Below are 288,358 nucleotides of genomic sequence, written 5' to 3' on the forward strand. Positions count from 1 at the left end.
TGTCTGCATTTCACCCAGAGAGCAGCTTGCGTTCCACTGCCAGGAACACAACTACCCGGTGCGAAAGAGATGGGCATTATGCCATCAGCTGGAATGTCGCAACTAGTAAGAATTTGGTAGGTGCTTAACCGCTATGTCCTCTTTCTAGAGATACTACTGGCTTTCGGTTTTGATTTTTTTTTTTTTTTTATATAGTGTTTTGGGTTACTTCCTGTGTTTCTGAGGGGTTATGGTTGGGCTGCTGGCTACATAAGGTGTCCCTTGGACAAGGAGAACAGTGCGTGGTGAGGAGCTTACTTATGTGCAATAGATATTATGGTCCTGAAGAATGTCCCTGTGTGGACTTAAACGTCGACTTTGAAATTTTTTGTGAGTTCTTAATAAAGAACCTGGTGAGTGCCCTTCTTTTGATATTTTTTTTATATTTTGATGTCTTTATTGGTTCTCTAAGAAGCACCGCCATATTGTTCTATTTTGGCTTGGAGTGCAGATATTTGTACAAATAGATATATATCTATCTCTCACATCTCTTTATATATGGGCAACATGTGTGTTAGGCTTATTTTGACCTTTTAAAAACTGCTTTTTGTTCTAAAAAATGTGGTTTGTTCTTTAGCTTATAGCTGTTGATAGTTTGGCATGAGTTTTTAGCATAAGTGTATTCCATGCTTTGAATAAAATATATATAATTTAAATAATATTCAGTATGACTCATGTATTCTCTCTGCTTCATATTGCAATTAATTTTGTGTTTATGCATAGGGCTTCAACTTAAAGTGTATGAAATTTTCAAATACTGTAGACTGTTTGTTTTTTAGAAGGGCTTACTGACCTGTTTGGCTAGTTTTTGGTGGAAAAAGACTGGGTTGGGCTTGCTTTTACCCTATTCCCACGTTGATCTGTGTTCCACAGCAGTTTTCTGTATGAGCTCTGTGGTCAGCAGCATGGCTTGGCATGAATCTACGGACTGGACTGAGGAGGACAAATTGCTGAGGGTGTGAAGAAGAATGAGGCTAATAAATGAGAGGAGAGGACTGGAAAGACTTAAAAATAATTTCTCCTTCATCCACCAGGGGACACTGGAGATCAAGACAGTGGGTATAGACTGGTGGATGAGAAGAGCTGGCACTTTCAATTTAGAAGTGCGAGTGACTCCTCCCCCTCTTTCCCCCAGAAGCCCCAGGTTTAGAATTGTGCCCGAGGGAGCCGGTCACTTGGGGCTGAGCTTAGCCCATATTTATTTTATTTTCATTTTCTATTTTTAATTTATAGCTTCCCACAGCATTGAGGACAGGCTGACAGAGAGCTGCATCTGTCAGCCTGCTACATGGAGGCATCAGAAGGGACCCGCCGCCGCTAGTTAAGAGTGAATGTTCGGGCCCCAGGCACTAGCTCAGGAAGTGACATGCCGCAGCACATTATAGAGGCTGTGTCCGTGCCACCTCAGTACCATATGCTAGCAGCGATAAGTATGCACTCCTCCAGACTAGCTAGGGATTGAGATACTAGTCTGCGGTCCCCCATCCCTGCGGTGCCTCTGTGACCCCCTTTTCCAGCACTGCTGATACGTCACATCGCTTGTCAGCAGTGCTTTATTTTAGAAGTGCCGGGACCTGGCGTTAGCGGGAGGGGAGATATCAGAGGCTCGCCACAGCACACGCGCTGGTCATTAGTCACAGTCTCCAGGACTCCCGACACAGCTGTTTTAGCTAGTCTCCAGGTTATTGGCAATCTCTCTGGCCACATTCACAGCTCACGTGGCTAGTGTCTGGGTCCCTATTCCTTCCACGCAGGCGGTAGGTTCCTAATTCTCCCTGGTTAGCAGGGGAGCTGGGTGATTAAGTCCTTAGCATGGGTTCCCCCAGCCAGACAAGAGGCAATGCACGGTGTCTCTTCCTAATGTGCCTTTTCCCTCGACAGAGTGGATACTTAATTTCTGCTGCTACAGGTAGTGTCATTGTTGTTACTCTGCTACTACATAGCCTGATCAGTGTGCGCAGTGGCTAGCATTGCGGCTCATGAGTCATAATACCTGAAAACAAAGCGGCATTAACCTAGTAGACTGCAGCATGGATATGAGCCCCTAAGAGTTCTAATATATGGATATATCTATACATGTATGCATTTCTACAAGGAACGGTCTGTGTACAGCTCCTGTAGTAATAAGTATATTTTTTCTACAGGGAAAGTGTCTGTAATACAGCTCCTGTAGTAATATAGTGCACTGATGCATAATTATCTACAGAAATGTCATAACTGACACTTTGCTATCTCAAGATTGCTGCACAACTGTATTAGTTAATCTAATTTCCAGAAATTTTGGAATCTAAGCAACAGCTCTACACTTCTTTGATATGCAGATTGTCAAACATGTCTGTATAAGCTACAGGATCGTAAGCAGAAGTAGTTCAGGTGGCTCGATAAACAGGTGCACATGTTCTACTGTTTGAGCCTGTGGCTGTCACAGGTTCGGTTTCTGTGACTTGTTTTTCAGTTAAGCCAATGCAGCGTGTTTAATTGCATATGATGAGGGGGTCCTAGTACCACCTCTATATAATATTGCTTTCTCCTTCATCCACTAGGACACTGGAGTCTCAGTACAGAGGTGTATAGATGTGGGATAACTGGCAGCTGGCACTTTAATAATTTGAATAGTAGCTAGCTCCTCTCCCTCTATACCCCCCTACAGGTCACTCTAAATTTTGTGCCAAGGGAGCTGGTCACATACAAGAGCTCTCTGCTAAAAATCAATGTATCCTCGATCAGCACGAGGATCAGACAGGCAGCTCACTGCCCATGCCTGTCTGCTTCGTTGGAGCTGCTGAGAGACCTCACCGCCGCTGCTTGCAGCGCGCGCTGAGGTCTTCAGCTACAGAGACCACTGTCTCTGGGGGGTGGCCAGACGCGCTGCGTGCGGCGTTTGTCGCGCTCCGCCATTGCCAAGCCCGCCGCCGGCAGCATTTGGCAGCAGAAGGTTAGTGACTCCTGGCACTCTGAGTAGCAGAGTGACGTCCATGCTGTCTTCCCTACACCCCCGCCGGTACCAGAACGCCGGTACCGATCCGGAGATGCTGGTGAGCATCTGGGGTCACAGCTAGCGATGTCCCCAGATGTTCCGGACCATGGCCGGATTCAAGGGGGACAGCAAGGTAAGCAGCAGGGTCCCGTGGTGGGTCCCCGCTGTTACATGGTCCAGAGTCCCCAGGCAGGGGGCTCCCTGGGGACTGGCTGCAGCGTGGAGCCAGGTATGTAACCTGCGCTTCCACTACCCCCCTGGGACAGCGGACCGCAGCAGAGCGGTAGCGCTGCGGCGTCCCGGGGGTTAAATGCATGCCAGGGGAGCGCGCCTTCCCTGTCTCACAGCTGGCGCCTCCCCTGCTGCACACAGCCCTCTCTGCACACTGCCGACTGGCCCTGTGGCAGCGCTCCTCCCCCAGGCCAGCCTCCTCTCTGCTCCTCGGTGGCCATCTTCCTGAAACGCATGGTGAACGCTGCTGGAAGCCTGGATGGAGGCATCGTGGTCTGGGTCCCCCCGCATACCTCTCCTCCGCTGTGGTCAGGTCTGTGTATGCAGCGCTGTGTCCTACCAGACTCTGTCTGCGTAGTTGATTGATCAGCGCTGGTTAGTGCAGCAATTGATTTTCTTTGCATTGTATGTGACTGTGCTAGCGCTGCTGCCTGTATCTTCTATTCTGACTGTCAGCTTTATTACTGTCCCTGTTCTTTCTGCTAAGCCCTTGCGGTGCGGTGCTGCATGGTGGTCTCTCGCCTCTTTAAAAAACAATTGGTGAGAGGGATCACATACTTTATACCATCATGTCTGAAAGTGATTTTCCTCTCCGGCTACAGTGTACTACGTGTAAAGTACCTTTAGCTGAGGGGGAGGGTAGCGTGGAGGGCCTCTGCCGGCAGTGTTTGTCAATGGCGCGGCCTATTATGGTTACAGCACCGGTACAGGAGCCGCCCTGGGCTTGTTTCGCTCAGGCGCTTACAACCTTAGTGGGCCAGTTAGCTCCGCAGCCCGCGTTTACGCAGATGGGTTTGTCCCAGCAGTCAGTGGTGTCGTTCACCCATGCAGGGTTTCCCAAGACAATTGGTGGTACCCCGCAGTCTCCCTATTTCCCCTCTCCCGGTTTCTCAGGAGCCGGCGTGGGTTAACTCCCTGACGAGTTCAGTACAGCACTTGTTGGATGTGTTGCAGGGGGAGGCTGTGATGCGGCGACATAAACGGCCGGTGGCGTCTCTGTCGGCTCCTTATGAGGATGACGAAGGGACGTCTGATGGGGAGATTCTGGATCCTTACGATCAGGAACCTCTCCATACTAAGGACGCTGACGCTAGGTCCAAGGTGTATATTCCTGGACTTATTCGGGCAGTCCGCACAGCCTTGGTGATTGAGGACGAAGTTCCCCCAGCGGCTAAATCCAAGTATGCCTTTTTTAAGGATGTGAAGGGTGACGCCACAGTATTTCCTCTTTTGGGTCAGTTAGTGGACCATTTAGAGGAGGCGTGGAAACAGCCTGGCAAGCGATACCAGCCGCAGAGGCGCCTGGCAGTGGCTTATCTGTTCACGGATAATTATTTTGCTAAGTGGGAGTCCCCTCCACAGGTGGATTCTCATGTGACACGTCTTATCCGTAGTGCCACATTGCCGATGCCATCCATGTCCTCCCTTAAGGATGCTACGGACCGCAAGGTGGAGATCTGCCTGAAGTCCGCTTATTCCCTTGCGGGGGGGGCAGCGCGGCCGGCTATGGCCATTTGCTGGGTTGCCAGAGCGATGGAGCGCTGGGCGGATTCATTGGAGGCGTCCTTTGATTCTGACTTTCCGGTCGAACAGACGGAGTTGATTGGTAATCTCCGTGATTCGGCCACTTATATCAACGAGGCGGCCTTAGACATTAGTACCCTGGTGTCTCGAATTTCTTCGGCAGCGGTGGCTGCTCGTCGCACCTTTTGGTTGCGATCCTGGAAGGCGGACGCTGATTACCAAAAAGGGTTTGGAGGCGTTGCCCTTTAACGGAGAAGTTCTCTTCGGTCCAGATCTGGACAAGATTGTGGCCACACTGGCGGCAGCCAAATCGGCATGTCTCCCGTCGGCCGCTGTTCCTTCTGGTTCAGGACCATCGTCCTTTCGGTCTTATAGGGCCCAGGGCAGGCCCAAACCACAGTCCTTTCCCCGACAGGATGGTCCCAAGAAATCTGCCAAGCCCCGGAAGCAGGCATGGCGTACCAGACATCCGGCCCCTAAGCCTGATGACAAGCCTGCGGCCTGACGGTCCGGGCCTCCCTTTAGGGGATCCCAAAGTGGGAGGCCGCCTGCTGCAGTTCGCCCGGTGTTGGTTGGTTACCACGACAGACACTTGGGTTCTCGAGGTGGTCTCCCACGGGTACGCCCTCTCTTTCCGGCACAGACACCCGGCTCGATTTTTCACCACGGGTCTACCATCGGACCGGAACAAGGCCACGGAGCTGCGGAAGGTCTTGCACACTATGCTCCAGGCTGGAGTTATAGTGCCTGTTCCATTCTCCCAGAGGGGCCAGGGTTTCTATTCAAATCTTTTTTTGGTGCAGAAACCCAATGGGTCGTATCGTCCGATTCTCAACCTCAAAGCTCTCAACAAGTCTTTGCGGGTGCCGAAGTTTCGGATGGAGACCCTACGGTCCATCATTCTGGCGCTGGAACCTGGGGACTACATGGTGTCATTGGACATACAGGACGCTTACCTGCATGTCCCTATTCTTTTGCGCCATCAACAGGTCCTCAGGTTTGCAATCCGCATCGACCACTTTCAGTTTCGGGCGTTACCTTTTGGCCTGGCGACAGCACCGCGTGTGTTCACCAAGGTGATGGCTGTCATGGCGGCTTCTCTGCGGCTGCAGGGAGTCCGCATGTTTCCGTACTTGGACGATCTTTTATTAGTGGCAGGATCTCCGGAGCTCCTACTGCGCCACTTGGACCTGACCATTGCGCTACTGCAACGGCACGGCTGGTTACTAAACTGGCAGAAGTCCACTCTACTCCCGTCACGGTGGATTCTGCACCTCGGAGCCTTATTGGACTCGGGACAGCAGAGGATCTTTGTGACGGAGGAAAAGATCTCTGCTTTACAGTCGAGGGTGCGCAGTTGTCTACACAGCCCCCGGGTGTCTCTACACTCGGCGATGAGGTTACTGGGCTCCATGGTGTCGGTGTTCGACATGGTGGAATATGCCCAGTTTCACTCCAGACCTCTGCAGCACCTAATCCTGTCCAAGTGGAACGGGCTGACTCAGTCTCTGAAGTCCCAGACGATTGTGTTCACCCCGGAGGTTCGCCTGTCCCTTGCATGGTGGTTACAGACGACCCATCTCAGCAAGGGACGTCCGTTCTGGGTACCAAATTGGGTCCTGTTGACAACGGACGCCAGTCTTCGGGGCTGGGGAGCAGTGTCTGGTCCACACTTGTTCCAGGGCAGGTGGACTCCGACAGAAGCGGAGCTTCCAATAAATATCTTGGAACTCCGTGCGGTCTTCAATGCCCTCCAGCAGGCACATCGGGATCTCCAGGGTCGCCGTTGCAGGTCCAGTCGGACAACGCTACCACCGTGGCCTACATAAACAGGCAAGGAGGAACCCGAAGTCGGGCGGCTCTCGTAGAGGTGTCTCGGATCCTGGTATGGGCGGAGCGCAATCTTCCGGCCATATCAGCTGTCTTCATCCCGGGAGTGCTAAATTGGGAGGCGGACTTTCTAAGTTGCCAGGACGTTCATCCGGGGGAATGGCCCTGCACCCGGACGTTTTTCAACTGCTGGTGGACAGGTGGGGTCTTCCAGAGATCGACCTCATGGCGTCCCGGCACAACAACAAGTTGCCGGTGTACGGGTCTCGCACAAGAGACGAAGAGGCGTCTCTGGTGGATGCTCTGTCCGTCCGGTGGACGTTCCGGTTCGCATACCTATTTCCTCCGGTCTCCCTTCTTCCACGTGTAATCCGGAAATTCAAACAGAAAGGAGGGACGCTCCTGTTGATAGCTCCCGCGTGGCCCAGACGGCACTGGTTCTCAGACCTTCAGGGTCTGTCCGTGGACAGTCCTCTGCGGTTGCCGCTACGACCGGACCTTCTGTCGCAGGGTCCTTGTCTTCACCCGGACCTGACTCTGCTGTCTTTGACGGCGTGGCTGTTGAGACAGCCATGTTGAGGTCCAGGGGGTTTTCCTGCTCTGTAGTGCGTACCATGTTACGAGCTCAGAAACCGTCTTCCGTAGGATATACCATCGCGTGTGGCATACGTTCTTCCAGTGGTGTCGACCGAGAGGTTATGCACCGCGGGAGTTTCGTCTGTCTAGGATACTCGCCTTCCTACAAGCGGGACTAGATCATGGGCTTCGCCTTGCTTCTTTGAAGGTACAGGTTTCGGCCCTGTCTGTCTGGTTTCACCGTAGGATTGCTACAATCCCGGATGTGCGCACCTTTGAATGCGGAGAACACCTTGCATAGCCGCCCTTTGTTCCACCTGTGGCGCCTTGGGATTTGGCTGTGGTCCTGAGGGCTCTCCAGGGACCGCCGTTTGAACCACTGGGCTCAGTGGATCTTAAATGGCTAACAGCTAAGACTGTTTTCCTTCTGGCCATAGCTTCGGCCAGACGTGTTTCTGATTTAGGGGCTCTTTCTTGTAGACCCCCTTTCTTGATTTTTCATGGGAACAGGGCAGTGCTACGCACTCTGCCTGAATTTCTTCCCAAAGTTGTTTCCCAGTTTCATGTTAACGAGGAAATAGTTGTTCCGGCCTTTAACTCACCTGGTCTTTCAGTGGGTGAGGCACTTTGGATGTTGTGCGGGCCTTAAGGACTTATGTTGACCGCACTTCTTCGTTTAGGAAGTCGGACGCCTTGTTTGTCCTCTATGTCTTCCGTAAAAAGGGTTGGCCTGCTTCAAAGCAAACTTTGGCAGCCTGGATCCGTATGGCTATTTCTGAAGCTTATCTTCATGAATGTCTGCCGGTTCCTCCTTCTTTGAAGGCTCATTCCACTAGGTCTGTGGGTCCTTCGTGGGCAGCTCGACGTGGTGCCTCTGCAGTCCAGATCTGCAAGGCTGCTACGTGGTCCTCTGTCCATACCTTCGTGAGGTATTACAGGTTTGACACCTTCGCCTCTCAGGATGCTTCCTTCGGGTGGCGGATTCTCCTTTCAGCACAGGAGCGTCCCCACCCTTAATGGATACTGCTTTGGGACATCCCCAAGGTATCCTGTGTATACCCTATGGACCCTGAAGTAGAAAATATGAGATATGGTAAGAACTTACCTTTGTTATCTCTATTTCTACGAAGTCCATAGGATTCCACAGGACTCCTGCCCTGTCGCACCTGTGCTGCAGATGGGCTTTGCTCTGGTCACCAGTTTTCCCGTCTCCCTCTGGTGAGAGTGTGATTCTTGTGTTTATCCAGATCTTCTTTCTCTCTCTTCCTTCTCCTCCTATGGCTTGGTAACTAACTGAGGTGCCTTGGCTCGGGGGCGGGGTATAGGAGGGGGACCCTAGTGCATCCTGGGAGGCTGAAAGCTTAACTCTATGGTGCCCGATGACTGACGTCACACCTATACCCCAAGGTATCCTGTGGAACCCTATGGACTTCGTAGAAATAGAGATAACAAAGGTAAGTTCTTACCATATCTCATATTTTTTCTCTGTGTACAGTGAAGTGGTAGAATGTCATGTAAGGGGTCTAAGGCTGCACAAAAAACTTTCTCCTGTAAGAATTGTGCAGAGAAGTTCACGCAGGGACTATCGTCCAGTTCCCTGTTTTGTGAGAAGTGTGTTTCAGAGACGCAGACTGCAGCATCCTAACAAAATTCATGGACTGATCAAATTACATCAGTCATGTCTCAAATGTCTGCAGCTCTAGAAGCTTCTCGCAGGGAGAGAGAGGTTGAAAGATCTCAAAGGTCTGCCTTTTCTGAACGAGACTGGATGCGGTCTTGAGCCAGGTCTGTAGAAGGGCACACAAGGGTTATGTCAGCCCTGGTTCCTCCCGTGGCATCGTCCTCTAGTGTCCCTACCAGGAGACTTATACCGAATCCTCTTATGTGGAATGATCCGGAAGAGGACGACATGCCTGATACGGAGGAAGGGGAGGTACAGGACCCTATAGAAGAACAGGCACGAAAGGACAAACGGGTTGTTATACAGGAGGCAATACAAAAGCTCCTGTCTTCTCAAGTAATAGTGCGTGTCCCTATCCACCAGCAGGGTCAAGGTTTTCATTCCAGCTTGTTTGTGGTTCCCAAGCCAGACTCCTTGGTGAGACCCATTCTGAACTTGAACCATCTGAATCCTTATTTGCGGACTTTCAAGTTCAAGATGGAAGCGGCTTGTTTCTAGTATCCTTAGACATAAAGGATGCTTATCTCCACATTCCCTTGTGGCCGCCTCAACAGGCATTCCTTCGGTTCGCAGTGCGGGCATCTCATTTTCAATTCCAGGCCTTACCTTTCGGTCTTTCATCAGCACCAAGAGTGTTCACGAAGGTCATGGCAGTAATGATGGCCCTTCTTCGGATGCAAGGGGTTACAATAGTCCCTTACTTGGACGACATACTCCTCAAGGCTCCGTCAGTCTATAAATTACTGCAGGACATCCGGGTAACACAGTCTGCTGTTGCAACATGTATAGATCCTGAATTACCAAAAATCTCATCTGCAGCCTACACAGCATCTGCCTTTCCTAGAGATGATTTTGGACACAGTGGAGCAGAAGGTATTTCTTCCGCAGGAAAAAGTCACCTCCATCCGACACATGGTGTGATTGATACTGCGTCATAGCAGGGTGTCAGTGCACTTGTATATTCGCCTTCTGGGAAAGATGGTTGCGTCTTTTGAGTCCATCCAATACGGGAGGTTCCATGCCTGTCCATTCCAAGTGGACCTCCCCTATCCATGGTCAGGGTCCCACCTCTTCCTTCACCAGCGAGTTCAACTGTCACCCAGGACTCTGACACCTCTCCTTTGGTGGCTGAATTCCTCTCACCTATTGGTTGGCAAGAGGTTTGCATTGTGGGAATGTATTCTCCTCATCACAGAAGCCAGTCTGCGAAGATGGGGGACAGTGACTCAGGGAAGACACTTTCAGGGCTGCTGGAGGCAGTACTGCCTATAAACATTCTGGAGCTAAGGGCCGTGTTCTATGCTCTTCAGGTGGCGCATCCTCTGTTGAAGGGCCAGGCAATCAGAGTGCAATCAGATAACGCTACGGCTGTGGCGTACCTCAACAAACAGGGCGGTACCAAGAGTTGGTCCGCCATGAGGGAGGCAAGCCGCATTCTTCTCTGGGCAGAGGAGCATGTGGTAGTGATATCAGCAATTTTCATACCAGGGGTAGAAAATTGGGAGGCAGACTACCTCAGTCTACAGGACATTCATATGGGAGAGTGGATGCTCAATCTGCATGTCATCCAACAACTGATTCAGCGTTGGGGTCTCCCTTAGGTAGATCGTATGGCGTTGAGCCTGAACCATCAACTGCCACGTTACTGGTCCAGGACAAGAGATCCGTAGGCAGTGGCAGTGGATGCTCTAACAGCTCCTTGGCAGTTTCAGTTTGTGTACCTGCTTCCACCACTCCCACTCCTTCCTCGTCTGCTGCAAAGAATCAAACGAGAGGGGGTAAAGGTTCTGTTGGATAGGGCTGAGCTACGTACGCAGTTATCCTTTTTGCCTAAGGTAGTAGTGCGTTTCACATCAACCGATCGTAATTCCGGTGTTTAAAGAGGATTCTTCGGCTTCCAGATCCCTAGATGTTGTCCGGATAGGACAGCATCTGTCCGGGAATGTTGGATACGCTGTTTCTTCGATATGCTATGGCCGCTGTGGAATCGGAGAAAGGGATTTAACAATAAGTACCAAAATCCTGTTTTTAGGCCTTTTGGCTAGGATCAAGTGTAATAATTGTTCTTATCAGTTTTATATCTGATATGCTTCCTATACAAGCATTGTGGCTGATGAATCAACTCATTGACGCCCGCCTGACTCACGTAATAGTTTGAGTATATATGTGTACCTCGGTGCGTAATTTTCAAGGGTTACACTACGTATGGGAGTGGATGGGCATAGTCTAAAGGCTTATGCAAGGTTTTCAGATACAGGAAGTCCAGACACATTAGCATTGCTGTTTGTAGCAGTATAGAATTTTTATCGCCTTTATGGTAGCAGGCCATCTCCCATACATAGCATAGGTATGGTTGCCTATGGGACAGAGTAACAGGATCTCTATTCCTTTTTATAAGTATATTGACCATTAGAGTATATCTTCCTCTCTGTCCCTCCTTTGGGGAGGGTCTCCATTATAGTGTGTGTGTGTGTGTGTGTGTGTGTGTGTGTGTGTGTGTGTGTGTGTGTGTATGTATGTATGTAAGTATGTATATATAATATATCCGTTCAAAAGTTTGGGGTCACTTAGAAATGTACTTATTATTGAAAGAAAAGCACTTTTTTTTCAATGAAGATAACATTAAATTAATCAGAACTACACTCTATACATTGTTAATGTGGTAAATGACTATACGAGCTGCAAACATCTGCTTTTTAAAGGAATATCTACATACGTATAGAGGCCCATTTCAAACAACCATCACTCCAGTGTTCTAATGGTACATTGTGTTTGCTAAGCCCGTTAGAAGACTAATGGATGATTAGAAAACCCTTGTGCAATTATTTTAGCACAGCTGAAAACAGGTTTGCTCATTAGAGAAGCTATAAAACTGCCCTTCCTTTGAGCTAGTTGAGTAGCTGCAGCATCACATTTGTGGGTTCGATTATACTCTACAAATGGCCAGAAAAAGAGAACTTTCATGTGAAACTCGACAGTCTATTCTTGTTCTTAGAAATGAAGGCTATTCCATGCGAGAAGTTGCCAAGAAACAACATTTCCTACAACGGTGTGTACTACTCCCTTCAGAGAACAGCACAAACAGGCTCTAACCAGAGTAGAAAGAGAAGTAGGAGGCCCCGATGCACAACTGTGCAAGAAGACAAGTACATTAGTCTCTCTAGTTTGAGAAATAGACGCCTCACAAGTCCCTCAACTGGGAGCTTCATTAAATGGTACCCGCAAAGCGCCAGTTTCAACATCTACAGTGAAGAGGTGACTCCGGGATGCTGGCCTTCTAGAGCCAATTTCCTCCTCCAACAGGACAATGACCCAAAGTACACCTCCAAATTATGCAAGAACTATTTAGGGAAGAAGCAGGCGGCTGGTATTCTATCTGTAATGGAGCGGCCAGTGCAGTCACCAGATCTCAACCCCATTGAGCTGTTGTGGGAGTAGCTTGACCATATGATACGTAAGGAGTGCCCATCAAGCCAATTCAACTTGTGGGAGGTGCTTCAGGAAGTGTGGGGTGAAATTTCTTCAGATTACCTCAACAAATTAACAGCTAGAATGCCAAAGGTCTGCAATGCTGTAATTGCTTCCCACAGCTTTTGAACGGTAGTGTGTGCATATGTATATGTGTGTATATATATATATATATATATATATGTGTGTGTGTGTGTATATATATATATATATATATATATATATTACAGCTGGTAAAATAAGTGTTGAACACATCAACATTTTTCTCCCCATTTGTAATGGGGCTATTCTAATGACATTTTCACCAAATGTCAGCAACAACCCATGCAATCCACACATGCAAAGAAATCAAACCATAGAGGTCCATAAATTTAAGCTACGTGTAATAATGTGAAATGACACGGAAAAAGTATTGAACACATGAAGAAAGGAAGGCGTAAAAAGGCATTGAAAGCTTCTATGGGATCGGGAGGTCGAACCGACTAGTATTAAACTGTACATAAGAAGCAACCTCCTGATCCCGACCGTTGCAGGGGCGTTAAAAGCCGTTTATTGGCTAACGCTCCTGCATCAGGACAGGGTAGACACTTATACAATCCAATGGCAGTCCTCTCGATTTTGGATGAACGGCCCGAAGATTGTATAGGTGTGTACCCAGTTTAAGCTGAACCAATGCTGTAAATCACACACACTACAAAGATATAGGGAGGATGAACCAGATAAGAGAGGTGCTAAATCTGCTTTGCATCAAGCTAATACTTCTAACCTATCAATCCCTTAGGGCAGGAAAAAAAAAACCACAGCTAACATTCTTAAATCTTCAGGTGCCCACACAGACAGCGATATTTTACCTGATCTGGCCAATTCTGACGCATTGGAACGACTTTGTGTAAAATATGCTAAAATTGTGAGTCCCCACTCACGATCACGAGGTGATGCGTGTCCCCGCTGGTCGCACATCGCATCTTCAGATCTGCCGTGCTGTAGGGCAGATCTGAATCTAGAAGGCGATGCACTGTGAAAGTCTGACTGCAGGAGAGATCGTTTGAAGATTGGACACCAAATTGTGCGCAGAGCTGACGGGGAGAGTTTCAAGGGAAATCGTACACATCGGCTAATCGTGTGCACATCGGTATGTGTGTGGGCACCTTTAGAGTATACACCAACACAAAACAGGCAATACACAAGAAACATCTCATGGTTTAATCTCTGTTCACCTTTCTATTTGCCTTTTGTATTTCAATTCAAAACCTTCAGTCCTATTGAGATGAGTTCTAGAAATAAAGACTGGCATATTCAATTAGCTGGGATAAGCCGTTTTTGGCGAAAAAGTTTTGCCGGTGACATTTCGCCAGGCGAAAGCTTATCCCCGTATTCAGTTCCAAAGACTTTTCGCCTACACGGAAAGTCAATGCATTGGTATAGGCGAAATAGATTATTCTATGAAACCAGGCTGAAAAAAGTGCAGAATTGCGGTTTTGGGGGTGCAAAGGTGGGAAAATCACCCTGCACCCTTGGGATAGGTCCCCAAAGGTTAACTGTCAAAAAATCCTAAAAAAGAACACCCCAAAAAACTTACATTGAAAAAGTACAAAGTTGGGGTACAAACAAGCTAGCGAAATAAGCTTTTGGATGGGTCTGCAAGTATGGGGGAGGTGGTTCCTGAAGGTGCGTTTTTCACGTTTTTTAAAACTTGCAATTTTAAACCATGCTTGCACCCATTTTCATGGACCCCAAATTTGCTGGGACTAGTTATTTTCACCAAAAAAACCTGCTAAATGCTGTTCTTCACCACTTTTGCAAAGACGCTAATTAGCAGCTATTGAGAGCATCCTATATAGCTTCAGTAGGGCTATTTGGGGGCATCTACATTGATCCCCAATGTTATTGCATCTTTTGGGGGTTGTCAGGCTGATTTCCTCAAATCTGACACCACTTTTCGCCTGTTTGAGTTTTGCTGGGTCCCGTTTTCGAGTCCTTTGGAATTGAAAAGGACGAATAGCGGGGCCGCGCACAAAAAGTTTTTGCCTCCAAAACACACGAAGTCGGCAAAAAGTACGGCAGACTAAACCTTTCCGTCTTTGCATCTAATTGAATGTGCCCCTTAGTCTCTGTGGTGTCACAAGTATCATGCAAATGCGTAAATGAAAGAGAGTTAACCCCAATGTATTTCCCATTATTTAACAACTTATGACTGCTCAAACATCTTCAGCTAGTGTAGAAAGAATTTCCGTTTAGTTAATTCAAAGCTTCGAAACAGACTGGGAACTGAAAAGGTCTCTAAACTAGTGTTTTTATTGAAAATGTTTAATGTCAGTGCCAGTTCCAGTTCTAATGCTTAACTTAACTCCTTTTTTGTGTTTGTGTGGTTCTCTGAAAAGGGCTTTTGCATGTTTTAATTATGTTTAGTCTAAAATTGGTTTTATTGAAAGATGCCAAATAAATCATATCAAACCCTAATAACTTTTGGTTTGTTAATGTTAGCATTAAAACGTGATTGATCAAGGTTTCTAATACATAGCAAGATTCATTTTTTCATGTAAACATTAATGCAAAAAACGGGTTTAAACAAAACAAAAAAAAACAATTTAAACCAAAAAACCAGGGTTTGTTTGTTTTTTAAAGTTTTATATATATATATATATATGTTAGAATTTTCTACTTCAGCTGTTCTTTAGTGTGGTTGTTGGACAGTATTATGTCACACTGTATTGCTGGTCCTATATTTCTCTTAGAAGATACTTGGTCAGTGTAGACTGACCTGTGTATACATATGTAATCTAAAGATCAAGATGTAAAGCATACGGTCTCAGATGACCTATGGAAACTACTGGTACTCTATCTGCATAAGGATATTGGTGTCAGCAACTTTGAACACGGGTCGGTAAAAGTCTACCAAGGTACCAGCTGTCCCTGGTCGCTCGCAGGTAAGGACTTTTCCACATTTCTGGGCAGGCGCTCTTGTCTCAAATCCAGTTAGAAGAGTGATAAGTTCACTGTGCAACTGCACACACCTGACATAGCTTCTTAACAGCTTTACTGACAGATATCAGTCCCTATAGGACTCCTGTTCCGAAGGCAGAGGTGGTACTCTTGTACTTCTTCCCTTTTTTTTCCCCTTCCGCGAGTCTTCTAGCGTTTCAAGCGCAAAGTGCCCATGGTCATCTTACTGGTCCCGAACTGGGAGGTTGTGGATCTAAGACTTCTCTCTTGAAAACGGTCCTCCTATTGACTTTTGCCTCATCCAGGGTTTTTTTGGAGTTGGGAGTACTCTCTGGCGGCCTCCTTATCTAATTTTCATGATGTTGTGTGTGTTTTCTATTCAGCCTTGGCCGTCTTGTTGTGTTGATTACTTCTCAGTTTGTCTTCTTATTCTGTTCCTTCTGCTCGGGCTCCAATTCTCTAACTAGGGCATCTGGGGGATAGAGGGGTAGGAGTCACACTTCTAAATTTAAAGTGCCAGCTCCTCTCATCCACCCGCGTATACCCATTGTCTTGATCTGCAGTGTCCCCTGTGGAATCTGAGAAAGGAAGTTTACCAAAATCCTATTTGGTATCCCCTATGAAGATTGTGTGAGCTGGTTGAGACATTAATGTGATGGTTGGAAACTAATGTGGCTACACCAGAGGACACATCCCGATTACAGCACTAACAATACTTGTGTGCTATTACTGCAGAGGTTCTGGGTGGGAAGGTACTTATTCATACATGGCCAAAGTATTTAAAAAAAAAATAAAATTACAAATCTAATATTGTTAGAAAATATTTCTGGCATATGCCAAAAAGTGCAGTCCGTAACAGTGGGGGTAAAGACTATAAATTCCACGTTTTAAGAGAACTTGGAAGCATTTCTATATATCCTTCTATTCACTGATGGCATGTTATGACCTGTGCTACAGTATTTCATCTTATGAGTTGGGAACCTTGCGTATGGTTTACTATGAATTAAGGAACCTTTTTGTGGCATTATATGAATTGGGGAACCACTGTGTGCAAAAGATGTGCATGTGATGGTCTGATTGTATGCGTAGGAATTTCAGGGGTATTGAAGGGATATGTGGTAATCTAGACAAGTTTTCATATATATTGGTTGGGGATGATGGTCTCACGCCTAGACTTTAGAAAAATGTGTTGAGACCTGCTTTAGATACAGTGAATGCACTGTTCATGTGCTCTTCTAGTTGACTGTACAGACCTGTGTGCAGCCGTCCAGCAGAGGAGATATTAACACTGACCACCAGAGAGAGAATGGAAGCAGCAATGGTATCAGAAGGGTTATGTTGAGGTGCAGGGTCTCTGCTGCAGTCACCCAATTCTACCCCTGCTGTGCATGTACTACATGCTCCATCCCCACATAAAACAACTGGGATAGATCAGGTACCCATCATACACCCTTACTGTGCTGTTTCTTTGCACACACTAAGGCAGGTGCTTCTGCCGAAGAACAACCAGGTGCTACCCCATCTCTCCTGGGGTCATGCTGCCTCCCACCATTAACACATACAGATGGGCCCAGCTAGTTTGTTGTTCATGGTGCGCCATTCAAGGCTCTTTGTTGCGCCTTCGAACGTTACGTGATGGCTGGACTCGTGGCGTACCATGGTATTCTTTAACGAAGTATATGCTACGGCATGTAATACAGTGCTTAGCCGCTGGGTGGCTAGTGCTCCACTGTTGTAATTTGTACTGAATACCATACTGTTAAATTGGATGGATATCACATTCATGCACTGTATAGTATTTTCATGTTCGCACAACCAATATTTTTAATATCACATACATACTGTACAGTAAGCTCTTAGAATGGGACGCAAATCAGTACACATACTGTACAGTAGTGAAGTTGCCCTATTTATCACGGTATAACCAATACTGTAGATTAATGAGATGCACGCACAGCTTTCGATGAGATGGGATGAATTATTCTCTAATGGTGGGGTACTGTGTATATATGTACTAGTACTGTATAGTATTTGGAAAGGAAGACAATTTTTTTATTAAAAACAGCAGCAGGTGGGTGGAGTGCACAAGGATGAGCCCGCTATGTGCGGTTCTTAATACAGCTGTCTTGTGGGCTAGTGGTTAGGTGATCGCTTTGCAACAATGCTGGTCCCGGGTTCGAGCCCTGGAAAAGAATATTTTTTTTTGGCACTGTAGGCTCTGGACACTATAATGAAACTAGTAGTGGGTTGTTTAAAAGTAAGGCATTACAAACGCAAAATTGCAGCACTGTCTCAGACTTTTGCACTATGGAGATTTCTCATGACTTCAGTAACTGGCAGTGGGCTCTGTTTGAGAGAAAGGTCTCTATATTACAAACTGCATTTAAATGTTGCAATGGGGTTTCTTTAGCGCATGCCCAGTGGAGGGGTTGCAATGGGATTTCTGGTGCAAGTCCAGTGGAGCCAAGCCATATACAGTACCATGTAGTGCTATGCCATAACGTATAGAAGATCACAGCACTGCGCATGCCCAGTGGGTGGGGAGTCAAACAGCGAAAGTGGGATGTCTGTATTACAGTACATACTGACTGTGCGTTTAAAGCGCAAAGTTGCGTCAATATCGGTGCTATCCCAGACTTGGACACTATAGTGATTTCTCATGAAATCCAGCCACCACAGTGCCGACGTGCTGACATTGACACAAGTTTGCGCTTTAAACGCACAATCAATTTGTAATACAGAGACCTCTCTCTCAAAAAGAGCCCACTACCAGTTACTGAAGTCATGAGAAATCACTATAGTGTCCAAGTCTGGGACAGTGCCAACACTGACGCAAGTTTGCGCTTTAAACGCACAATCAGTTTGTAATATAGAGACCCCACTTTAAACAGCCTACTACAGTACTAATTTCTAAAGTCATGAAATCACTATACAGTAGTCTGGGATACAGTGTGTGACTCCCCACACTGGGCATGCGCTGTAGAAATAGACTCGAAACGCCATACTGTAGTGCGACTAGCAAGGTGCTACGGTGGTACTGTATTGGAGCACTATACACCTCTTTCTTGAGCACACAGTGGCATAAAGTAGCATAGAAATGCCTGGTGGTGGGAAGTTGTGGATAATGTATTGAATACTGAATTAGTGAAGATTTAAAAAAAAAATATATATTTTCAAGGTCTCGAACCCGCGGGACAAGAAGAGAAACAGTGAGACTAGGCATTAGCCCCCTAGGCCACATGCCTCATCCCATTACTACAGTAGTTCCTAAAGTAATGAATTCACTACAATGTCTAAGTCTGGGACAGTGCCGACAGTACTTACATTGGCGCAAGTGTGCAACTTCAACCGCACAGTCAGTGTGTAATACAGAGCTTAATGATTTCACACTTTATTAGACATTCTTCTACAACTTTATTATACATTCCTGATTCCATGTGGAAAACGCTGTACTACTGTATAGCGTACCAAATCACCACTTCTGTCAGCCAATCATCGGGCGGTGATACAGAACATGCATTGGAAATCAGACGCATGCGCTGTGTAGTTTAGGAATAGTGACACCTGATGGACAAAAAGTTGAATTACATGTTATGACTTTACATTACGAAACTTTCTGTGTGGCGCGACTCATGGTGTGGTGTGTGGCGAGCTACATAGCGTATGGAGCAACAAACTAGCTGGGCACATCTGTAGCTACCGCACAGCATGGATGCCCATTGAGCACAACTGATTTGTTCCATTCCAAACTCTTCCATTGCTAGTCCTGCCACTGTCTGTGGCCTAGGGTCCTCTTAGCACTTGATGTTACAAAGTCCTGCCTTGCAAAGAACTTCACTACCCTGCTTTCTCACACAGATGGATCGAGTAGGTGGTCAGCGATTAGTGCCCTACTAACTCACAGATGTTAGGGCTCTCTGCCAAATTCCTTGTGCGGTGTGATGTTACTGCTTTGTGGTCCAGACATGGAGGGGTGGGTGACAGCCACACTCAGCATCGGGGGAGAGTCCACATCAGCAAAGATTATACAGTCAGTGTGGCACTCTCTAATATACGTGGCATTACATACCGTAATGATGACTGAATCCTTGCTGCTGGAAGCAGACAGCACAATGGTGTAAGGTAGCGCTGATGAAAACAGGTGAGCAGTTGGTAACCCTTATGGTGGGTACAAACTAGACGATATCTTGAGCAATTTGGCCAATTCCGAAGCATCAGAACGACAAATAGTGTAGTGTGGGAATCTGTATGGAATCCCGGCTGCCGCATGGCCGGCAGTTTGATTCCCGTCAGCGGCAGCCCGACATATCAGCAGAGCCTGGCAGCGGAAGCCCGACAGCGCTGGAAATCCTGATTGTCCCTAAGGTAGGTATAAACTAACCTAACCCCCTAACCTTCCTTAAGGGTGCCTAACCTCCCCCCCAAGTGCCTGACCCTAACCCCCCATTCCCCGCTGCCTAAACCTAAGTCTCCTGGGTAGGTGCCTAACCCTAAGCTCCCCCTGGGGGTGCCTAACCCCGCCTTCCCCTCGCCTAACCCTCCCGAGGGGGTGCCTAACCCTAAGTCCCCCCCGGGTGCCCTAAACCTAACCCTCCGCCCCGCGGCTGTCCGCTCGCGGCGCCCGGCATCCCTTCGATTGGGATGCTGGGCGCCGGTCTCCCGGTCATTTATCCCACGACGGGATAAAGCAGCCGGGAAGCCGGCTGTCGGTATTAATGCAGCCGGTTTCCCGACTGCATACCGTAGTGTGTACCCACTAACACGATGCTGATGTGCACCCCTGCGGATTGTCCGCCGCATCCTCAGATATTTTGAATAATAACATGCAGAAAGATCTGCGGATGTCACTAGCAATGCCATGCTGCCGAATGCAGCATGGCCCCCGATACACACTTGCCGATACCGGCATCCCTGCCAGGTAGCTCTCGAACAATGTCATGCTGGGTACACATCGTCTAATGCAGTGCTGTCAAACTCTGGCCATCCACCTGCAGTGGAAATACACATCCCATCATGCACTGCCACAGTTTTGCTATTATGGCATGCTGGGTTGTGTAGTTCCACTGCAGCTGGATGGCCAGAGTTTGACACCCCTGGTCTAATGTGTACCCAGCTTAAGTTGCAGAATGGTGAGCGTAGCCTACAGGCTGAATCCACTGGAAAGAAAGCACTCCGGTGAAATAGCGGAGAATATAGTACAGATGATGGGACTCAGGAGCTGTGAACCGCTTTTGTCACAGGAGTCATAGGAGACTGTACTGGCAATGAACAGGTGGCAGAGAGCAGTTTAAATAAGGCGCTTTAGCACAAGATTGGATATGGGAGTCGTGCAGCTCAGGGACACTGGATAGCTTTAACAACTCACTGACTTCAGTCAAGATGGAGGCGGAATGACACTATTATACATCAATTTATTTACATGGTCTGTGTCATCCTATGGATACTGCAATAGGGAAGACTGCATGAGAAGCATATACAAGGCAAAGCTTAATTGTGTTTCCTACTATGCACACACTCGTAAGAACTAAAACTACCTGATGGTTTCTTTGGAACTGTTCTAATAAATTGGAGAAAGGGATCTCATACATCACCTATATTTCATATGTTCATGCACGATTGGGAATCTAAAGCTGGGTACACACCTAAAGATTTTCTGCCCAACCATCCAACTAGTTGATTGGTTGGAATGAAAACCTGGTAACGTATGGGAGTAACTGATGATCAGCAATTTGCTCCTAAATGCCAGAAAACAGATGAAAATGGAAGTCAGATAAGTTTGTTACATGTTAAATAATTTGTTCAAACAACAGTTTTTGTCAATTTTCCGGCGTTTGGGAGCAAATTGCTGATTGTCATTTGCTTTCATACCTTACCAGATCTTCATTCCAACCAATCAACTAGTTGGATGGTTGGACAGAAAATCTGTAGGTGTGTACCCAGCCTAAGTGTATCAAATTTTATAACTATTATTATTGTTTCCTTTTGTATGGTAAACGTGATACATTGTGTGAAGGGAAAATCTTTTTAAACATTTCAGCTCCAGACCAACTCATAGATATCACATCTCAAGTTCATCAAAGTTTCTGGCAGGAGCTGGATCTTTTTTGGAAGTTTACACCCCTGTATAAGACTATAGAGGTCTCAACAAAATTACATTCAAAAATAACAAGGAAGGAGCTGAGTTCTATCCATCTTGGCTTTTAGGCTCACATTTTATCACTGTGCTCGCTGTCCTCTCTGGCCATACAGTACCAACAGAGGCCCCACAAGTTGCGGACAGAGTGCTCTGTTCTCTCCCAAGTGCTCCATGTGCCATGCTGACCGGAGCTACCTTTTGATGCTACTCTTGGGCCTACCCGCTGCTGCATCCTCTGGCTAACTGCAAGGTCCCGCATCCAACTCCCAATGCGTATTTAGCCACGGTGCCTTGATCGGACGGCACATTCCTTTCTAGGGGGCAGAAATACTGATGCACTAGACTGGCCTGTGTGTTATTACAGGCATCAACTATCAATGGATCCTCATCATAATCCACATGGATCGTTACCAGGACTATACCTCTCTGTGGACTCCACATTTTAACCCTGACCATCTGCATGTTCTAGGCGTGTAGACTCACTGATGGACTGTAATTCCACATCTTGCCTGATTATACGATTTTTGGGGCTTTTCTCCTGGTTAAGCAGCCTCTTCCATCTGTTTTCACCACAATCTCATACTGTAACTATGCATACATTGATGGTTAACCCTTCTTCTTCTAATAGCCAATGCTATAAAGTTAACCGCAGGAAAGCTCTTTTCACTTGATATGCTCTCCCCTGCTGACCAGACAGCTCCTGTGTCCTATGTGGAAGTTGTCCATGCATTAAGGAAACCATGGAGACTTTAGTTCAGGCACAGGTGGAAAAATCCTTTGCTTCTTTTGTGGAACTATGTGACTCAAACCCTCCCATCTTGTATTCGTAACTGAACAATGGCATGGTGAGAACATTTCCACCCTTCAGCAAAAATGATCTTCTCTCCACAAGTCTTATTTCCAAATTCTTAATAAATTGGCTGATATAGAGAACTGTTCTTTGAGGAATAATCCCCCTCCGAAATTACCTGTGGATAAAGAAATGCGTTAGAAAGCCTGGTTACTTCCCTTCCAGACACGGACTGTTTGTGCCTATTAGGGCAAAGTAATTTAATTACTGCTGAGCCAGTGACAGTATTGATTAAGTATTCTATGGCTCTGCACGGCTAATTGGTAGACAGCTAGAACTTAGCGGCTATCCGATTTTACACACAGCTGCCTGATTGCCGCAGATGATTTACATACTGCAGAGCCAGTGCTCATCCAACATTCCATGGCGTAGACCGTTTGCCTGGCTTATTGGTAGCCAGCTGGAGTTTAGCTGTTATTCCCTATTACTTATAGCTGCCTGATTACTGTTGATGATTTACAAGCAGCAGACCATAGATGGCAGGAATGTAGCGGTCACACCACCAATCATCAGCAGTGCATAGACCGCAGGAACACAATGGGCAGTCCATTTACCAGCTACAACACTGGATACATTACAGCTACTCTACTGTTTTGCCTATCGATCAGCTATTCTACAACCTTTCCTGCTCATTAATCTACAGCAATGGTCTCCAACCCGTAGCTCGCAATCTTAATTTTATTAGCTCACCTAGCTACAGTACTGCAGAGGAAGTGACCTCTAATGTTCGCTCCCCTATGGTGTGGATGCCATGGGTGGAATCACAGGTATGCACTTCAGGCAATTGCCGCAGCCTGTGCTTCCCCGTGGTTCCACCCACGGTATCTACGCCACGGCGGAACAAGTTACTCTCGTCCAGCCTGCTGGAAAATCACACATTAGCCCTGCCTATATCTTTTGCTCCTCTTACTGTACTTACCTGCTTGGATATGGTAACAGTAAAATGTGCCTGTTCTTAAACTTTATTTACAAATTATTACGATATCACTATAATAATTAAATGCATTGTTGTTTTCTATTAAATATTTTTTTCATTTTCATTAAATGACCTTCAATTGTTCGGTTATTAGCCAGATTTTTTTTTTCTACAATTTTAGTAGCTCTTCAGAAGGTTTCATTTTACTAAAGTAGCTCACACCCCAATTAACGTTGGAGACCACTGATCTACAGCTACTAACCAGAGGGCTCTGATATTCTAGAGACTTCTAAATAGGGACAGCTAATTATCTGGAAAGAGTAAGCATTTGCTGCTATTTGAGGGGGTCATAGTTTGCTGCTCTCTGAACATTGTTACCTTTACATTACCATTTTGTTCATTTGTACCTACAAACAGTTTTTATTCAGTCTGTATCCACTTCTATTTCCACTATTGCATTTCCACTAATATTTCTGGCTTGCCTCTGGATCTTTGATGGTGCTGTCTTTAAAGATTTCACATTGGCTCCTGATGCTTTTATGTTTATGACTGAGGAGAAGGAAGAGCGGTCTGCCTCACCTACGCCTACCATGTACTCTTGACTTTGCTGAGTATTCTGCTAATTTTACCTTTGTTCTATTTTTACGTGTCTCAGATGGTTAACATTACATTTAACTCTGTTTTACTTAATTAGCTAGCTAGGCTTATTGTAATGTATGTCTTGCTATGCCTCATGCTAATATTTTTATCACTTCTCAATTTTATCGGCTAGACCTCAGCTTACCAACCGCAAAAATATTTTGTATGTTTTCATTGCAATGCTGTGTTATTGTTTGTTCCACACAATGTTTTTTTGCTCCTTTCCTATTGTGTTTTACTGCTTGTATACCATTGCTCTGACTTTTTTTATTGAATTTATGATTGTGTTTACATGGATGTGTAGAATGCTATATTGCTATATTTTCTTTGGCATTCTCTTGTATCTGGAATTAGATGCATAGCTTAAAATTTTGCTCTTGGAATGTCCAAGGCATCAATTCTCCTGCCAGGAAACATAAGATTCTCAATTATTTTAATGCCTTGAAGGCGGATGTATAATTTCTTTAAGAAACCCTTTTAACCACCTCTGAACAATTAAAATTGTCTATGATCAAACAAAAAGTAGTCACATTTGCATTGTTTAATTCCAATTCTAAAGGAGTTACTACTCTAATCATGAAAGGTCTGGTCTTTGAAATTTGGCACCAAAAAACCGACCCTTCAGGCAGATACACCTTTGTTGGAGCCAGGATTAATCATTCCCATTACGCCTTATCCAATATATATGCTCCTGCTATATATGACTTCAATACTGTGAGATACAACAGACTATCTGGTAATGCCAAATTGCCTGTCCATACCGGAAACAGCACTGGGTCCATTATTAGGTTCATCACATTTGGGTCTACCGACCACGGTCACTGGGGACAACAGCGTTGAATCTAAGTTGGCTCGTGGTAAGCCGCATTACAGGCCAGGGCCATATTGTTCTAATTCCCAGTGTTCTGTGCCTTCTCTGGGACAAGCCGCCAGTGCATGTGACAGCAGTATGACATGATCACACTCCCTTGAATTACGTAATGTTGCTTTAAAGCCATGCATATTGTGTGCTCCTGGAAGGATCCTTTAATTCTTCTAGAGAAACAGGAGCAGGGAAACTTAAGGCGCACATCCACTTGCCGATTTCAATGAGCGATTGAATTATATTGTTCAATCGTTCATTAATCGTGCACAAATCGTGCACTTTTATGTCGGAAACAACCAGTGATGTGCGCTCCCGCTGGTCGTTTTCGACATCAACCATCGGATGAACATGCCAGTCAATCTGTCGATAACGAGAGATTGGGCATGTTCACAGATGATGGAGGGTGTCTACACTGAACCATCAATCGTTCAATTTAGGCACAGCACAGACTGTGAAACGACTGCACGATTACAATGTCGTAATTGTGCAGTCGTTTTTTTGGTCTGCTAGAGGATGTCTGCCTTTAGGCAAGAAATCCCATTGTGCACGTAAATATGTGTATGAGGGGGGTTCAGTGTTTTGAAAGTGGACATTTCCTGTAAGTATTGTTTTATTTTACTTTCTCTGTAAATTATGGAAAAATAAAACCTCACTCCTAACAAAGCTGTTTAGTATGTACTGAGTGCCATTTTTCTAGCTCTCAATAAAAAAGGTCTTTACCTTGAACTAAGCCAGTGGTTCCCAAACTTTCTCGGTTCATGCATCCTTATTGTCTCTGAAATTTTTCGGGCCACCCCTAGGCAAAGGGGAAGAATCAGTTAGCTTTGAGGTTCAATTAATAAAAAAAAAAAAGCAAGGTTCAATAATAACCTCTTATGTGTGCAGCACTTATTTGAATCTCCACTAAAAGTTGCCTAATGAGATACTTATTAATACATTAATTATTTACAGAAAAACTGTAATTTTATGCCCACATTACAGCCCCTGCCTACAGACCCCCACAAAATACCTCACATTGTCCCTATATGTCATTACCCCAGTGCCTCTTTATTCCATTGCCCCCACAGAAATACTCAACACATTGGCATACTATCATGTCACATAGATATTCAAACACAGTAATGCCCCACAAAAATAACCCACATTGGTCCATTAGTCCTGGTTTCTCCCTCATTGCCCCATTATGCCATTACCTCCAGTGCTCATTTATGACATTTCCCCCACATTGCCCTCACAGTGTAACTGTGAAAAAATAGAGACTCAAAATGACAGATAACCTGAAAGGCAGACAGGGGGAGATGTATTAACGGCAAAAATGCGGTAAAACCCCCGAAAATGGAGTATTCGGGGGTTTTACCGCATTCCCCGTGTGTATTAAGCAGCAGAATGCGCTGCATTCTGCTGCTTCTCGACGCTAGGTAACGCCACCTTCAGGTGGCGTTACCCAATAGATGCCTATGGGCTTCTTAACGCGACGCTTGGGGCTGGGAGGGATCCGATCGGATCCCTCCCATGAGCCCCCGCGTCCTTCTGCGCATGCGCAGAAGGACTTCTGAGTGTTCAGACCGGAAGTCCCTCTGCCCGGCAGCATCGCAAAGGACAGCTCTCATCGAGAGAGCTGTCCTTTGCGAAATCCTTGGTACATACCGCAGTAATGAACCGCGGTATGTACGCAAAGTCAAGGTGGATGTGCCGCATCGGCGATGTCGCCGTTAATACATCTCCCCCACAGTCTTAGCTGAGGTGAGTAAATGCTGCAGCCTGTGCTGTTGTGTCAAATACAGACACCAGGCAGCCTTGCTTCCTGCTGACTGTAATGACTGACGGCATACCTCCCAACTGTCCTGCATTCAGCGTGACAGTCCCGTTTTTCTGGGCCGCAGTGTCCTGCAGTGGGGGGGGAAGTTGGGGGAAGCATACACCGCTGCCCTGCATAGCAGAGCAGTGGGTATGAAGAGCTAGAATAGATGGTGTGCGCATACATCTATTCACAGTATGGGCGGAAGCCTGGGGGCAGCCCATCATCTCGCAGATGCTGGACACGCCCCTTAGTGATGTAAACAGGGGTGCCATCGGGCCACGCCCCTTTACCATCAGGCCACGACACACGGAAGTCCTGAATCCTCTTCGACAAATGTTGGGAGGCATGCTGACGGGAGTGGTCTTATTATGCAGGTGCACTGTTGGCCTGATTGAGCAAGGGTCGCAATTGCAAAGCTACACGCAGGCAGCTTTGCAATTGTGATCCTTGCAGATATGGCAAAGCAGCAGGAGGCATAACACCTGTGCATTACTTATCTGAGCCGTGTTTTCCAATGCAGCATCGGATAATCTGCGTAACATCGGCCGGCTAAGGTGACCCATGGGGTCACGCAGCTGGCTGCCGCTGTTTAGAGGAATAGGCCAGGAAATCTCCGTCAGCAGATGGAGATCCTGGCCTCTCCCACCCACCGGCGGCGACACGCCTCCGTTTCAGGTAACAAAGGCTGTCATCGCCCCCTCCCTGCCTCAAAACGGCATTCATTGACAGTCTGCTGACAGTTTACGTGTGGCCTCGCAGACCCGTTCTGCAAATGCACAGAACGGGTCATGCACCTGCGCAGATTCCCAAACATTAGGAATCTGCATTCAACAGTGCACTAGCGTGCACTGCTGAATCGGCCCAGTGTACCTAGCCCAGACATGGCAGAGGAGGACGGTTATTACAGTTTGGAATCAGGTCAGCTGCTCAGGGAGGAGAATGAAGGCAGAGCCGTGGCTCACAGCCCTCTCTGTGTAAATGACTGCAGGCTGTAGCTACAATATATGGCTAATGGTGCATACACACGGTCAGATTTTCCTTCAGATTTGTACAATATTGATTTTAAAAATCGTTCATATCTGAAAGAAAATCTGACATGTGTGCAACGATGAACGATGCGCGTTTCCGTTTGTCAGATAACGATATCTGACATCTGATGTGTTAGCAGTCAGATTTAGTCGATTTTCATTCATTTTAATACTGTCAAAAATCATTCGTAGTTCATAAAATCGTTGGTAAAATCGTTCAAATCGTTCGTCGTTTATTTGTTCGTCTGACAGATCTGACCGTGTGTATGCACCATAAAGCAGCATGCGGCCAGTCTAATAATTTGCAGCCCAAATTGGGACCAGACTAGACCACTTGGCAGTTTGGGAAATGTTTAACTAAGCCACACTCAGTTGTTTGTGATAGGGAACACAATGTGACTGCTCCAAAGTCAATCATCACTTTCCTTCTAATTCTCTCAAATATATTCAGAACGTAGATATGTGAAAAACTGTGTAATATCTTGGATTGTCCAGTTTTCATGTTAGCTTAATTCTAAGTTCATTGTAAGTTGTACTAATGTGTAATAAATCAACTATAAACAATTCAAGTAAATTTATCAGAAGTATTGTCTATTGTTTAAAATAGGCACATCTGGGTCATTTACAGAGGTCATAGGTTACTGTGACATCAATGCAATTATTTATGTAAGTTTGCAATCGTTTAGGCGCCACAAAATAACACCTATGCAGCCTCTTTTTATGAGACTTCTCATACTTCCAAGTTCCACGTCTCCAACACAATCTAGTGCAAATTGTCAGCTGTGGGAGGGAATGGTGCCGTTGTAGACTAGATCAGGCAAAAATATTGGTACGTATGTCTCTGACCCAAACAATTGTGGTAATATGATGACAATTAAAAACTATAATACACTTTGAGAATAAGGAAGTAACTGGTTGCAAAATTAAATTTTTACTTTAGTCCCAGAATGTTGTGATTCCACTTTTCTCTAGGAATATCAAGGGCTGGTGCTACCAATAGGTGATTTTGTGTTTTTAAATAAAGATCTATTTATCAAAAGTTATGAAAAGTTATGTTCATCCTTTGTTTATCCATAGGAACTACGTGGTCCAGTTATACACATCCATCTTGTCCAAATGCAAGATTGACTCTAAGAAGTACTACAAACAGTGCTTTTCAGATGAGTCTTCATTAATTTATTTCAACAAAAAGAAAAAGTGTTCCAAAAAGGGGCACTCATGGACTATTTAATATAGACGCATCCTGCTATGGAAGTGTCATTACTGGTAGCCCAAGAAAAAGGGAAACTATAAATTTTAAAAATTTACTTTTAATTAATCTATTAAAATATTAGCGAAATATTTTTGGTGCAAAATTGTGTTAAAGTGCTATTGGTGTAAAGACAAATCTAACATGAAAATAAAATGTTGTGTCCACTCTCAATCTAAATAAATGCTATCCAATCATTCCTTATATATGTGTTCAAACACTTCTAGAACACATTGGTTCCATATATCATGGTTACTTCATCCAAGTGTTCCATAATGTGTCACATTGCTGTGAGGCTGGATATGTATCATGCAGAGATGGTTAATGTATCGTCAACTGGTTAATAAATAAATCTAATAAGTGTGTCTCAAAAGTGCGTTTATTGGTTCATTCTCAGAGCATATGGATTGGACTCATTATCAAGCATACATATTATATTCAACACTCCTAAAATAATAATTAATCTGGTAATCCGATAAGGAATCTGATGTGCCTGATCATAAATATATGCACAGCTTAGCAGCTGTGTAGCTGTGTACACAGTTAATCCGTGATCAACTTATTGTCATCAATAAAGACGACTTATGTTGAGAATATCCTCATCAATTGTGTAACATGATATTGCCACACTGTTCACTAAACATATTATGTCGTTGTTATTACCTGTGACACAATAGAAGTATTGTTTCAATACTCAGGTAAAAAAAAATTGTGTATATTACAGTAGTTGGTAAAGGGGTCTAGTTGTAAATTCGCCCCACTATTTGTTAATCACTACAGTCCGTGATCAACCTTATCCATACAGTTATAATTAGCTAGCAGCGTGATTGTTATATAAAGCCCTAGATCGATAAAGGTAGCTGAAGGCAGCATATGCCTGATGCTACATAAGACTCTGTATATGTGGGTTAGAGAAGCTCATTGGGTGTTTTTCGTGTCAATCTGCCTTATGATTGACAAGTCTAGGCTGGTTAAAACAGCCTATCAAAAGTTTGGTCAGGAGGGCCTTAGCTCACATACTTAAAAGGGGGGAAGCAGGGTTTACTTCCTCTTTGTGACTTGCAAATTCCCACCCGTCCCTACCCAATTGTTGATGCATTGTTTTTGTTATTTATCTTCTTTCAGCTATATTGTGAGGCGGAAAAGCATTGCTTCTCAGCGGCCCAACAGGGCGCAAGTGGTAGTTGCGGGGCGTCTGCCTTTCCCAGGGCAAGTTGTCTCTGCCCTTAAGGGGGGAGCTGGGCTTCTTCCTAGAGGTGGGGCTCAGTAGTACTAAGCCAAATGAAAGGGGGTGTAGCCTATCGTAACTCAGGTTGCGTCAGAGGCCTTCAGGTAGCCTCATTTATAGTTTATTCGTGGGCTAGAGCTCGGAAAGCAATGCTTTTTATTCGCCACCAAAGAGATGTGTATTTAATAAATATTTGTTCAATTTTTGATTTCACTTCAGTTGTCCGTGTCTTCATTAAGATCAATTAAGACAATAACATCTGTGTAAGGATCTAACGCCTCAAGGCATAGAGGGCTTATATCCAATTGCCTGTTAGAGACATACATAGAAAATAATAATGTGGCAAATCTAGAAAGTGTAACATACTCACACTAAATATTTAAGTTATGAACATTGTGCTTACAATATTAAATATTTCAAGTAGCACAATATTGCCACATATATTTAACCATCTAAATGCATAATTTATGCCATAAAATAAATAGAAACAGAATGATAGTATAAATAGATATTAGAGCTCTGTCACTCTGTGTCTCCTATTAATACGAGCCCTGCATTCACAGTAGCCTATTTTTACTATTTGCTTATCTCTGTATCACCCAACAATAGACTGTATGGGGAAAACCAAATAGATAGACATATAATTATTCAAAACCCCCCCGGCCACGCTGTCCCTCATGTCAAATACTGCTGGCCGTTATGAGAGCTATGTCCATGTCCCCTAGGGGAGAGCAAATAGATAGACATATAATTATTCAAAACCCCCGGCCATGCTATCCCACGTGTCAGATACTACTGGCCGTCATAAGAACTATGTCTTTTATTTTAATATAAGCCCTGTATCACAGCATCTAATATTAATAGCTGGTGTCAAACTCACCCAGCACCGCATTGTATGAAGAGAGCATTGGAGTGAACACACAATAATTAGTGGATAGACATACAACAAATCAAGCCTCCGGGCACGCTATCTCGTGTGTAAAGTACTGTTGGCTGGTATAGGGGCTATGGCCCTGATTCAGAGCCGGACGCTCTGACCAGAGCACTCGCTCTGAATCAGGGCCCACCTTCATAAATATGGAGCGTCCTCCTGGACGCTCGTATAGCTGTGGGTCACCACCCACAGCATATACGAGCGTGCAGGATGATGGTCGCGATGGTCTTGACCATCGCGACCTTCGCCACTGCGAGCAGAAGCCTGCGGTTGAGTTTTTCAACCGCAGGGCCCGGAGTGATTTTGGCTCTATCAGAGCCAAAATCACTCCCACTGACATTCCCTTGGGAATCAACATCGACAGCACGCCCCCTTTGATCAGACACTACGAGCGAAGGAAAGTCCTTCGCTCGTCGCGTCTCGCACATGCGCACAACGGAGCTCCCTCCGTCGTGCGCATGCGCAGTGCAGACCATCGCGAGTGGGTCTGAATCAGGCCCTATATCTTTAGTTTAATATAAGCCCTATATCACAGCATTTAATATGTATTATTGTATTATTGGCTGGTATCAATCTCGCCCAGCATCACGCTGTATAAGGAGGACATTGAAGTGGACATACAACAATTAAAATCTCCGGACACGCTAACCCGCGTGTGCGGTACTCCTAACGTACGTTTCGCTAACGCTTCATCATAGGATCAACCCGACAAGTGGGTTGCATGGAGCTATAATCTCACTAGTCACCAATCAGTGTGTTAGTTTATGACTGACAGATCTGTCAGCCTATCCGTATTACCTGTCAGCTTACTTACTGGTTAAATCACGATCCTTGTATTTTGTTACAAAGAGGCTATTGTGATGTCTATGAATGACAGATGTTCTAGCCAATAAGCTTTCACTATTATTCCTCTCAATGAATATCAGGCTGAGGGATAGAATATAAGTATATTCAATATATGGAAAAAACAACAACAATATATAAGAGACCCAAGAAAAAGAAGAACATTATTCTATATTAAATAGTCCATGAGTGCCCCTTTTTGGAACACTTTTTCTTTTTGAAGTATATGTATGATTGTTCCTGGGTGCACCCCCCTTTAAGTAATAACAATAATTCTGTACTAACACTAATACAAGGAAAGGACATTGCAATAATATATAGGTCTGTGCGGACAACCTTTAGTTTGTTGGTTCATTTACTTCAAGTAAGGCAGATATATTCTGCAATATATTGCTTGGTGAAAAAATATTGTGAATCTGGCACTAAAGGCTTAATTTAATTTCAATCCTTATTACAGCGGCATAAATAATTTAGTATTGCAGTGATACTAACAAATATGCCATTGGTATTGAACATTACTTACCCCTCCGGCGAGGTCCAGCGATGTTCCCCTCCTCGGCTTTATCCTTCATGCTGATGCTGGCAACAGGGCCATAGAGGGCAATGCTGGGCCCAGGTACTGTAGTGAGCATGGCCTAGTCACGGAGGAGTGGCCATACCCCTTACAAAAAAAAGTATGAAAAAGATATTATTTGTGGTGCTGCGCCACGCGCAACACAGGGGGGGCGCTGTGCACCCCTCCAATAAGCCTGGGAAATTAATACCTGCTTCTTCACCCCTTTGACACTCCTGGCTGGCAGCCTACAGCTGCCAGCAATGGACTATGTCAGGTGCAACAGTCTGCACACGTTCAGCCTGGAAAGCTTAACTGATGGTGCAAGCAGTACAGTGACAAACAGCTGTAATGGTGCATACACATGGTCAGATTTGTTGTCAGATATGAACAATAACAATTGCAAAAATCATTCATATCTTTGACATGTTGGGCATGCATTGATGAATGATGTGCGTACCCTCATGTCCGATGGTGATTTCTGAAATCGACTGTGTTTGCAGTCAGATTTTGACGATTTAATTCATTTTAACACTGTCAGAAATTGTTCATCGTTGGTCAAGTCGTTCAACGTTATCGTTCATCATTATCGTTGATCTAGCAAATCTAACCGTGTGTATGCCCCATAAGATAAGCTTTCTTCTGTTATCAAATACTGAACGGAGAATATAGCCCCTTTAGCAAGGGGTAAAGGGGTTATGCTCATTGTTAAATGTGCCCTAAGTGTTACCAGATTTTCATTCCAACCAATCAGCTAGTTGGATGGTTGTACAGGAAATCTTTACGTGTGTACCCAGCCTAAGTCTGACTCCAGGAACAGGAAACTGCTGTTCAACTTTGCTGTTGCAGTGATTGTTATGCTCTCCAGTGTTTTCCACGAAGTGTCCCGTGTGTTGTTTCAGCCCTCATGCCGACCTCCAGTGTTATTTGTATTAGCTCCCATGCTAATTCTCTGCGTGTTACTTTAGCTCTCTCACAGAACTCCAGTGTTTCATGCAACAGTTCCTGTGTTGCCTTTCAGTGTGCTGCTCAGCTCTCAAGCTGCCTCGCTTCAAGCAGATTGCTACGAGTAATTTAGCTGTCCAGCTGCATCCCTGTTTACTTCGCTCCTATAGTGGCCTCTACTGTGACTGCATCTCAGGCTCTGCAGTGTTCGTTCCCAATGAACCCTCCTCGTGACTACCACCACTGTTCAGCTATTCATATCTAGTGCTGACTACTTTCGGTTCTCAGTATTTCATATCAAATACTGACTACCATCGATTCTCAGTGTCTCATTCCAAGTGCTGATTACCATCAATTCTCAGTGTCTCATTCCAAATGCTGGTTACCATCACCATTCAGCATCTCATACCAAGTATCGATTACCATCGATTCTCAGTGTCTCATTCCAAGTGCTGACTACCATCGATTCTCAGTACTGGCTACCATCACCACTCAGCACCTCATACCAACTATCGATTACCAGCACCATACCAACTACCGATTACCATCGATTCCCAGTGTTTCATTCCAAGTGCTGACTATCATCGATTCTCAGTGTCTAATACCAGCTATCGACTACAATAGCCATTCAGCATCGTGTCTCATTCCAAGTTCTGACTACCATCGATTCTCAGTGTCTTATACCAATTCTTACTGTATTCTTGTGTCTACATTTCCCAGTACAAGTCTGCAATTGGATCTCTAGAAACCCTCAGTACATCCCTGTCACATCTACAATCCCTGTGTTTATCAGTGCAAGTCTGCCTCCGGATTATCTCCAGTGACTATCCTGATTCTAGTGTCTTCTAGTGTTTACTCATCTCTAGGGTTCCTAGTGTTAATCCGTGCTAATATAGGGCCTGATTCAGACCCACTCGCGAGTGGCTGTCCACTCGCAAGTGGGTCGATGTTAGGCACTGAGCATGCGCACGACGGAGGGAGCTCCGTCGTGCGCATGCGCCAGACGCGACGAGCGAAGGAAAGTCCTTCGCTCGTTGTGTCCGATCAAAGGGGGCGTGCTGTCAATGTTGATTGACAGCACGCCCCCTTTGGTGGGCGTGCCTCCCTGACGGGGGCGTTCCCACGGGAACGCCTCCCGTCAGAAGCCGGCCCACTGACATCACTAGTGATGTCAGTGGGAGTGATTTTGGCTCTGTTAGAGCCAAAATCACTCCGGAGTTTGCGGTTGAAAACCTCAACCGCAGGCTCCGGCTCGCAATTTCGATGGTCGCGATGGTCACGACCATCGCGGCCATCAAAATGCACGCTCGTATAGCCTGTGGGTGGTGACCCACAGCTATACGAGCGTCCAGGAGGACGCTCCATGAAAATGGAGCCCGGCCCTCATTCAGAGCGTGCGCTCTGCTCAGAGCGTACGGCTCTGAATGAGGGCCATAGTTTCTGGTCTTCCTGCCACTCCCAGGTACCTGTCCAGAGGGCCGCGACCTGCTCACTTGGTGCAGCAAAACACATATCCCATCTGGAGGGGTCACTGGTGAAGACCACCAACTGATTTAGACTGCACGCCTCTGGGCAGGTCTAGCCAAATCTGGGTTTGGCTGCAATAGGGAAACCTAGCAATGTCACTCACCTGCTTGTTCTCTAGCCACCCTAACCCCCTGGCTTTTGTCCTCTCCTGAAGAACTTCCCATATGGTTCCTGATATTTCCTTGCTGCTACCTATAATGAAGTACCAAAAATTAGCAAAAAAAAATTGATGAACATAGAGGAATAGGTATTGAAAGTAAAAATGAATGGCTTGAATTCTGTGAAATCCAAAAACACCCCAACTTGGGGTTCCGACAAGAACCGAGGCCCGGCTGTGGTCTTCCCGTTAAGTTTGGTCTCAAAGAGATGGAAAACATTTTTTTTTCTGGAAATATTGGAGTTTACATGTTTTGGATTGCATATAATTGTCCTACCCTTGTGATCAGGCACCAATTCACACAGGAGAGTGTGGGCTGTAGTTGTGCTGCAATACAATTAAACTAATTGCCATTAGAGGAGAGAGTTGTAGGTCGATGTGGGTGGAAGGGTGGAAAAACCAATATGCATCTTTAATCCGTGTGTCAGGGTCAGACACATACTAGTTAGCAGCTGCAATCTGCAAATAGGCTACTATCACAGTGTGTTTGTCAGACACAAGCAGCATTCTGCAAACAGGCTCTACTGTATGTTAGAGAACTTGAAGTGAGCTGCACTTATAATTGTTTTTCACAAGCATATGTAGCTACAGTACATGGTAGTATATATTGTGTATGATGGCAGAGACAGTATGATTACAAGTTGCTAACAAAAAAATACTGTGCTGTCTCTGAGTGAGCTGCACCACAAAGACATAAAATTAAATTTAGATCACGTTTCAAGAGAAGATTGTGTGCTTTTGAGAAGTAGTGTATATTACTGTACTCACTAGTTGTAGTGTCCCCAAAAACTATTTTTTTTGGTGGTTTAAAAAATATTTTATAATTCAATTTAGATATTTAAAATTAAGACTGTTTTTGAGAGGCAGCATATATTACTGTACTTACTGAGTGTTGTGGCCCTGTCAGCTGCACCCCAAAACAAGTTGAAAATTTTTTTTTTTTCTAAGTTTAAAAATAATTTTCGTGTTTTAATAAAACTGCATGTTACAGTTAACAGTCCCTCATTTCCCTATCTCATTGTACGTTCACAGGGTGTGGTGGCAGTTACAAGTTGAAGTGCAGTAGCTTTACTCCTGTCCTGGTGTAAATCAATCATGAATCAGTCTATAGAATAACAGGAGCAACCCACTACTAGTGCTGGCAGTTATAGTACATCTTCAACATCTAGATTTAAAGTTCAAGGGGTATGAAGGTGTAAGAGACAGCAATCAAAATCTAAACAATGTTTTACAACCTTTAAGAAAACATCACATCTAACTATGAATGTAAATATTATTGCTGAAAAATGTAAAATTGCCAACATGCAATACATCACAAGCAGTGGCCAATAAAGGCTCAGTCCATGGATTTTCTTTGCAAGTGGTGTTACTGCTCTTTCATGCACTAGAATGCCTATTGCTAAAGCTAATGCCAAACACAGTCAAGCATCTTCTGTTACCTCACAATTACAGGTCCATGCAGGAGATGCTGTCTGTGGCCAGTAACATTTCTGGGTATTTTTGGCATTTAGCAACAGCATGTAGAACATTGCAGCAGCTGCAAGAACAGTTTCACTTGCCATGCCACCAACTGAAGCAAGATACAGTAACCAGGTGGAATTCCATAATTTATATGCTTCTGAGACTGGAGCAACAGCAATAAGCCATAATGGCATATAGATCAAGCCATGAGATAGGGAGAGGAGGAACATGTTACAACCATACTGTAGCATGCTAGATAATACTCTTGGTTTTATGCAAGTTACTGAAACCATTTAAAATTGTAACCTGTGAAGCAGATAGAGAAGCTGAAGGGGGAGATGAAACAAAGTATGTTGGACTTGTAGATTAAGTTCTTCATTTGCTTTGCCAGGTCCAAACGGTTTGCAACATCTTGCAATTGAACTAGTACATTTTGGCAACCATGCTTGTTCCTAGGTTTAAGTCCTTTGTAATGTCTTTTTTTCCAACTGACACAAATCTTAAGAGATGCAAAAAGCTCTTTGCGAGCAAGTTGTCAGGTCAAGTGGCACATGACACGATGTTTCCTGCTTCAGTTTTTCCTGCAAATGTTACTGCAAGGACAAAACAGACCTTTTCCAAGAGACCCATTGATGATGATCAGTCAACACAGTACACCTAAGAGAAACATTATGACATCTGGTCAGACTTAAAAGAATTGCCCACATATATATACTTCTACAGTGACTCAATCTGATACAGTAAGCATCAACAGAATGGCGGAGGATTGCTTTTTACAAATTAGTATCTTACACATACCCTTTGACTACTGGGAGGAAAAAAGTCAATTTGGAGCCCCTTGTACATACTAGCGATGGTGTACTTAAGCTGCCCACCTTCCAGTGTGTACTTGGAAAGAGTGTTTAGCAAAGGCGAGGGTACTCGGCGTTGGTGGCTACTTCCAAAAAAAATTAATAAACTGATGTTCATCAAAATGAACTACAAATTCCTTTACTGCCAATAACAAATAGACTGTAATGGTGGATTCCAGTGGGGATGAACTAATATTGTGTGATGATGATGATAATAACAACAGAGATGAAGGTGACGATGAGTATGATGACATCTTGAACTTTGAGGATGATAAACACTGTTAGACTTAAGCTGATTGGTAACTTGGTTTAACCAAACCACCAAAATGTTTCTTTTGTGGGGGTCCATATAAACCAAGCACTTCAGCCACAAAAGTGTTTGTCCTTGTTGCTGAAGTGCTTCTTTTTCAACTGTGCAAGTAATTTTTAATATACAACTTAAGGGTGAGTGGGAGGTACCAAGGACAATTCCATTGTGCTCCACTTTTCATTAAGGGCTTTGCCAATATTGTATGTGTCTGAGAGGCAGCATATATTACTGTACTTTTACTGGATGTTAATACAAAGAAAAATTCTGACCAAATAAATACTAGGTTACAAGTCTCCACGCGATTTCCACCACTATGGTCCCGTACAATGAATGTGAATAGTGATGGTGACTGTATGACTACGTGTAAACTATTATGGAAAATAAAGAAGATGATTATATTAGCCAAACCGAATTTATGAAAATACTAAAAGGTGCCCTCTTTTAATGAGACTCTATTTTATATTCCCCTTAATAAACTATGATGAGTACAGATCATCTGAGTTGCTCTTTTCAGCTTTTCCTCTTTTGGTAGATGTTGAAGTATCAGCTCCAGCTTCTCAACTCTCTTCTGGAGGCCATGACAGCAGCATACATCTCATTCTGTGTTGATGTTCTTTATCTTGCAAGACCATTCATCACTAGCTTCTCATTTAGGAGCATAGTCCCTGTTTCCTGCAGTTTCCGTATCGATTACAGCCTGAGCTGTGATAGACACATCAGCCCCCACATGTTTCCTATTTACTTTTATTTCTAGTAGTAGTAAAAATGTAATGCTAACTAAATAGTACTCCACCTCCAATCACATGTACTGGCCTGAAGCACGTTATTTGCTCGATGAAGAAGTTTGTTATTAACTTATTATCAATTTCCACTAGGCAGTTACTCTGGGGCCCATTTATTATTGAATATTTGAGGTATAACCCCAAAAATACCCGTGATGTATTACAGAGGGAAGGCTGCAGGTATCTCTGCTGTGATCCCTCCATTCCCGTAGGCAGCTGCATCCCTTATAGGTTTCTATGGGGGATGCGATGCTGCCAGATTTACCAACATCCGGAAATGCGTTGAATTCCAGATATTGGCTCCCACAGCTAACACCATAGCCTATGGGCTACACTGCGCATAATTAGCCAGCTGAGAGATCCTCAGGAACCCTCTCCCGGCAATGGCGGGTGCGCATGTGCAGTTAGCGGGACTGCGCATGTGCAGCAGCTCCGGCACTGGCCGGCAGCTCTACGGGGACATCGCAGGTAAAGGCTCCTATCGGCGCCTCTCTCCCTGGATGTCCCAGATGATATATCCGGCCGCTCTTATCGCATCTTGCAAAAACATACTGTACATACCGGCTGCCCAATTCTGGTATGAACGGCGGGCTAACCCAGCCACTGTCCCAGCTGACTTGGCATGGAAGTGATGGGCCTGACAGCCTCCAACAAGCGACAGGTGGGGGTGCTGAACAGCGGGGCCAGGGCATTCGGTCACTGGCAGGGGAGGAAAGGGGCTGGCAGATAACGGGGAATAGGTGATGGCAGAAACGGGAGGGAGGAGAAAAAGGGAAACAGGTGCTGAAAGGAAGGGGAGAGGGGGAAATGGAAAACCAGGAAGGTAGGAAAGGAGGATTTAAAAGGAGACAGAGAGGGTGGTAGGAAAGAGAAGAAGATGGAATGAAATGGGAATGAAACAAGAGAAATTGCAATGTCTATGACACTTAGCCAGCCTGGTTGAATAAACTGGAAAGAGGAAGATGGCACCTCTAACCAGGCTATTTATATGGGACCTATAAGCCCTCCCCTAAATCCTACAATAGGCTTATACTCCTCAAGTGACCAATAACTAACTGCACCCCCCTCCAGCTTTTAACTCTTAACTTATCTAACAAAATGACATAACAAACAGAGAGGTTATCTATCCTCAAACTTATTCAAGTATTCGGATGCATAAAAGTGTGTTTGTTAAATCAATTGTGTTTTATGTGTTAAATTAGTTTTTAATGTATAACCAAATTCAAAAACACATTTACAAGTTTTTAGGATAGAAACAGACACATTTTCTAATAATAAGGCAACCATGTGCTATAACACAGTGGTTCCCAAACTGGGTGCCGTGGCGCCCTGGGGTGTCTCTGGGCACTTGCAGGGTTGCAGGTCAAGTAACAAATACATTTATTTTTAGTCAGTGTAATAGGCAAAACCAGTGGGTAATGGCTGCCAATCAAAAAATATGTGGACAAAATGAAGCACAGTCCTGTCAACCACCACATAACCTAAGGGCGACATATAAGCACAAATTACTGCATTTACTTTTTGTTGAATTTCTCAATAAGATACTTTTAGCCCAGGGATGGCTTGGAAAAAAAGCTGATGCTCTAGGGAATTGTCATTCAAAAAAGTTTGGGAATCTCTGCTATAACAACATTATTTGCCTACACACTTGTGTTCACAATTCGACATCATGTACGATTTCCCTTGAACTCTCCCCCGGCAGCTACCTGGCAGTCCTGCACACGATTTGGTGTAAAATATGTCCAATGTGACAAACGATCTATCGTGCATCCTTAACTTTTTCCAGTGCATCGTGTCCCAGATTGGCAAATCTGCCCTACAGCAGAGCAGATCTGAAGATGCGATGTACGACCTGCAGGGATACTCATGATTTGGGCATATTTTACACGATTTGTCATCGCGATGCGTCGGAATCAGGCAAATTGTGTAAAATATCGCTATGTGTGTAGGCACCTTTACCATGTTGTCCCTGGCCACTGCGGAATGAGACGCTGCTGCTTCATCATCCTCTTCATCTAGGACAGGGGTCTTCAACCTTTAAGGCAGTGTGGACCACATAAAAAAATTAAACGAAGCCGAGGGCCACTAAGCTATACTGCGATATTTAAACTCTGCCCCCTCCTCACACAATTATGACCCATTACTGCCCCCTCCTACAATTTTAATTATGTCCCATAACTGCAGCCCTCTGCAGTGCCCCCCCCTATGCAGTGGCCCTAGTAGTGGTCCCCATTGTGCAGTGCCCCCAGTAGTAGTCTCCCCTGCTGTGACCCCAGTAGTAGTCCCCCCTATGCAGTGCCCCCAGTAGTGCCTCTTATATAATGCCCCCAGTAGTAGTCCCCCCTATTCAGTGCCCCCAGTAGTAGTCCCCCCTATGCAGTGCCCCAGTAGTGCCTCTTATATAATGCCCCCAGTAGTAGTCCCCCCTATTCAGTGCCCCCAGTAGTAGTCCCCCCTATGCAGTGCCCCAGTAGTGGTCCCCCTTATGCAGGTCCCCAGTAGTGCCCCTTATACAGTGCCCCCAGTAGTGATGCCCCCTATGCAGTGCCCCTTATACAGTGTGTTTGTTTCTGTCTGTAGTGCAGACTGCACTTACTGCGGTCTGCACTACAGTAACCAACCATGGGCCACGGGAAATGGCTCCATGGCCCGCGGGCCACGGGTTGAACACCCCTCATCTAGGGTATGAAGAGTCTCCCTTGACAGCTCTTGATCAAAAGTGAAAGTGAAAAGGTTATAATACCACAGATGTGGTATCTATATCTGATCTGCAGCTGCACCAGATCTACATGAATCTAAACTTTTGTTGCGCTCCTTCTTGAACACGGTGCGTAAATTAGCAATTTTGTTTGACCCATGACAGATTAGCAATAGGAATTTTGGACTTGGCAACCTCAATGAGGGCATTATATGCCAGTGTCCTTTTTTTGCCGTTCATATATGAGTCATCCTTGCACTTCCATAGGCATGGATGTGCACGATATACAGCTATAAATTCTGTTAGGAAATTTGTTTTATTTTCTGTAGCTGTTGTAAATAAAGACTGAACTTATGTGTTTGCAAACGGCATTCATGGCCGATCAGAGCAACAACTAAATAATCCATTGATTCCATTGATCCAACAAAAAAAATAATTGATTCGCCCCCTATGTGTCTGTGGCACTTCTTACAATTATAATATTCAAATGTTATCAGACATTTAACTTGATGGGGTACAGTAGCTCCGAGTTTTAAATGTGAGACAAACTTGGACCTTTTCACACATTTAGAGGTCCAAATTTGTCCTACAATGTGGTAAATGTAAACTTGTGATTTTGAGGCCATTACATTATGCTAGTATGTGCACATTTTTCCCTATGTAATCTCAGACCTTGCAATGCGACTTGCATTATAAGGTCCGAGCTATACAGAAGCCTACAAAGATCTGCGAGATCTGTGAAGGCTTCTGTTTTGTAAAAAAGAGTAAACTGTAAAAAATAAAAAAAGTGAGTCCCCCCAAAATATAACCAGTTCTGCCCTCTGTTAAGTCTGCCCTGGTTCTTAAATTACAGGGACAAATACTGAATGTGTAGGGTTCCCCTGTATTTTATGAACCAGCACCAGGCGCTGTTAAGCCGATCCTGATTGTGGAAATACAGGGGACAAAAAAGGTTAGTGGTCCCCTGTATTTTCCATAACCAGCAGATATGCAGATAGAAAGTCATCGCAGAGTGAGTGACAGGACGTCAGCATTTGGGGGTGGTGATGGGGGAGTGATTGGAGAAACACAGGCATGTCTGTCCGTTAGAATGCCGTTTCCCCACCTCCCCCAGGGATCCTCGGCCTGGGCTGCAGTAGTGTATAATGCTTGGCTGGGAGACCCGGTGAAAAGGTCCCCTGGCTGTGGCATTACACCCCCGCTAGAAAGACTCCAGTTAAGATTATGGAAAGTACAGTGGCCCACTAACCTTATTTTCCCCTGTATTTTAAGAACCAGGACAGGCTCAACAGTGCCCGTGGCTGGTTATTCTTTTGGGTGGATGCACTTTTTTTTAATGTTTTTTTTTTTAACACAGAAACATGCACGGATCTCACAGATCTGTGCATGTTTCTGTGTTAATCAGACCTGCTCAGGCTAGACTCACTAGCCTGAAGCAGGTCTGTTTTCTCACAAGTTTCCAGACTGCAATAGTGTGCGAGTTAAACACTTGTACTCTAAATACATTACCTGACATATCCTCACAATGGCAAAACATCTGGATGCGTGTATTGCCATTGCGAGTTTCAGGAGTGTGAGAAGCATGTTCTCAAAATGTGTGAGTATAGCTCTATACTCGCACATTTTACTAACTCAGGGCCTGATTCAGAGCCACTCGCAAAAAGCGAGCGCTCGCTCTGAATCAGGATGGCCGCATGTTTTTTTTGTTCGGCCTCCTGGCCACTCGCTAAGCTGTGGGTGGTCACCCACAGCTTTAGCGAGCGGCCAGATGATGGTCACGAGCATCGGGCTTGCGACGAGACCCTTGTGGTAGGGTCTCGTCCGTCGCAAGCCCCAGTGAGCTTCCGGCTCTAATAGAGCCGGAAGCTCACTACTGACATCACTTGTGATGTCAGTAGTGCCGCCCCCAAACGTCAGGTATTCCTTCAGGAACGCCTCAGTTTGGCCAGCCAGCCCCCCACCCCGCCTACAAAATGGGGCGAGCCGTCAATCGACATCGACAGCCACCCCGTTTGTAGCGAGCCCCGGAGCGAGAGAATTTCTCTCCTGCTCCGGGGCTTGCGCACGCCGTGCGTGCGCACTGCCCGGCCATCAACCCACTTGCGAGCGGGTCTGAATCAGGCCCTCAGGTCCTATTACATTTTGTCCCCATGTTTTTTTAATATGGTTAAATAAATTGTTACATACTAAAGTTTTTACATCCTATTTTTTTTCCTATTTGTTGTGGTTTGGCACTAGGGGCCTGATTCAGACCCACTCGCGAGGGAGGACTGGACTAGCATATTATGCATTCTTTGCACCCTAAGCCGCAGTCTGATTGACAGGCTGCAGATGTTTAGAGGTGGGGAGAGTGCGATGCTGGGCTGCATACCCAAAAACTTAGGCATGTTGTTCCTGTTTTTTTGAGAATACCGAGGCCAGGGTCCACGTTTTCCAATGCTGATTTACTGGCCCTGGGACCCTGCACAGCGTGAGAAACCTGAGGGTTACTCAGATGAGAAAATAGAGAAACCAGATGCACCATACAACCATTATATATGCATAATATGCAAGGTTTTTGGCATAAACTTGGCCAAAGTTACCGACCATCGTCAAGGCAACCTCATCTGGGAAGTGCTTAACACTATGGGGGTCAGGGGCATATCTATAATGGGTGCAGGGTGTGCGGGGAACACGGGCCCCTGGGTCCATGGGGGGCCTGCACCGCACACCCTGCACCCATAATTTTACTTACCTCTCCGGAGTCCCACGTCGGTGCAGGCGTCCAGCACTGTAAAACGACTGGCGGCCATTTTCCCATTGTGTGCACATGCGCAGTAGAGGGAAAATAGCCGCCGCCATTTTCCCGATTACCTGTGCATACACTATAGACTCTGGGCACACTCTAGTGCCCAGAGTCTATAACTCCGGCGCTGGCCGCGCACAGCTCAATGCGCTGCCGCCCGCTGGGGGGAGAGGAGGGGGCCCGTGTCGGAGACTGCACACGGGCCCCCTCCTCTCTAGAAATGCACCTAATGGGGTTTCATGTCTGGGGCATGGGGCACCCGTCAAACCACCCCAGCCAAGTGAAGTGTGATGTGTTAGGTAATTTAAAGTGGCTGCTTAGTGTTGGTGTTGGAATAGTACTAAATGCATGTGGGTCTGACCTGTGGCTGTGGCTTTGTTATACAGACTGTGCAGTCAGTAGATGATGGGTCCCTAATTAAAAACATCAGAGGCAGACGGGCGGGGTGCTAGTCCAGATTGGAGGAGTCTCGGCCTTCATGTATGTATATATATATATATACACATAATAGAAATAGAAACGAAACAGGCGGCACTAGGATGCCATCTGCCCCTTCATCAGGATGTCATCTATGACATCCTGATGAAGGTGCAGATGGCTCTGAAACGTTGATGAGATGATGGTTTAAAATAAAGCACAGCACTGCTTTACCTGCTTCACAAGTCTTCCGAGTGCCGCCTGTTTCGTTTCTATATAGTGGGGACGCCGTTCCCTGTAAAAGGAGGGCACCGAAGCAAGTATCTGTTCATTTCACCTAGTGAGTGCCGGATCATTGTTGGTTCTGTACACATAATATATTAAATATTTTGGGGAAAGGGGGCCTGGACTGCACACCCTAACACATCTGCGTATTCCAATGCAAATTTACTGGCCCTGGGACCCTGCACAGCGTGAGAAACCTGAGGGTTACTCGGATGACCAATGTTCACACAAGTGATCCGATGCTGTGTCTTTGCACGTGTTTGCCCACCCGCAGCTTACGCCATCTGGGCTACACTTTATAGATATCACCAGAAGAAGGTTGCACCAGAGCCCTACCCTTCATTGGCCATTCCTACGTGTGGTCAGTAGACCGCGCATGCACAGGAGTCACTCCAAGCTCATCACGGGGACAGGCTCCTTTTGGGGACCTTGTCCCTGCGGGTGCTATTTGAGACATTTGGGTGACATTCTCACATATAGCAATACGAGTTTGGGTTCACTTATTAAATCCAGATCGCATTATGATTATTGTTAAATGGATCTGCGTGCCTGCGTGCAGCTTTTCAATTCCGTCTTTAGCTGAATCAGGCCATTAGTTAAAAGGTAATGACGCATATTATTTGTAAAAGCACTAAATTTTGCACATTAATATTTAATGCTGTTTACACACTGGCAGAGATATTAGCCGATCAATTCATTTTAACATAGCTTGTCTGCATCGGCCAGTGTGTACTAATGATATGTCTGTGAACTACGTTGTTCACAGACATACTGTATCACGTCGGCTGTGCTGCACAGCCAATGCCCAATATATCTGCAGATATATTGGGGCATCATGCTGTGTGTATGGGCGGTCAGCTTACTGCCCGTCCACTTGTAGCAGAGGCCACGGGAAAGGGATATGCCCCCCTGCCAGCAGGACCAGATGACAGATGATGGTTGTTCATTGTGTTTGAACAACCATCTTCTGCAGATATATCTGTAACGCCAGGTACACACTAGATGATATGTCGTCTGATCCGGCTGGATTGAACGTCATATCGGGCACATCGTCTAGTTTGTACCCTCTATGTCGCTGACAATGCATGCTCTTGCGCATCATCAGCGACATTGCCCGTTGGACCTGCATGCTGATCCAACGGTTGACATCATAAGCGAGGGCCATGATGCCGAATGCAGCATGGCCCCCACTGCCGCGCCGTCGCTCCTTACATCGGCAAGTGTGTATGCATTTGCTGTTGCTGGGACCCCCGCAGGGTCCCGTTGTACGATGGGTCAGCTGGGTCCACATCGTTACATGTGTATCCAGCTTTAGAAATAATGTAATATAACACATTATTTGTTACAACACTAAACTATGCACATTATTACTTAATAAAGTAATAAGGCACATTATTTGTTACAGCACTAATCTATGCACATCGGTCGCCCACATACACAGTACAATTATTAGGGCGATCTGCTGATATCGGGCGGATCGCCCCGATAATTGTACAGTGTATGCCCAGCATTAGTAATAGAAAGTGCAATATCTCGGCCGGCAGGATGCCAGGACTTACAATTCAGATGTTTTTAGTTGCTGTGCTGTGTTGCGCTGTGTCAATGATTTCCCTTGAACTCCCGGACAAACGATCTAGGAGCACCAAATTATAACTTGCCTCCGGGCATCTCGGGTGAACTTACGCCACTGTCTCAGTGGCAGTTCCTTCTAGCATGGAGGACAGAGCTGAAGATGCACGGATACACCATAAATGCGTAGTATTGCACAAGGTTGGAGGTCACGCATACGGCAATCTGGGGGTCCTAGTGCCAGACAGAGAGACAGCGCAGGGTCCTCCCTCATAACACTGAGCACAGCTGATCCTTTTTTTACTGTTTTGCTTCTCTAGAGTTAGCAACAGCCCCTTCTAGCTTTAGTAAATGGTATGTACTGTATGTATTCCATGTATCTATTTCGGTGCATATTCTCAGAAAAATGATAATGGATAGCCACTTGCCCCCACTTAAATTTGTGCTTCGGTGCAATGGTGCAGTTCACATTACAGATGGTGTAATAAATAGGTGTCAGACCATCTTTTAGAAAAGTTCACTCTTATTGGACTCCACCAGCACACAGTTATTGCACTACAGTAAATATCAGTGTCCAGACGTCCTACACAAAATCTGACGATCGAACACCTTGGGCGCTGTCACTCTGTCTCCTGACTTCAACAATGGCCTACTAAGCTGCTACCCTAAACTGTCAATAACAGGTCGCTCTGAGGGAGATGTCTCAAAACTTCCTCTAAAGAGTGGAGATGAGGACAAGTGGAGAAGTAGCCCATAGTACCCAATCAGCTTCTAGCTAGCATTTATCAAGTACAGTCTATAAAATGATATGTTGCAGCTGATTTGTTGCTATGGGCAACTAATCCTTTTTACAAGGAAAGATGCATACCCCCTAGTCTCTGCAGCGCTATATGACTATCACTAGTTTTGCACTCTGAACTCGCTCCTGAGTAACTTATGACTGCAACTAGTGTATGGGTCAATCTACTCTGGCCAACTACTTGGCAAATTCAAGGTCAATATTGATGAGCTTGAACTCAATTGGACACATATTCAACCTCCCCAGAATCAGCTCTAGGGCTTGGGGTACAGGTTCTTTCTCCTCAGCAGGCACTTGAAAGGTATTTAAATGTTCTGATATTGTCCCTCAACCTCATTCTAAGTCCATGGTGGCACTCACAATCCTACTAACAATGGGCGCAGTTAGGAAAAGGGGTGCTTCTCTTATGCACTATCACATGCAGCTGTTGTTAGTGGCCATCCTGTAAACTTCCAATTGATGGAAATTAAAAGGTCACTGGGATAGAGCACTACTACTATGGGGTAGAAACAACTCTGCCATAGCAGCATAGAGAACAACTTAGTTGTAATAAATATGTCACTGCTGTTATTCTCAGAGTACATGAATCATGCCCCTTTCTCAAATTCTGGCAGCCACTATCGTCCCGCCCTTCAGCCACCTGTCCTATAAGGGTGGAGCCAGGTGACTCAAATGTGCTCCGTCCCCGTCTGTCCCTTTCCCTCCCCAACCTGCAGGATGTGCACCGTGACGGTAGCAGCATAGCCTGGCAGACCGTCGTCCGCAGTGTCAGTCAGCAGCCCAGCACAGCATGTCTCCCAGCACACAGGCTCCCCCGCCGTCCAGCACAGTGCGGCTCCTGGCAGCGCTCTTCTTTGCAGTCACATCGTTCCTGACTGTCATGGTTAACAAGACCGTGCTCACCGCCTACAGGTAGGAAGGAAATATCGCGTGTGTGACTGTGCCGTGCCTGGTGGGGACTGTCAGCGCATGACTGGCACCTTAGCAACGAGTAGTGATAATGTGATATCAGGGTACCTACCAAGACAGTACATAGACCCCAAAGTGCTGGAGGTAAGGGTGGTCAAAGTAAGTGCCCTGTAATTTGACGGCATAATTTCAAACATTGCACAAATAGACGAGGCTGAAGTTAGCTTCTTATTCACTTTGTATTCATGTTCTAGCTTCTTATTCAGAACATGTTATATTAAAACAATTAAATCAAATTGGATTTCCAAGTTCACATTGTACAAACAAAAAAGAGTGTCTATTACACAAATTTCAATTGTATTGTGCTTGGCCCACAAAGGTTTTATGTATGAAATAGGCTGGTAAAGTGGGCACAACCACCAGATTTTATACATTTGAACAAGTAGCTGTAGTTGTGCAAGGGTTAAATAGCAGCCGGCAAAACATTAGACACTTGGAAGGCACAGAGGGGGGTCACAGACATATGACCCACTTGCAATCTGCCTTGCCCAACAAGGTTTTGGGCATGAATTAGTGTGGTAGAGTGGGCGCAGGGTCCAGATTTTTTATATTTGAATAAGTAGCTTTAGTTGTGCAAGGGTGCGTTGGGTTACAAATTTGACACTTAGGGGTATATTTACCAAGTTTTGTTTTGGTCCCGATTTGTCCCGTTTTTAAACACGGATAGGACCGATCAAAAACGGCCCCTCATTGGCAGGTTACACGTGGATCCCAGTCAATGAGCAGCCGCTATACGTAAAGTGGCCTCTGATTGGCTGGGGGGCAGTGGGATTTCCTGAAGAGGCCCGTCGGCTGGCATTCACAAAGTATTGGTATGTGTCACAACACAAAAGATTAAAAAAATCACCTGAATTTAATAATAGTAAATTCCCGAAAAAGTTATATTTTACCCCAGATTGCAATCTCGGACCAACACGAATCTTAGTAAATTTACCCCTTAGAGCCCACAGAGGGGGTTCACTTACATATGTTTTATTTGCAATTTGCCTTGCCCAACAAGGTTTTGAACATTAAATAGGGCAGTAAAGTGGACACAGGCACCAGATTTTATACAGTAGACTGATCTGCCGTCCGATAGACCGTTTCCAAAGCTATACGCACTTGCCAATCGGCTGCTCAATATGTCTGGCCTGACATCACCACTGGACGGGCATTTCAATTTGAACACATAGTTGTGATGTCAAAGGTCGCAGTGGTCATGATGGCGGTTTTTACGGCCAGTATACGTTCACACAGCCAAACGTAACATTATATCTGCAAGATACAGTCAGGTGCATAAATATTGGGACTTTGACAGAATTTTCATATTTTGGCCTCTATTCACCACCACAATGGCTTTGAAATTAAACAAACAAGATGTGCTTTAACTGCAGACTATCAGATTTAATTTGAGAGTAATTACATCCAAATCAGGTGAACGGTGTAGGAATTACAACGGTTTCTATATGTGCCTCCCACTTTTTAAGGAACCAAAAGTAATGGGACTATCAACTCAAAAGCTATTTCATGGACAGGTGTGGGCTATTCCCTCATTATTTCATTATAAATTAAGCAGGTAAAAGGTCTGGAGTTGATTCTAGGTGTGACATTTGCATTTGGAATCAGTTGCTGTCGACTCTCAATATGAGAGCCAAAGAGCTGTCACTATCAGCAAGCCATCATTAGGCTGAAAAATCAAAACAAACCCATCAGAGAGATAGCAAAAACATTAGGTGTGGCCAAATCAACTGTTTGGAACATTCTTAAAAAGAAAGAATGCACCGGAGAGCTCAGCAACACCAAAAGACCCGGAAGACCACGGAAAACAACTGTGGTGGATGACAGAAGAATTATTTCCCTGGTGAATAAAAACCCCTTCACAACAGTTGGCCAAATCAAGAACACTCTCCAGGAGGTAGGTGTATATGTGTGAAAGTCAACAATCAAGAGAATACTTCACAAGAGTGAATATAGAGGGTTCACCACAAGATGTAAACCATTGGTGAGCCACAAAGACAGGAAGACCAGATTAGAGTTTGCCAAACAACATCTAGAAAAGCCTTTACAGTTCTGGAACAACATCCTATGGACAGATGAGACAAAGATCAACTTGTACCAGAGTGATGGGAAGAGAAGAGTATGGAGAAGGAAAGGAACTGCTCATGATCCAAAACATACCACCTCATCAGTGAAGCTTGGTGGTGGTAGTGTCATGGCGTGGGCATGTATGGCTGCCAATGGAACTTATTCCCTTGTATTTATTGATGATGTGACTGCTGGCAAAAGCAGCAGAATGAATTCTGAAGTGTTTCGGGCAATATTATATGCTCATATTCAGTCAAATGCTACAGAACTCATTGGACGGCGCTTCACAGTGCAGATGGACAATGACCCGAAGCATACTGCAAAAGCAACCAAAGAGTTTTTTAAGGCTAAAAAGTGGAAAAGTGGAAGCGGCCAAGTCAATCTCCTGACCTGAATCCGATTTGAGCATGCATTTCACTTGATGAAGACAAAACTGAAGGGAAAATGCCCCAAGACATTTGCAGTAGAGGCCTGGCAGAGCATCACCAGGGATGAAACCCAGCGTCTGGTGATGTCTATGCGTTCCAGACTTCAGGCTGTAATTGCCTGCAAAGGATTTGCAACAAAGTATTAAAAAGTGAATGTTAGATTTAGGATTGTTTAGTTTGTCCCATTACTTTTGGCCCCTTAAAAAGTGAGAGGCACATATAGAAATGATTGTAATTCCTACACCGTTCACCTGATTTGGATGTAATTACCCTCAAATTAAATCTGAAAGTCTGCAGTTAAAACACATCTTGTTTGTTGCATTTCAAAGCCATTGTGGTGGTGAATAGAGGCCAAAATATGAAAATTCTGTCAATGTCCCAATATTTATGCACCTGACTGTATATCTGCATCCTGTGCTTAAGGACCGACCTGACATGTCTGTGAACTATGGGCCTGATTCAGAGCCACTCGCTAGATGCGATCGCTCGTACGATGTGCATGCAAATTGCGTAGGCCGGGCTATCGCACAGCATTGCATTAGCACGCCCAATATTTCCTAGAAAGCGATCACATAGTGTATGCAACACCCACCAGCCTGTTTGAAGACACCCACTTGTGCATGTCATGTCCAGGAAGTGTATGCAGCCTTCGGTACATCAGATGCTATCGCAGCGCTTGAGGTTGACCATACCCTGCCACAAGCACTGCGGGCACATCAGTGTTAAAACAAGCCAGGTGACGTGTACTATGATGCTGTCTTATAATTATGCACACCTCTAAAACGCTGTTGAGTTGGTCAGGCACGCCTGCGTTTGCACCTCCACTCCCCCGTTCTTAATGGCCAGCCCCTGTTACCACCTACAAATGGCTTCCCCTGTCACTCACTCTGCTGGGCTGTCTATGCGTAGCGAGCGAATACATTGTGAACTTTCGCTAAGGTATACACATGCGCAAATGCATACACACTGCATACCATCGACAGCAGCGAGAGTATGCATCTTAGCGAGCGGGTCTGAATGAGCTCCTATGTTCACAGACATATCGGGTGCACAGCCTACGATGCACTCGTGATATATATCGACAAGTGTGTACCCAACTTAATTTGCCCTTGGAATCATGACTAAAATCAGATCCATATTTTATACCATAGAATCATGCATAATAGGTATAAACTTTCTATACTACGGCCCTAACTGTGTGGAGTTTGTATATTCTCCCCTTGCGATTTGAAGGCAAAGGGTGGTCACGCCAAATATTGATTTAATTTAGATTTCTCTTCTATTAGTTCATTTTGCATTTTGTTAATTGATAAAAATAAACTATTAACACTTCTATTTTTGAAAGCATTCTTACTTTGCAGCATCTATTCCACACCTGCCTAAAACTTTTGCACAGTACTGTAAATGACCCCCCTCTGTGGGTTCCAAGTTTCTAATGTGTTGCTCAAGGCTATTTAACCCTTGCACAACTACAACTACTTATTCAAATGTATAAAATCTGACCCCTGTGCCCACTTTGCCACCCTATTTCATGCCAAAACCTTTTTGGGCAATGCAAATTGCAAGTGGGTCATATGTCGGTGACCCCCTTCTGTGGGTTCCAAGTGTCAAATATGTTGCCCAAGGCTATTTAACCCTTGCAAAACTACAACTACTTATTCAAATGTATAAAATGGTGCCTGTGCCCATTTTACCAGCCTATTTCATGCATAAAACCTTTGTGGGCCAAGCACAATACATTTGAAATTTGTGTAATAGACACTCTGTTTTGTTTGTACAATGTGAACTTGGAAATCCAATTTGATTTAATTGTTTTAATATAACATGTTCTGAATAAGAAGCTGGAACATGAATATGAAGTGAATAAGAAGTTGCCGAATAAGATGCCAACTTCAGCCTCGTCACAAATAGCACAATAAAATGGATAATTACTAAGCTTGTTATAATATGAAAACAAGTAAAGTAAAATCTGACCAAACTGGTTATTAAGCTGTAAGATATATGTCTAACAGCTCTCACTAGCAGCAGCCTGCTAGACACTGGGTTAGGTCTAAATTCAAGTAGGCTAAGGGACCTCTGATGTCACAACCATGTGACCCGCTATGGCAGGAGGAGGAGCAAGGTCTGCCAAAGTTCAGAACATGGAACCCAATGTGTACCATCACATGCTCGTTTCGCTTGCCACAACTGCTAGCCCACCAACCTTGCCCCTCCCCCCTGCCATTGCGGGTCACATAGTTGTGACATCAGGGGTCTTATAGCCCACTTGGTTCTAGCATCAACCAATAACAGAGAGATGGGGGAGGAGGTCAGAGATGAAAACCCTGACAGAAAGGGGGAGTGGGAAAAGGAGGGATGGAGATGAGAGAGATACAGATGGGGGGATGTTTGGTGGGGGACAGAGATGAGAAGTTGGGGAAGAACCTGTTAACGATTAGCGCTGCCGCACTGCTGAACAACCCCCACAAGACTTGCCATAGCTCCCCTTTCTCTCCCCATAAACCCAGTTCCCATTGCCCAAAGGGAGTTAGGGGGACAGAGAGGAGATGGGAAGGGCGAGAGCGGGGGGGGCGGGTACTAATTACCTGGGCCCGTATCTGATGCTGCAACCCTCCTTCCTACCTGTCACACGCTGCTGGGTGTTGGGCGGCAGTGGGAGATTGCTCTCTGCTGCGGCAGTCTCCTCTGCCTGTGGGGGGTTTGCTCTGGGCTGAGGCATTCTTTCAAATATATAAAATCTGGTCCCTGTAAAAAGGTTCTTCGCGGTGCTGCAAAAAAGTTTTTCCCCCCCCTAAGCGTGCGTGACCACGCCTACCGCGATTAGGCCATGCCCCCCTCCCTCCGGTGTAGGAGAGAAACGGGGTGAGCTTAGATGAAAGAGACATGGAGTAGCCACACTATCTAATGACCCAACAAATGATGGGTCAAAAATACTACTCTATCTATCTATCTATCTATCTATCTATCTATCTATCTATCTATCTATCTATCTATCTTTTAAAAGGGCAATTCTTTAATAGCAAAACACCCAATACCTTGTAACACCTACTATCACACACGGAGGGGGGAGTGTGGTGGTCTGGGGCTCTGTTGCCAGATCCCGGTGACATAACCCAGACAGATCACATCATAGTGATGCGATATATCTTGAAAATACAGAGTGATTCAGAGATACTTACCCAACTTGCGGTGTCCCACGAAGTCAGCCTCCTCAGCAAATCAGCTCATCTGTGTTATACCGCGACTGTGACCGGTCCCAGGATACGGCGCATTCACCGGCAAAGTATAGGCTGAGCCGGCCATGGGAGAGAAGGGGCAGCAGGCAGTCAGATATAGGGAGTATGAACTAGATAAGAGAGGTGCTAAATCTGCCTTGCATGAAGATAAGACTACTCCCCCATCAATCCCTTAGGGCAGGAAAAAAAACCACTGCTAACATTCTCAATCTTAAAGAGTAAACACCAACACATAAAACAGGCAATACACAGAGAAACACGTCATGGTTTAATCACCAGTTTACCTTTGTATTTCAATACAAAACCTTCAGTCCTATTGAGATGAGTGCTAAAAAGAAAGACTTAGGAGCTGATTCAGACCCGCTCGCTAGGATGCGTTCGATCATAGCTGGCTGATATTTACAATCTGCGCATGCGTATGCATCACAATGCACGTGCGCTAACTAAACTAAAGATCAGGAAGCGTCTGCTCGCCCAGCATAGACAGCCCAGCTGAATGAGTGACATGAGAGGCCATTTGTGGGTGGTAGCAGAGGCAGTCCACTAGAAACGGGGGAGTGGAGGTGCGAACGCAGGCGTGCCTGAGTGTCTCAACGCCGTTTCAGAGGCGTGCATAATTAACTGGCAGCGTCATTGAACACGTCACCTGGTTGAATTATACACTGAAGTGCTTGTGGCAGGGTATTGTCAACCTCAATCGCTGCAATTGCATTCGATGCTGCTAAATGTACCAATGTTTTCATGCACTTCCAGGAGATAACGTGCGCAAGTTGGCGTCTAATGAATGGCTGGTGGGCGTCTGCATACACCAAGTGATCGCACGCCAAGACATAGTGGGCGTGCTAATGTCTTGCTGTGCGATCGCCTTCCTTGCTGGGTGTGCGCAGAATTTGCATACGCTGGGTGCGAGCAAACGCATCTAGTGAGCGGGTCTGAATGAGCTCCTTATGCTGGGTACACACTGGCCGATATATTGGCCGATCAATTGATCGGCCAATATATCGTGCCCCCGTTGGCCAGTGTGTACAGACGATATGTCTGTGAACAACGTCGTTCACAGACATATCGCATTGGCTGTGCTGCACGGCCAATGAACAGATATGTCTGCAGACATATCTGTCCATCGGCAAGTGTGTATGGGCGATCATCCGATCGCCCATACACAGGGGTGCAGAGAGAGGGGGGGGAGCTGCGAGCGGGTACTACTTACTCGGGTCCGGCACAGCTCCCCATCCACAGCAGCTGCACTGAGAGACTGTCCGAGGCTGTTAAAGCAGCAGCCCGAGCAGTCTCCTATGCCAAAGGAGGGGAGCGGTCATGCTGATCACGCCCCCCTTTGGCTGTGCGCCGGGCTGAGGGCCACACAGCGCCCCCCTCCCCAGCACGGAGCCCCGCTTCAGAATTTTTTTTTTGTTTTCACGCCTCCCGTGATTAGTCCACGCCCCCTACCCACCCCCAGTCCGGCTCGACCCGCAGCAGCAGCAGATGATGGTCGTTCAGTGTGTATGAACGACCATCGTCTGCAGATATATCTGCAGAACACTTGATCTGCAGATATATCTGTCAAGTGTGTACCCACCTTAAGTCTCTATGGTGTCAAAAGTATCATATTATGAATGGTGGACGAGCAAAAAAAGTTAACCCCAATGTATTTCCCATTATTTAACAACTTCTGACTGCTCAAACATCTTCAGCTAGTGTAGAAAGATTATTTTCTTCTTTCGGTTTAGTTCATTTGAAGCTTCGAAACAGACTGGGAACTGAAAAGGTCTCTAAACTAGTGTTTTTATTCAAAATGTTTAATGCTAGTGACATTTTCAGTTCTAATGCTTAACTCCTTTTTTGTGTTTGTGCGTTTCTTTGAAAAGTGCTTTTGCGTGTTTTAATTATATTTAGTCGAAAATTGGTTTTATTGAAATATGTCAAATAAATCATATCAAACCCTAATAACTTTGGTTTGTTAATGTTAGAAAGCATTAAAATGTGATTGCTCAAGGTTTCTAATACATAGCAATATTCATTTTTCATTTAAACATTAATGCAAAAAAACTATTTTAAACCAAAAAAAAAACGGTTTAAACCAAAAAAACAGGATTTTTTTTTAAAAACTGTTTTTTTTTTTTCCCAACCCTGTTTTCTTGTGATCAGTATGGGATGCATTTTGCGTGAACATGCCCATACTGTACTTTGACTTCTCTTAACCCTCTCAAAACAATGTTCCACCTCCCTTATATGACTATGTCTACCCTAACATGTATGTTCCTTAATTCTCTTGTTTTATTTCTGTACCCCCACCTCAATTAAAAATTTTGAGACCAAATCAGTACAACATACAAATATTACAACATACTACATTAAATTTATATATATAAAAAAGTAAACATTCCAGTTCGGTGCAAGAATATAATCATGGGCACTTCACATACAGTACTACATTGAAGTACTAGTAGCAATTAGAGAAAAACTAAAGGAAAAAGAAAAAAAAAATTGATGAGAATAAGGAAAGAAAGAAGTGGGAGAAGGGAGTCATCTATTTAAATCATGTTGTCTTAGGAGAGGGAGAGGTAATGTGCATTTTGTATTAAAGGGTTTCTTTTATAGGTTAAACAACTATGCCAGATAGATGTAAAATCAGAAGAAGGGGACTTCAAAAGAAAAGATAGGTCTTCCATAATCATGTAACGACCTATCCGATGGAACCACTGAGAGATGGGGGAGCAAATCAATGTCCCCCAGTAGCATAGCATAGTTACTCTTGCGGCATTCATCAAATGCCGAAGTAAGGATTTTTGTATGTCGAAATAGGTATGTTCGTTAGGTTAAGTAGCCAAAACACAGGAGAATGAGGTAGAGAGAGACCAGTGATCTTACTCGTCACTTTTTGAACTGTCTGATAGATGTGAACTAGAGTTCCTATCGCTTGATCGCATCGCCAACGTGTGGCGGGTGTATTTGGAAATACACCCCCGTATTTGTACCGGACACCTATACCAGCGAGCTAAGATTTTATATTGAGTTGCTAATACCTGAAGTGAAGAGGAACTAGCAAAAGTGCAACAATATGCAGGTCCGTTGAACTTCCAACAGATCTCGTCCCAGCTCCCCCTGCCAAGCTGACATATGAAGGTAGATTAGTAGTTGAACTTTCAAGACATAATTGGTATAAGTGAGAAACTAAATTTCTTTGGTGGGGGGTTCTCAGCCATACAAAAATATTCAAACTTAGTAGGGTTCCAACTAGGGCTGCCTGTTTTGAAGGGAACACACAAAGTGTCTAACCTGGATATAGAACCAGAACAAGTAAGTAGGAAGATGATGTGTCTGCTGGAGATCAGTGAATGACCGTATACCACCCTTGGTGACTAAGTGGTGTATACGTGATACACCTACAGAGTACCAACAGGATAAGCCTGGGGTAGACAAGCCTGGAGGGAACACAGGGTTATCCATTAGAGGCGTGGGTAGCAAGACCTCTGGGCTAAAAGAAGAGAAATTCCTAAGATTTTTTCCAGCACTGAAGCATTGGTCACAGTGTGGGGTGTGTTAAACAAGGACGTTTAATAACCAATGGGAGAATATGTGATGGAGCACTGCTTGCGTGTCCCACAATTAGAGGCCATTTTTTCGAGACTGGCAGTCTGGACATCTCGACAATTCTAGCCAGATGGACAGAATGGTAATATTTAAAAAGTGGGGAAGCTGAAGGCCACCTCTACAACCAGTTTGGGTCAGAGTAGTCTGCGATATCCAAGGATGGCTTGATCCCCACACAAAACTTCCAACCAAGCCTTGTAGGTCTCTGAAAAATGAGACTGGGATAGCAATGGGCAGGGCTTGTAACAAATATAGGACCTTAGAAAGGATATTCATTTTAATAATATTGAGCCTGCCTAACCATGACAATTTTAGTGAAGACCATTTCTGAAAGTCTGGTTTAAACTGTTTAAGTAAAGAAAGAACATTTTGTAAAAAAATTAATTTCTATTAATAGGAGATAAAAGAACCCCTAGATAGTTGAGCTGAGATGAGTGCCAAAGGAACGGGAATGCACTTTTAAGGTCGGCCACTACAGAGTCAGGAGTCGAGCTGTTCATTGCTACTGATTTAGAATAATTTATTTTAAAATCACAAACTTGGCTGAATCTATTAAACTCATGCATGAGAGCAGGCAGAGAGGTCACCGGTGCAGAAATAGTAGCCAGAAGATCATCAACAAACAATACCAACTGATATTCATGTTCACCAATCTGCAATCCTTTAATATTGTTATTTGATCAGATTGCTCTCGCCATTGGTTCCATGCATGATGCAAAGATATGGGGGGATAGAGGACACCCTTGACGAGTACCATTTTTAATCATAAAGGAATCAGACAAGGCTCCATTAACCCGTGCAGAGGGGAGACGATATAGAGCGAGAATTCTACCTGGGCAATGAGGACCCAACCCCAGACGACGAAGAAGACCCTCCATAAACTGCCAATCATTTCTATCAAAGACTTCCGCGTCTGTGGATAGGAGAATCACATGGTGCCCATTATTAGTAGCATGGTGGACAAGTTCATTCATTTTTGAGGAAGCCTACCTGAATCAAGCCTGGAAGGAGTTGACTCAACCTATTAGCAAGCATTTTGGCATATAATTTTATATCATTATTCAGCAAGGAAATAGGCCGATAACTTGAACACTGAGTGGGATCTTTACCTTCTTTGGGAATTATAGCGATATGACCGTCTAGGGACTGTGTGGAAAATTGTGGAAAGAAATTGCGTTGCAAGCCTTTAGAAATAGGGGCATAAGCGGAGATTTAAATGACTTATAATAGCTTAACGAAAAACCGTCCGGGCCTGGACTTTTCCCAATTGGTGTCGCTGCCAGGGCTAAATCTAATTCCTCATTGGTGAAAGGCCGTTCAAGAGTTGCCAGATCCTTCTCCGCAAGCTGCGGGAAAGGTAATCCCTGACTGCCTCTGACGATGCAAGAAGTTTACTCGGAGACTGATCCTTTCTCAAATTATAGAGGTTCATGTAGTAATTTTGAAATGCTTTGGCAATTTGGGGAAATGTATGCACAACGTTTCCCCTAGAGTCCCAAATTGAATGAACATAGGATTGAGTCCGCTGAGTTCTCAGAGCCCTAGCTAACTTAGAACAAGGTTTATCATCCCATTGGTAGTATTTGTGCCAATGTGTTTTATTTATTGTTTTGTGTCGGTCATTGTGATTGTGTTTCTTCGGTGGGGGCCACTGTGGTGTTTTGGTTTTTATCTGTGGGGGCCATTGTGAATGTGTTTCTTCCGTGGGGGGCATTGTGATTGTGTTTTTTTTCTGTGGGGGACACTTTTTCTGTGGGGGCCACATGATAATAGAAATCCAGAGATGTTTGTTGCATGTATTTGCAAAAATTTGTTTAAGCATGGGGCCGCGTCAAGGCATCACTGAAACGGTTTCCCTAATGCTACATTATAACAGCACCCACTGTGGGTCATATAATTGCATACTGTTGTTATGCCATATGATAATATCATATTCATTAATATATCTAAGTTGAGAACCAACTTACCTGGAGGTACCCCAGAATTCTCCAAATAGCACTACAGGAACCAGCACACCCTCCCAATGCTACTCTCATCCATGCCTCACAAAACAGTAATATAACATGACGGTTGCTCAGATCAACTTAATAGTCTTTCACAAATGCATGTAAGGGAGGGGTTTAATCCAGACTAGAAAAAATAAGAATAAATGTCCCCCAGCACATTGCAATAGACAAGCAATAAGATTTGAATACTACATGATAATTGAAATCCAGAGTTTTCTGGATTTCTATTATCATGTAGTATTCAAAACTTAGTACTGGTTTGTTGCAGTGTGCTGGGGGACATTTTTGCACATTTCACACATATCAGTAATAATGGGGAAAAATTAAGTTTTACCTAATAAACTCAAAATTAGTACAAGATTAAAACTTCAATTAAGACTAGAACAAGGAAACAGCTCGTACAAGCCAGTTGAAAGCCACCTGCTGCTGTTTATTCTGAGGCAGTGTTTTTTCACTATTTCACTTCTAAAAGGAGAACAAAGTATTTAGAATATACAGATACATGTCTATATATATATATATAGAATACAAGCAACAGATGGAAGGCACTGTTGCTTGTATTCTCAGATGGAAGGCACTGTTGCTTGTATTCTCAGATGGAAGGCACTGTTGCTTGTATTCTCAGATGGAAGGCACTCTGAGTGCCTTCCATCTGTTGCTTGTATTCTACGTTTATCTGGTTATGGCACCGGAGCTCTGTATATTCTAATGTGCGTGTGAGTGCCGGATCTTCAGCATATCTATATATATATATATATATAAAGATATATATATATATATATATATATATATATATATATATAGTGCCACCACGGTTCTGTAGCTCCATATTTAGGGGATAGAATATTAAAGAAAATTACACAATGTGTAACAGTTTCACAAAATTACATACATATATAATTATAGCCCTCTGGCTACATAAATATATAGATAAAACAAAGGACAGAGGGCCCTGCTCACAAGAGCTAACATTCTAGTGGGGATTTGGGTGAACATGAGAGAAGGGAGAGGGCAGTGGAGATGGGCAATACAAAGAACGGGGTGAAAAGAGGACTGAAGAGGAGCGAGGCAGAAGTTTGCTATGTCGTAGAATAGTAGGTTGCAATAATCAAGGCAAGAGATGCTTCTGCCATAAATGAGAAAGGGATGGAGGTATACAAACCTAATATAATAATATGCAATAATCAAAAATATTGAAAATATGCATAGTGTACCTAAGATATCATAATATAAATAAATTAATTACAGTGACATGAAACAGAATCTAAAGATGCCACTGACAAATAAGGTTACAATCTAAGAGTTGTGGTTGGCATGTGATGAATAAGGCAGAGGGATAACAATTGTTGATGGGATGGGGAGACATAGAATATGAACTAGTGACTTTAGAAATATTGGGAAATCTTGGTGAGAAGTAAAGTGGAGAGAGATAAAGTACTAACCAATCAGCTTCTGTCATTTTGCATACGGGTCTATTTACTAAGCCTTGGATGGAGATAAGGTGGACAGAGATAAAGTACCAGCCAACCAGCTCCTGCCATTTTCAAACACAGCCAAAGTACCAGCCAATCAGTTATGATTGGCTGGTACTTTATCTCGGTTCACTTTATCTCCATCCAAGGCTTAGTAAATAGACCATGTGTTTGAAAAATGACATGCAGGGCCGACGGGGGGATGTCATTAGCAAGGGCCTTGCTGCCAAATGCAGCATAGCCCCTGCCATCCCTCCCTTCGCTGCCCACATCGGCAAGTGTGTATGCACTTGCCGATGCTGGCTCCCCCACTGGTTCCCATTGCTGCCGATGTCAGGCTGGGCACACAGCGTCTAGTGTGTGCCCAGCATTAGCACTCATTACCGTGTCCGGCAGTGTAATGTCATGGCCACTCATGCCCCTCCTGAGTGCGTCTGGTGTTCCTGAAACCTAGGCTTGCACATCTCCATGTGGACCTGGTAATGGGATGTAGTCGGCATCCCGGCATGCGGGATGCCGACGGTCAGAATACTGGCGCCGAAATCTCGACAGGTCGGGATCCCGGCACCAGTATCCTGACCGCCGGCATCCTGAAGGTAAGTATCAGGGTGTTAGGGGGAGGTTAGGGTTAGGTAGCGGGGTTCAGGTTAGGCATTAGGGGGAGGGTTAGGGTTAGTCACCGGGAAGGGAGGGTTGGGATTAGGGTGTGGGGAGGGGGAGGTTAGGTTTAGGCACTAGGGGGAGGTTAGGTTTAGGCACCAGGGAAGGAGAGTTAGTGTAGGGCAGGGGTGGCCAACCAGTCGGAGGCAAAGAGCAGAAAATTATATGTAGTCAAGCGAAAGAGTCGATAGCATCTGTGTCACAAGGCCAAGCCCCATTTTTGCGCGCATGCCTTTGGAATGATATTTGCAGGAGCATGACCTTGTGTCACACCCCCATTTTTAATCACGCTAGGGGCGAGCCCAGGACATTGAAAATACACATTTTACGTAATCTTCCCAATATACATTTTTCACTGTTGAAGTGAAAAGAAAATGCCAGAGCAATATAGAAAACATATAAATTCACGTTCACATAAAATACACAGAAACAAGCCAGCTCCACATAAAATACTTATTGAAATCCAGAACCACATAAAATACATTGAGAATACCAGTGCCCATTATGCAGTGTGCCCCATATGCAGTGTCCTCCTGTAGTTGTGCCCATTAAGCAATGCCCCCAGTAGTTGTGGCCATTATGCAATGCCCCCATTAGTTGTGGCCCTTATGGACCCATGACCCTATCTTATACACTCCATTTAGTGTGCTTCTTTGCACACCTGAAGGCTGAGACAACTTCTACCTGGACTAGCACCCCTTCCTTATTGGTTTAAAGCATGGAGTCTGGTATTGTGAATGCACACTAGTAATAGGCACAATTTTAGGTAAGTCCTACAAATTATATACTGTAGTGCAACTTTGGGTTGATTTTTGGGGCATGGGTCTCCTGGATTGCTTTGGTTGGTCTGCTTCAGAGCATCGAATTATAACACTTTTCCTTTTTTGCACATTTTTAAACACTTTTACTGTTTGCTTTTATTATATTCGTATTTTCACTTTTCTATCCTATAAATGCAGCAGCAGCAGCTCTTACCTTTCTTACTTTACACTTCACTTTTCTCATTCAAGCGATGCCCTGGGGTGGCTCGGCTGAGCTGGTTTGGGGATATACTGCGCTCTGGATTTGAACTCTAGTATGTTAGGGACTTACCCTACAGAGGTTACCTGGATATGGTGGGTAGGCCCATATCCTTGGCCATGATTATGCTAAAAACCTCTATTTATTGCAAAATGTTATTGCATATTGTATTTATATATATAATCAGTAATTTGGAGTTGTGCATATGTGATCTGTCTGTTTCTATGCTCACATGATCTGTCTAATTAATAGGCACTGTGAATGCCCTGTTTAAACCTCCTCAACATTCAGTACACTCCGTTATTAACTCTGTATCAGTACCATGTATTCAGTGTGTACTGCATAGTACCAGTCTCCAGCTGCCTGCAATGTCCGTATTCTCTTCATCTGCTTCTGTTCACATTCCACCAACAGGTCTGCTCAGCTGGCTTCCTACAGGCACCTGTGTCTACTATCTGTTCGTGACGGTACGCGGAATTCTATGTGCATACACCATCTACAGGCTGCCATAAGTACTACATGTACTTCATTACTTATCATCTTCAGCCTACCCCTGCTATATTATCACTATAAGACATGCACTAATCAAAGACTGAATTCATTGTGATTCTAGCACTTCATTCAGTACTTCTACAGACTATACCTGTGCTCGGTGTTTACCCTGGATATCACTATATCCATATCGTTTCATTTGCAATATTCCATACATACCATTGTAGCTTTGGTTCCTATGTACATAGAATTAATCAAGGCCTCAAGCTTTGCATACTCTCCTGCCAACAAAGTTAACTTCAAGGGTCCCGATCCAAGTCTACCAAACACTAGTGCCATGACATGTTGATATAGACTAAAGTTACTGTGAAAATATCTCATTGTCCCTTTTGACATGTAATTCTTCAGTTGTGGGCAGAGCAGGCACTGGTATGAAAGAGTGTGGGGTGGTCATAGCCATGCTACCTAGGAGGGGCGTGATCTCAACATGTTGGGGATGTTGCTGTATACCTATGGCATGGACGGTCCTTCCCCCAGTCTTGGTGACCGTGGTCGGGGGAGGCTGCTGTCTTCATTGTTGTGTCTTCACCCTCATATATGTGTCATGTTTTTTGGCCTTTGTATTTATATATAATGTCAGTGTATCTTTACCCTTATATGTTTTCTGTGTTGTACTGTATCCACAGCACTTCTATTATAGTATCATACAGTCTTGACTAGCGTTCCCGCTAGGCTGTTTTAGCAGGGCGCGGCGCACCCTGCCCTCACAGCCTGCGGGTGCCGTCCTCACCCGCGGGACGCAGTGTCCCGTGGGTGGAGAAACGTGCGGTGACCCGGTCACCGCCGGAGAATAGACGCTGCGCGCATGTACCTGGCATCTATTCTCCCTTTCTGCAGGGCTTTGGGGCTGCCCGGCGTGTCCGTAAGTGCCGGGCACGCCCCCAAGTATGACGAAAAGGGGATGCATCTTATAGACACGCCTTCGGCGCGCGCACAAGGTTGCCCTCTATAGCTCCGGCACCCTGCCTGCCGCCGAAGCTAGAGTGAACACTACTTGACTGTGATTTTGTGGGACAAGCTTAAGTGTTGCACTCTGCTGGTTAAGTCTACTCTGTTCTGTGCAGATCTGCATTTGTTTGCCTATGCTCTGCCTTTTACCATGTGACAGGTCAAAGGGTTGAATCCTTCATTAATTTTACTGCAGTTATTCTGTGTATGAGTTGCTGATAGGAGCTGTGTAGTCTCTACGACCCTACAGGTTTATATCTCCTTACCACATATTGTTTATTCTCTTATTTTATTGCTACCACATGTACAGTGACTTACTCTGCAGAACCACAGTTGTATTATATAGACAATCATTCCAGTCTGTATTAATAAGAGGTTGAAAGTTCCAGAAATCTCATTGTCTGTGGATTAAGAGATGAACTTGGTTTAGCTATCTAACTAGTTACACACTGCTTACATGTAATGAGGGTCCGAATAGTAAGAAGATAACCTTTCTGTGTCTTAAGCTTTACAGGCTTACAGCCAGTCTGGTGTAATCTCACCCATTACAGATTCACGATCCGGTGACTATGTCCATACAGCCAGAACTTCCTACAAGTTTGCTCCGGACTCATCGTCACGTGCAGTTGATCTCGGATCTAAGGCATGTTGTCACAGTCTGTTTCACCACACAGAACTCAAGTAAGTGTGCGCAGCACAGATCATATCCTGATCATCAGTCATACACCTGCAAACGCCACATCATGGCAGACTATAACTGTAATGTAGAGACTGCTGAAAATGCAGATGACGAAATCCCATCACAGCCCCAGCAGGCCCAACATGGCACTAAACTATTGATACCGTTTAAACAGTATCGATATTAGAGAGATTTGATTGCACAGACCAGATTGCCCATACCTCCCATCCCAATATAAAATAACTTTGTCACACAGAAACAGTTTGCGGTTCCAACACACACAAAGGTATTATATTGTAAAAAGGGTATAATCAGCCTTAATCTATACAATGCAGCTATATACAGGATAAAGACAAAGATACAATTACCAATACTTCGCCATGCGGTCTAGATCCAGACTAACAGCTGTCTCTCAGATAGCTGGGTGTTTCTCTAGGGTCAAGCAGAGAAGGACAAAGAGAGAGGAAGAAGGGGGTTGGGATCCAGACTGCATAGGAATTTATAGGTGTACAATTTCCTTTGAACATAAGCTAAATACTCAAAGGGGCTCCCTATTGGCCCTTTATTACTGAGTCACAATGGTTGTTGCTATTCATTGGTTAGTAGATGGTTGACGTCACTGGAGGTTGAACTGTGTTAGAAAATCCCTTTGTCCTACCCTTGGCATGCAAATCTACAGGGGATGTGTACAGTGATTTTTACAGTATAGAGTATAATTCTTGGCAGGTCTTCATAACTCGATAGTGATCCCTTCCATATTCATTCTGTTGGTTTCATATTCCTGTTGAGACAGAGGGAAATCGGTAGATACTACTCATGACCCATTTATCTTATTCCTAAGCCCAGATATCATATAACTGCTATTTAACATGTAACATTCACTGTATACCTTTAAAACACATAAACTTTATGTTTGGAACATTTATTGTGTAAGTGGGTGAATATTTGTATGAGAGGAAAGAGGTGTTTATGTACTGTAAAATGGCGCCTAACCGTTGTGAGCACAGAAACATGGCTCGCCATTCACAATATGGCGAGTTGCGGGGGCATGGGATGCGTGTGCATGTATAGTGAGCATGTGCAATTGCGCGTGCGCAAGTGCGTGCGTGAATGCGGCATGAGCGTGTGTTCGCATAAAATGGCCGTGGACGATCAAATCGTCCAATGGATGTCGTGTTGCGATTCGTGCGCAATTAAGCAATCGCAACCAATTTATACGGTTTTCGACACTCCACCCTTTGATAGCAATTATACGCTATCACCATACGCAAGCAACAATTAATAATTGGTTATCTGATTAGCCATACTATAAGACATTAGTTAATGTTATTGTTATGGGATGGCATGAGTTGTTAATTTACCCATCAATGAAGCGCTCTTGGGGGAAGGGACATAAAACTAGCCTTATTTGCACACCACAGGCCAGACTGAAGAGGTCGTGACCATATGTTAGATATGGGAATGCACCTAACCCATAAGGATAATTTTGAATTGTGTAGAGACTTAATTTTAAGATGTTTTGAAATAGCATTAATAACACTTTTATGCACTGCTAAACAAATCCAAATCACATCATTACAAGGTACGCGTTCTTATGGGACTTCTACTATCATTCGGACCTTATTTCATGTGGACACTGTATTATAAAGTATTGTTCAATGTTCTTAACGATATGACTCCGTGTGGTCATTAGAATCGTTGAATAATGCACCCCTGGAGGACATAAAGTAGCCCCTCGTACGCATACCACGTGGACTCTGTCGAGGACCAATGGGGAGCTAGTGTGGGAAAGCACCACTCCATGGAGAGGACAACCTTGGAAGAAAGGGGAGATGAAGACTACATTTAAACTAGGGTGTTCTAAAGAAACATTGACAATACTTTATTATACATGGCAATATGCAAGCAAACATTAGATCGTACTCTCTAATTCAGGGTTATAATGTAGGGTATTGGTTACATTAGTATTCACAGCATCATGGGTAACTACCATCATTATTTCATTTTCCTGGTTTCCATTGGAACAACCTTTTGCACACTTCATAGCCGCTGGAACACATCTGATACATATGCCAATTATTAGGATGATCACCAACACTAGGATCAGGAGTTTCCCTATACTCGCAATCAGTCCTTGGACCCACTCTCCTAGACCTGAGAACCATTTCATAGGGTTCAACCAGGAGAACCACTCTTCAACCTGTTCCTCCACTTCAGCGATTGAAGCATTATGGTTCTTCCGAAATTCCCATTTCAACTGCAGAATTTCATCCATTTTCCGGTCTATCACCTCCTTGGGGTCACTAGTGCTATTGGTGATATAAGTACAACATTTAACACCAAACTGGGTGGCTAGGGTTACGCAATACCCTCCAGTGACAGCAGTTAAATAATTCAGCACTAAATGATGTTGGACCAGCTCTTTCTTGTATGCTTGCAACTCCTTACCAGTGTACCTAAAGGTGTCATCATATAGCTCGGTGATATTATCTATTAATTTTGCGAGATCTTGAATATACCTAAAATTTAGAGATCCCCAAGCAATCCTGGTGGGATCAAGTGCAACTAAAATCTGGAAGCCAGTCGTCTCACTTATCATTTGAGTGGCTTTATGCACATCACCAGGAATCATGTTTCTCTTATTTCTGTGTTCATAATGCGTATGAAGGTATGGAGAAGGTATGTTCCTATGGACATCAATCATTTCATTATGTGCAAGAGTCATGACTTCAGGGAGTACCTTTCCCAAATAGCATAGTCCACTGGAACTTGGAGAGAGCCATTTATACGCTTTTCTACCACAAATATAATATACATCATCTGGGAGGATGAATGGGATGGAATGTTTCATGATACCGGTACACATCTTTTCTATGTATGATCCCATCCCTATCTCCTCCATTTGGCTAATACAAGTATCAGGTTGTATGATCTTCGCACAGTACCCGGGTGGTACTCTTCCAACCATCACTTTAACATTACTCCGCTTATACATGTACCTATAGAATTTCCCACTTGTAACAATGTTGTATAAAAGTGCTGAGTCTATAGATACATTATCGGCTCTCAGTGAGAAGGTCATTGTCTGATTAATTCCTGTGACTTCCCAATTCCCAGGTTTGTTGGGATTGGTGAAGTTGAAACATAACAGGGATTTATCTACCTGGGAGCATACCCACATTCGGTTTGGTTCAAAACCTTACCTACTAGGGAATGGTAGTCCTCTAACGGATGCTCGCCCAAGTATAAATTACTCTGGGTCTGACATCGTAGGATGCATTTATCATTGACTACAGGCCCACAATTTGCGCATATACAATACTCTTCAGGCAATAAACCTTCACACTGCCTCCGAGATTCCAAGAGAGCAGATCTTTTAACCATTACAGTGCTAATATTGGTCAGGTACTGGCCTTGTTTTTGCAGCTCTCTCCCAGCTCCTCTCCACCGACACCACTACCGATCTCTCACTCCATCCTCCGACCACCAGCACAGAACCAGGACATCCCGAAACACAACAGTATAATATGAACTCTGGGAGGATACACAAAAGCAGTTACAACCTGAAACCCCATCACCATACCAGGTCTTACCAGCCTTGTTCAAGTGCTACTGATACAATTAGTAGCTTTCACGGAACAGGCTTGCAATCGACAGGTCCAGGTTCTCTGTCTCTCCCCTGGTCTGGTTCTCCTCAGGATTTTTGACCTTCCGACAATGGCTGGAATGGACCCAGGTGTCTCTCTCAGCTACTTTCACGGATGTTGTACTTGTCAGTAGCACTTGGTATGGTCCTTCCCAACGGTCAGTCAAACAACCTGAACGTAAAAAGTTTCGGATCATAACATACTCTCCAGGTTCAACATCATGACAGTTCTTTTCAGGCATATCAGGTGATAACAGTTTTAGTTTCTGCTGCTGCTGTTGGAGCTGCTTACTCATCCCTATAAGGTACTTCACAGTAACCTCGTTGTTACTTTTCAAATCTTCCTGAGGACTTATAATTAAATGAGGTTGCCTCCCGAACAGTATTTCGAATGGGGAAAGATTAAGAGGGGATCTAGGGGTGGTCCTGATACTATGGAGCACAAGAGGCAGAGCTTGTGGCCATCCCAAACCAGTTCCAGCCATGATTTTACTCAGCTTGTTTTTAATAGTACCATTTACCCTCTCCACCTTGGCACTGGCCTGCGGTCGATATGGGGTGTGAAGCTTACTATTAATACCCATCAACTTGCACATACATTGAAAAACATCTTCGGTAAAATGGGTACCCCTATCACTTTCAATTACTCTAGGGATACCATACCTACATACAAACTCCTGAACTATTTTCTTTGCTGTGAATGCAGCAGTGTTGGTAGCAGCTGGGTATGCCTCTACCCAATTAGAGAATACGTCTATGCAAACCAAAACATACTTCAAGTTCCTGCAGGGTGGTAACTGGATGAAGTCAATTTGTATGACCTGGAAAGGGCCGTCTGCTGGAGGGATGTGAGATGGTTCGGTGGGTACAGTTTTTCCTATATTCTTCCTTAAGCAGGTCAAACAGGACATTGCCCTCTTCTCTGCTTGGGAAGAAAAGCCAGGTGCATACCAGTATGCCTTCACTAACTTACACATACCCTGCTTACCCAGATGGGTCAGACCATGTGCTGCTTCTGCTAAGCTTGGGTAGTATGCCTTAGGAGCTACTGGCTTCCCTTGTCCATTTCTCCAGAGCCCAGAGGACTCTTGCTCACATCCGGCTTGCCTTTTCCTGATGGGTACACACACCTTGCATTTCAACCAGTTTATGCATGTCAACTGTTTCAAATACCAACACTTTATCCATTTGATTAAGTTTTAAACCTGCTGACCATTTGGCAGCTTCATCAGACCTGTTGTTACCCAATGATACTGGATCATCTTCGCAGGTGTGGGCTTTACACTTAATGACAGCTACTGTCTTGGGTAGCTGTATTGCCGTCAACAGTCATTTTATGTGATGTGCATGTGCGACTGGTGTGCCTGCTGCCGTTAGAAAATTTCTTAGACGCCATAGGGCCCCAAAATCGTGCACCACCCCAAAAGCGTACCTGGAGTCTGTGTAAATATTGGCCGTTTTTCCTTCGGCCAACTCACACGCTCTTCTTAGTGCCACGAGTTCCGCCACCTGCGCTGAATGGGGTGGACCGAGTGGTTCGGCCGCTATAACGTCCTTGTCATCAACCACAGCATAACCTGTACATAACTCACCTGTATCAGTCTGTCTATGGCAACTCCCATCCGTGTAAAACGTTAAGTCTGCATTTTCTAACGGTGTGTCATGATTGTCAGGCCTATCTGTAAAATTTTGATTTAAATACTCCATACAGTCATGCCTATTAATTCCTGTACCAAACTCACCTTCTACCACTGGTAACGATTCACCTTTACCTTCCACCCTTTGTGCATCATGAGGCACACTTGGTAAATATGTAGCAGGGTTTAAAGTATTACACCTCTTTATAGTAATGTTGGTCGGTGCAATTAACGCTAGTTCCCATTTAGTGAACCTAGCGGAGGAAACGTGTCTGGTCTGGGCCGAATTTAACAGGGCAGAAACAGCATGTGGTGTATGTACAGTCATGTCATGGCCTAACACTACATCCTCACTCTTTTCCACTAAGAGTGCGGATGCAGCTACGCTCCTTAAACACGTTGGGAGTGCTCTTGGTACAGCGTCCAACTGGGCACTGTAGTATGCTACTGGTCTATTGGCATCACCATGTTTTTGTGTGAGAACTCCATCCGCACAACCAGCAGCCTCCATACAAAATAAATCAAAGGGTTTCCCATAGTCTGGAATCCCCAATGCAGGTGCTCTTATCAGACTGTCCTTAAGATTAAGGAAGGCTTGCTCTGACTCTTCAGAGTGCAAGACACGGTCTGGTTTTGTGGAAGAGACTAACTCCTGCAGTGGTAAAGCCAGAATGGAAAAACCGGGTATCCATGACCTGCAATACCCACACATGCCCAAGAAGGTACAGATCTTTTGCTGGTTCTCTGGTAGTGTCATGGTCTGTATGGCGTGGATTCTGGCCCTCATTCAGAGCCACTCGCTAGCGGCAGTACGCTCGTTCCGAGCGATGTTCGCACATGTGCGCATGCGTACGGTTTTTAGTACGCATGCGCGAACCAGTCAGTGCGGCCGAAAATCGTTGGTACGCAATATAGCGAGGGCCTGCTATTTTGAGTGACAGAATGAGGCATATGTGGGTGGTAACAGGGGAAGGTGCTTGAAAACGGGGAGTGCAGATCCGAACGCAGGCGTGCTTAAAGGTCAAAACGGGCGTTTTAAGGGAGTGCATAATTAATACAGCAGCGTCATTGACCACGTCACTTGGTTTTTTTTAACTCAGAACTGCTCGCAAAATAGCGGTTGAAAACACCAACCACAAGAATAGCGAGCAGTTCATACGCTGTACGATGTACTCGATTAATCTAATAAATAGCGGACATGACGTATGGTGCGTGCGGCCAGGGGGCGTTTTTATAAAAAAAACGAGCGTATGTTTTGCTCGCTCGTTCAGACTTAGAGGTGGGAACAGACTGCAATTTGCGAACGGATCATTTGAATAGCCACCCCTTGTTTTTGAACGAACGACCACAAATAGCGAACGGCTCTGAATCAGGCCCTCTGTCCGCTGTCAGATGTCGGAGGCCTTGGGTAAGACAGTGTCCCAAGTATTTAACCCTGGTCTGGCACGGCTGTAACTTGTCCTTAGCAACCTTATGCCCTGTGTGCGAGAGGTGAAGCAACAAAAGTTTAGTATCATTTAAACATGACATAAACGAATCAGAGCATAACAAAAAATCGTCTACATATTGGATTAGTACCGATCCATTGGCAGGTTGAAAAGACTGTAAACAATCATGTAAGGCCTGGGAGAAGATACTGGGCCTGTCAATGAAGCCCTGGGGTAGTTGTGTCCATGTGTACTGTACGCCTTTGTATGTGAAGGCAAATAGGTATTGGCAATCAGGATGAAGGGGGACTGAGAAGAAAGTGGAGCATAAATCTATTACCGTGAAATGGGTTGCGGTTGATGGGATTTGCATAAGGATGACAGCTGGGTTAGGCACTACGGGAAATTGGCTTTCTACCACCTTATTAACCCCTCTAAGGTCCTGTACCAGCCTGTACCCCCTCCCACCACTCTTTTTCACAGGGAAGATGGGACTGTTGGCTACACTGGCTGTACGGACTAAAATTCCCTGCTGTAGTAAACGCTCAATTATGGGGTGAACCCCTAACTCCACTTCTGGCTTTAATGGGTATTGGGGAATTTTAGGAGCGTGTCTACCGTTTTTCAGGTTTACCATGACGGGAGCTACATTTGCCATTAACCCAGTGTCCTGTCCATCCTTAGTCCAAAGGAAACTAGGTATTTGTTCTAACATTTCATCTACCTGAGCTGAACCCTTGTCTGATGTTATGGTGTGCAGCATTAACCTTTGGGGAGTGTCTAGCACATCCCTTACCTCGTGTGCAAACCTTCCTGGGACATCCATAAATATCCCGTCAGGGGTACAATAGATAATACATCCCATTTTGCACAATAAAACTCTTCCCAGGAGATTAGTAGGGGCTGTTGCTGCCAGGAGGAAAGAATGCCTGGCATGCAAAAGCCCAATGGTAACCTCCGTGGGTTTGGTTAAAGGGTAATGCTGTATGCTACCTGTTACACCCATAGCTTGTACTGTCTGGTTTGTTATCTGTAGATTTTCAAGAGATTTTAAAACAGACCTGGTCGCCCCTGTGTCTACTAGGAAGGAACGTTCAGTACCAGCTACATTAACCTTTATTACCGGCTCTTCCCTAGTACCTCCCGTTATCCTGACTGCCTGGTATGACGTAACCCCTATAGTTGGCTATCTTCCCCCAGCAAGGCATTTGCAGCAACTATGTGGGCAGGATTTATCTGGTAGTTCTTATGGTTACGAGATGCATCAATACGTTGCTGCATGTGGGGTTCCTGAATTATGACTCTACAGTCCTTCCTAAAGTGTCCTACTTGGTTACAGTTAAAACATTTCTTAGCTGATCTGTTGGGGAAATTTTGTTGGTAATTAGGTTGAAGTCCGGGAGGAGGGAATATTGAGTGTGGGTATGATGGTTTTGGGTGTGTGTGAAGAGTGTGTTGTGGTCTGGTGTGGTATGTGTGAGGGAATTGTATGGGTTGGGCCTTTGCAGGATGGTAGGTGTTTAAGACTTGTAACTGCGCAGGTGGATATGTGTCTGTTGGCTGTAAGTGCATATCTTCTAGAGATCGAATGCTAACAGCCATCAATTTCTCGCTCTGAGCTTCACGTTTCCTGGTGATATTCTTGTCATGGTCTATTGCAGTTTCCCTGAGCGCGTCAACTGTTATCCCTCTCCAACCAGGGTGTGAGGTCTGAACTCTGTCTTTCAAACTGTCTTTTAGACCGTCCATTAGAACAGTGATGACCATTCCCCGGTAGTGCGTGCTATCCTTAATGTTTTCGATCCCAGTGTACTGAGTAATCGTCTGCAGCCCACGATTAAAGTAATCTTCTGCAGGTTCACTTTCCTTTTGTTTAATGGAGAAGATTTTACTCCAATTAACAACTAACGGGAAAAATATGGCTAATTGGGCAACTATACGGGCAATGCAATCCTGATTACCTTGATCAGTTAAGGGGATGTCTGCATCCAAAGTACATGCTGTGATAAACTTTTTCACATCTGTACCTTCTGGGAGACATGCTCTTAACACCACTCGCCAATCCTTGTTGGTTGGCTCATGGGCATTGCCTAGATCCTTTATGAAACGCTGACATTTTGCCAGATGTTTCTTGGGGTCAGGAAATTCAGACATAATGGAATGTAGTTCCGCCTGTGTCCAAGGACAGTGCGTCGCTACTTCCCTTGTGGGTACGACACCATTTGCATCTGCGTTCCCATTAGGGACAATATTTGTCCTTACAGGGTGGATGCCTCCCACCTCTATACCTTTAAGCCTATTACTGCAGCGAACGGTATTAGTAACCTCCGCTATTGAAGCAGTTGGTTCTAATACTTCCTGCACCCTTATTAAAGGAGCCTCCCCCACCATGGGTTCTACTAGGGCCTCCCCCCCATGAGTTAAGGATCCCTCCCCCCCTCTTGATGCCATAGGGGCAGCTACTTGTACTTGCTGGGAAGGGACATTTAATAACTGCACAGCATGGGATACAGCAGACATTGCTACAGGATCACTTTCCGCATCATAGACATTTTCCAAATATTCACTCAGGACCGGGTACAACTTACTTGGTTCAGTTACAACATTTTTATAGTTTTTGTTATGTGGTAATGTATCATCACCGCCCACCACATAAGGTGGCGGGGGTGCGCAAGCGCGATTCGCAATACCTTTGGCAACGCTACCGTGCCGCAAGTTTGCATTTTCCTGTGATGCGTACGCTACGCTGTGTAGCGATGCGTGCGCATCACCCCTAGGCATGCACGTGGCTCCACACGGTGCCCCATGCACGCCGTTAACCCATGTGCGACTCTCATTCAGCCAGAGTTTCAAAGAATCATCATACGCCACTCTTTTCTTTAGGGATTTCACTCTACATATGTGATCCCTAAGGTTATTTAAAATCTCCATATTAAAGCTTCCAATCTTTGGGAAAGGTTTCTCACTCTTACTCATCATCTTAACCCACACAGTACATTGCGTCGTTGCGTACGCACCATATTTAGTGTACATTATATGAAGAGCCGACCCGGTCGGACCTTGCATACACAGCGCATCGTCTACCATCCCTGTTGACTGTTTTGCGCCCATTTTGCGAAAAAAAACAACAATGATGAGACCGGTGGAAGAATTAACCGATAGGCTGCTTCCATGCACCTATTCTCCAGTTAGCTAATATCTAAAAATAGGGAACACAGCAATACCTACTAAGGCAAGCACAGTAACCACCTATAATAGGGAACACAGGAGTTATCTAGCTATAGATAAAACCACAGTAACCACCTATTGTCCTTTTGTCCCCGCAACCAGCCTCAGTCAAAAATGCCACACTCGTATGGTCCGGTCGCAACACTCAAAGGCCCTAACTGACCGATGAATATTACAACTACACTGGAAGCTATATTTTATCGTTAACTCTCTTTAACGATAGGAAACCAGGAGGATCCCCTCTGTCAGTATACCCTATATTTATTACCTAAAATAGGGACCACGAAGGCACAACCTATTTCACAATCTCAATCATACACTTAACACACTTCTATATTGTGGCAAAATAACAAAAAAAAAACAAAAAACCTTTCTTTTGATTAACAGCCTTTTGGAGATTACAGCCCTATCAATATGACGTATTTCAGTCTTGATGATTTATTTGAATTCTAACAGAAATGCTAGTCACATGCTTCACTTGCTATTGTGCGCTCGGTTACAAACAATTAGATGTAATCGCTACACGTGGCAGGAAGTGGCCGTACATCCGGTCGCACGCACTATGCTGCGACTGTTTGCACGTGGTGTACACTAAAACCTTTGTGGCGTTATTGTGCGATCGGTTGCGTATCCAAAGCGCGGCCGTTCTACAACAACGTGGGTAAGCATAAATCTCTCTCCACTATCCCAGATTCTAATCAGTCCTCTCTGAATTCGCAAACTGCGAGTCTCCGTCTCTGAACAAAAATAGGAACGCAGGAAAAAAAGTCTGCGGGCGCCTTTCCACTCTTTTGTTCCAAGACGAGGGGAGCAGTTCAAAAATACAGTGATGGGTGATATCCAACTCGGTGAGCCCCCAAATTATTGATACCGTTTAAACAGTATCGATGTTAGAGAGATTTGATTGCACAGACCAGATTGCCCATACCTCCCATCCCAATATAAAATAACTTTGTCACACAGAAACAGTTTGCGGTTCCAACACACACAAAGGTATTATATTGTAAAAAGGGTATAATCAGCCTTAATCTATACAATGCAGCTATATACAGGATAAAGACAAAGATACAATTACCAATACTTCGCCATGCAGTCTAGATCCAGACTAACAGCTGTCTCTCAGATAGCTGGGTGTTTCTCTAGGGTCAAGCAGAGAAGGACAAAGAGAGAGGAAGAAGGGGGTTGGGATCCAGACTGCATAGGAATTTATAGGTGTACAATTTCCTTTGAACATAAGCTAAATACTCAGAGGGGCTCCCTATTGGCCCTTTATTACTGAGTCACAATGGTTGTTGCTATTCATTGGTTAGTAGATGGTTGACGTCACTGGAGGTTGAACTGTGTTAGAAAATCCCTTTGTCCTACCCTTGGCATGCAAATCTACAGGGGATGTGTACAGTGATTTTTACAGTATAGAGTATAATTCTTGGCAGGTCTTCATAACTCTATAGTGATCCCTTCCATATTCATTCTGTTGGTTTCATATTCCTGTTGAGACAGAGGGAAATCGGTAGATACTACTCATGACCCATTTATCTTATTCCTAAGCCCAGATATCATATAACTGCTATTTAACATGTAACATTCACTGTATACCTTTAAAACACATAAACTTCTATGTTTGGAACATTTATTGTGTAAGTGGGTGAATATTTGTATGAGAGGAAAGAGGTGTTTATGTACTGTAAAATGGCGCCTAACCGTTGTGAGCACAGAAGCATGGCTCGCCATTCACAATATGGCGAGTTGCGGGGGCATGGGATGCGTGTGCATGTATAGCGAGCATGTGCAATTGCGCGTGCGCAAGTGCGTGCGCGAATGCGGCGGGAGTGTGTGTTCGCATAAAATGGCCGTGGACGATCAAATCGTCCAATGGATGTCGTGTTGCGATTCGTGCGCAATTAAGCGATCGCAACCAATTTATACGGTTTCGACAAAACCTATACTTACAGTAAAGCTGTCTCAAAAGGCCTGGGATAATTACATCAGTGAGAGAGCTGAATACCAAGAAAGACTAGAAAAAGCATGGGATAGAACTGAAACCGATGTACTTAAAAAGTGTCAAATGCAAGGAGTGTTTAGGAACAGATTCAAAATAATTTTGCTCAACTCAGGTCCAGTTATGTGACCTATAGATTGCAGTCAGAGAAATATTCCACCTTTTTAACCAAAAAAAATGTGGAAGAAAGTTTGAAGGAACGTGACATACAGAGAGACCTTAATCAGGAATGTGACAGTAGTAATGCAGTCACAGAGGCTGAAACTAGATTAGACCGCTTGAGGGAAGTTCAGTGTCAACGCTCTAGTTTATCCTGTTATTAAAAAAAAAAAAATCAAGATCAACATGTCCAGAATGAGCGCTGCCGCCATTGAATCACGTTCAGCCGCTGATGTTGCAGAAGCACAAACCTCTTATGCAAAAATGGAGATTGCATTAAAATTAGATAAAGCATTTCTGGAAGCCAGTTTAGATGCATTGCATAAAGAGCAAGCACTCGGTGCTGCTGTGGCACAGACTGTGGCCCTTGAAGCAGCCATAAACAGAGAGAGTAGAGAGGATCTAAGTATCCAAATTATCTCAGAAGACCCTGATAAACGCACCAGAAAATATGTACTAAGTCATACCAGTAAGCACAACAGCTTACCCTGCTCTGACAATGAAGTTGTAAATGCTCAACCTTTAAATATACAATCCGACAGGCACATTGGCAGTCTCTACAGTGATTTACAAACCTTCTCACATGTAAATTCACTTCATCAGACTCACATACCAAGTGTAGATTAGCCAAAGGACTTACTATTTTGCTTTCAAGAAGAAAAACCCTTTTACAGACTACAAATGCCTGGTCAGCAGAAACTTACCCCACTCAACAGACAAAATAAGCACAGTGATACATTGAATCACAACATCCTAAATACACTTAATCTAACACAGGTTGTTAAATCAGAGATGACAGACTTTGTTAAATTCATGGTTCGCTGTGAGCTAATTAACACAGGACTTACAAAGTTTGATGAACTACAAATCATGGAGGTCCAGCTTTAAGAACTCAATCAATCAACCTTGGGTTGATCTGGAGAGAGCTTTATTTCCTCATTTCCCCATAACAGAACTAATTTGGACCCTTAAACAATTTCGCCCATCTTCTCCAGACTCACCTAGAACAATATTGGACTCCCTTGCCGCATGGGATGCTATTATAGGAGTCTCTCGATGTATGATTTTACCCACCCGTAATATCTCTCTTTTGGCCATTTCTCGTTTAATTCTGGATCTGCGTATTTCATTATGGCGCTCTAGAGGTATAAACACAATGGCCGAGCTATTAAGTAATAACTCTATATCTACCTTTTCGTATTTACAGACTCAGTATAATCTTCCTTCAAGTGAATTATTTACTTATTTACGTATTAGCCATTAGATCTCTGACGTGCTTCGAATCACGGGTGCTTTGGCTTTACCCCCCTCTACTATTTTAGCCAAAATGTCAGGCAATGCTAGGGATGCTATTAGATTTTGGTACTCCCTATATATAGAGTACAAGACCTCCACTAATTCTCCTGCACAACTACGGTGGGAAACAGATTTACAAATTGTATTCACCATCCAACAATGGGAAGAAATATATTTAACAGCCCACAGGTTCTCTAGATGTTCTAACCATTTAGAGATGCAATTTAACCTATTACATAGATTGTATTTTACACCTGAAAAGCTTCACAATATATGACCCTCCCAATCAAAATTCTGTTGGAGGAATTGTTCGGAACAGGGAGATATTTTCCATATATTTTGGAATTGTCCAATCATCCGTAATCTTTGGCATGAAATATTTGTATTGGCATATAAAGTTCTAAATGCCCAGTTTAAGGAGTCACCTTCCATAGCCCTTTTTCATATACAGTCAGGTGCATAAATATTGGGACATTGACAGAATACTAATTACAACGGTTTCTATATGTGCCTCCCACTTTTTAAGGGGCTAAAAGTAATGGGACAAACTAAACAATCCTAAATCTAACTTTCACTTTTTAATACTTTGTTGCAAATCCTTTGCAGGCAATTTCAGCCTGAAGTCTGGAACGCATAGACATCACCAGACGCTGGGTTTCATCCCTGGTGATGCTCTGCCAGGCCTCTACTGCAAATGTCTTCAGTTCCTGCTTGTTCTTGGGGCATTTTCCCTTCAGTTTTGTCTTCATCAAGTGAAATGCATGCTCAATTGGATTCAGGTCAGGGGATTGACTTGGCCATTGCATAACATTCCACTTTTTAGCCTTAAAAAACTCTTTGGTTGCTTTTGCAGTATGCTTCGGGTCATTGTCCATCTGCAATGTGAAGCGCCGTCCAATGAGTTCTGAAGCATTTGACTGAACTGGGAGCATATAATATTGCCCGAAACACTTCAGAATTCATTCTGCTGCTTTTGTCAGCAGTCACATCAACAATAAATACAAGGGAACCAGTTCCATTGGCAGCCATACATGCCCATACCATGACACTACCACCACCATGCTTCACTGATGAGGTGGTATGTTTTGGATCATGAGCAGTTCCTTTCCTTCTCCATACTTTTCTCTTCCCATCACTCTGGTACAAGTTGATCTTTGTCTCATTTGTCCATAGGATGTTGTTCCAGAACTGTAATGGCTTTTTTAGATGTTGTTTGGCAAACTCTAATCTGGTCTTCCTGTTTTTGTGGCTCACCAATGGTTTACATCTTGTGGTGAACCCACTATATTCACTCTTGTGAAGTCTTCTCTTGATTGTTGACTTTGACACATATACACCTACCTCCTGGAGAGTGTTCTTGATTTGGCCAACTGTTGTGAAGGGGTTTTTCTTCACCAGGGAAATATTCTTCTGTCATCCACCACAGTTGTTTTCCGTGGTCTTCTGGGTCTTTTGGTGTTGCTGAGCTCTCCGGTGCGTTCTTTCTTTTTAAGAATGTTCCAATCAGTTGATTTGGCCACACCTAATGTTTTTGCTATCTCTCTGATGGGTTTGTTTTGATTTTTCAGCCTAATGATGGCTTGCTTCACTGATAGTGACAGCTCTTTGGATCTCATATTGAGAGTCGACAGGAACTGATTCCAAATGCAAATGTCACAACTAGAATCAACTCCAGACCTTTTACCTGCTTAATTGATAATGAAATAACAAGGGAATAGCCCACACCTGTCCATGAAATAGCTTTTGAGTTGATAGTCCCATTACTTTTGGCCCCTTAAAAAGTGGGAGGCACATATAGAAACCGTTGTAATTCCTACACTGTTCACCTGATTTGGATGTAATTACCCTCAAATTAAATCTGAAAGTCTGCAATTAAAGCACATCTCAAAGCCATTCTGGTGGTGAATAGAGGCCAAAATATGAAAAATCTTTCAGCAAACTGGTTGGGGAGCAAGTCTTCAGAATACGTGAGAACACTCAGGCCAGTCAATGTGAATAATCCTTCAATAGGGTTCAAACTAGTATGGATACGACTTGAAGAGTGTTACGGTAACCCAGCAGTTATTGTAGAAGCCCTTCTCAACAAAGCTAAAAACTTTCCCAAAATTTCAAACACAGATAATCAGAAATTATGAGAACTTGGAGATCTGTTGCTAGAATTAGAGTCAGCTAAAACTAATAAATTTTTACCAGGACTCAGCTATTTAGATACTGCTCAAGGGGTGAAACATTGTTGAGAAACTACCAAACAGCATACAAAAAAATGGAATTTCCAATCAAATAGCATTTCTTCCCTTCTCTTTCTTTTCATTCATTCTGAACTTAGCAAAAACAAGAAATGATCCAAGTTTTGCCTTTAACTCCCAAACTATAGCCAGACCAGGTTATCCAAAATGTGAAAGAACTACAAAAAGCTATGATAATTCCAAAATACCTATTTCAGTACACAAGACAGAGGTGAAAACACTTGCGACTTCTCCTTTCACAATGGGTAAACAAGTAGAGGATCCAGATAGACAATGCCCTCTGCACAAAAAACCACACCCTCTTAAGAAATGTCGTACTTTCAAAGAGAAACCTTTAGAAGAGAGAAAGAATTTACCTAAAATCTTTGGAATCTGTTTCTGAGGCTGTTCTTTTACAGATCACCTCTCTAGAGACTGCATATCTAAAAATAAATGTTTACAGTGTGACTATGAGAAACCTGTAACTGCTTTACACCCAGACACCTTGAATCCAAATTCTGCCAACACCCTTGTCCCTGTTTCAAAGGACGGCGGGGAGAAGGAGGGTGAAAAGATGGAAACTTTAGTCACATCTACATGTACTGAAGTCTGCAAAGAAGCTGATAGCAGTCGATCCTGTTCAAAAATATGCCTGGTCAAGGTGTATCTCAAAGGACATTCCGGAACATACGTCGGAACATACACCATTTTGGATGATCAAAGTAATAGATCTTTAGCTGAGTCAGAGTTCCTTGACCTATTCAACATAGGGAGAACCCCACTCTGTACACACTTAACATATGTATATGTACTGGGACGAAAGATACATTAGGAAGAAGAGCAAGTGGATACATAATAGAGACTGTGGATGGAAGCCTAAAACTTCCTCTTTCTACCCTTATAGAGTGTGATCAATTGCCAAACAGTGAATGAGATCCCGACGCCTGACATTGCATGTCATCACCCCCACTTGAGAGCTATAGCTCCTCACATCCCACCATTGGATAATGCTGCAAAAATTCTTCTGCTTAGCAGAGACATACTGAGGGTACACAAAGTTCGTTAACAGCGCAACTGCCAAAGACTCTACTTAGGGTGGGTAATAGTGGGTGATGTTTACATTAACAAGGTGCATAGACAAGACAACGTCAATGACTTCAAAACGTTCTGGAAAACGGCTGTATTTCCCTATTTGAACCATGCCGTAATCACTTCTTTATAAAAGAGAGTCTCACCAGAAAGTTCAAGGCCAAGTGAATCATACTGACAGATAGCTTACTACATTTGAGAAAGGTGGCGAATGACTTGGTGATGCTGTATATTAGACACCGAAGTATGACAATAAAACTGCATCCTCAATGGAAGACAAGGAGTTTTCTAAAAATGATGGATAAAGAATTCTTCAAAGATTAATCAAATAGTTGGGTTGCCCCTCTCCCTTTTCGTTCAACTACTGTAGATGTCATCTTCCCAACAATAAGGAACAAGTTCTTGCAACGTTCAACTAGCTGAGGTGTAACCTGGAAAAAAATTCAGAAATTAAAGCATATTTTGTAGTCTTTATGAAATACATTTTTGACAACAACCATGCAGAACAAGCTCCTCCACTTGATAGCATGAAGAATGTTGATATCACCCAATCTTCGGAGTGTACCATCCACAAAACCCAGGTCAGATAATGGTGGTATTTGATTCAAGTGCTACATTTCAAGGTACTTCATTGAACAACGTCCTCCTCACTGGACCAGATCTTACAAACAACCTCCTGGGAGTGTTAATTTGCTTCAGGAAAGAACATGTCGCTATAACAGCAGATATCCAACAGATGTTTTACTGCTTTGTTGTTCGAGAAGATAATAGAAACTATTTAAGGTTTCTGTGGTACCGCAACAATAATGTTCATGATGAAATCATTGAATACCGAATGAAAATGCATGTTTTTGGTAATAGTCCTTCACCTGCAGTAGTTACCTATGGACTTAGAAGAACATCTTGAGGGAGAAATCGAATATGGCACTGATAAAAGTCCCTTTCAATGAATTGCCTTGTATGTGGATGATGGACTTAAATCCCTGCCTACTGAAGATGAACATCTACTCCAAAGAGCTCAAGCTATTTTAAATGTTGCTGATTTGAGACTTCACAAGATAGTTTTGAACAGTACCCAAGTTACGAAGGCGTTCAACTCGGAAGTTTATGCAAAGGATTTAAAGAACTTAGATCTAGGGGTTGATACTCCTCCAACTCAGCGCAGTCTAGGAATAAGTTGGGATATAAAGACCGACACCTTCACATTCCAAGTATGAACGGAAGAAAGACCATACACCCGAAGAGGTTTCCTGTCAACAGTCTCTATGACCCACTTGGCTTTGTAGCTCCAGTAACAATACAGGAGAAGTCTTTGCTAAGGGAGTATTCCGCAGATTCACAAGACTGGAATGCACCACTGCTAGGAAAGAAACAAGAAAGGGAGATGTGGAAAGATCCCTTACGTTCCCTAGAGCAAATACAAGTTCCACGTTGCTACACTTCTGTGTCACTTATTGCAGCAAAGAGATTTGTATTTTCTTAGATGCTTCAATGATGGCTATAGCTGCAGTTGCTTACCTAAAGGTGACAGATCCTAAGAGAGTTTGCCAGGTTGGATTCCTTCTAGGCAAGGCTAAGTTGGCACCACAACCTCAACACACTGTTCCGAGACTCGAACTGTGTGGAGCTGTACTAACAGCAGAAATAGCAGAGCTTATATTAGCAGAATTAGACATCAAACCGGATGCAGTTAAATTCTACACTGATAGTAAGGTAGTTCTAGGTTACATATATACTGTAACCAAACAAGCAGATTCCATATGTATGTTGGTAACAGGGTGAAAAAGATCAGAATATCTTTCTTTCTGGAACAATGGAACTATGTGCCTACAGATAAAAACCCTGCAGATAATGCCACTAGGTCAGTTCCTGCAACACTTCTGACGAGCACCATCTGGTTAACAGGTCCAACATTCTTGTTACATCCAGATGATGAATCACTCATTGCCAGAGACTCTTTTGAATTGATAAACCCTGAATCTGATGCAGGGCTTCGCCCACAAGTAACTACGTTGTTTGTTACTACTGTCACAAGGGAACCGTTTGATCTACATCGATTTGAACGTTTTTCAAAGTGGATGACACTCGTAAGAGCTATAGCACTACTAATTCATATTGCACATTGTTTTGCCGATACCTTTTTGAATCGTTGGAAGCGGGAGTACCTGACTACTCTAAAAAATCATTGCAAATGGCTATCTGATTGTACCAACTCACAAGAAAAAGACCTTGTGCTACTTAAAGAGAAGCAGGTCAATTGAAATAAGTGGCCAATAGGACTAATTATTACAATCTTTCCCAGCGGAGGTGGAAAGATTTGGAAAGTAGCAGTCAAAGTAATTAAAGATGGATCTGCTAATACATTCGTCAGACCAATTACGGAGACTGTGCTTCTTATGTCTCATAGGGATCTTGTGTAATTGTTAAGCATGCATTGCAATGATTTTGTCTTTCTATTTCTTATGTGTTTGTATAGTGTCCACAGCATTTCTATTATAGTATCATATAGTCTTGACAGTGATTTTATGAGACAAACTTATGTTTTGCACTTAAGTCTACTCTGTTCTGTGTAGATCTGCATTTGTTTGCCTATGCCTAGCTGCCTTTTACCATGTGACAGGTCAAAGGGTCGAATCCTCCATTTTATTTTACTGCAGTTATTCAGAGGGTAGAGCTTATTTCCCCTTCGTGCTAGGGACCTGGAAGTGACGTGAGTGCTGAAGTGCAGTTCCATGCCCATTAAGGTCACCTAAAGAAGAAAGTTGTCCCCTCACGGGCTCGCCAGACTTTGGGCTCGGTGGCTCGCTACGCTCGCCACAAATTTGTTTTCAGCCTCTGTACCCACGTGGATGGTAGGGAAACATGTTGGACAGTAGCTGATGACGTCAGGGTCCTCTCCGCAAAGGGAATTTAGACATTACCTTATTCTGACTTGTTGATAGAAGATGTGTAATTCTACACGACCCTACAGGATTATATCTCCTTACCGCACATTGTTTATGCTCTTATTTTATTGCTACCACATGTACAGTGACCTACTCTGCAGAACCACAGTTGTATTACATAGACAATCATTCCAGTCTATTATATTAAATAGTGGAAAAAGATCAAAGAGCGCACTTGATAAGAACAACTATATATATATATATATATATATATATATATACAGTCAGGTCCATAAATATTGGGACATTGACAGAATTTTCATATTTTGGCCTCTATTCACCACCACAATGGCTTTGAAATTAAACAAACAAGATGTGCTTTAACTGCAGACTATCAGATTTAATTTGAGAGTAATTACATCCAAATCAGGTGAACAGTGTAGGAATTACAGCGGTTTCTATATGTGCCTCCCACTTTTTAAGGCGCCAAAAGTAATGGGACTATCAACTCAAAAGCTATTTCATGGACAGGTGTGGGCTATTCCCTTGTTATTTCATTATCAATTAAGCAGGTAAAAGGTCTGGAGTTGATTCTAGGTGTGACATTTGCATTTGGAATCAGTTGCTGTCAACTCTCAATATGAGATCCAAAGAGCTGTCACTATCAGTGAAGCAAGCCATCATTAGGCTGAAAAATCAAAACAAACCCATTGTCACAATTGGTGCTCGAGGGTTACCTGTATCAGGTGATGAACTGGAAACACTGGAGGCCGGCTGGACTGGAACCATGGGGGACATGAATAGCTCTTTTAATAAAAGAAGTGGGTAGCAGTGAGAACTGCCCTGGGCGATGAGTGACTGGAACTGGAAACTTGAGAGGTTGGAATGAGACCAGAAGGAACTTGGAGGGACCGGACTGGGACCGGCAGGTAGGCAGACTGAGCTGGTCGGGGTACCAGTAGATGAGCTTGCAGACGGATGGTAGCGTGGAAGCTACTTGTTGTGGCTTGGGAAGCCGTGGGTAGACGTGGTAGCGTGGAAGCTACTTGGAGCGGCCTGGGAGACGTGGGCGAGAGGTGGTAGCGTGGAAGCTACTTGGTGTGGCCTGGGAGCCGTGTGGAGAAGCTGGTAGCTGGGTAGCCACTTGGAGAACCTGGTAGCGTGGAAGCTACTTAGAGCAGCCTGGGAGCCGTAGGCAAGAAGTGGTAGCGTGGAAGCTACTTGGTGCGGCCTGGGAGCCGTGTGGAGAAGCGGGTAGCGTGGATAGTCACTTGGAGAAGCTGGTAGCATGGAAGCTACTTGGAGCGGCCTGGGAGCCGTAGGCGAGAAGTGGTAGCGTGGAAGCTACTTTGTGCGGCCTGGGAGCCGTGTGGAGAAGCGGGTAGCGTGAATAGTCACTTGGAGCGGCCTGGGAGCCGTAGGCGAGAAGTGGTAGCGTGGAAGCTACTTTGTGCGGCCTGGGAGCCGTGTGGAGAAGCGGGTAGCATGGATAGTCACTTGGAGCGGCCTGGGAGCCGTGTGGATAACTGAACGTAGTGGGCTTTACAGATAGCACTGGTCTAGGAACCAGCAGGAGCCTGGGACACACTGGAACTCAGGTACAGCTACTGCACAAGTTGTACACCACGGAACGTAACGAGATGTTCAAGCCCTGAGTGCTATTAGAGGAGGATCTATATACCAAGAGTCTGGCAGCGATTGGTGGATGCAGACAGGTGGTCTGGCAGTGGCATTCAGAGTGGAGCAAGACACAGCATGCAAAAGGAGTATTCATCTCTGCAGCTCTGAGAATCAGGACCACACCTGTGATTCCAATTAAGACTAGCAATGCTCACAGACAGAGCAGGGTCCAGGTGATTAATCAGTTTGGCTAGGAGAGCAGTCTGCACACACAGAGATATCACAGCCAGCATGATTCAGCCAGAGCAGATGTCCCAGGAGAATTGCAAACACAGATCCATAGAGCAGCTTACAGAGGTAAGTCTCAAGGCAAAAAGGTGACAACTAGACAGGATCGTGACAGTACCCCCCTCTTATGGGTGGACTCTGGACACCAAAACAAAAACTTCTAAAAACTTGGCTGAGCCTGTCCGATATCTTCAAGAACTTGAAGCTTTGAGAACTCTAGAAGGTGTTTGGAATATTGTTTCCTGAGGTAATTTGCTCAAAAAACTTTCCTTGGAGAACAAAATGTCAATCAATTCAAACAAGCCATCCTCATTAATAACCTTGACCCCGAGACTCTTTGCTTTCACTCGTTTGGAGAAACTGTCACGGTAACGGCCCATAATAAGATTATCAATTTTACTGCTTATCTTCTCGGAAACTTTGCCTCCATAACTCTCAATTAACAACTTGGCTTCCTCCTTTTCTATGGACTCTAAGTATCCCACGATCACAAAAGTTAATCCCTTCAAGCATCTCTCTGTCCCTAGAGGAATTTGCATAGTGTTAAGAAGAGTAGCAGAAGAATTTTCCTTTTTCAGCAAAGTAGTTTTTACTGGTAATTCTTGGGAGAACGCATGACTAGGAAGAACATGGTCTGATACCAAATGGTTGTCGAGGAAAGGAGTATTGTCATGCACAGGATCGAATTCAGAATCGGAATCTATGTCCAAAGGAAGATCAGAGGAGTTAACATGACTTGAAAACCTAGAGGACTCTGGAGATGGGGAGGGGGAAACACAACCAACTCTCATGGTATTGTGTTGTTGGTCTCTAAAAGTTCTTTGCGTCTTCTTCTCTCGGACTGATTGATCCTGTACCATATGATTTTGAGAAGGGAGTACAGCGGTGTATGCGAGTTTAATATCTGAAGGTGCTGAAATAACTCTAGAATATTTATCAGAACAGGTATCTGGAGACGGACACATAGGAGCAAATTCTTTAAGCAGAGCTGTACTAAAGGCTATTATGTCTTGTAGAATTGGATCCTTGGAATCAATGAGTGGGTTGGCCCACTCCAAGGCTTTACCTCTAAAGTGCATAAAAAGAAACATGACGATGTTGGTGGGAGTAATACCACAAGCTGGATTGGTTCTCATTAGGGCATCATAATGCTTAAGCAATATGGTGTACTGGGACACATCATCATCGAAGGTCATGGACACTATATCATCCTGATTTACAGCATTTTTTTCAGGAACTGAGAAGGAACCACTTAAAGATTCTTTAACGCAATGATTGGATGATTCAGCCAAAGTTGATTGATGTTCTTTCTTAGACAGGACAGTAGAAACTCTCCACCAAGAGTGTGGTACTTGAAATCTGCTCCTGGGGAACGGGACTTGAAACCGCCTCCTGGGGTATGAGACTTGGAACCCCCTCTTGGGGCATGAGACCTGGGACCCCCTCCTGGGGTGCGAGACCTGGGACCCCCTCCTGGGGTGCGAGACTTGGTACCCCCTCCTGGGGTGCGAGACTTGGGACCCCCTACTGGGGTGCGAGACTTGAGACCCCCTCCTGGGGCATAATTCTTGTAACCCTCTCCCGGGGTGAGAGACTTAAGGTCCCCTCCTGGAGTACAGAGCTTGACACTCCCTGTTGGAGTATGGGACCCAAAATCCCCTTCTGGGGAAGCTGACTCGACTTTTCCTCTTGGGGTATGGAACATGAACCCCCCTTTTGGGATGCGCGGACAGAGACTTCCTCCTGGGGTGAGTGACTCAAAACCCCTTCTTGGGTTACGAGACTTAAGGACCCTCCTGGGGTTGAGACTCTGGAGACCCCTCCTGGGGTTGCCAACTGGAGTTCCGGGACCGGAACAAGCAGAATCCGGGATGGGACCGGAACAGGCAGAATCCGGGACGGGACCGGAACAGGCAGAATCCGGGGCGGGACCGGAACAGGCAGAATCCGGGGCGGGACCGGAACAGGCAGAATCCGGGGCGGGACCGGAACAGGCAGAATCCGGGACGGGACCGGAACAGGCAGAATCCGGGACGGGACCGGAACAGGCAGAATCCGGGACGGGACCGGAACAGGCAGAATCCGGGACGGGACCGGAACAGGCAGAATCCGGGACGGGACCGGAACAGGCAGAATCCGGGACGGGACCAGAACAGGCAGAATCCGGGACGGGACCGGAACAGGCAGAATCTGGGACGGGAGCGGAATAGGCAGAATCCGGGCTGGGACCGGAACAGGCAGCATCTGGGACGGGACCGGAACAGGCACTGAGACATTGACACCTGGAACCACTGCTGGAATTGCAAAGGGAACAGTCCTTGATAAAGTGGTCAGAAGCTCCACAATAACGACAGAGATGTAAATCTTTACGCCGCTGGCGTTCAGCCACAGAGAGCTTGGAGCGCGGGTAACTTCGATGTCTCACTTCACTTGGCATGGAAGAATCTTTGGTTCTTAGAGATTCCTAGACAGAGTTTTTAGTTGAGACAGAGGTAGCTCTAAGAAATTCAGGAATGAGCTGAAAGCTTTTGCTGAGTAGAGCCTGTAGCTGTTCCAGCAGTTGATGGAAAGTAGATAGGGGTTCAGGTAAGATTTGGGTATCATCTAGCCGGTTAGTCAGAATTTGCAGAAGTTGTAGTACTTGATGCTGTACCGCCTCCTGTGAATCCAAACGAGTGATTAGGTTACGGAAAGCACTTGATCCAGGATTAGGTGCTTGATCCGCCACCATCGTTAGGCTTGAACATACTGTCACAATTGGTGCTCGAGGGTTACCTGTATCAGGTGATGAACTGGAAACACTGGAGGCCGGCTGGACTGGAACCATGGGGGACATGAATAGCTCTTTTAATAAAAGAAGTGGGTAGCAGTGTGAACTGCCCTGGGTGATGAGTGACTGGAACTGGAAACTTGAGAGGTTGGAATGAGACCAGAAGGAACTTGGAGGGACCGGACTGGGACCGGCAGGTAGGCAGACTGAGCTGGTCGTGGTACCAGTAGATGAGCTTGCAGATGGATGGTAGCGTGGAAGCTACTTGTTGTGGCTTGGGAAGCCATGGGTAGACGTGGTAGCGTGGAAGCTACTTGGACGGGCCTGGGAGACGTGGGCGAGAGGTGGTAGCGTGGAAGCTACTTGGTGCGGCCTGGGAGCCGTGTGGAGAAGCTGGTAGCTGGGTAGCCACTTGGAGAAGCTGGTAGCGTGGAAGCTACTTGGAGCGGCCTGGGAGCCGTAGGCGAGAAGTGGTAGCATGGAAGCTACTTGGTGCGGCCTGGGAGCCGTGTGGAGAAGCGGGTAGCGTGGATAGTCACTTGGAGAAGCTGGTAGCATGGAAGCTACTTGGAGCGGCCTGGGAGCCGTAGGCGAGAAGTGGTAGCGTGGAAGCTACTTTGTGCGGCCTGGGAGCCGTATGGAGAAGCGGGTAGCGTGAATAGTCACTTGGAGCGGCTTGGGAGCCGTAGGCGAGAAGTGGTAGCGTGGAAGCTACTTTGTGCGGCCTGGGAGCCGTGTGGAGAAGCGGGTAGCGTGGATAGTCACTTGGAGCGGCCTGGGAGCCATGTGGATAACTGAACGTAGCGGGCTTTACAGATAGCACTGGTCTAGGAACCAGCAGGAGCCTGGGACACACTGGAACTCAGGTACAGCTACTGCACAAGTTGTACACCACGGAACGTAATGAGATGTTCAAGCCCTGAGTGCTATTAGAGGAGGATCTATATACCAAGAGTCTGGCAGCGATTGATGGATGCAGACAGGTGGTCTGGCAGTGGCATTCAGAGTGGAGCAAGACACAGCATGCAAAAGGAGTATTCATCTCTGCAGCTCTGAGAATCAGGACCACACCTGTGATTCCAATTAAGACTAGCAATGCTCACAGACAGAGCAGGGTCCAGGTGATTAATCAGTTTGGCTAGGAGAGCAGTCTGCACACACAGAGATATCACAGCCAGCATGATTCAGCCAGAGCAGATGTCCCAGGAGAATTGCAAACACAGATCCATGGAGCAGCTGACAGAGGTAAGTCTCAAGGCAAAAAGGTGACAACTAGACAGGATCGTGACACCCATCAAAGAGATAGCAAAAACATTAGGTGTGGCCAAATCAACTGTTTGGAACATTCTTAAAAAGAAAGAACGCACCGAGGAGCTCAGCAACACCAAAAGACCCGGAAGACCACGGAAAACAACTGTGGTGGATGACAAAATAATTATTTCCCTGGTGAAGAAAAACCCCTTCACAACAGTTGGCCAAATTAAGAACACTCTCCAGGAGGTATATGTATATGTGTCAAAGTCAACAATCAAGAGAAGACTTCACAAGAGTGAATATAGAGGGTTCACCACAAGATGCAAACCATTGGTGAGCCACAAAAACTGGAAGATCAGATTAGAGTTTGCCAAACAACATCTAAAAAAGCCATTACAGTTCTGGAACAACATCCTATGGACAGATGAGACAAAGATCAACTTGTGCCAGAGTGATGGGAAGAGAAGAGTATGGCGAAGGAAAGGAACTGCTCATGATCCAAAAAATATCACCTCATCATTGAAGCATGGTGGTGGTAGTGTCATGGCGTGGGCATGTATGGCTGCCAATGGAACTTGTTCCCTTGTATTTATTGATGATGTGACTGCTGACAAAAGCAGCAGAATGATTTCTGAAGTGTTTTGGGCAATATTATATGCTCATATTCAGTCAAATGCTTCAGAACTCATTGGACGGCGCTTCACAGTGCAGATGGACAATGACCCGAAGCATACTGCAAAAGCAACCAAAGAGTTTTTTAAGGCTAAAAAGTGGAATGTTATGCAATGGCCAAGTCAATCCCCTGACCTGAATCCGATTGAGCATGCATTTCACTGGATGAAGACAAAACCGAAGAGAAAATGCCCCAAGAACAAGCAGGAACTGAAGACATTTGCAGTAGAGGCCTAGCAGAGCATCACCAGGGATAAAACCCAGCGTCTGGTGATGTCTATGCGTTCCAGACTTCAGGCTGAAATTGCCTGCAAAGGATTTGCAACAAAGTATTAAAAAGTGAAAGTTTAGAGTTAGGATTGTTTAGTTTGTCCCATTACTTTTGGCCCCTTAAAAAGTGGGAGGCACATATAGAAACCGTTGTAATTCCTACACCGTTCACCTGATTTGGATGTAATTACCCTCAAATTAAATCTGAAAGTCTGCAGTTAAATCACATCTTGTTTGTTTCATTTCAAAGCCATTGTGGTGGTGAATAGAGGCCAAAATATAAAAATTCTGTCAATGTCCCAATATTTATGGACCTGACTGTATATATATATACACATCTATCTGTTCCTAAACACACTTAAAAGTCCAAATGAAATGTCTTCTTAATGATCCATGCAACCAGGGCCTTCAGTTTAGTTCCAAAAAAAGGCTTCTCCTCAAATGATGTGGTGTATATAAAACAAAAAGAAAAGGCACAATGTGTAGATTGTTTCCAAATAATACACAAATTAGCGGTTAAAGGACCCGTTACGAAGGGGCTATTCAATGAGAAATTTCACCAAGACGTACCATAACTTACATAAAAGTAATGGGGTATAAACCTGGTATGTCACCTCCCCAATTGACATACCCAATTTTCTGCCTTGATAAAGATTTATTCTCTGAAGCATTAGAAGTATACACTGCTTTTTTGTTTTTTTTGTATCATTATCATTGGATCATTAAGAAGACATTTCATTTGGACTTTTAAATGTGTTTAGGAACAGATAGATGTGTATTTCTTGTCATCCCTGCAGGTATGTTACCCATTCTACAAGCTGCATAGTCTAACTAGTGCTTTGCAATCACTCAGATCAGCTGTTTGGATTTTAAAAAGTATGTTACCCATTCCCATCTAGCAAGCAACATATTGCTCTTACATTTCTGCATAATGGAATTTATTTCTGTTAGCAAAGATTTAGATGTAATGACTTGATTGTATTTTGTATTACCTGGGTGGGGGATGTTGTTCAGTGATGCCTAGTTTATGGTAGGATACTGCTTGTGTTTACACAAACCCAGTGCCAAATTTCTTCATTGATTAGTTAGCATTTGTGGTCAGCTGTAGCATGTCTCATTCAGACTTTCTTTAAGTTTAGAATCAGTATAGAGGCAGCCGTGGATGTCGATGGCAGCCGTGTATTATAAGCACTAAGTGTGTTATAACACAAAGTGTAATTATATAACAGTTTAAAAAAACAGTTGAACAAACAATGAACAACATCTACAACAAGGTAATTACAATATCATTCCTTACCAGTAGTTTGTGTGTTGTGCATTATTGAATGTATTGCAAAAATGTATCAAAAACTTCTATTAATGATCTCACTCCATGGAATCATCTCTAAGACTACTACATCCTTTACTCTCCCTGCAGCTCATCCTTTTGTACATATTGCTGCCTCAGTACTTTCCTCTTCTCTTACAAACACATATGAGCTTTTAACTTATCTAAACACATTGACAATAACATCCACAACCTCTCGCCATAACAAACATTCTGTCAAATCCCACAAATATATTTATATCTCGCTCCTGTTGCTTCTATTAGCTGGTGACATATCTCCAAATCCAGGCCCAACCCACATGCCACACCCACAACGAACTATAAATCCAGCTAACCTCATAAATATTGCATGCCTCCCTTCACCATCCAAGTCACTAAAATGTGCATTATGGAATGCACGCTCTGTCTGCAACAAACTAACATCCATCCATGACCTCTTTATTTCAACCAACCTCAACCTTCTGGCAATAACAGAAACATGGCTAACACAATCAGACACTGTCTCCCCTGCTGCACTTTCACATGGTAACCTACACTTCTCACACACCTCCAGGCCTGGCAATTGTAAAGGAGGTGGGGTAGGAATATTACTCTCCCAATCTTTCACATTCACAGTTCTCCCACAGGTACCTTCACTCACATTTACATCATTTGAAGTACATTCTATCAGGACTTTCACCCCTTTCTCTCTGCGAGTTGCTGTTATCTATCGCCTGCCTGGGCCACCGCACCAATTTCTGGAACATTTTTCAGCCTGGCTCCCTCACTTCCTATCCTCAGACATCTCCACCATCATTATGGGTGATTTCAATATCCCCATTGACAGTCCACAATCTCCTCATGCCACCAAACTATTCTCTCTAACCTCCTCTCTTGGCCTCTCCCAATGGACTGACTCCTCTACTCATAAGGAGGGCCACTGCCTTGATCTTGTATTTACCAGACTATGCTCAGTTTCTGATTTCACTAATGCTCCTTTCCCTCTCTCAGATCACAATCTTATCACCTGCACACTTTCCTCCATTACATCAACCTCAATGTCAGTGAAATCAACCAAACCTCCTAAAACCCGCAGAAATATTAATGTGATTAACTTTCAACAACTATCTACCTCTCTACAACAACAACTCTCACCAATTTCTGCACTCACTTCTCCTGAGACTGCTGCATCACAGCTAAACCAGATTTTAGTAAAAGCCCTCGATGAAGTAGCTCCAGCTACCCATCACACTCCGCGTAGACTCAGACGTCAACCGTGGCATTCTAACTTAACAAGGCATCTACAAAAACTCTCACATAAAGTAGAACATCAGTGGCGAAAGTCTCGCACTCCAAGTGACTTCCTCACATATAAGTCTATCTACAACTCTTATCGTACTGCTCTGGACGCTGCCAAGCAAATATATTTCCAATCTCTAATCTCTGCTCAAGCCTCTAACCCCAAGCGACTTTTTAATATATTTAAACTGCTTCTTACCCCTCCCTCACCCAAGCCACCTGCTACTATCTGTGCACAAGATCTTGCTTCCTATTTCAAGGACAAGATTGATAATATCCGAAATGAAATGTTATTCTCTTCCTCAGCTAGTGACCTACTCAATTCCCTACCTGAACCCTCTGGCACATTCTCTTCATTTGACCCCACAAATGAAGATGAAGTATCTACACTCTTCTCATCCTCCTACTCTATTACCTCTCCTCTAGATCCTATACCCTCACAAATTAGTAAAGCTCTGTCTCCTGTGCTCATCCCAACCCTAACTAAAATCTGTAATCTCTCTCTTTCTACTGGCATCTTTCCATCACTGTTCAAGCATGCAGTGATTACTCCCATTCTGAAAAAACAAAATTCTGACCCTAACACTCTCTCTAATTACCGTCCTATCTCCCAGCTCCCATGCCCCTCCAAGCTACTGGAGAGACTTGTCTACACCCGCCTCACACACTTTCTTAACACCCACAACTTATTGGACCCACTTCAGTCTGGCTTCCGTTCCCAGCACTCCACAGAGACAGCACTGACTAAGGTAGTAAATGATTTGGTCACTGCCAAGGCTAAAGGCCATTACTCACTTCTAATTCTTCTAGATCTCTCTGCTGCTTTTGACACTGTTGACCACTCTCTTCTCGTACAAACATTACAATCCCTAGGTCTTAAGGACACAGCCCTTTCTTGGTTCTCTTCCTACCTATCTGATCGCTCTTTTTCTGTTCGTTTTTCTGATTCTGCCTCCTCTTCGCTACCTCTATCAGTTGGAGTACCGCAAGGCTCTGTCTTAGGTCCTTTGCTATTCTCAATCTATACCACCTCTCTTGGCAAACTAATCCGCTCTTTTGGATTTCAGTACCATCTGTATGCGGATGATACTCAAATCTACCTATCCTCTCCAGATTTATCACCATCTGTATTGGTCCGTGTCACTGAATGTATTTCTGCCATTTCATCTTGGATGTCATCTTGCTACCTGAAACTTAATATTTCTAAAACAGAATTAATTATATTTCCACCGGCCAATAACAGTTACCAATCTGATCTCTTTATCACTGTTGATAACTCAACAATCCACCCCACCCCACAAGCTCGCTGCCTTGGTGTCATCCTTGATTCTGAATTGTCCTTTGTTCCCCACATTCAATCTGTCTCAAAATCATGTTACATACATCTAAAAAACATATACAAAATTCGACCATATCTCACACAAGACACTGCAAAAACTCTAATCCATGCACTCATTATTTCCCGCATTGACTATTGCAATAGTCTCCTTACTGGTCTTCCCAAAAACAGGCTATCGTCATTACAATCCATTATGAATGCAGCTGCGAGGCTTATCTTCCTTGCCAAACGTTCATCGTCTGCTGCCCCGCTCTGTCAGTCCCTCCATTGGTTGCCAGTTTTCTACCGTATTCAATACAAAATACTGTTACTTACACATAAGGCCATTAACCGAATTACACCAACATACATCTCTTCACTCATCTCAAAATATCTCCCAACCCGACCTCTCCGCTCAGCACAAGAACTGCGTCTCTCATCCCCACGCATTACTTGCTCCCATTTACGGTTACAGGACTTTCTTCGGGCTGCACCCACTCTATGGAATGCCTTACCACACACAATAAGACTTACCTCTACTCTTCAATCCTTCAAGCGTTCCCTGAAAACTCACCTCTTCAGACAAGCTTATCAGATTCCAGAACCGACCACATAACCTTCATAGCTTCCATGTCTTATCACATCCCCTCTCACAGTCCACACATAACCTCACATATTGTCTTTCTTTCACATACTCCTGACATTTTGCCGACATTCCTGTGTGACTGGATCATGCAGCCCACCAAGAAACTCTGCATTCTGGCCAGACCAAATTGCAATATATATAGCACCTATCCTTGTGTATCAATGCCTGTTTCCCTATAGATTGTAAGCTTGCAAGCAGGGCCCTCTTACCTCTATGTCTGTCTGTTATTACCCTGTTTTGTTCTATCAATGTTTCCAATTGTAAAGCGCAACGGAATATACTGCGCTATATAAGAAACTGTTAATAAATAAAATAAATAAATATATATATATATAGTTGTTCTTATCAAGTGCGCTCTTTGATCTTTTTCCACTATTTAATATAATAATTTCTCATATATGTTCCTGATATTGGGCAGGATTGGTTTATAGATTGGAGCTGACATTTGTGTTCTTTGCGCCTTTTACATTATCATTAACCCTTACAATCATTCCAGTCTGTATTAATAAATGGTGGAAAGTTCCAGAAATCTCATTGTATGTGGATTAAGAGATGGACTTGGTTTAGCTATCGGAATAGTTACACACTGCTTACGTGTAATGAGGGTTAGAATATATGTTAGAATATTTTTTTTTTATTTAGGATAAATCTATAATAATTAATGCACATTCTTGTATAGGGACTTTTTCAGGTACTGGGTTTCTTTACAAATTATAAAACATACTTATATACTCTGCCGAAACGTCTTGGAGACTCCCCCCTACCCTAATTTTGTGAAACTTTCCCACACTCCTGGAAGAGTAGACTAGCCTTCCAGATTACTAGGATCCACATGCAAATTAGTCTAGGGGCTTGATGACATGATTTATGGTAGTGTACAGTGTAGGAGTCAGGTCACAATTATATAATTATGAGGAAATATCAAGAAAAGGTTTGAGTGGAGACAATTATTCTAATATGGGCACATTGTAACTGTTGTGAAAATTGCAAATATAACCGTTGTCGGTAATGACTAAAAGTGTAAAATATATTAAGCATAGGTGATGAAAAATAATCACGGAAAATAATATGGAAAATGTGTAACTGTTAAAAGACAAGTTTTATTAGTAGATAAGAGTAAATTATAATCTCCAAATCCACCTAAAGGGGGAAAAAATATTACCCAAATGAGTATTAGGAAAACAAGAAGCAGTCTATATTGTTGACCAGTATCTAGAAAATAATCAGTACAGAGACAATTGTCATATTTAGACTTTCACTGGTATTATGCATTGAGGAATAACATAGAAGGTTAGTCACAGCTGAACCGATGTATTGGAGTAAGCAGGTAATAACAATTAGTAATTAATAATATGCCCGTTATTGCTTAGATGGCAAAAATCATTTGAATTATTACCCAACAATTTATTACTGTATAATCAATTCAGGGTTTATTACAACTAGTATCACAAACTAAAAAAACAGTATAATAGGCAAATGCTATAAAATATATCATTCATAATATTCACTCAGAAATGCAATTTAGAACATTGAAATTGGCTGACACACCTATAAGTAATTATGTTGCTATATGTTAGCTGTGTCTTGCAACATAGTAATAAAAAGTACTCTCCAATAGCTTTAAAAATCAGATGTAAACACAGTCAGAACCTAAGCTTAGGTGTCAATAGATGTTATTACCGTCATCAGGGGATTTCAATATTACAAAGGAGCTGTTTATAGCGTTGGTGGTTGTTCTTAATAACCAGGAAAGTAGAGCTGGATAGTTACACTCGCAGAACAGGATATTTGCAGGTCCACAGGTCAGTCTGAACAAGCAGCCCTGCTGGTGTATCTGCTGCTGTTGATAAATGTTTACCGCTGCTCCGGAGCTCCGTTCCAAATGTATATGTACTGTAACTACACGTCTCTATCAAGAAAACACAGTCCGTGTGAGACGATCTGTACAGATGCAAATTAAATTCTCCCGAGCTCCGTTCTGTAGGCTGTGTGCTGAGACTGCCCGTCTTTTGCCGGGTGTGACCGCAGTACGTGTAAAGCAGTCTGGATGAGTGCATTGCTGCTGCTTCTCTCGGTTCTCAGCTGCTAGCCGCTAACCAGCGACCTGCCACAGTCTATATGCAGTGAGTAAATTGATGCAAAGCAATTGTATACTCACTTACAATAGGACTCGCATAAAAGCAAATAGCAGTTTATCATCTGGAGGCTTTATACACAGAATTTAGGACCTCATTCAGATCCACTCGCTAGATGCGTTCGTTTGCACGATGCGTATGCAAATTTGGGAAGGCAGGCGATGTCTTTGCGTGCGATTACTCTGTGTATGCAGACGCTCACCAGCATGTCTTAAGATGCCCACTTGCGCATGTCATCTCCAGAGTATAGGCTCCCAAACCTTACTCCAACACGTTCTCACCGGTGATTACTACCTCTCGTTCCTGACCTTCGCTTTGTTTGTGACCTGGTTCCATCTCCTCCCTGGTACTGTACTTTGTATTCCGATTTGAACCTTGGCTATCCTCCATGCCCTGCATATGTCTGCTCCCTGGTACCGTCTAAGCCATTTGATTCTGACCTGGCTTGTTGACTACGTTGTATGTCTTCATCGTACTTTACTCCTATCCAGAGTACACCAGCACCTGTATTAGGGAACCAAGTCTGAGGGGTGTGACCTGCTAGTTGGACGCAGCTAATTCCAAACCTCCTTGCGGGAGTCCCTGGTGAATACCGCTGGCACATTAGACTCCGCGCCTCAGTAATAGGCTCGCCATTACTGAAATTTGGGTTAGCATCCACTATCTATCTGTGAGTTGTGACCCTTGGAAAATAACTTGCAGTGACAGAGATTAGTGCTACCACTGTCCCTGCAAGTTACAGTTAGTACATAGCAGGAATATTTTCATTCAAAATTAAAATATCCATTGCGTCACGGACTGATAATAATCACGGCAGTTCCACAATTGCTAATACATAGGCCCCTATATTTTAAATGTTCATGACATTGTGTCCTATAATTACAATATTTGTCTTCTCTCAGACCTCTTTATGCTAATTACCTCTTATTCTAGGGAGCACCATCCTTACTAATAATTAAGTGAATAAATCACAATACACTTCTGTTAAGTATAGGGGTGTCATGAATACTAGATAAAAGTCAGCAAGTATGGGATGAAATTATGGATAACTATGGGAGTACTGAATGATTAACTTTGTTAATAATAGAATTCATTATTTTTTATTTTCTTTGGCAGGTTTCCATCTTCCACGTTTCTTGGCGTTGGTCAGGTATGTCTTCAAATCATAGTGCTGTAGATCTTTTTGAATTCAATGAGAGTTGTGAGAGTTAACAAAAATCCTTACCATTTTTAAAGGTAATGGAATGAACAAAATGCTTTAATTATATTTAATTTAATATTGTAATTTGTATAAACATAGATACATAGAAGTTTGCGGCATATAAGAACCATTTGGCCCATCTAGTCTGCCCCCTTTTAACTTTATGATTACCTCAAACCCTATTTGATCCTTAACCTGGGTACACTCTGACAGATATATTGGCCGATCAATTGATCAGCCTATATGTAGGGGCCCCATTGGCCAGTGTGTACCAAGCGATATGTCTGTGAACGACATCGTTATCTATCATGTCCCCTCTTTCCTTTCTCTGCTCCCACCTATACATATTAAGATCTTTTAGCCTTTCCAGGTGAGTTTTGCGATGTAGGTCTTGCACCGTTTTAGTTGCCTCTAAAGTCCTCTGACGCGTTTCGCTTTCTTCAATGGAGGCTTTATCAATACCCTTTGATAAAGCCTTCATTAAAGGAAGCGAAGCGCTTCAGAGGACTTTTTTTTGCTTATTGATCTGACACCCTGTGAGGTGTGATTATCAATGGCCGGTCCGTGTATCTCCAGCACTCACCATGGAAAGGAGAGAAGACGGTTGCCAACCATACAGGCTTGGGGAGTGTGCTGTTTACAGCATGGTGTGGGGCTGTCACAGGATGACGGAATTACTGCCCAGGAGAACCGCTAACACAGCTGAGCGATTACCTCCCAGCCTCTCAATGGAGTCTGAAAGCAGAGGAGTAGACATTCAAATATCCTTATCTTCATAGCCTGTTTGGTGAGATTCAAATGTGACAGACTTTGTTTTACTAATATAACACTGAAAGTCTATATAAGAACTGAAAGAACCGGCCATTGGACATACCCTTCTATATAAGATTGTGCAGATTTTTATAATATTATGCTATTTACACGGTGTATAGTACACGTGAATATACATGCTTTTCCTGCTTTTTATGGATTAGTTTATCAAATATAAATATATATGAAAATATTTTTGCGTCTTGATCTTATTTGGTTCTGTGATATCTGGTTTTAGTACAGAAATATATTATTACTAAATGTATAACTAGCGCAAAACCTGTCTATTAAACTTAAGTTGCCTTTTTCTTGACCATTCAACTAGTCTACGTAGATCATGAATCATTTGTTTTACCCCTCCAGGTGTGTCTACCCTGTGGCATACCTTGGTATCTTCTGCAAAAACACATACTTTTCCTTCAATATCTTTTGCAATGTCACCAAAAAAAATATTAGAAAGCACTGGTCCAAGTACAGTTTCCTGTGGCACTCCAGTGGTAACCTTTCTGTTTTCTATACTGCAGAAAAGATCTTCATTCGACCTTCTTAAGGCACATATCCACTACACGATTAAAATGAACGATAACGACATCATTATCGTTCAATCGTTCATTAATTGTGCAGTAATTATGCCGGCAACGACCAGCGAAGCGCGCTCCTGCTGGTCTTTGTCAGCATTTATCATCGCCTGAACATGCAGACCAACCTGCCGATATCAACATGTTGTGCATGTTCGGGGATGAGGGAGGGTGTCTGCACACTATGATGAACGATTTAACGATTACGATATTGTAATCGTACAGTCATTCTACACTCGTCTAGTGGATATGCACCTTTAGAAGCCAGTCCCAAGCTTTCAAGTTTATTTAACAGTTTGCGATGTGGGACAAAAGCCTTACTAAAGTCTACAGTAGATAAGCTACATCTATGGCTCCCCCTTGATCTATTACTTTAGTTACCCAGTCAAAAAAGTCAAGATTTGTTTGTCTTGAAATCCCCCCAGTAAATCCATGCTGTTTGGGATCCTGTAAATTGCTGGATTTGAGATATTCTATAACGGTTTTTTTAAAGAGCGTTTCCATCAATTGCCCTGTTACTGATGTAAGGCTCACCACCGGTCAGTAGTTGCTTGCCTCTTCCTTCCTTCCATTTTTGTGCAGTGGGACTACATGTAACATGTAATATTGTCTACTACCAACTAGATTATAGAATAATGCAAAATGTGAGTAAGCAGCTGTAAAAATGAATGTGAATAGTTTATTTTTTGTCTGTTTTTGCTAATCTTTTACCATTAGTATTGCATGCAAATGAGAGCTAGAGACAGACTACAGACATTGAAATAGTTTAAAAGAAATATGACTCTAGTTACTATAGCTATAGAGAAAAACTTTGTTGTATTTTGTTCTTTTTTAAAATGTACTCTGGAATTGTTGAGATATGTGAGAGTTGCCCAATCTCTCTAATTCGTTAGTAGTATGCATGGCCAAAACTAGGGGTGTGCGACTGGTACTGCCGCACAAAGCGCAGGGCTCTATAGGCAGGACTGTCGCTGCTTCATGGCTCTTGTTTCTGGCTAGCAGGGTGCCTGGAATGGCACCCTGCACCCAGGATCGCTGCTGCAGTGCTGCCTGGAGTGTCCTTTGGACGCTCCAGACAGGCACCCTGCAGTCTGAGCAGCTGATTGGAGCATCCTTACCAGTGATGGTGGCCCTGCCCCCTCTGCATGACATAATGATGTCATGTGTGCAATGTCATCATGTTATGCGCACAGGGGGCGGGTCCGTCACAGGGCATGATTGAGCTATGTTACTGCACTGGTAGTATGGGTAGTAACCCAGTGGTGCGCCCTTGGCTGCAGGTTCAATTTAACGAGTTTGTATTTGACTAAAAGGTATGTGATTAAGGTGGGGCATTTATCAAATTATCTGAAAAAAGTAAGTGGAGGCATTTCCAATGGCAAGCAATCAGATAGTAGCTATGACTTATTTTGTACATTCTAAAAATGATAGCAAGAATCTGATTGGTTGCGATGGACAATACCTCCACTCTTCCGTTTTAGAGTTGGATAAATCACCTCAGTGTGAAGTATATAAAGTACTGATGAATATTATCCATACTTGCCTACTCGCCCGCATCCCCTGCCGGCATCCACAAATGGGTGATCCAGGGGAGCCGATTACTTGATTTGCGCTGAATCCTGTCATTGTGACCCCACCCACTGCTGCACAATGCAGGTAATCTCAGCATTGTGTAGTGGGGCTGAGGAGCGATGAGGCAATCGTGCAGTCACATCCCCTGCTCCACCCTCAAACTCGCATCACGCCCCTCGCCATTCCCCCCTCCCCCCCCTCCGCTGTGCTGACTTGGCTGCCTTCTCCTGGAGGTGGCAGCCAGCTTATCAGCAAGTATGATACAATGTGACACAAATTGGACATGATACAGTACTAGTATTCCCAGGTGGTCATGATGATGATAATTTGCCCAGCGAGTCCAATGAATGTGCATCAATGTTTCGCTGGGTATGTAGATGACAATATGCTGGAATTTAACAACACTTCATCAACTGACCTGCAGATGATGGTTGTTCATACACACTGAACAACTATCATCTGTCATCTGGTCGCAGGTCTCCTGGCTGGGGGTCACGTTGCTCCCCCCTCCCCGCGGCCTCTGCTGCCGTACACACAGCACAATAGACAAATATATATTCAGATATTTCTGCCATCGGCTGTGCAGCACAGCCGACTTGATATGTCTGAACGACGTCATTCACAGACTTATCGCTGGTATAGACTGGCCGACGCACACATGATATATTGGCCGATCAATTGATAGGCCAATATATCTACCAGTGTGTACCCAGCATTAGCTGTGCAATGAGTGACATCTCTTAAAAGGATAATGGTAAAGTTCTAACTGGTACCTTCGACCAGTGATCCATTACCTTACACAATTTACTTGTTGTCCTTATCTGTGAAAATCTGCCCAGGTTTTTCTGTGTGGTGATGCTCTGCTATGTAGCCTGCACTAATAACCAATAACGAGGTTTGTGTGGTGTGGTGTCGTGAACGGTGTTGCTCGAGGCAGGGACTCCCTCAGTGAAATAGATACAAAGCATCTTTTTCAAAAATACTTACAGTGGTCATAACAGGAACTAGAGCCAAGGATACACAGACGAAATAGGACTATGGAGCATTTATGTGGGTTCTTTGTAGCATAAATTCAGCATGACGTTTACCTATCATTGCATAATTGTCACACAGGATGTGTTGATGGGCTTACAATCAGTTGGAAATTATTTTTTTCTAATTTTTTATTTCTTTTACATTTTCTCCATTTTATTTATACTTTTGCTCCTTGTTGTCGTCATTGACTGCCCACTGCTTTACTCACATCTAGGGGTAAATTTACTAAGTTTGGTCAAGTTTTTTTTTTTTTTTAAACTCTCTTTGCTTCACCGAAACTCAGGTGAGTTTACACTTTAACAACTCGCAAATTTACTAAGAAATGAGTTTACCTGAAAGTGAGTTTTCCGATAGGTAAAGCAGATCAAGATTTCTCCCCCTATTTGCGAGTTTAGATGAGATTACTCACCCGAGTTTGCTGTGTTTTCTCTCTGCCAAACTCACCCGAACAAGCAGCCTGCACATCAGTGACATATGTGTAAGCTGCTTGTGTGTTGTACCTGTAAAAAAAAAGTATTAAAATATATATAAAAAAAATACGTAGGGTCTTCCCCCAAAAACCTAACCAGCCCCGGACTTGTCAGCCAGTCCTGGTACCTAAAATTACGGGGAACAAAACAAGTAGGGTTCCAGCTTAATTTAAATTTTAATCCCCGTAATTTTAGGAACCCGGACTGCGGGGCTGGTTAGGCTTTTTTTTTTTTGAGGGGGACCCTATGTCATTTTTTTTTTTTTTAATAAAAACACTATATATTGGTATACAGGCAGAAACATACACAAACCACACTGATCTGTGTATGTTTCTGCCAAGCTTGCAGCTCAGGAGGTGGTCTATTTGAAACTTCAATTTCACAGTGAGTTTGCTACAATCTCGCACGAGATTGGAAACTCGATTCTTAGTAAATTTGCGAGTTGCATCTTTTTCATGTAAAGTACTTCCTAATTTGGCCGATGCTGAGTTTTTTCGAGTTTGTAATCTCACATGAGTTTTAACAGTGAAATGAGAGAACTCACTTCCAAACTCATTCGAGTTTGATTTTGGTAAATATGCGAGATGAAAAACATGCCTAAACTCACGTGAGATTGCAAACTCACACACTCACCCAAACTCGATTCTTAGTAAATATACTCCCTAGTGTCTGTTGTAGCCCTGTTGCTTCCAATATATTACATATTGGGATTCATGTGACACTGTGGGACCAGTTAACGGGGACATCATGGCCATCTGTGCCCCTCCTGGCCGCAGAAGATGTCTCCGAGGATTATGCTTACCAAACAGCATGCCAGGTTGGCGTTCTCTCCTGTTTATTCCATGCACTTTTGGAACATGGGTGCCACTATCTTTAATGCGATCACATAACTGGCTGCCCCAACCGGGTGCCGGCAACTATAGTCACATGCTCCATTCAGCATATCAGCTCAGAGAGCACCCTACTTAAACCCTGACCTGGGGACAGACCTTTGCCTTCGTACAACATCTTTCCAGAGATTAGTACCGTGGCTCCTGGCATTTTTGCATCTCTGCATTGGTCTAGTTTCTTCCACTGCTTCTTGCAGTCTGTGTTTGCATTGGGATGTAGTCAGCATCCTGGCACACGGTCTAAATACAGGCACCGGATCCCAAAGGTAAGTATCGGGGGTTAGGAGAGCGTTAGGTTTAGGGTTAAGGATTAGGCAGTAGGGGGAGGGTTAGGGTTAGGCTCTAAGGGAGGAGAGTTAGCTTTAGGCACTAGGGGGGAGGTTAGGTTCAGGTGCCGCGGAGGGAGGGGTAGGGGTAAGGGTTCGTGTAGGAAACGTACCTGTTATGGTCGGGATTGTGACTGTCTGGATGCCGCTGTTGATATTCTGACAGCCAGCATCCCGACAGCTGGGATCCCATACCCAACCCGTTTGTATTAGCTTGAGCCTTCAGCATTGCTTCAAGATTCTGCCCTTTCTGTTTCTGTTACAAATTGCTATGCAGCACTCTGTGTTTGTTCTGGCTACAGATCTCCAAGCAGTGCCAGGGCTATAATTATATGCACCTGTTTAAGGCACCTGCATTGCTAGTTCATTCAGTACATTTACAGACCATGGGGCTTATGTAATAGGTTGCAATCTGCAGCCGCTGCGGGAACTCCTGCGAGTCTTCCCATATTTTTAAAGCAGCAATCATTTTAAAGGCAAAACCAGCTTGGTTTGATTGCCGCTTTAAAAATACAGGAAGTTCGGGCAGCGGCTGCAGATCACAACTTGTTACATACCCCTATATCCATGCTCAGCCTCTTCTCAGGGTATCTATATATCCATACATAGTAGTTTGAATAAATGAGTATAAACATTATCAAGGCTTCAACGTTCATTCATTTTCCTCCTAATAAAGTTAATACCAAGGATCCTAAGTGAAATCTGCAATACCCCAGTGTTGTAACACAGTAGATTTGATTGGCTTTAAATATTTGCTATAATATGTCCTTTTCCTACCCTAAGTTTACCAAAAACTCTTATGCATTATCATCATCATCACTTGCCTTGACTAATGCAACCTCCTATCTTTATTCCTCTCACCCATCTGTCATCACTTCACTACATCATAAAAGCCGCTGCAAGATAAATCTAATCTCTTAGAGCTGCATCATCTTCATACCACTGAAAGTCCCCATACTGGGATCTCCATAGCCTCTAAAATGCAGTCCTATAAAGCCCTTAACAATACCACAAATGGTGGTTGCAGGGTGGGGTGCTGCAGCCATTACCATAATTGCAAGGAGGGTGCCGTTTAAACAGTAAAATTAAGTCTGCTAAAATGACTGGGGAAGGATCAGCTGGGTCTCTGTGTGATTGACAGGCGTGCTAGATTAGCCCGCCCCCAGACCCCTGTGTCAGCTAGCTCCAATTAGCTAGTTTTGGCCAATGGGAGCTATCTGACAAAGGAATCTGGGGTCGGGCTAATCTGGCGTGCCTGTCAGCTGATCTCCAGTGAGTTTAACGATCCCCGGCAGCAGCATTTGGAGCCAGGTAGATTTCATTTTATTGTATAAATGGCACCCCTCCTGGCAGCTTTGAACTTGCTGCAGCCCCCACCTTGCAACTGCCGCTGAATACCACTACTTCATTCATCTAAAACCTCATCTCAAAATACTGTCTACCAGACTGTCATGCCAAGACAAACCTGGGCCTGCATGAGTGTGGGTGTGAAAGGGTTAATCGTCAATGAACTGCCTAGTCTGTCTAAAACTGACTAAACCCCCCCTCCACCAAAAACATGCACAAAATAATAATAGATGTGCTAATAAAACCCAAATTAATCAGAGTTAATGTAATAAAAGTTACAATTCCTTTTGAATAAAATTATTTATAACAAATGACCTTACAGAAACTCTGCCATCTGGCAGAAGGCTGTAACATTAACAATCTCTGTAGCAAACTGACCTTTAAAATCGAACAAGTCTGTTTACTGTTTCCCAAACCCTCTCTTTGGTGACTTACATGATAGAGTTTGCTGGTATGTTAATCTGTTTTACAACAGATTTATTGTACTAATTTACACAAACCATTCTAAAAATATTTTCTAATTATATATCATAACTATTTTCTAATACATAGAGGGGCTTGGCTTGGACGCTGAGGAAGAAGGCAGCATGGTGCTGGAGCTCTGTTCCATCTAGCTCCAAAACACCATCTCCCGCCGTGTTGCCCAATCCCCTAGGACAGTCCCGCAGCCTACCTTACATCTGAGCCCCCGGGGCGGGTGTTCCGAACGTCAGGCGGACCCTTTGACCTCCGGATACGGAGACCTGGGAGCTCGCGGCCTATAGAGAGAGCGGCATTGCAGGAGCGGATTCTGCCCTCCGGCTTGTTATTACAAGACGCCGTCACCTCCTCCTTGCTCCGGCTTGCTGATACCTGTCGGGACACGCGGGGACACCGCTGGTTGGATTCCCGCCTCCACATCACACTTCCAAGTGAAAGGCTCACACTGGGGAGACGAGGGAGTTCTCTGGAGAGAAGCTCCTATATGCTCCGGCCACCATCTTGAAGCTACTCATCACAGGCCTCTCAACACAGTCCTAAGTGCTTCTTTCTATTGCATCTCAAAGTGACATTTCACTAATACCACTATCTAAAAATAGAACCCTGTATGTTGACTGGTTTTGAGGTCTATCCACTGTTCTCAATTGATCAACACAATATATTATTTCCTATTGAGACGCTTCATATACAGGATCATAGAAGAGAAGAATTGCTGCAAGCTATTATATGCAATATTAAATCCTGTCACAGAGTGGTGCTGTTGCTCTTTTTCTTGAACATCTTCTTAATGGTCATGTAAAAAACATAGCTTTTCTACATATGGCCGCAGCCATCTCAAATTATTATTGCCAAGATTGCAAGTAATTTTTTCTAGTACAGTATATATTTTTGAGTCACATATGGATAGATTCATGGCTCCGCCGCCTAATCCCAAAACTCAGAGAGCCAGGGGAAACAATAAAGAACCAGATCAACCAACTGATGTTCCTGATGACATGCAACATACACCTGCATCCATTTCTACTGACACCAACCTTAATGTGAGCTTAACGCCTGCCCCACTCTCATATACAGAGATGGTTCGAGCCAATAGGGAAACTGTGAAGCCCCTTTTACAGAAACAAGCAGATAAGTTTATGGGAGCGATGGCCGAATTCAAAATACAGATAGCATCTCTTTCCCGTCAGGTGTCCGAAAATGAAAACAGGATAGGTACTAACTTCCAAGATATCATGGACCTAAAACAACAAGTCTCCTCTCTACAATCTACCCAACAACAACTTATATCAAAAGTAGATGATCTGGAAAACAGGTCCAGACGCAATAATCTTCGGCTTCTGGGCCTTAAAGAATCAGTTACGGGCACGGATCTCACTGAATTTCTTAAGTCGGATCTTCCAGAGCTCCTGGGCATCTTGGATGAATTGAATAATATGGAGATTGAGCGTGCCCATCATTTGGGCCCTTTCAGAGATTCAAATAACACTCGTCCCAGGGCCGTCATATTCAAATGCTTGAACTTCCGTCATAAAGACCTTATATGGTCGACAGCACGCCAGAGGGGCCCACTTCAATGGGATGGTCAACGTATCCTTTTGTTTCAGTTTTACTCGGCTGAGGTAGCCAGGGCACACAGGAATATGTCCCCCGTTTGTTTTTTATCACAGCTGGAACCAGATTTTCTCTACTATACCCAGCTAGACTCCACATCTACACTTCTAGCGGGGCTAAAGACTTTACAGAAGTAGCTGATGCTCAGGCGTTCCTCAAGGAGGAGGAGAAAGCTACGGGCTCAACTGAAATGGACCATAATGATCGATACCATGTTGACCATTCTTGTTTTGTATAAGGTATAGGTTATATCCATATATTATAAACATTTTACCTACTGCATTTCCGGTAAAACCGGGTTAAGTATTTGTCTCGATTTTTTCTCTAAATTTGCGATCTTTTTACAAAATTATACTATTTGATAGTTAATGGGATGGCTATGGTCAGCACCCTCTCTCTTTACACCGTTACACTTTTTTCTAATATGCACCCTTATGGGATGCTATTTCCAATATTGTCTGCATTTCAGCCAATATCTAAGCAGTGTATGATGTTAGCACCGTATAGTCCACTTTGTCCTACTGTGGTTTTCAGACCTTTAACTGTCTGTGTCGCTTTTATTGTTATTATAATTTTTTGGTCCTTCGCAGAGTCACCGGCTCAAAGTTTCCTGGTCTACTGCCACGTGCATATTATTTAGCATTATTTTTGTACCATGACCTCTATGGATTCCTACCTAGCTATACACTCTAAAATTGTCGCTGTTTAGCGTAATGAGTCGCACAAGAAATAATTGTTTTCAGACTTTGATTGTGGTTCCAAAGCACAAAAAGTTATTATTCAATATAAAAGCAGATGGTTACACGCTATGATCTAAATACAATTAGCGCAAACAAATTATACAGACACAAGGTACAGTCTTTACATACGCACGCGCTCTGGACCCAGATCCCAGCATCAAAGATGAAACCTCCGTCAACAGCAAAGCAAGAAGACTAGCATCTAGTTTCAGAGAGCCTGCATATATACTCTTACAGAGATAGGCAATACAATAGAACAGTTTGGCATGATTCCATTGGTTCTTCTTCCTGGTTCTTCTGTTACAGTACAGTTCATAGGTCAATTCGTATGGTCACATTCCAGCCTCCAACAGCTCTTTGTGTCCATTTTCCCGCTGCATAACAAATTACACTGGCTACATTACAGGATACATTTCAATGCCTAACTCTCTATGATCCATAACTTGCAGACACATGTTGCGATTTCTTCCCTGATGGAACTGGAAATCTGCAAACACACAGTGGTTTAGAATGATACCAAACATGGTCTGCTTATCATGTACTAAACCTTAGATATCAAATAACATGTATTTCAGAACATTATTGATAATGAATAAAACCTTAAATATTAACCTTAATGCCAGGGAACCTTTTTATGTAAATGTGCAGTGTGTAAGTATTGTGGTATTAAGAAAAGACGCTAGTTAGTGTTGTGCAACTACGTGTTTTGTGGAGTACACCGTGGTACGTGTTTTGCAGGGTTGATCATATTATATGTTTTAGTAACTGTCTGTATTTATATAATGAGGACTTTTAACATCTTTCTATTGCGTGGGAATCGCACGATGCTAAATAATAGCATCGCCGTATCTACTTATAATGCGTGAGATTCGCTAAAATGGCTCTGGGCGGCCGGTCGCATAATGGAGTTTTGTTGACATTCGCAAAAAGGCGTCGTGCAGATTTAATTTTAAATCTGTCTCGGCCAATTATCCAGCTTCGACACCTCCCACCTTAGATTTTGCATGTGGAATGTAAGGGGGATTCACACACCGACCAAAAGGAGACAAATTTTCACATATCTGAATAAAATTAAATCCGACATTACCTATTTGCAAGAAACCCATTTAACCCCTGCGGAACATGTTAAGTTGAATATGTTACACCATCGGGTCCTGGTCTTTTCCTCTAAGGCTCAAGGGGTGGCGATTCTAGTCCATAGAGGAATCCAGACTGAGATACACTCTGTAGAGGAAAAGGGGAAGAAGATTGATTGCACAGGAAAACAGTTAATTCTAACGATCTAATTATAGATTTATTGGATACACGTATCTAGGTATATTTCAAAAACTGGAGGTGCATCCCAGGAGTAAATATTATCAAGGTTTAGAAGAGGAGAGAAAAAAAAAAAAAGAAAAGACTCCTTTCAGGGCTCACTCCTGTGCTGTATTGATGGCTACAAAATTAGTATTGGAGAAATAGGACAAACTGATTACATCTTATGGAGCGTACACACGGTCAGATTTGTCAGACTTGTCAGATTTGTCAGATGAACGACTGAACGATTGAACGATTTGAACGATTTGACCAAAGTTCTGAACGATTTGAACGATTGAACGATTTTTGACTGCATTAAAATGAATGGAATCGTCCAAGTCTGACTGCAAACCCATCAGATGTCAGATATCGTTATCTGACAAACGGGAACGCGCATCGTTGATCGTCCATCGTTCAGGCATGTCAGATATGAACGATTTTCCTTCAGATATGAACGACTGAACGATTTTTAAATCGTTATCGTTCATATCTGAAGGGAAAATCTGATCGTGTGTATGCACCATTAGTGAGATCATGATCATATGTGAAATTTACATTAATGTCTCAATTAGCAGACAGACCACCATATATTTACCCATTTAATATATCTGAAAATAGATGTATTGATGTTGATATTAAAACTAAAGTTTATTAAATTCTTAAAATGAAACATAGACACTCGAAATCAACTTATTATACAAAGACAGAATAGACAAATAAGAACATTAATAGTGTATGATACACTATATCTATTAACAGTGATCCACTATATCCAGGTCTATTTGACAGTACTGGAAGTATAGTTATAAATATTTGCTAATGATATACACAATTGAAATCGACAATTCATCGAAATGCCACCCTAAATAGTACACATACGATACTTCACTAATCACAGAAACCATGCATATGGTGCTGGGGGTATAGTTATAAATATATGCACAATTGAAATAGATAATTCATCAAAGTACCACCCTACCTAGTACACATATTAAGATGCAATATTTCAATGATCACAGGAAACATACATATGGTATGTCTAGTGAAAATAGTCCCTCAGTAATCCACCAGAACCAGTGAAAAAATAATACATAAGATGAGCCCACCACAGCCTTCTAATGTGATATTAGTTAATAAAGGTGTAATGTACTGTTATCTAGGGTAAGATATTCTAAGGTTGAGTGGATCCACCTGTATATTTAGATATACAAATAACATATAAATCTAAAAAACATGTATCACAATTGACATACAAATACAAAACTAAAGGCGAAATAATAAACAAATACATACAACATGCAAAAGGTATAATGATACACAATATTAAAATGCTGAACACCATGGATACCACCTATATATATAATATGGAGGTTATTAGAGGCGTCCCTCTATTCCGATCTGGGAGAGTACATATGGTACTAAATATTTTCCTGATATAGATACAGGTATAGAGTGGTGTGCTTATATGCCCAGGATCTGCTGTTGCCTGTCTTAGATATTAGAGGACAGGGAATGAGAGTCCCAGGAACTGGCACCAGAAATTAGAAAGCTGCTTCTGCTGTTACAGCCCAGTCTCACCAGTATCCCTGTTGCCGTACAGCAGCGCAGGGAATCCAGGCAGCTGGCTATAATGAGAGAGCAGGAAAAAGTAGAAGGAAGAAAGTACCTGCCAATATTGTCTCCCTTCTGTATGATCGTCCGTGGTGCAGGGGTCCAGAGTGCGCACTGTGGAGCCCACCAGCAGGCTGTCTGACGCGTGTTTCGCCGGGGCTTTTTGATAAAGCCCCGGCGAAACACGTGTCAGACAGCCTGCTGGTGGTATCATTATACCTTTTGCATGTTGTATGTATTTGTTTATTATTTCGCCTTTAGTTTTGTATTTGTATGTCAATTGTGATACATGTTTTTTATATTTATATGTTATTTGTATATCTAAATATACAGGTGGATCCACTCAACCTTAGAATATCTTACCCTAGATAACAGTACATTACACCTTTATTAACTAATATCACATTAGAAGGCTGTGGTGGGCTCATCTTATGTATTATTTTTTCACTGGTTCTGGTGGATTACTGAGGGACTACTTTCACTAGACATACCATATGTATGTTTCCTGTGATCATTGAAATATTGCATCTTAATATGTGTACTAGGTAGGGTGGTACTTTGATGAATTATCTATTTCAATTGTGCATATATTTATAACTATACCCCCAGCACCATATGCATATGGTTTCTGTGATTAGTGAAGTATCGCATGTGTACTATTTAGGGTGGCATTTCGATGAATTGTCGATTTCAATTGTGTATATCATTAGCAAATATTTATAACTATACTTCCAGTACTGTCAAATAGACCTGGATATAGTGGATCACTGTTAATAGATATAGTGTATCATACACTATTAATGTTCTTATTTGTCTATGCTGTCTTTGTATAATAAGTTGATTTCGAGTGTCTATGTTTCATTTTAAGAATTTAATAAACTTTAGTTTTAATATCAACATCAATACATCTATTTTCAGATATATTAAATGGGTAAATATATGGTGGTCTGTCTGCTAATTGAGACATTAATGTAAATTTCACATATGATCATGATCTCACTTAGATGTAATCAGTTTGTCCTATTTCTCCAATACTAATTTTGTAGCCATCAATACAGCACAGGAGTGTGCCCTGATAGGAGTCTTTTCTTTTTTTTTTTCTCTCCTCTTCTAAACCTTGATACACTCTGTAGATACAGATCCAAATGGACGCTATATTATATTAGATGTCACATTAGATGGTACCAGATATTGTCTGTGTAATGTGTATGGCCCAAATACTTATGATAGATCCTTTGTTCTGAGACTGGTCAATAAGCTATATCCATTTGCGGATTCCAAATTATATTAGGAGGTGATTTTAACTTAGTTGCTTCCCCGATTTTGGATAGGAAAGCTTCTTCTCGCACTCCCCCCAAACAGCCTAGAGTAGGATTGAACTATATTGCTACAGAATTTGATTCACTTGATATGTGGCGGGTGAGACACCCTGTGGACTTAGAATATACATATTACTCTGCAACACATAATGCATTTCTAGACTTGATTATTTTTACTTATACAAGTCAATGTCTTCAACGGTTCTAGACACAAATATTGAAATTATATCCATATCAGACCATGCACCAGTGTGGATAGATATACAAGGGAAATTTCTCTTGGGATCTTCCTCCCAATGGCGATTCCCAGCAAAGCTTGCTTCTTCTCTCAAATTTCGGTCAATGTTAGAGGCTGCCTGGGCTACATATGAAATGGACAATTGGCAGCATAAAGATAATCCCTGTTTGTTCTGGCAAACTGATAAGGCAGTAATTAGAGGTGATATAATTTCCTTCATGAAAAAATACAGAACCAAACAAGATGCAGCTTACAGATATCCCTTACAAATGCATTTCAAGCATTAAAAGTTTCACCCTCGCCACAAAACAAAGCTACATATAACGAATGTAAACTGCATTTCGATCAAATCCTTACACATATAGACGATAAATATATTCAAATGGGTATACTAAACTTCTTAAATTACGGTAATAAGCCTAGTCGTCTTCTCTCAAATATGTTACGGGGAGATAGATCACATAATAACATTGCGGCACTTAAGGATGAGCATTCAATCACACATTTTACAGGGGAGGAGATAGCCAACATATTTTTTCACTACTATCGAAACCTTTATTCTCAGGAACCAATTGCAACTCGGCAAAAACAAACTTTTTGGAATACCATCACTACACCACAAATCTCAATTGATCAGGCAGAAAGTCTTACCTGTAAATTTACCACTTTGGAAGTTGACCAAGCTATTAAAGCACTGAAAGTGTTGAAAGCACCTGGCCCTGATGGACTTAGCAGAGAATTTTTTAAAATATTGCGTCCCCATATAGTGGAATCCTTAACTAATGTATTTAACTCAATACTAGATAATAAAACTCTCCCCTTACACTATAACTCGGCTACAGTGAAAGTCCTTCCTAAACAAGGTAGGGATCCCCCTTTACCCTCCTCATATAGACCCATCTCTCTACTTAATGTAGATTACAAATTACTGACAAAATTACTAGTGGAGCGTCTTAAAATGATCCTTCCATCAATAATACATCATGACCAAACTGGTGTGGGGCCGCAGTTCAGTTTCTAATATTAGGAAGGTCCTCACTGTAATACAATCACTACAAGGGTTGAATTTGAATGATCCCAGGTCCCTATTATCCTTAGATGCCGAAAAAGCGTTTGATCTGGTAACCTGGGATCATCTATTCGAATCTTTACACCGCTTTGGAATGTCCCCTATCTCTGTAGATCTCTTAATTACATTATACTCCTCTCCCACTACTCAAGTCCTTACCAATAGATACCTGTCAGCACCTTTCTCTATTCAAAGAGGGACAAGACAAGGATGTCCACTTCACCACTACTGTTTGCAATTGCCCTTGAGCCTCTGGCAATTGCATTAAAACAGAACTCTAGTTTTAAATGTGTCGCAGTAGGGAATCAAGACTGCAAGTTATCTTTATTAGCGGACGACATGATGCTCTTCATTTCAGACCCGTTACATTCCATACCTGCAATTTTGGACACAAATGCTGTGTTTAGCTCCTTTTCAGGGTATCGTATAAATATAGAAAAACCTGAATTGCTTCCCATCTGCACATCCACTTTCCTATCTTCACATCCTCAAATTGCTTCTCTGTTTACTATTAAAACTCGGAGTATCAAATATTTAGGTATTCATATCCCTGCCCATTTATCTTCTATTTATACTGATAATTTTTCTCAATTGTTGAATAAATTGCAATCCCAACTTCGGAATTGGAGGGATCTTAGCCTTTCTCTTCTTGGTCGTGTAACTGTAGTTAAAAGTGTAGTCTTCCCGAAATTAGCATACCTCCTGCATTACATTACCCATCACATTGAAAAAGGCTGATATATTCTTAAAATTTATCTGGAAATACCAAAAACCTAGAATGCCCCATTCTAGGACTTATCTACCAAAAGCCAAAGGAGGACTCAGTGCCCCCCATGTGGCGGCTTTTGCAAAATCTGCTCTATTTCGGTACGTTGCAGACTGGTTACTCCACACTGATCACTATACTAATCCTGCCATGGAGGAAGCCTTATTTTACCCTTATGCCCCAACAGCTTTATTTCATACCCCAAAATCCCAAATCCCCCTGAATCTCCGTTCTAACATTTTATTTTGGGACACCTACATTGCATGGATGAAAATTAATTTACATTTCCATAAAAATCCTATATCCTCTCCTCATATACCTATTTGGGATAATCCGGCTTTTCTCCCTTCCCTTAGCAATCCTATCTACAGAAACTGGAGCCAAAAGGGCATCATGTCTATCAAAGACATATTCGACCCAGGTGGCACTATTTACACATTTATACAACTGCAGGAAAAATATGACTTCCCTCATTCTCAATTTTTTATGTGTCTACAGGCACATCATTATGCCCAGTCACTTGATAATCCTTTGTGGATCTCAGGCACCCCAGATACCTTGTCACGGGTACTATCATCTTGTCGATTGGCTAAATTTAGGATACGTGACCTCTACAGTTCTTTAATTGATCTGCCATCACAAGTGTGGTCTACTGTTTCACAGGCTTGGTACAAATAAATCCCTGAGATACTTGATTTCAAATCAATTATTACATGTCTGAAATTTGTTTTGCCCTCCCTCAAGTCAGCAAGGTTACAGGAAATACACCTCCGGATATTGAATCGTGCTTATGTATCCCCAGCTCAAAGGAAGCACTTCATATCACAATCCACGGGAAGTTGTATTAAATGTAATTTTACCAATGCTTCCATTTCACACTGTTTGTGGAGTTGTGGAAAGATAAGTAAGTTTTGGAATAAGATTTTATATTATCTTAATTCCACATTTCAACTTAACCTAACTAAGCTGCCACCTTGATTTTTGCTGATTTCTCCGAATGGGAGACAGACTCTCTAGATATATGGAAGCCTTCCCTAAGAGTCATGGTGACGGTGGCCAAGCAATTAATTCTTAAGCACTGGATCTTACGAACGTCGCCCTCTCTAAACGGGTGGAAGGTGGCGATACTTGAGGTGATTTACTGTGAAAGACGTATGGCCATCTTTAACATTGATAAGGGAGTTTTAGTTTTTGCGAGGAAGTGGGAACCCTATATAGAACATTTACCCACCCAGACCCAAACTAATATCTGGAAGGTCTTTGAGAATACAGAGTGGTTCATGTTACGACAACTCAATTAGATTGAATAACTTGGGTTTAGTTATTTGAACAACCCCCTCCCCTTTCCTTTCTAGGGTCACTTTTTCTAATAACCCCCCCCTCTTTTCCTCTGGAACAGATTTTTATTGTTGCACAGACCGGGAAAGATAGATGGTGATTAGGTTGTACACGGCGAGTCCTATGATATGTTGGAGTATATTATGTTTCGTTGTTTCTCATATGCTGTATATGATTATTGTCCAAATATTTTCAAATTCTATTTGGTATTGTGAAATCTATGATCTATTTTATACAGTATTACGACTGTCACTGAGGACCATTTGTCCTTCATTTCCCACATTCTTTAGATCAGAAGGAACAAGAAAAAAATAAAAAAATAAAATATTTAAGCAATGGCATTTCTAGAATGATGTTATTCTGGGTACTGTCATGGTTTACTCTTTTTACTGCGTTCCAATGTTGTACTGCATTTCTTTTCTGAAATGTCTGTTATATATTTTTCTGATGTTCAATAAACAGATTTAAAAAAAAAAAAAAAAAAAAGATAATCCACTAGTCATAGTGTGATTTTCTTCACATGCACATATGTAACGTATATGTATGAATTCCTGTGGGATATAAATTTATCATTTCCATAGGTACTGTAGGGGCCACTTAATTGACACATGATTTGATGTGTATTTCTTTAATCAGTTACAAATCTATAAAGATTATTGAAGTCATTGTCTTGGTTCATCATTTCCTCCGTAAGGATTATATAATGAACTTGCGTAACCCATGACGCATGTCTTCTTAGGGCTGGCTATGGCTTGCACCTTGACTCCTCTTATTTAAGATTTAAGACTTTTTCCATGCTGCTACTAAGTTATAGCATTTCCTACTTGTTAAACACTTTTTGAATAACCATCTCTTTATTTTAGCCTACCCTTCACCCACACATGTATACTACATTAAGCCACACTTGCTCCTCTTCTGCAATTTTTCCTCAAGATTGTTATCATGAGCAGGGCACTCCTTACCCTTTGTTTTCATGTCTGGATTTAATTTGGCTATCTTATTTGTCCTTATATAGTCTGTTATTGTACAATGCTATGGATCCATATGACAAATTGAAAATAATAATAAGAATCATAATCACTTTTTTTGGGCAAACGAGGTGCAGGAGGGAATTGACTTAGGTCTCCCTGTTTCCTTAGCAAGACTACTTTTAATAGCGATGTAATCGTTAGATTACTATTAAAAGTGGTCTGTTGCTATTGAGTAGCAGAGCATACACCTACAATGTATCTTCTGCTCTAATACAGCCAGCCCCTCAAGAAAGAAGGCCCTGTGATGTATTTGGTAAGCACAACACTTGCATCAAGCTCTTTGCTCAAGTAATCATTTCTGGGATCTAGAACACACGGTTCTCAGCACCATGCTGGAATAAGAAGTCACCAGCACTAGAATTATGGAACAAAATGCATGATCACTATTTCAGGAGGGCACCTATCTAGGACACGACAGAATAACATGGATTATACCATGATGAAGACAGACAGCTAATGAATAGAATCTAGTCATTTATGATTGCCTTGTAGATGACCATTACTAACTTAATTGCTTATTTCTTTCTTCTTTGGCATTTATTTATGTTTTATCTGTTTCTTTGCAATATGTCACACATGTTGCCCTCTGTGTTATATCTGGAGCAAGGAAACTAAATAACTCTGCATAATGAGAGATTGATAGACAGACATATAGATAAGATATCTAGATAAAAAGCAAATACAAAACCTAGAAACAAAAAGTAATATATTTAAAAAAGTTGCAGGAGATCTTTCATGCTAGTAACTCCTTATTTAAATACATATGATAGACAGGTACATTTCTTTAACAGTAGACATAGATTTACTATGTACTCGTGCTATGCAGCTTCATTATATAAATACATTTACAAACCTGACACTGTTTGGAAACCTCAATTGACTGTCGTTACATAATATCTTGAGAAAGCATTCTGATTTATTACATCTTATTATATACCTCCCTGTTTTTTGGTGATTGGTGATGCAATAACTAGTACAGTCAACTTTTTCTCCTGTTTTCTCAGATGGGATTCACAATACTTATACTGTACTCATTAAAGATGACGGGCACCTTCACATTTCCAGATTTTGACAGACAGATGCCCAGAAAGGTAAGTCTTTAATATGTACCTACTGTACAACAACAAAAACTGTCATTGAGGCAACCCATGCTATTCTGCTAGGCTACTAGTCTCTCTTTGTCACCCCCCAAAGGACTTGCCTGTGCATTCGTGGCAAAAAGCAGTTTTCATGTCTTCCTTTTGCTGCTTCCACTAGTGACACTGTTTTCATGGTAACATTTATGTTACAATTCCACAAGTACTGCACTGCTCACAAATTTCATTGCTCCTTTTTGAACATTTTATTAGATTGCTCTTTTTCATAGATTGAGTGGCAGTAAGAGTTCATGGTAAAAAATCTATTGTGGGGTTTAGAATATTATTTTACTATTCCTCTACAACTCTGTGATATAATTTGCATGAAGTGTTGCATAAAGCAAGCTATTATTTAATTTACATTGACTTGAACATATTACTGTGCTATAAAAATACATAATCTGGGTTTGGTAATCAAATTAACAGGTTGGGTACGGGATGCCGGTGGTCAAAATCCTAATGACCAGCATCCCGACAGGGTTAGGATACCGACCACTAACTCTTCTCCTCTCCCTACCCTAACCCTCCCTCCTACACCCAGCCTAACCTCCCCGCACCCTAAACCTAACCCTCCCCTCCTAGTGCATAACCCTAAACCTCTCTCTAATGCCTAACCCTCCCCCTAACCCCACTACTTACCTTCGGGACGCCGAGATTTTGACAGGTGTCGGAATTCCGGCTACGCTATTCTACGCGCCGGCATCGTTTTTGCCGGGATTATGACCACATCCCAAATTAACTTCAGGAAATCTGCAGTATTAGACAGATAGCAATATCTTCACAAAATAAGCATTTACCCGATACACATTAATATTAATGGCTTTGTATGATCTTTTAAGTTAAGGGTATAGACCAGTGGTTACCAAAGTGTGGCGCGGCGCTTATGCAGGGGTGCTGCGATGCGTGCGGATGGATGGTTTGACTGCAAGTAATCTGGTCGGGCCACGCGCTGCCACTCTAAAGCAGCCCACGGCCTTTTACACAGCCGGCCCCATGCTGTGCTGCTAGCTCTCGCTGATTGTCACAGTCAGTGCCATGCGGTCCTGCCCCCTCCTACTCTTCCTGGACTCTTCTTCTCCTCCTGCAGACTGCACCTCACAGCGTGACTCCTGGACTCTTCTCTTAAGTTTTGAGGTAGTGTAGTTGTTATTATTAATTAAAATTGAATATATGTAATTTAATATTTATTTTACCCCTATTTTTTTAATTATGTTTTTGATTGTTAACTAAGCTGTATATTTAGCATTGGTGTGGGGTGGAAGGGTGTATTGCAGGCCATGGTAAAGTTATTGTTACATGGTTTTAGATATTTTAAGTAGAGATAAAGTGCATAAGACTTACATACTTTTTTCTTATGCACTTTATCTTAAGTTAAAACACTGTAATAATATCATTACCATAGTCCTCAATATTACCATCCATTCCACACCAGTGCTAAATATAGTCAGTAACAGTGGGGGAGATGTAAGAAGCGGTGGTAATTGCCAAATGTGCTATAACCAGCACTATTTGACATCTACAATCAATATCAGAATGTACGAAAGCAGATAAAGTAGAGAAAAATCACTTTTCTCAAGGTTATCTGCACACATCTAATGATTTTGAAAGGAAAATCATTCAGACATTATTAAAAAAAACTATAAACTTTTGTGGCGTATCGTTTTTTCAAATAGCGTCAGGATTACCTCTTGCTTTTTGGTTTTCAATATATTTATGTAATTCTTTAGAACGGCTACTTAGTTGTTAGGATATAAAGTTAATTCTGATATCGCAGAATTAGACGGACAGCGTCTGCCTACTTTTGCGTGTTTTTTTTTTTTTTTTTTAAATCTTCTGCAGGTTTATTTATTTTATTTAATTTAATAAACGTTTTTTTCCCTTCCACCAGCATACATTTATTAAATACATTTCAATTTGTTTTATAGTGACCTATAGGTCCCAGCATGGCCAGGCTGCCAAGGCAAACTGCAACTTGGAGAACCACAAGTACCAGTTTGCCGTGGTACCTGTACTTTAATATCTCTTGTAATTTATATTATTGGGTTTATTTTTTCAATTTGTTAAAGTTTACACTTTGGACTACTTGTGGAACGGCAGGACCAGGTAAGTCTGAAATAAATGAAGGATTAAAGTAAAAATGTATTATGTGTTAATTTTTTTTTTTTTTTTTTAAAAGTATCTGTATTTTTTTTTTCTTTTTCAGTTTATGATTGTCAAACTATAATTGTTAGCATAACCTGGTGTAAGGGCAATCTGCCACTTACGGTTTTGAGGGGTTTCCGGCAAATATTAAGATTCCATCTGATGTGCAAATCCATAAACATTTTTGCTGAAGTCGTGCTAAAAAGCCCCTCCTGGCCCAGTGGGCATCTTTTTTGAGTCTTTTTTTTGGCAAAAATGTGATGTGACTAGGAAGCACCAGCAGACTGTGCTGATTCATTTGATATGCAACACTTGTATATCTGTGTGCGACTGAGTCGATGAGTGAGACGTCATAGGGTGTGAATTTTGAAAAAGCGCAAGTATAGGGCTATACTCGCACCCTGTTACTGTGTGGCAACTCTTAAAAAAACAGACCTGTTTCAGGATAGTGAGTTTAGCCTGAGCAGGTCCGAGCAACACAGAAAGATGTACAGCTCTGTGAGATCCGTTCATCTTTCTGTGTGTAGAAAAAAAACTAAACCATTGAAAAAAAAGAAAAAATTATGTGCATTCCATCCCCACAAGCATAACCAGCCCCGTGCTCTGTAGAGCCTTTCCTGGTTCTTAAAATACAGGCAAAAAATGCGTAGGGTCCCCTTTATTTTAAGAAGCAGCACAGGACTCAGCTTAGACAGTTCTGGTTGTGGAAATACAGGGGACAAAATGAGTAGGGGTCTCCTGTATTTTTCATAACCAGCATCGGACTCTTTCTAGTGGGGAGGGTAATTCCACAGCCAGGGGAACCCTTTCACCGGGTCCCCCGTTCAAAGCATTACCCCTGACTGCTAGTCAGTCCTGGTCGGGGATCCCTGGAGAGGTGTGGACCCCCCAATAAAGGGGTCCCCCTCTCCAGGGCTCCAGAGGCCTGGGCTGATAGCTGGCTTATATAAACATGGCGACCTGTGATTGGCTCGCCGCGGCCATCTAAAATGTAAAAAATGGCGCCGCGATTCCATTTTCGAAATAGGACGCCTCCGAAGCCGCATCGCCGCCAGTTGCCACCTCCGGTAATGTACCACTGCCGCCTCCTGCCGCTACCTCCCCCTGCATCGTCCCGCTGCCATGCCCGCATGTTTTGCCGCCGCCTCCCACCGACATGCCTGCTGCGTCCTGCAGCAGTGGCGGACAGTGCAGGATCCCCCACCGCTGCCACGCTGATGGTGTTTTGGGCTGCTGGAACCAGAGATTGGTCGCCAGCTCCGTTCTCCGCAGCCTACACACTACAGTATTGGTCGGTGGTCGGTTCTTCTAGTTTTTAAGTATGTTTAAAAACCAGAAGACCCGACAGACGACCAGGATCGTGTCTGTGGGTCGGTCGGCGGCGGGTACACACTTGTCAAATGTCAGGCAGACCCGTCGGTCGGGAGTCGGATCTGCCATGGATTGGACAAGTGTGTACCCTACTTAAGACAGTTGTTTAGACAAGTTGGTTAAATCTGTTTCATTTAACTGACTTGTCTGTTTTCCAGAGTTTGAAAGCAAATGGCTGTTTTATAATTTGCTCCCATACATTACCAAATTTTCATTCCAGCCAGCCAGATTGGACAGATAATTTTATATTGTGTACCTAGTCTTAAGGCCCCCAATACATCTATGATGTATTGGGCCAACTCCCTGATCCCCAGGCGCTGGGGTCGAGTCATCGGCATCAGCAAATCGGAGATTTTCAACGTGAATAAGTTCACCAATTCCCAGATGGATCAGCGATCATTGATGGCCGCTCTTGGGCATTTCCGACCAATGGTTCCGGTCTGATTAGGGAATTGGGGAAATGGCTGGCAAATGTATGGGGCCCTTACTCAAGCGACAGATGGAGCACAAAAGTACAAAGAGCCAAATTAGCCTAATAGATTAGCTATGTGCAGTTTACATTAATTAGCAACAGTTTTATACTATTAATATTATCACTTTTTTTTTATCTTTCAGATATTTCCTTTGCCTTTATTATACATTGGGAATACTTTAACTGGACTGTCAAGTACAAAAAACTTAAGGTAGTAAAAAAAACAACATGTTTTTTATTGCCATTGTATTGAGAGATTAGAAATGTAAAATCAAATATACATGGTAAAGATTAGTAGATGTATTGGACCTAGGACCTGATTCAGACCCGATTGCAAGGCTGCGTTTGCACGCAGCTGTCCGCATCCAAAGTATGCAAATCCTGCAATCGCTAGCAAGACATTAGCATGCCCACTATGTTTTGCTGTGTGATTGTGGTATGTATTTAGGCGCCCACCAGCCTGACACAAGACGCCCACTTTCCCTTAGTAACATACGTCATCTCCAGGAAGTGTATTAAACAATCGGCAACACCGGCCAACATTGGACCCATGCAGAGATGTACGCTAACCCGATGGTTAGCAAACCTCTCCGATAGGGGGAGGACTGCGCATGCACAGGATGTGTGCTGTGCATGTGCAGCCCTCCATCTGCGAGTTCGCTTGCAGAAGCTCCCAGCCGCAGCCTGATTGACATGCTGCAACATTTGGGAGATGGAGCGGGGGTGTTCCCTGGGTAGGATCCCTGGAAAATGGGGTGTGTTGCCCACGTTTTCCAGGAGGGACGAGGCCAGGGTCTGCATCGATGGACACAGACTTCCTGGCCTCGCAAGCCACCAGGACTCGGTCAGGCTGCGGTAAACTTCAGCTACCGCAGCCTTGCCAAAGTTACAACAATTGTTCCGATGGTGATACCAGGCTGCGATCTCAGTCGCATCGCTGGGATTACGCAGATACAGCAAGGAGGTGTCTGACACCTCTTTCACATTTGCATTTTAATGGACGGAATTGCACAGCTGCTTGTGTGCAGGCTCTGTAATTCCAGCAACAGAACAACTAAATATTATACTTTATATTTCCTGAAATAGCAGAAAAGAATGATGTACTGATTCATCTTTGTAATAATAAAAATGTATCAGTACATAGGATAACAGTCACACTTATAAAAAACACATTTATCAAGTATAAATCACATGTGCAGCTATCTGAAAAAAAGGCTATATTAAACATAATGCCTCCAATAATCATGACTGAATTATTTAATGCCTGGAATAGTCCTTTATCAATAGCAAATTTTTATAAATTAAGGTCCGGTATTAAATACAAGCAATGCCGTTTTTTTGTGTAATAAACATATGCACACTATGACAACAGTCTCTCACCACATCAATACACTAGTTGCAGAGTCCCATGTAAAGTCGCAGTGTTGGAAGGACACGCCTCCTATGATGTATGCTAGCGGTGGGCACTCCTGGTCAGTTGTGGGGGTCCGATCAGTGTTTCTCGTGTGCAGCTGGTAAATGGAAGAAATCCAATGAATGAAAGTGGAGCTGTTCTGAATTACAGCTACTCCGTGCATGTGCGCTTACACGGCTTCCAAGTCCCAGCTCAAGACTGTCTATTTGCTTACACGGCACAAAATCTGGGCACCAGTTGTATAACAAAAATACTGATGCAATAGGTCAACAGATGTAATTCAGTCCATCTCTGAATCAGGCCCACAATATTGAAATATGCAGACTGGACACTGGCAAGTGGAGATACAGTATACTGCAGAGTGGATGAGCCAACTCACAGGCAGCAGGATGGTTATAGCCAACACAGGGCCTGATTCAGCAAGGAACGCAAGTGCGAATAAAACTGCTTATACGCACGCAGTTCCACTGCGATAGTATGCTAATCCATTGCGATTGCTATGCCGCAGTAGCACTACATAAGGACGCCCACTTTACCTTACACACATCTGTAATGTTTATTAAGACTGCACAACCATCGGTACAATCGAGTACCATCTCAGCCTCACACACAATAACACAAGGTCTGACATTACTCAGAAATTGCTTACTTCAGCGCATGCTATGAGTCCTCAGGCTGCGTATGGCATCGCATTGGATAATTTATGCACGCCCCTGCAATGGCGTTCAACTGCACTGGAACGCCTGCGTTTTTTTCGACTCACCACCCACAAACGGTACTTTCTGTGAATCACTCTGCGATGGGTCTGCGTAGTCACTGCGATCGCAGTGACTGGTTTGCGCACTGCAATGCATACGCATGCGCAGTACGCAACAATTGGCCGATTGCGTACGTATAAGCAGTTGCTTTCCTTGCTGAATCAGGCCCACAAATCACAGAAACAGGAGTGCAGATTCAGGCAGCAGATTGGAGTCAGGAAACACACGCACATGCACGCTGGAGAGAGCACACAGAGGTTACTACCTAGCAGTTCCCACCATTGAAGTTAATGATGGGAACCGCTTATTGGCTGAGAGGCGGAGGCTTGCCTGTCTCAGCCAATGCATTTCTATGTGAAACAAGAGATAGGTGAGTATGGATTTTTTTTTTTACAGGTTACGTGGATGCTACATGGAGAAGAGGACGTGAATGGTTACAAGGATTTTAGGTGAGTATGTGTAAGTGAGTGAATGAGTGTATTATTGAATGTAATAAAATATTAATACCTTCTGTGTCTGTGTCATGTGTTTTTTTTATATATTTATTTTACAGGTAAACTAAAGGTACTTGCAGGCTCCTAATGCTCCGCATGTTGGTACTTGTGGTTCTCCAAGTACCAGCTTGCAGGGGAGGCTTGTTGGGACCTCTAGTTCTCCTGTAAAAGACAGTATAATTTTACCTGTCGCCTATCACCCAGGAGTTACGGGAATTGCCCTGGGCTATCAGACCAATCCTGGGGTGCCATGGTGAGGCAGAAACCCTTTCCTGGGGAGGTGGGGGTCCCCACCTCCCCAGGGACCCCCGGCCTAGGCTGACTAGCGAGGGATGATGAATGCTTTGGCCAAGGGACCTGGTGAAAGGGTCCCACGGCTGCGATATTACACCCTTGCTAAAAAGAGACCAGTGCGGGTTGTGGAAAATACAGGGGACCCCTACTCATTTTGTCCCCTGTATTTCCACAACCATGGCTGGCTCACTGAGTCTGGTGCTGGTTGATGAAAATAAAGGGGACCCCTACGTCTTTTTTCCCCTGTACGAGGACCGGCTCAGAAATGCCTGATGCTGGTTGTACATTTAGGGGGGGACCCAAAGTTATTTTAATTTTTTTTTACACTTTTCAGAGTTTTTACACTCAGAAGCATGCATGGCTCTCACTGATCTGTGCATGTTTCTGTGTATCTTGCATGTGCACAAGCTATACCCGCTAGCCTGAAGCAGGTCTATTATTTAGCAAGTTTTAGGTAAGTAATAGTGTGCGAGTTACCGTATATCTTCACAATGGCAAAAAATCTGGATTTGCCGTTGCGGGGTTGTGAGAAACATGCAGTTTTGCATGTTCTTGCATCCTATTTATTACATAGAGTGAGTTCTAAAAATGTGCCAGTATCGTGCTATACGCGCACATTTGCCAAACTCAGACCCTATTACACCCTATTACATATGGCCCCATGTCTGAAACGGTGGCACTATGAACCACCTGCGGTTGTGGCACTAGAGGCCCCTCCTGGCATCCTGACACTAGAAACCCCTTCTGGGGTTGGAAAATCAGACATTTCTTCTAGAGCTGAAAAGTCAGATGCCCCTCTTTGGGTTGAAAAATCAAACGCCCCTCCTGGGGTTGAAGAATTGGAAAATTTGGATGTCTGATCAGATGATCTTGGACTTCCGGCACTGGAAGAACGGTACTTGGATCACTGGAATGGTAACATTTCAGGAACTGACTGGTCATAGTCTCTTACGGAGGCTGTGGCACTATAGTCAGATGACTCAGGCTGGATGGCAGTCCCTACCTAGGGTGGTAGGCTCAGAACCTCCTCCTGGGTCATCAATCTGAAGTCCCTTCTTGGGACTGGCAGATTTAGAATCCTTCTGTGTTACTGGAAGGCTTGAGACCACTCCAAAGGCAGAAGACATCAAAAGGGGCAATGGTGTCCCCATAATTGGGACCTGGAACTGCTTACAGGAGCTAAGAACTTGGGTTGCCCCAAGTGGATCAACTGGGAAAGTAGAGGATTCAGGCTGCGATTAGCTATAATTTTTTCACATCTGTGTTGAGGAGTGCAATAGGCCTATCATTTCTGCAGTTGTTGGGGTCTTTGCTCAGCTTCGGTATTGTCACAATCTGAGCGTCAATCATCTCAGTAGCAAATGCTCCAGTATGAGAAGCTTTGGTGTAGAGTTGTAGCCGGGATCCTTCCCTTCAGGAATTACGTAAGACAGGGGGCATTCAGGTCCATTGCGCTCTCTCTATCCAAGGATGGCAGGGAAAGACTTTCAAGGAAGGAGGATACTGAGCACACAGATAGTTAGGGGATAGTCTGATCATCTTTTAGGTTGTACAGTTGGGCTTATTAGTCCGAAAACAGATTGCCAATATCTAAATGGTTAAGGCACTTAGCACCCGAAGGAGCAATAAGGCATTTGATTCTATTAGCCTGCAGCTTATGGGCTAAAAGATGGGAGGCTTTATTCCCGGCCGCATAAAATCTATGGCTGAGGCTGGTAAGAGCAGACTGCATGCAAAGCAGAAACAGCTTCTGAAGCTGTTGCTGCACCTCTTGTAGTTTCCAGCTAAGGGTTTTGGAGGGGCATGTTTGTTTTTGGAATTCTAGGGACCCGAGTGTAGACTTCTGATCAGCCTGTGCTTTGGTCAAATGTGCTTTCAGTTGGTCCCCCTTTTGGATGGAGGTGCCCCTAAGCACAGCCTTCAAAGTACAACAGTAGGTGAAAATGGAAGTGACAGCAGAGAAGAGAGTCTGAGTGTATAGGGAGAGGGAGGAGTCAGTAAGGGCTTGTAGAGTTTATGGGATGGTCAATTGGAATTTGGGGAGGAGTCACAGGTGAGCTAGAGGGAAATGTTGACCCGTATCCTATACCCTCAAAACTGGAGCATGATCCGACCATGTAGTAGGAAGAATTTTAACCTACCTGGTACACTGGAGCACCCACTTATCCAGTAAATCAAGGTAAATTCTGGATTAGGAGTTATGTACAGCAGAAAAGAAGGTATAATCCCTCTCATCAGGTAAGTAGGCGCTAGGTGTCATACAGGTCAAATTCTGCTAATAATTTCTTGAAAGCAAGAGAAAGACTAAGTTCCTGAGGAGAAGGGGTATGGCCCTGGGGGAAGATCTATCAAATGTAATGTCGGGGACCAGGTTGAAATCATTTAGCAGATTAAGCCTACGCTGATGGACCTTCTGTATTTTTTCAAATACATCACATAAAAAGGGACCTGACGGGAATTCGGGGAATAGAGCAATACCAAAGTGACCACAGTGCCCTCCAGCAAACCAGTTAGAATAAGAAACTTAACCATTCTTATCCTCCACTTTACAGCTAAGGTTGAACAAAGTATTAACATGGACGAAATAAGCCACACCATTATGTTTGAAGTTGCCATTGACCATGTAACGTGGGATAGCAGTGATCTCTAAGCATAGGGGGTGGTAAAGAAGAGAAGTGTGTATGTTTGCTTTGTTAGTGGAAAGTGGAGAGGACCAGCTGTCATTTGTCAAGGGAGAAAAGGAGCCCAGGCACTGAAGAGTTAAAATAACCCTTTCAGATTCAATGTAGCTGTGCAGGGATTGTGTGTCTGCTGTTCCTCCTGCTGTAATTACCGGAGGTGAGAATGGCTAGTAAAAGGTGTATTTTGCAGCCTACCTGGTATGCGTGAGACAGCTTCCAAAGGATATCCCAGGGACAGAATCAAAGTAGCTTGCACCTATGCATTTTAACGTCCTCCTGGTGTCTTTTTGAAGGTGCCAGTGAGGCTTGAAAATAGACACACAACCCCTGCACGAGCACGCTATTTTGGACTGATCAGCATCTCTCAAAACTCTGTAGTGACTACCTTACACATCTGTTACAGCTCCCCGCTAGTCGGGTCGAGCGTAAGCAGCCAGCCATCCGTGAATGCGGCCAATTACATTGCCACAGCCGGACCCCTATTCAGTGCTACACGGGTTAGTTCCCTCGATTAGCAGGTAAAAACATCTATGCTGCTATACAGTGACTCCTTTACTAGGTCTTTTTACCAAGCCTATAAAGACTTTCATCTCTGCTAACTAATTGATTTTTTTCTATATTCAGACACTTCCATAAGGACTTATTATTTGCTGCTATTATTTCAGTGATCTGGACTTTGAAAGAAATATATATGTTTTTATTTGTTCATTACAATCTATTGGGACTTTCTGCTTAATGCTATTTAACACTATTTAACTTATTCTGTATTGTCTTGTACTTTAAGTCTCTGTTTTACGAGTTTGCTCATTTGTTAATGTACTTTGTGAGGTGCTGCGGAACCCTTGTGGCGCCATATAAATAAAGGATAATAATAACTATCATACAGCTAAAATGGAAATTTGATAAATATAAATGTTTTATCATGTTCTTTATTATCATTGCCTTTTATTAAATAATTTATTTTAATTGTAACTGTTCTGAGTGAATTTTACTTTAGCCTTCAGATTCCACGGTTGCTATTGCTCTGTCATTTGTCAAGGGAGCAAATCCCTTTTACATTTAGGGTGAGAACTTTAACCATGGTGATTGAAGGGAGATAGTACTAAAGGGTTGAGTCTGACAGTTGAAAGCAACCAAGGAGGATTACAGAGGCGTCTGAGGGGAGCCTGTTTCATAAAAAGGGAAGATGGAAGATGGCTCTGAATCAGGGCCTTAGAGCTCAATTCAGACCCGCTTGCTAGATGAGTACGCTCTCTGGATGCGTATATGCAAATTGGGCTAAGTGACGGCAAGGCATAAGCATGCTCTGTGTATGCAGACACCAGCCTGTCTTAAGACGCCCACTTGCGCACGTCATCTCTAGGATGTGTATGTAACCAACGGAAGGGAATGTAGCGCTTGTGATTGACTATACCCTACCGCAAGCACTGTGAGCACTGCAGTGTAAAATTCAGCCAGGTGACGTGCACTATGACGCTGCGTCTTAATTATGCACGCCTCTGAAAAGGCGTGGAGACGCTCAGGCATGCCTGCGTTCGCACCTCCACTCCCCCGTTTTCATAGACCAATATCCGTCACCACCCACAAACAGCTTGACCTGTCACTCATTCAGCCGGGCTGTCTATGCGCAGCGCGCGAACGCTTCCCGATCACTCAGACTGGTTTGCGCACTGCGAAGCATACGCATGCACAAAATGCAAAAATCATCTGGCTGTGTGCAAACTCTTCCTAGAGAGCGGGTCTGAATTGGGCCCTTAGTGCACAATGCCATGTTTGGCAAAAATACCACATACAGTATAACCACAAGGGCATATTTGTAGCAGGTCATTCATGCTAAGGTATCCTGGACCTGTATGACCTTAAATATGCAGCCTGGGGCACTGGAACTGGAGATGGTATTAATGCCTTGGACAAACTTACATCATTGTGCGATGGTGATTGCTGTAAGCATTGATGTTCAGGAGGTACTTCAAACGTGGATCCTCAGAATGTATTCTTTATGACTTCTTCTCAGCTTATAAAGTACTCTTAGGGGTAAATTTACAAAGATGGGAGTTCTATTAACAAGTGATGTTGCCCATAGTAGCAACCAATCAGATTCTACTTCTCATTTATCTAGCACCTTCTAGAAGATAATACCTGGAATCTGATTGGTTGCTATGGGCAACATCACTTCTTAATAGAACTCCCATCTTAGTAAATTTACCCCTTGTATTCAACTCACTTTTCTGGAAAAGGATTCAAGCTTTGGACATATTTAAATACCCAATGTCCGTTGCTAGTTAGATGTTACATGACAGTGGCTCCAGTATAAAAGTCTGATATGTCTTATGAAACGTGCTCTCAATGAGAGAGCTGATTTTGGTATTAAATACATCTATAAGATGTGAGAATGTTTTTAGTAAATTCATTCAGTAATTACAGGAGCATTAAATAGGACTCACTGTATTGGGTATATTATATATTTGTGAGTTTCTGACATGTTTTCTGTCAACTGTATTTTGTTTTGATTGAAAGGATTTCAAGATTTATATGTACAGGTTGAGTCTCCCATATCCAAATATTCCAAAATACGGAATATTCCGAAATACAGATTTTTTTTGGCGTGACTGAGATAATGAAACCTTTGATTTTTGATGGTTCAATGTACACAAACTTTGTCTAAGGCACAAATTATTAAAAATATTGTATAAAATTACCTTCAGGCTGTGTGTATAAGGTGTATATGAAACATAAATGAATTTCATTTCTGTACACAAACTTTGCTTGAGCCACAAAATTAATGAAAATATTGTATAAAATGACCTGCAAGCTGTGTGTATAAGGTGTATATAATACATAAATGCATTCTGTGTATATATTTGGGTCCCATTCCCAAGATATTTCATTATGATATGCAAATATTCCAAAATACAGAATATTCTGTTATCCAAAATACCCCTGGTCCCAAGCATTTTGGATATGGGAGACTCAACCTGTACAAAATTTGTACTGTGTTTTAAATAACACTAGAAAAGATTTTAAATTTGAATTATAGATTAATATAGACCCTGGAGTACTGCTCAAGTATATGAACTTACTTCGTTCCTTTCTGTTTTTACTAACAGTAGTTATAAGGATTATTTATTAAAGGGCATGCGCTTAATTTAGAGAAACATTTATTTGGCATATGCAGATGGCAGCATCTGCAGGAGAATCCTAATATTCAGTCCACATACAAAACCAAAAACCTTTTTTTTGCAGTAAGAGTTATTATAGTTATAGTTAATCGGTGGAGAAGGTGCATTTATTTACTGTTACTGTTGGTGGACACTGAGTATTTTTTCTGGTTCCTATATGGAGATGCCCCCTCTGTAGCTTGATCATTCTTCAACTGGTATTGGGTCGCTTATTTGCACCCTCTCTCCAGGCTACATGCTACCAGCCAGCTGTGCTTCCTTTTATTCCTTCAATTATTTAAAATTTGTTGGATAAACTGACAATACATTGTTTATGTTACATGTCTGAGATTCTTTGTACAGGTAATATTGTTTAAAGTTCTAATGCTGACACGGTTAAAATGCCTGAAATAACATTACTACCTTGTCGGTATTGTCGAGCCGACATTACATTACACTATCCACATTGTCATTGTCAGCATTCTGAATCTTCGACTTAAATACTGTATCCCCCATGTTTTCTAATAGAAATGTCCCATCAGATGCGACCATGTCAGTGAAAACCCAGCCTGGCGTGGTCGCAACTGATGCGACCACGCCAGGCAAGTGGTTAATACACACATAGGAACCACCATAAGGAGATGTTTCACCACCTTAGATTCAATGGTTATCACAGTACTTTAGTAAACAGGATCACAAGGATCAGCCGCTCAATGAGATAATTAGTGTTACCTGTGGCTTCCAGACTTAGTAGTCCATTTATGCAGTCCTGGTGTAGTAATGATACACTGTGCCCGAACGGTCATGGACTCATAGGGCCTGATTCAGAGCCGCTCGATGCTGGTGAGCGCTCGCTCTGAATCAGGTCATTTTTTTTTCCTCCTCCAGCCCACTCGCAAAGCTGTGGGTGAGCACCCACAGCTTGTGCAAGCGGCCTGGAGATGGTCGCGATTATCGCGACCATCGGGCTTGCGACGAGACCCTGTGTTAGGGTCTCGGCTCCCGCAAGCCCGAGTGGACTTCCTGCTCTGATAGAGCAGGAAGTCCACTACTGACATCACGAGTGATGTCAGTAGGGCCGCCCACAAACGCCAGGCGTTCCATTGGGAACGCCTGCGTTTGCTCAACCACCCCCCTACCCGCCTACAAAACGGGGCGAGCTGCCAGTCAACATCGACATACGCCCCGTCTTGTAGCGAGCCCTGGAGCGACTGAACTTCAGTCGCTCGCTGGGGCTCGCGCATGCACGCGCTGGACGCAGCACATGTGCAGGGGGCAAACATTGACCTGTGCGCTTGCGAGCGGGTCTGAATCAGGCCCTTGGAGCGATGTTACTGTATGAAATTATCAGTAACAGATAACTGACTTCCACCCAAGCGGAGCAGGGTACTGCAGCTAGTGTATGAGTGTGTGTATGTTTCTTTCAAACTGCGTAAGCAATAGCTATTTCAACTTGATTCAGTATAAGTTTATCAATAAATTTGCATATTTGTTAAAAAATTATCAAATCATATTTTAAAAAACATTGACAATTTGGGGACTTTTTTTTATAAAAAAAAAATATTCGTTTGTTAAGTGCTTAAAGAATATATAGATTATATTTTACTTTATCTCTGTGGGGAAAGGGTTCTAACAACTTCTTTGATATGTCTAACTATAGTTATGCAATGAAATTAGGCCTAATATATATATATATATATATATATATATATATATATTATTATTATTATTATTATTATTATTATCTTTTATTTATATGGCGCCACAAGGGTTCCGCAGCGCCTTACATAGTACATAAGCATAGTGCACAAACATAGTACATAGACATAGTACATAGACAGTTGAGCAGAACAAGAAAACAGTGTCATACAGTTTAAGACAATGCAATACAAGTACATGGTATATAAACACTGCTGCAACAGAAGCAGGATGGCAAAAGTCACGGGTTAGGTGCTTTTGAGTATAGAGCAGATAATATAAGTAAAGAAAGGAAAAGCACAAGAGGAAAGAGGGCCCTGCTCGTGAGAGCTTACATTCTAGAGGGGATGGGCAAACAGACAGGGGTGACACGGATGGGGTAGAAAGTGAGCATGGGACAGAGGGTTAGGATGACAGATGGGTGGATTCCTATTTTACAGTATGTGTGGAAGTCATTTGAATTAAGATTTATGCCACTGACATTCTACTTTAAGAGGCAGTTTTTGTAGGTGTCTGTGGAAAGCCATGGCTGTTATATCAGTTTACGTGAAGTCTGACGAGTAGCTGAAGCCACTTCGTGAAGGGCTATTTAGAGAGTTTGGTTAACGTATAAACGAGCAGTCTCAAGTAAATGTAGAAATTGGTAAAAGTAGTTATTGTAAAGAGATGTTCAGATGTAAAATAATAAGTTGTGATCAAGTGTGAATTCTATAAGGCACATTTATTGATTTGGAGGGTGATGGGAGACATGTGAGGTTTGCAGGATATTTATTCCATAGTATATCCGCTGTCCGTGTGTGGGGCCTGGATTTGGTGATATGTCACCAGATAATAAAAGCAGAAGAATGGAGAAGTACATATAGTTGTAGGTGTGTAAACATTTTTTATAGTGACACAATGAGGCTGTAATAGTCAATTTTTGATGAAAAGAAATCTCATTAGTTTTTAGAGGAGGTGAGTGACTCAATAGGGCGGCAGTGTGCCCAGAGAGGGGAGATGCAGGGAGAGTTAGGGATGTTATATCCTTAGAGAAAATACAAAGGAGGGATTTGAAAAAAAGAAATGTGTAGTACATGGTGAGTTTTAGGTTTGTTTTTTTTAGACAAATTTTAAGTAATGGTATCTTAATCTGAAATTACCTAAGATGTTGGTCAATGTGTGTTCAACTGTTTGATTAACTGTTATGTAATCACACTTTGTGCATTTAACACTTGGTGTTTTTAACCCTAGCTGCAAACAGCCCCAGCTGCCCCTAGACTGAATATAAGGAGTGGTAACCCTTGATTAAGACAGGCTACAACTGACTCAATTGGCTTGCTGATCAAAGGAGATAACTTGCTCTGAGTTGGAGCAAAAACCAGGCCAGATATATACCATAAACTATGCTTCACTGACCAATATAGACTATACAGGAAGAGAAAAAAAAAACTATGCAAGAGATACAGTTACATACATTTGAATCCACACACGATTGCAAGCATGAGGTTCTATGCAGAATATCGGTGCAATAAGCAAGATGAGACAGTCACATACATTTGAATCCACACACGATTGCAAGCATGAGGTTCTATGCAGAATATCGGTGCAATAAGCAAGATGAGACAGTCACATACATTTGAATCCACACACGATTGCAAGCATGAGGTTCTATGCAGAATATCGGTGCAATAAGCAAGATGAGACAGTCACATACATTTGAATCCACACACGATTGCAAGCATGAGGTTCTATGCAGAATATCGGTGCAATAAGCAAGATGAGACAGTCACATACCTGAGGGATGAAATTAAATAAACAGATGATTAGTCCATATTCATGCAGGATAAATGTTTGATTAACTGTTATGTAATCACACTTTGTGCATTTAACACTTGGTGTTTTTAACCCCAACTGCAAACAGCCCCAGCTGCCCCCTATTTATATATATATATATATACATATATATATATATATATATATATATATATACAGTGTATATACACACACACACATAGAGAAGATGCAGCACTCCTGGAGACTTGTAAAAAGTCAGGCTGACGAAAGTGTTGAATAATAGAGCACTGAAACGATGCTGATTTGAACATGCCGTGATATAAGTGTACTTTTTTACAAGTCGCCAGGAGTACTGCATCTTCTCTATGTATGTATCTGACTCTCTTTTCTGTGGGTACCCGATGCTATATTTTGATCATAATATATAAAATGTATTACAGTGCATCCAGAAAGTATTCACAGCGTGTCACTTTTTCCACATTTTGTTATGTTACAACCTTATTCCAAAATGGAATAAATTAATTTTTCTCCTCAAAATTCTATACACATTACCCCATAATGACAACGTGTAATACGTTTTTTTTTAGATTTTTCCAAATTTAATTTAAAAAACTAAGAAATCACATGTACATAAGTATTCACAGCCTTTGCCATGAAGCTCAAAATTGAGCCCAGGTGCATCCTGTTTCCACTGATCATCCTTGAGATGTTCCTACAGCTTCTTTGGAGTCCATCTGTGGTAAATTCAGTTGATTGGACATGATTTTGAAAGGCATACACCTGTCTATATAAGATCCCACACTTGACAGTGTATGTCAGAGCACAAACCAAGCATGAAGTCCAAGGAATTGTCTGTAGATCTCCGAGACAGGATTGTCTCGAGGCACAAATCTGGGGAAGGGTACAGAAAAATATCTGCTGCTTTGAAGGTCCCAATGAGCACAGTGGCCGGCTGTCTAAACTGAGCGATCGGGGGAGAAGGGCCCTAGTCAGGGAGGTGACCAAGAACCCGGTGGTCACTCGGTCAGACTTACAGCATTCCTCTGTGGAGAGAGGAGAACCTTCCAGAAGGACAACCATCTCTGCAGCAATCCACCAATCAGGCCTGTATGGTAGAGTGGCCAGACGGAAGCCACTCCTTAGTAAAAAGCACATGGCAGCCCATCTGGAGTTTGCCAAAATGCACCTGAAGGACTCTCAGACCATGAGAAACAAAATTCTCTGGTCTGATGAGACAAAGATTGAACTCTTTGGTGTGAATGCCAGGCGTTATGTTTGGGCTGCCGCATGGCCTGCAGATAGACAGATCCCGGCAGCAGCAGCCCGACAGCGTTGGAAATCCCGATCGTCCTCAGGTAAGTATATACTAACCTACCCTAACCCCCCTAACCTTAACCCTCCTTCCTAACCCTAACCTTCCCCCCAAGTGCCTAACTCTAATCCCCCTTGTAAGTACCTAACCCCCCCCTTCCCCGCTGCCTAAACCTAAGTCCGCCGGGGGGGTGCCTAACCCTAAGTCCCCCCCCGGGGGTCCCTAACCCTCCCTCACCCTAGCCTAACCCTTCCGGGGGGTCCCTTCCCCTAAGTCCCCCCCGGGTGCGCTAAACTTAACCCTCCCCCCCGTGGCTGTCCGCTCACAGCGCCCGGCATTCCTTCGATCGGGATGCCGGGCGCCTGTCTCCTGGCGTCAGGAAAATGACAGGCGTCTAGATATAGACGTCTGTCATTTAACCCACGCCGGGATAAAGCGGGATCACGTCAGCCGGTTTCCCGATAGCATCCCGTTTGGAGGAAACCAGGCACCGCTCATCACCAGGCCAATACCATCCCTATAGTGAAGCATGGTAGTGGCAGCATCATGCTGTGGGGATGATTTTCAGCAGCAGGAACTGGGAGACTAGTCAGGATAGAGGGAAAGATGAATGCAGCAATGTACAGAGACATCCTGGATGAAAACCTGCTCCAGAGCGCTCTTGACCTCATCTTTTAGCAGGACAACGACCCTAAGCACACAGCCAAGATATCAAAGGAGTGGCTTCAGGACAACTCTGTGAATGTCCTTGAGTGGCCCAGCCAGAGTTCAATCAGACTTGAATCCGATTGAACATCTCTGGAGAGATCTGAAAATGGCTGTGCACCGATGCTTCCCATCCAACCTGATGGAGCTTGAGAGATACTGCAAAGAGGAATGGGTGAAACTGCCCAAACACAAGTGTGCCAAGCTTGTGGCATCATATTCAGAAAGATTTGAGGCTGTACTTGCTGCCAGAGGTGCATCAACAAAGTATTGAGCAAAGGTTGTGAATACTTATGTACATGTGATTTCTTAGTTGTTTTTTTTTCATTACATTTTGTAAAAATCTCAAAAAAACTTTTTACACGTTGTCATTATGGGGTATTGTGTGTAGAATTTTGAGGAGAAAAATGAATTTATTCCATTTTGGAATAAGGTTATAACATCACAAAATGTGGAAAAAGTGACATACTGTGAATACTTTCCGAATGCACTGTACTTCCTCAAAAGACATTTGGTTCTGTCTTATAACATTAATTAAAGGGACAAATCGATGTACATGGTGAAACTACAGTTTGATGCTCATTTTATTTCTCATTATAGGTCAGGTGGTGGGTTTGTCTTGATTTAACTGTCCTTCATGTATGTCTGTTCATGTACAATGAACATCATCCACATATATAATATTGATTATGTCATTTCAGCTTGCCTATGTTTACAGTTCTCCGTAAATTGTCAATTATATTTACGCTGATTCTTGAAATGATCATTCTAAGGTAATTATAATATTTATTTATTTAAAATGACAGTGACCTGTGCCCCTCTGTGCTCGAGTATGTGAGGGCATGGTTGCTTGGGAAGGGGTAGTGTCATGACAGAAGTGATATACAGGTAAGCAGGAAGCAACAGACTTTTATATTGGGGGAAGCAGGGTCCTTCAAGAGCACAGATCAAAAATTCATAACGCCTTTCAAAATTATGCAGAAAGATAGTTCTGTCAAATACTTTTATGCATAAAGTGATGCTCATACATCCAAGTTGTAGTATCATGTGACCCATGTGTATGTTACTATAATCTAAGGATTACTCTTGATGAAAATGCATAGACAGCCCTGGACGAAGGAGTATTAATTTAAAGAAAATGTGATTGATGAAATGTGAAAACCTTCTCAGAAGTGTAACTTTGAGGAATTTGTCTTATCCACTGAGCAGGCCCGGCAATAAAAATCTTGGGACCAGTAATGGTCATGGTTTTGCACTCCCTCCCCACCAACATCCCTCCTCAGTACACAGAGATCAAATCATGCCCCACAGTAGTGCCACCAGTTCCTAAAATGTACCATAGTAGTACGCTGTTACCTAAATGCCCCATAGTTGTGCCCCCAGTTTTTAAATTGCATCACAGTTGTGCTCTCAGGGCCTGATTCAGCAAGGAATTCAGCTACTTATATGCACGCAATTGGGCGATTGTTGTATACTGCGCATGCATATGCATCGCAGTGCGGCCACTGCAATCGCAGTTACTATGCAGACCCATCGCAGAGTGATTGACAGGAAGTGTCGTTTGTGAGTAGTGACAGGGGGGAGCTCAGTGAAACACAGGCGTGCCAGTGCGTTTGAACGCTGTTTCATGGGCGTGTATAAGTTATCCACTGCAATGTCATACGCAGCCTAAGGCCTCATAGCGTGCGCTCTAGTTAACAATTCCTGAGTAAGGTCAGACCTTCTGCAAGTGTGATGCTGCATTGGTACTCAATTGTACTATTTGTTTCACAGTCTTCCTAAACATTACGGATGTGTGTTAAGGCCCCCATACATCAGAGATTGATTGCAGCAATCGTGCAATTTGCAATCGATTGTGTAGAAAAATCTTTCCCTTTTTCAGTCGATTGCAGAATTGCCACAATCGATTGAAAAAGGGAAAGATTTTTATACACAATCGATTGCAAATTGCACGATTGCTGCAATCAATCTCTGATGTATGGGGGCCTTAAGGTAAAGTGAGAATCCTTGTGTAGTGCTGCGGCGGCATAGCGATTGCAATTAATTAGCATACTATCATAGTTGAACTGCGTGCATATAAGCAGCACTTGCAATCCGTAATGAATCAGGCTATCCAGTTCCTAAAATATCCCATAATAGTCCCCCTTTACCTATAATGCACATATACTTGTATGTTAATCAATTACTAACAAGAATGGAACCTAGTCAGTGATCGCAAAATACCTGCTATAGCGAGGTTTTTACGCAATACAGGAAGTGTGGGACTCTGTTTTTAAAAATGACCGGGTTGCCGGCGGTGATTGGTTAGGGAGATGCTGCCAGCGGTAACTGGGTGGTGCGGGGCACACACGGTGACAGCAGCAGCCGATCACTGCCTGCGGCGTCTCATCCAATCACAGCCGGCAGCATCAGCCTCATTCCACTCCCAGGAGAAAATTACATCAGGGTCCTACAGATATCAATATACATTAACATCCTGGAGGAATTTTAATAACCAGAGTACAGACACCTTACCCCCTGACAATGTCACCGGTATCTCTATACTGTACATAGGCTTGTCGTATCATCCCTTTTATTCAGGACACATGTGAATTACACAGGTTGTGTTGCTGACTAAAACCAGGTGAATTGGAGACCTGTGAAATGTATGTGTCCTGAATTAAAGGGATAATATGGCAAGTCTATACATATTAATGTACCTTCATTCTGTTCCTAACAATCACTGCTCAGGAGCTGTCACACAGCATTTCCTGACAGCGCTCCTCGCAAGCGAATGATGGATGGCATATGAGATGATGTCACATAGATCCAGGTTTCTGGGAGGAGAGGAGATTCAGGCGGGTATTACCTAGCAGTCAATCAGTGACTGTTAGGGTCAGTGCGGCTACGTCCCCTATCTACAGACTAGACTGCGCCAACAGGGTGACTGCGGCTGCACTCTCAAGCTGCAGCTCCTCGGGCAATAGCCCTGCCATCCAGCCGCTTGTATACCCCCCTGATTACATACCTTATAGACACTAATCACTATTGATTGAAACACTGACAGCACCAGCATTATACACTCTGACACAGTTCTTTCTGATTTCACACACCTGATACACACTGATCACTATATACAGACCTTAGTGATATCACTCACCAAATACACACACTGATCACTATACATAGGTCTTACTGATATCACACACCTGCTACACACTGATCCCTATATACAGGTCACACTGATATCACACACCTGATATATACTTATCACTGTACACATTCAATACTGATATCATACACCTGATACGCAATAATTACTATAAACAGGTCTTATGACATACAGTACCTGATGCTCCTTATACACAGGTACACTAATATCACACACCAGATTCACACTGATCACTATACACATATCTTATAATATGACACACCTGATGTACACTACTCTCTTTGTACACTACTCTCTTTATACACTGTTATCACATATCTGGTACACACTGATCACTATATTTAGGTTATTATGATGTAAGACACCTACTACCAATAATCGCTGTACACAGGCTACACTGATACATTCCAATAATACAATGGTCACACCTATATCATGTTGGAATATGTTTATTTATTTTATTTATTAGCATTTATATAGCACACACATATTCCCCATATAGGGAATATTTGGCCAATATGTGTGTACTATTGGCGGTGGTATGGCCTGAGTCAGTGATCGGCCCACTGGGGTGGTTTATTCAGCAGTAATGTGATTAGTACAGCCATACTCACAGTTATGTATATACAAGATCTCAGAATGGAGCAGAGCTTGAACAGAGTATATAGGTCATCAGCCGGTGACTTTATGTGGATAGTGATGCAGGATAACTTAGAGAGGGGTTTGTTGAATCCGCACAGGAAAAAGAAAAATAATATTGAAAATAGTACTATTATAATTGTGAACCAGTTAGTTTTCTTAATTTAGGGTGTTGGTGGGATTTTGTACCCATTCACAAGCAATATTATTTCACTGATGGTGCACCCTAGGTAAATGCAATATACTTATATATTGGGTGTTGAATCATAAGAGAAAGATTCAGCAAAGAACAGAATATTCCTTTTTGGATGCACTCTTATGTAGAACAAAAATTATATAAAACTTAACTTTTTTACATATATTGATTCTATTAAAAGCTATTTATAGACAATTTTTATACACACATAACCCCCCTGCAGTCAATTCAAGCAAATATATTGCTGCAGAGTAATGCTCTTTTTATGGAGGGAAGATATTAATTTTTTGTTTGGCTCAATATATATAACACTAAAGCCTGTAAGAAAATCATATGCAATCCTCTAAATACTCTAAACAACCTTCATTCATTTCTTATTGCATTTCAATACAGGACATGGAATACAGAACAATAAGTGAAATATTAGTATAAACCAATTTTATTTCTTCCTGTATGCATACTCTCGTTTTCATACCAATAACCTAGTCACTCATTCTGACATATTTGTACATTTAAATCTTGAGGTCACAGAGAGTAAACAGGAGTGGTTTAGACTACTGCTACTAATCTTATCTCAAATATTCCTTGTTTAATAAAGGATTCTCCAATAATGACACATATATATCTGCTCATGAAATGGTATAATCTTCACAACAAATAGACATATTCCTAGTTCATAACAACAATTAATATGGGTCAATATAATCATATATAGTTATGAATTACCATATAAATACCATTTTGCAGTTTAGAATTGTATTGAAGTGCAATAGTGCATTTTAGACATAATGACTTCATCATTGGAATAATCGATGTATTTAATATTGTGCTTCAATACCAGGATCATCAGCAAAAGAGAGAAAAGGCAAAGTACTCAGCCCTGTTGGGGGAAGACCTCTCACCCCTGTCTCTGTTTACCTCCCGGTATTGGACAGAACAGAGGGAGACAGAGACCCCCTGGGTGTAGAGTAGAAATAGGAGAGAAGAAGAAAAGAGCCGGATTCTGCTGTCCCTGCAAACTCCGATTCCCCCTGTTGTGGAAACACAGAGCAGGGTGGACCACCGGAGGTAGCGGAATGAGAATGCCGGCTGATATACCTGATGTCCTGGTGAGGCAGGTTGCGGTATGGGAGAGATACTGGGGAATCTGTCCCGAGTACCAGTCTGAGAGAGCCGTTGGTTGCCGTGTCACATGGGCGCCATGCTGAGACCCAGAGCGCTGGCCCTTGTTGATGACGCGCGTTTCACTGGAGAGTTTGTTCACATCGGAGCCTACATTCTCCCTGTGACAGCTCCTCCTTAAATAGCCAGAGTGGGTGGGCTAGATTGTATGATTGACATCTAGCTAGGAAACTTGTCCTTGTATGTTAATCAGATTAATTAATATATATCTGATTTGTACCATCTGAACACTCAATACATACAATTTATTATAATAAAATGGATACATTTATATAAGAACATAACATATAAATAAATAATCCGACAATTCAAATAAAATTAAATATAAAAATAAAGATTAAAATCTTATCACATCATAATTATGTGTTACAGTTTTTAGAGTGTTAATTAATCCTTAATATTACCAGTGACGGCAGAACTTCGAAGGAAGATATTTGAAAAGTGTTTTAAATATTCTCAGAGTGCAACAGTTCACCTCACCGTACCTAAGATAGTACAGATAATTGTGCCTAAGTGTGAAACTTAAAAATTAATTAATAATTGTGACAGCAAAAACATATTTTATATATAAGAAAAAATTCCTATATATAATCTATAAGTGCAACTTCTAACTTATCTGTACCTAGAACAATGCTGATATATGTGCCTAAGTGTAAAACTATGATGTGAACAAATTATGTATTTAATAAAATAAAAAGTGAAATTTGATTAAAACCCAGTATATACTGGGTTTAATGTGAGTAAAAATAGTTTGAGTGAGTAAGATGAAAATTACAATAAACCTTAATATATTTAAAATTAAAATATCAGATGAAAAATTCATAATTATATGTTTATTGACATGTAATGGAACTATATCGTTTCAATATGTCCAATATATGTATGGGGATAATATCGATGTGAAAACCGATATGATATTATGGTATAATCAGGGAATAGTAATGATTATTAATTCCCCAAATATTTAGTTGATTAAAGAGGAACCTACATAATTCTAAGAATTTTGTATAAAGAAAGAAGAATTAATAAAACCTTAACTATTGTTAAGGGAAAGGAAATGACCAAAGTCTTATATACAACCTAATTCTTTGTCTCTACTGTGGCTAAGTCCCTTATGGAGTATATATAGATGATGTATATTGTATATGATTACAAGGTTATGGTAAAGTAGAATGTCTATGAAGAAGCCCAAGGTAAGTTAATAATTTTTATTGGAAACAGATATTTCTTCGGACTGAAGTTAAGTGAAAAGAGATAGTAGTACACCTATATTGGGAGAAATAATCCAAATTTGTTGGATTCGTTGAGTCCCTTTGGGCTCATCGTGCCCATTTTGAAGATCCATTTACATTCCAATTTTAGCACTTCTTTAGTGGCATCTTTTCCTCTTATTCCCATGTGCAAATTCTCCAGTCCAAAGACCCTAAGATCTTTCACATTATTTTAGTGGGCTTGGTAGAAGTGTCTAGCTACCGAGGTGAGTTGTTTATTTCTCTCCATATCTGTTGTCACATTTCTTATATTTCCTAGATGTTCAAGGACCCTTTGTTTCAACATTCTCATCGTCATGCCTATATATTTGCGATCACATGGACATCTAATGCAATATATCACATTTGTTGATCTACAGTTTATGAAGTCATTGATTTCAATGTTCTCACCAAATTTATCTGTTACCATTGATTGATTGACCATATATTCACATGTCTTGCATGTTCCACATGAATATGTACCTCTAATTTTGTTCTTTTTAGGAGGTATTTTGATGTAATAACTCTGAACTAACTTGTCCCTGAAGTTAGGAGTTCTCCTCCAGCTCATTTATACCTTTGGTCCCAATTTCCTCTTTAAGTCTGGATCTATTTGAAGAATAGGTCAGAATTTATATATATATCCTCTTTCCTTTAACCTTAGCATCAGTTCTTCACTCTTGGCTTTATATACATCATCATCTGAGCAGTTGCATCTGAGATGCAAAAATTCTCCTCTTGGGATATTTGAAAGTGTTGATGGAAAATGCGACTTTGTACAGTGAAGTACACTGTTGGTTGCCATCTCTTTCCTGTATAACTCAGTTGATAGCATCTCATTTTTATCTTTATACAGCTTCAAATCCAGGAATGTAATTTCAGAGTCACTGATGTTATATGTCAGTCTTAAATTCAGATCGTTATTGTTGAGTAGCATTATAAACTCAAAGGTTCTTTTTCTCCTTCCCATATTATGAAAACATCATCGATGTATCTCATCCATGTTATGATGTTTTTTGTGTATCTTTCATATCTTTTGTGGAAAACTACTTATTTTTCCCACCAGCCTAGATATAAGTTAGCGTAGGTAGGGGCACATGCTGCCCCCATTGCTGTGCCCCTTACCTGCGTATAAAACATGTAATTGAACGTAAAGATGTTTTTATTCAAGATGAAGTTTAGAAGTTCAAGCAAGAATTTCTTGAAGTCGTCCAATTCTTGGAGAATTGTAAAAACATCTTTAATGGGATTATCAATAGAGCAAGAACAAATAGGATAATTACCAAACAGGAGTTTGAATATTTGAAAAATGATAATCCCAAGACCCCCACCTTCTACTTACTCCCAAAGGTGCATAAGGATATAAAAAAATCCCCCTGGCAGACTAATTGTGTCAGGGATAGTGGGGGCTATCCGAAAGAGCCAGCAACTTTGTTGATATACACCTGAGAAAACATGTGGAGAGTCTATCCTCATATACGAGAGACACAATGGATGTACTCACCAAGATTCACAATATTAAACTGGAGAAGAACTACTTACTGGCAAGTCTAGACGTAGAATCCCTATATACCAGCATTAACCATCAGAGGGGCATTAAAGCAGTAGAATATTTTCTTAGAACAGAAGGTTTGGACGACTTCAAGAAAGTCTTACTTGAACTTCTAAACTTCATCTTGAATAAAAACATCTTTACGTTCAATTACATGTTTTATACACAGGTAAGGGGCACAGCATGTGGAGGCAGCATGTGCCCCCACGTACGCTAACTTATATCTAGGCTTGTGAGAAAAAGAAGTAGTTTCCATGAAAGATATGAAAGATACACAAAAAACATCATAACATGGATGAGATACATCGATGATGTTTTCATAATATGGGAAGGAGAAAAAGAACCTTTGATTGAGTTTATAATGCTACTCAACAATAACGATCTGAATTTAAGACTGACATATAACATCAGTGACTCTGAAATTACATTCCTGGATTTGAAGCTGTATAAAGATAAAAATGAGATGCTATCAACTGAGTTATACAGGAAAGAGACGGCAACCTGTAACAGTATACTTCACTGTACAAGTTCTCATTTTCCATCAACACTTTCAAATATCCCAAGAGGAGAATTTTTGCGTCTCAGACGCAACTGCTCATATGATGTATATAAAGCCAAGAGTGAAGAACTGATGCTAACGTTAAAGGAAAGAGGATATAGCATGAGGAGCATCAAAAAGGCTAGATCTATGTTACTAAAAACGAATAGAGATTCATTGATATTTCAAGAAAGCAAAAGAGATAAGCGGAAACAACAGGATGAACCTACAGAAATGAGCTTTGTAGGAGATTACTGCCAGGAATGGCGGGAAATCCAAAATATTCTGAATAAATTCTAGCCTATTCTTCAAATAGATCCAGACTTAAAGAGGAATTTGGGACCAACGGTATTAATGAGCTGGAGGAGATCTCTTAACCTCAGGGACAAGTTAGTTCAGAGTCATTACATCAAAATACCTCCTAAAAAGAACAAAATTAGAGGTACATATTCATGTGGAACATGCAAGACATGTGAATATATGGTCAATCAATCAATGGTAACAGATAAATTTGGTGAGAACATTGAAATCAATGACTTCATAAACTGTAGATCAACAAATGTGATATATTGCATTAGATGTCCATGTGATCGCAAATATATAGGCATGACGATGAGAATGTTGAAGCAAAGGGTCCTTGAACATCTAGGAAATATAAGAAATGTGACAACAGATATGGAGAGAAATAAACAACTCACCTCGGTAGCTAGACACTTCTACCAAGCCCACCCAAATAATGTGAAAGATCTTAGGGTCTTTGGACTGGAGAAATTGCACATGGGAATAAGAGGAGGAGACGCCACTAAAGAACTGCTAAAATTGGAATGTAAATGGATCTTCAAAATGGGCACGATGAGCCCAAAGGGACTCAACGAATCCAACAAATTTGGAGTATTTCTCCCAATATAGGTGTACTACTATCTCTTTTCACTTAACTTCAGTCCAAAGAAATATCTGTTTCCAATAAAAATTATTAACTTACCTTGGGCTTCTTCATAGACATTCTACTTTACCATAACCTTGTAATCATATACAATATACATCATCTATATATACTCCGTAAGGAACTTAGCCACAGTAGAGACAAAGAATTAGGTTGTATATAAGACTTTGGTCATTTCCTTTCCCTTAACAATAGTTAAGGTTTTATTAATTCTTCTTTCTTTATATAAAATTCTTAGAATTATGTAGGTTCCTCTTTAATCATCTAAATATTTGGGGATTTAATAATCATTACTATTCCCTGATTATATCATAATATCATATCGGTTTTCACATCAATATTATCCCCATACATATATAGGACATATGGAAACGATATAGTTCCATTAAGTGCCAATAAACATATACCGTATATACTTGAGTATAAGCCGAGTTTTTCAGCACATTTTTTGTGCCGTAAAAGCCCCCCCTCGGCTTATACTCGAGTGATGCTCCAGGACCAGGGCCGGTTCTCCCGTTACGCAGCTAAGTAGGGTGCCACATATTGGAGGGCGCCTCACTCAGCTGCGTACCATGCGGGCTGCGGTGCGGACTGTGTCTCTGTGACACAGCTGCACCGCGTGTGTAGCGCTGACCGGACGGAGTTCGGTCAGCACTACACAGTCCAAACACACAGTCGCCGGCGCCGGCAGCTGTGTGTTTGTTGTAATTAGCAGCCGATGAGAGTCTGCCAGACTCTCAGCGGCTGCTGCTGCTCCCACTACGGGAGCCATCTTCCGGCTCCCGCAGTGGGTAATGGGAGAGACGTCATGATGTCATGACGTCTCTCCCATAATGCAAAGCGGCTGAAGTAGCCGGTAGCAGCGTCGGGACCAGGAGCAGGCTTTCGGGTAAGTGTTTTGTTTTTTTTTATTACCGGTACGTCTCTCTCTACTGGGGAGGGCTACTACTGGGGGCAGTACCAGGGGGGGATTACTTCTGGGGGCACTACCAAGGGGGTATTACTACTGGGGGCACTACCAGGGGGGATTACTACTGGGGGCACTACCAGGGGGAGAAATTACTACTGGGGGCACTACCAGGGGGGGTTACTACTGGGGGCACTACCAGGGGGGGATATTACTACTGGGGGCACTACCACGGGGATTACTACTGGGGGCAGTACCGGGGGGGATTACTACCAGTAGCTGCTGCATTTCCCACCCTAGGCTTATACTCGAGTCAATAAGTTTTCCCAGTTTTTTGTGGTAAAATTAGGTACGTTGGCTTATATTCGGGTCGACTTATACTCGAGTATATACGGTAATTATGAATTTTTCATCTTTGATATCTTAATTTTAAATATATTAAGGTTTATTGTAATTTTCATCTTACTCACTCATAAACTATTTTTACTCACACTAAACCCAGTATATACTGGGTTTTAATCAAATTTCACTTTTTTTTAATTTTTTTTAATTTTATTAAATACATAATTTGTTCACATCATAGTTTTACACTTAGGCACATGTATCAGCATTGTTCTAGGTACAGATAGGTTAGAAGTTGCACTTATAGATTATATATAGGATTTTTTTCTTATATATAAAATATATTTTTGCTGTCACAATTATTAATAATTTTTTAAGTTTCACACTTAGGCACAATTATCTGTACTATATTAGGTACGGTGAGGTGAACTGTTGCACTCTGAGAATATTTAAAACACTTTTCAAATATCTTCCTTTGAAGTTCTGCCGTCACTGGTAATATTAAGGGTTAATTAACACTCTAAAAACTGTAACACATAATTATGATGTGATAAGATTTTAATCTTTATTTCCATTTTTATATTTAATTTTATTTGAATTGTTAGATTATTTATTTATATGCTATGTTTTTATATAAAGGTATCCATTTTATTATAATAAATTATATGTATTGAGTGTTCAGATGGTACAAATCAGATATATATGAATTAATCTGATTAACATGCAAGGACAAATTTCCTAGCTAGATGTCAATCATACAATCTAGCCCACCCACTCTGGCTATTTAAGGAGGAGCTGTCACAGGGAGAATGTAGGCTCCGATGTGAACAAAGTCTCCAGTGAAACGCGCGTCATCAACAAGGGCCAGCGCTCCGGGTCTCAATATGGCGCCCATATGACACGGCAACCAACGGCTCTCTCAGACTGGTACTCGGGATGGATTCCCCAGTATCTCTCCCATACCGCGACCTGCCGCACCAGGACATCAGGTATACCAGCCGGCATTCTCATTCCGCTACCTCCGGTGGTCCACCCTGCTCTGTGTTTCCACAACAGGGGGAATCGGAGTTTGCAGGGACAGCAGAAACCGGCTCTTTTCTTCTTCTCTCCTATTTCTACTCTACACCCAGGGGGTCTCTGTCTCCCTCTGTTCTGTCCAATACCGGGAGGTAAACAGAGACAGGGGTGAGAGGTCTTCCCCCAACAGGGCTGAGTACTTTGCCTTTTCTCTCTTTTGCTGATGATCCTGGTATTGAAGCACAATATTAAATACATCGATTTAATGAAGTCATTGGGCCTGATTCAGACCCACTCGCGAGCGGCTGTCCGCTCACAAGTGGGTCGATGTTCTGGACTGAGCATGCGCACGACGGAGGGAGCTCCGTCGTGCGCATGCGCCAGACGCGACGAGCGAAGGAAAGTCCTTCGCTCGTTGTGTCTGATCAAAGGGGGCGTGCTGCCGATGTTGATTGACAGCACGCCCCCTTTGGTAGGCGTGCCGGGGGCGTGCCTCCCTGACGGGGGCGTTCCCATGGGAACGCCTCCCGTCAGAAGCCGGCCCACTGACATCACTAGTGATGTCAGTGGGAGTGATTTTGGCTCTGATAGAGCCAAAATCACTCCGGAGCTTGCGGTTGAAAACCTCAACCGCAGGCTCCGGCTCGCAGTTTCGATGGTCGCGATGGTCAAGACCATCGCGGCCATCAAACTGCACGCTCGTATAGCCTGTGGGTGGTCACCCACAGCTATACGAGCGTCCAGGAGGACGCTCCATTTTCATGGAGGCCGGCCCTCATTCAGAGCGTGCGCTCTGCTCAGAGCGTACGGCTCTGAATGAGGGCCATTATGTCTAAAATGCACTATTGCACTTTAATACAATTCTAGACTGCAAAATGGTATTTATATGGCAATTCATAACTATATATGATTATATTGACCAATATTAATTGTTGTTATGAACTAGGAATATGTCTATTTGTTGTGAAGATTATACCATTTCATGAGCAGATATATATGTGTCGTTATTGGAGAATCCTTTATTAAACAAGGAATATTTAGGATGAGATTAATAGCAGTAGTCTAAACCACTCCTGTTTACTCTCTGTGACCTCAAGATTTAAATGTACAAATATGTCAGAATGAGTGACTAGGTCCATGGTATGAAAACGAGAGTATGCATACAGGAAGAAATAAGATTGGTTTATACTAATATTTCACTTATTGTTCTGTGGGCCTGATACAGACCCGCTCGCGAGCGCAGGACGCTCGCAAGCGGGTCGATGGTGCCCTACTGCGCATGCACACGATGGAGGGAGCTACATCGTGCAGATGCGCAAGACCCGGCTAATGACGGGGTAGCCGTCGCTCCGGGTCTCACAGCAAAGGGGGCGTGCTATCGATGTTGATTGACAGCACCCCACTTTGGTGGGCGTGCCGGGGGCGTGGCTGCCAGACGGCCCCACTGACATCAGTAGTGATGTCAGTGGGAGTGATTTTGGCTCTGATAGAGCCAAAATCACTCCAGGGTTTGCGGCAGCGAGACCCTACCGCAGGGTCTCCGTCGCAAGCCCGATGGTCACGATGGTCTTGACCATCATCATGGACGCTCGCTATAGCTGTGGGTGATCACCCACAGCTATGCGAGCATCCAAGAGGCCGCTCCATTTTCATGTAGGAGGGCCCTGATTCAGAGCGAGCGCTCTGGTCAGAGTGTCCGGCTCTGAATCAGGACCTGGATGTCCTGTATTGAAATGCAATAAGAAATGAATGAAGGTTGTTTAGAATATTTAGAGGATTGCATATGATTTTATTACTGGCTTTAGTATTATATTGAGCCAAACAAAAAATTAATATCTTCCCTCCATAAAAGGAGCATTACTCTGCAGCAATATATTTGCTTGAATTGACTGCAGGGGGGTTATGTGTGTATAAAAAATTGTCTATAAATAACTTTTTTACATATATTGATTCTATTAAAAGCTAAGTTTTATATAATTTTTGTTCTACATAAGAGTGCATCCAAAAAGGGAAATTCTGTTTTTTGCTGAATCTTTCTCTTATGATTCAACACCCAATATAGTGGTGCTGGATGCAAGCAGTATCAGCGGGTTTAGCAGGAAGGAACATGCAGTAAAAGCAGGTTCAGTGTCCCACTGTGGCATTCTAGCACAGTGACAAGATGGCGCTGTGCATGCACAGAAGTACAGATAGCGGTTACCTTGGTTAGGGATTGAAGCCTCCCTAAAGGAGCCATTATGTAGTATGCGCAGGTAGCGCTCTCCAGCTTCAACACATCACACATCTGATACACACTGAGCACTATATACAAGCCACACCGATATCACACAAATGATACACACTGATCCCTATATACAGGCAGTGTCGGACTGGGTCATTAAAGGCCCACCAGGGAAATGCAGAGGCAGGGGCCCGCCGATGGGGTGTGACCAACCATAGGGTAGTTGAGGTCATTAATGGGAGGGGCACGACCGTCCCACAAAGAAAACAGCATAATATTATGCATTTAGTCTAACATTTGTTATCTGTGCCCCCTTTAGTCTAATAATAATAATAATAATAATCAGTTGCATTATTAGAATAATAATAATAACAATAATAATAAAAATAATAATCTGTGCCACCTTTAGTTTAATGATAATAATGTGTAAAGTGGCATAGGGACCAGAGCCGGATTTAGATATCACGGGGCCCTAGGCAAGATATTGGTTAGGGGCCCCCTCCCTCAAACAATCCTGTGCATATATTACAGTAGGTGTCACTGGAGCAAGAGTCACACATCATATTATATACATGCATCATAAAATATATATATATATATATATATATATATATATATATATATATATATATAGAAGAACAAAAAACTGCGGCACTCCCAGCGATGGATGATAAACAAGTCATTTGTATTAGGCCATCAAATGTCGACGTTTCAGGGCATAGCCCTTTTATCAAGGCGGCCCGGATGCATACAAGAGACAAAATAATGACATTATATAAATAGTTTTATTTCTCCAAAAGAAACCTGTCCGATCTGTGGAAAGGAATAGACGGCACTCTTGAATCCTGACGAACAGGTTTTAGGACCTTGGAACGTTGACTATATATTTAATCCATCGGTGATCAATACACGTTTTTTTGGAGACAAAAGAATGCCGCCTATTCTTTTCCACACGTGGAGGGCCAGGTTTGCCTTATCTTGCTCCAGTGACACCTACTGTACTATATGCACAGTTACTACAGTCTTCCTAGATCACATTATATATAGATAGATAGATAGATAGATAGATAGATATCATCCTGTAACAAATAAATACATGAAGTAAGTGTGCATGTATGTGTATACATATATACATACACACACACAGTGTAATAGGCGAGACGGGATGAAAGGGGGTCTAGTGAACAGAGGAAGACAGGAGGAAAAATAGTGAGAGACTGTAGGAAAGGGGGGAAAACAGAGGGAGACGGGAGGAAAGGGTGAAGAACAGAGGGAGACTGTAGGAAAGGGGGGAGAACAGAGGGAGACGGGAGAAAGGGTGAAGAACAGAGGGAGACGGGAGGAAAGGGGGAAGAACAGAGGGAGACGGGAGGAAAGGGGGAAGAACAGAGGGAGACGGGAGGAAAGGGGGAAGAACAGAGGGAGACGGGAGGAAAAGGGGAAGTACAGAGGTAGACGGGAGGAAAGGGGGAAGAACAGTGGTAGACGGGAGGAAAGGGGGAGAAACAGAGGGAGACGGGAGGAGAGGGGGATGAACAGAGGGAGACGGGAGGAAAGGGGGAAGAACAGAGGGAGACGGGAGGAAAGGGGGGAAGAACAGAGGGAGACGGGAGGAAAGGGGGGAAGAACAGAGGGAGACGGGAGGAAAGGGGGAAGAACAGAGGGATACGGGAGGAAAGGGGGATGAACAGAGGGAGACGGGAGGAAAGGGGGAAGAACAGAGGGAGACGAGAGGAAAGGGGGAAGAACAGAGGGAGACGAGAGGAAAGGGGGAAGAACAGAGGGAGACGGGAGGAAAGGGGGGAAGAACAGAGGGAGACGGGAGGAAAGGGGGAAGAACAGGGAGACGGGAGGAAAGGGGGAAGAACAGAAGGATACGGGAGGAAAGGGGGATGAACAGAGGGAGACGGGAGGAAAGGGGGAAGAACAGAGGGAGACGAGAGGAAAGGGGGAAGAACAGAGGGAGACGAGAGGAAAGGGGGAAGAACAGAGGGAGACAGGAGGAGAGGGGGAGGAACAGAGGGAGACGGGAAAAGGTGAGGGAACAGAAAATAAGATAAAAACACCTACACAATAGGTAGTAACTCACATTATATATATAATACAAACTCGGCACTCAGTGTAGGGACTGGCCAGATGGGAATGACCGTGAAGCGGTGGTCAGCTTAACAAATTATTGCAATATTTTGGAACCAACATTCCCTATGTTCAAAGGAGTTGCAGTTTGAAAAGCATGTGAGTGCCGAGTTTGTATGATATGTTTTATGTAGATGGTGTGGTCACATGCCAAGGGCACCCCAGATGGTTGAGTGCCGTGGATTAAGCCTGTCATTTATTTAAATCTTGTGGTCACACTTGCTAGGGCACCCTGTTTTTCAAATGTAAGACAAACTTTTTTCTTTTTCCAGGTGCTTAGTAACTGATAGCCCTGGGTGTGGTCTTGTCTCTTTAAGGCAGGACACAGTTTCATGTTTAAAATGTATGCAGCTTGAGCCAAAGGTGGCAGATCAAGTTCATTTAGATGAGAATGACCGTGAAGCGGTGGTCAGCTTAACAAATTATTGCAATATTTTGGAACCAACATTCCCTATGTTCAAAGGAGTTGCAGTTTGGAAAGCATGTGAGTGCCGAGTTTGTATGATATGTTATATATATATATATATGGGGCGGGGCGCGGACCCGGTCAGTCACTTTGTCTATGGGGCTGGCCTCTTCCTTCATGTGCAGGCTGGCGGCCACGCCACATTCAGTCTCTCTCTCAGACAGCCGCATGCGAGAGGAGGCGGGACCGCATGACGTCACGTGGTACTCGCGCAGTGCTCCTCTGGGAGTGCTGTGATCCTGTCATTTCTAAGGGCAAAGGGGCTCGTCCACGGGCTCCTTGGGTCCTGTCGGGCACAAGGCGAGTGCCTGGGATGCATAGCGGGAAATCCGGCCCTGATAAGGACAGGTGGGGAAGGTGTCAGAGAGGCAGGTGGGAAAAGTGGCAGAGGGCCAGCCGTAGAAGCCGCGCAGAGGGACATCCGAGGAAGGAGGGCAGAGGGACATCTGAGGAAGGCGGGCAGAGGAACAGCTGAGGAAGTTGGCAGAGGGACAGCCGGGGTAGGTGGGCAGAGGGACAGTCGGAGTAGGCGGGCAGAGGGACAGCTGGGGTAGGCGGGCAGAGGGACAGCTGGGGTAGGCGGGCAGAGGGACAGCTGGGGAAGGCGGACAGAGGGACAGCTGGGGAAGGCGGGCAGAGGGTCAGCTGGGGAAGGCGGGCAGAGGGACAGCTGGGGAAGGTGGGCAGAAGAACAGCTGGGTAAGGTGGGCAGAGGGACAGCCGGGGAAGGGGACAAAAGAACAGCCAGGGAGAGGGGCAAAGCGACATCTAGGGAAGATGAGCAGTGGGGCAGCTGGTGAAGGGACAGAAGGGCCAAGAGACACACTGTGACTGTCCTTAGGGGTTTACAGTGCATGCACATTAAAGGTCTGACCAATGAAAGTGGTAGGAGAAGCTAGAGATGGGGTCATATGGAGAGGAACGAAGTACAGCTGGTCTGGGGGCCCCTCAGAGAGATGAGATCCAATCCCTCCAACTACCACCCCTCATTCTGACGCTGTTGACTAGACCCACTGCTGGTGGTTCTGATGATAGGAGTGTAGGGGTCAGAGTAGTGCAGGGAGTGTAGGGGTCAGAAGAGTGTGGGTAATAGACATGTGCAGGGAATAATGGGGTGTAGTGATCAGAGCCTCAATTGATACCTGGATACTGGGTCCACAGTCTGACTGCAACACCAGGCTGTGTGTTGATAGGTACACATTAGATGATGGCCACATTGAATTGAAAGCCCAAGTTTAATATGGGCACAGCATAATCTCTATGTTGGGTGGTGGCATAAGCACATGTCCATAATAAAAGCTACATTAGTCAGTCAGTCTGCATGTACAGTATAATAATAATATTCACTTACCAGTCCCAGTTGCTGTCCCACCAATCAGTAATCAGGAACCAGTATATTGGAGGCATCCTGCAGCATAGAGAAGCGCAAGAGCAGCTCCCCTGGCCAAAATAGCACTATGGAGCTGCCACCTGTCGGGTGCTGGCTGCTGCTGGCGTTTAGGAGGGGAAGAGGCCCGCTGCTGCCGGTGCTCAGGAGGGGAGGGCGGGCCTACTGCTGCCGGCGCTTAGGACAGGTGGGGGACCCGCTGCTGCCAGTGCTCAGGATGGGTGGGGGGGGCCCGCTGCTTCCGGTGCTCAGGACGGGTGGGGGACCCGCTGCCAGTCCTCAGGATGGAGAGGGCTGCTCTCGATGTTTAGGGGAATGTGCGCGGTCCACTGCTTAGAAAGGGAGGCGCTATTGCTGGTGCTTAGATGGGGGCCAAATATATTGGAGGCATCCCGCAACAGATAATGAGTGCTGGCTGCTGCCGGCGCTCAGGAGCCAGCACTCAGGAGGGGAGAGGGGCCCACTGCTGTCAGCGCTCATGAGGGAAGGTGGTGCCAGCTGCTTCCGGTGCACAGGAGGGGGCCCGCTGCTGTTCAGGAGGGGTTGGGGAGCCCGCTGTTGCTGGTGCTTAGATGGGGGAGAGGGCCTGCTGGAACTGAAGATGGGGGCTTCATGTAATTTTGTGCAATGTACATTACATCATGCTGCCTGTAACCCCCTCATGCATGGCCCCACCCCCAGGTTAAAGTGGGCGGAGCTTCAAAGCAGGAGGGCCCATCGGGGATTTACCCGAATCCCCGGCGGCCCAGTCCGAGCCTGTATGCAGGTCACCCTGATATCACACATCTGATACACACTGATCTCTATACACAGGTTACACCGACATCATGCACCTAATACACACTGATCACTATACACAATTCACACTGATGTCACAACCTAATACACACTGATGACAATATATAGGTTACATGGATATCTGGCAACCAATCCGAGTTCGTTGTTAAGCAGGCACCCAATCATCTATTATACAGTAATAGAATTGGCTGACAGTTGTACGAGTGTCCCATGGATAGAGTAGCGCAGGCCTGGGAAATGTTTGGCATACCTCTCAACTTTCAGCAGGACAGTCCCGCTTGTCGGGGACTGTCCAGTCGACCTACCCGCAGGCCGCACGCATGCGCACACAACATCTGTTCACAGTATGTGGAGAACCTGGAGGAAACCCAGCATCTCTGAAAGTGCTGTACACGTCCCCCAGAGTGATGAAAACTTATGTGAGACCATGCCCAAAGGCGCATGCGGTATCCCAGATTTCTTCTACAAAATGTTGGACGGTATGGTGTTTGGTTTGTTGCTGCCATGCTTACAATAACTATTTCAGTAAGATAAACAAATAAGCTTGGTGCCCCCTTGTGGCTTATGACTTTAATGCCTTTAACTCATTTGTCTTTCCCTTAACACCAACTTTGGGCCTGATTCAGAGCCACTCGTAAGCGGCCGTTCGTTCGTTCCAAGCGATGTTTGCCCAACTGCGCATGCGTACGGATCGTAATACGCATGCGCGAACCAGTCAGTGCGGTCAAAATTCATGCGCTCGCAAAATAGCGAATGCCTGACAATTTGAGTGACAGGAGTAGGCGTATGTGGGTGGTAACGGGGGAAGGTGCTTGAAAACGGGGAGTGGAGATCCGTACGCAGGCGTGCTTAAAGGTCAAAACGGGCGTTTTATGGGTGTGCATAATTAATACAGCAGCGTCATTGACCACGTCACTGGGTTATTTTATAGTCAGAACTGCTCGCAAGATTGTGGTAGGAAAAACCAACCACAAGAATAGCGAGCAGTTCATACGCTGGTCGATGTACTCGATTAATCTAATAAATAGCGGACATGACGTAGGATGCGAACGGCCAGGGGGCGTAGTTATCCAAAAAACGGCCGCAAGATTTGTTCGCTCGTTCAGACATGGAGGTGTGAACAGACCGCAAAGAGCAAACGGTTCATTTGAATAGCCACCCCTTTTCCTGAACGACCGTCCGCAAATAGCGTCCGGCTCTGAATCAGGCCCTTTGTTCCTAAAGACAGTGTGCTCAGATTTGGGAACAGAGGGCCTGATTCAGAGCCGGACGCTATTTGCGAATAGTCGTTCAGGAAAAGGGGCCGGCTATTTAAATTGAGCGCTCGCTCTTTGCGGTCTGTTGACGCCTCTATGTCTGAACGAGTGAACGAAACATGCGCTCGCTATTTTGTAAAGACGCCCCCTGGCCGTTCGCATCATACGTCATCTCCGCTATTTATTAGATTAATCGAGTACATCGAAAGGCATCTGAACTGCTCGCAGTGCTTGTGGTAGGTTTTACTTCCCGCAATCACTGCGAGCAGTTCAGGCTAAAAGACAACCAAGTGACGTGGTCGATGACGCTGCTTTGTTAATTATGCACACCCATTAATCGCCCGTTTTGACCGTTTAGCACGCCTGCGTTCGGATCTCCACTCCCCGTTTTCAAGCACCTTCCCCTGTTACCACCCACAAACTCCTCATTCTGTCACTCAAATTAGCAGGCCCTCGCTGTTTTGCGAGCGCATGATTTCCAACTGCAATGACTGGTTGGAGCATGCGCATTACGACCCATACGCATGCGCAGATGTGCGAACATCGCTCGGAGCGAGCGGCCGCTTACGAGCGGCTCTGAATCAGGCCCAGAGTAAGGCTCATACACACTTGCCGATAAATTGAACGATATTGACGATAACGATATTGTTAATCGCGTTCAATATTGTCCCGTGTGTATGCAAGATATCGTTAATGAAGCGCGTCCCCACGGATCGTTAACAATGTCTGTCATTGCCCGTACTTGCAGGGCAACATGACAATATCGTCAGGTTGTGCATGTTCAGGGAGGAGGGAAGAGTCACTGAACGATAAAGTTAACGATATCATTCAGTGTGTATGCTCACTGTCGTTCCTGACATTGATCCCGGCAGTTCAGGGGAAACACTTAACAATATCGCTCATGGAGCATATCGTTAAGTGTGTATGCGGCTGTATATAGAAAATGAAAAGTCATTTTAATCACAGCTTACAGATGTTACATAAGTCAGATCTTTACCCATTGCCTTTCTTTTCCAGACTCATGTATTGACTAAAAAATCCATATTTGCCAGAGCAATGACTGAATTCTTACAGTTTTTGTATATTCTTTTCTGTAATTGTTTTACAGTAAATTGCCATACTGTTGCGGATATGTACTAAGCCTTGGAGAGTGATACAATGGAGAGAGATAAAGTACCAGCCAATCAGCTCTTACCTGTCATGTTACAGGGTGTGTTTGAAAAATTACAATAGGGTCATTCCTTGTCAAATCACCCAGAAAAAATGTGTCATGACACCCACCGACTCAGATTTTCATGAAACTTTGTACACTTGATACTACAACATAGTAACAAACCTATGTATTTTTTTCTTCTCTAGCCCTCATAGTTTTTGAGATATAGGGGGACAAAGTTATGAAAAATTGCTCGAAAATGCCACTTCTGATGCTCCGTTTTTATGTGAGGTGTATGTGGAAAAACATTCCTATCTCAGTGCCTAATCCTCATATCACTTTGAACTTTTGGACCTTTGTGAATCAGAATATGGAGATTCCAGAAAAAAAATGTTTCATCAACCTTGCCTGACTGAGAGTCATTATACATTCCTTTACTTCATACTTATCTATTGTTTTGGTGCCAAAAAAAGGTGGGTTCAATAGTCATTATCAACCTAAGGCAGATGAGTTATCATGTCCATTTTTTTTAAATTGAATCTTAAAGTATACTTTAAAAGCCTATGACAGAAAAATAATGGGATTTTGTTTGCCTGCATGAGTATTTTAATGTTTAATTAAAAATCTCTCTTTAAAAATGAAAATGACCTTTAAGTATATTTTTGCCCGCCAGGGGAGTATTTTCATTTGTATACTTCTATATATATACAGGTCGAGTCTCCCATATCCAAATATTCCGAAATACGGAATATTCCGAAATACAGAATTTTTTTGGCTTGACTGAGAAAATGAAACCTTTGATTTTTGATGTTTCAATGTACACAAACTTTGTCTAAGGCAGAAATTATTACAAATATTGTATAAAATTACCTTCAGGCTGTGTGTATAAGGTGTATATGAAACATAACTGAATTTTATGTATGTACACAAACTTTGTTTGAGCCACAAAATTATTGAAAATATTGTATAGAATTAACTGCAGGCTGTGTCTATAAGGTGTGTAAAACACATAAATGCATTCTGTGTGTATATTTGGGTCCCATTCCCAAGATATTTCATTATGATATGAAAATATTCCAAAATACGGAATATTCCGTTATCCAAAATACACTTGGTCCCAAGCATTTTGGATATCGGAGACTCAACCTGTATGTGCAGATTCTTATTACACATAGGGGGGTATTCAATTAGCCAGCGATTACACATTTTCGTGCAATATGTGGATTAGGCACTGAGGGCCTAATTCAGACCCGCTCGCGAGCGCTGAGCGCTCGCAAGCGGGTCGATGTTGGCCCAGTGCGCATGCGCACGATGGACCCGGCTCCGCCGTGCGCATGCGCGAGACCCAGATAGCGACGGACAAGCCGTCGCTATGAGTCTCGCTACAAAGGGGGCGTGCTGTCGATGGTGAGTGACAGCACACCCCCTTTGGTGGGCGTGCCAGGGGCATGGCTGCCCAGACGGAGGCGTTCCCATGGGAATGCCAACCGTCTGGGGCCGGCCCCACTGACATCACTTATGATGTCAGTGGGAGTGCTCTCGGCTCTGATTGAGCCGAAAGCACTCCAGGGCTTGCGGCAACGAGACCCTACCACAAGGGTCTCGTCGCAAGCCTGATGGTCGCGATGGTCTTGACCATTGCGACCATCTTCCTGGCCGCTCGCTATAGCTGTGGGTGGTCACCCACAGCTATACGAGCAGCCAGGAGGCCGCTCTAAAAATGAAGGACGGCCCTGATTCAGAGCGAGCGCTCTGTCAGAGTGTCCGGCTCTGAATCAGGGCCTGAGTTAGGAATGTTTTTCCACATACACCTCACATAAAAACGGAACATCAGGAGTGGCATTTCCAAACAACTGTTTGAAATTTTTACCCCCCCCTATATCTCAAAAACTATGAGGGCTAGAGAAGAAACAGTTTACATGGGTTTGTAGATATGTTGTAATATAAAGTGTACAAAGTTTCATGAAAATCTGAGCCGGTGGGTGTCATGGCCTGGGTGAACTGACATGTAATGAGCAAGGAGCTGATTGGTTGGTACTCTATCTCTCTCCATTTTATCACTCTCCAAGGCTTAGTACATGTGCCCTTTTGTCAGTCCTACCATTTGGTAAGCTTTTTTTTTTTTTAACTATAGTTTTTATTCAAAGAAAAGGAGAATACAATGACGGCAACGACAATTTACCAAAGATATAAGGACATTAATACAATTGAAGTCATATCCATATCATATTAAAAAAACATAAAAATATTCACCTTCCATTTTCATATCAATTTTTTAATTTTTAAATGAATAAAAATAAAGAAGAGAGAAAAAGGAGAAAAAAAATAGGGGGGAGAGAGAGGGGGGGGCAGCATATAATAATATCGTATTCAAACTCATCCTATACATATAGTACCACCATAGCATTTCTAAAATATAGTATTTGGACAGATAAGGCATCAAATCCTAGAGACAGTAGTAGTTGAATAATTAAACCATGGGTCCCATATCTTATTATATTTACCTGATTGATCCCTAAGAGCAAAGGTGATTTTCTCCATATTAACAATAAACCAAATCTTGGAGTGCACAAAATGTAATGCAGGAGCAGATTGTTGTTTCCAAGACTTGGCCAAAGTACACCTTGCAGCATGTAATATTTGGAGAACCAGTTTATTTGAGAGGGAATTCAGCCCAGACACAGGTAGCCCCAATAGGGTAGTCCATGGTCTTAAAGAGACCGAGATATGAAGTACATTGTTTAATGAGGAGTTTATCTTATTCCAGTAATTAGTAATTTTGGGATACGTCCACCAGATATGTATAAAATCACCCCGCTGACCGCAATTCCACCAGCACAGTGGGGAAGATGGGAAAATCTTAATTAGTCTAGTGGGAACTAAGTACCATTTCGTATATCTTTTATAAGAGTTTTTTTTTTATCAGAGTGGAGATGGAAGATTTTGCCACATTACTTCTAACGATTTCCCATGATTCCTCACTAGGAGGAGGACCCAAATCGGCTTCCCACGCCTCTTCATGGGAAAGTGTATTTGCAGAAACTGAGGAGCAAAGTAGGTGATATAGAATAGAAATAATACCCTGTCTCGTAGGTGAATAGTAACAAAGCCTCTCAAAAGGCGTAAATGGTCTACAGATAGAATCTCTAGGGAGAATTAAGAAATGACCTAATTTGAAAGTATTCATAGAGAACTGGGCGAGAAATTTTATATTTCTGTACCAAGTCCTCCAATGAATACCAGGTGTTGCCCTGTATAAAAGCCAAATAGAACGGGTCAATTTAGTAGTCGGACCAAGCCCCAAAGCACTCTGTTTAAGAATAGAGGGAGTGAGAATGGAGGACAGAGAATACAATGAGGATTCAACAGTTTCAATTTGTACCCACGGTAAATTGCTTATGGGTGTAAACCAGGTGAGTGCTTGGCCTAAATGAGTAGCGAAATAATACTTTCACACATCAGGAAGACCACATCCACTCCTGATAAAAGTAGAGAACTTCACTCTCGGCGGCTTACCCAGCCAGATATATCTAGTTATTGCCCCCTATTCCTGACTCAAAACCTTGCTGGGAATTCTTACTGGTATAGTCTGCATAAAATAAAGAATTCTGGGCAGCACATTCATTTTAACTGCAGTCATCCTGCCGAACCAAGAAATTATCTGGCCCCTCCAAGTTTTAAAATCTGATTCCACATTAGCAAAAAGAGATGGGAAATTTTCCTTATATAGAGAACTATAGAAACTAGTGATATAGATCCCAAGGTATTTTATCTTTTTGGAACGCCAAGCAAATTGAAAATTGTGTTCTAATAGTTTACGGGTGTCTGAGGATACATGTATCGAGAGGGCCTCCGATTTAGAATAATTAATTCGATATCCAGCAATGGTGGAATAAGAGGATAGAGTTTGAAAAAGGATAGGGACAGAGATATGAGGGGATGAAAGTGTAAGCAATACGTCGTCCACAAAGAGTGACATTTTAAATTCCCTCTCACCAACTAGAATCCCTTTAAGATCGTATTAAACAAGCAAGAGGTTCTATAGTTAAGGCAAAGATTAAAGGGGAAAGGGGACAGCCCTGCCTGGTGCCATTACTAATAATTAAGAGATCAGAGTCCATCCCCTTTCACTCGAACCCTTGCCGTCAGGTTGGAATACAAAATCTTTATATCTCTCAGAAGATTCCCTCCCAAACCAAAACTCCGAAGAGTAGCAAACATAAAAGGCCATAAAATTTTATCAAATGCCTTCTCAGCATCTAGTGAAAGAAGCAGAGAAGGCATCTTTCTTTTATTTATAATATGGACAAGATCAACTGTTCTCCTTGTATTATCCCGGGCTTGTCGACCCAGGATGAAACCCACTTGATCAGGGTGGACAAGCTGTGGAAGTACCTCACCAAGCCTAGTCGCTAAATTTTGGAGAACAACTTAATATCATTATTGAGAAGGGATATAGGCCTATAGCTTGAGCAAACATTAGGATCCTTCCCAGGTTTGTGTATAACAACAATTCTAGCCTCTAAAGTATGAGAAGATAGAGCCTCACCCTTAAGAAACCCATTGAAAGGTCTGCACAAATGGGGCAATAAAATAGATTTTAATTTCTTATAGTATAGTAGGGAGAAGCCGTCTGGACCAGGGGCTTTACCAGTTTTTTGAGATTTTAACGTCTCCTCCAACTCTTCTAAAGAGATATCTGAGCTTAATTGAGCAACTTTAGAACTACTTAATTTAGGGAGATGACACTTTGCTAGAAAAGAATCAATGTCTTTATCTAAAGAGGGAGATGGAACTGAGTCGTGGTTGGAGTTATACAAATTTTGATAAAAGGTTTCAAATTCCTTCACTATTCTCCCGGGGGTGTTAGATCACCCACTCTAGTTTTTATCGACAAAATGTTTTTAGATGAGACTTTAGCTCGCAGTTTACGAGCCAGTAGCTTATTGGCTTTATCCCCCTTTTCGTAATATCTCTGATTTAAACGACAGAGGCAAAATTCTGTCTTATGAGACAATAACACATTAAGTTCTCCCCGAATTTTAATGAGCTGATCTAGGTCGGATTGAATAAGAGTGGATTTATGTTTTAATTCTAGTTGATGTAGTTGTGTAGTTAAATCTAAAATGGCTTGGGAACATTGTCGTTTAATTCTAGAAGCCATTTGAATAAAATGTCCACGAATAACTGCTTTGTTGGCTTCCCACAAAGTCATATCTTTGATATCAGGGGTCTGATTTATGGAAAAATAATCTTTGAGTAATTGGGAAATCTGTACTAAAACATCAGTATTTTGTAGAAGAGAATCATTTAGGCACCAGGAGGGAGGTAGAGAAATAGGGGAAAGACAAGACAAAGTAGAGGAGACTGGGGCTTGGTCGGACCATGTGATGGAGTGTATATTAACCCCCTTAATATGAGGAGTCATGGCCTGACCAACAAATATCATATCAATTCTGGTATATATCGTATGCACTTGGGAGAAAAACGTATAATCTTTAGCAAGAGGGTCCTGCACTCGCCAGGTGTCAAACAATAAATGGTTTTTAAGTAGGGATAGTAGGGCTTTCGAATTACGCTCTCCAATATAAGTCAATGAAGGAGGTGGGATCTGTCAGATTTTTGATGAAAGACTGTATTAAAATCCCCTGCTAAAATAACCTAAACCCTTACGGTAATAAGAAGTTTTTGAATCAAGATCAGCAAAAAAAAAGATTGATTTATATTCAGGGCATAAACATTCACCAATGTAACTAATGTATTATTTAACATGCCCACTATGATAACAAACCTACCCCTCCTATCTCTGAACACCGTTTCCAGTTCCAACTGTAAATGACTAGCAACTAGAACCGCTATCTCCCCTTTTTTTGTGAGTGATCTCAGGCATGAAATACAACAGGATACCTTGAGGAACGGAGTTCAAGGTGTAAAGAGCCATGGAAATGTGTTTCCTATAGATAAATAAAATCACCGGACATTCGCTTTAAATTTAAGAAAAACTTGGTCCGCTTTTGTGGGCTATTCAAACCCTTAACATTGTAAGTTACAATACGAATTGACATTTATAATAATGATGATAATCTCTGAAATATAACATAAAATGCCCCCCCACCCTCCCCCCCAGAAGAATAGAGGAAAAAACAAATTCAGAAATAGGAGAGGAAAAACAGAGATAAAACAAAATCAAATGATACATAAAAGGAAAAATTAAGACTCATAAACCCCAAGGGGGAAGAGTCCAACATACTGAGCACCAAGAAGAGAAATGGCAGGAAAAAAAATCCCACCAAAGCTCAGGAAGGTAATATTGACCTGATGGGGTAAGGCACTGGCCTCACTCCAACTGATATCACTGAAAAAAGAACCCCATGCAATACAAATCGCAACTACAGAAAATTATCAGAAATATGGAAGCATATCATAGAAATCAAAAACTGAGGTCACACTGCTAACATGACTGAAAAATAATACATACAATATATATAAAAAGAAAACATTTATCCCAAAATTTTTATAAAAAATATCTAGAGAAACAAAAAAAACCAAATCTGCAATAGCGCAGAGACTTCACACGAATATTGGCCTACTAAATAAGACATCAAAAGCAAACCAACCCAATTTTGTAATAACAACTCAAAAAGGTTAGCAAAAAATTAGTATAGCTCCAACCAGGATGATTGAAGAACCAAACTCAGGATGGATTGCGGGGAGATGTAGAAGTAGAAAGCACTGTTGACCAAACGCGCTTTGGAGCCCTTGGAGGTATGGGAGAGCCGGAAGGCTGCTTTTGAGATGTCGGAGCAGTCTCAGCACCAGGAGGAGATAGGTTAAGCTTTGTCAGCAATCGAAGAACATCTTCTTTGGATTTAGTGGACAGTTGTCTCCCTTCAGACGAAACAATCAGAGAGAAAGGAAAACCCCATCTATATTTAATATGATTGTCCCGGAGAACCTGGGTATAGTCCCGAAGATCAAAGTGCCTTTTAAGGGTCATTGGGGAGAGATCTTGGAAGACCATAATGTGATGCGAGTCGAATACACACTTGTCTCTCTCTCGTGCTACGGCCTACAGCCTCTCCTTCGTCTTGAAGTAGTGGCACCGCAACACCACATCCCGTGGAGGAGCTGATTGTGCCGGCTTTGCCTGCAATGTGCGATGCGCCCTGTCCAGAAGAAACTGGTCTACTGGAGTGGCAGATAGCAGGTGTTGAAAGAAGCGAACGATGAAGTCTTCCAATTGAGCCGGTTCAATGGATTCAGGGACATTCTTGATCCGCAAGTTATTCTGTCGGGCTCTGTTCTCGATATCCTCCTGTTGATCTTGAAGTAAATGGATGTTAACCTGCATAGCGGACATAGAATGCTCCATCTCTTTGGATTACTTCATCCATTTTATGTTCCATCTCATCAGTGCGAGTTCCAATCTCTGAAACCTCGGTTTTGAGACCAGAGACTGCTTTTTGAATCTCAGAGTGGAATGTATTTTTAAGTGTTTTCATCTCAGAAAGAATGGAGGCAATGCTTTCCCTCATAGAGCCTGTCAGTAAATCCGACCTCTTCCGGTTCTGAAATATGAGCAGATATGGAGGGAGCCGCTGACTTATGAGATGGAGCCTGCATTTTATTTATAAAGGATATAAGATCACAAGGGGGAGCCGACTTCCGAGACCTGGGCATTGTGAGAAGTCTTCAGGTGTGGGATTCAGTCATGAAGCAGTGTGAAACACCTAGAGTCAACAATATGGCATCCTTGTATAGAGTAACTGTACACTCAGATTTAGAGCAGGATTCTTGTATTCAGAGAGATTACATCTTCATGGAGATGGTTGTGAGGAATAGGGAAAGCTTGGATGTAGGTGTAGTTCGGATAAAGGGTGTCTTCCAGATCATATGTAAATACGGTGTCTTAGAAATCCACTGAATAGTATCAGCTACAGTCATCCACGGTATATAAAATATAAGTAAAGATATTGTTAGGCAGTATGTCCTCAGTCAGAGACATGCAGGGCCTCTGCCCCACCTCTCCCCTACAGACTACACACAGACCCAGCCAATATCTCACCCCCACAGTCAGGTACCGGGGGGGAGAGTTACAGGGATGATCCTAGCCAGGGGGAGTGGGCCCCTGGTACAAGGCAGTGTGAGAAAGTACCTTAGCCAGGAAGGAGGTGTGGGTCCAGGACATCCTCCTAATCACCGTTTAATCCCCTGCAATGGACAAGATGGCGGACGGGCGGGTGTTAGTCCACCCCACGGATCTGATGTTCCTGATCCATCGGGCCGCAGGAGACATCACCCTAGCCCCACAGTGAGCCTGGAGGGTAGAGGTAGCTGGCAGGAGCGTCACGGGTGTAGCGCGGAGGGGGAAGGAGAAAGCCACCAGCCGCGAGGTATAGCTGGAGTGCGGTGGCTGAGGAGACCAAAGAGTGCCGGAGGGCAGCGACAGAGGGCCCGCCAACCGGGGACACACCAGGGGTTATGCAGCAAGGAAGGTAGGGAAGGCCCACGAAAACCACCTAAAATACAGCCTGTCTGCGGGAGCCAAAGCAGAGCACATCCGCTCTCCTCAACAGCCAGGCCCTTCATTTGGTAAGCTTTTATATAAAAAATAATATGGCTCTTACTGTGCCAGCAGGATGGCTTTTACAAACAATGATATACAGGAAGATTTCAGGTACTTTCAGTATGTTGAAATAGAGAATTTTGGCTCAGGGGATGCTAAAGAAGTTTAGAAAAAAAAACCTACAGTGTCACTTATGACCACTAGGTGGCAGAGCTTTATTGTACTACTGCAGGCAGTTTACAAAACTGATGTCATTTGTGACATGTTAAAATATTTTTTTTTCAATAATGCTAGTTTTTTTTATTTACATTTTTTTAATTTTAATGTATTTATTATTATTATTATTATTATTATTATTATTATTATCCTTTATTTATATGGCGCCACAAAGGTTCCGCAGCGCCTTACACAGTACATAAATGAGCACACAAGAAAAACAGTTAATAGTAATACAAAACAATGCAGGACAAGGTTATAAACTCAGCTGCAAAACACAAGCAGCAGGACATGAGCAACCAGGTGTTAGGTGCCATTGTGGGGAGTTAGGAGTAAATGATACTATAAGTAGGGGGGAGAAGCACATGAGGGATGAGGGCCCTGCTCGTGAGAGCTTACATTCTAAAGGGGAAGGGCAGACAGACATGGGCGACACAGAGGGGTAGATAGTGAGGAAGGAGCATGGAGCAGTGGGTTAGGATATGTGCTGCGGAATGTGTGTGTATAAGATGACCTGATGTTATGTAAAAATTAAGTCCTTCATACATCTATCTCTATGACAGAAAATAGATTGTACATCTCTCATGTAAATAACACAAAGTAAAGTAGTAGCACTTTAATTGTTGTGTGTTACATTTTAGCATTTATGTACAGCCTGACAAGAAATGCAGCTATTATGGGACTGTCCCGCCATCCTAATACAGTAGTGACTACTTTAGTCCCAGCTGCTGGGTGCTATGCCATGCTCCTGTGAGTGGGTGCATCTCACATGCTAGACCCACTCACAAATGGGTGCAGCCATACATGATGTGGTCCCACAGGATGTTGCAGTACCCGGGCCCAGAATTTCTCTTGGCAGCCCTGGAGGTGACAGACAGAACCAGGAGGGAATGGGGCTTAGTGGTGGGGTAACGAGGCCATGGAGGGAGGTGGTTGAGAGTGGAGGGACAGGAAATGTGGGGGAAAGAAGCAGAGGGTTGGAAGCAGACTGATGAGAGAAAAAAAGGAAGAACAGCAAGTGGAGGAGACAGGCGGGGGAGGAGAGGGATGGATAAAGTAGAGGATTATGTGGACATAGAATATGGGGTTTGTGTGAAGTAAGGGTGTTCATGCTGTGGACAAGGTAATAATTGAGATGTAAACTGGAGTGGAGGCTGTGAGATATAGAGACAGTGTGGATTAAAGTTGTTAAATGTTCAAAAATACATGTAAAGAATAGTGCTGCTAATGTATGAGCGCAGCTCCAAAAGTGATATATAAAGGAGAGGTGTGTGAGTAGTGGGTGCAGGAATTAGTTTTTACACAAATGATTAAAGTGGATAGATGTGACACAATTGGAAAAGGCAATCCCAATTGAATGAGGCCAAAATTACAATGTACCCGAGCTGATCCAGTCCGAAGTGTTCTGATCAATAAAGATCAATCAACAAGAGCAGTACACAGATAGGGAAGTATTTGCAGTGTCAAAGCAGTGAGTGCAGTAAGTAGTTGCCTGGATATGCATACAGCAGAAGATGTTGATTTGTATAACATATAATTTAATATAATGTACCTCATAGATTCAAGGGGTACTGCCGTTTGTGAAAATTCTAATTATTATCCTTTATTCAGGATTCAGGAGAAGACATAGCACTGAAACAGCTCTGGTATGTGTGCTTAATGATCTTCTGATGGCAAGAGACAGAGGTGATTGTTCAATCTTAATCCTTCTGGATCTCTCAGCAGCATTTAATACTGTGGACTACGGGATTCTAATTGACCGCCTGAAAAATTTCTGTGGACTGGATGGCACAGTCCTTAGCTGGTTCAAATAATTTCTGACCGGCAGGTCACAGAGAGTTTCTTCTGGAGTAAACTCTTCATCACCAGTGTCACTTCCATGAGGTGTCCCACAGGGTTCTATACTATCTCCCATGCTTTTTGCAGTATACATGCTACCATTGGGTGAAATAATCAGACGTCATGGCCTGGTCTACCACTGCTATGCAGATGATACACAACTGTACCTGTCCTTTGCTCCAGGTACAAAGGACCCAATAACAACCCTAAATGGCTGCCTACCTGAGCTTCAGGAGTGGATGAGTGCCAGTTGGCTGCAACTGAGCCCCGATAAAACAGAGGTCCTTATGATAGGTCACAAGTCAGGTCTACAGCATAGCCAAATAACAGGACTTATGCTTGGGGGATCAGAATTACAAAACACTGAACATGTGCAGAATCTTGGTGTTGTCCTGGATAGTGGCTTGACACTTAAACATCAGGTATCAGCCACAATCAAATCCTCATTCTTTCATCTGAGAAACATTGCCAGAATCAAGCACTTAATTCCCTCAGAAGATCTGCCCAAAGTCATACATGCATTGATATCATCACGCCTAGACTACTGCAACGCCCTCTACCTTGGACTCCCTGCAAAAGAATTGCACCGCTTGCAGATGGTACAAAAAACGCAGCTGCCAGGCTATTAACCAACCAGCCCCGTTCCAGCCACATAACACCCACTCTCTACTCCCTTCACTGGCTGTCTGTCAGATGGCAAATTGTTTTCAAGATTGGATTACTAGCTTACAAAGCCCTACATGACCATGGCCCAAGGTACCTGAAGCAGCTTCTGATTCCTTACAGTCCCACTCGATTACTGCGATTCGTTGACGAAGGACTATTAACAGTACCTAGAATCTCATGGAATTCGTCTGGGGGTCGAGCTTTCAGTTTTGGGGCTCCAACCTTATGGAACTCACTTCCCCGCACAGTTCGAGAGGCCTCCACTCTAGAATCCTTCAAATATAGACTCAAGACTCACCTATTCACCCAAGCATTTCACTAATGTCCCTTGTTTAAGCCTATTTTGTATTTTGTACTGTAAAGGCAAATGTAAAGCACTTTGAGTCCTTTAGGAGAAAAGCGCTATATAAATAAAATTATTATTATTATTATTATTATTATAGATGGTGCCACAAGGTCTCCCCAGTACTTAACATAAACAAATGAGCAGAACAAGAAAACAGTGACTTACAGATGTATCCACATACATCTATCCTCCACGCGCTATAAGTCGCGCCACAAGAGCTCCGTGTGCCCCGGTAGCACTGAACATCTTTCGTGTGACTTTTTACCTTCAAATGCATCTTATTCACACAGTGAGTAGTTAGCACAAGCAGCTTCTGCTGATTAAAGTGATATGCAGCATGTCTATATTCTCTGTGCATCTGCAGGTGTATCTGCATGTGAAATGCTACGTCACAGTGTCAGCGGCTGTAACACTGTAACATAGCGTTTCGTATGCAGCCCTTCTGCTCCATGGGAGGTTTCTGTCCTCCCTGTGCTTGCCTTAGGAACACCTGCGTTACGGTTTGACAGGTGTACTGTCCCAGTCAAACTCCCCACCTGCCACTGTTCCTGGAACAGGTCGTGCACCGCCCGAGTGAAGGGCCGGGCGCTTGGAGCCAGAAGCGAGAGCTTGCTCAGGGCTCGCCCCCACGCCTCACTGGATAAGTGAAAAAACGATAGGCATGCTGCATATCATTTTAATCAGCATAAGCTTCTTGTGCTAACTACTCGCATCACTGTGTGAATAAGATGCATTTGAAGGTAAAAAGGCGCACAAAAAGATGCACCATGGCATGGCGCAATTAGAAGCACTATTTAACGTTGAAAGAGGCTAGTTGTATGTTGTGACGTTGTAGGGAGCATGCAGTAGATGATAGTATAAGTAAGGGAAGAAGTACATAACTCAAAATAATATAATCCGTACTAGTAAAAAAAAGAAACCCTCAAAACTAAATTTAGGGACCATTATTAACATTTAGATGATTAAGAGCTCTATTTATTAACATTATTTTTACTAAAATAAAGTGAAAAAAGGTGTTTTCACACCCTTTTCACATTATTTTAGTATCACCTAAGCAGACCACATTTCCCATATTTGTAATGGGAAATGTGATCTGGCCAAAGTTACTAAAAATAAAATGTGAAAAAATACCGGGGAAAGCCCTGTGATAATAACGCCACCTGCAGGTGGCGTTATCCAGGGTCTTCGCCAGTTACCAGACTACTGCTCTGCTGTAACAGGCAGAGCAGAGCCCGGAGCCTGGCCCCAGTGATCAGCTGTGTGGTCTAAACAGACCACATGCTGATACTCCCTCCGGTCATCTGGTCTCCCATCCTGCTCTTGGACCCAGTCGTCACCTGACCGGTTCCCAGTGCAGGATGGGATATCAGCTGACCAGAGCCACGGAGGACATTATCTGAGCACCGATCACAGTAGGTAAGTGTAATTAAGGGGGTGGGTCCCGCGATCGTGGGGGTGGGGCATAACGGCAGGGGCGGGGCTTAGCAACAACCGGTCGGTGCATGCGTGAACACTTGTCACAGTATTTTTTGCGAAAATACTGTGCTAAGACTGCGGAGGGGATTTGCAGGGACAGAGAGCTTTTTCGCAAGCTCTGTCCCTGCAAGGGATTTTTAGTAAATCCTTGTGATATTGCCTGAATTCGCAATGCGAATTCAGTCGGTAATATCACACTACAATCTGCATTCAAAATGCGGATTGTAGTAAATAGAGCCTTAAATGACTTGCATATAAAATAATTTTCTACATTATAATTCAGAATCCCATTTTTCCAAGCAAGTTAAGCAAAAATGTATAATTCCTGATTTTGTTTCCTTTTTAAAGAATGGTACCACATCTGCTTTCTACTTACATAGCTGTTTTCTGCCAAACTTGTGGCACTCACTGATCTTGTTATGAAAGGGTCAAATTGATCTAAATTGATGTTTTGTTTCTGGTGCTAAATCACACATTTACTAATACCTGTACTTAAAAATTTAATCAAAAATTGTCTGTTAGTAAATGTGTGATTTAGCCCCAGAAACACAATATCAATTTAGATTGATTTGAAATTGAATAAAATCAATAAAAAGCAATTGAAATTGACCTTTAGTAAATTTACCCCTAGGACTCTATAAATTACTGAAAGGAGATCCCTTTCAGGGATATTCAACAGGTGGCCCCCTAGCTGCAGAGAAACTACATTTCCCAGTAATCCCTGCCGCAGTTTTGATATTAGGGCATGCTAAAAAAGGGCATGGTATGTTTGGATGTCTAGTTCCACAGCAGCTGGAGGGCCGCATGTTGAATACCTAGCTCATGTGGATGAAGAAGGTGCCTTTTCTACCTTAATTCTGTTTCAGTGCAATTGTACCATGTTCTAATTTAATGCACATAACATTTAATGGTGTGTAATGCCTCCATAACCTACACAGCAACATGTTCCTGGTGACTTCTCTACTGCACATACCAAATCTTTTGGAAAATGACTGCAGCGCCATTTTTTTTGTGATTTGTGCAGGGCCAGCACTAGACTCCAAAGAGGTAAGTATAATGTATGGGTGCAGAATGTGCGGTGTGTGGGCACTGTACACCCTGCACCCATTATACAGCAAATACGTCCATAAGTAGTATCATGTCCAGTCATCACATATCGCAAATTCCAACACATTCACAGGTGAGAACATTCACAATATCTAAACCAGAGTCGTTAAAAAAATTTTTTAATTCAAGGAACAATGAACAAGATGCTAAAATTGTCAAGGCACATCATTTATTTTTTTATAAGATATTTACAGTGCCCTTAGTTAACATTCTGCCACTTTGTAGTGCCACTAATTTCACATTATGTGGTAGATGTACTAAGCCTTGGAGAGAGATAAAGTACCAACCAATGAGCTCCTAAGTATCATTTTTCAAACTGCCTGTAACATGACAGGAGCTGATTGCTTGGTACTTTATCTCTCTCCACTTTCTCATTCTCCGAAGCTTGGTACATCTCCCCCTCTGCCACTTTGTAGTGCCTCTTAGATCACACAGTGCCAGCAATTCAGCAATTCAGCGCCACAGTCACCTGGTCCACACTCGTCAGTCAGGCTTAGATGTCTTTGGCGGGCCCCTGCTGCAGCTGCTTCACACGGTCACACCCCTCACATTTATGCTGTGTGAGTGGTGTATGTGCCTGCGCGGGCTATGTCATTTCTGCGCCACCTATCTAGGGCAGGCTAGTGTGTGTCTGGGCTGGAGGCCCACTGTGTCATGGCACACTTGTGCACACCAGTTGAAAATTACTGATCTAAACCAATGATATTATCTCAGCTTATTGCTAAAAGTAACTTCAATACAAAAACTGGCTGCATACAGTGGAGTTCACAATAACAAATCATTCATCACTGTGACCCTAACATCAATACTGGTGGCAACATCTCCACATCTAGGGAGGGTGGCTATAAACACTCTCCCTACTGATAACCCAGGAAGGCTCGAGCCAATCCTTGTAGCTGAGTAACAAATGGAGGTTGTGCACCTGGGAATGACTGTATAACTCCCTCTGACTGCACTCCCTGTGAACAAACTGGGTATACTGTGTGGGACCCCTGAAGCCCTATCACAGTATGCAATAAATGGGGACAGCCAGAAGCTACATGGCTCTGAGACTATCCCCAATATTTATTTAACATATACCCAAAAATACTTTAAATACAGAGAACATTCCAGTGACCACCACTTTTTATTTTCAAGTTGTGTATTCCCGGTGATCCATCCCTAGGTTTAAGGGGGCCCCCTGGGAGAGGAGGTCCCCAGACAAGTGCACCTCATGCATCCCCCTTAATCCTTTGCTGGAGCTGGGTGCACAGGAGGTGGACCCCCTAAGCTTCCAGGCCTTATGTCACAACCGGGCACTGGGACTACCTCTGCTGAGGTTAAGAACCAAGGGGTTTCGGATATTGCAGGGGAATGACGGGGGTGACAGACTAAGTCTTCCTATTGCGGTCAAACCCAGGTTTGGCGAGACCTGCCCAGAGGCACGGAGTCTAACCCACTTGATGGTTTTCTCCAGTTACCCCTCCAATTGGGATATGGTTTTCACCGCACCAAGTGTGCAGGTTGCGGCCCTCTGGACAGGTACCTGGGAGAGACGGAAGACTAGCACAATATACTGAACACGGGAAACACTGGAAAAACACGGAGGAATGGCTTGCACTGAAACACGAGAACTGTACACTCAGTGATGCTCTGGAAAGGTACTGGAAGGGCAGAGATGGAGTTATACTGGAATTCCGGGACAGAGTACACGAGGATGCCTCTCAGGGCTCACAGGAGACATAAACTACTGGTACTGATGTGCAAGGACAATATACACAACCGTGCACACTTTGTACACAATCGTGCGCACTTTGTACACAATGATGTGTATTTAGTGCACAAAGATGCGACTCCGGACACACCGACAGATGACTGAATCAATGTTGTGTCTTTTGTACACTAAGGTGTGACTGGACGCAACGGCAGAAGACAAAAGTGTACTCAATGGTGTGTAGTTGGTATACTAAGGTGCGACTCTGGAGCAACAACAGAGGACTTGAAAGGATGTTCTGAGATGTGTATCTGTACACGCGGGATGAACTTGAATTGAACACAGAGTTTAGAATACAAGGAGACACTCAGGATAATTATAGTGGATGCAGGGACTGTATACCCGGAGATCCGAGTTTGAAACACACAGGATGAACTGCACTGAACACAGGAGCAGGATACATAGAAGTGCGACTGGAGACACACTGGATGATTGGTACTGGACACGGGAACTGGTAACACAGGGTAGACTTGAGACACACAGGATGAATAGTACTGGTCACAGGGACTGGATGAACGGAGATGCAACTGAAACACACAGGAAACTAGGGAACACCAAGAGAAGGAAAACAGCCTCTGGAGCATAAGACAGTTGTCCTAAGGATTGACTGTGTGCAGTCGTACAGTGATGTTGAATAGCAACTTCCTGTTGCAGGAATCGGGCCTAAATACCCTCAGGCAGCTGGTTATTGGATCACGGGATCAGCTGGGAGACTGCCGGACTGCCATTGGAGGAGACTGATCAGGTGAGATGAACTAACATGGCTGCGCCCATGCCTGCTAAAACAGGAGTCAGGACGCATGCATGAAAGTCCTACCAGACCACGGGAGAATCCTCAGCCATAACCCCCCACCACTACTGACGTCTGAACGCCTCGGAGCCTAAAGACACCAGTCCAGAGGTGAGTAAAGGCCGATCCCAGGCCGGATCCTGACACCCTATAGCAATGGTATCTAATTTACCCACTATAGTTACACCCCTAGACAGGGCTACAGTGGTAGTGTCATGATTTAGGGATGTAATAGCAACAAGTGGAAAGAAACAGATGAATAATTTAATAATGGAAAGAGCAAGGTTCTCTAACAGCTCAAAGTAGTGATACAAATCTCCTTTTAAAAGGATGGGGAAATATTCTAGTATCAAACGGAATTGCTGCCTAAACCTAAGTCCCCCGGGGGGTGCCTAACCCTGAGTCCCCCCCGGGGGTGCCTAACCCTTTGTGGCGCCATATAAATAAAGGATAATAATAAATAAAGGATAATAACCCTAACCCTCCCTCCCCCTAGCCTAACCCTAACCCTCCCGGGGGGGGGGTGCCTAACCCCAAGTCCCCCCCGGGTGCCCTAAACCTAACCCACTCCTCCCGCGGCTGTCTGCTCGCGGCGCCCGGCATCGCTTCGATCGGGATGCCGGGCGCCGGTCTCCCGGCGTCGGGGAAATGACAGGCGTCTAGATATAGACGCCCGGCATTTCACCCTCGCCGGGATATGACAGTCGGGAAGCCGGCTGTTGGTATTAAGGCAGCCGGTTTCCCGATTGTATACCGTATCAAACATCTCTATAAAAAAAACAGGTTCATAACAATTAAAATGCTCGATATGAACAATAACGATATTGATCATATCATTATCGTTCATATCGTGCATTTTTTGGTCCTTTCCAACCCACCAACGACCTGCGATGCTCGGGCACGAATGGACGATAACGATATTATGCATTGCCCATGCATGCAGGCCACCTGGTCGATATCAACCAGGTTACTATAGGGACCCGCGATCTTTGATTGCGGGTCGTTGGCCGTCGTTAGTGGGTTGGTGGTGTGCTGGATGATCGATATCGATACCCGGGAGATTGTTCAGCGATATCGTTGTCCTGTGTGTATGCACCATTAGAGTGTTTGGCCTACAACCACAACCCACTATTCTTAAATATATGGACATGAAATGAAAGGGATTTATATTTCTAAAATTACTAAAACTTGTTTTACTATTTAAATGTTTTGAATTAAGGGTGATACATAATCATAAAATAGTCATTGTTTTACTTGCAATATAGGCTCAGGAACACCTGGGGGCAGGGGTGGATTGGGAACTAAAAGTGGCCCTGGAAAAATTTCTGGAAGTAGCCTCATCTGGGTGGCACCAAACAACTGTAGGTGGAACCAACACCAAAGTAGGCAGGATTAGTACATCACTATACCTGGAGACATCGGTGATAGGCAAGGCTAAACCTGGCATACATGTTAGGCTCTCAGAGGCTCCCTCATTTATACTATGATAGGTTTAAGAACATGAAGCGTATTTATTCACTGCTCCACGCTATGATTGTTGTCTGCACAAATGAGCTGATGTAAAAGTTATCACTGATCCCCATGTTACCCGCTTTGCCTGTACACACTGGACATTGTTAAAGCATTGGACAGATTTGGAGCACTACTTATCCTAGTTTTGATCTGGAAAGCACTTAAGAGTTGGTCCTGATAAGCTGCTGGAGGCCTCCACATGAAGGATCCTCACCCTCTGTCATCTCTCTAGGGTTCTATAAAGCAGGCTACATGCAGCGTCATGTAGATGGGCAGCTTGTTGGTTTAAGACTTTGGACAAATCATTATGATGTGGATTCAAAAATAAATCCTACACATGGTCAAAATCCTATATTATCAGATTTCATTGGTTTTGAGGGTGAAAAGATTGGCTGGTGATGTCATTTTTAAGTGTGTGATGTCATTGTTTGACCCAAACATTTAGGTGTTTATGTATCCTTTGTGATTACCAAGCTCCGTAAGACCTGAATCGATGCAGTCCATCTTTTCTGTATTCTCCAAATTACTTGAGCGGCTTGTCTACAGCCGCATCACCAGCTATCTCCCTGACAACTCCATCCTTGATCCTCTCCAATCTGGCTTTCGCTAACGTCACTCCACTGAAACTGCCTTGGCCAAAGTCACCAATGACCTGCTTGCAGCCAAATCCAGGCTCTCTGCTCATCCTCCTGGACCTCTCTGCAGCCTTCGACACCGTGGATGGATCATACTCTCCTCCTTCGCACCCTTCAGACCTTTGGCATCTCTAACACCGTCCATGCCTGGTTCACTTCTTACCTCACCAACCGCTCCTTTTCTGTGTCTGCCTCTGGCTCCACCTCCCCCCCTTTCACTCTTCCCATTGGTGTCCCGCAGGGTTATGTCCTAGGCCCACTGCTCTTCTCCCTGTACACTTCTAAACTAAGAGAACTCCTAAGCTCCTTTGGCCTCCAATACCACCTCTATGCCGATGACACACAACTATACCTCTCCTCTCCTGAACTCTCCCCTTCTATCCTCTCTCAGGTAACAAGTTGCCTCTCCACCATCTCTTCCTGGATGTCCGAGCGCTCTCTGAAGCTCAACATGGACAAAACCGAACTCATCATCTTTCCCCCTAATAGAGTCTCCACTCCAACCAATCTTGCTATCACTGTTGACAACACAATCATCTCCCCTGTCCCCCAACTTCGCTGCTTGCTCTATCACCCTTGACTCCACCCTCTCCTTCACACCCCACATTCAATCTCTGGCTCAATCCTGTCGGTTCCAGCTACGCAACATCACTCGTATTAGGCCTTTCCTCTCCCAGAATGCTACCAAACTGATTATTCATTCACTAATCATTTCTCGGCTTGACTACTGCAACCTTCTCCTTACTGGCCTCCCATGTTGCCGTCTTGCTCACCTCCAGTCTGTTCTCAATGGGGCAGCTAGACTTATCTTCCTCTCCCGCCGTTCCACTTCTGCTGCTCCCCTCTGCCAAAACCTGCACTGGCTCCCATTCCCCTACAGAATCCTCTTCAAACTCCTCACCTTCACATACAAGGCCCTCTCTAACTCTACTGCTCCCTACATCCAACCTCATCTCCTTACATACTCCCTCCCGCTCACTCCGGTCTGCCAATGACTGTTACCTCTCCTCCACCCTGGTTACTTCATCTCATGCTCATATCCAAGATTTTGCTTGTGCAGCCCCCCTTCACTGGAATGAGCTTCCTCGCTCGATTAGGCTCTCCCCGACCTTGCAGAGCTTCAAACGTGCACTGAAAACCCACCTGTTCATCAAAGCATACCCTTGCACCACATAACCGTCACCAAGTCTCTGTCCCTCCTGCCTCAGCTATCTCTACCTCGCCTACTTCCTTCACTCAGGTTCCCTTCTACACACTCATGCCTCAAGTCATCTGTCTGTCTCCCCTCTCCCTTAGATTGTAGGAGCAGGGTCCTCCTCCCCACTGTCTCACAACCTTCTTCTCTAGCACTTCTATGACAGCCTTCACCTTCCCAGCTGTATTGTGTATGGAGAATTGTGTTACTAATTGTTACTTGTGCTTTGGTTACTGTATTGTAATGTAATGTTCTGTGTACCCTTTACTGTATGTACGGAGCTGCGGACCTCTTGTGGCGCCCTATAAATAAGATATAATAATAATAATTGGCAACATTATTTTGTCCTGTACTTAATTCTACAGCCCATTATAGAGAACACTATTGCTTATGTTGGTGCTTTATGCAATGAAGAATGTAATAATACCATAAGCTATTGCCAATATATTTGCAAATATTTTCAGCCATTGTTTATGAAAGGGGATTTGTATTTTAGCCTCATGATATAGACAGAGATTTTATAGTCAGCATGCTACGATGCTATGGGCTCTATTTACTACAATCCGTATTAGTAATGCAGATTGTAGTGTGATATTACCGACTGAATTCGCATTGCAAATTCAGGCAATATCACAGGGATTTACTACAAATCCCTTGCAGGGACAGAGCTTGCGATAAAGCTCTGTCCCTGCGAATCCCCTCCGCACACTAGTCACGGTATTTTAGAATAAAAATACCATGACCAGTGCCCCACGCATGCGCCGGCCACCGCTGCTACCCCCCCGGCGCTAAGCCCCACCCGCCGCGATCCCTCCCTCCCCCCCTGCGACCCTCCCTCCCCCTTAATTACACCTACCTGCATGATCCGGCCTCCGGTGATGTCTTCCATGTCCTCCGGTCAGCTGATCTGCAATGGGACCCGATCACCTGATAATGGAGACCAGCTGACCGGAGGGGAAACATCACCGGTGCCCCGACCACCGGTCCATGGAGTTAGGTAAGTGAATTTTTTTTGTTTACTATTTTTTTTTTGCAGTGTATCAGCGTGTGGTCTGTTTAGACTACACAGCTGTTCACTGGGGCCGGCTCCCGGCTCTGCTCTGCCTTTTAGAGCAGAGTAGGAGCTCGGTAACCGGGGGAGACCCTGGATAACGCCACCTCCAGGTGGCGTTATTATCACAGGGCTTTCCCCTGTATTTTTTTTCAATTTATTTTTAGTAACTTTGGTCGGATCACATTTCCTATTACAATTATGGGAAATGCGCTCTAATTACTAAAAATAAGTGCCCTATAGTGACTGTAGGTGAACCTAAAATAATGTGAAAAGGGTGTGAAAACACCCTTTTTCAATTTATTTTAGTAAAAATAATGTTAATAAATAGAGCCCTATGACACTTACATGGTATCAGACCTAAAACTGTCAGTCCCGCCTTTTTAAACTAAGTGAAAGCCTGTTGCATCTTTCCACTGCCAACACAGCTACTGGCGTCTTGTAGCACAGTCCGGGGTAGACAGAAGCAATAAAATACATATTCACTTAGATGAAAATGGATTATGGAGAGCTTGCCTACAGAGGGAGGGAGAAGTTAGTACTAAGGTTAAATTACTATAAAATCAATATTTCTGCAGCAAATGGTCAGCATACCTATATGGAAGTTTTGCAATAGTACATGACTAGATCAGTTTATATATAGTAACACACTGTAATGCATTTCTCCCAGTGTCTGCAAGCACCACTGTGTGTCTGTACCCTGCGTCAAGTACCACTGTGTGCCCTGTACCCTGCGACCAAGCCCGGCGACAGGGAGCGACTAATTGGCACCTGGGGCCCCGGGGACCGGACGGGCACAAAATGGGATTGCGGATTCTTACAGCCTGCAGGCCCCATAGCCGCCATAGCCGAGTCTGGCCCGGGCAGCGCTGGGCTCCTCCAGGTGGCTCAGCTGCAGCCCGGGCCTGAGCTTTAAGTGAGCAATGCGGTGGCTTGACGTCATAAGTTATGTCGAAGCCAGGGCCGTAACTAGCACAGATCGCAAGGCAGGGGTGGGTGCCAGCTTACCAGAGCAGCTCCTCACTGATCTCTGGAAGGATTCCCCCTCTGTCCTTCCTGCTCCTCCTCCCTGACTCCGCCCCCTCCTGTCTCTCTTACCTTCAGGACGCGATGTGTCATGTCAGCCATGGACAGCTACTGCACCAATGTGCTGCCGAGTCCCCGCCCCCTCTCCTGGCCCGTTCTATCCTGGTTTCTCCCCTGCAGCAGTCGTTGTGTGAGGAGAGCACAGCACCCAGTGCAGGCAAAGGTTAATTCATATTATCTAGGAAGGAGGGATAATACTAATAATAATACCTGGGGGTGAGGTAGGATGGGGGGGGGAGGTGGAGTAATGTGTGTGTGGGGGGTGACCTGTGTTGGGAGTTGTAGTAATGTGTGGGTGTATACTAATAATATCTGGGGGGGGGGAGAGGTGGTTTGGGGATGTAGTAATGTATGGGGGGGTTCTTTAATATCAATTAAGTATATTAATAACAGCTGGGGTTTGGGGGGTGCAGTAATGTGTGTGTATGGAAAGGGGGTGTATGCTAATATTACCTGGTTGGGGGATGTAGTAAAGTATAAGGGGGGGGGGGAGTTGTATACTAATATTACCAGGGGGTTGGGTGGAGTTTGGGGTGCAGTAATATATCCTATTCTCTGGGGTTACAGTAAATGTATAATTATTTTAAGTGCTTTTGGTATTTACTTTTAAGTTATTGCTCTGTCAGGTACCATGCATGATTTTTTTACACATTTCATATATTGGTTATTACTTAGGAGCTGGTGCTGCCTGAGTCATTGTAGTGTGATGTCATCTAAGTTACTGTATATGATTCTGTCTCAGTGACTAGCTGCTATGATGTGTATTTATTTATTTTTTTCATTGTGCAAAATTGATTGTTAAAGTTATGTATTGATATGCTGTGTACCTAGGGCCTGATTCAGACTCGCGAGCAAGCGCACAGCTCTCGCAAGCAGGTCGATGTTCCCCCACTGCGCATGCGCTGCCTCCCCTATGCTCATGCACGAGCCCCAGTGAGCGATGGCCACTCCGTCGCTCCGGGGCTCACTACAAGATGGGGCGGCTGTCGATGTTGATTGACAGCTCGCCCCGTTTTGTAGGCGGGGAAGGGGGGTGGCCGCACAAATGCAGGCGTTCCCTTAGGAACACCTGGCATTTGTGGGTAGAGCAGGAAGTCCACTCGGGCTTGCGGGAGCCGAGACCCTCCCGCATGGTCTCGACGCAGGCACGATGGTCGCGATAATTGTGACCATCGTCAAGCCGCTCACACTAGCTGTGGGTGGTCACCCACAGCTTTGCAAGCGGCCTGGAGGCCGAAACAAAAACAAAAAAACGCCCTGATTCAAAGTGAGCGCTTGCAAACAGCGAGCGCCTCTGAATCAGGCCTCTAGTTGTAAGTTTCCTATATGTACATTTGTCTTATATTATGGGTGTCATGGCAGCATATGCGTCTTGTTGTGACATCATTGCTAGGCACAGCTGATTCTTAATATGTTTGTTTGCAATTGTAATGGAAATGCTGATCCTTTTTGTATTTCTCAGCTCATTGTGTAAAATATTAGGTCAATTTAGTTAGGTGTGTGTCTTTAAAAAAAGAATAGGTCCATCAAATTCAAGTGTAACCTGCGGCAGTTGATAATTTACCTACTGGGTACAAAATAGTCATTTCATATACAAAAAAAAATGAGAATCATATAAACAGTAGTCCTGATGTGTGGTCTCAAATAGGGTAGGGCTTACATAAAAGAAAATGGGAGTGCCATGCCGTCTTAATGGCCCTATTTAGAAAATGGGAGGGGGTGCCGATGCTCTTACTTTCACAGGGTACCAAAATGTCTAGTTACGGCTATGGTCACCGCACGTCAAGCAGGTTGTGCCGCTGCGGTGTATAGGGGTGGTAGAGGGAATCGTTAACAGCTAGATCCTCTTCCGTAGATGTAGAGGAATTGGATCAGGGGAAGATGATGGGTGCTGAGGATGGAAGAAGGTGAAGGGGGCATAGGAAGTTGATAGGGGCTGGGGACAGAGGAAGGTGATGGGGGCTGGGGACAGAGGAAGATGATGGGGGCTGGGGCAGAGGAACTAGATGGGGCTGGGGATAGAGGAAGATGAAGGGGCAGAGAAAGGTGATGGGGCGGGGGGCAGAAGGTGGCATGGGCTGGGGCAGAGGAAGGTGATGGGGGCTGGGGATGGAGAAAGGTGAAGGGGACAGAGGAAGATTATGGGTCAGAGGATGGTGATAGGGCCTGGGGATGGAGGAAGGTGAAGGAGAAGACGAAGGTGATGGGGGCTGGGGGTAGAAGATGACACGGGCTGGGGGCAGAGGAAGGTGATGGTGGCTGGGTATGGAGAGAGGTGAAGGTAACAGAGGAAGGTGATAGGGGCTGGGGATGGAGGAAGGTGAAGGAGCAGACAAAGGTGATGGGGGCTGGGGGTAGAAGGTGACACGGGCTGGAGGCAGAGGAAGGTGATGGGGGCTGGGGATGGAGAAATGTAAAGGGGACAGAGTAAGATTATGGGACAAAGGAAGGTGATAGGGGCTGGGGGCAGAGAAGGGTGATGAGACTAGGGACGGAGGAAGGTGACGGGGCTAGGACAGAAGGTGATGGGGGCTGGGGATGGAGGAAGGTGATGGGGGTTTCTGGGCTAAGGATGGTGTTGAGAGGCTGAATTTGAGGAAGGTGATGAGTGCTGAGGATGGCTGGCTGCAGACATCATCCCTCCTACCCCTGAGGCATCTACAGCACTGTCGTCAAGAAGACCTTGCAAGAGACGGCAGACAAGAACTACAGCCTGCATCATCAGTGACAGAGAGACGGTGTGGTAAGTCATAGTGTATTTTTACTTTATTTAAAGGCTGGCATGTCTTTCAGTTAACATGCTCATGCTTCACATATCACACATGCAGGGGAGGGATGTACGGGATCGGGGGTGGTGGTGAGAAGGTAGGGCCCCAGAGACTTCAGTGTACCGGGCCCTGAGATTTCTGTTGCCAGCCCTGACTGCGACAAGCACCACTGTGTGTCTGTACCCTGTGACAAGCACCACTGTGTGTCTGTTCCATGCGATGACATTTATTCTGATTGTTGGTGTCACCCTGATTCATTTGAAGAAGCTGAGGCAAACTTGCAGATCCAGCCTTACTTCTCCTTACAGATAGACAGCTGTCTTTTGCATGTCAGGAAGCCACCATTCTGCACAAATACTTGGGATATATATCAGGCAACATAGTTGTGTATCAAATGGTAATTACTTTTTGTACCAATACCAATGCAGAAATTAATTTTTTTGTGAAGAGTAGGTGACAAGTTAAACTGCATGTTAGCAAATCTATCCAGCAGATACAGGGTTATATGGTAGAACCACCCATATTACTACCTCAACAGTAACAGTAACCTGTTTAGTGCAGTAAACCTTTTCTAGGCAAAGGAGAGAGTTGCATTGCACATCCCCCCTGGCAGCAAAATGATTAAATAGCCCTTTGTCAAATATGTCAGGAGAATATATATAAATATATATATATATATATATATATATATATATTTAATATTAGATCTGAAATGGTCCCAAAGGCATCCATACAGGCCCCTGCAGCAGTGAGTGATGTCCTGACCCCTTAGCTCCGACCCCCACCAGCCTTATCAGTCATGCTGGCTGGCTGACTGAATATATATGCTTAGCCGCCCACACTTCATGCTATCGCTGGCCATCTGTCACTTAACGTGGTCCGAGTGCACAGCACTCCCTTGGGTGGCCAGTCATGCTGGGGCAGGGCCAAATGTTAAAAAATTTAAAAGATGGGGGGCGTGGCTTGGAAGCCAAAGAAGATGGCAGCATGGAGTCAGAGCTCTGCCTGACCTGACTCTTATACAGCGGAATACCCTCTGCTACGCTGTGCTTCCCGACTGTGACGCCGCTGTGTACCACCCTAGCCCCCCAGAGCGGGTGTTCCCGGACCCTAGCGAGTCTCTCATACCCGGAGACAGACTGCCGGACCTAGCGGCCTACCGCTGCCGCGGACTCGAGTGCTGGGACTAGATCCCCAGCCCCCTCCCTGTCATACCTGCGCCGCCAGCAGGATCCACAAAGCCCGGTGGTCGGGCATCAGCTCACAGACCGCGAGCGGCAACTGGGACACGTGGGGACACCACTGGCCAGGTCCCTGCAGCCGCACATCGTCATTATATAAAGCACACATATGTAACCTGCAGATCCTCTTGGATGCGCATGGCCAGTAGACGCTGGAGACCTCTTACAACAACAAGTAGGCAAGGTACTGTGTCACCCCAGACGGGCCACTGAGATACAGGGAAACGGGGAGATTTCATATAAAAACACACTAACTTTGTGATCAGCTATTACCGTATATTGGAGGATCTCCATTTATCTCCCTTGCTTCTCTTCTTTCTGAGGAACTGTTACAATATCAACATCCACCACCAGGTGATGCTGTTGCTCTCTTTTTTTTTAGTCTCCTCTGAATTAATGGAAATGTAGAATCTCTTACACCTAAGATCATAGCCATTTCTAAGCAACATCTTTTATAATATTAATATCTTCTCCTGGTGAAATTCACAACTACTTTCTGCATGGATAAATTCATGGCTCCACCGCCTAATTCTAAGACGCAACGAGCCAAGGGTAACAATAAACGTGCAGATCAACCCGCAGATATTGTGGAAGACATGCGTCACACGCATAACTCTGAACCTGCCACTACTCATACTTCGACAGGACCAGCACCTGTTCCCCTCTCATATATGGATGTCGTCAGAGCAATTAAAGAAACAGTAGAACCGCTACTACAAAATCAAGTGGATAAATTCATGGGAGCTCTGGCTGATCTCAAAACACAAATGTCCTCTATCTCCCAGCATGTACTTGAGAATGAGAACAGGATCGGAGCCAACTTTCATGAACTGTCAGACCTAAAGCAGCAGGTGTCCGCCATGTTGACTACTCAACAGCAATTATTGTCCAAAGTAGATGATCTGGAAAATAGATCCAGATGCAATAACTTGCGACTACTAGTCTTAAGCAAACAATTAAAGGCAATGATATTACTAAGTTCCTTCAAGTTGACCTCCCAGAGCTACTTGGCATCTCAGCTGAGTTAAACAACTTTGAAATTGAACGAGCGCATAGGCTAGGCCCTTTTCTAGACTCGAATACCTCACGCCCTAGAGCCGTCATCTTCAAGTGCTTAAACTTCCGACACAAAGACCTCATATACTCGACTGCCCGACAAAAGGGTCCTATTCAGTGGGATGGTCAACGCATCCTCCTATTCCAAGACTATTCTGCAGAAGTTGCCAGGGCTCGCAGAAACATGTCTCCAATTTGCTCACAACTCATCAAGTCTGGAACTCGATTCGCTCTCCTATTCCCAACTAGACTTCGCATTTTTTCATCCCAAGGTCCTAAAGATTTTACAGAAGTCGCTGACGCCCAGGCTTTCCTTAACAAAGAAAGTGAGGCTGCTGGCTCCTCCTTGATGGACCACAATGATTGATCCTATGAAGATTCCATATCTGCTTGGACACTTATATCAGGTATTATTCAGATCCCTAAGATATATTCATACTCTGCTCTAGAGCTGTAATGCTGTATATGTGATGTTGCTTCACAGCTATTATTAATGGTTTTTCTAAAACAAATGGCTGTGGTCACTGGTTACAGCTTTAACAGTATGTATACTTTTGATTCACGATTCCTTCATACAAATGTTTACTTTTATTTCTCTTTCATTTCCGTGCTTATGTTCCTATGTTACACGGGCTGCAGATGTTTTAGTATATGCAACCTATCTACCATTCACACTGACTTAAATGTTTATGTCATCAGGATCACATTTATCTCCTGTAGGTACTATGGGGAAATTATTTATACCTACGCTATAACCTTCTACTATTTACATTATCTAATTTTCGTAATATGTGATGTCTTCCCACCTTAGATTCTGTACCTGGAATGTTAGGGGGATTCATACGCCAGTGAAGAGAAGGCGCATATTGACATACCTTAATAAACTCAAATCCGATGTCACCTATTTACAGGAAACACACTTGACTCCCATAGAACATGCCAAACTAAATACACTACATCACCAGGTGTTGGCGTCTTCATCATATGGCTCTAAGTCGCGGGGTGTGGCAATTTTACTGCGTAAGGGTATCCAGTATGAAATTCATTCCACTGATGTGGACCAAAATGGCCGATATATCCTCATGGATGCTACCTTGGACGGCACTAGATACTGTTTATGTAATGTTTACGGCCCCAATATATAAGACAAATCTTTTTTCTTAGGATTAGTTAATAAATTATACTCCTTTTCGGATTCTAAGATCATATTAGGAGGCGATTTCAACTTGGTGGCTTCCTCAGTCTTAGATAGAAAAACCTCAACCCGTTCCCCTCCCAAACAACCCAAAATAGGCTTAAATTATATGGCTACAGAATTAAATCTATTAGATATGTGGAGAACGGGACATCCCACTGACTTAGAATATACATATTATTCAGCCACTCATAACACATTTTCTAGACTTGACTACTTTTTTATTTCTAGCTCACTGTCCCCAATGGTTACCGATACATCTATTGAACCTATAGCCATCTCAGACCATGCCCCAGTTTGGGTAGATATTCAAGGGAAGTTTCTCCTGGGGTCACATTCCCAGTGGAGGTTCCCAGCAAAATTAGCTTCTTCACTTAAATTTAAATCAATGCTGGAATCAGCTTGGGCCACATACGAAATCAATAATCATGCACATAAAAATAATCCAGGTCTATATTGGCAAACCGCTAAAGCGGTAATAAGGGGAGAAATTATTTCCTTCATGAAAAAATATAGGGCTGAACAAGATAATACCTATAGATCCGCTCAAACATCTTTAACATCTGCTTTTCAAGCTTTAAAGACTTCACCCTCACCATTAACCAGAGCAACATACAATGAGTGTAGACTCCATTTTGATCAGACCCTCACCCAAATGGACGATAAATACATCTACTCGGGTAAATTGCACTTTTTCAGGCATGGCAATAAGCCTGGCCGACTCCTTTCAAGCATGTTGAGTGGAAGTAAATCACATAATAATATCGCAGCACTCAAGGACGAACATTCCACTACACATTTCAGAGGAGAGGATATAGCAAATATTTTTTTTCGCTACTATCAAAACCTTTACTCCCAAGACCTGATAGATACTTCACAAAAAAGGGCCTTTTGGGATTCACATGCTATGCCGCAGATTTCCTCCATGCAGGCTGAGAGCCTGACTGACAAAATTACTCTTGAAGAGGTTGATCAGGCTGTCAGATCTCTTAAATCATTCAAAACTCCTGGCCCAGATGGTCTTAGTGGAGAATTCTTTAAAATGTTACGCCCCCAAATTATAGAGACTTTAACCAATTTATTTAACTCCATATTGGAAAACAGATCAATTCCCTAATATTTTAATTCGGCCACTGTAAAGGTCCTTCCAAAATCAGATAGAGATCCCCTTCTTCCTTCCTCATATAGACCCATTTCTCTATTTAATGTGGACTATAAATTGCTGACAAAAATTTTAGCATAACGACTTAAGGTGATTCTCCCGTCCATCATTCACCCTGATCAAACGGGGTTTGTCTGGGGCAGAAACTCAGTTACAAATATTAGAAAGGTCCTCTCAGTCCTTCAGTATTTACGGGACGATTGGACGGGTGATCCCAGGTTCCTATTGTCTCTAGATGCGGAAAAAGCGTTTGAACTGGTAACCTGGGATCACCTGTTTGAGTCTTTGCGCTGTTTTGGTATGCCCGCCCTTTTCATTGAAATTATAATGTCCCTATATACTTCTCCCCCTACACAGATCCTTACCAACAGATATTTATCACCTTCTTTCTATATACAGAGGGGGACGAGACAGGGTTGCCCGCTCTCTCCACTCCTGTTCGCAATTGCGCTTGAACCGCTAGCGATAGCAATAGGACAAAAAACGGAGATAAAGGGCATTACTGTCAGAGACCAAGAATGTAAATTGTCCTTATTCGCGGATGATATGATGCTCTTCATATCTGATCCCCTATGCTCCATCCGTGCACTTTTAGAAACAATTGCCATGTTTGGCTCTTTTGCAGGTTATCGCATCAATGTGAATAAATCTGAATTGCTATCCATCAACTCATCTACCTTCCTAACCTCATACCCCCATATAGCTTCTCTCTTTACAGTCGCAACACATTACCTCAAATATTTAGGTATATTCATACCTGCACAACTAACTTCTCTTTATGCAATTAATTTCTCACCGTTGCTAAATAAATTAAACTCCCAACTCCAAAATTTGAAAGATCTTAAATTTTCCCTCCTCGGACGAGTAACTGTGGTAAAAAGTGTGGTATTCCCAAGGCTAACATACCTTCTACAAACCTTACCCATTACGCTAACAAAAACAGATTTATTAAGGTACATGCAAATCTTCTTTAAATTTATTTGGCAGTACAAGAAGCCCCGATGCCCCGATGCCCCGATCTCGAGCCTATTTACCGAAAAAACAAGGAGGCTTGAGTGTCCCAAACATTTCTGCATTTGCAAAAGCTGCTTTATTTCGTTACATAGCAGACTGGCTATTACATACCGACCACTATACTAACTCCGCTCTGGAAGAAGCTTTATTCTATCCCTATGCTCCAGTAGCTTTGCTGCACTCCCCAAAAGCGGACATTCCTATGACACTCCGTTCTAATGTTTTATTTTGGGACACTTACACTACATGGCTGAAAGTCAGTACACACTTGAAGAAAAATCCCTCCTCATCTCCTTACATCCCCTTATGGGGCAACCCAAGTTTCCCCCCCTCTCTTGACAATTCCCTTTTTAAAATGTGGAGTCAAAAAGGTATGATGTCTATTAGGGATGTATTTGAACCAGGTGGCTTTATACTTTCTTTTATGCAATTACAAGACAAATTTGATATCCCACGTTCACAATTTTTTATGTTTCTACAAGCACGCCATTTTATCCAATCACTGGATAACCCCTTATGGATTTCAGATAACATAGATACCATGAACCGTATTTTATCTTTATGTCGCTCAACTAAGTTCAGAATAAATTATCTTTATAAACATCTGTTAGGAACATCTATTCATGCTTGGTCGACAATTGCTGAAACATGGCACACTGAAATACCTGAGCTATGTGATTTTGAGTCATTTATTGTGCACTTGGAGTATGTCTTACCCTGCCTTAAATCGGCGCGACTACAAGAAATCCACCTCAGAGTTCTAAACCGCACATACATCTCCCCCGCCCAAAGGAAACATTTTGTCCCTTTGGAGGAAGGCAACTGTGTAAAATGTAATTGTTCTAATGCCTCCCTTTCACATAACCTCTCGTACTGCAGAAAAATCCATAGATTTTGAAATAAAATTTAGTATTATCTAAATAACACACTACATCTTACACTGTCCAAAAACGCAGCAGCTCTTATTTTTGCTAATTTCTCAATATGGGAGACAGACTCCTCTCTAGAATTATGGAAACCTTCTTTGAGCGTCATGGTTACAGTGGCTAAACAACTCATCCTTAAATATTGGATCCTAAAATCTGCACCCACTTTAAATGAATGGAAAACTGCACTGCTGGAGGTTATTTATGGCTATTCTCAATGTCGAAAAAGGAGTGCAAATTTTCTCCAAAAAATGGGAACCTTGGGCCTGATTCAGACCCACTCGCAAGCGGGCGCACGTACGTTAGGCGTACGTACAAAAATATTTAAATTCAATGGCTCTCTCGTATTTTCGTTCGCATCTAAAATTCCTCCCCAAACTCAGACGACCCCTCCTCTAACTAACGAGCGTGCGAAATAGCGAGCGTACATCCCCGAAATGGCTTGAAGGGAACGCACGCACAAGTATAAACCGGAAGTGGCCTTGTCAGATGTCGATTACCTGCTCCTTTATTCTGCCTACCTCCATCAATCGTATCATGCCAATCAATGTATCAATTAGCTTAATTGTTTTTTTTTTTTCAACACAATGCAAGAAACTTTACTCTTGTCCGTGTTTGTGTTTACCCGCAGAATACGTACGGCTTAAACATTCGCTTTTATTGCTCAAAAAACATGTTAGCCACAATTAAACAATTGTTCTATTGCTGTGGATCCCCGCATATTTCCCGGGGTTCATTTCTTTATTTAAATTTGCTTACGCATGTCACTGCATCAAGCCTATCATAACTCTCCAGAGATTTCTGGCCCTGTCGAACACATGACTCATACACTAACCAATAAAATTGCTCCTGTTAATTTCCAAAATACATTAGCCAATCAGAAATTTTTTGCACACTTTAGCAAAAATGATTTTTATGAAAAACACCATTGCCATCATGAGAGCCTCCGCATTCACCAGGCGCGAGCTGCTGGTGCTAACGGAGGTGATGGATCGGCGTATCACCAGCCAGCCTCCACCCATCACCAACCGGCAGAAGCGTTCCGCGTATGCGGAGGCACGGGCCCGCCTGCGCTCCTTCGGCTCACGCCGCAACATCGGCCAGCTGGAGCGCAGGTGGTCTGACCTGCAACGGCGAACGCCCCGCTTGCTGGCATGCTTTCGCATGCAGTTAGAGGAAAGTAAGTGTTATGTATTGTGGTTTTCATGTTTGTCTTTGTGGGGCAAACTGCGTGTGCATGTTTTCATGTCTGTCCTATTTATTCATTCTCCTCATATCTGCGTGTGCATGTTTTCATGTCTGTCCTATTTATTCATTCTCATATCTGCGTGGGCATGTTTTCATGTCTGTCCTATTTATTCATTCTCCTCATATCTGCATGGCCATGTTTTCCCTCTATTTCTGATTTATTCATTCTACTCATATTTGCATGTTTTTTGTTGGTGGTGGGCGATTTTAAAATGTTTTTTGGCCAGGATTTGGCCAGAAACTAACCACAATTTGTTTGACATCTTTTAGGGGGACAGCCAAGACTACGCCGTCACCGTCCAGCCAGACGGCGGTCCCGCCCACTCTCACCAACCCCCAGCCAACACTCCACCCCAAATAATTCCCCTATTCCCCCCTCCTCCCCAGCCTTCCAAGACCCTCTCCCGGAACTGTCGGGCCTCCTTCCCCTCCGTCCCACTTCCCCCTCTCCTCCAACCACCCCTCTTCCAATTACCCCCTCCCCGGAGTCCGTGATAACCCCGCCCCGTTCTTTGGGGAATGAAGGCTCCTCCGAGGATGAAGATGGAGGGACTTCCGGAGCTGCCGTTTTGGCTACCGGTATGTTTTTCTTTCGCGTTTTTTTTAGGCACAAACTGTTTGTATGTAATCATGTGTCGTTCCTTTATTCGTGCTTTTTGGGTTGTTTTTTGGTGATTTAGCAGTTTGCCTGTACCTCTTCCTGCTGATTTCAACATACACATATCACACCTGTGGGAATTTCTACATAGGCCTTGTAATTTTTGCAGCACCCCTTTTTTTTTTTTTTTTTTTTTGGTTTAGGAGTGATTTCGTTGTGTTTTTGTTTTTTTAATGTGGATTCCCTATTGTTTTATTAATCCACACACTTTTCTCACCCACAGAGGAACAGAGGCGTCGGCAAGAGGTCGAAGAATGTGTGGCACACATGCGCCAACATCTAATTGGGGTGCTTGTGGCCCTTGACCGGCTGTCTGGCATCCTTCGGCAGTAGTTTTTTTTTTTTTTTTTCGTTTTCAAAATAAATTGTTTATTTCTAATATACGTTCTGCCTCATTCGTTTTTTCAAAACCAAAGATAGTTTACCCTGACATAAGTAGACTGTTCCTGCAAGGATTTCCATTTTTTTTAAGTTAGATTGTGTTTTGTATTTGTATTTAAAACACCCACAAGAAACACATAACAGTAACAATGTCATTTCCCTTTTTGTGTGTAGTGTCAATTAGATATTTCTACATTTTACAGGTTCCTAGTTGGTGTGCAAGCTGCTTAGGCGAATCTTACAAAGCCAAATGATTGGACAGGCTTCCTTTTGGTGTGGGTTGGGAACCTGAAAACATATTTCATTTTTGCTCAACTGGCGTCAGTACTGGATTACCCCTTAGTCAAATGTAAGGTGTGTTAACCTGGTTACACTTGCTGGTAACGTCCAAAAAAAGGAAGAACATTTCACTCTCCAAACATTTATTCACAACATAACTGAGAAATCAAAGTGGTCACTCACAAAAAAAACACACAGTGATAATCTCAAATACAACACATACCAATAAAAAAAAAACAAACATAAACAAATCAAGAACTGGTTGACGAAGGACCATGCCAACATGATTCCACAAACATGGCGTTGCGATATGGGTTCCAGAATATATTCCCAAAATGACCAGATCCAGGTTTGGTAAGGGTAGCATGAAGTAGTGAGCGTTGTAGTGCCAAAGATTATGTGAACAAACAGAAGATGGTGAAAAAAAGAAAACAAAATTAGATGTTCGCAAACAAACACAAACACATTAGGTATAAACACTGTTGTTTTGTTAAAACTTACCTAAAAAATCTGGCCACCACATCATCGCGTATGGCCCCCCCACATACTGACCTCCGACCAACCTCGGGGGGCCATCCTCAGGTAAGGCATCCTCTGGCTGCATTGGGACACCACTCCTTATGGCGATGTTGTGAAATATCCCACACAGGACCACAATTTTCGACACCATATCCGGCAAATACATGAGCTCGCCACCAGAGCGGTGGAGGCATCGGAATCAGCCTTTTAAAAGGCCGATACAGCGCTCCACCACTTGCCTGGTGGCTGTAAGTGTGGAATTATACGCACTTTGTGGGCCTGGTGTGGGAGCCAAATAAGGAGTGAGCAGCCAGGACATGCAAGGATATCCACTGTCTCCTATGGAAAAGAATAGACAACATCAGGAACACTGTGTATCAAGCTTAACATTGTTATGTACTAAAGGTCTCCACTTACCCAGAAGCCACGCATCACCAGCTTGTAGGTTGGTTAATTTGTGCCATATCCCTGATTGCCGGATGACGAAGGAGTCATGTGCACTTCCGGGTAATTTAGCATTCAGGGACAGGATCTGGAGGGAGGCATCACATACCACCATTACATTCAGGGAGTGATAGTGTTTCCTGTTTCGAAATATGGCCTCCAGCCGTGCTGGAGGCTGAAGTGGTATGTGAGTACCATCCACAACCCCTATGATGTGTGGGAAGGCAGCTATTTGGTAAAAATTGGCCTTGGCCACACTAAGGGCACCCATATCCAAAGGCATTTGAATAAAATGATGGAGGTGCTTGAAAAGTGCCTCCATCACTGCCCTCAGGATCCTGGAAAAGGAGGATTGGGAGATGCCCGCCACTATTCCCACCGTTGTTTGAAACGATCCTGAGGCACAGAAATGTAACACCGCCATAAATTGCGTAAGTGGTGGTATTGCTGTTGGACTGTCAATTTGCCGCTCAAGATCACTTTCTATTAATGAGAGAGTGTCTATGATGATTTTGGGAGGTAGACGGTAGCGTCTTAAAACCTCATCATCGGGCATTCCAAAAAAGGTGACACGTGTTCGAAATATCTGGGGCCTTGCATGCCTACGATGCCTACGCCTGGGACGAGATTGAGGTTGGTCGGCTTCCGGGAGCATGGCCAGAACAATCCGCCCCAGATCTACCTGAAATTCAAAGATTTCAAAGTAAGGCTTTTGAACCACCCCAAAACTAAATTAAAACAACTTAGCTTGATGATACCATCCATTGCTGCTTACATGCCGGGGTATTGTCATGATACGTCCAAACTGAAAAAAAACACCAAAATTATTTGACACATTTCACTCTGTGCATTTTTGTTTATAAATTTTGTGCTAGACCAAAGTGAACATATGCAAAACACCAATTTTGCAAAACAGCAAAACGACATTTCACACAGTACATCAAAATGGGTTGAAATGTTGGCACAAAAAGCGAAAGAGAAAACACAAAAAATTAAAAATTATTATTAAGCAGTTAAAAATGCGCTAATTAGTTCGCTAATACAAGTCACAAGAGTAACTACTAAAAATGCGCTAATTAGTTCGTTAATACAAGTCACAAGAGTAACTACTAAAAATGCGCTAATTAGTTCGCTAATACAAGTCACAAGAGTAACTACTAAAAATGCACTAATTAGTTTGCAAATACAAGATAAAAAATGGACTTACCAAGAGCAAATATATAAGAGTCCAAATCAAAAGGTCTTTTGGTTCGAAAATAATCAAAATCTAAAATAGAAGAAATTATGGATCCAAAATTTACAAAAAATAAGAAACACAATGAAACAACAATTGAACAAAAGTTAGACTTCACAAAACTTACCAAATTAAGAAACGAGGTCCCAAAAATATAAACCAACAAAGAGAACGGAAAATAAAAACGCAAATCTAACCAACAAACGAATCTCCAACCGCCAACTCCTTTCTACGCAATCAATAAACTCCAGCCAAGGTAACCTCCAACAATCCAAAAACGCCACCTCGACTTGAGACACACCAAGCCATAAATAGTGTTTCGTTTCCCGCACAAATTAAGGAGGGATCATAGGGCCGCACAATCAATGATGCGGCCGCAAAATAAGGACGCATGTATAAATACGTCACGAAAACACATTAAAATTCTGGTGTATTTCTTGTTTGGACCTCAGACATGGCGACAGACCAGGGAAACAATGCCCAAGAGTCAGGCGGTAAGTCTTTCATGCATTTTGTATCAATGATTAATTTGAAACATAAGATTAGGCAAGTTGTGATTTTGTGAATTCTGAAAATTTACACAAATAGGTGAGGAGGATGACATGGAAGAGGCTGCTGGGCTCAGTATTCCGGCCAAAGCGGACAAAAAAAAAAGGCAGCCACATTTCACAAGAAAGGAGATGGAGGTTTTGATCCAGAAGTGTGTGGACATCCTGCCACAGGCAGACAGGAATATGAGTCTAAGCCAGAAGTGGAGAATGTGGGAAGAGGTAGCCGTTGCTGTCAATAGGGTGGGTGATTATGTCCGTCTAGCCCGGGATGTCAAACGGCGGTAAGTAAACCCTTGCCCCCCCTAAAAACAAACTCAATTTTAAACCAAAGGATAATGGCATCCATTTTTCCCCACAGATGGGGCGACTTCAAATATCGCCTAAAGCAAAAACTCGCGGACAGGGCTAGGCATGCAAGGGGGACAGGTGGGGGTCCCACCCCTGTGTCATTGGAGTTGACGGATTTAGAAGAGCTGGCACAGGGGTGTGTGCAGCCTGTGGAGGTGTTTGGCGTGTCCAACATGGATACGGACATGCCAGACTTTGCGGCTCCTCATGTTGTCCCAGGTAAATTTTTGGATGTCATCAACTCTGAAATGTTATTGTGCCAATATGTAGATTGTAATGTGAGGCTTTTCTCTTTTTTCCTAACAGAGACACATGTGGATGAGTCTGCTCCAGAGGGGAGCCTTGGCCGCCGAATTTCTGCTGGCTCTGCAGGGGAGGAACCAGTACATCCGGCTGAGGACCCTGCAGAAGCCAGTCCAGGGCAATCCCCCTCGCAGGCAGTGGCCCTCCTCACAGAACTCAATTTCAAATCGGATTCCCATACGGAGATTCTGCAGAGGATGGACGCCAGTCTGCTACGGGTGGCTGAGGTCCTGGAGCAAAATACTGCGGCCAACGTGACCATTGGTCAGGCCCTGGCGGAAAATACCAGGGCCAACATCCGCATCGCCAATGCCCTGGAGCAGCTCGTTCGCCAGCACATGGTGGAGCCAACCTCCCTTCCTGCCGGAACATCAGGATCCTCCACCTCTGGCACAACATCAGCCAATCCTCCAAATGTGCCTAGCCCTGTGCCTAGTCCAGATGCCACAACATCTGCCTCTGGACAGGCCAGCCCGATGACATCCCGGACCCGGTCTGGCGCCCTCCCTCCCCCATCCAAACGGGTGAAAAAACGGTGACAGCAATGGTGACTTTTCCCACAATCCTTCTGTGCTTGGCTCATATTCCTTTCTGGTCAAAACTTCCCTCTCCTTTCTTGTGAAATGTTTTTGTTTTATTGTTGTATGTTTATGTCAACAGTTATGTTGGGCCAATTTGTTTGATTTTGGAACATATCTTTGGGCAAAAAAGATGTCCCCAAAATTTTTAAATTTAGTTTTTTTGTTTGAGCAATAAATTGGAAATTAAAAAATGACATTGGATTGTGAAATTATTGTACAAATGGGTTACATTTAATCCTGGGCCAAAAGGCAAGAACTCGCCCAAAAAAAAAAAAAGGGCTCTTTAAGGAACGTTTAAAAATTCATATAACGAGGCAAATTCAAGAGGCACAAATAAAATGGTGCGAAACTGAAAACATGATGACATTATTGTTACAATAGGCCCTAACCACCAAATTGCGGGCAAAATAAACCCCCACAAATGTACGCAAATTGATTGTGTCATCCTGACATTAGCAGCTCTGAGTTCCACCTGCGTACGGTTTTGTGCTATCCCAAAAAACTGATTTCAAAACACATACCAAGCCGGTTCTCAATCCAACACTAATTGCTTTTCTGCCCTCCCGCGATTAATCGCAACAACATCATGGAGTCCCGGGACGGAGGAGAAGGCCATCGCCAATGTGGTCGAGTAATCCAGACCCTAAGCTGTGTGAGCATTTGGAAGGGAAAGAGGATCATCCAGTGACGTAAGAGTCGGTCCGTACACATTTTACGCTCGCATCTGCTAATGTATGTACGCCCCAAAAACGCCTCGCCACGCCTGCGTTTTTCCATCTGCACCGTCGTCAACACCCTAAAACGCCCTGTTCTGTCAATCACATTTGACATGTCACTTCCTGTACGCTATTTTAGGAACGAGTCCAAAAAAACTCGCAATCTGCCGTACGCACATGCGCAGTGTTACACCGACACATGCGCCGTTAGCTAACATCGGAACGCAACGAGCGTACTGCTGTTAACGAGCGGCTCTGAATGAGGGCCCTTATATACAATGTTTGCCACTCCAAACCCAGAGCAACATATGGAAGGTCTTTGAACACACGGAATGGTTTATGCTAAGACACGTTACCTAAAATAGCTTCTGGCATCGTTATATATGTACTTCTGCTCATGAAATCCCTTCTGACAACATATTCCTCCCTATCTGATTTTGATTCCCCTTTCTTTGTAACTGCACTCCCTCTATTTTATTTGATTTAATTCTCATCCCCTTTTCTTTTTCTATGTATTTATTTGACGACACGAACTATATTGATATATTGATACATTGATGACAGATTGTTAAAGTATCAGCCAGTGTTTGTACTGATTATCCAAGTTAGGCAGTCTGAATGACACTGCTTATATGTTACTCTAGATTTTTTTACAGTGTATTGTACTGATCATTCTACAGCATATAGAATTTCTGTTCATTTGAAATGTTAGATTATTTTCGGGTACTTTTTTCTGTGCTCTGAAACAATTTCAATTACTGTTTGCTTTAGTTTTAAAAAAACTAGAAAAATTATTAACAGTAACTTTGTGTATTGTTCGTTTCAAGAAACAGTCCAGTTGTATATTTGATCATTTTATTACATTCAATCCTTGGCTTGTACAGTGTATAATTACTTTTACTGTTCAATAAAAAGATTTAAAAAGAGAATAACATGGTTGACAGGTGGCCCCACAGGCACGTAGGCCACCGGGACTATTCCCTCTAAATTCTATAGCCAATCTGCTCCTGCCTGGGGGGAGAGTGGCAGACGGATTACAGAGTTGGTGAAGTCAAATTTTTGTTTTATATCCTCCTCTAGGCCCCGTTAATAAATTATTAGGGTTATAAAAGCCAGATAAATAACAAACAGAAATAGTAAGTATTCGATCCAACATGCATGAAATAGGAATTGTAATGTGCACACTGCACTTATGAGGATCATACACTGTCCAAGTATTGGCCCGATCAGCCAATAATCAGGTGATTGGGCCTGTGATGGTCAGGACATTGTAGAGAGGAAAATAACTTCCATTAATAATTCAACTATTGCTCAAATAATATCTAGATATCAACTGTTTTTTGTAAATGTAAAGTAATTGATGGCAGGTAATCTGAATTACCGCATGTTAGGTTTTGTCATCCTGTGGCATTTATCATCCACATAAAGGAGAGGGGGTGTGGACATAGGAATATCGAAGTTTATTGAATGTAGAGAACATAGAATGTTTTCATTAGGATGTAAATCACTGAGGAAGCCTGAGAGGGGGGCTGGTGTATTAATGTGTACATCCCTTATGTGCCCTGTGAGCTGGAAAGGCAATTACCTGAACATGACTTTGGTAAACAAGGCCTTTGTCTATGTCTGCATATAGATTACTTGAGGATGGGTAGCTGGCACCAAACAACAGCAGCGGTATTCATACAGCAGGTGCGACTTACCATAGGTAGAGATCAAATGGTGAGCTGCCTAGTTGGAGGGAAGCCCACCCCGACACAGCACAGTCCCACTCCTCCTCCCGTAACATGGCCACTGTCTGTAATGTTGTTACTCGCATACCGGGCCGCTCCATTACATTACATTAGCGACTGCTGCCAATTCTTTAAGAGGTACAGGAAGTCATTCCTATAAACTCATTCTTAAATACAGCTTCCATACATTCCACTTCGATCACCCATAAAAATATCACAGAATTTACTGAACCTGAATCACATGATTTTTCCGCCACATTTTTATTCTGTGACAATATTTTGAACGACTTTCCCATTATATTGTTAAATGAAACATATATACTCTGTAAGAAATATATTTTTATCTTGCAGGAAACGGTATTCATTATCGGTTTTACTGAGTGTGTTAACAATCATATTTGGAGTTTTTGTAGCAGCAAGGTATGGCTTCGTCTTCTGTGATTTCTTTGTGTCTAATCTGTCTTCCTCTAACAGAACCAGTTTATTTATTCATTGGCACTCCTATGGGGGATCGGTATGAAATACCGTCAGTCGGGATCCAGGCGGTCAGAATCCCGATGCTGAGATCCCGACAGGGTTAACATACCGACACTTGTTGGTCAGTATGCTAACCCTCCCCCTCTCCCTTTCCTAACCCTCCCTCTTTGGTGCCTAAACCTAACCTCCCCCCTAGTGCCTGAACCTAACCTCCGCCTCCCTGCACCCTAAACTTAACCGTCCTGCCTAACCCTCCCCCAGTGTCTAACCCCAAAACCTAACCTTCCCCCCAATCCCTCTACTTTCCTTCGGCATCCTTGTGGTCGGGATGCTGGCATCGGGTTCTGAACGGCACCGGTAATGTAAGCGTCCGAATCCCGACCACAGGGATGCCAAATGCATCCCCTCCTATGGTTGTTTAATGGCCGGGATATTGTAGAATTTATTTTAATAAATTTTTATTTTGTTGATGTATTTATCCATTAAACAGGTGTCCAGTTTTCTCTTTTTATCTTCTGTTTTTTTCCCCTCATTTATTTTTTTTCTTTACTTAAAATTAGTGATCTTATAATCAGTGTTAACAAATTACGGAAAAAAATGCATTCTGTAGAAACAATTAAATATCAAATTTTAACAAAATACAAACTTTTAAACATTGTGCAACCTGTTCTTTTAATATATACATTAGACATGATGCTTTTTTCTTACTGTTTTATTACCATTGTAGTCCTTTGGTAATTGTTCTATGTTTTACTAAACTATTATTTAAAATTGTTTTGTTAATTTTTTTCCCCCAGTTTTGATCTTACTTTTAATTTGGAAGGATACATCATTGTATTGTTGAATGACTTATTCACAGCTTCATATGGGGTTTATATTAAACAGAAACTTAATTCCAAGGTAATTATTTCACACAAAGTTTACATTGATAATAGGTTAGAAACATATGTTGTTAAAACTCTGAAAAAAATAGAAAACATCAAACCTTACTTGTTCAATATTACACCCTCTGCTGGCTTGTCATTGCAAATTTCTGCCACAATCCACTTTTAAATAGAGCTTGTTTAAGAATCAACAGATCTAATTTAACTTAAAACATCAGTTTCCAATATGCAAACCTAAAATATAGGGTGCATGTTTATGGAAATTAATATATACATTACAGATTAATAAATAAACATAGCATTTCACAATGCATTTTTTCCTTTGCATTTGCTCTGATGAATATAACAGCAATGTTAGCAATATTCTGTGGACGTTGAGCAATATAATTGTGTAAGACATGCAGGAAGCAAAAATTTCAAGGTTGAACAATACAATGAAAATTCCACAGCCGACGGTCATTTATACCAGTGCAAAACGCTCAGGTGTACAAATCGTTTTATTTTGTGCAAATACGCACATTTTTTTTCACCCATATTTAGTTTTAAATGGACATGAGCAATGTGAAGAGTAAAATCAGGGAGGAACGTCTGATCAGCCCAGCTCCTTCAGCGCAAAAGATTTTTTATTTTGCACACTTGTAGGTGTCACTAGTTTCATGTGCAAACCTCAAGCAGATGTACATGAAAATAACAGTGGAAAAATTGATAGGATAATTTAACTCAATACTGAAAATTCAGTTTTATTTGGAATACGCAAGGTAAAACATGGGTGTTTTGTAAGAAGCAGTGAAAAGTGTGCAGAAGTGGAGCAGTGGAGAAGTTGCCCATAGCTAGCAATCAGCCCCTACCTATTATTTTATAGACTGTACTTCATAAATGCTATTTCACAGCTGATTGGTTGCTATGGGCAACTCCTCCACTGGTCCACTTCTCCAAGCTTTTCACTGCTTGATACATAAACTCCACAGTCACCTAAGTTTATTTAACTCATGTGGTATGGTGCTCATTGGTCCGTGAACACCATACTGACTAAGGGGTCTATTCATGAAGCAAAGAAGAATCCTGTTTAGCTGACATTAGGGCTTTTCTCTGCTTCGTGCTATTCATGGAGCAAGTTTACCATGGAGAAGTGTATTCTCAAGCTGCACCCCCGCTTCATGTCTGTATCGCATCACCATACTATTGAATGGTGGGTGCGATTCATAAAGGAACAGAGAACTCAGCTTTCCGTTCCTCTCCTGGGGTACAGATTCGCCATCTGAGGATAGCGTAATCTGTACCGCAAGCCGAACAGAGCAGGGAAGCCGCATTCTTCTCTGCTGTCTGCCCGGCGCTGGCTCCACCCCCTTTTCCCAGCGTCCATTGCAGCAGGTCTGACCTGACCTGCTGTTCTCAGACGCTGGGCATGTGCAGTGATGAGCGGGCATATCGGGCTCCCAATATGTCTGTCTTCTCACTGTGTCCAGAGATTGCGGAGGGGCCGGACAGCGCCTGATGATGCTGGAGAGGTAAGTGTACATGAATGGCTACTAAACATCACTATATATTGCATCGATGCAATGTGATATATAGTGATGCTTATCGTGAGCCACTTCATGTTTTTTATTATTCAGCATGTAAACATTATTTCTAATTATAGTCTAATTTGATATCTTTCCATTTTTGTTGTGATATTTTACAGGAATTGGGAAAATATGGTATTATATTTTACAATGCCAGTTTCACAATTTTACCTACACTGATTTACATTTTATTGAATGGAGAATTTGCGAATGTAAGTGGATAGTAAATAATAATAATATAAAAACTGTTTTGGTTACTGGTCACATATCAGAAAACGTATTAATCAGAGGCCATATCTAATATTTGCTATTATTATTCTTTATTTGGTATGGGTGTAAGTAAATGAAAGCAGACACCACAGGCATATCTGTCATGGGTGCTTGGTGTGTACACAAGCCAATGGGTTCAACAGGGCTTGCCCCTCAACACCACTTTTTTAGTGATGTATTTAGAAAGACGGCACCGCACATGCACCACCTTTCCAAATTTATCACCAGAATGATGGCGCTACAGGGCAAGCATAGGGAGCCAACGCACCACATGGTCATGCACATTTAAATAGGTATTTTGCCTGCTTCATAGTAGGGGAGCCCATTTCACACAGGCCCCCTCAGCTTTTTTACACCCCTGCCAGACAATGTTATATTATTTTCTCAATCAAATCTCCATAGTAACTATAATTCACATGTATTCATAGGACATCTCTCTATGTTATGTTGAACTTCACATGAAGAGCATATGTAATATGTATGCAACCAGGCGGATGCAGTTTCCCAATGAAGGGTCATGATGAGCCTTTTGTAGGAGTCATTAGAGAATAAGGGGTCTATTTACTAAGCAGTGTTAGGAGACAGAGTGAAAAGTGATAAGAAAGTGATAAGGTGCCAGCCAATCAGCTCCCAACTGCCATTTTTCAAACACAGCCTGTGAGATGACAGTTGGGAGCTGATTAGCTGGCACTTTTTCACTTTCTTATCACTTTTCACTCTGTCTCCTAACACTGCTTAGTAAATAGACCCCTGAGGGGTAGATTTACTAAAGCTTCTAAAACAGACAGGTGGTGGTGTTGCTCATAGCAACCAATCAGATTCTGTCTATAATTTATTAGAATGATAGCTAGTATCTAATTGGTTGCTATGGGCAACACCAACACTTTTATTGTTAGAGCTTTAGTAAATCTCCCCTTAAGAGGGAAATGTATCGACTGGAGAAGTTGTTCATAGCAACCAGTCAGCTGCTAGCTAGCATTTATCAAGTAAAATGATGGATAGCAGCTGATTGGGGGCTATGGGCAACTTCTCGACTCTTTAGAGGGTTTGCTACATCTCCACCTCCTTATGACCCTGGCTATATTATTTAGACAAAGTATAGACACCATAATGTCACAAAATGTAGACACCATAAGGTACATTATTTAAACAACCAAAATGTCGACATGGATTATATGTCTACAATCAATATGTTGACAAACAAAATGTCAACATGGATATAATGTAGGCATGGACATAATGCATATATGGACAGGTTGAAATATTGACAGGTGCGGCTCTGTCATTTTAATATGGCTGTTGACATTTTGACTGTGTCTACATTTTAACTGTCATCCTTATGTCCATGTCGACCATTTGGTTGTCAGCATTTTGTCAGTTGATATTTTGTTGCCAATATTTTGATTGTCTATGTTTTGACTACATCCCCCATACATATTGTAGGAGCACACACATCTTTGATTAACTTATTATGTTTGTAAGGGCCCCTATGTACCACCCAATGGTGAAAAAGGTATATAACCCATGTAACTTTGACAAGGAAGATGGCCCCCCCTCAGCTCTGGGCCCCATAGCAGCTACACCCCTTGCACCTATGGTAGTTACACCCATGGCCGAGGGTTATTTCATTGTTTGACACTTAACATTCCAGCCGGTGGGTTTAATCAACCAGGTAATGTTACCAGTAGTTCTTTTATTTATAATTTCTGTTTCCATTTAATCTTTGTTAATTTTAATAGCGTGTTGATATGTCACTATTAAGGAAAACTAAATTATTGATATTGTTATGTAGAATACTGGAATAAACAATATCTATGTAAACTTTCTACTTTTGTAGGCTGTACATTTTAGCGAGTGGACCAATGCTTATTTTGTTTTTCATTTTGCCTTTTCCTGCGGGATGGGGTAAGTAGTCAGCAGTATCTGTAGTTTCGGCTGATAAATATATTTGGTGTCCATAGGTGTAAATTTCTGAAATGTGTACAAAGTAGCAATGAAATAAAGCTTAAGGGGGCAGATATTTTGCAGAATTTTTGACTTTTTCTGATTTGGATTAAAGTGCACAATTATGTTGCACAAAGTGTACAGAAATTCCCCCTTTTTTAATATCTATTTGTTCTATTCTTCCTTTAATTCATGGTGATTAGGTAATGCTTCCAAAAGCTGAATAAAATAGACAGAAATACAGGACCTGAGTCAGACCCGCCTGCTAGATGCGTACGGTCGCTCGATGCGTATGCAAATTCAGCTAAGTGACGGTAAGGCAGGCGATCGCACGGCAAGGCATAAGCACGCCCACTATGTCTTGGCGAGCGATCGCTTTGTGTATACAGACGCCCACCAGCCTGTCTTAAGACGCCCACTTGTGCACGTCATCTCCAAGAAGTGTATGCAACCATCGGTATCATCGAGTACCATCGGATGCATCCGCAGCTCTTGACTATACCCTAAAGCAAGCACTGTGAGCACTTCAGTGTCAAATTCAACTAGGTGACGTGTACTATGACGCTGCCTGTTAATTATGCACGCCTCTAAAACGGCGTTAAGACGCTCAGGCTTGCCTGCGTTCGCATCTCCACTCCCCCATTGTTAATGGCCAGCCCCTGTCACCACCCACAAACGGCTTCTCCTGTCACTCACTCTGCTGGGCTGTCTATGAGCGGCAAGCGAATACTTCCCGAACTCTCACACTGCTTCGTGCACGCGCACTGCGATGCATTCGCACAATGTGAAAATCGGCTGGCTAGGAGCGAACGCTTCCTAGCGAGCGGGTCTGAATCGAGCCCACAGTTACCTACAAGAAGAAAACTGGTATTGGTTGATTTTTTTTTTTATGCAACATTGCTTGCGGTGTTAATTAAATAAATTACATCAAGTGGCAACATAATAACAGACAATTACAGCCAAATAGTAAAGTCTGTAATAAGATTGTTACCTAGCATTTGTAGTATTAGCATGCACTTCAATGGAGCTTGTTACCACAAAACATTTGCTGCCACAAACCCTGCATATTCATTCGGCAATATCTTCTCCAGCTTTAACTGATATAAAGTGATATGGGTTTGGTATAAATTGTCTACAGTTATGGTACAGTAGGTACACACTGGAGCGATGCCGTTACAATTTAGCCAAATCGTAACGGCATATCATGCAGTTGTGTATGCACAATATGCGCGCTCCCGCGGTTGTTTTCGACATCGTCAGGTTTGATGTAGGGATGTGCAGGCTCGGATTAGTTCGGTTTTGCACGCCAGGTTCGGAATTTTTTTGTCCAGGAATGATGACGTTTGTCCATGAAAGATGACGTTTTGCCTCTTTCTGAGTCCTGTTTTTTGGAGGGAAAAAATCCGAACCTGGCGTGCAAAACTGAACTAATCCGAGCCTGCACATCCCTAGTTTGATGCGCTTCACTTTAAAGCTGACGATATCGCAAGCGGCCCCGTTTATGTTAATGAAGGACGGAACAAGTGGCTGTTTCATCGTTCATAACATTGCTCTAATGTGTATCGTTCCGGTACACATCATCCAGTGTGTATCTAGCTTTACACTGTCGACAGTCAAAATGTTGTCAGTGTAGGGTTGACCACAAAATGCTGACCCAATAGTAATGTGACTTAACCTTGTCAGCATTATAACTTTAAATATGATGCTTTACCAGTATCGTGTCGGCATAGCGGGGCCAACTTTACACTGTTGTCATTTTGACTGTCAACTTTGTAACTACCTCCTGGAAAAAAAAAATCTGTCTATCGATCTATCTATAGTTGTGTCCTCATACATCTAACCTCCTTGCGTGTTAAACAACCCTAGGATGCATAAGCAGCTTCTGCTGATTAAAACTACGGGCCTGATTCAGAGCCGCTCGTAAGCGGCCGCTCGTTCGTTCTGAGCGATGTTTGCCCAACTGCGCATGCGTACGGATCGTAATACGCATGCGCGAACCAGTTAGTGCGGCCGAAAATCGTTTGTTCGCTAAATAGTGAATGCCTGCTATTTTGAGTGACAGGAGGAGGCGTATGTGGGTGGTAACAGGGGAAGGTGCTTGAAAACGGGGAGTGGAGATTCGAACGCAGGCGTGCTTAAAGGTCAAAACGGGCGTTTTATGGGTGTGCATAATTAATACAGCAGCGTCATTGACCACGTCCCTGGGTTATTTTATAGTCAGAACTGCTCGCATGATTGCGGTAGGACAAACCAATCACAAGAATAGCGAGCAGTTCATACGCTGATCGATGTACTCGATTAATCTAATAAATAGCGGACATGACGTAGGATGCGAGCGGCCAGGGGGCGTAGTTTCCCAAAAAATGACCGCAAGTTTTGTTCGCTCGTTCAGACCTAGAGGCGTGAACAGACCGCAAAGAGCGAACGGTTCATTTGAATAGCCACCCCTTTTTTCAGAACGAACGACCGCAAATAGCGTCCGGCTCTGAATCAGGCCCTATATGCGGCATGCCTATATTCTATGTGCAACTGCGGGTGCAACTGCATGCAAAATGCTACGTTACATTGTCACGGCCGCTGACAATGTAACGTAGCATTTCGCATGCATTCTAAGAATACTTATTCTACTGCAATCTTTAAGCAGGTTTTAACATGCTCTGTATGGGGAAACTATTGCAGATGAACTCTTACAAATCGTATCATTGATGGGGGCTCCCACATTGCTATCACTGGCAGTGACCACTTGATATATTGGAGAAAGCCCTGCCACTGGTAAAAACAGATGTTTTCACTGACCGCAGAGCTTTTTGCCCTATGATAAATATGCACTATAATATCTTATATCTAGAATTAAAAATTGTTATATTAATCCTATGTTGTAATTCTAAAGTCTTGGTAGTGAATTTAAACGAAACGGATTAGCATATGTGTATCATTTCTGAAATGTCCAAATAAAATATCCATGTAAACATCTGTTATTTAGCATATATTTGCTATGAGTTCGGTGAATGCTGGAAAAGACTCTAAGCACCAGCAATATAAATACAGTATGCAGCCCGCAAGCCAGTCATCTTTTTACAAATATTAATTGTTGCTTCATATCAACATTTCTGTTGAGCCGTTGGGCCTGATTCAGTGTTGTACGTTATTATCATCGTTGTTGCATCTTTGGACACAGCAAGGATGAGCAAATATTCTAATGCTGCAGGAGGCGTCTGAGGACAAAAGACACCCCAGATGGGATCGCAGATCTGACTGCTGTGTCCGAAAATGCAGCATCGGATCACAAGTCGTGATGGTCACAGCCCTCGGCCATCTGACTGCCAGAACAGCTCAGCTGGTACAAGGAAACCTGCGTCGGAAGGTTTTCAGGAACGCTGGCCGCCCCGTCCTCAAACTGCTTAGGGGCACTGCCGGCGTACTCGCAGATAGAGACCTGCACATGTGCAGTACAGATCCTGCACATTCGCAGATCTCTAACAATCAAACTTGTACGCAAACCATCGGGTTTGCATACAAGTCTGAATCAGGCCCATTCTGATGAAGGTGGGGTACCATCAGAATGTTGATAAGGAGCCACAATAAATATTATAAAGAGTACACGTACAGTATGTGTGATGCCTATGTAGATTTATAAAATGGCCAGTCGGGATAACTTTATGGTAAAGTCTTAACCCAGCTAAAAAATATTTACATTTCTGTTTTCCTTCTTTGGCACTTCATAGATTATTGCTGCTTTATTCAATCGTGCTCTGCAGTTACTATAACTCAGCACTTACAACTACAGTCGTTGGCTCTCTCAAGGTAAATATAAAATGCATTCTGATAATCTGTGTATCTGTTAGTTATAATTATTATATTTTATCTATATGGCGCCACAAGGGTTCCATGGCGCCTTACAAAGTACATAAACAGTTAAGCAGAACAAGAGAACAGTGACGTACAGTACAAGACATTGCAGGACAAGTACATGGTATATAAACATTGCTGCAACAGTAGAAGGATGGTAAAAGTCAAGGGTTAAGGCCGCCATAAATCAGCAATCGATTGTGGAAATTCTGCAATATGAAGATGATTGTATAAAAATATCTGCAATGTATGGGCTTCACAGATCGCAGATTGCAACCAAAAAGTGATTGGAATTGTTAAATCAGATTGTTCAACATGTTGGATTTCACAGATGGATTGGGGCTGTATATTGCTAGTGTATGGAGATGATCAGCGGATTTGCAGAACGTTACTAGTAAACTGATGGGCCTTTCAAGATTGGCAGATCTGTGTTTGCTGAAAATTATCTGCAAATCACTGACAAAGGGCCTGATTCAGAGCCGTTCGCTATTTGTGGTCGTTCGTTCAAAAACAAGGGGTGGCTATTCAAATGATCCGTTCGCAAATTGCAGTCTGTTCCCACCTCTAAGTCTGAACAAGCGAGCAAAACATACGCTCGTTTATTTGATAAAAACGCCCCCTGGCCGCACGCACCATACGTCATGTCCGCTATTTATTAGATTAATCGAGTACATCGTACAGCGTATGAACTGCTCGCTATTCTGTGGTTGGTGTTTTCAACCGCTATTTTGCGAGCAGTTCTGAGTTAAAAAAAACCAAGTGACGTGGTCAATGACGCTGCTGTATTAATTATGCACTCCCTTAAAACGCCCGTTTTGACCTTTAAGCACGCCTGCGTTCGGATCTCCACTCCCCGTTTTCAAGCACCTTCCCCTGTTACCACCCACATACGCCTCATTCTGTCACTCAAAATAGCAGGCCCTCGCTATATTGCGTACCAACGATTTTCGGCCGCACTGACTGGTTCGCGCATGCGTACTAAAAACCGTACGCATGCGCAGATGTGCGAACATCGCTCGGAACGAGCGTACTGCCGCTAGCGAGTGGCTCTGAATGAGGGCCAAAGATCTGTAATATATGGGCGCAGAATGCTAGATTGGGAAATCCTAAAATCGGGCAACAAATCTACAAATTGTTCAATTGTGGTTTTCAGATTGCTGTTGTATGGGGGCCTATAGGTGGTTAAGGTGTGATACAGCAGTATCAGGAGAATTGAATGTAGAAATTAGTAGAAATGTAGAAATTAGTGACAGTAGTTGTTGTCGTGAGGTAGACAGCTGGTGAAAATAGTGATAAGTTGTTACAGAGTGTACATTCCATAAGGCACATTTAGTTATTTGGGGGTCTATTTATTAAGCCTTGAATGGAGATAAAGTAAACACAGATAAAGTCCCAACCAATCAGCTCCTAACTGCATGTTTTCAAACACAGCCTGTGACATGACAGTTAGGAGCTGATACTTTATCTCTGTTCACTTTATCTCCATCCAAGGCTTAGTAAATAGACCCTTTGGAGAGTGATGGGGACACATGATGTGTATGAGGTTTGCAGGATATTTATTCCAAAGTGAATCAGCTGTATGTGTGTGGGGCCTGGGTTTTGTGATATGTCACAAGCTAATAAAAGCAGAAGGGGAGAGAAGTAAATACATGTAGGGGGTGTGTAAAAGTTTTTTACGGTGACAGGATGAAGTTGTAATAGTCAATGTATGAAGAAAAGTATAATGCTAGGTACACACGGAACGATCGTCAGCGATAACAATATTGCTGAACTATCTCCCTTTAAAAATCCTGGTGTGCTGGATGAACGATATTGTTTATCCACACACCAAAAAACCACCAACGACCCACGATCAACGTTCGCGGATGCCTATGGAGAGATAACGATATCGTCCAGGTTGGCCTGCATGCATGGAGTGCGCATTGTTAGTCGTTCATTGCATACACACGGAACGATATGAACGATATATCATTGAACGATATCGTTATAGTTCATATCGTTGAAATATATTGTTTCGTGTGTACGCACCTTAATGCTTAGTAAGTTAGTAAGTTCCATTTCAACTGCTTCCAAACATGAAAATTCCATGATTGCACCTACTGTGCTTAATTAAATGTCCTTCATCTAATTAACTGGGGAGACAAGCTCTGTTTTATAAAATAACCAAAATATATAATAAGAAAAATAATAATAATAATGTAATACAAGAAGATGTAGGAGGCAAATACGTTGTCATTGTATTATACATACTTCAAACAACAAAAAAAACCTAAAACGCATGAATAATTATATATCTTCTTGGTTAAGGAGATAAAATAAATAGGTAGAAATATGTTAGCATGTACTTATATTATATGTTATTATTATTTAAGTATATTTGATTTTTATAATGCCAATTTGTACACAGATAAAGTGTTCTCCATGAATATGTGCGCATACTGTATATATTAACAAGCACCAGCCTCTAAGCTAGGTGTGGTTTGTTAGGTTAACAGTTTTCATGTCGACATGCATTAGGTAAACATGAGAATTTCTACACATACAGATGTGTCCTCTTACATCTAGCCAACTTGTGCATTAAACAGGCCTTCTAATCGCGCCATGCCGTTGCGTAACTCGGTAGCGCTGAGCGTCTTTTTGTGCGACTTTTTACCTTCAAGTGCGTCTTATTCGCAAAGCGATGTGTATTGGACGCACAAGCAGCTTCTGCCGATTAAATTGATATGCAGCATACCTATGTTCTCTGTACGTCTGTGGGTGTATCTGCCTGCGACAAGCTACGTTACAGTGTTACAGCCGCTGACACTGTAATGTAGCATTTCACATGCAGATACACCCTCAGTTGCACAGAGAATATAGGCATGCTGTATATAATTTTAATCAGCAGAAGGTGCTTGTGCTAGCTATTGATATCACTTTGTGAATAAGACGCATATGAAGGTAAAAAGTCGCACGAAAGACGCTCTGCGCTACCGAGGCACATGGAGCTCCCGCATTATGTGTGGCGTGACTTGTAGCGCATGGAGGATAAATGTATCTGAACATATCTGTATGACGCATCGGCATGATAGAATGTTGACCTAAGGTCCCTGGTGGCCCAGCGATAACTGGTCCTGGCATCAGCGGTGTCTCCAGTGTCTTCTTCCGGATACCGGAGGTCATGTGTCTATCTGTTCTGGCAGAGTGATCTGATGCGCCGACGCTCAACATTTCAAATGGTGACATTTCAGATGTCGACATCATTGTGAACATCTGAAGATGCCGACCTGATGTTGAACCATCTCGACATGGTAAATGTTGAGCATGTGACAAGCAATTAAAACTTCCAATTTACTTAAGTGTGGAATATCATAAATTATAACATGAAAATTTCTTACCATGGGTCTGGCGTTCCTATAGATCTTGTGGCTCTCCTAATGTATGATGCTGTTCAACAATTTTCTACATAATTTTGCTTAGATAGGTTTATTTACATGCAGATGGTGTATTGTGAATAGACAACACAATCCATGGCAGGTTTCGGGGGTCCTTCAGGATTGGATGAAATTCCAACTCCAGGGTAATTAATATTCTGTAATAATGTTACACATGGTTTTACAACTAATACTGCATTTTTAGCTTTGGGTGATGTTGCAAACTGACAGTTTTTAGTATTACTGGGTATGTAATATGCTAAAATTGAATAACATTTGTTTTAAATCTTTTATCTTTAGAATATAAGCATCGCCTATATTGGGATTTTCGTTAGTGGAGATTATAATTTCTCTTGGCTAAACTTTTTAGGCCTAAATATTTGGTAAGTATTCTATATATTTGATTACTATTATTGCTACCATATATTTACTTTGCTTTACTGGATTTCTGTACGAGTTTATCTTGCTGATAACAATTGTAGCTCCAATACAGGAATAAATATAGCAGAAACACACACATAAACATAATATATTTAAGATGACACTATAAAAATAAAATTGCATGCAAAGCATAAATCCTTTCTCAAGGAATCTAAGAAATGTATCAAGGGTTTTCAATATGCAAAACACTGTTGGTTTGGTGTTTGCATTCCTAGTTTGAGAAACAAAATAGATTAGATTTAAAGAACTACATTTTTTATCCTTTTATGGGTTTAACATTCATCAATATGTTTAGATCTCACTTTAAAACAATTTTAACACCAAACTCTTCACAAATCTTGGCAGCACAATGATAACTTTTTCATGAACTATTTTTACTGTACATCACATTGCTATGCTCAGTATTTTGGAATCTATCCTGTTTTTTTTGCAAATTAGATAAAAGATTAAATAAATTAAAATGTGTTGAATAATGTCACTAAAAGCCAAAATAAAAGCCATGCTGGATGCAGCATGGGCCCCGCTGACGCTCCGTTGCTCCCGGCACCGGCTGGTGTGTAGGCATTTGCCAATCCTGGCACCCCCACTGGGACCCACCGCACGAGACATCGGCTGGGTACACATAGCTAAGTGTGTACCCAGGATTAGATAGCCTTGTTTAATTACAGGAACTGTTTTCACATTTTTATTTTTTCTAATTACATCATAACACTAATTACACTTTGTACCAGTATGTATATGTATACCTGATGGAAGGGTATAATATGCAGCATTACTGTACACAACCTAATAATGTAATAAAGTCAAATTATTTTACAACATCATGTTGTGTACAAAAAGGATAATGTTTTTTAAATATTAATAAAAGCAAAAGTGAAATTTTTCGATATTTAAAAATTAAATATTATTTAAATTAATTGATCTAACGTAGCCATAATGCTATGAATTATGTTCTCAGCTATATGCAATAATAATTTATTCATGAGGCAACACTTATATATGTTTTATGTGGGCACCATTTATAGTGCCATGAAATAATATTATTATTGTCTCATTATTAAATAATATTGCCCACTTAAAATAATGTGAAAATCATATTGCCTTCATAATATGATCACATAATGATTTCATAAACTAACTTTGCCCTCATGAGATAAACAGGAATTATTTATCCCCTTTACCAATAAATAAGGATTGCTCTCATAATTGGTAAGTGCAGTATATTGTGCTTCCTCTTATGTTCAGAATGGGCAGATAGCCCAAACAGCCTATCACAACCACAGTGTGTTGTCTGGCAGCCATCCTGGCAGATTTTGGAACAACAGATTGAAAAATCTGGTGGTTTATATCTTTTACAGGGCAAAAATCATGACAGATGCGGAGTGTGGCACTTTGTAAAAATGCAGGTTTCTTCTTCAGGGTCCATAGAGCTCCACAGGGAGACATTGGGGTGTAGGTGGGACCTGGAGGACTGGACACCAGCAGCAAAACTTTTCAATCCCAGGATGCTCTGGTCCTTCCCCCTATACCCCGCCCACTGCCTGAGGGCACTTCAGTTTCGTTCGTGTCCAGCAAGGAGTTGGACCACCATTATAACAGGGGACTGCCTTATGCAGCCCAAGCTTTTATTTATTTGATTTTATTCCATTTTTATTTCTACCAGAATGGTGAGCAGCACCACACTGTCCTCCGGACGTCTGTGCTGCCACCCCATCACCCCTCCGCTGTGCCGTGAGACCAAGCCTGCCATCTGTACTCCCAGCGGGAAACCGAGGGGGACTAGCTAGCAGGCTCCCCGAACCCCCAGACTGCAGCCTGGAAACCAGGGGACAGGTAAGGTGGAACCCCATTCGCGGGGACCCGTGTATTAGTGCAGTCTTGCCTCCGGCCTCAGGAGGCAAACCGGAGGCGTTGATGTGGACACTGGCTCACCCACTACTCCACTAGACCATCGTGGCATTAACATACTGGCGCAGTCAGAGGCATATTATTAAGGCCAGGGGACCCAGTAATTAATGTCAGCCAGGGGATAAGGTGCTCTCCCTGCAGCCCCTCCCCCAGCTTGGGGTGCCATTCCATTGTGGTCCTGGTGTTCCCTGGGATGCTTCGCGCGGCAGCCATTTTAGGCAAGCAGTCTCCTGGAATCGCTGGGTCCAGTCTCCCTGTATACCTCTCCCAAGGGCCAGGTTATACAGCACTATAACCTACCAGCCACTGCGGTCTGTGTAGTTGATAATAGTGCCCATTGCAGACATGTAATGTTCTTTTCTGATTTGTATGTGACTTCTGCTAGCGCTAATCTCTCTTTTTCTATACTGTCAGTTATAACTATCCCTTTTCTCTGCTATACCCTGTCATGCTAAGGTATAGAGGGTTATTGTAACCACACTTGTGGGGGCTATCACATACTTCATACCGTGTTGCACATTACATTGTGCCATATCTAACATTGTTGCACACTCCCTGGTGTCATATCTAGTGCTGTTGCACACTACCTCATGCAATATATAGCGCTGTTGCTCCAGGGGGGCCACCAATAGCGCAGTTGCACACTATATTGTGCTGTTGCACGTTACCTTGTGCCATATATAGCACTGTTGCATACTACATGATGCCATATATAGCGATGTTGCATACTACATGGTGCCATATATAGTGCCTTTGCATATTATATTGGGTTATATATAGCGCGACTGCACACTACATTGTGCCGTATCTCACATACTGCAAGGTGTTCACTGCACTGTATCATTACTATGGCTGGCAGAGGAAAGAATAACAATCAGCCTCAGGATCCTGCCCCTATTCTGTTGTCCTGTAACTCCTGCTCAGCGGGCTTAGCCCCAGAGGACTTCATTCGGGATGGGCTTTGCACTAATTGTTACACAGCCCCAGGTCCCTCAGCCCCGGTGTCTCTCCCTCAGGACCCACCCTGGGCGTCCTTTTCACAGATGCTGGCAAAAATTATGGAGCAGAGAGTGGTCCCCGTAGTGGCTCCCCCTGTGGGATGGCCACAGCAGGTACTCCCTGCAAATCCTTTGCCTCTCCCATGGATAGAAATGCTATCTACCTCAGTACAGACTTTGGCTACTACCTCTACAGCCTTGCAGCAAATGCTACAAAGGGAAAAGACTTTACCTACTAAACGTGCTCTGTTATCCTCCCAGTCCACTCAGTTATCTGATTCTGACATATCATCTGGGGAGGCTGAAGACGCAGACCTCTTTCACTCTGACTCCGTCTCCAGAGAAAAGGAGCCACCCTCTTAACTAGATAAACTGTACCTGCTCTTGTCAGGGCTGTAAAATCCATTTTGCAAAAAGAAGAGGATGAACCCACTCCTAAGAAAAATAATGCACTTTTTAAATTACAAAAGGTAGTTTTACCAGAGTTCCCTCAATCAGACCAGCTATCTGATCACATGAGTGAAGCATGGAATATGCCTGGTAAAAGGTTTCAAATTCCAAAATTGTTCAGTTCCTTTTACCCTCTTCCAGCTATTGATTGCACTAAATGGGAAGTTCCCTCGGCCGTGGATTCTCATGTAACTCGTTTGGTTAGAAATGCCATGTTACCCATTCACACTGCTACCTCCTTGAAGAAGACTACAGATAGACATATAGAAGCTTGTCATAAATTAATTTTCTCTCTTACTGGAACTATTACTTGTCCTGCGGGGGCTACGGCCTGGGTGGCGAAAGCCATTGAGAGTTGGGCGGAGGCCTAGAAGAAACACTTCTCCCTGATCCTTCAAGGGAGCAACTCTCCTATTTATCTCACATTAAGGATGCAGCCTCCTACTTAGGTGAGGCAGTTATGGATATGGCTCTCCTTGCCTCCAGGATATCTGCCACTTCGTTAATGGCCCGCCGTAATGTTTGGCTCCATTCCTGGAAAGCAGATTCAGACTCAAAACGGGCTCTAGAGTCTCTCCCTTATTCAGGAGACAACCTATTTGGTCCAGAGCTAGATAAAATTGTGACTGCTTTGGCAGCTTCCAAGACAGCTTTCCAGCCCTCTGCTTATAATACAAAACCTAGGACGTCATCCTTTCATTTATTTCGCCCTCATGGCAAAGCCAAGGGTCAGTCCTTTCTACGGCAACAGACAACAGCCAAGGCCTCCAAGCCTAGGGCCAAACAGGCCTGAACTACTAGATGTCCACCTGCCACTCTGCAGTGCAGACCTTGGGATCAATGGTGTCCACCTTCGACATGGTGGAGTTCGCCCAATTTCAATCCAGGCCCCTACAACACCTGATCCTCTCCAGGTGGAACTTGCTACCCCATCTGCTCAAATCCCAGACGATGAGCCTCCCCTCAGAGGTTCGCCTGTCCCTAGCTTGGTGGCTACAAATTCCCCATTTGAACCAGGGTCGTCCCTTTTGGATCCCGGTCTGGGCTCTCCTCACCACAGATGCACGCCTCTGAGGGTGGGGCGCAGTAACCAGCCAACACTCTATCCAGGGCCGATGGTCCCCAGTCGAGGCAATGTTGCCAATCAACATCCTGGAACTTTGAGATATCTACAGAGCTCTCACTCTGGCTCAAAATATTCTGAAAAACAGGCCAGTACAAGTACAGACCGACAACACGACGGCTGTGGCCTACCTCAATCATCAAGGGGGCATTCGAAGTCAGGAGCTGATTCAGATCCACTCGCTAGGATGCGATCGCTTGTAGCTGGCCGATATTTGCAATCTGCGCATGCATCGCAATGCGCATGCGTGAACCAGTGCTAGAGATTGGGAAGTGTTCACTCGCTGCGCATAGACAGCCCAGCAGAGTGAGTGACAGGAGAAGCCGTTTGTGGGTGGTAACAGGGACAAGTCCACTAGAAATGGGGGAGTGGTTTCAGAGGCGTGCATAATTAAAAGGCAGCCTCATAGGACATGTCACTTGGTTGTATTTCACACTGAAGTGTTCGCAGTGCTTGCGGCAGGGTATAGATAACCTCAAGCGCTGCGATTGCATCCGATGGTGCTCGATGTACCAATGTTTTCATGTACTTCCAGGAGATGACATGCGCAAGTGGGCGTCTTATGAATGGCTGGTGGGCGCCTGCATACACAAAGTGATCGCACGCCAAGACATAGTGGGCGTGCTAATGCCTTGCCGTGCGATCACCTGCCTTGCTGGGCGTGCACTGGATTTGCATACGCTGGTTGCGAGCGAACGCATCTAGCGAGCGGATCTGAATGAGCTCCACAATCCACAATGACAGAAGTGTCCCGCATTCTCACATAGGCCGAACACAATCTCTTGGCCATCTTCGCAGTGTTCATCCTGGAGATTCTCAATTGGGAAGCGGATTTCCTCAGCCATCACGACATGCATGCAGGAGAATGGCCTCTACATTCAGAAGTCCTTCAGCTTCTGGTGGACAAATGGGGTCTTCCAGAAGTGGATCTCATGGCCTCAACACTCAGCAACAAACTTCCAGTTTATGGAGCAAGAACAAAGGACCCCGACGCGGCCTTCATAGACGCCTTGTTGGCGACATAGACCTTCCAGTTGGCATAGAGTATCTCTTCCCTCCAATATCCCTGCTTCCTCGAGTGCTTCAGAAATTCAGACAGGAGGGAGGCACAGTCCTGTTAATAGCTCCGGCTTGGCCCAGACGTCATTGGTACTCTAAGACTCTCTATAGACATTCTTCTTCAACTTCCTTTATGAGTAGACCAGTTGTCTCAGGGTCCATATATGGACTTAGACCATCTGTCTTTAACGGCTTAGCTCTTGAGACATCCCTGCTAACTGCTAAGGGATTCTAAAGCTCTGTGGTCCAGACCATAACAACTAAGGGATTCTCCAACTCTGTGGACCAGACCATGCTCAGAGCACATAAACCGGCCTCAGCCAGGATTTACCACAGAATTTGGCATTCATATTTCCAATGGTGAGCTCCACGTAACTATGACCCTCAAGTCTTAAAAGTTTCTCGAATTCTTGCCTTTCTTCATGCATGACTAGATCTAGGTCTTCGCCTAGCATCTCTCAACGTGCAAGTTTCTGCTTTGTATATCAGGTTTCATCGCGAGATTGCTTCTATACCTGATGTCCACATCTTCATGCAATGTGTTCTATGGATACAACCTCCCTTTGTCCCTCCTGTGGCTCCATGGGACTTGTCAGTGGTGCTCATAGCACTTCAGGAACCTCCATTTGAACCTCTGGAATTGGTGGATATGAAATGGCTCACTGTGAAGACTCTGTTTCTTCTGGCTATAGCATCTGCCCGTAGGGTATTGGATTTAGGGGCTCTTTCATGCCGCTCCTCCTTTTTGATATTTCATCAGGATAGGGCTGTTCTTCACACATCCAGGCTTCCTTCCCAAGGTGGTTTCTCGCTTCCACCTGAATGCAGAAATTGTGGTTCCGGCCTTTAATTCACCAGACCTCTCAGCAGGTGAGGCATCTTTGGATGTGGTCCGTGCTCTAAAGAGCACTGTACTACTTCCATTAGGAAATCGGACTCCCTCTTTGTCCTATATGGATTCCACAAGAATGGGTGGCCAGCTAACAAACAGACCCTGGCCAGATGGATTTGCATGACTATCTCACAGGCTTACATGCAGACGGACCTTCCTGTGCCGACTTCAGTCTCTGCTTATTCTACTCGTTCTGTGGGTCCCTCATGGGCAGCCCGGCGTGGTGCCTTAGCTGAACAGCTATGTAAGGCGGTCACCTGGTCTTCTATCTACACCTTTCTTAGGTTTTATGCCTTTGATACATTTGCCTCTCAGGATGCTTCCTTCGGGCGTAGGGTTCTTCTATCAGCACAGAAGTGTTCCCGCTCTTGAACAACTGCTTTGGTACATCCCCAGTGTCTCCCTGTGGAGCCCTATGACCCTGAAGAAAATGAGAGCTATGGTGAAACTTACCTTTGTTAACTCTCTTTCTTTGAAGTCCATAGGGTCCACAGGGCACCCACACTGATGCACCTGGCTTCTATGGGTTTCTTCTCTTGGTCACTTGTTTCCTTCTCTGTGTGAGAGTGTGATTCTTCAGTGTACCAGTCTACCTCCTGACCTGCTCCTGCCTTGGGCTTGTTAACAAAACTGAAGTGCCCGCAGGCTGTGTGCTGGGTATTGGGGGAAGGACCGGAGCACACTGGGATTGAAAAGCTTTGCTGTGGGTGTCCGGTCCTCCAGGTCCCACAAACACCCTATTGTCTCCCTGTGGACCCTATGGACTTCAAAGAAAGAGAGTTAACAAAGGTAAGTTTTACCATAACTCTCATTTTTTAGTTGTTTTCTTGTGGTTTTTTGTAAACCTGGTGCTTTGCAAACTTCATAAAACCACCAAAACCATTTGTTTGCAAAACCGTCCATTAGTCATATTCTATCATATGATATTGCTTATAAATGTCAACTTGTATGATTTGAAACTGGTATTAATCTGTTTCCATTTGTATGATCACAGTGCTACAAATAATTTTTGAGGACATACAAAATGTGTAATTGCATTACACTTTTCGTATACACAGTATTTTATGAAACAATAACAGTTGTTTTAGATTACAGTATAATGCTTCATAAAACATAATTTAGCAATGTAAAGTGCCATTACGACCATGATTAGCCAGATGTAGTTTTATATTGTTGTATTTAAATTTTTTTTGACATTTATAAATAAAATTAGTGTTGCCAGGACAGCTTGCCTTTAATTATCCTGTTAGTAGTTTAGTTTAGCACAGCTATACAACAGTTTTGTATACAGCTATACAACATTTGGGGCTCACTTTCAATTGTGCAGAAATAGGATTTGCAGACAGTGCTGTAGGGACTTAGCAGTGTGAACATTTTTAAGTGAGTAACCAAACCAAATAAACTCATATATTGCATATACCAAATTTAATTAAACTGCACAAAAAAAAACATATACAGTATATACAAAAATATATATTACCTTCAACGTGATATTATATAAAACAGGAAATAGAGGCTATTCTCTAGTAGCAATAAGACCACCACTTTGTTATATTGTGGATCCAAAGGATTTGAAACGAGCAACAGTCCACGTTAGGTGAGTATTTAAAAGTATAAAATTCGCAGTCCCGAGTTATATAGATTAGCTTAAAATAATCTCCTTAAACCGGGTACACACTGGAGTGATGTTGGGCCGATATGCTGTTTTGTAACGACATATTGCCTACATCACTGAGTGTGTATCAGCGATTGCGCGCTCCCGCAGCCAATAGCGATGGTTGCCACTCAGTCCACTTCCCAGGGTGATCAGTCTCGGTTGCTGTGCCGACACAGCAGTGTACTGGTGCAGGCTCTCGCATCAACAGGGACATGCTTACAAGGTAGCCAGTGTTCCGTGAAATAAAAAGCACAGTGGCACTTATGGTAAGCCATTAACTTGTTTCTCTATTGCCTGGATAGTTTCCTCAGATCCTTACGTAGTGTATATAATTTAATGATTATGAAATGAGGCATGATGCCCTTAATTATATCTGCACACAATCTAACACCCACATTTTGAAAACAAATGCTCTACTGTAAGTTCCCAGTTTTCAAAACACTGATGTGAGCAATGCTTTCTTAATATATTTTTTAACCACTTAACTGGCACAGTTGCATGAGATACGCCCACAGTGAGGTGTGCTTCTATTGGCATGGTCTCCTGTGACTGTAGCTTCCATTCTGGCCCCAGCATTTTAATGAGAAAATCAGTTCTGCGCATGTGCAGAACTGGAAGGTCTGTGAGTTAGTGATCTGTGACTGCTGATATCACATGCTCTTTGTGCGCTCTATAATGCCTTGTGATCGGCATTCTGGAGCACCGAGTACAAAAGTGCTCTAAGAGTTCCCATTCCATTGAGCTCTGTCTTCAAGAATGAATTAACGTGTGATCATCAGTCCCTCCAAGTGCAGAGCTCAGAATAAGGAACGTTCGGTCTCCTCTCAGCAGGATGTCATTCACATGCTCCGCTGCACTCTGCATTCATATGAGGGGGATGTAGTCGGCATCCCACCGTGCGGGATGCCGATGGTCCTAATATCGACACCAATATCCCGACCGTCAGCATTCCGAAGGTAAGTATCGGGGTGCACGGGGAGGGTAGCGTTATCTAGCGGGGTTAGGCACTAGGGGGAGGGTTAGGGTTAGGCACTGGGGAGGGAGGGTTAGGATTAGGGTGCAGGGAGGGGGAGGTTAGTTTTAAGCACTAGGTGGTCGGTTAGGTTTAGGCACCGGGAGGGGGTGTTAGGTTTAGGGTGTGTGTGGGGGGGTTAGGTTTAGGCACTAGGGGGGGAGGGTTAGGGTTAGGCACCGAGAAGGGTGGGTTAGGGTAGGGCTTACAAAAATGCTTACCATTCTCTCCAATGTGTGTCAGGATTCTGCCTGTCGGGATACCGCTGTCAGTATTCTGACTAGTGGCATCCCAGCAGTCGTGACATCATTCCCAACCCATATGAAGAAGAGGGGGAAATTATACAGGATTCTCTATGGCCATTTTGGTGGTGGTGGGTTGGACTATGACTACAGGGGTAATGGGAAAATGCAGCAAGGTTGGGGGAATAATGCTATAGGGGCATCAAGATTAAAGGGTGCTAAAGGCTACAGGGTCAATTTCTATAGGGGGATCTAGTTTGGCTGCTGTAGTATTTGAAGTCAGTGCTATTTATTCAGATTACTTAACTCAGGGTCCCAAACGCGGTCCTCAAGGCACCCTAATGGTGCAGGTTTTAAGGATAACCATGCTTGGGCACAGGTGACTTAATTAGTACATCAGTCTTTTGATTTAACCTTCTGGCCTCAACCATGAATATCCTTAAACATGGACCTTTAGGGTGCCTTGAGAACAGGGGGGCCGATTCAGACCCGGACGCTAAACAGCGTTCGCTCGTTATGGCCTATTGTCGCCCATCTGCGCATGCAGCAAAATACGCATGCGCAAACCAGTCACTGTGTTCGGGAATGGTGCACTCGTAGAACACAGACTGGATGCTAGTATGAGTGACAGCACCGTTTGTGGGTGGTAACGGGATGGTGCTTGTGAACAGGGGAGTGGTGGTGCTAACGCAGGCGTGTCTGGGCGTCAAAACGGAGTTTACTGGGCGTCAATAATTAGCATGGAGGTGTCATTGTACATGTCACTTAGTTGTATTTCAGCCTGCAGTGATTGCAGTGCTTGTGACGGGGTAGGCTCTACCTCAAGTGATGTGTGCAGCTCCGATGGTTCTCGATGTTACTGATTAATCATACACTTCCTGGAGATGACGTGTGCTAAGAAAGAAAAGTGGGCGTTATTACACCGGCGTGCGGGCACCGACTCTGCCATCGCTCTCTAAAACATAGAGGGCGTCCTTATGCCAGACAGTGCTATCGCGGAATTTGCATACCTAGCCCCTGACGGCTGCGAGAGAGCGCAGCTTAGCGTCCGGGTCTGAATCGTCCCCAGAGTCTCTCCTGACATGCTGAGAGCTCTCATGCTGCGAAGATCGCAATAGCTAATTTATGCACGCCTATAACACGGCATTTAATCGGTCAGACACACTTGCGTTTGCCTAGCCACCCCCGGTTACCTACCCCAAATGCTGACTACCTGTCACTCACTTCGCCATTGAATCATCTGTGCGATCGTAGTCGGAAAACAAACTCTGAGCGTGACATGCGTGCACAATGGCAAACAATCGCTCGATCTGCATAAATATCTGAACCAAGGCCCTGATTCAGACCCACTCGCAAGCGGCTGTCCGCTCGCAAGTGGGTCGATGTTGTGCACTGCGCATGCGCACGACGGCGGGAGTTCCGTCGTGCGCATGCGCCAGACGCGTCGAGCGAAGGAAAGTCCTTCACTCGTTGTGTCTGATCAAAGGGGGCGTGCTGTCGATGTTGGCTGACAGCACGCCCCCTTTGGTGGGCGTGCCTCCCTGACGGGGGTGTTCCCAAGGGAACGCCTCCCGTCAGAAGCCGGCCCACTGACATCACTAGTGATGTCAGTGGGAGTGATTTTGGCTCTGATAGAGCCAAAATCACTCCGGGCCTTGCGGTTGAAAACCTCAACCGCAGGCTCCGGCTCGCAGTTTCGATGGTCGCGATGGTCACGACCATCGCGGCCATCAAACTGCACGCTCGTATAGGCTGTGGGTGGTGACCCACAGCTATACGAGCGTCCAGGGGGACGCTCCATAGTTATGGAGAACGGCCCTCATTCAGAGCGTGCGCTCTGCTCAGAGCGTACGGCTCTGAATGAGGGCCCAAGTCCTATGTCCATATACATTTTTTATTTTCTTGACACCATATAACAGTGGCACTCCAGTTGCTGTGGGACTACATATCCCAGCATGCACTGCCAGAGTTTGCTATTAGGAAATGCTAAAACTGTGGCAGGGCATGCTGTGATATGTAGTCCCACAGCAGCTGGAGAGCCAGGGTTCGCCACCACTGAATATAACATCATCATATGTGTTACTAAGTACTTCATGGCAGATAGTTCATGGCACAGTGCAATACTTTTGAAGTTATTGCTTTAAATAGTTGTAGTATAATGAAATATTTGATAAAACTAAAATAAAAAAGTTAGAAGAAGAAAATTGGATTGTGACTACATTAACAAAGCATATAGTACATTACTGTAATAGTACTACAAAGCTATAGTACTGTACTAGGTATATACTATAATAATATTACTACTATTATAGCAGAAAGCATGACATTGTAACTACTTGCCACATAGACAAACAATTCAGAATGCATTAAGAAATTAAGCATTAGTTAATTCTAAAGCATTTAGGGCTATATTTACTAAAAGTTGATTTTAGTCGATGTTTGGTCGATGTTGTGTTTCAGGGTCTAAATCACACATTTACTAAAAGATGATTTTTTACATCTTTTTTTTTAAACAATGTAAAAAAATAATCTCTAAGAAAATGTATGAAATACATAATTGACAAAAAATCTACCAAAATTTACCAAAATGGGCCTTTAGTAAATAGTCCACAGATGGAAACCACTTAAAGGATACACACAGTAGATTAGACATGATGTTGATACAAATGAAGGCCACACTGGAGCTACAAAGCTGCACTGTTATGCATAGATCACCATCTGTTTGCATGCCGTCAAAAAATGTGTTCAGCCTTATGATGTCAGAATTGGCACCATCATTCACTGTACTATATTTAGCCATATTACCGGGTCTGCAAATTGTTTGGTACATATACTCATACTGAAAAGTTAAAGGTCACTTTGCACAGTAGGTTCAACACAGAACATACTTTAGAAAGTTAATTTTTTTTCTTTTATTCTTCCATTTCAGCATGGCCGGTGGAGCGGCATATTCTTTTGTAATAATGCGGGAATCCCCACCATCAAAGACTTTAATTCCAGAACAGCAAGATAACACTTTGCCACAAAGTGGTCAATCCAATTAGGTGCGTGTTGGCTACTGCAAGCCGTTCTCACGGAGAACTCACACCGCAAATATCAGTTGCAATCCAATTCCAAACTCACATTGATTTTCAGAGGAAATTGGCATTTTTGGTGTACATCCTCCGAGCAGGTGAAAAGGCAGGGAAAATCTTTATTTTAAGTCAAAAATGTCAGGACACAGCCTGATTCAGGTGTGGAAGCAGTGCCGATTCTTACGCAGTTGAGCTATAATTGGTGACACTGCGCATGCGCCAAGGTATCTTTGCAATGCCGCTCACATCGAGGATTTAATGGCAAAGTGATTGATATTCAGGGACCATTTGGACGTGGTTCTGGGAGTGGCGGCAAAAGCGCATGCGTGTCTTGGTTATTTTTGTGGAGTGAATCTACTTACATCTGCGATCCCGCAGAAACTATGGCGCCAGTATCTCAGTTCCCTCGGCCACTCTGCACAACCATAGGGTTACTCAGACGGTGGATTATCAGAGTATTTGCTATCGCTGCTGCATATTGGTACACAATTGCTTGGATCTGCGATGTCTCCGGTAGGCGTCTCAATTCATTTCCAACTACAGCATTAGCATATATTCGTACAGCAGCTGAGTACGGGATCACCGCTGCCATTGCACTAGCTTTCACATCTGAATCAGGCCCACAGTGCAAAACCTCTGCTACAGCCCAGTGAGAAGTAAAAGTCTTTGGCCCTCATTCAGAGCCGCTCGCTAGCGGCAGTACGCTCGTTCCGAGCGATGTTCGCACATCTGCGCATGCGTACGGTTTTTAGTACGCATGCGCGAACCAGTCAGTGCGGCCGAAAATCGTTTGTACGCTATATAGCGAGTGCCTGCTATTTTGAGTGACAGAATGAGGCGTATGTGGGTGGTAACAGGGGAAGGTGCTTGAAAACGGGGGAGTGGAATTCGAACGCAGGCGTGCTTAAAGGTCAAAATGGGCATTTTAAGGGAGTGCATAATTAATACAGCAGCGTCATTGACCACGTCACTTGGTTTTTTTTAACTCAGAACTGCTCGCAAAATAGCGGTTGAAAAAACCAACCACAAGAATAGCGAGCAGTTCATACGCTGTACGATGTACTCGATTAATCTAATAAATTGCGGACATGACGTATGGTGCGAGCGGCCAGGGGGCGTTTTTATCAAATAAACGAGCGTATGTTTTCCCAGACTTAGAGGTGGGAACAGACTGCAATTTGCGAAGGGATCATTTGAATAGCCACCCCTTGTTTTTGAACGAACGACCGCAAATAGCGAACGGCTCTGAATCAGGCCCTTTATTCCTACCTCTCTCGGGAGCATGCATTAGTGCCAAGTGTGCGAGTTTCATGAAACAAACTTGCATTGAAATGAAAGACTATGCTGATTGCTAAATAAAACATTAGGTCAAACATATGTATGAAAGGGTTAATGTGACTATTGGAACAGACATTTCCATTTGCTGTCCATCGTTGATTCTTAAATGATGAGAAATGATAGTGATCTGGAGAATATGCTTACTTAGCTCTGTACAGAGTATGAGGATTGTAGATTGGTATTAATCAGGTTTACATTCCAAAGGATACCCACACCAACTGCTGAATTAGTACGGTCACCAAACTTGTTTACTCTATTCAAATAATTTGATGATGTGCAATGAACAGTGCTGTATATACTAGTTTTTAAATATGCTCAGACTTGGTCATGATGCAGATTTTATTTGTTGTAATACAGATGCAGTTTTTATTTGATGTAATACATTACTGTATGTTACCATAAACATGTTAGAAAAGCATTAATCGTGTGTCATCTGTGTCGGATGTTGGAACACTACATTCAAATAGGTTTTTTACCTCTGCACATAATGAACAGAACAGAGCATGATGGAAAGAATTTGTTTTGTTTAAACTTACATGCAGACAGCATGTGGACATAATACAGACAGTATTATGCCGACACTGTACTAAATCTAATTAAAGCATTTTAACCGTGTCGGAAGTATACTTTTGAGCATGATGTGTACTGGAGCCATGAATGCATCACATTCTTAATTACGGAATCGGTATGAAGGCGGCAGATGGAGATCACAACAGGGTAAGTATTAACCCTCTCCCCCCCTAACCCTCCCTTAGTGGTGCCTAACCCTAACCTTCCCCCCCTAGTGCCTAAGCCTAACCTCCGCCAGGGGTGCCTAAACCTAACTCCCCCTCCCCGCACCCTAAACATAACCCTCCAGGGGAGGGTCCTGACCCTAACCTCCCCCTCGCGGGTGCCTGACGCTAACCCCCCCTTCCCCCAGCCTAGCCCTCCCAGGGGGGTGCCTAACCCTAAGTCCCCCAGGGGTGCCCTAAACCTAACCCTCCACCCCCTCGTGGGTAACAGCTCCCGACGCCCGGCTTACCTACGTTCGGTATGCCGGGCGTCAGGATTTCAACGTGGGGCTAATGATAGAGTAACCCCCCCTTGCGATAAGTTATAGTTATAATATAGGTGAGGTATAACTCAAATACTGTAACTATAGGATATGTAAATGTAAGGTGTTATTAAGCTGTGTACTATGCTAAATGTATTTATGTATTTCTTTTCTAGTATAAAATATGTTTGAGAATATTGTGGGGCTAGAGAAGGTTAATGTCCAGGAGCTGCAGGAGACAGTCCCTCACTGCTGTCAGGAGAGTGCTGGGGGAGCAGTGAGGAGGAGGGCTGTGTACTTTAGGAGCAGGAGAGAGCACTGCACGGTTACCTCAGGTCCCTACTAGGCTCTATTCCAATCTGTATAATCAGTGAGAGAAATCCCCACTGCTGTAAAGGGAGAAGGCAGCTGAAGTGAACCCTCCATGTGAGCAGCCATTATCTAGGTCACACCCTCCCTGTGAGGTAAACTCTGACGGGAGAATCCTGAAGTGGAGAGTGGCTCTGCTGAGAAGAGAGGCCGGTCTAGAAGGCAAAAATCCTCCCAGAGTGACAGCTGAGGGGAGAGGGGAGGGTTAGGGCATACCTCCCAACATTTGCTGGGAGGGAGTCGGGACCTGCGCATGCGTCAGAAAAGGGTGCGTGGCCTAGTCGTAAAGGGGGCGTGGTGCGCACAGCGTCTGTTCTACCTCTGCATACACGCTGCTCTGCATAGCAGAGCAGCGTGTATGCTTCCCCCCCACCGCGGGACAGTCCCAGAAAAATGGGACTGTCCCGCTAAATGCAGGACAGTTGGGAAGTATGTATAGGGTACTTACCTCACACTGTCGGGATTTCCATCTGTCGGGCTCACAGTGTCGGGATTTGAACCATTACAATCCCATTCCTCTGTCACTACCAGAGATCTATACATTACAAGCTGCAGGCAGGCTGTGTGGCAGTATGAACTAGCTCTGCACTAAACTTTTATTACTCTAAGTGGCTGCCAGATAAGGGGATTAATATTGCTGGGCAGAGACTCATATTTATTCCAGCAAAGGAGTAGACTCTCCAGCCGGAAGTCAATTAAATGATTACCCATATTTAAAGTAGCATGTCATAGAAATGGATTTTATGAGCTGATATTAATCCTTTCTGGGGCAGCATGCTAAAGCACCATAACATCTTTGTAACATACTAAATATAAGGTAGCTGCAGGTAAACTAAAATAACTACAAGTCTTAATAAAGATACATTACAAGCTTTCACTTGCAGTAGTAACCATTAAAGCAGACCAAATTGGAGGAATTCAACCTCTATGTGCACCGACATTGTTGAAACAAGACTGGAACACTAAAGAAATATTCAAAAACAACCCTGGGGCTTATACAGCAGTATAAGTAATTGATAAGACCGTAGTGATAAATAAGTTATCATATGCTATTGATGTTTTATTTTAATGCAAAATGTTATATTTAGGAATGTGAACTTAGGATGAGATATACAGTAGCTCATTAGTTTAGTATCCATTAACTTATAGGTCCGTGGTTGGAAGTTAACATACACAAGGCCTAACTGCGCGCTACTTCATAAATCTCAGATTTTAAACAAAGTTTACCTGTGGCGACTTGTATATGTGTATAGTGGGAGTGAGGGTTATATTTAAAGTATGTTTGTAACTGAAATATACATCATTTTATGTGTGTGATATCTAAGCATCCTCTGTGGAACGCACTGAAGAACATCTTGAACAAAAAATTCCAGTGAAATAAAGATACCTTATTTTGTTATCAAAGTGTCATTTACTGGTAAATAATAATTTAAGGTATAATAATTGTATATTTCAACCAGAGTGATCTACTATATTTAGTCAGAGCTTACCCAAGCAAGCTCACAAAACATATCTAGCTACATAGCTTGGGTGGAGGCACTAACTAATTAAGGTATCCTACCTAGAGAAAGAGCAAAGGTGGGTTACAATAGGCATGGGTATTTAGACGCCTATCATTAGTCCTATGCTGGGCCTTCACTGTAGGGAAGCCAGCGGTCGGGATTTCGGCTGCCGGCTTCCTGACTACATCCCCTTAATTACAACTACCTTCCACTGCCTGTAAAATAGATGAATGTACTAGGCATATGAAAACTAGTATCTGCAACTACAGTATCCTAATCCTTCAAGACATCTGTTTTTCAGTATGAAATTCCAAATCTAGAGCTCTCTAGAAAAAGGGCATAATTGTTTAGTCTTACACCTGCCTTGATCCAGAAAATCTTTTAACTTGCGCTACATTTAAGATAACAGTCTCACTAATCTAAAAATTGTCTAATTTGAAAAACTCATTGTTAGACTTCTACAGGTTGAGTCCCCCATATCTAAAATGCTTAGGACCAGGGGTATTTTGGATATCGGCATATTCCATATTTTGGAATATTTCCATCCATAATGAAATGTCTAATGCTGGGCATACACTATACAATTATCTCAGGGTTATTAAGTGAACACTCAGAACAGTACCAGAAAGAATGCAACATTTATTAATGTAACAAGCACATGATTAATACCATACTGAAAAAAGTAGCTGCAGTAAAACCTGTAACAATGTAAAAAAAGCACAAATTTGTGGTGGGAGAAAATATTGGTAATTGAGGTGATGTCAGGAAGCCGCTCTGGAGGGTCCGTGTGACTGGTAAAGTCCGGCAGGAGGACGTCGAAATGTGTAGGTGCCTCTACTTACCTTCCTCCTGTGAGCATTGAATGGTAGCACCTGCACCTCTTCCAGCAGCTCAGTAACGGACACTGCTGATTTGGCTGTCATCACCTGTGAGCGGCTTCATTCACAGCCCCACACACGCGCCTTCCCCTTTACCATGGGAACATCCACATTGAGACCTGCCGGACTTTACCAGTCACACGGACCCTCCAGAGCGGCTTCCTGACATCACGTGAGTTCCCCCTAGATCGGGTTGAACACCGGAGCCAGCCATCCGTGGACACGGTGTTGCTGCAACGCAATTACCAATATTTCCTCCCACCACTATACGGGACAGCATCACCACTTTTTACAGGTACTATTCAAGCGCTGTGGAAATCTCACAGGACATTTGTTCCTTTGGAAATATATTTTAACAGGTGCACCATCTAATATACACCTACTATGGAATAATTTCCTATTGAAGATTATTATCAGTGTCATCCATACCCAGGGGTGTTTGACTCCAGGATTTTTTATTACTTATTGAAGCACAAATTTGTGCTTTTTTACATTGTTACAGGTTTTACTGCAGCTGCTTTTTTCAGTATGGTATTAATCATGTGCTTGTTACATTAATAAATGTTGCATTCTTTCTAGTACTGTTCTGAGTGTTCACTTTCTAACCCTTAGATACCACGGCTGCCTTTTTGCTTTGTTTTCTATTGTATTTGGTGAGAGTGACTACCTCACTCAGCTGAACCGTATCTTTAAGGGTTATTTAACTCCTCAGCACCTGGGTCTCTTGTTTTGGAATATACAATTATCTGTCAGATATCTGTCCAATCTGGCTGGTTGAAATGAAAACCTGGTAATGTATGGGAGCAAATCACAGTCGATCATATGGTTTTAAACACTGAAGAACGGACAAAAAACTATTGTTCAAATTGGTTAAATTCGTGTGTTTTAAGTTTTAACCAATTTGTCTGGATGACCATTTTTGTATGTTTTTCATTGTTTGTGAGCAAATGGTCGATTGTCATTGGCTCCCATACATTGCCAGATTTTCACTTCAACCAACCAGACAGATATCTGACAGATAATTGTATAGTGTTTGCCCAGCATTAGGAATAGGGCCCAAATCTAAACACAGAATGAATTTATGTTTCATATAAACCTTATACACACAGCCTTCAGATAATTTTATACAATATTTTGAATAATTTTGTGGCTCAAACAAAGTTTGTGTACATACATGAAATTCATTTATGTTTCATATACACCTTATACACACAGCCTTCAGATAATTTTATACAATATTTTGAATAATTTTGTGGCTCAAACAAAGTTTGTGTACATACATGAAATTCATTTATGTTTCATATACACCTTATACAGAAAACCTGACGGTAATTTTCTACTTTATTTTTAATAATTGTGTGCCTTACACAAAGTTTTTGTACATTGAACCATCCAAATGCAAAGGTTTCACTATGTCAGTCTGCTAAAAGTATTCCATATTTCTGATTATTTGGATATGGGAGACTCAAACTGTAGTAGCATTACTGGATTAACTATATATAACAGTGCTTCTTCTATGTGAGCAGTTCCCTTGAATTATGTCTATTTGAAAATTTCTGTAAAATGTTCATATGAATTGGAAATTTATTTTGTACCAAGAAGATATTTTTCCAAGTCTTTAGTTAATTATAGTGACCACATAAGTACACTGATGCTCCAATGATCCTAATATAAACTAACAGCCTTGATGACCAAGGTCTAAGTACTTAACATTATATTACTTCCTATTCACATCATGTACAGCATGTAATAAAATTAAATGTAAACTCATTTGCTACAAAATGCACATTTCCACTTGAAAAACATGTATACCCTTCACAGGATTCTGTGTGATCTGAAAATTATATTCTTCAGTTGAATATAGATTAACAATTTCTGTGATGTTAGAATTTGTCCCTGGCAGTCAATGTCCTTCATGGTCACTCAACTATGTTTTATCCTTCCAATATGTAAGTAAATGTACTGAAACTAGGCCTGATCACTTTTGTTAATACTTGGGACATAGGGCCTGATTCAGACCCGTTTACTAGCAAGCAATCGCTCGTAGCGAGCGATGTTTTGCAATGTGCACTTGCATATGTATCACAGTGCGAGTGCGTGAACTAGCGCGAGTGATCGGGAAGTACTCGCTCGCCCAGCATAGACAGCCCAGCTGAATGAGGGACAGATCAAGCCATTTGTGGGTGGTAACAGGGGCTGGACATTATAAACGGGGGAGTGGAGGTGCGAACGCAGGCATGCCTGAGAATCTTAACGCCGTTTCAGAGGCGTGTATTATTAAAAGGCAGCATCATAGTACACGTCACCTGGTTGCATTATATACTAAAGTGCTCGCAGTGCTTGCAGCAAGGTATAGTCAGCCTCAGTCGCTGCGAGCACATCCGACGGTGCTCGATGTACCAATGTTTTCATGCACTTCCAGGAGATGACATGCGCACGTGCGCGTCTTATGAATGGCTGGTGGGTGTCTGCATACACAAAGTGATCGCACACCAAGACATAGTGGGCATGCTAATGCCTTGCCGTGTGATCGCCTGCCTTGCTGGGCGTGCACTGGATTTGCATACGCTGGGAGCTAGCGACCGTATCTAGCGAGCGGCTCTGAATCAGGGCCATAATCATATAGTTAAACAATATTGCTGTCCTCTATTTTCTTCTGTCTTTCCATGTTATTTTGTAGTGGTTACTTCATAAGTACACATTGCCATTAGGTACTATGGGATCATTTGTTTTCTTAGCAAAAATAGTGTGCCATGTTCTAACAATGCGACCACACGTTATTCATTAAATGGTGTACCACTTTCTATAGCATAAAACAGGCTACACATTTACTATCCAGTAGACTGCACACTATCCATACTATCCAACACATTTTATACTACACTAATATAAGATTACTAGTAAAGGAACCTGACATATGCTGGGTCACCTCCACCTCAGTCTGCCCCTGGCTAGAGATATTGCCAAGAGTTGTGGTTGTAATGACAGCTGCTGTTTCCATTTTATTTTTACAACTTTTGGGCCAGTGGTAGTGGCAAAATCAAAGGACAACAGGAGTTATCATTAACTAGATTCTGATATCTCGCGTTCACAGTAAACTCAAGTGGTTTAAGTGAATGCTTCTTCACTCTGAAACAACAAGAAGAAGCTGTTTTTGATTCATTACTTGTATTAAAAGGTTCATGGGATGGAAACAACAAAGTTTTAATTTTAGTAGGGAATTCTCATCCCTGCTTTTGCGGACAGATTACTAACCACCGCTGTAAGAGGTGAAATTTAATAAAGGTAACAGCAGGGATGAGTTCAAGGGATGTTCAACAAATGTAGTTATGTCTTTGGAGGTAATTTAATATAACAATAGTGTATTTTCTGATGGTATATGCTGATCCCTAATGGAGACGGCAATGTGCGTACATGAGATGTAAATGAAATATATTGGGCTTTGGCTATATGTACTGTGTATAGGACTATCACATCTCAAGTCTGATAGGTTGAACACAAATCTTTATATGGTAGGCATTGAAGTGATGGGAGCCTGACAGACTGATCTGTTGGTTATAGTTGTCTATGAACTATGCCAGGAATAGTGGTTATCAGCTGTGTGCATGGTTGTATCTGGTAGATAAGAGGCTGATGAGAAAGGGCCTGACATTCTGGGGTAAGAACTACATATGGTGGCATAAGGTTGTATGTTATTCACCGGTTTTATATTTATCCCATATTGTGCACACTGAGCATATCATATATGAGCGTGATACCATTAATATACAGCTCTAACAATATTAGACCTCAACATTTCCTCTTCTCTTGTGTAATTCAGCCTTCTCGCTGCACATACTGTTCAACACTCACACTATCCGAGAGACTACACATTATAGATACTATACAGCAGACTATATATATATATTTTTTTATTATTTTTTTTTTCAACCAATTTTCACACTATTCAACTAACTGCAGACTGATCATACTATCAGAGTACACATATTTCTACTATTCAAAGTAATACACCCTGCCTATGCTTTACAACAGGTTACATTGTACCCATACTATCAACCATTGTACACACTAACCCTACTATTAACAGACTGCACACTACTCTTACTATCAGAGTACACTCTTCCCATACTATAAGTATTATACACTAAAGACTAAATAACATACCGACATGTAATATTTAGTATAGGTAGGTAAGCAGCATTTTATTCTTTGGGTGTCAGATGTTCAACATTATAATCCCAAAAAATTTCAGGAGCCACCACCATTAAACATCCATAAACATTTGGAAAAGTAAAACATGAGTGCTAAAATGTCCCTATCTTTCCTTTATTTAAGCTGGTTCCTCAAATGAAGTTAATTTGCAGCCTGTAGATAAAGAAGTGTCTTAGAATTTTGTTGCTGTTTTTGTATTATGACCATGACAAACTGTGGAAGGCTTCACTCAATAGAGGACCACGCTTCACTGCTCATGCAGGCCATGCTTGGGTTCTCCGGTTTGGAGAGGGTCTCCTCTGTGAGGGAAGCAGGTGGGTAGGGTGCCACTAAAAACATTCTTAAGTTCCATGTGGTGTCACTAGTGCCAAGGGTTGCAAACGCCTGACTTTTATCCAACCAATTTTACATTACACATACCATCCAACAGACTGCACACTAAAAAAACTATACAATCTTACTTATATTATCCAACATAATTTACACCAGGTGTAGCCAACCTCGGTCCTCGTGAGCTACCAACATTTCACGTTTTCCAGACCACCTAGCAGGTGCACAGGTGTATTCATTACTAACTAACACATATGAAAAGATCCACAGGTGGAGCTAATTATATCACTTATGATTCTGTGAGGAGACCTGCAAATCATGCACCGTTGGTAGCTCATGAGGACCAGGGTTGGCTACCACTGATCTACACTATGTGTACTGTACAATATACAACACATTAACTCTATGATCTGACTGACTGCACACTACCTATTTCATAAAACAGACTACAGGTTACCTGGGGCGTTTTAAGAGAGGAGGGGGCCCAAGTGCCAGATTAATGTCCACGTGGATCTGGAGCTGAAATTTATGAAGGGCATATTGTGTGCCGCAGCAGGGGGTGTGACCAGTGCTGCAGCAGTGTGATTGGTGATGTGGAGTCATGATCAATGTGGTGTAGGTTTGATTTACATAGGGGTGTGGCCTGTGCTGTGGGTGTGTTTTGACTATACAGTGCCATAACTACAGGTATGCGACCGGTGATGCTGCACAGAGCTCTGTTTGCAGCACCGTCGCTACCCCATGGCGCTTGTTACTGGCTAGCAGGGTGCTTGCATCTTGCAGCCAATACCATTGCTGCAGTGCACCCAGACAGATACCCTGCAGTTTTTGCAGCGTCCTCAGGATGCTCCGGGAAGTGTTGCACTTCCAGGTGCCCACAGCCCAGGCCCCTCTAAGCGACACCATGATGTCATGCACTAAGAGGGCAGGACCAGCACAGGAGCCAGCTGTATGTGTGCGTGTTGCACTCTGGACCCAGCCGATTGTGTGTGTGTATACATTCATATATATATATATATATATATATTTTCCATAGACAAAAAACCTTACGGTTTCACATGTCCCATTAAGGCTGCTTAGACATGATCTGAAAATTCACAAAACCTATTAATTTTCTGCCACTCAAACTCCAAAAAGCAATGAAATTACGATCATTAAGGCTGACGCCTTAATGGACGTGTTCCTTGCGCAATACAGACATGGTATGCCATCACACCCTGTGGTTAACTGCAGATTCAGCACCCTTGCAGAATGAGATTGCTGTCACTCACAAAATGGTGGAGCTGCTAATCCACAGAATTGTGTGCTCATTGGAATACACACATGCAGTCTATGCAACTGAGGATTGAGCAGTTATGTGGCTCCCACATCCCACTTAGTGCCCACAATCTTCCCATTTGATCACCAAAACAATCTCACTGGCTACCAACATCCTCACTGCATACATTTATCTAATTTAGAATACTCATTCAGCTCCCTTATTCTTAAAAATATCATACTCGTTCTATGCATGTACACTTTCTTCCCCTATATGCCTCCATGCTGCTATATTTTCCCCAATGCCTACTGCTGTGTGGTCTCCCAACTGTGTTCCCTCATCCACACCAATGTTTTTCCCCAGCTGCACCGCCCTGCATCCGTGCCTTCTCCACAGCCACGTTACTGTCTTTTTCTCATCTGTGGCACTCTTTCTTCCTCCATCTGCACTACTCTTGTCCCCCAACCATGCAACTCTGTCTCCCCCCACCACCCGCACTACTCTGACTTCCTCCCCATCCACACCAATCTGTCTTCCCCAATCCCAGCTGTGTGGTCTCAGAACTATGGTAGTCTGTGTTCTCTCATCCGCACCAATCTGTCTTTCTCCGTCTGCACCACCCTCTGTTTCCTTCTGCACCACTGCCTTCCCCTAAGCCATGCCGCTGTCTTCCTTTCCTCTGTGGCACTCTTTCTTCCTCCATCTGCACCATTCTTTCCCCCCCAACTGTGCAACTCTGACTCCTCCCCCCACCCGCACTACTATGTCTTCCTACCCATCCACACTAATCTGTCTTCCCCAATCCCTACTGTTGTGTGTTCTCCTATTTGTGCTAGTCTGTATTCCCTTATTCGTACCAATCTGTCTTTACCCATCTGCACTGCTCTGTCTTCCCATGTATATGCTACTCTCTACCCCATCGATGTCGCTGTCCCCCCAAACCATGCCACTCTGTTTCCCCCATCTGCACCACTGTTTTCCACCCATCTGCATTACTTTGGCTACCCCCCTCTGTACTGCTTAACCTTCCCTCCTCTAAGCTCTTGTGAGAAGGGCCCTCTACCCTCTTGTGCTTCTCCCTACTTTAGTTTCATCTACTTCTTACTCACCACTAGGGCACCTAACACTTGGTTGCTTATGCTCTGTTGCTTATCTGGGTGTTATGGTCGCTAATGTAGCAATATATATTATTCATGTCCTGGTCCTGTAGTGCATTGTTCTGTAAGTCGCTTGTCTACAACTTGTTAATGTACTTTGTAAGGCGCTACGGAACATCTGTGGCGCCATATAAATAAATGATAATAATAATAATACATGCCTTTGTGTCTCACCTATCTATGCTGCTGTGTCTCCTCCCCCCATCCACACCACTTTTATCCCATCTGCACAGCTCTATTTTCTGCTTTGACCTCAGTTGCATAGACTGCATGTGTGTATTCCAATGAGCACACAATTCTGTGAATTAGCAGCTCCACCATTTTGTGAGTGACAGCAATCTCATTCAGTGAGAGTGCTGAATCTGCAGTTAACCACAGGGTGTGATGGCATACCATATCTATTGCGCAAGGAACACATCCATTGCTATTTGGAGTTTGGCAGAAAAATAATAGGTTTTGTGAATTTTCAGATCATGTCTAAGCAGCCTTAATGGGACATGTGAAACCGTAAGGTTTTTAGTCTATGGAATTTCATAGCTTTTTTAAAATTTATTAGCTATCAGGGTTTGGATGAGCAAATTGGGCCACCTGCACGGGAGAAGGGCGACAAAATGGTACACTAACGCAGGTGGAAGAGGGGACAGCACACAGGAGGTTGGTTTGGGAGGTGCAGAGTGCGAGACGGCTGTAGGTGTGTGGGGTAGCGGAAGCAGCAGTGGTGCAGACCAGTGTCAGCAGTGCAGGTCAAAGGGGCGTGCTGGTAGTGCGTAAATGCACCTGAGAAAATCAAATCAATAAGTCACAGATGGACGAATGCAGCAGTGAGATCCATCTCTGCATCTGTTAAAAATTTAATGTAAAAAAAACAAAAACGTAGCCCCGACCCCCCAGAAAACAACCAGTGCTGGGCTATGGAGCCCCAGTACTGGTTGTGCTAAATACAGGGGACAAACGACGTAAGGGTTCCACGTATGAAGTACAACCAGCATCAGGCTTTTCCGAACCAGTCCTGGTTGCCAAAATATGGGGGACAAATGATGGAGGGGCCTCTCATACTAAGCGCAACCAGCACTGGGCTCTGAGCTGGTTCTGGAAATACAAGGGGAAAAAATGCTCCTTTCACCAGGCCCGCCAGCCAAAGCATCTCCTCTGACTGCAAGTCAGCCCAGGCCGGGGATCCCATGTGAGTTGGGGACCCCCCATTAAAGAGGTCCCACTCTCCAGGGCACCCCAGGCCCAGGCTGATTGCCCTGGGCTATCCTCAGCACACCTGGACGGTGGGTGCTGCGTTGATTTATGTTGTGTGGTGCATATGAATATCTAAATGTTGCCTTTGCAGTAGTACTACAGGTCCCAGCAGGCATCCCTCACATACTGGCACTTGGAGAACCACAAGTACCAGCAGGCGGGGCACTAAGGGCCTGCTGGTACCTATAGTACCCCTGCAAAAGAAATATTGAAATAAAACAGACAGACACCATTTTTTTAAATATTTTATTTAGCGGGACCTTCACCTGGGGGGTGGCAGCCATAAGCTCTTTTACATGGCTGCTGCTCCCCCAGGACTTCTATGGCGTCTTCACCTGGAGGGCAATGGCCTTTAAGCTCTTTTTCCTGGCCGTCGCCCATCCAAGGCTTCCGCTGCATCTTCTCTCTTCGGCAGCTCTTCTCTACTGCCTCCCCGCCGCTGACTGAGTGCACGGCAACTCTTGATGGCAGTATTTAAGCCAGCCGAGGGGGCTGGGCAATGACATCGCGAACCGTGATTGGCTCACGGTGGCCATCTTTGAATTTCAAAAATGGCACTGAGGCACCATTTTTGAAAAGGGCATGCATGGTTCTCACCATTGAATTAAATGGTGAGAACCGCTCATTGAGAGGTGGAAGGCTCGCCTCTCACAGCCAATGAGCGCTCCGCACCGGTATTTCTGGACTGAAATCCCGCAGCAGAGCTGTCATTCGTGTAGTAGTGTTCTTAGAGGACACTACTAATGTTTGTGGATTTGCCTACTTTGGAATGGAGAGGACAGATCCATGCATAGGAGGAGGTGAGTATGAAATTTTTTATTACAAGTAATCCATTGGATTGTCTACTGGAGAAGAGGACAGATTGGCTTCAGGGATACTAGGTGAGTATGTGAGATAGTGTATGCATGTGTGAGTACATGTGTGTGTGCATGTATGTTTTAATAAAATTATACTTTTCTACGGTGTTTGTGTTGTGTGTTTTTTTAATATTGCTTTTGTTGTAGAACTACAGCCACCAGCACGCCCGTAATGCCCCGCATGCTGATACTTGTGGTTCGCCAAGTACCAGCATGTGGGGGAGGCTAGCTGGGAACTGTAGTTCCACAGCAAAAGACAATATTTTAAATTTAATTGCACCACACTTTACATAATCAGTCTGGCACCCACCGCCCAGGGGTGCCTGGGAAAGCCCCGGCTATCAGCCTGGGCCTGGGGTGCCCTGGAGAGGGGGACCCCTTTACTGGGGGGTCCCCAACTCCCCAGGGATCCCCGGCCTGGGCTGACTAGCGGTCAGGGGTGATGCTGCGGCTGGAGGGGCCCGGCAAAAGGGCTCCCCTGGCTGTGGCATCACCCCCTCCCTGCTAGAAAGGGTCCGGTGCTGGTTCTGAGAAATACAGGGGGGACTCTATGCATTTTTTGCCCCTGTATTTCCAGAAGCAGGACCGGTTTAGAGCCCAGTGCTGGTTGCGCTAAATATGGGGGGACCCCTATGTCATTTGTCCCCTGTATTTTGGCAACCAGGACTGGTTCTGAAAAGCCTGGTGCTGGTTGTGCTTCATACAGGGGACCCTTACGTCGTTTGTCCCCTGTATTTTGCACAACCAGTACTGGGGCTCGATAGCCCGGGGCTGGTTGGCTTTTTAGGGAGGGGGCCAAGCCTTTTTTTTTTTACAATTTTTATTTTTAAACACAAGCACAGACCGGTCTCACTTTTTTTTTAAACACAGATGCAGGTATCACGAGCCTGCAACTGTGTGCTGCTACATCCTCTGGGTCCTAACGCCTGCACCACCACCACCGCTAATGCCCGCTACCGTCCTTGGTACCCTGCCGCAGCTAATGCCCACTAACCCCTACACCCTCTCCCCCGCATCCCAGCCGCAGCAAATGCCGGCTTCCTGCCCGCCGGTCCCAGCCACCGCTACCGCCTGCAAACAACGACCTTCTTGCTGCACCCAAGTGAAGCCACTATGACTACACCTGCTGGAGGCTCCTACTGAGGCTGCGCAACAAGTTGAAAAGTCCTATCTCTACAATGGCGCATTCTTGAGGTAATAGTTTAAAAACTGTAACTTACTAATTTACCTGAACCCCAAAAGCACGGACCCTGGCACAATAGCTACCTAATAAAACAAACCACAAGTCAGCAGAAAAGTTGTCCTAACTGAGAATATCAGAAAAATGTGACAGTTGGACCTTTAGATTACTCCCAAATCCTCATTTTTTTATGTTTATGCCCTGACATTTGGAATGCAGCACGTGTGACAGTTCTACCCACCCCTACCAAATTTCAACTCGGTACCTCCTATAGCTTTTGAGGTGTAGCCCCTTAAAACACCCTGCCCCCCCCTTCGGAATTTTCTGTGGAGAAATAAGTTTTTTTTAGATGCAGCCTTAATATAAGGACATGACTGTGCCCTTATAATATTTATATATATATATATATATATATCACATAATTTCCCCTCCTGTCACCAGAAAGGAAACAACCAGCACTCCAGTGTTAATGCAAAAATAGAAAAATGTATTTAATGTGCCATATTCAGCTCAAACCACTGTGAGAGATTAAGCGCAGTCTCTGGGCAAAATTATCCAGACAGTGACCACTTGGTCAGGCTAATAACTATCTCAGCCACATGCGGATCTAATCACCTTTGAAAAAGTCACATGACACGTGATGAAACGCGTTAGGCAGGACGCTCTTTAAAACCTAATTTGCTACACTGTTACTTTGATGCACTGGATTGATGTTTCACTGACGTCCACGATCTGGATCCCGCCGAACAGCGAATATACCAGCAGCTCCCGGCTTAACCTTAAGAATTATTCCGGTTGAATACACAGAACTCCAGACCATAAAGAGGGGGCTCCCACGTTGTTATATCAACAGTCCGTGAGTACATGCAGTCCACACCGTGAAAATCCGGCTACTAGGTGATTAGATCCGCATGTGGCTGAGATAGTTATTAGCCTGACCAAGTGGTCGCTATATGGATACGTTTGCCCAGAGACTGCGCTTAATCTCTCACAGTGGTTTGAGCTGAATATGAGAGATACACTGTGATGGACTAAACTGTGTGTATAAAAATAGCGCAAGGCTAATTAAAACATCTCTGGGAAAAAATAAGTGCTTGTTATCACAAATACGGTTACTGTAATCTATGCTTGTCAAAAGGCTGAAGTTATTGATCTAACATATGTTTGAGTATGTGACTTTTCGAATATTCCATAGATGATTAGTATCATCCTATTATTTAGTTAACACAAAATCAGCTTAAACATTCTGTTTGTCTGCGGAAGTTTGAACAGCTCTGCTTGCGAGAGAGCCTATTTGGTTCTGGTATATATTATTTATCTATCACCATATGTATCCATCTGAGATGGATTACAGTGATTAATAACATCAATACATTTATATACAACAGTGTAACATTGAGATTTAATAGCATCATATTGTCAGAATTTTTTATTGGTAATTCAATTCATGTCATGTTATTTACTATTACCGTATATACTCGAGTATAAATCGACCCGAATATAAGCCGAGATACCTACTTTTACCCAAAAAAACTGGGAAAACTTACTGACTCGAGTATAAGCCTAGTGTGGGAAATGGCAGCAGCTGGTAGTGCCCCCAGTAGTAATTCCCCCTGGTTGTGCCCCCAGTAGTAATCCCTCCTGGTAGTGCCCCCAGTGGTAATCCCCCCTTTCAGTGCCTCCAGTAGTAATCCCCCCCTGGTAGTACCCCCAGTAGTAATCCCCCCCTTTTAGTGCCCCCTGTAGTAATCCCCCACTGGTAGTGCCCCCTGTAGTAATCCTCCCCTGGTAGTTCCCCTAGTGGTAATCCCCCCTTTTAGTGCCCCCTGTAGTAATCCCCCCCTGGTAGTGCCCCCTGTAGTAATCCCCCCCTTGTAGTTCCCCCAGTGGTAATCCCCCCTTTTAGTGCCCCCTGTAGTAATCGCCCCCTGGTAGTGCCCCCTGTAGTCATCGCCCCTGGTAGTGCCCCCTGTAGTCCCCCCCCCTAGTAGAGAGACGTGAAAAGAATAAAAAAAAATAAACACTTACCTTAAACTCCTGGTCCCGCCGCTGTCCGCTCCTCCGGCCGCTTTGCATGGGAGAGACGTCGTCATGACGACGTGTCTCCCATCACCCACTACGGGAGCCGGAAGATGGCTCCCGCAGTGGGAGCAGCAGCAGCCGCTGAGAGTCTGACAGACTCTCAGCGGCTGCTGATTACACCAAACACGCAGCTGCCGGCTCCGGCGGCTGTCTGTTTGGCAGTATGTAGCGCTGACCGAACTCCATCTTGTCAGCGCTACACTTGACTCGAATATAAGCCGAGGGGGTACTTTTTCAGCACATTTTTTGTGCTGCAAAACTCGGCTTATACTCGAGTATATACGGTACTTGGGCTACTTTTAGTGGTTAATAAACTTTTTTATTGTGAACATATATACATTCCATCCGTTTTTATAATTATTTAGAATTGTTTCAATTGATATATTTGAGATTAATATAGAGAGAGCACGGATTAACGTTCTTTCTTTGTTTCTACATTACAAACATACAGAGAGTTTGTGTAATCTGCTGCTACTCTACATTATATCCTATTGAGAGGATTGGTAATGGATAACGGCACCAGAATTGGTTTCTTTTAGTGTATCCTGTGGGCCTATTTTCAATGGGAGGCCTGGCGCTGTAGCTTCACCCGCCCCATTGTTAATCTGGCACTGGGAGGCCTGTGTGCAGACTTAGAGCCAGCCCCCTCCTCTCTCCGGTGGTGCAGCGCTGGCCGCAGGTGCAGTAGATTCTGGCTAAGTGCCAGAATCTACTGTGCATGCGCAGGTCTCCGATGAAAATGGTGCCATTTCCCAGAGACAGCGATACTGCGCATGCGCGAGTCACCAGGAGAATGTCTGTCGCCATTTTCCCAGTGCTTCTCTGCAGTGCCAGCCGAGCGCTGCAGGGCAGCACTCTGGAGACAACGGACAAGTAAGTATAAAGACTATAATGGGTGTGCGATGTTGGTCCCCCCCTGGACCCATGGACCCGTGTGCACAGCACACCCTGCACCCATTATAGATACGTGCCTGCAGGTTACTCAGGTTATTCTATCCAACACATTACACATTAATCTAGGTCACAGGTTCTCAAACTCGGTCCTCAGGAGCCAAAACAGTGCATGTTTTCCAGGTCCACTCCCAGAATCACAAGTGAAATAAATATCTCCAACTGTGGATCTTTTCAAATGTGTCAGCCAGTAATGAACACACCTGTGCACCTACTGGGTGACCTGGAAAACGTGACCTGTTTGGGGTCCTGAGAACAGAGTTTGAGAACCACTGATCTAGTTAATTTCCTGGGGTTATGTTAGGAAAGAGGGTTAACCTCTGGTGCTGGAATGTAAACACACAATAAACCCTACATTACTTTATTTGTCAGTTTACATTCCAGTGCCAGAAAGTAACCCTCATTCCAACACGTACATGCCCTATACCTCCCCCATTCTGCCTCTCCAGACCCAGGGATGCGCAAGTAAGGGATACACAAAAAACATAAAAGGGATGTGCATTTTTCATGTGCATTAGCGGTCTAAAGAAGCACCCTACATCCAACTGTAAATGACTCTCAGAGTGCTTACTTAGCACAGTGGGACTATTTCGTATACTGGCCAAGCATAACAGGGATATATTGTATACTAGTCAAGTTGCATGGGATCAATCATGAAGGTACACTGTATGATGGGGGCTCTACTGTATCTTCAGGAGGGGTTAAAGTGGGCCAGAATGGGACAGAACTGTGTTCCGTCAGTTCTACTTACCCGGTCAGTCATGCAGGGAGGCATCGGGCTAGAGAGGTGCAAGATGCCCTCTGAGATTTTGTTACCAGCGGGCTCCCCGACTCCTTCCCTACAGCGGCAGCTGGATGCTGGATCTTACTCCTGAGCTCCGCCCTCCGGCTCCCGCAGTGGTTGAAGGGAGAGATGTCATGACGTCTCTCCCATAATTCCAAGGAGCAGTCGGACAGCAGCGTACACAGGAGCAGGATTTAAGATAAGTATTGTGTGTTTGTTTTTGTGTAATGGGCACTACAACTGTGGGCACCACTAATGGGGGCACTACTAATGGCATTACCACTGGTGGCACTTCTAATGGGTGCATTACTACTGCATAAGGGGCACCACTCCTGGGGGCACTGCATAAGGGGCACCACTACTGTGGGTTCTGCAAAAGGGGCACCACTACTGTGGGCACTGCAAAAGGGGAACCACTACTGTGGGCACTGCAAAAGGGGCACCACTACTGGAGGCACTGCATAAGGGGCAGCACTACAGTGGGCATTGCACAATGGGCACTACTGTTGTGGGCATTATGTGTAAGAGGCACTACTGCTGTGGGCATTATGTGTATTATGGGCACTACTACTGTGGGCATTGTGTAAGAGGGGCACTACTGTGTGTCATAACATGAATAAGGGACACTATTATGTGGTGTAATGTAAATCGGGCACTATGTGCAGTGTAATGTGAATAAGATTGTGCCACTGTGGCGTAATTTGAATTGGGGATACGATTGTGTGACCACACCCCTTTCTTTTGAGATCATGCCCCTTTGTATATATTTATAGTCTGCAGGGGGTGCAGAGGACATGGGGGTGAGTTCCACTACATCTCTAGACCACTTTAAGTACTGATTTTCAGCATGGCCAGCTATATTGTATACTGGGCACAGAGACTATAAGGGAGATTCAATTAGTAGCAAGTTTCTGTCAGAACCTTGTATACTGATGTAATGCTGGCTATCTGGCAGGAAAACCTCGCTTGTTTTTGCTCGCACTGCATAGAGGTGCTGAAATAATCAGTCTTGGCCTCACTATTGATGTCAATTCAATGTATAAACATCATTAAACAGTATTTATATTTTTTTATTATTTTAATTTCTTGCTTGTTTTCTAACCAAGTAAAAGTCTTGAAACATGAAAATTAGACAGAAGCAGCAGATTAATGAAATAAGAAAGAGGTGATAGGAACTGATTGATTGATCAATTAGATGCAGTAAAAGAGAATTATACTAAATATGGAGATGATAAAGGGACTGATATGTAATAAATGGCAGGTGGATAATGGGAAGTGTTGGTGATGGAGTAATAGATTTTTGTGTGCGGTTCTCCTTTAAGGAATGTAGAACATGAGTGAGGTCATGCTGTGATGTCATAATGGTAACTCTTTGCTGTTGCTACCTCTCTCACACACCCAGGACACTGACATATAGCATTATCATTGCTGTCATTAACATACTCACAATACATCTCTTGCACACTGAGATATTCCTCATATACGCACAGCCCACTCAGGGAAAGATGCCCGCGTGAGGTAAGTATCTCGTCAAAGACAAAGATGCCTCACTTGGATGTGCCAGCAGACTTGGAGCTTGACTACCCTGAAATAAGACCTTGAGCTTGTTTACTTCTACCATAGAAGGTTCTAGCAGGACAGCTCAGCTACCGCTATATCTCAGCCATTTGGGTAAATTGGTGCTTCTCAAAAGGTGATGACCATCCTCTTCAGCAATTTCCGAAGCTTTGCGAGTAATGTGAATTGGGTAGTGTCAGGAGATGTGGACAGGAGCTATATTAATGACATCAGCCAATGTTAGCTATGAGTATGGTGTGTTATATATTGCAATGTCACATGTTCATATTTGATTAAGTTTGATATTACTCTGCATATCCTCCTAGTGTCCAGAGGGACGGGCAATCCTTCATGCTAAGGGTCCCCAGAGGTTTCCTCCACAGGGGTTTTTTCCTCTCCTGAGTGCTGAAGGATGACTCTTTGTGAGTTTCTTTGTGAGTTAGGCTCCCACCATCTTGGTCCTCTTATAGGACAAGCTTGTAAGAGCCACCAGCCAATCAATAATTTCCTAATTTTGTAATGCAGATTCAAAAATGTTTAATTTTATTGTGGCAAAAAATAGATTTTGCACATTGTGGTTTTTATTTTATGAATGAAAGCCCTCAGAAGGTGAAGAGCCTAGCAAGGTCAGTGAGACCAGAGTGGGTAATGGAAAATAATATACTGTATATACTCGAGTATAAGCCGAGTTTTTCAGCACAAAAAATGTGCTGAAAAAGTACCCCCTCGGCTTATACTCGAGTCAAGTGTAGCGCTGACCGGACGGAGTTCGGTCAGCGCTACACACTGCCAAACACACAGCCGCCGGAGCCGGCAGCTGCGTGTTTGGTGCAATCAGCAGCCGCTGAGAGTCTGTCAGACTCTCAGCGGCTGCTGCTGCTCCCACTGCGGGAGCCATCTTCCGGCTCCCGCAGTGGGTGATGGGAGACACGTCGTCATGACGTCTCTCCCATGCAAAGCGGCCGGAGGAGCGGACAGCGGCGGGACCAGGAGCGGGAGTTTAAGGTAAGTGTTTATTTTTTTTTCTTTTCACGTCTCTCTCTACTAGGGGGGGGGGGGACTACAGGGAGCACTACCAGGGGGCAATGACTACAGGGGCACTACCAGGGGGCATTATCAGGGGGTACTACCAGGGGGCGATTACTACATTGGGCACTACCAAGGGGCATTATCAGGGGGCGATTACTACAGGGGGCACTAAAAGGGGGGATTACCACTGGGGGAACTACAAGGGGGGGATTATTACAGGGGGCACTACCAGGGTGGGATTACTACAGGGGGGATTACTACAGGGGGCACTAAAAGGGGGGATTACTACAGGGGGCACTAAAAGGGGGGATTACCACTGGGGGAACTACCAGGGGAGGATTACTACAGGGGGCACTACCAGTGGGGGATTACTACAGGGGACACTAAAAGGGGGGATTACTACTGGGGGTACTACCAGGAGGGATTACTACTGGAGGCACTGAAAGGGGGGATTACCACTGGGGGCACTACCAGGAGGGATTACTACTGGGGGCACAACCAGGGGGAATTACTACTGGGGGCACTACCAGCTGCTGCCATTTCCCACACTAGGCTTATACTCGAGTCAGTAAGTTTTCCCAGTTTTTTTGGGTAAAAGTAGGTACCTCGGCTTATATTCGGGTCGACTTATACTCGAGTATATACGGTAGTTGTTGGGAAACTGAAAAGATAATAATTATGCCATATGCAGTACAGAGCATGGGCACAGGGGTACAATTTGATGACGCTACAAATGAGGACATTTATGGAGAAATTATGAAAATGGATGGATGCTTCTGATATGTCGTCAATAATTGATAGGGAAACATTTTATTTGTATGTTCATTAAGAGATCCTTGAAAGGCAATAACAATTATATCATATACGGGTGATAAACTCTTAAGTATATCTGCTGCTACACAATCAGGAACATGGTCTTACTCCCTACTCGCTGTTACACACTTACTGTATCTACTCCTTTACATCAATGTTAAACTGAGTTGAATGGAAAATATCAAAAGAGGATCCAGAAACATTTTGCAACTGTCTACAAAGAAACAAAATCTGATCGAATAATAATAAGAAAATAAAATATAAAACAAAACTGTTTTTGGTTAATCTGTGACACTCATAAAGCATTAAAGGCATTGTATTCATCCTCACATAAAATATTAGAGTGAAGCCCACATAGATTACTGACACCTCCAGAGTGATGTCATAACTTTGGGTGGTTGGGGGGGGGTCCCATATTGTGAGCAAAAATGTTCAGTGTGTGAATATGACTTATATCAAAAAGATCCACATGTGACATAGGACTCCTTTTATATATATATATGCTGTGTATACACATATATATATATATACATATATATAATATATGTATATTTATTTATTTATGACATAGGACCCTTTTAAATTAATATACGTATATGGTCACATCACATCCCACTCAGGCAGCGTCACCTAAAATACTATGATAACTTGTGCGGTGGGGTGTGATATATATGTGTGTAGATAAATATATACTATACAGTGTATATATATATATATATATTCTAAAGATTCTAAGCATTAACCTTAGTATAGTGCATCTGGGGATGACCTAATAGCAGCGGCATTATCAATATTCCAGGATACTCTTATGCTGGCCATACATTAGCGCAATGCGATTGAACTTACGATTTCCCTTGAACTCCCCGGCAGATCCCTGGCAGTGCTGACTGCACGTTTAGGTGCTTTTTTCACACACGATCTGCATACGATTACGATAGATAATGTGGGCTACACATGTGATCATAAGATACGATAGAACAGCGGATCGTATCCTACCTAAATACTACACGATTTCCACACTATTCATTGTACGTTGCGTCTAAAACTGGGCAATCAGCCAGAAATCGCACTACTGTATGGTCAGCATAAAACAACAAATATACTATCAATGATAAGTAAAAGGATACATTATGCTAAGATTAATGCTTAGAATGTTTAGAATACCAGCTATGGAATACATGGGGTCATGCGTTTGTAATAATTTTATATATTTGTAATATTTTTTATATCTGCAATTTTTGTAGGATTTACACTATTTGTTTTAAGGCATTCGTTATGAATAGCCGGCTGCCACATGACCGGCAGTTCGATTCCCGGCTGCGGGAGCCCGACAAAACAGCAGAGCCTGGCAGCGGAAGCCCGACAGCGCTGGAAATCCCGATCGTCCCTAAGGTAAGTACTTACTAACCTAACCAACCCAGCTAACCCTCCTTAGGGGTGCCTAACCCTAACCTCCCCCCCAAGCGCCTAACCCTAACCTCACCCCTCTAAGTGCCTAACCCTAACCCCCCCTTCCCCGCTGCCTAAACCTAAGTCCCCCGGGGGGGTGCCTATCCCTCCCTCCCTCCCCTAGCCTAACCCTACCGAGGGGGTGCCTAACCCTAATTCCCCCCCGGGTGCCCTAAACCTAACCCTCCCCCCCGCAGCTGAGGATTCGGGAAGCCGGCGGTCCGGATTGTGGCCGCCGGCTTCCTAAACGTATTCCGTTTTAATGTGCATAGGGTGGGATGTACTAACATCGCATTCGCAATGCGGAACATCTTGCCTGTCTTTGGGTACATACTGCGGTTGATTACCACGGTATGTACCTAGAATATCACAAAGGACAGCTCTCCCGATAAGAGCTGTCCTCTGTGATGACTCCGGACAGAGGGACTTCTGGGTTTAACACTCAGAAGTCCCTCTGGCCTCCTTCTGCGCATGCACAGAAGGCTGAGGGGGTGATGGGAGGGAACCGATTGGAGTCCTATCAGGAGAGGCATCCCGGGAAAAAAAAGGATATGCTTCTATTGGGTAACGCCTCCTCAAGATAGCGTTACCTATCGTGACAAAACTTAGTACATATGGGGTATGTAGTAAAGCCCCCTGAAAACTGCATTTTGGGGGGTTTTATCGCATTTTCCCATTTAGTACATCCTGCCAATACTCACTTGTCCACTTGTGTTACAAAGGGTCCACTGACGTTGTGGTGCGGGGTAATAACCCGGGAACAGAGTGTGCGGACCAGGTGGAATGCAAGCGGATGGTTTCACTGGTTACTGCCATGGTTGTTACTGAAAGTCTGCACAATGGAGGTTGTCCAGGAAGCTGGATACTGAAGCGGTGGCGGGGACATGGTGTGCTTTCTGCAGGTGGGGTACATATGTGGTTGAGTGTTATGTTATTTTGGATTCATCGCTTGTATGGTCCATGACGACGGAGAAACGTGGATGTTCTGTAATACAATATGTTTGCGTATAAGATGGCTCCTAGTGCCGTATTATTAATTGGGCACAGGAATAAATTGTGACTTTGAGTGTGTGTGGCGTCAGTTTTGTGGCTTCTTATATATATATCACATCCCATTTGACACCAATTATATAGATATAGATATATACAGTGAGATATATACAGTGGTCAAAGTGGGAATTTTGAAGTGGGGGTATGGCAAATGTAGAAATTGTGTGCAGAAAAAAATGTGCATGGTCACGCATCACAAGGGGTGTGTCATAAACATAGAAACAAAGAATTTGACGGCAGATAAGAACCACTTGGCCCATCTAGCCTGCCCCATTTTAAAACATATTATTACCTCAACCCTTATTGATCCTTACTTCTTCTGAAGGATAAACCTTATGTCTATCCCATGCATGTTTAAATGGCTCTACTGTCTTAGCCTCTAATACCCCTGATGGGAGGCTATTCCACTTGTCCACTACCCTTTCTGTGAAGTAATTTTTCCTCAAATTTCCCCTGAACCTACCACCCTCCAGTTTTAGAACATGTCCTCTTGTTCTAGTACTTCTCTTTCTTTGAAGAATGTCTCCTTCCTTTACCTTGTTAAAACCCTTTATATATTTGAACGTTTCTATCATGTCCCCCATATCCCTTCTCTGCTCCAAACTATACATATTAAGATCTTTTAGTCTTTCCTGGTACGTTTTGTGGTGTAGACCTTGCACCATTTTAGTTGCCCTTCTTTGTACAGTATTAATATCCTTCTGGAGATATGGCCTCCAAAATTGAACACAGTATTCGAGATGAGGACGTACCAATGACCTATACAGTGGTATTATCATTTCTTTCTTTCTGCTACTGATTCCTCTCCCTATGCAACCAAGCATCTGACTTGCCTTCCTCATTGCTTTGTTACAATGTTTGCTTGCCTTTACGTCACCTGAAATAGTGACTCCTAGATCCCTTTCCTCTTCAGTAATGATTGACAGGGAGAGAGTGAATGGAAGAGGCAAAGGGTGACAGAGAGAGGCATAGAGTGATAGGCAGAGGGTGGGGGGAGAGGGTGATGGTGAGGCAGAGGGTGACAAGGAGAGGCAAAGAGTGATGGGCAGAGGGTGATTGGGAGAGGGTGATGGTGTGGCAGAGGGTGACAGGGAGAGGCAAAAAGTGATGGGCAGAGGGTGACGATGAGGCAGAGGGTATCAGGGAGAGGCAAAGAGTGAAGGGAAGAGGGTGACAGGGAGAGGCAAAAAGTGTTGGGCAGAGGGTGACGATGAGGCAAAGGGTATCACGGAGAGGCAAAGAGTGAAGGGCAGAAGGTGACGGGGAGAGGCTGAGGGTGATGGTAAGGGCAGAGGTTGACAAAGAGAGGCAAAGAGTGATGGGCAGAGGGTGACAGGGAGAGACTGAGGGTGATGGTAAGGGCAGAGGGTGACAAGGAGAGGTAAAGAGTGATGGGCAGAGGGTAACGGGGAGAGGGTGACGGTGAGGCAGAGGGTGACAGGGAGAGGCAAAGAGTGATGGGCAGAGGGTGACGAGGAGACGGTGACAGTGAGAGGCAAAAAGTGATGGGCAGAGGGTGATGGGGAGAGGGTGATGGTGAGGCAGAGGATGACAGGGAGAGGCAAAGAGTGATGGGCACAGGGTGATGGTGAGGCAGCGGGTATCAGGGAGAGGCAAAGAGTGAAGGGCAGAGGGTGATGGGGAGAGGCAGAGGGTGACAGGGAGAGGCAAAGAGTGATGGGCAGAGGGTGAAGGGGAGAGGGTGAAAGGGAGAGGCAAAGAGTGATGGGCAGAGGGTGATAGAGAGAGGCAGGGGGTGATGGAGAGTAAATGAGTGATGGGCAGAGGGTGACAGGGAGAGGCTGAGGGTGACAGGGAGAGGCAAAGAGTAATGGGCAGAGGGTGACATGGAGAGGCAGAGAGTGATGGGCAGATGGTGACAGGGAGAGGCTGAGGGTGATGGTAAGGCAGAGGGTATCATGGAGAGGCAAAGAGTGAAGGGCAGAGGGTGACGGGGAGAGGCAGAGGGTGACAGAGAGGCAAAGAGTGATGGGCAGAGGGTGACAAGGAGAGGATGATGGTGAGGCGTAGGGTATCAGGGAGAGGCAAAGAGTGAAGGGCAGAGGGTGACAGAGAGGCAAAGAGTGATGGGCAGAGAGTGACAGGGAGAGGCTGAGGGTGATGGAGAGGCAAAGAGTGATAGGCAGAGGGTGACAAGGAGAGGCTGAGGATTACACAGAGAGGCAAAGAGTGATGGTCAGAGGATGACAGGGAGAGGCTGAGGGAGAATGTGAGGCAGAGGGTGATAGGGAGAGACAAAGAGTGATGGGCAAAGGGTGACGTGAGGCAGAGGGTGACAGGGAGAGGCAAAGAGTGATGGGCAGAGAGTGACGGGGAGAGGGTAACAGGAAAAGGAAAAGAGTGATGGGCACAAGGTGACAGGGAGAGGCTGAGGGTGACAGTAAGGCAGAGGGTATCAGGGAGAGGCAAAGAGTGAAGGGGAGAGGGTGACAGGGAGAGGCAAAGAGTGATGGGCAGAGGGTGACATGGAGAGGCAAAGGGTGATGGGCAGAGGGTGACAGGGAGAGGCTGAGGGTGATGGTAAGGCAGAAGGTATCAGGGAGAGGCCTAGAGTGAAGGGCAGAGGGTGATGGGGAGAGGCAGAGGGTGACAGAGAGGGAAAGAGTGATGGGCAGAGGGTGACAGTGAGGCGTAGGGTATCAGGGAGAGGCAAAGAGTGAAGGGCAGAGGGTGACAGAGAGGGTGACAAGGAGAGGGTGACGGTGAGGCAGAGGATGACAGGGAGAGGCAAAGAGTGATGGGCAGAGAGTGACGGGGAGAGGCTAACAGGGAGAGGAAAAGTAATGGGCACAGGGTGATGGGGAGAGGGTGAAAGGGAGAGGGAAAGAGTGATGGCAGAGGTTTGATGAGGAGAGACTGAGGGTGACAGTGAGGCAGAAGGTGATAGGGAGAGGCAAAGAGTGAAGGGCAGACGGTGACAGGGAGAGGCTGAGGGTGACGGTAAGGGCAGAGGGTGACAAGGAGAGGCAAAGAGTGATGGGCAGAGGGCGATGGGAGGGGCAGAGGGTGACAGGGAGAGGCTGAGAGTGAAGGGCAGAGAGTGACAGAGAGAGGCAGTGGGTGACGGTAAGGCAGAGGGTATCAGGGAGAGGCAAAGAGTAAAGGGCAGAGGGTGATGGGGAGAGGCAGAGGGTGATGGAGAGGTAAAGAGTGATGGGCAGTGGGTGACAGGGAGAGGGTGATGGTGAGGCAGAGGGTATCAGGGGGAGGCAAAGAGTGAAAGGCAGAGGGTGACAGGGAGAGGGTGATGGTGAGGCATAGGGTATCAGGGAGAGGCAAAGATTGAAGGGCAGAGGGTGATGGAGAGGCAAAGAGTGATGGGCAGAGGGTGACAGGGACAGGCTAAGGGTGAAGATGAGGCAAAGGGTGACAGGGAGAGGCAAAGAGTGATGGGCAGAGGCTCCAGGGAGAGGCAGAGGCTTACAGGGAGAGGCAAAGAGTGATGGGCAGTGGGTGATGGGGAGAGGCAGAGGGTTATGGTGAGGCAAAGGGAGACAGGGAAAGGCAAAGAGTGAAGGGCAGAAGGGGACAGATAGAGGCAGAGGGTGATGGTCTATTGGTAGTATAGATATGCCACTCATGGCTCAGTACCCAATCATAGATGTTGATACATTTTGGTCTTTGACTGAGCTCTCACTAGCTAACTATGGCCCTATCTCTTCCTGTCTTCTTATTCAACTCCACCTTGTCATCCAGTGTGTGCTTGTCTTATTATTACTTATTTATTAGCATTTACTTATATACTACTGTATGTTTTAGAATCTGCCCATCTGTCCACACTCATGGCATTTTTCTTACAACAGGAATCAAATAATGTTCTTCCCAACACTGTTGCAGAAGTTCTCACAACTATGTTACACTTGTACAGTAGGTTGCTTTGCTTTCACCCTTCTGTCCAGTTTATCCCAAACCAGTTTTATTGGGTTTATGTCCGGTGACTGTGATGGCCATTCCATGATTTCAAGCCTACTGTCTTGTTCTTTTACTTGAAGGTAGTTCTGACACAGCCTCGATCTATATTGGGTTAGATATCTTGCTGTAGAATTAACCCTTGACAACTAGGTATTGTTAGTATTTCTGGGTTAGTGCAGTTCTGTGGTTCACCACTTAGGGCTGCTTTCTGGGCTGATGGGGATTTGCCTGTGAGGAGTAAACTCCATACTTGTCGACATTCAGCTCACTCCTTCCAGGAGGGAGCTGAATGTCTTCTTTCAGTGAGGGGCATGGCCGGGCAATACTGCCTTATTGGGGGCGGGGCTGAGGGCATGACTGCGAGATCGCATCATCACGGCCCCTCCCCCTCTTCACAATGCCGGAATAAACGGCATTGTGAAGCAGAGGGCAGAGCCACGATGACACGATTCAGCGCGAATCGCGTCAACGGGCTCCCCCGCTGCCGGGGTATTTATACTAACTCTGGCGGGTGTCGGAAGGGACGGTGACTGCAGGGAGGCTTGCCTGCTTTTCCGGGAGGCCGGGAGTGGCACCCGATATTCGGGAGGCTCCCGGCCAAATCGGGAGGGTAGGCAAACCTGGTAAACTCTGACTGACTAGCTGCACCTGTGCATCAGATACATAACTCCTCTCTGACAGAGTGAGTTGCTGGTCATTGCTGTTTCTGCCTGTGTTGGACTCCCAATGGTTAGACTCCTTGTGACTGAATCTCCATGTCAGATACTGGTCTGTTTCCAGTGCTATCCTGTACTCTCGATTAGCATTGTTCCACAGCATCCAGCATACCTGCCTACTTCAACCAGTGCTATCGTGAACTCCTGCTTAACTTTGCTGCACATCATTCAACATACCTGCATATTTCTAGGGTATTTACCAAGTGTTTTCTGCTACTATTTCAAGTCTTCTATAGACCTGCATTTTTCTGGTGACTGAACTCCCAGTGTGTATCCTGTATATGTTCTTGGGTAGTTTCTTGTCTGACATACCTGTGTCTGCTGTTGCTCTCTGTCTGAGCTTTGGAACCCATTCATCTGCAGGCTGTCTGTGATGTATGCTGTAAAGTGGGACTTATGTTTATCGGCCTGCCCACTGCTGAGTCACGTTGTTTGTATTTATTTGTGTACTCTCTAGCCTTCAAGGGCTCTGCATACCCTGCCTTCACATGTGATTTGTATAATAAATCTTTTCTGTACCTTCATCTACTTCTGGAATCTGTATTTGAGTTTTGTTCGTACTATAATCATAACAGGTGTAAAACAGAGGGTATTGCATTGTACTAAAAAATGCTGTGGTTGTCCTATTGGTTTAAGGTGCCAGTCACTGTGTGCAAGTCGCCAACTCTAAATACAGCAAAAGAGCCTCAGACCATCATGTTTCCTGCTCTGTGTTTGACAGTTGGTATCACACACTGAGGAACCATCCTTTGCCTACAACCATCCTTTTGCCTACTTGACAGAGTGTACAAAAATAATGCTTGATGAAACAAAGATTTCAAATGTTGATTCATTGGTCCATAAGACCTTCTTCCAATCTTTAATAGTCAATATGCATTCTTCATGACCCAGATAAGCCTCTTTTTCTTATTTTGCCATCTTAGGAATGGCTATCTTAATGCCACACGACCTGTCAAACCAGCAGCTCAAAGTCTTCTCTTCACAGTTGAAACTGAGACTTGTTTAGGGACCTATTCATCATCACTTCATTTTGACAAAAGCAGGTGAAAAAGCACATTTTCACCTGCAATTGTTAAAATTAAGTATTCGGGCCATTCATTAAGAAGGTGAAGCAGGAGATATCACAGATATCACCTACTTACCTTCTGTTTTCAGAATGGCCCGCTGTCCCCATACACTAGTATGGGGACAGAATTCATCAAGCTCTGAAAATATAATAATTTCGGAGCTTGACTGCGGGGGCATTCGTCATCTTCAGATGGTGAAAACCCCCGCTTGTTCTTCGCCGCCCGCTCTTCCTTATGGGAAGAGGGTCCGGCTTGCGAGAAGGGATCCTTTTGGACCCCTCTGCCCCTGTCCAGCTCCTTCCGCAGGACGTCGGGGCTCTTGTGTGCATGCGTGACCTGTAGGTCATGCATGCGCACCGCCATCACTGCTCCGAAAGGAGCAGTGAAAAGATTCACTGCTCCAAAAAGGAGCAGTGAAGCCGCTCGCGGGGGCAGCTGATTTCACATCAGCTGCCAACGCGCCAGAGCAATGATAATTGCTCCGGTGACCGCGGCGAATTAACATAATTAACATCACGAATAGGCCCAATGTCACTGTGCTTGAAGCTTGAAGCCCTGTGATTTGCCTATAGGCCCCCATACAGCAGCAATCAATTGGGGCAAATCTGCATTTTGCAGATGATTGTGTAAAAAAGTGTGCAATGTACGTGGTTTATAGATTGCAGATTCCGACCAAAAAGTAATTGGAATTGGAAAATTAGGTTATTCAACATGTTGGATTTTACAGACCAATTAGGGCTGGAGATTGCTAGTGTATGGTAACAATCAGCCGATTTACAGACCGTTACTAGTAACATGATGAGCCTTTCGAGATTGGCAAATATGTTTTTCCTGAAAATGATCTGCAAATCACTGAAAAATATCTGTAATGTAATGTATGGTGCGAGTTATACAGAAGCCTTCACAGATCAGTGAGATCTGTGAAGGCTTCTGTCTGTGTGTTTTAAACAGAAAGACGTGCACCCCCTCCCCAGAAGCATAACCAGCCCCGTGCTCTGTACAGCCTGTGCTGGTTTTTAAAATACAGGGGCCAAAATGTGTAGGGAGGCCCTGCACTTTAAGAACCAGCCTTGGGCTATTTAAAACCTGTCTTCATAGGCAAATGCAGGGGGAGTTTCTGGTTGCCTGGAAACCCCGCTCCCCAGCCCACACTATGACCACAATAGAAATAGTAATATAGAATTTTGCTAGTGCTGCATGCTCTTATCAGTATCACAAATTAAATAATTAGCACCACCTGTGGTTCTTGTAACATGTGTTAGCCAGTACACCTGTACACCAACTAGGAGATCTGGAAAACATGCGCCTTTAGGGGTGCAATGCTATAGACCATCAGTAGGGGAGAGGGCAGGGATGTATGCAGGGGAGAGAGGGCAGAGATGTATGCAGTATGTATTAATACCATGCAATAATACACTATCCAGTGCATGACGAGACCAATATGTACATATATGTCCAGGGCAGTGCAAGGTTCTTCTGCTGCTTCCTCAGACTCCTGGACTTGCTCCAATGCTCTGGAATGGTGGCCATATCTGAAATAAAAACATTCAGCTCAGACAGGATGGCCATACTGCTGCATCTAATGGCTTACTGTGATCGTTGGGCCTGTATATGCTGGAATTATGACACACAATACACTTTGTATGACGCATTTTAAAGCTGGATAAGTGCTAATTATATCCTCTTCATGGACTGGCCACACTCACTCTAAAATCAAGAATTTGTAAACTCCCCTCTAGAAATCCTGCGTTTGCCACTGCCTATCCTGGTTCTAAAAATACAGGGTGTAAAACCAAAAAAGATACACTGTGCTTGGTCCCCTGTATATCCACAACCAGGACTGAAGCAGAAAAACCCTGTGCTGGTACTTAAAATACGGGAGCCGCTATGCATTTTGGCCCCTGTATTTTTAGAACCAGGACAGGCTTTAAATAGCCCGGTGTTGGTTCTTTAAATACAGGGTACCCCTACACATTTTGGCCCCTGTATTTTAAAAACCAGCTGGTTATGCTTCTGGGGAGAGGGTGCATATCTTTTTGTTTTAAAGAAAAAAGTATTTTCATATGTACAGTACACACAGAAACATGCACGTATCACATAGATATGTACATGTTTCTGTGTTACTCTGACCTGCTCAGGATAAACTCACTATCCTGAAGCTGGGCTATTGTTCTCATGCAGTATTATGTGTGAGTGAAGCACTCACACTCTATTACATTGCCCGTGTGATGTTCTGGGTTGTTTGTGGACCCGGGGTGGTAGCAGGAGCGATCACAGAAGCAGATTTGAAAATAAAACTAGGATCTTTAATAAGTGCTTGAGTAGACATATAATGTGGCAGTAAATAAAAGTCCAGGAATATATAAATGTGCACAAGAGTTCTGTGGTGGGAGCAAAAGAGTTAATGTCCATGTAGAAACAATTAGAGCTGTCCAGGTGTGCAGGTAGTGAAACTGAAAATAATCAAGCCAGGTTTGCAGGTAGTGAACTGAAGCGCAGGATGTCAGCAGGCTCAGGCACTCAGGTATGGGCAAGGGTGATGGAGGAAGCGGGGTAGTCCAGTGGGAGCTAGGAGCTGACAGGCAGACTGGCAGACAGCGAATTCACAGGAACAGGAAAGCACAGAGAACTCCCTCTCAGCTAGGCTGAGATACACGTTGCACTGGCAAAGAAGGAAGGCACTGACCCTTCCTAAATACCCCATGCCGTGCTGTTACTGGCCAGAGGGAACATGTGACTCACCAGGATTGGCCAGCTGCATCACATGGCCAGAAGGCAAGATGGCAGCGCCCATGCCAAATGGAACGGAGACGCTGCCAGGCCTTACCAGCGCAGAGTGACAACAGGCCCGCACAACAACGCGCGCAGCCAAAGCCCCCCGCCAGACACCAGCTCCGCCACCAGACAGCCCGCGCCACAATGACCTCACAGGTAACACTCGCCTATCGCCATGCTGAAATACCCTGGCCGTGACAGTACCCCCCCCTTTTGGGGTGGCCTCAGGACACTCACCAGGCTTCTCCGGATGGGCAGAATGGAATCTCCTGATGAGCGTGGGAGCGTGGACATCACGAGCATCGGTCCAGCAACGTTCCTCTGGACCGTAACCTTTCCAGTCCAGCAAATACTGTAGATGACCTCTGCGTAGACGAGAGTCCAAGATCTGGGCGACCTCAAACTCAACTCCTCTCTCCGTCTGGACTCGAGGAGAAGCAGGTAGAGCACTATAGAATTTATTCAGGACCAGGGGCTTCAATAAGGAAATATGGAAGGAATTAGGGATTTTTAGGTATGGGGGTAACTGTAGACGATAGGCCATTGGATTAATGACTTCTGTTATGGAGAAGGGACCGATGAAGCGTGGCGCAAATTTCATAGACGGAACCCTCAGATGAAGATTCCGGGTGGATAACCAGACCTGGCTTCCAACTTGCATGCGTGGAACTATTCTACGCTTCTTATCGGCCTGGGTCTTATAGCGAGAGGATGCCTTCAACAAATCAGACCGTACTTGAGTCCAGATGGCAGCAAAATTCCGCACCGTGTCCTCCACGGCCAGAACATCGAAAACAGGCAGGCTTCGAAATTCGGGAACACGAGGATGAAGGCCATATACAACCTGAAATGGCGTTTGGTTAGTTGACGAGTGGTAGGAAGCATTATGTGCAAACTCAGCCCACGGCAGCAAGGCAGCCCAATTGTCCTGGGAAGATGACATAAAAATTCTCAAGAAAGTCTCTAGATCTTGATTAACTCTCTCGGTGGAGCCGTTGCTTTGCGGATGGTAGGCCGTGGAAAAGTTTAACTTCACTTGAAGAACAGAACACAAAGCCTTCCAGAATTTTGCAGTAAACTGCACACCACGGTCAGAGACAATTTCAGCAGGAAGGCCATGTAGACGAAATATGTGTTGGACAAACAACTGTGCCAGGTCAGGGGCAGAAGGTAACTTCTTCAACGGTATATAGTGGACCATCTTAGAAAATCGGTCTATTACAACCCAGATAGTGTTGAAACCTTGAGAGACTGGCAGGTCTGTGACGAAATCCATGGAGAGATGCGTCCATGGACGTGATGGAGTAGGTAATGGAAGCAATTCCCCAGCTGGAGCTTGTCGTGATGATTTATGCTGGGCACAGGAGGAGCAGGAAGAGATGAACTCCATTATATCTGCCTTCATAGAAGGCCACCAATAGTGTCTTTTCAGGAACTCCAAGGTCTTCCGAGTGCCTGAGTGCCTTGCGAAGTGAGAGGAATGTGCCCAAGTGAGAAGCTGCTTCCTTAATTCCGGGGCCACAAATGATTTTCCCGTAGGAGGCTGAACTTGTAATGAGGCAAAAACTCTTGATTCCAAGACAGGGGTATTGCTTTGATTTTCAGATTGATCATCACAGAGGAGAGATCTCGATAGGGCATCAGCCTTCTGATTAAGTGCTCCAGATCGGAAGGTCAAGGTGAACTGAAATCTGGCAAAGAATATTGCCCAGCGGGCCAAACGAGGACTCACACATTGGAGGTTTTTGAGAAATAGGAGATTTCTATGGTCCGTAAATACAGTAAATGGAAACTTGGCGCCTTCTAGCAAATATCTCCATTCCTTCAACGCCAACTTTACAGCTAGAAGTTCTTGCTCACCTATGGCATAGTTCCTTTCGGCAGGTGAGAATTTTTTAGAAAAGAACCCACACGGATGGACTCGGTTGTCCTCATAACGTTGAGACAAGACTGCTCCCACAGCTTCAGATGATGCGTCCACTTCCAACAAAAAAGGCCTGTCCAGATCTGGTTGTCGAAGAACTGGTGCTGAGATAAAGGCCTGTTTTAGAAGATGAAAGGCAGACTCTGCCTCAGGTGACCATTGGGCAGGATTAGCACCTTTGCGGGTCAAGGCTGTAATGGGAGCCAGCAGTGTAGAAAATCCCTTAATGAAGCGTCTATAATAATTGGCGAAGCCCAACAATCTCTGGATGGCCTTCAGTGTCTGAGGTCGGGTCCAATCCAGAATTGCTTGTACCTTCTTGGGGTCCATTTCTAAACTGGAGCCAGATATTACATAGCCGAGAAAAGGTACACTGGGCACTCCAAATACGCACTTCTCCAGTTTGCAGTAAAGGTGGTTTTCTCTCAAACGGGTCAGAACTTCTTTAACATGTTCTTGATGTTTAGCCACAGAGGGTGAAAAAATCAGTATGTCATCCAGATAGACAACAACTGAAACATATAACAGATCCCGGAAAATCTCATTAACAAAACTTTGAAAGACAGCAGGGGCGTTACACAATCCAAAAGGCATTACTAAATACTCGAAATGTCCATCTCTGGTATTAAAAGAGGTCTTCCATTCATCGCCAGCTCGGATACGAATGAGGTTGTAAGCCCCTCTTAGATCTAATTTAGAAAAAATGACAGAGCCCTTGACCCTATCAAACAACTCAGTAATCAGGGGAAGAGGGTATCGATTTTTTACAGTAATGTCATTAAGGCCTCGATAATCGATACATGGTCTTAGACCACCGTCCTTCTTGCCAACGAAGAAAAACCCTGCTCCGGCAGGTGAAGTAGAGGGGCGGATGAACCCCTTTGCCAGGTTGTCCCGGATGTACTCGGTCATGGCTTGAGTCTCAGGCAAGGACAGCGGATAGGTACGACCACGAGGTGGCATCTTATCAGGTATCAATTCAATTGGACAGTCCCATTCCCTATGAGGGGGTAAGATATTTGCTTGTTGTTCAGAGAAAACGTCGGCGAACATCTGATATTCCTTGGGAATGGCAGAAGAAACTAATGAAACTGTCTTTCTCACAGGTCGAATTTTTGGAAGACAGGATTTCTGACAGTCCATACCCCATGACAGAATCTGCATAGAACTCCAATCAATCCTGGGATTATGTTTACGTAACCAGGGTAGACCAAGAACAATTTCTTGAGAGGCCTCTGATATCACCAGGAATTTTAAGGACTCAGAATGAAGTGCCCCAATTCGGACTAATACAGGTTGAGTCTCTTTGGTGACTATCCCGTTAGTCAGAGGGCGTCCGTCTATCGAGGTCAGAGAGATAGCATGGTTGAGAGACAAACAAGGTATCTGAAATTTATCTATGAAACTAGACGTTATGAAATTTCCGGCTGCTCCTGAGTCGATTAGAGCAGTAGCAAAGACAGGTTTGGGTTTAAGATCCAAGGCTAGGGTAATCGTGAAATCTTAAATTTTTGGAGACAGGTTCATAACTCCTAACTTGATGTCTCCAGGGTCAGTTAGGATTTGGCATTTCCCGGTTTACGGGGGCAGGAGATCAACAGGTGACCAGACTCTCCGCCGTACAGACAGAGGTTCTTTTGCATTCTTCTCTGACGTCCTTCTTTGGAGAGGTTTGTATGATTCACCTGCATAGGCTCCTCTTCAGTAGGAGAAGGAATGGGACGGGTAGAAATGGAGGGGGTAAATGACCTTTGCCAGTCAGTTCTGTTTTTTCAGCCTGACGTTCCCTGAAGCGTAGGTCAACTTTGATACACAATGAAATCATGTCGTTCAGATTAGTAGGAAGCTCTTGAGTGACTAGATCATCCTTTAGTCGGTCTGACAACCCATGCCAGAAGGCCGAGGTGAGGGCTTCCTCATTCCATTTGAGCTCTGATGCTAAAATTTTAAATTGCACGGCATATTGACTGACAGGACGGACCCCTTGTCTCAGTGTCATGATGTTTGATGATGCTGATACAGTACGCCCAGGTTCATCGAAAATCCTCCTGAAGGATGACACAAAGCCTGCGTAATTATCCAGCAGTGGATCTGAGCGCTCCCAGAGTGGGGAAGCCCATTCCAAGGCCTGGCCGGATAACAGAGAGACTATATAAGCCACTTTAGTTCTTGCAGTTGGAAAGTTGTCAGGCTGCAGGGTAAAATGTATGTCACACTGATTTAGGAATCCTCGGCAGAGTTTAGGATTGCCGTCAAATTTATTTGGTAAAGGAAGATGTAAGCGGGGAGATGATCTGCCTCCTGTATTCCCAGATGCTGATGCGGATGTAGATGCTGGTACTTCAGGGGTAGAAAAGGAAGTTTGCAAACTATCCTGTCGCTTGGACATCTCTTGCAGAAATTGAGCCATCTGATGCTGCATGTTTTCCAGATTTTCTAAACGACCAGAAATGCACTGAAACAAATCCACTCCTGACTCCAGATCCGTGGCCGGCTCCATGGGGCCAGTGCAAACTGTGATGTGCTGGGTTGTTTGTGGACCCGGGGTGGTAGCAGGAGCGATCACAGAAGCAGATTTGAAAATAAAACTAGGATCTTTAATAAGTGCTTGAGTAGACATATAATGTGGCAGTAAATAAAAGTCCAGGAATATATAAATGTGCACAAGAGTTCTGTGGTGGGAGCAAAAGGGTTAATGTCCAAGTAGAAACAATTAGAGCTGTCCAGGATGCGCAGGTAGTGAAACTGAAAATATTCAAGCCAGGTTTGCAGGTAGTGAACTGAAGCGCAGGATGTCAGCAGGCTCAGGCACTCAGGTATGGGCAAGGGTGATGGAGGAAGCGGGGTAGTCCAGTGGGAACTAGGAGCTGACAGGCAGACTGGCAGACAGCGAATTCACAGGAACAGGAAAGCACAGAGAACTCCCTCTCAGCTAGGCTGAGATACACGTTGCACTGGCAAAGAAGGAAGGCACTGACCCTTCCTAAATACCCCATGCCGTGCTGTTACTGGCCGGAGGGAACATGTGACTCACCAGGATTGGCCAGCTGCATCACATGGCCAGAAGGCAAGATGGCGGCGCCCATGCCAAATGGAACGGAGACGCCGCCAGGCCTTACCAGCGCAGAGTGACAACAGGCCCGCACAACAACGCGCGCAGCCAAAGCCCCCCGCCAGACACCAGCTCCGCCACCAGACAGCCCGCGCCACAATGACCTCACAGGTAACACTCGCCTAGCGCCATGCTGAAATACCCTGGCCGTGACAGCCCGAGTTATATCTAGAGAATGGGAAAACATCTGGATGCAAGATGTTTTTTGCGAGTTATAGTAAAGCCCGAAAATTGCGAGTTTTACTATAGTCGCACCCTATTACATTTGCGAGTGAGTAAACTCACATTTTTTACAAATTCGCAACCTATTACATTTGGCCCTACGTGTTTAAATGATACATAGTTTAGGGTGATAAAGGAAAAAACATGAACAGTACATAACATGTAAGAGTCGTATCAAATTCCCATTTCACTATCGATTGTAAATTTGTGAGCAGGGCCCTCTTACCTCTCTGTCTGTCTGTTACTATCCTGTTTCGTTCCCAACTGTGAACACAATAAAATACACTGGTGCTAAACACTATTGGTGAAAAGTTTTAGAACACCACCATTTTTAAGTTTTTATTGAAATTTAAGAAACTCAAGTCCAGGGAATAACTGAAATTGTACAAAGGTAAGCTGTAAAAAAAAAGAGTTTAGGTTAGCAAAAACTTCAAAATAATGTCAATTTCAGAGTTAGAAGACACAACTAGTAGAAACATCGCCCTTTTACATTATCGGCATACAGTAAACGAGATCGGAAGCACTGGGTTTTACAACCAAACACTTAGTAGATAAAACCTAGGTCTTTCCTTTAGAGAAGTTGCATGGGGAAAAAGAAAGACATGGGGCTAAATGTAATAGCGTGTGATCTTCAGCTGCTGCTGGGATTTATGCGAGTCTCCCCGTATTTTTAAAGTGGCGATCATTAAAGGCTATAAATACAAGGAGACTCGCATTAATCAAAGCAGCGGCTGAAGATCACACGCTATTACATTTAGCCCATGGTGTCATTATGTACAATTTTCTATACCATTAAAAAGCATTTGGAAACTGGAGGAAACTCTGACAGGAAGAGTTCTGGCGGATCCAAAGCCACAACAGATTTAGAAAACAAGTACAGTATCTGCCAGTCAGCAGCTTGCATGGTAACGGGCCCATACATCAGAAATCAAAAATAAATTAAAAAAAATTTTTTTTCCTCAATTAAAAAATTCCCCAGTCCACCAATCTGCGCCTATTCTGGGCTATTTAAAGCCTGTCCTGGTTCTAAAAATACAGGGGCCAAAATGCATAGGGGCTCCCGTATTTTAAGTACCAGCACAGGGTTTTTCTGCTTCAGTCCTGGTTGTGGATATACAGGGGACCAAGCACAGTGTATCTTTTTTGGTTTTACACCCTGTATTTTTAGAACCAGGACAGGCAGTGGCAAACGCTGGATTTCTAGAGGGGAGTTTACAAATTCTTGATTTTAGAGTGAGTGTGGCCAGTCCATGAAGAGGATATAATTAGCACTTATCCAGCTTTAAAATGCGTCATACAAAGTGTATTGTGTGTCATAATTCCAGCATATACAGGCCCAACGATAACAGTAAGCCATTAGATGCGGCAGTATGGCCATCCTGTCTGAGCTGAATGTTTTTATTTCAGATATGGCCACCATTCCAGAGCATTGGAGCAAGTCCAGGAGTCTGAGGAAGCAGCAGAAGAACCTTGCACTGCCCTGGACATATATGTACATATTGGTCTCGTCATGCACTGGATAGTGTATTATTGCATGGTATTAATACATACTGCATACATCTCTGCCCTCTCTCCCCTGCATACATCCCTGCCCTCTCCCCTACTGATGGTCTATAGCATTGCACCCCTAAAGGCGCATGTTTTCCAGATCTCCTAGTTGGTGTACAGGTGTACTGGCTAACACATGTTACAAGAACCACAAGTGGTGCTAATTATTTAATTTGTGATACTGATAAGAGCATGTAGCACTAGCAAAATTCTATATTACTATTTCTATTGTGGTCATAGTGTGGGCTGGGGAGCGGGGTTTCCAGGCAACCAGAAACTCCCCCTGCATTTGCCTATGAAGACAGGTTTTAAATAGCCCAAGGCTGGTTCTTAAAGTGCAGGGCCTCCCTACACATTTTGGCCCCTGTATTTTAAAAACCAGCACAGGCTGTACAGAGCACGGGGCTGGTTATGCTTCTGGGGAGGGGGTGCACGTCTTTCTGTTTAAAACACACAGACAGAAGCCTTCACAGATCTCACTGATCTGTGAAAGCTTCTGTATAACTCGCACCTTTTAATGATACTCGCACATATTCGCATAGTGTAGTAGCCTCAAGCTCAAAAGTTTGCAGGCTATTACATTTGCGAGCCTCGGCACCAACTCGCACCTTAAAATAATGCGAGAAGGTGCGAGTTGGATTTTTACTTTAACTCGAACCCTATTACATTTGGCCCGTGGTCTGTTTTTCGATGAACAAAAAGACAGACCTTTTAAACTCATCCCTATATCATCTAATAAATGTATGTCATGTCCTACGTTTTAAACTTTCTTATGTATGTCTCAATAAAAGGTTGTAGTGCTTTCCACATTTTCTAGTTTTGAAAATACCTGGCACTTGCTATTGACAATGCACCTGGTAACCCTGCTATGTTTGCTTTTGGAGATCATGTACTGTATATGGTAGAGAGGGTCATTGGAAACTAATGTTTGGCAACCATTGATGGTCCTAATTCAGTGGAAATGCTTTTTCTTTTCAATGCTGGGTTTGTGTTGGTTGCCATCATACCATGCTTGTTTCCTATTACTATTTTGATGGCCATCTCTGGTATGTGGTAGTAATGATATTGCATTTATTACGTCTAACTTCTAAGGCATCTGGAATTTTATGTATGTTACCTTAGCTTGTTCATTTTTGTGTTATTGTGTGCTTTATGTATTATGTGCCTGATTAATACCACTTTCAGACAGAAAATGGCAAAAAACCCAGAGTTTCCCGACTTTTGCGTACCGGGTTGTGTCGCCATTCTCTGTCTGTAACTCTGTACCCTCCTTCAGACAGAAGAGCAAATTACCGGGTCAAAAAATTCAACCTGGTAATTTGCTAATTTACACATGTATTTCTTCTGTCTGAAAGGGTCAATCTGGGACTAAATTCCCGTGTCTCCGACCCTGGTAAATTCCTGGGTCGAAGTCCCGGGAATTTAGACACGGGATGACCCTTTCAGACAGAAAAAGGTCCCGTGTAAATCACCAAATTACCGGGTTGAAATGTTTAACCCGGTAATTTGGATTTCTGTCTGAAAGGGTATAAGAGAAAGTTGCAATGCTGGTATTTACCCTGTTGGCAATGTATATTATACTGTGCATGTGTATTAGCCGCACTGTGCTGGTCTTGCGACTACAGTTGCAGTGAGGATTTATTCACATAGTGATTGACAATGAACCTAATGTGGGTGGAGCTACAGCGGTTGTGGGGCATCAATTGTTTCATAAATCAATTTTAAAAAAATTTGGCAAAGTTTGGACTGTGGGCTGTGGGTGTTATAACGTGTGAATCATAAAATATATAAAACTATACATAAATAGCGAGAAAACCCACATAAAATCAGAATCCATATTAAATTAAAGTATGTATTATACTCTACAAATCCAGATCACTTATCAAAAACACCTTCTTCCCTTCCACTTAGATCACCAGCTTGGCAGCAGTCAGTAATGAAACAGGACAAGCAGCTGATATTCAAGTTTATAATAGAAATCAGTAAAGCATATTTAGGAAAACATTTTAAGCATTAGACAAATTATGACAATTAAACTACAGCTTTTTATTTGACGTTTTTCGCCTTTTTTAACTTCTCATCACAAAATACCTTATTTCACAAAAAATATTTAACCAGATGGGGAGATGCAATAAGCCACAGATTCTCAAACTCGGTCATTAGGACCCGCAACAGTGCATGTTTTCCAGGTCTCTTCACAGAATCATAAGTTAAATAAATAGCTCCTGCTGTGGATCTTGTAAAATGTGTCAGTGAGTAATGTGAGTTTGGCTACCAATACCTGTCGGGTAAGTATCCAAACCCTACCCCTAACCCTCCCTACCCGCACCCTAAACCTAACCTCTCCCCTACTGCCTAAACCTAACCTTCCCCCCCTAGTGCCTATCCCCTAAACCCCCCCCCCTAGTGCCTAACCATAACCCTCCCCTTAGAGCCGTATTCAATATGGGAGCAAAAAGTCCGTGCTGGACATTTCGCTCCACATCAGAGATTTTCCTGGGATAAAGTAACGGGTGTGTGCCTGTTTTATCCCCGTATTCAATTTAAAGTCAACGAAAACGGGACCCGGCGAATTGGGAGCTACGAAAAAAAACGGGAATTTTCGGGAATTGTAGGACCCCCCTAAAGATGTCCAGACATGGGGGATCACTATGGGTACCCCTGTTTTTGCCTGCAAAAGAAAGTCAGGTTTTTAAATAGCTGCAGCAGGTGTTTTTTCCCGACATTGAAGAAGTGATGCAAGGTTATTTTTTTCGTGGTCCCATCAAATTTGGGGTACATGAAAATGGGTACTAGCATATTTTTAAGTCCCTAAAGTAATTTTTTTTAAATTCTGTAAAAATGCACCTGCCGCTAATAGCCTATTCTAGAAAACACCTGCCGCATATTTGCAGAACACCCCTGAACCTATTTCCCTATTTTTAAACACTGTTTCCACTTTTTTTTTTTCACCCCAAATTTTTAAATCATATTTTTGGGGTGTCCCTATTTTTTTAAAACCTTTTTTTGACACAGATTATTTTTAAATGATATTCCCAAGGGTGCAGGCTATTTTTTTAAACCTGCACCCCTAAACCCCAATTCTGCACTTTTTTTCGCCATGTAAAACATGGTGAAAACTTATCCCCGTTTTTTTTCAAAGAATTTTCTAACCTGCGAAAAGTCTTTGAAATTGAATACGGGGATAATTGAAACATGCGAAAATGACGTCATCAGCGATAATTTATCGCTTTTCGCAGCCTAATTGAATACCCTAAAAAAACAAATAAAATTCAGGCGCATATATAATAAAACTCTTAATATAAAATTAATCTGCAATTAAGTTATAATGACAGTGATTTCCTGCTGCTCCTACAGAGTAAATCTGTAATACTGTAAATGAACAAGCAAAAACTATTATACAATAATAAGGAGCGCAAAAAATATACTTATCCTCTTGCCTTCTGAGGAAACTGCTACCCTAAATAGCAGAGAAACGCGTTAAGGTACAGGGACACTCCGTCTTAGAGCAGCCGCATAAGACGACTTATTGCTGAAATATCAGGTCTCCTGACCAGAAGCTGGTGCTTTTCATCCTGCTCCCTCCTGTGAAGTGTGCCATTCCTCTCCACTGTCAGCCTGCATCCTGGAACAGCAGCAACAGAGGAAGCCGAGCTTTACTGCCCTCATCAGTGGCAGTTCATACTCTATAGAACAGTGGAGATTGATTAAGCAGAACTCCCACTATTTCCAACAGCAACAGTGGTAAGATTGACTTTAAAATCTTCTGTCATCTATGGGCTGCCAATATGGATTAATTTATGGACACTAACTATAAAGAGAGTGGAGATCTAACACTGATGGTGAAATTACTTTCTCTGGAGAGAAGGATAAGACTATCCATATAAAGGCAACTGAACATCATTTTGTCTAAAAAGCACACTAATTGACTGCTCCCAAAATTGAGTTCTCATTAGACGGAGTTCATTAATTTCTTAGCAATTTATTAACTACTTCTGAGGATATATCAGTATGTCTTTTAATGTATACTAATACTTATTGTGCTAACTGCTATTTTATGAATGTGTCTGTAGATATATGTTTTGTTTATTAAATATCTTTTTGATATCTTGATATATTTTTTGCGCTCCTTATTATTGTATAATAGTTTTTGCTAATTGAATACCCCCCTTAGTTTTTAATCCTAACACCACTACTTACCATCGGGATGCCGGGGGTCAGGATTCTGACTGGTGCCCTGCTGCATAATTTCTGCCACCTCTGCTGCAGCTGGCTCACAGGTCAATGTCCGTCACATGGGGCAGTCATGACAGCACCCAGGGGGACTGATGTCTGAGGGGATCTCATGACCAGAGGATGATGAGACCTGGTGGGGGCAGGCATCCCATGTTGCCCTATGCTAGTTACGCCACTGCTTTGTGATGTAGAGACCGGTGAAGCAGCTATTCCGGGAGAGAGATCCACCAGGGACAGGGAGCGAGCTGCACACTGCACATACACATTGAAAGCTGGCCTAGCTACCGCATCCAGCACCCTGTGTAGCCTCGTCCCATGGTGAAATAGAGGAAGTCACCAGGTTCTGGAGCGAGATGGCTGTCCAGTCCCCATAGCAAATGCACTGCAAGCTGCACTGATGGGAAGTTCTGGAATGCCGCTCCTGATAACGTAATTTTTCCGAAGACCTTCTGGAACGGAGTTCCGGAGCATTCCCCCTGAGAAATAGTCCTGGATCAGTCAATAATTGGCCTTCTGAGTAACATTATGTTTGCATTTAGTAGACATGGGAGCTGAGATGTCGGAACAGGGGCGTGCATTAGCCTAGTGTTTATTGCGTGAGGAAAAGGCTATCTAATTGAATAGCTATTCCCCGTGCATCACTATCAATTAGCTGCGGGGTAAATGCCACGGCTAATTGAATTTCTCCCTAAGGGGCATATTTATTAATTATAGGGTCCTAGATATAATTTCCTATTGGAGCTAGATAGGCCAAGTGGTTCTTATTTGCCATCAAAATTCTATGTTTCTATGTTCCTGGCTATCTCATGGCAAGATATTAATAGCCAGGATGAATTAAATAACACCCACAGAGACAGGGGCTAGGTGCTCATCCCTGCCGGTGTGTTAGAAGTGCTAATTCAATCTTTTCACTTCTCCTTTGGGAGCTGGGTTCTCTACTGTGCATGCATGGTCAGCTAACCACGCATGAGAGAGTAGTGAGTGCCTATATCTCTAATATCAGCCTATACGTATCTGGAATCAGCTTGCCACCTGTCTGGTTTTTGAATGCTATTTGGTTTGAAAAGAACTATGGTTTGTTTCTAGGCATATGAGCAGTGGGCTGCATCAGCTATTTTTTTTTAAAGATATATTTTCAAAATATTCAGTCAAAAAATAAAATACATTTTTACAATTTTTATTGGTGTTTTCCCAGTGGTCCCGAAAAGGGGTTGCTTTTGCCAGTTTTTGGGAAAGAAACAGTATGCGGAAAGACTGCTTATACAGAAGAATATACACGATTCATACTATGCAACATGTTATTTTTATAGAGAGCTGAATTGCTATTGACACTGATGGCATTCAGTCTGCCAATGGACAAATCTGTTATATATGCCTGTATTTGCTGTTTTTGTGTTTGCTATAGTTATGTTGCTCTGGTAGATATGGGGAGGTTACATTCTAGAGCACCTTTTGGCTGGTGGGTGGCCACAGCAGAGAGCTCATTAAAGAGCTTTCAGCTGCCTTATACTGGACATGAAGGCTTTTCCCAGGGCAGTACGGCACATCAACACTGAGAAGCGTGAGACAAATGTTCTGATTCATTCAGTCAACGACTCCCTAAGAGTTAGACTCCATGGTCCAATATTTTTTACATCATGATCATTGTGATCTGTTGCTTGGGGTTTGTCAATCCCTGTTTTAAATGACTCTCAAGGAGCACACATATTAAATAATTTTTTACTATTGTATTCAGAGCCGTATTAAGGGGGGACGACAGGGGCTGTTGTTCTTGGGCCCAACACACAAGAAGCCCCCACACAGGCTCACTGCAGTAGCGGATTCACGCTAAGAATCCCAGACGACTGCTTAGGACCTGGCGGGTCCCAGGGGACCCACCAACAGGTGCACTGAGAGAGCATTTTCTGGCGGAACCTGAACTCCGCCAAAAATGTCCAAGCACTGGGCTGGCTAAAGCCCGGCAAGCTGTCAGTGATGACAGCTGCCGGGTTCCAGCTCCAGATCCTTCTGACGAAGAGCATATGAGCTTGAAACGCGTAAAGGATCCAGGACTATCATTACCATCGTGAGGGGCCAAGGGACCTGCTGACCGAAAACTTTTTGCTTGTGAGACACCGTGTTGGTATTATCCGGATTAATGAATGGTGCACATACAACACCCACAAACTTCTTGATTCCGGTACGCAAGCCTATGGTGACCCCATGTTATTGGCTTTTCTTTTACTTGATGATATTTATATGTTTTTATATGTTGGCCAATTATAGGCATATATGAAATAAATCTGTTTTAAATGATGACAATATCACGCTATGTTATGCGTTCTTTTATTTTCATGTTGAAAACTCCACTTGAAAACCCTATCCATGAGAGAAGTAATATGTACTTTTTCTTCTATTGTTGTGTGAGATTTTAGCGCCACCTGGAGGTTGCACACACTTTTTCACTTGACCAGGGCAGCGCACGCCTACATCCTCTGGGCGGTTATGGGGAAGGGGGTGGCGGGGGGGCGATAGACTCCGTGTAGCCAAGAGGGGGGTGTCTAAGTAGGCTCCGTGTGGTAAGGGGGAGGAGGGGATGACTATGTAGGCTGCTTGTGGCTTGAAGGAAATCCCCCATAATTTAGTTGCTCTGGGGCCCTCACAAGCCTTAATCCAGCCCTGATTGTATTCAAGGTAACTGTTCTTTAGACTGCTTGTAAAAAGCGAAACAGCTTCTACAGTACGTTCTAACAGCTAACAATAAAAATTAACCTTTGAAAACTGAAGTATACTGTGAAGGTGAAAGGTTTTCAGTGGGAGGTACAACATGTAATTTCTGAGTTCATTCTCCTCTGTTAAAATAAATACATGGCAACTGTGTTTTATTGCTTTATATATGTGCCATGAAATGCTTGAGGATTGGGTGTCCTGCACAAAAACATTTTAGTTAAAATTGATAGAATAGGCGCCATTGTCAATTTATAATTACAGAGAACTGTTTATAGTATACAGAAATATTTGATTGATATTATGAAGCGGATTATTATTAAAAATCAGGACTTTTTCCTGGGACAAATATTGGAAAGCTGGGGCTATCCCTAAAACATAGAAAGATAATTGAACTCTTTCATGGAAAAATACAATAAAACATTTTTTTTGAGTGTCCGAGAGCATTAATAAGAATGTAATGTTACACTGCTACAATGCAATACAATGCTGAATCACAATACCAGTAATCCAAAACGAAGCCCATTCTAACAGCCTGTATAGAAAATAGCACTACATTTCCATTCATTTGCTACTAATGTATTGGTTAAAAATATTGGATTTTCAATATGTATATGACAAAAATTAGAGGACATCTGCAACTCGTTACACTAAGCACTGACGTAATATTTACAATGTATACAGCTATCTCTCCTATGCATCATACTATACTACTATACAGGAACTCATGCATACTACTTTAGAAATTTATAATTTATAGCACTTCCTTTCACTACATAGATAAATGTCTCCATGGGGTGTATATACTAAAGTGAGAGGTTTTACAAATGGATATTTTGCCCATATCAACCAATAAGATTCTACTTAACATTTAATTAGCACATTCTAGAACATAATACCTAGAATCTGATTGGTTGCAATGGGCAACAACTCCACTTCTAAAAACTCTCACTTTAGTAAATATACCCCCATGAGTGTGTAAAGCTGTATATGTAACAAGAACTCTGTGAGCCCCATAGCAACTTTTTGAAGGGGTACCTACCCCAATGCTTCTAGAGAGACACCTCTCTCTGCAGCCCTTGTTCATTTTATGCCACATAGTAGTGCCCTATTTCACATTATGCCACTTTGCAGTGTCCCTAGTTCATATTATCCCACATAGTGCCTCCAGTTCACATTATGCCATATTATTTCCAGTTCACATTGGAGGGCTCTTGATTACCACGCTTCTCGCTGACAGCCTAGCCTGCCAAATAGTGGTCAATTGCCACATCATCCAATTTCCTATTCATTAATTGATCTGTGAGCTGGGTGATTCAGCCAGGTCTCACTCCAAAACACACACAATGTCTTCAGACCTCTCCACATGTCCCTTAAATGCCTCACAGACCTCTAACATCACTCGGACCCAGTGGCGTATCTAGGGCAGGCGAGTAGGGCACATGCCCTGGGTGCTGTGGCAGGTCCAGCAGAGGGGGTGCCGCCGGCCAGGACATCGTACCCGCCCCCCCTCTCCATCTCGCCATTGTGCCCAGACCGAAAAAGATAACTTTTCATGTAATGATCAGGCAACTGTGCCTGGCAGTGCTGACTGTAAGGGGGAGCTGCAGCAGAAGCGCGTAGCCCCTCCCAGGCATTCCCATCCTGAGAGCTGCTGGGTAACTTCCTTCCCCGGCGCTCTCTCAGCTCTGGAGCACCAGGTTTGTCTTCGTTTTTTTGCAAGGGGGGGACCGGAATGCTGCAGGTGAAGGGAGGGGGGGACCGGAATGCCGCAGGTGGGGGGAGGGGGGCTTTTGTGTGAATTTGAAAGCGGTTTTTGTATCTGTATCAGTGTCTGTGTGTGTGTCAGTGTGTGTGTATCTGTGTTAGTGTATTTTTATCAGTGTCTGTGTCAGTCTGTGTGTATCTGTGTCATTGTGTGTTTATCTGTGTCACTGTGTGTGTACCTGTATCAGTGTCTGTGTGTGTGTCAGTGTGTGAGTATCTGCGTCAGTATGTGTGTGTATCTTTGTCAGTGTGTGTATGGGTGTGTCAGTGTGTGCCTCTTTGTCAGTGTGTGTATCTGTGATGGTCTGCTGAGAGACGACACAGGGGGGAGGCAATGGTGTGGCTGAGAGATGACATGGGGGAGGCAATGGTGTGGCTAAGAGATGACACAGGGGGAGGCGATGGTGTGGCTGAGAGACAACATGGGGAGAGGCAATGGTGTGGCTGAGATATGGAAAAGGGGGGAGGTGATGGTGTGGCTGAGAGACGACATGGTGGGGAGGCAATGGTGTGACAGACAACACAGCAGGGAGGTGATGGTGCTGCTGAAAGACAACGCAGGACAGGAGGCAATGGTGTGGCTTAGAGATGAAGTGGGGAGAGGCAATGGTGTGGTTGAGATGACGTGGTGGGGAGGTGATGGTGTGCTGTGAGATGACACAAGGGGCAGGCGATGGTGTGACTGAGAGATAACACAGGGGAGGCAATGGTGTGGCTGTGAGATTACAAAGGGGGAAGTGATGGTGTCGCTGAGAGACGACATGAGGGGGAGGCGATGGTGTGGCTGAGATATTGCAAAGGGGGGAGATGATGATGTGGCTGAGAGACAACATGGTGGGGAGGCAATGGTGTGACAGACAATGCAGGGTGGAGGCGATGGTGTGGCTGAGACATCACGCAGGGGGGGTGGCAATGGTGTGGCTTAGAGATGAAGTGGAGGGAGGCAATGGTGTGGTTGAGAGACAACGCAGGGGGGCAGGTGATCGTGTGCTGAGAGACGATGCAGGGGGGAGGCAATGGTGAGGCTGTGAGATGATGCAGGGTGGAGGCAATGGTGTGGCTGAGAGATGATGTGGGGGGGAGGTGATTGTGTTACTGAGAGACGACACAGGGGGAGAGGCGATGGTATGCTGAGAGACAACGTGGGAGGGAAGCTATGGTGTGGCTGAGAGACGACGCAGGGGGTAGGCGATGGTGTGGCTGAGAGACGATGCAGGGGGGGTGATGGTGTGCTGAGAGACGACACAGGGGGAGATTGTGTGGCTGAGAGATGCAGGGGGTACGAAGTTACACAGGGGGAATGAGTCTGGTTAAACCACTGTTCTATGATGATGACCTTCTTAATATTCCTACACAAACAGGCATCTTCCGGACAATGTGACCTACATGAATAGTGAATACAGACTGAAGACGCCACCTTCCCAGGAAGGATACATTTCTTCAGAGGTTCCATGTTGTGAGAAACTACTGTATAGGTAAGGTGCATATAGAATGGAAAGGAATGTTCACAGAGTGATGCGAAATGGGTGGCGTGTCACGTTGGCAAGCCCCATTTTCACCACAGTTTGTGTATTTGTGTGTGTGCGCATGTGTGTGTGTGGGGGCGCCATTTTTCAACTTGCCCTGGGCCTCAAAGACCCTAGTTACACCACTGCTCAGACCTTCCTATATTTGTTCCATAAATTCCAAAACCTCCCCTTTCACATGCCATCAGACCACTCCACATACTCCTTATATGCCTATTGCCCCCCACATGCCCTCAGACCACCCTATATGCTTATTCGCCTGACTGAGAAAGCTTTCTGCATGGGATATTGCAGTGATTTTTAGCCTACACTATGCACCACCCGGTCCTGTTGGCACAATTGACATTGGTTATTATGTTTACATTGGGACATACCTGATACCCAGCCCGGCTGCCATACTATAGTAATGCTGCTGCAGAAGTCTGCCCCGCCTTCTCTGGTTGGATCCTTCCGTATGTGGCTGTGTAAAGCAGAGGGAAGGAAAGGACAGGAGAGCACACTCTACAGAGTCTACTCCTCTTACTTTGCATTGGACTGGACCATGAAATGATTGGCAGCTGAGGAAGCACTGCTGATTGGCCTCTGCTATCATATCATGGTTGAGTGAAGGGGAGGCAGGTCTGGAGATGGGCCCCTTCAGCCTCTGGGCCCCATAGCAGCAACACCAGTTGCACCAACTATAGTTACACCCCTATTTGTTGAAGATAATATAACGGGTTTCCAAGAAAGCAAAGAGTAAGCTATTAATTTAACATGCAACTCATACTGATGTGATTATTGTAAGTAATGGTACAACAGATAAATCACTTAGGAATAAAGGGGGGTAAGTTTCATATTTGTTATTTTATTTATTATAATTTACTAATATAGTGCCAGCATATTCCGATGCACTTTACAATTGAGAACAAATACCTTATTCAGCAGTTCACGCTGGTTGGGAATCTGCGCAGGCGCCGGACCCATACTGCGAATGTGCAGTACAGATTCTGCGTGTTCGCACGCAAATCGGCAGCAGACTGTCAGTGATTGACAGTCTGCTGCTGTTTGGGGGGGGTGGGGTGGCGACGGCCTCGGTTTCACAAAACAGAGGCGTGTAGCTGCCATTGGACGGGAGGGGGAAGAGGCCAGGATTTTCGTCGGCTGACGGAGATTTCCTGGCCTCTTTCCCTCATCAGCGATGGCCGGTCTGCGTGACCCCATGGTCACTCATCTGGCCAGAAATCACACAGATGATCCGATGGTGTGTCCATGGATGCAGGTTGGATCATTAATCCATGTAGGAGGCATGACGTCTCCTGCTGCATTAACATAATTGCAAGGATGAAATTGCAAAGCTGCTTGCATGCAGCTTTGCAATTCCGTTCTCTACTGTATCACCCCCAAAATTGAAAAAAAAAGAGATTGGTTAATAGCAGACAGACTAAGAGGTACAGTAAGTGGGCCCTGTTTGCAAGCTTACAGTACAATCTGTAGGGATATATGTTCATAAATCCATACTTGCATACATCTTCCCTGACTTTCAGAAGCACAGCGTTGGCCCTGTCATTTTGAAGCTCCATTGGTCAACCTAGCTGAGGTCTCCCAGCCTGGGGCGTCACTTGCTTTCTGCCATACTTCCATCACCCTGCTGCCAATGACAAATCCCATCCACCCGAGAAATCAGCTTTCCACATCATCCCGACACGCCGCTGATTTGCTTTCATTCAATAATGTTTTCCTGTTCACATGTAGCTCTGATCTCTCTCATCGCTGTCAGTGGTCTTATATTTGGAAAGCCGAACAGTTATTTGACTGTGTATTCAGAATGTAACTTCCATGTCCGATTAGTATGTTATTTTAGGTAGGATGCCGTTGATGGGTTATATCATCACCACAAATATGAAACACATATCTCATTGTTCACAATGGTTAACATGATATATATTATGTGCCTCAATTAAAGTTAGGAAATATACAGAAGGTGTCCATGCTGTGCTGCAGGGAATGCACATTTAAAATGTACCCATTATAGTTTGTCTAGGTAAAAATGTGCAGCCTTGACATGGATTTGCTCCTAAATAGAAATTAAGCCGTTCGCTCTCACTTTCTCTATGGGTCAAATCAGCAATGGGGCACCTACCTTCTGCTCAGAGTAGAGGCAGGCTAGCTTCGATTCACATCTCTGGGCTTTCTCAATGTAGAGAAGGTGAGTGACTTAATACGGGATGTAGTCAAGAGACCGGCAGCCGCGGAGCTGGCGGTCACTATGCCAACGCTGAAATCCCGATGCCGGAATCCAGGAGGGCATGTGCCCGAACACGGTAAGTCCGGGGAGTCTGTCCTGTTAGCCGTAGGGGGGGGAGGTTAGCCTTCGGTTTTATTGGGGGGGAGGTTAGGGTTAGGCACCGCTAGGGTGAGGGATAGGGTCAGGCAACACTGGGGGGTGGTTAGGTTAAGGCAAGAAGGAGGGGGACTTAGGTTCATGAACTAACGGGGAGGGTTAGGGTGCGGGGTGGGGAGGTTTAGGCTACAAGATGGAAGGGATTGCGTTAGGGGGGAGGGTAAGTATACTTACCCGAACCCTGTCGGGATACCAACCACCGGGATGCCACTGTCGGTATTGTGACAGGAGGCATCCTGATAGCTGGCATTACATACCCATTCCCTTAATACAGTTCATGGACACTAGAAAAATCCACTCTTAAAAAACATCTCCTGGACAAGCTACTACAAGTTTAGAAGCAGGTCCCTATTTAATTACGAGTGATATGCTTGTAATCCCTCGTTACTAATATTAATTGATGCCAAACAGCTCCTGTCATTTTTCAAACAAAGCTTTTAAAGTGACAGTTAGGAGCTGATTGGTTGGAGCACCATTTAAGATTAGTAACAAGTGATAACAAGCATATCACTCATTATTAAATATCACTCGTTATTAAAATCTCGGGGGTCTATTTACTAAGCAGTGTTAGGCGACAGAGTGAAAAGTGTTAAGAAAGTGAGAAGGTGCCAGCCAATCAGCTCCCAACTGTCACCTCACAGGCTGTGTTTGGGAGCTGATTGGCTGGCACCTTATCACTTTCTTATCACTTTTCTCTCTGTCTCCTAACACTGCTTAGTAAATAGACCCCTCAGTCTGAAGGTGGTGTTATCTAGTGACGCGATGCATTCTGCTGCTTAGTACATACGGGGAATGCGGTAAAAACTGCATTTTCTGGGTTTTTACCGCATTTTTGCCGTTAGTACATCTCCCCCTTAATATGAAACATGACATTTAGGAGTTGATTGGTTGGTACTTTATCTCTCTCCGCATTATCTCTCTCCAAGCTTTGATGAATCTACTCCTACATTAGCACAAAAAAAGATAGTCTCTGGGATTTAATTTGGGCTCCTTACCCTTACTAACCTTTCCTAACCAAGACCCAAATTGTGTCTATGAATTCGCTACATTTCCCCTAAAAACACAAAAGCTGTGAAGCAAGCCTGGATCACATTTTTATGAATAATGTTCCTGTTTTTTAAATGACTTAACATTAAAGTATTATTTGTAGTGGACTAGAATAGAATAATATTATTAACACATGGTTGATACTTTGCTAGTCAGGTTTAAAGATCCACCCTATTTGGTTTTGTAAAAGTAGTTTGGTTCATGACTCAGATCATGATGACCCCTAAACTAGAATGCAGATAACACAGGCTAGCTGATAAGTGCTAAATGCACATATGATCACAGTCCAAAAGGCACATTTATTACAGTGTAGATACACCTGGAGCTGTATTTGTGTGTCTGTGAGCAAGTGTTAAATAAATAATCTTTTCAACTTCTTTGAATGCACTTTATGAAGTTTTGAAAAGAATGTTACCTTGTTAAGTAATAAATAATACTATCTGGACATATCCTCATTTGTCACGGCATGAGTTAAATAAGAACTCAACAAAGATTTGTATGAACTTGAAAAAAAGGAGGAGAGAAGGAGTAACCATGTAAACCATAAACCATGACATGTTCTCTTAGGATACATGTGATTTCAGAGCTCTTTCCTGAGCAGTTGTTAAGCATAAAGTCTAGCAAGTAAGGAAGGAGCCTGTAAGAGAGTGAGGCAGTGCACAGCATTTATTCTGGGATCTGCTGGCATGGAGCTCATTCAGCAGTTGTTAACCGTTCTGGGACTTCTTGTATGTCTGCGATTCACCCTGAAATGTTTGGGATTTTCAAAGTACCTGTTCCCGCGTCTTTGGGGTGCAGTGCCACCAACTTTCTTTCAGTCAATGGGAGAATGGGCAGGTAATGTAACTGGTCATATATGTATATATATCATTATATCATCTAACCCTTTTTTCCCCCAACTACAGTACTTAGAGATACATACACACACACACATATATATATATATATATATATATATATATATATATATATATATATATACATATATATATATATATATGCTCCAAAGGTACATGTTATGCAGCTTATTAATTTTTCATCAACCCTGTCGCTTTAATTAATAGATCTATGTACATTCTACATTCAGAGAAGAATAAACCACATGTGCCGTATAGTAAAGTTTTGTTAAATGTATTTATCTAGCAACGCTATAAGGTGAAAAGTTCAATATACTGCATTTTTTTTAACCCATTTATGTTTTATTAAATAGGAGTCTGTAGAGATGCAGAGTTAACCCACTTTAGCATTAGAATTTATGTTTAAGCAGTATAATAAATATTTGTGCGAGCTCAAAACTAATGATAGTGGTACTTGTTTGATAATTGAAATTAAGTGCGAAGGGAAATTATCCGTTAGTAAAATGGAAGAGATTCTGAATGTTGGGAGCAAACCATAAAGAAAGGAGTAACTTTGCACCTGGAACAAACAATTTTTTCACTCCAAGAGGTGCAAATACTGTACTATATATATATATATTATTGTTTGGTGTTTTTTTTGCATGCACGGTAAATACCAGCTGCAAGGAGCTCGAAAGTGCTGGCAGCTTTATTTTTTTTACACTGTAATTTATATTTGAGCCATACTCACAAATCTACATCTCACTGCACATTTTAAATCTCCCTCATCTGCATTTCAACACGGTTTTACCAAAGTTGCTCCTTTCTTTTGATCTGCTGAATCAGCCTCACTGTGCACTTTATTCAATGTAGTCTTAAGCCGCATACACACTAGATGATGTGTGTATGCGGCAACATCATCAGCGGCGTGCCCATCGGGGGTGCCGGCATCGGCAAGTGTATACACACTTGCAGATGCTGACCAGCATGGCATTGCTCACGATATCCCCAGATTGGGCTGCATGTACAGATGACTGGGGATATCGTTAACGACCCGCGGGAGAGCGCATCATTGGTCGTTTGGACCACCCATACTAGACGATATGAATGATATATTGTTGAACGATATCGTTATTGTTCATATCATTCAGTATTATAGTCTAGTGTGTATGACCCATAAGGGTTCCAGAAGCCCTGGGCTGCCATATAAGGGTTCCAGAAGGCCTAGGCTACCATATGCTGACCTTCTCTCCTGGAATGTCCAGGAGACTCACAATTTTTTTGTGTAACCCACTGTACCCCTGGAAGAATGGGTGGATCTCACTGATCCCACCCACTTCCTAGTGCAGGATGGGGAGTATAATGACAGGAATTGCAGTCCAGTGGGGAGGGGCAGAGACAAAATGAGGAGCTTTATTGAGAATTACTTAATTTTATCCGCACTCTTTCTTCTAAGACCTGTAATTTGTGGGACTCTGCGATGATTGGGGTGGGGCTCAATGACACAAAGCACCCAGTCCTGATCCCTCAGTGGCTAACTTCTCCTAGAGAGGAGTTCACACAGTCAGCAAGTATGCATTGTCTCCCCTCTGCATACACACAACCTCTATGCATGTTTGTGGAGAGTAAAGGAGAGTTTGGGAGGTTCAGGGAAGACTCTAAAGATAATCACATTCAGCTCTCCAGCTGACCCATTTGGAGCTGTAGCACGATGTGCATAAGGCAGTGGTTCCCAAACTGGGTGCCTCAGGGCACTTGCATGGGTGCCTCAGGGTGCTGGTCCAGTACCAAGTAAAATGATTTTTAGTCAGTGTGATAGGCAAAACCAGTGCTAATGGCTGCTAATCAAAAAACTTATGGACAATAAGAAGCGCAGCCCTGCCAACTACCACATAACTGAAACTAAGGGTGCTATATAATCACAATTTAATTAAAATTTTTGCTGAATTTCTCGATAACAAACTCTTGGTCCACGAGTGACGTGGGAAAATACTAAGGGCCAAATGTAATAGGTAGTCAGTTTTAGTAACAGTACAAACTCGCACTTTCTCGCACTTTTAAAAAGTGCGAGTTTGTACTGAAACTCGCAAATTCAATAGCCTGCGAACTATTCAGCTTGAGGCTACTGCATTTGCGAGTGCAGGCGAGTTTAGGTCTTTGTAAACTGACACCTTTTAATGCGAGTAGCATTAAAAGGTGCGAGTTTTAGAGAAGCCATCACAGATCAGTGAGATCCGTGATGGCTTCTGTGTGTGTTAAAAAAACAAAACGTGCACCCCCTCCCCCCAAAAACATAACCAGCCCCGGGCTTTATAAAGCCTGTTCTGGTTGTAAAAATACAGGGGCCAAAATGCGTAGGGGGCCCCTGTATATTAAGAACCAGCACAGGGCTTTGTTGAGCTGGTCCTGGTTCTGGAAAATCAGGAGACAAAACGAGTAGGGGTCCCCTGAAAATTCCAGAACCAGCACCGAACTCTTTCTAGCAGGGGGATAATGCCACAGCCAGGGAAAACCTTTCACCGGTTTCCCCGGCCAAAGCATTATCCCTGACTGCTAGTCAGTCCAGGCCGGGGATCCCTGGGGAGTTGAGGACCCCCCCAATAAAGGGGTCCCCCTCTCCAGGGCACCCCAGGCCTAGACTGCTAGCCTGGGGCTATCCCCGGCACCCTAGGGCGGTGGGTGTCGGGTTGATAGTGTAAAGTGTAAAGTGTAAAATTAAAGTTTCCATATTGTCTTTGGTTGTAGAACCACAAGTACCAGCAAGCCTCTCCTGCATGCTGGTATTTGGAGAACCACAAATACCAGCATGCGGGGCATTACGGGCCCGCTGGCACTTGTAGTTCCACAACTAAAGAAATACTTAAATAAACAAACATACACCGTGAAAGTATAATTTTAATGCCAGCATAGAATGAGTAGGTCATTCCATTCCCTGACTGCCGCCATCAGCCTAAAGTTTGATCAGGCGCTGGAAAACGTTCTACTAATATTTGATAAGGACTGAGGAAAACAATTGTTTACATTCTAACATTCCATTGTTTCACGTCACTTGCGGGAGGGTGGGGGGCGGGCATGTGCAACCTCTTGGTTATTAGCAGTGCTGAATCTGTACAGGCCTCAGGGGTAGTGGTATTCCATCCACCACAGACTGATTTTAAAAACCTCTGCTGCATCACCTCTTACCCTATTCTCAACCAGTGTAAACCACACTGTTACCAAAACCATAATAGTATATTCATTTATAGTAAATATAGGAAAGTTGGTAGCAACCATTAAATCATCAAAAGAATAACATTAATCAGCAACAACAACCGTAGGAATATGTACTTCAGATAGAACACAGTTATTTAAGATAGCAAGTAAACAGTTATAGAAGTTGAATTAGAACAATCTCACAAGTGAATAGGACATAGAAAAAGCAATAGTAGAGAATGCATGGCAATATCAATAATAATCAGTCATAATCGATGTTTGGCAATGTTTGAAATCACCATCAGACAAAAGAACTCGCCAATATATGTGAAACATCTCTGGCAAAGATATTCACAAGGTAATATTCATGTTTAGCATGAATCTTCACTATTGGATGCAATTTATACCAATACAATACTCAGTGCCTGATTCAGAGCCGGACGCTCTGACAGAGCGCTCGCTCTGAATCAGGGCCGGCCTTCTTGCTTTTTAGAGCGGCCTCCTGGCCGCTCGCATAACTGTGGGTGACCACCCACAGCTATAGTGAGCAGCCAGGGAGATGGTCGCGATGGTCAAGACCATTGCGACCATCGGCCTTGCGACGAGACCCTTGTGGTAGGGTCTTGTTGCCGCAAGCCCCAGAGAGATTTCGGCTCTCATAGAGATGAAATCTCTCCCACTGACATCACTCGTGGGGCCGCCCCCAAACGGAGGCGTTCACATGGGAACGCCTCCGTTTGGGCAGCCACTCCCCTGGCCCGCCCACCAAAGGGGGGCATGCTGTCACTCAACATCGACAGCACGCCCCCTTTGGTACGAGACCCGGGTCTCGCGCATGCACACGATGGAGCCGGCTCCATCGTGCCCATGCGCACTGGGCCACCATCGACCCGCTTGCGAGCGCATAGCGCTGGCGAGCGGGTCTGAATCAGGCCCTCAGTTCTCTAGCAGGGAGCTTATACCAGACATATGCACTGATATACTCTGAATGCATCTTGAATAGGTTTGAAATGCACTAATTTAATCTGAAAGCAGCTTGAAAATGTAGCAAGCACTGTTAGGGGTAAATCTACTAAAGTGAGAGTTATTAGAAGTGGAGATGTTGCCCATAGCAACCAATCAGATTCTAGCTATTATCTTCTAGAAGGTGCTAGTTAAGCTTTAAGTACAATCTGATTGGTTGCTATGGGCAACATCTCCACTTCTAAAAACTCTCACTTTAATAAATTTACCCCTTAGAGTATAATCTGTCAGTCACACTACTACTCTAGTCCTCTATAGCAGCTGTGGCCAACAGGGCTGTAGCTAGGGTAGTGCGGCCGGTGCCATCGCACAGGGCACCACAGGTCAGGGGGCGCTGTTTGGGCCTGTCAAATTTCTGTTTATTATCATTCTCACTTGTAGCTTCCTCTTATTTCATCCCCAGCAGCTCCTGGCATCCTCTATCTCTTCCCTGGCCCTTCCCCATGAGGACATTCCCCTTTTTTGGGTGCATTATGTCCCTTTGAAAAATTAGGGGGGCACCAATGCACTTTCTGGCACAGGGCACCAAAAAGTCTAGTTACGGCTCTGGTGGCCAACCTGTGTCTCTTGAGCCACATGCGGCTCTTCCGTTGTTCTGATGCCGCTCCCCTGCCTGCCTCCTCTGATAGGCGCACAGCTGTTCAGAGGAGGCACGTCCTTTGATACAGCAGTCTGCTCCACTCAGGAGGCATGTTTGGGCGATGTCATACCTCCCAACATGACCCTCTCCAGGAGGGACACAATGCTCTGGTCCTGGACTACCCTGGTAATTTATGATTGGTGGCGGCTCCAGAGGTGGGGCTGCCGCACAGTCCAAAATTAAAATAGGTGAGTCCCAGCCAGTGGTGTTTGACAGTGTGTGAAATGACAGTTGGTGTGGCTCCCCTATTTCAATTTTTAACTGTGCTGCAGCCCCACCTCTTATTAGGGAAGTCCAGGACCAGAGCATTGTGTACCTCCTGGAGAGGGTCATGTTGGGAGGTATGCGATGTGGTGATGTCACGCTGCAAACAGGAGGCAGAGCTCAACTAGTGACTGAACCTGCAGCCAGGAGAAGGACACGGTTGCAGACGCCGGAGCCTACCTACGTGACAGTCAGTCGTAACAGGGTAAAAGCTGTGGGGGGGTTTCATATTTATCTGTGACATGTGGGGGCTGGAGTGGCCCGTGTAGTGGGAGGGAGTGTGGGGGAAGGTGGCTGGACTGGAGTGGCCCGTGGAGAGAGGGGGGCTGAAGTAGCACATGAGGGTCTGCTGGAGTGACATATCAGGGGCTGGAGTGACACATGAGTGGCTGTTGGAGTGACAAATGGGGGGCTGAAGTGACACATGAGAGGCTGCTGAAGTGATGCATGGACAGGCTGGAGTGACATCTGGGGGAGTTGGATAGTATTATGTGGATCTGTTTTTTTTTCTAATGTATTTTATGTGAATGTGGCTTTTTCAGTGTATTTTCTGTGGATCTGGCTTGTTCCAGTGTATTTTATGTGGATCTGGCTTGTTCCAGTGTATTTTATGTGGATCTGGCTTTTTCAGTGTTTTATTATATTGTTCTGGCTTTTTCTTTCCCTTTTATTAGTTACTTCCACGATGGTTGTGTGCAATGACTTTTACATGGTTCTACAAAAATCATAACAGGGGCGTGACCTAGATGACCCCTCCCTTTTTGCACATGCACCTTCTGCGTGCGCATGATCTTGGCTCTTTGATATACAGGTACCTACAGATATTTTTGGACTCTTTGCCTCTGACTGGTTGACCACCCCTGCTCTATAGCAATAGATGGCTAAGCAGAGTTCTCTTTAGTACTTAAAGGACGGGATGTACTAAAGGGAAAATGTGGTCAAAAATCCAAAATCTACAGTTTTCGGAGTTTTGGACGCATTTCCCGTATATATCTAGCTCTGGAATGTGTTCTATGGTTGGTGTTGCCCAATAGAAGTCTATGGGCATCTTTTCACAATGTGAACTGAGAGAGATCCAATCAGATACCTCCCAGTGTCCCCCGTGGTGTATGCTTTACGCGACGCATGTGCAGAAGGACCCCATGGTCATAAATCCGGATGTCCAATCATCGCATGGGACAGCTCTTATCAGAAGAGCTGTCCTTTGAAATTTTAAACGCAATTCTACAGTAGGTACATACCAGCATTATTAATGCCGATATGTACCCGACAAGTGGTGGGATTTCCAGAAACCAAAATGCGATGCGTAGTACATCCCACCCAAAGTCTCCCAAACACAATATTGGGGTCAGAATTGTAATAGTCTTCCTTAACCTGCTTAAAGGCTCTTTCCTTGTTGTTCATCTGCCTGGATGAGCCTGCACTGGCTCTCTCTGTAGGGATCCACGCTAGCTCCACACAGCTGTTTGTGGCCCTGCAGCTTGCTCTGCCCAGCAATACACTCAGCACTGCAGCAGAAACAGGAGTGCTCCTCAGCGGCATCCATGCATTGGCCCCGCACCCAGGCAGGACTGACTCTGGATGTGCCATCAGCCTCCTGTCTCTGCAGCTCCAGGGACACAATTTGGCACCAAAGCTGTCCCTTTTATACCCTCTGCCAGTCCACATATATATGTGGTGTTGGTGCGGGCACAGATAAGCTGGGTTTAGGTCGTACCTTACAGGTGGGACAACAGCTTCAGTTCATCTTTCTCCTTCTCTGGCAATGACTCCATGAACTTATCCATCTCAGGTTGTAGCAAAGAGGCTGGTCCCATACACACAGCAAAATTGACATAAAGTGACAGCCTTGATAAATAGAATAATCTGGTATATTTATTAAAGGGGGTGTAAGAGGATCTAACTATAAATCACAATGAATACAGCTCCACTTTAGTAGCAGAGTTACAGATGTGTCCTCATATGCCTAGCCTCAATATGTAGCATACAGCTACTGTTGTAGTATTAGAATATTCACAGAGTTACAACAATAATGTTCTTATGTTTTGGAGATGAAAAAATAAACAGTTGCAACAAAGCATAACAGTCTAACATGACAAAACTCCTAACATGTGTGCCACTGCTTCCCATGGGCAACACTGCGTGCACCACCCACTACTTTGGTGATGCACGTGCGGCTACTGCGCACACAATTCACAAACACAGAAAATAATTTTTTTTTTTGGCTTGGACTGGAGTGTACTTTGGGGGTTTCAGCACCCTTTAACGGTCAAGCCAGCCGGCCCTTTACTTATGACACAGGCGCACGCTTGGCACTACTTTGTTGATGCACGTGCGGCTACTGCGCACACAATTCACAAACACAGAAAATATTTTTTTTTTTGGTTTGGACTGGAGTGTACTTTGGGGGTTACAGCACCCTTTAACGGTCAAGCCAGCTGGCCCTTTACTTATGACACAGGCGCACGCTTGGCACTACTTTGTTGATGGACGTGCGGCTACTGCGCACACAATTCACAAACACACAAAAAATATTATTTTTTTAGCACTTGGGGGGAACACCCCTGATGGACAGAGCACCCCCTGGACAACACTACAGCACCCCTTTAGGACTGGGACACTGCACAGGACTTTGGAGTGGACACAGCCCCTATGGAGAACTGACTGCACAACACAGTCCAGCCAGCCCCTATGGACTTTGAAGTAGTGGACACAGCCCCTATTAACAACAGCAGCACAGCACAACACAGCCAGCCCCTATGGACTTTGAAGTAGTGGACAACAGCAGCACAGCACAGCACAGCACAACACTACTCTGCACTACACTACACTACACTACACAGCCCAGCCAGCCCTAACTCACACCCTCCCTCTTCACTGTCCACAGCCGAGTGAGAAAATGGCGCCGACGCGGGTACCTTATATAGGATCCAAAACCTGCGAGACTCGGAAGGCGGGATGATGACGTTTTGCCTCGATTTCAGATCCGAGTCAGGCGGGAAAAGTCGAGCCTGACTCGGATCGGCCTCGGATCGGGGGGGCTCGGGGGGGTTCGGATTTCAGAAATCCGAACCCGCTCACCCCTAGTATTAATATTACCAACTGATTTAAAGCATAGAATGCAGTTTTTCAAAGATATGCTACACAGATGTGTTACAGTACTTCTCAATATATAACTTTAAATTAGGGGTGTGCACTGGCCACTTTTCGTGTTTTGAGTTTTGGTTTTGGATCTTTCTTCGTGTTTTGGATCTGGATTGATTTTGCCAAAACCACCCTTCCAGGTTTTGAGTTTTGGATCTGTATTTTTTTGAGAAAAAAGAATAAAAACATCTAAAATCACAGAATTTGTTTTTTTTTGTTCCTATGCTATTATTAACCACAATAACATTAATTTCCAATCATTTCCAGTCTATTCTGAACACCTCACACCTCACAATATTATTTTTAGGCCAAAATGGTTGCATCGAGTTAGCAGGATGACTATGCTAAGCGACACAAGTGGGCGGCACAAACGTGTGGCCCATCTAGGAGTGACACTGCAGTGGCAGACAGGATGGCAGTTTGCAAAACTAGGCCCCAAAAGCGGTAACTTATCGCGTCGCGCATCGACTGCTGCTGCTGAGCACACAGGACGGGACTCAGGAGAGAGATGGGCGCCGCCGAAGCTGATAGGATGCTGTTCGTGGGGAACTTAGATCCCAGGGCCACCGAGGAGATCCTGTTCGAGCTGTTTCTGCAGGCTAGTCCTGCAATTAACGTTAAAATTCCAAAGGACAAGGATGGAAAGTCGAAACAATTTGCTTTTGTCAATTTCAAACATGGGGAGTCTGTTCCCTATGGAATGAGTTTGTTAAATGGAATCAAACTCTTTGGGAGGCTGCTGAAAATTCAATTCAGATCAGGAAGCAGCCACAGCTCCGCAGAAGCAAATAGCGCAGCCTACTCACCTCAGGGAATTCGCAGTTTTACTGGAAACAGTCCATCAACACATGACCACAGGCATGATGGCAATGGGGAGTTCACAAAATACTCTGAACTTTCACCTCCTGTTCCAAATTATCAGAGATCTTACTCTTCTCCGGACAATCTTCAAAGACAAGCAATGATGAATAACTTCTATAGGTCGGAAACCCCTCATGGATCCAGCACAGCAATGATGGCCCAACCCAGTTACTCGCCATCACATTATTCGCCTCACCAAAGTCGGTACAGTCACGGATCCGATCATTCTCCCCCACACAGATATGATTCTTCTTCCAGCCACCAATCCAGTAGAAGCCATAGCTCTCATCCTTATCAAAAATAGAGTTACCACAGTAGCATAGACGCATACTACAGAGGAAGTCAGGAGGAGCACTATCATGGCACTGATGGCTGGAGTCCAAACAGAGAAAAGAGCCTAGGTGGCATTCATCTCGCCACTAATCTGTCACGGTCACGTCTACTTTTTACTGGATCTCTGTTTGGCCAGAAGTCTCTCTTCTTTTCTACGCAAAAAAAAAATCCTTTCCTTGAGCTGTTAGGTATCCTCTAAAGGACCAGAGAATAAA

At 43.8% G+C, this 288,358-nt stretch overlaps 2 protein-coding genes and 2 pseudogenes across 2 annotated transcripts in view; all 4 read left to right on the plus strand.

Annotated features, from left to right (window-relative positions):
• The first annotated feature begins 10,879 nt into the window (after nucleotides 1-10,879).
• LOC148526691 (U2 spliceosomal RNA) lies at nucleotides 10,880-10,986 on the plus strand (annotated as a pseudogene).
• Nucleotides 10,987-47,588: 36,602 nt separating this feature from the next.
• On the plus strand, nucleotides 47,589-225,571 carry SLC35D2 (solute carrier family 35 member D2). The gene is made up of 12 exons (XM_088470079.1): nucleotides 47,589-47,809; nucleotides 98,811-98,844; nucleotides 118,427-118,513; nucleotides 122,687-122,754; nucleotides 137,532-137,603; nucleotides 198,908-198,976; nucleotides 199,831-199,933; nucleotides 201,599-201,691; nucleotides 203,587-203,654; nucleotides 207,419-207,497; nucleotides 211,256-211,338; nucleotides 223,667-225,571. Exons 1-12 carry the CDS (start codon nucleotides 47,688-47,690, stop codon nucleotides 223,779-223,781), a joined length of 993 nt encoding a protein of 330 aa, XP_088326205.1. The 5' UTR covers nucleotides 47,589-47,687; the 3' UTR covers nucleotides 223,782-225,571.
• A 52,885-nt stretch (nucleotides 225,572-278,456) lies between these two features.
• HSD17B3 (hydroxysteroid 17-beta dehydrogenase 3) overlaps nucleotides 278,457-288,358 on the plus strand; it is a 95,480-nt gene continuing 85,578 nt past the window's right edge. Inside the window, exon 1 of the mRNA XM_088470278.1 lies at nucleotides 278,457-278,687. Within this exon, the coding sequence (XP_088326404.1) occupies nucleotides 278,537-278,687 (151 nt within the window). The 5' untranslated portion in view covers nucleotides 278,457-278,536. The remainder of the gene's footprint in view (nucleotides 278,688-288,358) is intronic.
• LOC148526694 (RNA-binding protein 7 pseudogene) lies at nucleotides 287,458-288,233 on the plus strand (annotated as a pseudogene).

This window comes from Taudactylus pleione, unplaced genomic scaffold (assembly GCF_031769625.1).
Source record: "Taudactylus pleione unplaced genomic scaffold, aTauple2 ptg000095l, whole genome shotgun sequence".
Lineage (NCBI taxonomy): Eukaryota > Metazoa > Chordata > Amphibia > Anura > Myobatrachidae > Taudactylus > Taudactylus pleione.

Bases quoted from the DNA above. Each gene is read 5' to 3' on its own strand.
- SLC35D2 (XM_088470079.1), top strand. From the start codon at position 47,688: ATGTCTCCCAGCACACAGGCTCCCCCGCCGTCCAGCACAGTGCGGCTC. The intron at 47,810-98,810 runs GTAGGAAGGAAA...TTTCTTTGGCAG, and splicing joins ACCGTGCTCACCGCCTACAG to GTTTCCATCTTCCACGTTTC. The intron at 118,514-122,686 runs GTAAGTCTTTAA...TTTATCTTTCAG, and splicing joins ACAGACAGATGCCCAGAAAG to ATATTTCCTTTGCCTTTATT.